Source organism: Xyrauchen texanus, chromosome 4 (genome assembly GCF_025860055.1).
Source record: "Xyrauchen texanus isolate HMW12.3.18 chromosome 4, RBS_HiC_50CHRs, whole genome shotgun sequence".
In the NCBI taxonomy this organism is placed as follows: Eukaryota; Metazoa; Chordata; class Actinopteri; order Cypriniformes; family Catostomidae; genus Xyrauchen; species Xyrauchen texanus.
In genome coordinates this window covers 11,521,280-11,801,986 of record NC_068279.1, presented here as the reverse complement: position 1 = coordinate 11,801,986, position 280,707 = coordinate 11,521,280, and the positions used below count along the sequence as shown (strand labels likewise).

Here is a 280,707-nt window from a genome sequence, read left to right as displayed (position 1 = left end):
ATGGACAATTGATCCAAGTGTGGCGAACTGGATTCATCTGGCGATCGCATTTTCATAACAAAGGTATGAAGTCCCGTTTTGATATTGCATGTTTTCATTTGTACTTCTGGCACAAATAACTAAATAGCTGTTTCTGGAGCATTGCTATCGTGAAACAGAGATCGGATATCAATGATGAACCCTTAGACCTATGAAAAGATGTATAATTTGTTAACATTAATTACATTTATAGATGGTAAATTATATATAAAATGTAAGCTCACTCCCGAGTGCGAACAAATGCGCATCAACAGGTTAAATATTGATGATTACAAGCTTGGGGGGAAAATGATTTTTTTTGTATAAATTCCCAGCCTTAGAAGACAGATTAACTGCTGGAGTAGTATCGATGACATTTATGCTGACTCTCTGTGATATTTGGAGCTTCAAAAGTCTGTTCACCATTCACTTGCATTTTAAGGACCTACAGACCTTTTCTCCAAATGTGTTCTGCAGAAGAATTAAATTCATACACACCTGGGATATCATGAGGGTTACTTATGAGAGAAGTTTTGTTTTGGGGTGAACAATCCCTTTAAATAAAAAGTAGTTAATGTCCATGTTATTTACCAACTACTCAAATTCACTGTAATACAGTACAAGAGCAACACACAATGGCAGACAAACATCTGGCAGAATAGTGAGAGACAGCAGATTAAACGTCCTCTGATAAGTGACAGTGAATGTGATACACATTGTCTGTGATGACAGGATGAATGGTGACAGGATGAATGAGTGATTGACAGCACAATGACAGGATGAATGAAGCAACAGAACGACAGATTTAAATTAGGCCTGGCAGGCAGGATAGAGGCGAAGAACGATAGGGATTGACAGAGGAAAAGATAGACCCCTAAGGTCTCTTCCTCCCAAGAGAATGAGAGGTGGGTGTGTGGGTGGATGAGTTTTCCCCCTCAGTGTGCAAACTGTAAGATCCTGGGCAAATGACATTGGCGCATTTTGGAAACCTACCAAACGTCAGCTTTTTATTAATTTTGATCAGCGTTCTGTATGTATTATCCAGTCCCTACTCATACATTTCCATTAGCTCCCAGGGGACACTGGTCCTGCAATGCATTAAATTAATTGTGGTCCCATTCTTATAAGACTTCAGCCACACATTTTGTTCTGTCAGTTGCATCTGCTTGACCTGTGCTTCCCTCACACTGGGGAAACAACATTCTGTCATTTAGTCAGCAAATGTTCTGTTCTTGACCTCCAAAGCACCATACAAACTGACCAATCCCTAACAACATTTCAAATAGTTTATGTTTCCATTTTACAAGTAATAAGTCACTTGAGGCTATTCATTACAGTGATTTTACACCGCAGACACACATACAGTCACACCCAGCACAATCATTTAAAACAACTTATGAAATGCAACTTTGATTGGTGTTAAATATGTAAATGATGTTGATTTTCTAAATTAAAAGAGAGTATACCTTTTTCTGATTTGGAAGACACAAAGAGAGTCTCAAACAGTCTGTGAATCTCATCTGACTAAAGGAACATCTGGATGATTGCGTCTCCATCATTTCCTTTGTAGTGGGAACAGGGCACTGGGGTGACAGTTGACCCCCAGAGCAGGGGTGGGCCCTTAAGACCTGTAGAAGAGACAACACTGTGGCAGACATTGAAAAGAGGCTACTCAGCAGAGGTCAAGATGTCACAGCAGCCTGTGAAAAGGCTCAAGTGCTGTTGAACGCCCTCCACTGGTGTGAGAGACATACTTGGATACACACGACCACACAGCTGAATGCTAAAGAGCAGTTACAACTGAACCAAAGAATGTCAAGAAAAAGAGATGACTGTTGAAATGCAGACAAAAAAGAGAAAAGGCAATGTATTTGATATACATTGTGATGTTGTTGTGAATGTTGATTGAACTATACAAATATAGTTCTTACTTTGCAATCATCCTTTCAATGTGTTTCAAACATGCAATATAGAAAACAATCAAGCTTAATAAGTAAGTATTAAATATTAGTTATATATTTTTCAATCACTGATCATGTCAATTTACACAAAAACATATTACATTTTTGGGGATTTAAGACCAAGTTTGTTTGCTTTGAGGACATCTACTGACCTATTTCATGTGACATCACTGTATGACCGTGCCGCCATGTTTGTAATTTTATCTACATTCAATGTACTGTACTGTGAGATGCAACAAAAGTCTTTTTCAGGAGTTAAAAGAAGCTCTTCCATTCATACAGACCAAATCATCACACCTGAAAACTACACAAAACATTTGTAAAATCTGAATGAGAGATGTTTATGGTGCTGTATTGTTGGGCTTGTAATCGCCAGTCACATCAGACTCGTCGGCTTATGTAGATGAATCATGGATAAAATGTATTTAAATGTCTGCGAAAGTCAAATTTGGCCATATTTGTGCTGTCTTCAGACCTCTATGAACTTTTCCTGGGTCTTGCCATGGATCAAAAGCCACTTTTGATGTTTATCTAGATATCGCTTCATGGGTGTCTTTCCATTCACCGCCATTGTTTCCTTCCATTGACTGTCACAAATATGGTGGCTGCGATGAAAATGTGACGTCACTGAAACAGGTAAAAATGCCGGTGTACCAAAAATATATGACGCATTCAGCACTACATGTATTTTTGTCCAAAATGATCTCTAGAATGAAAATGTCCCTCCCCCTGCAACAAACCAGCAAGTAGCAAATCATTGTTCATGGCTGTGTCCTAACAAAAGTTTATAGAGCAGGACAGTTTGGTTCCAGAAGTAAAAATCCGGTTCATTTTCTCCATAGGCAAATTGATTTTTTATGATAACCTTTTAACCTTTAAAGACTAACCCGATGAGCTCTGAGGTTGTTTATCAATGGTATATACTTCTGTTGAAACCATCAGTCAGCTTTATTTCAACTGTATTTAAAAAATATCGTGTTTAACATAAGAATTACTTGTGAAGAACTACACTACCCATGATCTGAAGATCTGTAGGCTATATCTGAATTTTTTGCAATGAACTTAAAATAATTTCTTCCATATTTAAAATCGACTACTTTTAAATGTATATTTGTTCATTGTTTTTTATTTAATTACTGCATTTACAATGCTTCATGGGATTGTGGTTATTCCCTCAAAAAAGACATCAAGTAAACACCCTAACCTTTATCTTTTTGTACGATTTTTATTTTGCTTGGAATAAAAATGTGTGTTCTACTAATGGTGTGATTCACCTCAAGAACCGTTCCGCTATACTGACCTAATGGCCACCAGGGAGAAGTCCTTTAATATGTCCCGCCCAAACTTCTTTTTTCAAAAAGAATTACGTCAACACATGCCAATAGCTGCATTTGATGAACAATTTCACAGGCTTTCGCCTATTCTAAAACGCAAACAAAACAGAGCATTTATATTTTCTGTCTGCACCACTATATTAATGGTATGTATTATACAAAAGAACATTTCGATGACTCATCCCCAAACATGGCCCTAAAAATATCAGGGGTGGGCGGCTAAATGGCTTGGTGTTTTTCATAATCTAGTGTTTCCCTGAAGCATCATATCAGTGTGTGGTTAATAATCCCACAAATACTGCTGAGACTGAGGGAACACAGCTTTAATCCAGCACATTACTCTTTAATCATACACTGTCTGACACTGTCATCAGTTATACGGTGTCTGTGGCTTTCTAATTTCTCAACAATATAGAATTAGTGTGTTTGTTTGGGATAGAGGGGGTGGAGATACCAATTAGGCTCTCCCTTGAGGAAGATGCTCTCAGATTGTGGCACAATTTCTGAGCACACACATTTGCTCTGCAGTCCTGAGTGGGGATGGCCAAAATTAGGATTTAAAGTCATGCCTCTACCCATTTATTTTTTCGTTTAGGGCTTTTGCCTCCCTTGTAGGACAGGTATAGGGATGGGAGTCATCAGGAATTCAAAGATTCTGGTTTCTATTCCTCTTAACTATTCCAATTCTAACCGGTTCAATTAACAATTCTGTATTTTGAGGAAGAAATATTTGGAAATAAGAAATGCCATTTTAATTGCACTTACTACTCTCAGCAGTCTGTTGCCAACAGAGGTTTCAACAAAGCAGATACAACAAATCAGAAATAAAATGTGCAATTCTTTTCAAAGGCATATTTCATGACTTTTTAGAGGCATAAATGCAATCCAATAATTAGTACTGTAACAACAATGTTAAATAAAAATTCTTAACAAAAATATGTCTGATTCAACCTACTTACAGTATTTGATTCAACATTGATTCAACCTTTTTTATATAAAAAATTTCCACTGATTACAGCAAAACTCATAATGTGTAGATCTATCTTTTATCACACAATGCTATATGAACAACCAGCCTGTAACTACACTGCCTGATTTAAGTGTCAGGAGCCTTAAGTACAACATTACAGTAGCTGGGTTTCCATCAAAATGTTTTCCATTTTTAATGAGCATTTCTGAAAATGCGACTTAAGAAAGTACGGAACATTGCGCATTTCCATGAACTGTAAATGCACATTATCTTGAGGGAGCCCGCCTTTTTGTAATGGAGCAGCTGAATGACCTCTATGCTTCAAGGAGAGTTGTATTTGCTGTAATAAAGCAATTATACATTATGAAATTAAATGTTGCTAGGAGACGTCGCAGAATAAGTGCAATAGCTCACATAATGAGCGCTCAAATGGTTATTCCCATTCGTCGACAGCCTCCATATACCTGGGAGCGAACACTCTCAAAACAGTTCTGGTGAATTGTGAGCACCCACTTTAACGATGATCTGTGGGTGAAACACTTTCGACTAACCAGGGCTACGTTTGAAGAATTGTGTGCCATGGTCGGGCATTTTGTTGAGCCAGTTACATCAAGCTCTCTGAGGGACCCAGTTCATGCAGACTCTCACGTGATGTAAGCCCGTTTGGAAGTTCACAAAAGTACTGATGCGATACAACTAGAGTGCTGCTCAATTTGTTTACAAGAAAACGCTGTTCACATGCTTTATTGGCTTTGCTTTCATTTGAACATGCCAGGACGCTTGCGTCACACGAGAGGCAGCGTGAACTGGGTCCTCTTATGAACACTTTGGAGAATGACCAGAAGTGAACAATTATAGTGATTTTTTTATGGTTCTCCGGCAGCCGCTGAACCAAGGCTCTGACTATTCACCCTTTTTTGTGCTTTCTTTTCATTTTCTTCACATTGCTTTTTATTTATTTATCCTTACCATCCATCTTTCTTTTCTGTTTCTCATCTCTTTGAGTCATATTTAAATGACCCAGACTGGTTGACCCCAGGGCTGCCCTCGTCCATCCCTGCTGCTTGACCTTTAACACACACACACAGTCAAGCACAAAGGTCCGCTTTCCTAACCAAACCAACATCAACAGGCGATCTGTCTTATCTGACGTCTTACAGTCATCTTACCAGAAAAAATTTCTCTCCAACACTCTCATTCTGTCTCTCTCCTCTCTTTTTTCATGTCTAACAGTGTCAGTTTCTTGCTGTTAAGGGGGATTTCGAAGCACCAAGTATGAATGAATGCCCCAGTTTTTCTGTAATTCATTCCGAGGTGTTTAGAATTGGCAGCAGTTGTTGTTACTGTTGTGTATGTATGCTGGTGTATAATATGTACTGTATGTATGGTGAGGCGTTTCCTCAGCGCTGGTAAACAAACCGCAGGATGCGTTATGGCTGTTGCTTTACATTGGAACTGGGTCAGTATCCAGGCATGCTCAGATCCACAGAAGCTTTAGAATTTGAATTGATTTTCTGACTAAAGCAATGAATTCATTAATATCAGTATTAGTCGACCATCTGACAGAACTGGCAGGAGGGAAAAGGGGGGGCTGAGATAGTTTATAACATACAGCAGACAGAACTGCTCGACTTAACGGCATGTAATGTACATACATACATTTAGTATACTACTCGTATACACTCTTACACACATACTGCAACCTCTTTCTCAGCTGGATTTAAACCTAGTTTGAGTGAAACACGAAAGAAAAATCAACATATTACTTTTCAATGGGGTCAAATACAATATTATAACATAGATTATTTTCCTTTTTATCCAGGGACATAACAGTGGCCACAACAAATGCCAGAGTATAGGCACACAGAGGAATAGAATTGGAAGTCACTCTCTGTTCAACAAAATAACTTTCTGGTAAAAAAGCAATAGAAAAGGATAAGGGATGCAGGAAATTAAAGGTTAGAAGGATTGGAGATTTGTATTTAAACTCCATTTGTGTTTTAAACACATAAGCTAAGTGACCAGACTGGATAGGCTTAAATGAGCATGTGAAATACAGTCTGTAAATAGAATTTGTAATGCATATTGTGCATATGCAACAAGACAAAATGCCTTTTATACACTTAAAGGAAAGGTTTATACAAAAATGTAATGCTATCATTATTTTCTCTCTCAAATCGTATTTGCGTGTTTGTGCATATTCAAAGTTAGCATGTAAAGATGTGCCAGGTTTGATGTCAAAGATGCCATAAAACATAAAACAATTAATAACATATGTCAATACAAAAACAGTATTCCTTGCCAATTAATCCACACACACACACACACACACACACACACACACACACACACACACACACACACACACACACACACACACACACACACACATGTTTGGTTTCCATGTTTTATGGGGACTTTCCATAGACATAATGGTTTTTATACTGTACAAATTTATATTCTATCCCCTAAACCTAACCCTACCCCTAAACCTAACCCTAACAGAAAACTTTCTGCATTTTTACATTTTCAAAAAACATAATTTAGTATGATTTATAAGCTGTTTTCCTCATGGGGACCGACAAAATGTCCCCACAAGGTCAAAAATGTCGGGTTTTACAATCCTTATGGGGACATTTGGTCCCCACAAAGTGATAAATACACGCTCACACACACACACACACACACACACACAAAAACAGTGCATAAGTTTTACATACATTTACAAAACAGACAAAAAGAGAGAATAGACTGTAGGATATTCAATTACTGTTCAAAGTTGCACATTGTGTTCAGATTGAAAAAAAAATCATAAAGTAACCTCAATTATGATGACATTTAAAGAGGACTGCGCTCTACAGGTATTTGATGAACAGGGCCCAGAAGTAAATATGTTTCAGATTTACTTCTTTAGCTTGCTGTTTATTTTTTAATCATTAGTGTGTTTTGTTAGTAATTTGAGCCAGTGTGTTATAGATCATTTTGTTCTGGCTTTCCAATTAAGTAAAACTGTCTTCTTTGCAACTGTAATGAAAAGAACATAGGGGGAACTATCCTTTTACATGAACAATCAGTATTACCATATTCTGTCCTATTAATGACAAAGTAGGCCTATTTCTGTTCATAGTTTTTTCTCATTATGGCACATTTCATAGAGTCATTTTAGATTTTACTTGCACCTCTTGCCGTCTCTGTGTCCCTTAAGTCTTATAAAGCCTAGTGTGCACTACACTTTTCAAGCTCGTCTCGTTTGATGCTCGTCTCCGGCAACTGGTCTGCAACAAAAAGTCTTAGATCTCACGACGAATGGTGTATTGTGTGCACTCCTGTGACATGCCGAGAATAGTCGCGGATGCTATGACAGAGAATCAAAAAATAATTAGAAAATAAAATGAAACATCACCCACATTTCCCTACCTGCTGTCCTCATTATTTTCATCTGTTTTCTTTTTTTTTTCTTTGCCACTGGTGCAAATAAGTGCAAAAACAAGCACAAGCCACTCTTTCATGTTTGGCATCACAAATAAACTGCACGAGTGTGTGAATAAATTAACGTAAAAGATGCCTTTTGGGCAATCCGTTTGAAACAGGACATCACTAAAAGAAAAGCTGTAACAGGGTTTAAACTTTTTGGAGATTTGTCCACTTCAAAGACATTCGTTGGACTTGTAGTGCAACAGCAGCACAGCGCTGCCTAATAAAAAAAAGAGTTTAAAATTTGCCGGTTACGTGTGGATTTAAAAAGAAATAACTACACGATTGGAAAATATAATGCAAGAAAAGTCGAAGACTGAAACATCTAATGCAAGAAAGTCACGAAATTCTTCAGTGTCTGATATCAAAATGCAGGGATACAGATTTGAGAAGCACACACATTAGAAGCTCAATTATAGGTACTGCACAAAAATAACTCAGAATTCTGCTCTAAATTACGGAAGCCCATTTTGTCCATGGATCTTGTTTTCTTGTGATCACGACTTGAGTATAAATCACTGCAGAATCATTCAAGAGACCTCATTCAGTATTGCAAAATCAGAGGAACAGGAGTGTGTCAGATATCTCATTAATCAAGGCCTGACAGCAGCTGAAATAGCTTTGTTCTATTGAAGCACTCTATTGGAGCTTCAATCATTTTGGGAAAAAATGGGATCTGTGATGGCTTCATTCGTCTGAAACTCACTCTTATTAATTTACTCTCTGACATTGTTTTTATTTTTTAACACAGAAGCTTCTTAACTCATATAAGAAGCTTTTTGAGCCTTCACTTGGTTATTACATATTTAAAAGATTTATTGCTAGTTTATGACCACCAGATAGCAGTAAATTGACCCTTGTACAGAAGCTATGATTACGAACCTTAATTTCAATACGCTTGTTATGAAAGCCCAGTTGATTCAGAAAACATAATTTTTCCCCATCATTTCTTCACGGATACCGGATTATGACTGAGAGATGCAGGTCAGCAGACTTGCGAGTCACTAGATAAAACTGAGATAAAATCCATCTTTTTGACCTTGAGAAGCCTTCTGTTGCGATAAACAGAAGATGAAGATGCTGTCCCTGTGATGAGGAGCTGCTCCATGTGCCAAAAGGTGTTTTCTCATGGGAGCTTTAAGTGGAAATCATGAGATCAAAAGAGGAAATTAAGCCGAGATCACGAGAAAACACTTTTTTTATGTTGATATCATGTGAAAATTAAGTTGTGAAATTATAAAACCATGGACAAAACGGGCTTCCGTACTAAATATCATGTCTGTGCATAATAGAGAAACTGTGCGCCAGTTTTTAGCACTTTCTTCCTCTTTTAATTTTTTTGTGCTTTATTATACACAGACATAATTATTGGTGGATGTCCTCATGAAATCAGAGACTCACCTCTTGAATTCTGAATACAAGTGATCAAAAGAGACATAACGGTGATGTGTCTCACTTGTAAACTAGTGATTGAATCACCAAAAAAGCATCAAAATACCAGGTGTGCACAGGGCATCAGTTGGTGACGAATGTTCATGTACTGTAGTTAAAACACCCAGTCTGTGATCAGTCATGTAGTTTGCGCACAAACTAGACTGTGAGTTGCAGGGCACAGACTTAAAATTGTGTATTGTGAGATTAGCAAATCTCTCTTGAAAGTCCAAGACTTTTTATACGAAGAATAAATATTGCACACATACTGAATATTCCACATAAAATACCCCAAAATCCGCATATGCAAACAATTCTTTCCTAGACCAGCTGGGTTGTTTCAGATCCTCTGTTAGCGGAGGTTGAATTTAAAAACTAGCATTTGTCAGGATTTAAGAACTCTAATCCCTCTGTGGGTGTTGGAGAGGAAGAAACAGAGTGATTCAGCCTGGAACAAAACTTTGGGTGACCCCTGAATCGTGGCCATCTGAGGATGCATCTTGATAATGTTTGAAATACAAAAACTGCAACATAACCTAAGCTGTAGAATAATCAGACTGGTTACAGTCACATTCAGGGTTGTCATGCATCTACATTTGGGGGACACTATTTGTAGTCCTGGCTCACTTGATGCCCAAAGCAAGGCAATACAAAGTAGATCAATGTTTTATGTACAAGTTTTAGATTAGTGATTAAGGGAACCCTGGTTCAAAATAATCTAGGTTGAATTTAATGTTTTGCATTTAATTATGCATCCTAAATTAATATGTAGTCAGTGTTGGGGAGTTACTAAAAGTACCAAACTTACTAACTTAACAAAAATTTTCAGTAGCTAAGCAGTTTTCACTGTGGTGTAGCTTTTCCAGTAACAAGATACATATTTGAAAGAGTAGCATTGTAGCATCACAGAATGCTACATTTGCTACATTAGGGGCAATTAACTTTAATGATTTGTGCATGGTAAAAGCGCAGTTTTTTTCACACACTGTCTGCACTGGTTAAGTGATTGATTCACTGAAGAAATTATGCAGATTAGGCAATGGGCAAACAAAGTGCTTTCATACAGAACCTCACAGCGCAATCCAAAATACAATATTGAAGTTATTTTGTCAAATAAAGTGCTGCATACAGAGCATCACAGATGTGAGATCTTACTTAAATATTAGGGATGCCCCAATCCAGTACCTGGATCAGTATCGGTTCCGATAATGACGTTTTTAGATGGACTGTGAATCGGTCTGACCAACCCGACCCAAATCCGATATGTGTTTGTAAAAGGTTCTTAGCTCTCTTGGAAAGGAGGAAGCGGAAGCCGGGTAAACAATCCACATGTCACATTTATTGACAACAATTTTCAGTGTGACACACACAATAACATTCACAAACACTGCTTTTAAGCATCACCAACATCGCCGCACACACACAGCTTTGTGTATCTCTCTCGCTGCTGACTTTTCAGCCCAACACGGAATGTATACTTCAACCTAGCTTTGTGCATCTCTCTCTCTCTCTTTCTGTGCATCTCTCCAACTATGGCTCTGACCGTGGCCCACCTGCCAACAGCTGTGAGTGGTAATTCGCCCCAGGTGCCTGACCTCGTTCCGTACCATCATTGCTGGCCACATAGTTATTGAGGTAATGTCAAGATCCAAAAATGACACAAACGAGTCATTAAAATTGTCCTGATGACTTCTGTATTTTATTTAAAACCACTACTGTGAACCACATACAGACAGTTACAGGACTTCCTAGAGTGTTGCGAATGTCAAAATAAAAGCCAGAGGATTTTAAAGTTAAATGTGTATACTATTGTATTATATTCCAAATTCTAAAAGTCAATAATAATAATAACACTTAATTTTATACTCATCATTATTGTTTGTTTACAAATTACAACAATATTTAAGTTGACTGGGTGCCAAAAAAAAAACTAGACTGTGTGAATGAAAAGTGGACTGATATCTTACAAATTAAGTGAACAAAAAAGAGGTCTGAATCCTTTGTTCAAAGAAAACAAAGTAGACTAGTGAAAAATTGTTTTCTTAATAGGCTACACATTTATATTGAAATAATGTATAGTCAAAGGTTTGTGTTTCCTTACATATAAAAGAATACACCAAATTAGTATCACAGTGAAGTATAGATATTCTAAATTGATTCTTTAAAAAACAAACTTGGCCAAAACTGAGATTTCAGGTATCGGAATCGGAAGAGAAAAGTGGCATCAGTGCATCCCTATTAAATGTAATAGTTACTATTGATTTAATATTATTAGTAGTAGTAGTAGTAGTATAGTGAATATTCTATAACTATACAGTAGTGATATATTTCTGTCGTAATTTCTTCCATTCAAATTGAGCTTTTATTTTGGCAGAAGTGTTTATTTTGGAGTGAAGTGCTTTCCGTTTCTGTGTTTTTAATGGCAGCTTCTCTCTTTTGGAAAAGCAGTTGTTCCGTGACATAATATGAGTATTAAACCACAAAAGACTGTTATTTAATTATATAAATATCTATTCTACATGTGCCTTGTGCATCAAATTGAATTAACGCTCTGCTCACTGTCATCTGCTACAAATAGAGTGCACAATGCTCATGATGGTGTTTTCCGTGTATGAGCCATGGAGCTCTAAAAGGTAAGAGCAGCTGGTGTGTGCACAACAAGTGCTCACATTTGAAGCATGCAGCACATGGAAACTGTATATTATCTCATTAAATCGCAGCATTTGTGTTTTATTAATCACACTAAAACATAACGTGATTTGAATTTGTGCACTGATGTTTATGTAATGATATTTGAACGGTGGATATTATCCATTTTTTTTTTTTTTTTTTTTTTGGTATCAAAGCATTTTCACAAGCATGACTACAAGCACATGAGCGCTGTATCAGACATGATTCCAAAATCAGTATCAGTACATTCCTATTTTTCTTTTTATAATAACTACTTTTGTGTTCCACAGGAAAAAAGTCATGCAAGTTTTGGTTTGTTCATGATGTTAGACAAACACTTTTTTAACTACAATTATCGAGTAACTTATTTATCACAAATCTGTCGGCACATACCCCCTCAGTCTGAATTGCCATGATGCATCTTTTTACATTAGCCCCCTAAAATTCATGACCTCCTTCTGCAGAACTGGCCCACTCACTCTTTAGAAACAACCAGAAAACTAGTGCGACACAAATCCTAAAACATTACAGTGAAGCTGTAGGATTTCTGTAGGGAAGCATTATGCCAGATTAAACTTCCTGTCTTTATCCACTACTGCAATGTGAGAATGTATATATGAGTTTCTGGCTGCATGATAAAGACACTCTCGCCCACTTTCACACATTAGACTGATCCTCTGTGCTATGCAGAGCTTGGGGGTCATCTTCTCCTCATCTCTTTCTCTCTCTTAATGCTAAAAGGACAGTGCAGCCTAAGGCCCCAAAGCACCTCTGCCAGGCTTTCATGAATGAATGTACTTCTGTCCAGTTTGTTCTGTGAACAGGGGTCAGTGAGGAGCATTAATACTCCCAGACTAGATGATAGTCCTACCCTACCCTGCCCTGACCTCCCTCCTATCAGCCCCCAGCAAGAGGCCAGAGTCTAGCAGATAGTCAGGAAACACTAGAGCAGCCCACCTTCACCCCAGTCACATTGCGTTACATTCACATGAACACAAATATACAGAGAGAGCAGGCCTGTGCACATTTTGAGTGGCAGTGGCCCAGACAAAGAACAAGGCACTCTTCTGAGTCTTATAAAGTCTAGAATCATATTTATGCTGCCTAAAAATCTTATCCAACAAAAGGTATTGCATAGAATTTACTTGTTTCATACATATTGAGTACTTTTGATTTCACAAGGCATATACATTTACATTTATGCATTTGGCAGATGCTTTTATCCAAAGCGACTTACAGTGCACTTACTACAGGGACAATTCCCCCGGAGCAACCTGGATTTAAGTGCCTTGCTCAAGGACACATTGGTGGTGGCTGTAGGGATCGAACCAACAACCTTCTGCTCACCAGTTCAGTGCCTTAGCCCACTACGCCACCACCACACCACAAAGTTAAGGCGTGGTAGTACAAGGCTTTAATCATGAAAAATTACTTTGACCCCAAAACCAATATCAGCAACAGGATATGATGTTGAACTCTAAATACAACATCTTAAAATATATCTACTACTCCATGTTCTTGCAATACAGCAATGAAATGTATATTCTTTGTATTGGTATTGGTGGAGTGGTGGTGGTGTAGTGGTCTAAAGCACATAACTGGTAATTTATGTAGCGAATCAGCTCTATGAAATATTAATAATCAATCATAACTTGTTATAATCGATTATGAATACTTGGATCAGTTAATCGGGTTAACTTGATGTAGCTACATTAACATTACAACCAAATACTCGGTTCATCCCGTGAACACTCAATATTGGTTATTAATTAATTAATAGAAATGTTCATTTCCGGGGCAGTCCGAGTATTTGGTTGTAATGTTAATGTAGCTACATCAAGTTAACCCGATTAACTGATCCAAGTATTCATAATCGATTATAACAAGTTATGATTGATTATTAATATTTCATAGAGCTGATTCGCTACATGTAATAATCAGAAGGTCGCTGTTTCGATCCCCACGGCCCCACCATTGTGTCCTTGAGCAAGGCACTTAACTCCAGGTTGCTCCGGGGGGATTGTCCCTGTAATAAGTGCACTGTAAGTCGCTTTGGATAAAAGCGTCTGCCAAATGCATAAATGTAAATGTAAATGTATTGAGCCAAGAGGTCAATGTGTGATGTGTAGATCCTCTGTTGTTCAAATGTCCTTTCATTATGTGAATTCACAAGTCAGAGTTTGCCAACCTTGAACTTTTGTATGTAGCGTAAAATGAAAAGTAGTGGTCGACCAATATATCGGCAAGCTTGAAAACCGGCCGATATTCAGAATTATTTAACTATTGACATTAGACAATAGATTTTCCTGTTTGGCCGATTTGTTTCTCAAGTCTGCAAGGGTGCAAATAATGACCTGCTTCCATGTGAAGGAGCAGTCTGAGACATGTAAACGACCAATCACAGTTCGTTTTGTTGACGCGCCATCGTGTTACTGCAATAATAGTAACATGCAATAGAGTGCAACACACAGTGTTGCCAATTCAGACTTTGTTGCCTGATTTTTCAGCTAAAAGTTTTTACCCTCTTAGTGAGTAAATGAGCCATCCAGCAACTAGCGACAATTTTAGTGACTTTTGTTGTCTGCTTTAGCGACATTCTTCCACATCTGATGGCAAAAATGAACATCAGCTCTATCGTGAATGTCTCATTTTTCAAGGTGTTATAGCACCGCCCTCTGTTTCAAGAATTATGACCTGCAAGCCATCAACAGTTGGATTTATATGCAAATAGATGTTCTATAAATCGAATGACTGAGAAGCTTTTTGTGTGCATGTTCTTCATTTAGAGAAGATATGTCAACCTACAGTGATGAAAATTATCTAGCAGGGCGAGATAGAGAGAGAGAGAGAGCGAGAGAGAGAGAGAGAGAGAGAGAGAGAGAGAGTGAATGGATATGGATATGGACCCCTGATCTATAATAAAGAGTAGAGAAAAGTGATATGAACAAATGAGGTGTCACCGTCAAAAAGACATTGTGACACAGTAATACTGGCACAAGTAATACACACTGATGATTCAGCATCATACAACAGATATGTTCAAAATTAAGATATATTATATATCTCCAATCAGGTCCACGTTAGGCATTATTAGGCATATCCCTATTTAAAAATTAACAATAATTTACTCCTGGTTGCTATTGCTTGGATAATTTTGGACTTTGTCATTGTTCAATAATGCAGTTTAATTACAAAACAAAATAAATAATAAATAAATACAATTCCCTCAATGTCTGAATGTTTGACAAGTTCTATTAGTGATAGCTAAATGATTAGTAGTTAAATACTAATTGTTACATCATTAGTTCAATAAAAAAACATATGGTTCTACACCTTTTAAGAATTGCTGTAGCTCCTTACGCCAATTCATTTGCATATGTAAATTTGACGTCTTAATGTAATAAATGACATAATCACATGATTTATCTACATTTAGTGACATTTCAGTGAGTCTTTGGTGACTTCCCCTAAGAAATAGTAGGCCGCATTTCAGAGCAGCAAAAGACAAACCGGAGATCAACATGTTAAATTGCTCACGTGTTTCACACTTGCTCTCTCCTCAACATTTCCCTGTAACTTTTAATTTGTCTTTTCTAATGATTAAAAAGGCAAATACCAATAAAACTTCATCACCATATAATTTCTGCATATATATTGTTTAAAAAGATGTAATTCACGAACCTCGTGAAAATACAAAGTTTTTTCCTGTCGAGCGTTCATATAATGTAAAGTGTCTATCAGCCAAAATCAAAACACAGTTCCTCTAAATTAGAAATGTTACATGATAGTAAGTCAATGGCAATCCAAGCAGGCAATCCAGGCCATGTAAACGGTTAACTGCTTGCTGGATCCACACGAGCGTGTGAGAGCAACTTCAAAGTAAATGTCATATTCACTGTGATGGACTCCTTAACAGGCCATGTCTTTTTGTAACTGAAAAGATAATGTTTTCAGGCATTATTTGAACATTTTATGGTATAAATGCAAACAGAGAAATATTTGTCAACGATAATGCGCTGGACCCCCTGAACAAACACAGGTGTAGTAAAACAGTACAAAAGAAACAGCGACATCTTATTTAAACTAAAAAAACAACAATTACTTAACAATTATTTTTTTATTATTATTTGTAAGTGGCTTTGTATAAAAGGCTCTGCCAAATGAATACATGTAATTGTATTAAGATTCTAAGTGTATGAAAAAAAACGTTATTTCCAAAAGGGGCACCTCAGCCCATGAAGGCAAAGGGGCAATGGCTCAGGCCACTGCAGCCACCCGCCTGTGCACGTCCATGCAAGAGAGATGGATAGAGAGAAAGCGAGAGGCACAGAACCCACTGAGATAAGGGAAACAGAGAATAAGAAATGGAAAGCAAAGAGGGGGAGGAAGGGGATTAAAGGAAAAACAGAAAGCAAAACTAAATATGCCTTAGTCCAGGGCTGAAGGCTCCAGTGAAAATCAATTTGTATACACAATCCCTCATAAAAGCTACCCATCTTCATCCAACGGTCGAAAGGCTGAAATATGTGACTGTCTGCCCGTGTAAATTAGCTGCTCCGACCCATTATGTGGCAAAGCATGATGAGGCAGTACAATCCACTAACTCCAGCAAGAGAAGCGCTTTGTGCCACCGACCACACACACATATATATACACACACATGCACGCACACGAACACAGCAAACCATAAATCACAGGCGGTGGAAATGAATGGCTGGTTGTTGGTGCAGGACACACCAGCTGGGGGGTGGGGGTGGGGGGCAGGGATTCAGATACCATACAGAGCTACAGGGGTACAGGAGGTACAGGGGTATATACATGAGGTAACAAACAGGCCAAATTCCCTTAGTTATCCATCACAATGGGTAAGACCATACAATATAGTTATGGTGTGCAGCAAAAGGTTGTTTGGGAAGTGGCTATAAGAAAATATCTAAAAAAGCATTGAAAATGCCCATTTCCACCATTAGGGCAATAATTAAGAAGTTCCAATCAACTGGAGATCTTAAGAATTGGCCTGAAAAGGAGTTGTCTATATTGTCTCCACGCCTGGTGAGGATGATGGTTCAAGTGGACAAAAAATCTCCAAGGATCACAGCAGGAGAATTGCAGAAATTAGTTGGGGTCAGAGTCTCTCATCCAACAACAAATGCAAACATCTTCTGTTTGACACTATTGGAACTTCAAATGGGACAAGGTGTTTTGGTCAGATAAAACACAAAATTGAGATTTTTGGTAGCAAATACCAGAGATGGGTTTGGCGCACTCAGAAAGGTAGCGATATGGAAAAGTACCTCATGTCCATGGTTAAATATGGTAGCGTCTCTTTAATGTTGTGGGGCCATTTTTCTGCCAGAGGTCCTGGACATCTTGTTCGGATGCATGGCATCATAGACTCCATCAAATATTAACAGATAAAAAAATCAAAAACTTACTGCCTCTGCCAGAAAGCTTCAAATGGGCCATGGTTGGATCTTCCAGCAGGACAATGGACCAAAACAAATATCAAAGTCAACAAAAAAATTGTTCACTGATCACAAAATCATGGTTCTGCCATGGCGATCCACATCCCCTTACCCGAACCCCATAGAAAACCTGTGGGGTAAACTGAAGAGGAGAGTCCCCCAGTGTGTACCTCGGAATTTGAAGGATCTGGAGAGATTATGTATGAAGGAATGTTCTCAGATCCCTTGCCATGTGTTCGCCAACGTCATTAGGCATTATAAGAGAAGACTATCATTAGAAGAGCTGTTATCCTCGCAAAGGGAGGTTGCACAAAGTATTGAATAAAAGGGTGCTAATAATTGTGCCACACGTATATTTGACAAAAATCTTTGTTTTGTTTTTTATACAACTTGTGATTTATTTGCAATTGTTTGATATCCATAAGAGGATATATTTTTGTGAATATTTTGAATGAAAGTTAAAATGGATAAAAAAAAAACATTCCACAGCCTTCTTTGCTCATATTTACCAAGGGTGCCAATATTAGTGGAGGGCACTGTATGTAGAGCTTTACAAATTAGTTACTTCTGAGGTTCCATGATGTTTCAGGTGCTGCCTTAGAAGGTAGCTGCCTATTGTGGCGTACAGCAACACCGTTCACTAGGTTTTGGAACAGAGTTTGAGGTGCTGGTGAAGTTTGAGAGGCTTTACTCTAATGCATTCATCCGTGTAATGACACATTTTGAACTGTTATGAGATTCAATCTGAAAATCAGATGTAATTAAAAGACAATATGTTGATGAAAGCTCTTTCTGACGAGGAATTTGCTGAATTGTGTGTGGAGGGCTGCACTTTCCTGCTGAACAAGCACTTTAATGCAAACACAGGTGGGCGTTTGGACTAACAAGCCTCTCAGAGCAATCCTGTAGCAAACTAAATCAAAGTAAAAGTGAAAAAGTACAAAAATAATACTGGCCATCAACCTCTGAGAACAAGGGAATAATGACAGAGGCTCATCAAGTGCTGAAAAATGTAAATGAAATGTTCTTTACATGTAATTATTTTATAGAACTCTTTGCGAATACACTTTCAATATTATTTACACTGTAACTAAAGGAATGTTCCATGTTCAATACAAGTTTAGCGCTATCTAACATACAGTTTTCCATATCTGGGACATGCTATTGATTACCGCAGAAAGGCAATGGGGCAAGGCACTGCACCAAAACACACGTTAAAATACACACTGTTTTGTAAGTATAGTCACAAGATGTAAACATTATGTTTAACATAGGTCTAGTATGTTAAAATCACTTTCTATGTAAAGTTATCGAATCTCTTTCTGCTACTTCTGACATGACCATGATACACAGGAATTACAGGTGAAACTCGAAAAATTAGAATATCGTGCAAAAGTTCATTAATTTCAGTAACTCAACTTAAAAGGTGAAACTAATATATTATATAGACTCATTACAAGCAAAGTAAGATATTTCAAGCCTTTATTTGATATAATTTTGATGATTGTGGCTTACAGCTTATGAAAACCCCAAATTCAGAATCTCAGAAAATTTGAATATTACATGAAATCAATCAAAAAAAGGATTTTAAATACAGAAATGTCGGCCCTCTGAAAAGTATAATCATGCATATGTACTCAGTACTTGGTTTGGGCCGCTTTTGCATTAATTACTGCCTCAATGCGGCGTGGCATGGATGCTATCAGCCTGTGGCACTGCTGAGGTGTTATGGAAGACCAAGATGCTTCAATAGCGGCCTTCAGCTCTTCTGCATTGTTTGGTCTCATGTCTCTCATCTTTCTCTTGGCAATGCCCCATAGATTCTCTATGGGGTTCAGGTCAGGCGAGTTTGCTGGCCAATCAAGCACAGTAATACCATGGTCATTGAACCAGGTTTTGGTACTTTTGGCAGTGTGGGCAGGTGCCAAGTCCTGCTGGAAAATGAAGTCAGCATCTCCATAAAGCTTGTCTGCTGAAGGAAGCATGAAGTGCTCTAAAATGTCCGGTAGATGGCTGCGTTGACTCTGGACTTAATAAAGCACAGTGGACCAACACCAGCCGATGACATGGCTCCCCAAACCAACACAGACTGTGGAAACTTCACACTGGACTTCAAGCATCTTGGATTGTGTGCCTCTCCATTCTTCCTCCAGACTCTGGGACCTTGGTTTCCAAATGAGATGCAACATTTGCTCTCATCAGAAAAGAGGACTTTGGACCACTGAGCAACAGACCAGTTCTTTTTTCTTTAGCCCAGGTAAGGCGTTTGACATTTGAAGCCCATGTCCAGGACCCGTCTGTGTGTGGTGGCTCTTGATGCAGTAACTCCAGCCTCAGTCCACTCCTTGTGAAGCTCCCCACACATTTGAATGGCCTTTTCCTGACAATCCTCTCCAGGCTACAGTCATCCCTGCTGATTGTGTACCTTTTTCTTCCACACTTTTCCCTTCCACTTAACTTTCTATTAATGTGCTTTGATACAGCACTTTGAGAACATCCAACTTCTTTTGCAATTACCTTTTGAGGCTTTCCCTCCTTGTGGAGGGTGTCAATGATGGTTTTCTGCACAACTGTCAGGTCAGCAGTCTTCCCCATGATTGTGAATTCAACTGAACCAGACTGAGAGACCATTTAAAGGCTCAGGAACCCTTTGCAGGTGTTTAGCTGATTAGAGTGTGACACTTTGAGCCTACAATACTGAACCTTTTCACAATATTCTAATTTTCTGAGATTCTGAATTTGGGGTTTTCATAAGCTGTAAGCCATAATCATCAAAATTATATCAAATAAAGGCTTGAAATATCTTACTTTGCTTGTAATGAGTCTATATAATATATTAGTTTCACCTTTTAAGTTGAATGACTGAAATTAATGAACTTTTGCACGATATTCTAATTTTTCGAGTTTCACCTGTATGTTGATAATGCACAACTAGGTTTACCTCCCTTGAACAGTACACTACTTCTACCCTTAAAATAACCATTTACACAACTTTACAGCTCAAATAACACATTTTTATTCAGCATAAATATAACTGCTTAAAAAAATATATGTGCTTTGCATTTCCTCTTTTAAAAGCTTCTGAATGCATTGCCCCATAAACTTTCATTGTCCATTACTGTAAACACAATTTTTGTTTGGTTTATCAAACTTAGGCATGAGTCAAAATTTAGTTCTGTGGCATCTCACAGATGCTGTCATCTTGAATATAAGAGGACTTGAGATTTTTTGTAGTTGGCAACACGGGGTGTATTATTATTAGGGTTGTCGATTTAAGGCATTCGTTTAGTGTGATAAATTATATAAAGAACAACTCATTAAAAATTAATTATAATCACAAATTATATTTTATAAATATTTTAATTATAACACATTATTTATATAAAAAAGTGGCCTTTCTCAGCAAATAATGATATATGCGATTAATTGTGAATAATTCAATTAATTAATTACAAAATGTTATCGACTGACAGCCCTAATTTTTATCTTTAATAATGCCTGTGGAAGACTGTGATGCTTTGGTATGGAAAACTGTGGTGGAGGAAAGAGGAGAGAGGTGGGAAAGCTGGAGAGAGGGGGAAACAAATGTCATTGGCTGTGTGAGTGACTGCAGAGGGGCTGGTCCCAGTGACAGACGGGGCAATTATCTGCTCTCCCCCAACAGTTTTAAACTAATTTCCCAGCGACCAGAGATCCTCAACACACAGTCTATCAGCGTCTTGAAAAAATGATTATCTTCCGCTTTCTGCTCCCTCTTTGGAGAGTGACTCTTCTGTTGCCATTTATTTGTGATGGATGAAAGGAAGAGAGTGAAAGTATGAAAGAGAGACAGAGGCAGAAAAAGAGGAAGCGAGGGATACAGCATCTTTTAGACATCCATTACACACCTCATCTGTTTTTAATTTTTCTTTCACACTTCCCAATTCACCCATCTTTCTGCACTTGTCTATCCAGCTCTACCCTTCACGTGACCCCGGAGGTCTCCAGGTGCAGTTTCATCTGCAGCCGAGGAGGAGACGACATCACAGGCTTGGCATCAACTTTGACAGAGTGTCTGATTCAATCATCACATATGGCAGATTCTTCTCACTGAGACAGCCAGTCAACCTTCCTAAATCTCACTCCACCACCCATAACAGAGCACAGTGCCAGATTCAGACACATGATACATATACAGGCCAGCACTGAACAGAGCGGTGATTCCTACCCAGGGGTGTTTAAAGGGAAAGTTAACCCAAAAATGAAAATTCTGCCATCATTTACTCAGTCACATATTGTTCCAAAACTGTATCCCTTTCTTTCTTCCATTGAACACAAAAGGACATAAGCAGAATGACAGTCTCAGTCACAATTTACTTGCATTGTGTGGGGGACAAAAATGCAATGAAAGTGAATGGTGACTGAGTCTAACATTCTGCCTTACATCTCCTTTTGTGTTTAATGGAAGAAAGAATGTCATATGGGTTTGGAACAACTTGGGTAAGTAAATGATGAAAATATTTGGGTGAACTATCCCTTTAGGTAGGTTCAAGGGGCACTTGAAAATATTTCAATTTTGCTTTATTAAACTATCAAATATAAGAAAAAAATATTATTCAACTATTTGTGAGTAAATCACTTAAAGAAACAAAGCAAACGTGCATAATTTGTTCAAGTTTTATACATTTGTGTGGATGACACCAAATGCTGTTTAGCACAAGACGACCACTTATGTTAAAAATAATGTGAGAAACTGGAATGCCCAATATTGCTGATGTAGAAAGGAAAGTCAGGTAAAAGAGCCAATCACCTTTTAGATACAGCCATTTTCTGTCAGTTAACTTTAAAAAGCACATAATCTGGACCATCTGAAAAATAGCTGGCTTTAACATAATCTGAGCTGAAGAAGCACAATTAATACTGTAATATTGCTGATTTTAATTGTTATTTGCTCATCATTTTGACCAACCATTTTGGAGTTAGTTTTCAGTCTTTCCCCCATTCAAGACAAGAGCTGTACTTTTATCCTGTATGTATCTATAGAAAAAAGCTGTCTGGAAACATTCCCAAGATGGTTGGTGAGTGGACAGACTTGTCTTGAAAGTGACTTTGATTACAGTTTTAGCTTAATATACAGTATTGTGCGAGTTTTAGGCACTTGTAAAACATTTAGCATAGTTTGGATTTCATCCAAAATAATGCCATAAGTAGTTTTCATTTATCATTGAAAGTCATACAAAGTCCAGTAAACTTAAAAAAGATAAATCAATATTTGGTGTAATCACCTTTGCCTTCAAAACAGCACCGATTCTCCTAGTTACACCTGGATACAGTATTTCTTGGTTGTTGGTAGTAAGGATGTTCCAAGCTTCTTGGAGAATTTGCTACAGTTCTTCTATCTATCTAGGCTGTCTAAAGTGCTTCTGCCTCTTTATGTAATCTCAGACTAACTAAGTGTTCAGTGGGGGGGCTTTGTGGGGGCCTGTTGCAGGGCTCCCTGTTCTTCTATTCTATTCTTGTTGCAAAATGAATGTTTGGAAGTCTACAGTTTATATTTCCTTTTGACACACTAAAGCTGAAGATATAAATAACAATAAATAAATATTTTACGTGCTTAAAACTTTTGTACAGTACTGTACGGTATGTGTCTGTTTTTCATGCATAGTAACATTTCTTGATTTGTTTAAAAATGACTTTCTAATAATATTGTACTGGATATTAATTAGCATCATCACAAATATGAATTAGGCCTTATTGATGGGGCTGTGGATGTGCATAAGAAAAAAAAAATAGGTAAACAGGTATAGAGGTACAGCACAACTGGGAAAAAGTTCAGCAGAGCAGAAAGTAATTTGTGCAATGTGGAAAGAGCAAGCTTATTCTGTTAATGATTCTGCTTTCCATAAAAATCTGCTTTTCCCCATCACCTTGCCAGCCTGTAGCTTCCGATCGGTGTAATTAAGTGGACTTGTCTCTCCTCTGCAGCTGTTGCTGTTGCCCCTGCTTTTCAACTGCAATAATGCTGATGCAAATGTGCCACAGTGTAAGGCTTAGATTCCCAGACATAATCTACAACAGCATACACCAGGCCATGTTTTTCCATTAATGTGACATGTCCGGGCAAATAATACTCTACAAGAAAATGTTGCATGAGACTTGATTTTATCCATGGGAAAGTGAAAACAGATTGTGAAAAGTGGGTGTTCCATACCAGAATAGACCCAGGTGGTTGGAGGGCAGGGGCTGAAAAACAAGTTGACTTGGTGACATCAGCCGAAAAGGAAAGCTGTTGTTTCAGAGGTGAAGTTATCACATATAATGAAATATTACAAAGACTAAGATTTTTACTTTGAAATAACGGGCACTGATGAATCATGCACAATAAGACCAGGGATGTGTAATATGAAAGTACATTTTTATTTAACAGTGTCTCTAAGTTTAAATCAAGCAGCCCATTTGGCACGGATGATGGATTAGCAGACAGATAAAGCATAGGAAAGTTGCATGCTCTCTGCTATTGCCCCTTAAACAATCAAAATGTGATTGATTGCTGTGTTTATCCATAATCTGTTTCATATGGGAAAATAACATCTACAGCATTATGAAGGGGCATCGGTGCCTGTCCTTCATATATCTTTCTATCTCCATCTATATCTTCATTTCTCCATCTCAGACACTCATATCTCATCCTTCTGCATTCTTACAACTGTAGAGATGCAGGTGGGATGGTTGGAATCAGCCAATCCGGCATTAGTGTGGGTGTTGGCACGCCAGCGTTCAGCAGTGCTAAGGCCCTTCACACCCCTAATGTTTAATTAGGTGGTGTTTTGGAGTGTACAGCCTTTCTCAGTTGAAATTAGCGGCCTTTTATTAATCAGACAGACCAGCACAAAGGCATACTGAACCCCCACTCTAATCTACTACAAAATGTTTCTCTTAATTACAGAGGTGGTAATGAGCAAGGGGAGGGGTTTTATGGAGGTGTTCTTCACAATGCATGTCAGTGTCAATTTATAGTATGTGCTGCTATCTACATAAAATGTTCTGCACAGTCTTTGCAGATGACACAATGATAACAAATCATCTAATGTGTAATTAAACACAAGCACTGTAATACACAGTCGTGCTTTAACCCCGCACTGAAAAAAAAACAACCTATTGATTTTACCCCCAAAAAATTAGGCAGCAATTTGCACCAACTTTAAGTAAATTTTCTCAGTTTTAGCATGCAATATATAGGTTAAGAATATCAGGTATCATCTATATATATATAACTTAGTTAGTGCAATTTACCTATGTAAAAATAGGCAAAATCTACTTTTATATATTGGGTAAAATTAACCTGAATCAACATTTTTGTATACCTATTTTTTCCCATTATAATTACTGAAGATTTTTAAAGACTACACTTACAGTAACTATATTTCTATATAGTACCAATTTCAATTACTCACAAGAAACACAAAAGTAATTGTTAATAATATTTATTGACCAACATGTATACCAACAAAAATCTTTCACAGATAATCATCTTTAAATGTAGTAAAATATGAATGCGTAAAAATCACATCTGATCTGACATCCAGTTCTTTAGAAAATGTCCTATATATTAGTGCACAAGCCTTGTTGCTGTATTTAGTCAGTACTTCACTGTCCTCAAAATGATAGCAAAAGAAAGTCAGAAAGATTTCCATATCACACGGGTATATAACAGCTAATTCTGTGTTGAATACAAATGGGCTGTGCCACTCGCGCTGTTAGCACTGTACATGAGGGAGCTGCACTGCTAAGGTAAGAGATAACGTTGGTTGTCCCATTCTGCTCTAGTGATGGGAAGTCCGATTCTTTTCCGCAAACTAGTTCTTTTGGATGGTTCATTTCAATGAAACGGCTAAAAAAAATGATTAACCAGTTCTTTTACGTCATCACGTAATGACGTCACTCGTTGATTACACACTCGAACACATTCAATAAAGCAATATGTTTTATTTATTTAAGTTATAATAATATGGGTGTTTATTGTAATCAACGTTTCATTCAGTGATCTTACAATATATCCTACGTTAAAGTTTTGCACCTAAAGCAACCAATACTGACACTGATACAAATGCAGATGTTCTACGTGTCTTAAGCATGTAAAGAGATTAAACTAGTCTTAATCAATTCACTCTTTTTTACAGAAATCATTTTCCTGACCAGCTCATGTCCACAGTTCCCACATGCTCATCAGCAGCTCACTGATCAGCAGTTCTCGGCCTCTGAGAGGCGATTCTCAGTTCACTGTACTGGTGACTCGCGAACGGCTGTGATCGACTCAATGTAGCCAACTGTTGCTGCGAGAGCTGCTGTCCCTGGATCAGTGTACTTTTGACTCGAGAACTGCTGCGAACAACTCAATGTACTGTTGACTGAGAGCTGCTGTTCCGGGATCAGTGACTCGAGAACTGTTGACTGGATCATCTACATACATTTCTAAAACGGTAATACAAACAAGTCATAAACATATGCTCAATGTCAGCAGCTCATCAGTTCTCAGTATGTCGGACACCTCCGAAAGAGGCGAAAATCAGTTCAGTGTCTTGTTGACTCGAGAACTGTTGCGAGCGACTCGTACTGCTGACTCGAGAACTGTTACGACCGGTGCGTTCAGTCTGATTTGTGAACTAGTTGGAGCAGTTCATTACATTTATTCATTTGGCAGACGCTTTTATCCAAAGCGACTTACAAAAGAGGAAAAACATCAGTGAATCATCTTAAGGAGACAGTGGTACAAAAAGTGCCATATTACAAAGTTTCACTATCATCAGAATAGTATACAAAACAGATTTAAGTGCAACAAGAAATGTAAATAAATATATATATATATATATATATATATATATATATATATATATATATATATATATATTTATTTATTTATTTATTTATTTTAGTGACCGGTTAAGTGCTTTTGGAAAAGATGTGTTTTTAGCCGTTTTTTTGAAGATAGAGAGTGAATTAGCTTCCCGGATTGAGTTGGGAAGGTCATTCCACCACCGTGTTATGATGAAACTGAAAGTCCTGGAAAGTGTTTTGGTGCCTCTTTGTTTTGGTATGACAAGGCGACGTTCCTTAGCCGACCGCAGGCTTCTGGTGGGAACATAGCTCTGCATAAATGTTTTTAGGTATGCTGGAGCAGACCCAGTGACTGTTTTGTATGCCAGCATCAGGGCCTTGAATTTAATACGTGCATGAACCGGCAGCCAGTGGAGAGAGAGACAAAAAGTGGTGTAACATGTGCTCTCTTAGGTTCATTAAAGACCAGACGTACTGCTGCATTCTGGATCATTTGGAGAGGTCTAATAGCACATGCAGGAAGGCCTGCAATGAGTTCATTGCAAAGAAGAGTTAGGAAAAGCAGGTATCACCAGTTCTAGGATCATATTACTCCCGGTTATCGGCTCATTTTGAGTTGGAGTGTCATGCACATCCAAGAGACAGGCATTAGTGGAGCTAGGGTGTGGCCAGGGGTGGCTGTGGCCACCATGGTGGCCAATGGATAAACTCCATTGGCCACCCCACTTGCAATTTCCATATTTGAGCACAAGACTTAACATGCACTGACCGCTGGCCCCTGCCCGGCCACCACTGTCAAAAACTCCTAGCTCTGCCCCTGGAGAACAGTGTTGACTCGAGATGCAAAATGTTTGAAATGATTCAGTCCGATTTGGTGAACTGGTTCAACTCGTTCACTAAAAAGATCCGGTTCAAAAGAATGATTAGTTCACGCACTGGACATCACTTATCTGCTCTCGTGCTGTGGCGGGCGGATGCGCTGCACGGTTGATGTTCCCGATCGGTTTAATTAAGTCCATCCTTGTATCCCAGTCCAACAGTGGCAAAACAATGATTGCTTCATTGCTGATATTAACACATACCTGAGCCTCAGTGAGATGCTGGCAACTTTCCATGTTTTATTTTAACAGCAGGACCAACATGAGTAGAATGCATGGAAAACAGAATATTTTCAGATTCAGAACGATAAACGTGCATTAAAAACAGTCATGTCATCAAAACAGAAATGCACTACTGTTAATTATTAAGTAAATCTACCTAAAATTATTAGGTAAACTAAAGATCTTATTTCTTTGGGTACATTTTACATAATGTGAAAGAATAGTAATTAACACCCCCCAAAAAAAAAATACCAGTGTGGTCACACTACACTTCACACTCCATTCACTCTCATTCAAATGCATTTGAACGCAAGAGACCTGAAATGCAAGCTCGTGCGAAGAAATTTTGCCACCGCCTCCACAACACATCCACCCCCCCAAGAAAACTACCAACCCATTCCCTTAGGTATGACAATATTCCATTCAAATTCCAACATTTATCGCAGTGGTTTCCTATGACAATATTTCATTTTACATCAGAGAGTATCTTAACCAGGAAGTTTCATAAACAGCGTTGCCTCACCTTGAGTGTCACAGTCTGCATGGGGGTCTCTGATTGGTAGATTTAGCTCACATGGGAGAGCTTGTGCTGGAGAATGAGCATTCTGGGTCGGGTTTGGGGATTTTAGGGTAGTGTTGCACCAACTGTGTGCAAGGTCTTGTTTAAGTTGGAATGTTAATATCAACCTAAGGGCTTAGTAACTTGTTCATAGTTAGTTCATAACCAAGTAATTACTTAATTTGGTTACAGATGTTCTTAACACATGACTTAGCTAGTAGGTTGTAAGCTCTCTGTAAGTGTAAAGCAATGTGTAATTTTGTGAGGTTATATGATCCATTTATTGATCATAAAAAATGTAATTAATAAATAATGTTTTAGAAGGATTGCCGGTTTCTCTGTAGCTTCAATTACTTTTTTGCACTTTGCTGCACCTTATTTGGTTAATCTATAAGGTCACAGCTAACTGTTTGGCTCACATTCAAACGAGCTGTCCGATAATCAGCAGCAACAAGTAAAGAAATCTGCATGATGAGGGAGGAGTGGGGTTCCTCTAAGTGGGTGTTGAATGGATTACATAGGGGAATTGTGCAATGACATGATAACTATATTGGATAAAGAACATGACACCTACAAAATTATTTTATTTGCAATCTCTAATTCTTTGGTTTTACATCACGATTACATGTCATTTATATGACATGAACATCAGGGAGGCTTCAGTCTTTAATTAAGCCCAGGACAAATTAACTACGCTCACAGCCTCACCGTTGCTTGAGGCCCCCCTTTGATGGGGGTCCCAAACAATTGCTTGGTTAGCTTGTCCTCTAGTTTCGCCTTTGGAAACCATACTGTAGCAACTCTAGGCTACTTCAACACTTTCTGTTAGAATCGGTAGCATCAGATGGTGCACAGGCTAAACAGAAGGACTGTCATTATCACTTTATTTTAAAAGATTTACATTTAACGGGTGTCTCACAATTATTTATTTTTTTTAAATAACACTTACCAGGTACAATTGAATTAAATGGGGCCAATTTTTGGAGAGTTTAAAAGATAGAAAAGCTTAGATTTTTTTTTAAAGCACAACTTATTTGTTCTGTTAAGTCTTGAGGAAAAAAGTGGTTAAATCGCTGTTTTACGCTTTAAGGGTATACAGCGTTACGTCGTCATAAACTTGGATTTAAAATGTACAAAGAAAAGGTTGGTAAGCTATTTTATCAAACTAAAATCATTATAACACAGACACACACACATTGTTTATATCTTGTAAAACTTTTAAAACTGTGAGTATTTCAACATTTTCGAGATTGGTGCCATTAACTTTCATAAGTGCCTTACCAGATCTTTTCTTTTTTATAGAAAAGGAGGGACGAGTGGAATTTTATTGAATTTTTTTCTGTAATCAACATCATGCCACAAATGTTGTCAATTGAGCTTAACTTATATTGAACCCAGAATAATCCTTTAAAGGCTTCCGTAACGGCCGTCCACGCATTCACGAGAGAGTCGAGTTCCGGCGTATGATGTAGGAGTAGTGTAAGCTCCGGTGAGAAGTGACGAACGCTGAAGTGCAGAGGATAGAGGAAGCCAGTGAACGTGTGGACATCCATTACCGGAAGCCAGTGATTATAGTTTCTGAAGTTATAAATATGGATATTTTTTCTTACAAAAACACATCGCTTCACTTCAGAAGTTCTCCCCCTGGAGCCGATGTGTATTACTTTTTTAATGGATGGATGCACTTTTATGGGTTTCAAAATCTAAGGTACCATTCATTCCGATTATACAGCTTGGAAGAGCCAGGATATTTTTATTATAACTCTGATTGTGTCTGGCTGAAAGAAGAAAGCCATATACAACCAGGATGGCTTGAGGGTAAATTATGGGATAATTTTCATTTTTGGGTGAACTAACCCTTTAAGGCCACATACACACTAATCTGTTTTTGTTTGAAAACTCAGTTTTCAGTTTCCTATTGTCATTGTGTTCCAAAGCATGTGGTAAATGGAGAGTGTTTTTCGAAAGACATGGAAGTGGAGGAAAACTCAGTTCTAGTGTAAATGAGAGGAATAAACATTGCAAAATTTGTTTTAAATTGAAAACATTTTAGTGTGGACATGGACTAAGCTTTAAATATCATCAAATTGATTATCGCAAGAAACTTGTCACTCATGCCTTTTTAGGACACAACGTCATGTAAGCTTTAATATTACTTTTAGGCAGGACCTCACAGCTAAAATTGTGATCAAAGCAGCCCATGTGCAAATAATAATGACTTCACAGACAGCTAATGTCATGCAAGAAATTATATTGGCAAATTTGGATGCAAAACAGGCAAGCAGAAGTAACAGCACCCAGAGGCCCATGCAATTAGGGACAGGAGGAAAAAACTTTTTTTCTTTTTATGTGGGGGGTTTTTGGCACTCGGCATACTCTCAGCCACTTTCCATTTATAATCTCTAACTCAAATGTTCATTTCTATCACAGATCATCCATCTCATGTTGAACAGTGAGATGAAATATAGAAATTATGACGGAGTACAGTAATGTGTCTTAGTGGCTTTAGACTGTTCAGCTGAATAGAGATAAAAGAGGCTCCTTTCAGTTCCCAGGTCTCTGAATGCCACTTGCGGTTAAGAGGATGTTTTTCTTAGTGAGACGAATATCAGGCAAGCTCTTTCATGTTTTGTGCTCAGTGAAGGACAGACTTTGTGAGTAGATCTCAGAACAGCGGAGCGCGGTAGCGTTTTATCTGCAAGGCGATACTGTCATGAAAAGCTTTTGACTGTATTTTCTAGAATCCATGCCCTGATTCTAAGGAGCAGTAGGCCTGTCTATCATAAAAACTCATTTTTTATACTTTTTTTTTACCTTCATTTATGTCTGATACAGGCATGGAGCAGTCTGTGCTCTTTTGCAAAGCCATTGTTGTCAGGTAAATTGCAACGGGTTCAACATTTTGGTGCAAATGAGTCACACGTGGTGAGCACGTTGTCACCTGGGTGCCCCCTGCTGACCTCTGGGTTGTTCCTCTACGTCAAATCAACAGGAATAACTTTTTTACATCTTTCAAAGCACAAGAGAGACTGTGTTTGGAATGGAACAGCAGAGTTTACTGCATACTGTGCAGTGTATACTATATACGGCGCATTATTTAAAAAAACATAGGATGTGAAACAGTGTGCAACATTAAATATTTCACACTGCTGTGCAACATTACATTGCATACTTAATTCTGCAAGTGACGTCCAATTTTGAAGTTCAGATGTATTTCTGATCCTTTCAACAAAGTCTCTTTTTCAAGGTAAGTCAGTCCACTCGGCGGCCCTCTTTGGAATGCTCTTTGGCATTTTGAGCAGCTATTTTTCTATGTAAACTAGCGTCATGAAAGTTCAGTTCCTATCTACTTGAATGGGGAAAGACCAAAATCTCCAAAACTGTTGGTCACGATTACGATAAAATAGCATATGTCAAATAAGGAGTCAAATCTGACAACACTGTGTGGCAGGGTGAGCAAGAGATGGACACAGTGGGTGTGGCATAAAGCCTCTAAGAGGCATTTATTTAAAATGTCTAAAACAAAGGGGAACCTGGGGCCTTTACGGTGGAAAGTGCTATAGGAAGAGTAGTGAAGACGAGAAGGTCCAGGTGATAGTGGGCGGGGTCCCGGCAGCCACAACGCGCTCTGTTTCTTGGTACGAGGCATGTGGATCGGCAGCTTCATTCGAGTGGGCCGGCTTCCCTGGGCCATGGCATTTGAGGGGAATAGCGGCATGGCATCTTGGCCCGTCGGCCGTGACACATGCTCCAATTCAAATCAATCAAATCACTTTATTGTCACACTACCATGTACACAAGTGCAACAGTAGGTGAAATTCTTGTGTGCAGTTCCGAGCAACATAGCAGTCATGACAGTGACGAGACATATACCAATTACAATAAACAACATAGCTACTTGCACAACACAATTTACAAATCAAATGTACACATACAATGATCTAAAACCCGATCCCCTCGTGTGTTGAACTTTATGTGTTGGTGGTATTTTGGAGGGATTGTTTTGAAGTTGGCTTTGTTAAAGTCCCCGGTAACAATGAACGCAGCCTCAGGGTGCGCGGTTTCCTGCTCACTTATACTCCCATACAGTTCCCTGAGTGCCCTGTCTGTGTCGGCTTGTGGGGGGATGTACACAGCTGTGATGATGACCGCTGTGAATTCCCTCGGCAGCCAGAATGGTCGACACAGAAGCATGAGCTATTCCAGATCAGGAGAGCAGAAAGACTTGATGAAATGTACGTTCCTCTGATCACACCATGATTTGTTGATCATAAAACATACACCACCACCTCTGCTTTTACCAGAGAGGTCTTTCGCTCTGTCCGCTTGGTGCACGGAAAAGTCTGTGATTTCGATGCCGAGTCTGGAATCTCCGCAGCCAGCCAGATAACACAGCAATCTCTCGTCTCTCGTTGGAAAGAGATCCGCGCTCTCAGCTCGCAGAGCTTGTTGTCCAGAGACTGAACATTTGCCAGTAGTATACTGGATAGCGGGGGTCGATTTGCACGACGTCTTACTCTGATGAGAACGCCGGCTCGTTTTCCTCTTTTCCTTCTGCGTTTCCGCGGCCGGGCAGCCCAGACAAAGGGCTCCGCCGGCGTGTTTGTAAACAGCGGGTCGGCATTAAGGAATTTGAAGTCCGGTTTTCGATGTGAAATTGTAGAACCAATGTCCAAAAGCGTTTGGCTGTCATAAACAATAAGGCAGACAACATCCAAGACAAAAAAACAAAGAACTGTAAACAAACAAACAATAAACCGCAGTGTTGTAACGGAGCTCGCAACACAGCAGCCATACTCGGCGCCATCTTGAGTACCCATCTTGAGTCTAACTCGCCGTATCTAATTCCCTGCCGTCGTATCTAACTCGCGCCTGGGTTCCGGGGTGTGGGTTCGTCGATGCATCTAACTCGCACTGGACCCTCCCCGCTCATTCCTGGATGCTAAATAAATACTCCACCTCTGTCACCTGACCCACGTACATGCAATCAAACACTTTTTTTTTTAACCTCGCGCAGTGCTCACAACATTATCACATGTCGTTGATGCAGCCATTTTTATCCCCACTGCATTGATGCAAAGGCTTCACTAGCATGACATTTAGCCAGACTTTAATTTCTAATGTTATGCTGAACATGAGCAGGCCAAAGTCAAAATGTACCATTTATGATTTTTTCACAAGAAAATGAGGGCCAGAGACTTAAACCTAGTTGACAATACTGTGTCACGTCGAATTGGGGAGATTGCCCAAAATTTGGAAGAACACCTTATAGCGAGACTGAAGTCAGCAGAGGATTTTGCTATTCAGAGAGATGAGAGCACTGACATTGCATCAAGCACTACGTTATTGGTTTATGTTCGGTATATTTGGCAAGGTGAATTTGTTGAAGACCTTCTGTGCTGCGTTAAATGCTTTCATGACAAAATGTGGTCTGGATTGGGCTAATTGCAAAGGCATCACCAGTGACGGGGCAACAAACATCACTGTCAAAACCAGCTGAGTTGTCAGAAGGATTAAGGATGACGCAGGATAGAACATTGTTTGGAATCATTGTTTTATTCATCGTGAAGCTTTGGCATCAAAAGGAATCCCACTTGAGCTTGAAGAGGTGAGGAGAGACATTGTAAGGTAGTGCTCTTAATAGCTGACTTTTCGAGGCCCTGTGTACTGAAATGGGAGCCGAGCACACACATTTACTCTTTCATACAGATGTGAGATGGCTGTCAAAGGGCATGGTGGTCAGCCGAGTGTACAAATTGAGGGATGAAATACATGCTTTCCTAACTGAGAAACTGTCTCCACTCGCAGGCTCATTCAGTGATGAGAAATGGCTTTTAACCCTGTTTTATCTTGCTGAAATATTTCCTGTTCTAAACAAAATGAATCTAAAATTACAGGGAAGGGAGGACAATATTTCAAATTCAGGCTTTCCAGAAGTCACTTGAACTTTGGAAGCTGCGACTCAAAACCCCAAGCTGCTATATGCTCCCAACAATGATGAAACGCATTGAAAAAATTTGGAAATCGGTCACATCTGGATGCACTGATGGGGAGTTTCTCTCACTACTTTCCCCAGAAGAAGTTCAATGAATTAAAAGACAAACGGTGGGTGAAAAATTCCTTTGACATTGAAACCCCAGATTCAATCACTGAACTCATGAAGAATCAGAAATGCTGCAACTAACATGTGATGGCAAATTGAAAACTCGACATCAAACAGAAAAATTGTCTTTGTTCTGGATTGGCCTCTCCACCGAGTATCCCATGCTGACACTCTTACAAAAGTTTGAAAACCACTGTACTATAGAACAGGGTGCCATATGAAGGGTTGTTCCAAAAGAAAATGGGAAAATAAATCCTTTCTCAAAGGGGCCTTCTACAAGACTACTGGAAAAGGGTAAATTCATACAATATTGCCATGTTCTTTTCAGAGTACCTACTTCAAGGGTGCTGCCCTATGGAGTGAATAGGGTATAGGGATGTTCACTTTCGATTGGAATAGGGTGGTCACGATTAGGGGTGCGTAAAAATATAGTTTTTCTGATTAATCACGATCATTTGAACGATCTCAATATCGATTCTTAAATCCCAAGATCGACCTTTCACTCAATGTGCAACCCTCTGCTACAATTAGAGGAAATCACTTGCATTTGCAACCAAATTTCATGCTATGTGACTAACGTGAATATATTTGGCAACTGGCTGGTAAGTGTTTACATTTCACTCACCAGTAATTGTGTAGTTTAGTCATGAATTTTTCAGCAGCGAGATCCTTTCACAGCGCATTGAGAGTAAAAGTTGTTCTGTGTAATGTGCGTTCAAGGACGAGATCCACACAACCCATTTGTCATTGAATAATGTGCTTTTAAATCCTTTCTGTTCTTTACAGTCAGTTGTTGATCAAAAACAACTACACATTTTTTATTTTAATTCGGATTATGCTTCGCACAGATGAGATAAAGTTAACATGTGCTCATTTAAAGGCGCTGTTTACAGAAATGCTGTTTTTTGTTAAAGTGGCAGTACCGGTTTTAGCACGTTTTAACAAATCATAGTAAATATTTGTAAATAGTACAAATTATGCAATTTAACAAAACATGTGCAACAAAAAATATATATGAAATCAAAATTTTTATTTATTGTTTGAATTAAATTTGTTCACTTTTAAAAAGCCAAAATGTGACCAAAATTATGAAAAAGCAATAAAATATAATCAGTAAAATTTATATTTTCAATTAACTGCATTAGCTGGGAGATAACTTCCATATGTAACCAAAAGTGACATTGTAATTGAAATAAGCCTATATGAATCGATATTGAATCTAATAAATATTGAATAAAAATCGTAATCTAATCTAATCTAATCGAGAATCACAATCAAACCTTATATCTTGTTATGGTACTGCCCAAGATAAAGAAAAATGGATTAGAACAGGGGTCGGCAACCTGTGGCACGTGTGCGAGCATTGGCACGCTGTGCCACAGGTTGCCGACTCCTGTTCTAATCCATTTTTAGGGGTAATCGGTGGCACGCCAGCAATGGGGAGAGAGGAGTAGACTATTTTATTTATATAAATTCCGAATCTGTATTCCAATCTAGATCTTAATGTAATCCTTTCTCATGATCACGCAGTGTGTTTTCCCTCGTGCAGGCTGTCCGATGATTGACAGGAGGTGAGAAATTTACTCATCAAGGAGATGGAGAGAACGGGGCTAGTTGTCACAAGGTATGTCACAAGACCATCAAAAATAAACCTATATTGGGAAATGACTGGGGTAAAAAGTGACAATTAGCCCCAGGCTCCCCAAAATTCTTTCCCAATATGGGGCACCATTTGGCATATAAAAGTCAATTCAAATAACTTTGAAACTGTAATTTCCAATCGGTTACATTTTTTTTGCACATGTACAGAATTCTTGGTATTGAGTACTGTCCTCAAAAGATCCCCTAGCAATTTATTTCACTACTTTACTATCAACCCAGGGTGTTTGTGTGTGTGTGTGTGTGTGTGTATACCATGTTTATACTACATTGTGAGGACCAAATGTCCCCACAAGGATAGTAAAACCTGAGAAAACCTACCTTGTGGGAACAGCCAGCGGTCCCCACGAGGGAAATGGCTTATTAAACATACTAAACTATGTTTGTTTTTGTTTTTTTTAAATAAAAAGGTTTCTGAAAGTGTTATGTTTAGGGGACAGAAATTATCGTTAGATCTGTATAAAATGCATTAAAGTCTGTGGAGAGTCCCCACTAGAGCCCGAAGCCATTTGTTTTGAGAATAATGGCTGGCTGATGAAGTTATTGGCTGGCTAGCCGGCTCAGCCAAAACCTAAATGGCTGCTGCAGCCGCCAAACTTTTCATAGCTGCAAATGGCTGAAGCTGCCACTTCATGTCTACAGATGTCTATATGTTATACTGATTTACTAGATCTCAATATTTCCAAGCAATGCATGGCTTACACTATATTTCTACAAAATGCAATACAATGTAATAAAGAAAACACCAGATTTTACTTTCACAACGTATGTACATATTTATTTTTTAGTCTGTATGCTACTAAACATTTTCAAATAGCCTACAATGTGTTGTGTTTAGGCTAAATGTATGTAGGCTAAGTTGTATACAATACCTTGGCATTATCATGGATGAAGCTTATCATATTACACCTTGAAGGAGCAAGTGATGATCGTTTGCCATTGAGCAGTAGGCCAGTGGAACTAAACATGCATTCCACCAGCACACTACCTGCGTGACGGCAGAGATCGCGGAGAAGTATGTTGATTAAGAACGCAAACTTTTGTTGAATTTATGAGAAATCTACAGACGCAAACAGACGAAGTATAGTAAAATAAAGACCTAAATGTGTATTTCGGACTTTTTTTCACCACAAGTCTGAAAGAAGACATGTTATTGAAGACAAATATCCAAAAATCTAAAAATTGACCAGTAAAAAAAAAACTATGTTTTTGCCTGCCATGTCTCGCCTTAATATAAACACACATACTGTTATCAGTAGCCTATTATTTTGGACAAAGTTTTGCACATTTCACTTCAATGTACACTGAAGCATGCGTCGTGAATTAGCAATGTGGAAACGGTGGTTTGTTACTGCAGTAATATCACGTTCAGTGCTATAAATCTCTCCGTTCCAGAATATTTGGTTCATAACATCAATCTATGATTCAGGTGTTTGTGCAACCGTGCCCTGAAAGTCTGGGTAGGCCTCAGTTTAAAAAAAAGGAAGTAGGAATTAGGAAAGTATGTGAGAAGTGAGATCAAAATTACCTTGCTTGCTTCTTTCCGCCATTTCACCTCAGTGCGAGAAAAAAATGCATCGTTTCTTCTGTACGGAAAACGAGCAATTTTAATTGGTCGTCAATTCACTGTGAGTCTGTGTATCGTAGCAACGAGCACAAGACTGTGCTGTTATGAATCCAGTGGGAAAATAGATCTCGTGTATTGTTTATATATTTCTTGTGTGTATGTCTCTATGTGATCTAATTATTATTTGATGCAAATAATTCTAGCCGGCTCAGCCAAACTTTATCAGATGGCGGCTCAATTTGGCTTACGAAATTATTGGCTGGCGGCGGCTGAAATTCTAAATGGCGCAAATGGCGGTGCCTGGCGGCGGCTTCGGGGTCTAGTCCCCACAATGATATAAAAACATGGTGTGTGTGTGTGTGTGTGTGTGTGTGTGTGTGTGTGTGTGTGTTTACTCTGACTGAAGGCCTCTTGGGAAGAAAGCTGAGTGAAAGCTAAAGGAGCAGTGGAGCTGGGGTTTGACATAAATACTCGGTGACATGTTACAAGGATAGCAGTCTAAGTCACTGCCTGAGTGAAAATGAGGACCCCGCTGACACTGACAGCAGGAACTGTGGCTGACCGATTAAACATATGCACTCTATAACAGTTTTGTTTTATTTTCACACCTTTAGAACTACCTGAGGTCAATGGATTCAGCCTCTGGAGACAAACCTGGAAGAATCATTGATTGGTCTGTAACAAGAGGAGTGTGAGAGTGTATGTGGCTGAGTTCGGCATATGTTTTTATATGTAAAAAATAATAGTAGTATGGTAGCATTCGGTTTAAAAATCAGCCTGTGTATTGGGGGGTCAGGTCTCTGCAATGAAAGAAAAACCTGAAATCACACACATCATGGGGACCAGCTAACTGTCCATATGAGGAAAATAGCCTAAATACACATACTAAACATCTAAATATTATTGAATTTGTGAAGGGTGACAATGAGGAGAGAGAGTTCTGAGTTAGAACTTGTGTCATGTGTGGCATCCAAATCTGCCAGTCAGAGAGAGAAGATAGACAGAAGGAGAGATAAAGAGTGGAAGGGAGGGTAGGAAAAAACCTCAGGACCTTGAAGTAGATGTCAGCTGAGGGCTTGAATCGGTCTTGCGCCTGGCTGAGTAGCGGTCAGCCCCTCTGCACGCTTCCCTTCCCTGAAAGCATGACATTGCCAAAGGGGGAAAAACACAATTTTATAATTCTGTGCCATTCACACCCTCTCTTTCCCTGTCAAACATGCCATATGTCCCCATCTCAGGGCATCCTGCCGGCTTATCGAGTGTGACAGGGCCATTCTCACACTGCTTCCAATCACACTCTGTCTCCAGCGGGTAAAATCCTGCTCTGGCGGCACCAAGCAGTGATGGACTGTCAGGCAGAGGGCAGTAACTTTTGCAGGGTCACACCCCAGACAGCCAAAGGGTCCAGAGAGGACAGAGGATGCAATAGATGAGAGGAGGTGGTGTCCAGGAGTAAAGGTGAGGCAGTAATGATGATCATCTGGCACAGAATAACTCCAAAGGCATTCAGTGAGACAGACCCTGCATCCCAATTCACATACTATTCATCCTAAATACAGTATAGGGCCATAATAGACATCGAAAGGGACATGTTCATTTCTGATCAATCAACATTAGGTTTTCCATGACAAATTCTTATACTTATGTTTGATTCCTCCCAATTTTGCAAGACAAAAATGTGTGAATCCCAAATCATGGAACAGTGAAATCAGTATGCCAAAGGTGCACAGATGATATAGTTTTTCTGGGAATGTTTTAATCTCTGCATACTTTCTCAGCTAATTATGCCAGTAACCCATTGTGCAATGGAAAAGGAATTTGTGTTGGTTAAAGGAATAGTTCATCCAAAAATCAAAATTTTCATGCTATATCAGACGTGTATAACTTTCTTTTTTATGCAAAATACAAGATTTTTAGAAGAATATCTCATCTCTGTAGGTCCTCACAATGCAAGTGAATGGTGACCAGATCTAAGAAGATCCAAAAAGCACATACAGGCAGTATAAAAGCAATCCAGATGATTTTAATCCATGTAATTTTTTTACTACAAATCTCCACCTTTGACAAGCTCTGACCAGTAGTTCTTCTGTCGCTATCGCTTCAGAATATAAGAACATTTTACTTATATAATCTAGCATACTTTTAGGCTTATTGGATGTACAAGACAACCTCATGAGCTGGCTAGTAATATCAGACAACGTCAAAGCCTGTCATTTAATTCTTGAGAAAAAAAACACGAGGCGTTCTTAAGACAATATGTAGGAACTTCTTAAGAATGTTTCAAGAATTGCACTTAGGAACATTCTTAAAAATGTATTTTAATTTATTCTGAGAACTTTTTTTTAAGACGATTTTGTGAATTCAGCCCCTGATCACCATTCACTTGCATTGTGACCTACAGAGCTGAAATCTTTTTCTAAAAATCTTTATCTGTGTTCTGCAGAAGATAGAAAGTCAAACACAAAAACGTGATTAAATGATGAGAGAATTTTCATTCTTGGGGGAACTATCCTTTTAACTTTTGACGTTATTATTCGTTCTTTTATTTTGTTCTAACCGGTTACCATTTGGAAAGGATGCCACGGAAAGCCAAAGAGCGGGAACTAAAAAATTCTGCTTCTACTCACAAAATGAAGATTTTGACAAAGTACCAAGAAATGCAAAGGCAAAGCTGCCACCCCTTTTTTGTGTGTGTATAAGCCTAAAAGGTATAATAATTAATTTACCTAGATGCTAAATTTACCAGTACCATTATAGAAATAACCTGTTTGCAGGCATCAGCCATAATTCATTCATTCCTAAACTATGATAAAGTGGTATTCAACTTGTCGTGGGAACTCAACATGGCAACCCAGTAAGGGGGAACACCCTTACATTTACAATTATTCATTTGTTAGATGCTTTAATCGAAAGCATTTTACAGTGTATTTAGGGTATAGATTTACTATATCTGTATGTGTGATCGCTGGTAACTGAACCCATGTCCTTGGTGTTTCTAGTGCTACAACCATCGAGCTGCACGTACACCTTATATCAAATAAAGTAGCTTTTGTTCTAGGCTAGTGATATGACTGATCTCTTCATCTCAAGTGAGTGTACATCATTTGAAACATAGTTGTCAAAAGCACTAATCATTTCTTATGGTAAAACCTCTAACAGTGGAACAAAAATACTTTCCTTTAAGTGTTTGTATTGTGCTGTGTAGCTCACTGTGTGTCACTCATATTGTGACACTGTGTTACGAAACGTTTCCAAATCCACTTGAAAGCACCGTGGAACATTTTTTCTCATTACTGAAAATTACTGTCATGTCACAGCAGTTTTCTTCTTGACAGCAATAAGAAGTCCAAGGTGACTCAGTGCATTTAACACCAGAAGCATTAATATAGATGAAAGCACCCAACAGCGAGCAGGTCAAACGGTTGCTGGAGATACGGAGGCGGTACAGCTCACCTGGGACGCTCCGCAAAGGCCAGGTTACAGCTTTGTTAGACCATACCGACACCTTCTGTTACTATTTCATGCCAATCTGTGCAGGGCACGGGGCAGGGAGAAGTCACTCCGCATAAGTATTTAATGGTGAAACGAGCCACACATATACGTATATGCAGATGACAGTGTCTCTGATGACTAATGTGTGCTGATTGCTCAACAGCACTTGAGAACTCTAATAAATGGCACAAGACACAACGGGCTGTGCAGATGCCTGGATGCTCAACACGTGAGTGATCAAGAGAAGAGAGGACAAGTAATTAGAGACATTTCTTCACTGATGATGCATGGAGGCAGATGAAATCAGGAGCCAGAAGAGAGAGACAGAGAGAGAGAGCTAAATAACCTGTAACTAGCATCTTGAATGCATGCTGATGCAAAACCTAAAGTCTTCATGTCCTTATAAACGTCAGGAAAAATCTCAAGAGTATATTCCCATCTTAAACTATATCTGTAAAATGATTGCAAATCTATGCAAAGAAGAAATCAGCCGTTCATGCATAATGCATGAGCAAAAGAGGCCAATTTTAAAGCGCTTTCAGATTATTAGAAATTCAGCAGAAGAAATCTGAACACTCCTACATGCGCAGTTCTAATTACAATAGCCAAGTGGGCAGACAGCAAGGCGAAGCGCCGGCACAGTCAGGGCCCACCACAGGTCATTTGCAAAAATAATTTACAGCCAAGGTGACCGCAGGACAAATCCCTGCTCAAGGTCCGAGTCAGAATAGATTGAGACCACAGAATTAGCATGTATCTCTAGTGAAACCGACTGCCGGAGATTAAATAGTCATGGAAATATCATGGTTCATTTCTCATACATTGAGACAGAATTCAATGGGGACAAAAAGTCTGAGGCCACACTGAAAAGCTGGGAATTACGTTTTAATTTAAAACTGAAAATAAACAGAACGTTTAAGAGATTTGAAACAAAATTGAAGAAACCTAAAAATAAAAAAAATTCTTCTACTATTTCTTTGTCTCTTATCAAGTGTAAGCAAATGTATTACATTGACCATGTCAAGGTCAGATTTCTCTGCTTCCATTGAAGCACACAAGACGCTTTTTGGAACATTCTCCAATAATATTGGGATAACAGGATCAGATTTTGAGCAAACTTTTGGAGACCATTCCAGCTTGAATACATTTTGTCGAAAAGTGGAACATACGAAATACTACTTAAACTTTGCTCTTTAATTGTTATGCTGATAATATAATAAAAAAAATGCATTACATTAGAAAAATACAAAATATAAGAATTTTTTCCTAGTGTTCTCAGGCTATTGGACCCCACCGTATACTCAATATTCAAATGCAGATCAAATCGGTTGATCGGTTGCATGCAATTTGTTTGAACCAGATGGAACATGGTTGCCAACTGCTTTTTTCAATTTATATTTAAATGTAGCTGAAATCAAAGTGGGATGTAACATCATCCATTAAGTGCTCAGGCAATTGCATTTACATTGGATTAAATTACACTTATCTATGTGGACAGAGGATGCAAAGGAACATCTGCATTTTAAAAAGAGAGAAAGAATCAAGGGGAATGTCAGATGACCGAATTAACTGAATGCTAATTGATTTTTGACATGCAGCCGTGACCAGTCAGTCCACACAGGCACTCAGACACCTGAAAATCAACCGTACAAACAGCTGTCATACACAGTGAAGTTATGAAAGCTCAGTAAATTTGGTTTGACAATGCAATGAGTAGGCTAAAAATGATTTCCTGTCTATTAGGGCAATGTCATCAAAAGCAGGATTCTCAAGCTCTGTTCCTAAACCTAGTGAGCTGCCTATGGATTCAGCATTTTAAGGCATCACTGACACACTCCTGATAAAAAGACTGTTCCACAAGGAAATTATGTAGGCAGTACACAGCCAGACAGCTCAAAGGTTTTAGAACAGAGGTTAAAACAGCAACACAGATCCCCTCATGGTATGAGGATGTTCTTTAGTATGTCTTTAGAGCAGGTAAAGGTGCCCTTCTTCAACTCCTTCCTCTGTGCTGGACTGCTTTGATTTGCTCAGAAAGATTTTCTGAGGAGACTCTGACAGGCTTCATGCTCTGAACATTTGCCAAGCAGAGATGCTTCAAAAATCAATGAAGCTTTTCAAAAGCTACAGAACAACTGAAACATTATTATGCAATTAGATCAGTTGACTTTGAACATCCAAACACTACATTTGGCACAGTTCAGTTATTTGTTATATTATAAAATCAATGATATAAATACCATAGAACAGACATTATAAAGAATACAACATTCACTGAAATAAATCCTTACAAAAAAGTACTGTGGTGATATACCATGCACTGCAAAAAATTACCCATATTTTAACAGTAAAATACAAAAAAAAGGGTTTTCATACTGTATTTAGTTTTAGCTCTCTTTACATCGCTGTATAGTACACATTACAGTATGTTCCAACAATTTTCAATTTCTTTTGTGTGTGTGTGTGTGTGTGTGTGTGTGTGTGTGTGTACACACACACATATTGTATGTATACCATAGCACTGAATGATTACCACATGGTACTTACCAGGTACTCCAAAATATTTAACAATAATATACATGTTAGAAAATATGGTAACACAAATCAATTACAAGTATCATTAAATAGGTGAATAGGCCAAAGCATTTATCTCTGAACTGATATGCTCTGACAGAGACTGTGAATAACAATGATACTGGTCCAAATGTGATCATTAATCAAAACAGGACCTTAAGTCAATTCATCAACCTGAAGAACCTATAAGATGCTGCAGTCTTGTCTTGTCTTGTCCCTGATTCATCCAAGCTATTAAAGCACTCACACAAAGTCTTCTTTTTTCTCTCTATCCACCGCACACACATACTTCAACCTCTTGACATATGCAGGTCTGTGCCAGATTCTTCTGCACCCAACAGCCTTAATGGGGTCAGCTGACCTCTGTTCGCACTTCTCACAAAGGCCAGGCAGAAGGGGAATGCCTTTCTCTACACTGAAAGACACACAACCTCCCACACACGCTCTCATTTTACACCACCTTGACCCTGACCCTCGCAACATCTTCTCAAGAGAAGCAGAGAAAAGAGTCCTCTTCAGCTGCAGGGGCACAAGCTCTAGAATGAAGGTGACAGGTCACGGGTGGGCAAGACGAATGCTTTTGTCTCAACTTGGAATTGCACCAGGTTTTTACCGATGAAATGTCACCACAGTTTCAAATGCATGGATCAACATGTTTAATGAAAACATTTTTAATGAAAACTCTTCAGGGGAGAAGAGAAGAGGAGTAATGTGAAGTTGGAAGGAATGAAAGAAGGTAGGAGAGAAGAGAAATAAGAGATGGGCAAGGATGAGGCAGGACCCGGCTGAACAGCCAAAGTAGTATTGTAATGAAAACTAAAACAAAAAACACAAAAATAAACACACATGGCAGCTGCGTGTGGCTCTCTCTCTCCCGAACTGCTGCATTCGGCTCATTATCCCTCTCCACGGATGATTAGCCCGATTGGGGGGCCGGCCATGCGCACTCACGGCCCCGCTCTGCCCTCCTCATCATCCTCCTCCCTCCTTTGCCTCAGGCCAGGGAACCCCTGGCCTTTCCGAGGGAAAAGAAGAGACAGAAAGGGCAAGGTGGAGCAGAGCGACAGAGAGAGAGAGAGAGAGAGAGAGAGAGAGAGAGAGAGAGAGAGAGAGAGAGAGAGAGAGAGAGAGAGAGAGAGAGAGAGAAAATAAATTGCTCGCCAGTTCCAGACACGCCGTCGCCTGGTCCTCGACCACTCCTCCACCCTCTGGCGGATGACAGCCGCTCCTCCCCTGGAGGACAGCAGTGAGGAAAATGAAGGGAAATAAAAACGAAAGGAAAATAAAGTGATGATGGAAGGAAGCAAGCAGGAAATTAAATGAAAGAAAACAAGGAAAGAAAAAAGAAATAGGCAAGGCAAGGACAGGAAAGGAAATGAACAGGACAATTAAGGAAAGAGTGGTGATGAAATTCACTTGCCATACGCTCTATAAATATTCTATAAATGGAAAAACCTGCTGAGGAGATTTAGCTTTACAGGCACTCACAGTGCTGGTCAGACACTGATGTTTATCACAAAAAAGACATGCTGCCAGTATGCTCTTCTTTATGATCTGTTTACAAGAGTCACACAGACAACTGTAGAGTTCATATCTATCATGCACAATGTCACATCCCTGTAGAGAATGAGTCATGACAACACCACACGGTGTTGCATGCACAGAGAAATTATATATATATTTTTTAAAAGTCTTTGAAAGTCTTTACTTGCTCATTACTTGAACTATCACTCTTGAACTTTGGTTAAAAAAATTACATGGAAGGGGAAATCTTGGAGGCCTGAATATGTTTTTTTTATTATATTTCAATTGTCCATCCATCTGTGACCCCTTTTCTTGGCTGCCTCTGTTATCTGAAATAATGTCAGGGCATCCTTAGAATCTATTCATCAGAGCAGAAAGAAACTGCTGCTGACATTGATAAAAAATACCATCTGTGCCTCCCAGGGAAGGAGACAGAGAGGTATAGCTCATCCCTATCTTCATCATCATTCCTCTTCATCAATGCAATTTAAATTGAAGAGCTCAGTGGTAATTAAATTCAAGCTGGGGTTACAGGGGGAGAGAAAGGGGTGGTTTTGCCAACGACATGGATTTGACACAACAGAGAATGCGCAGAGGACGCCACACAAAAGGGTCAAGGTTCACCAGAGGCAGCTCGCCCAGCCAGCCAGTTCCCATTCATTTATACAAACCTGTCTGCCTAAACCCCACAAAGGCCTTCTGACATTTAAAGAAATGAATAAAAACAGCAGAGAAAGGCAAAGAAAAAATCAATTATTCGAGATTTCATCCCCCAAAATGACCTTTTCTCAACAACATCCACTGCCAGTTGTTTGCTGCCAATAGTGTTTAACTCATAGCTCGCACTATCAAAAGCTTTCATGTTTTAAAGAGAGGGAGAGAGACAAGGAAGGGAGGAAAACAGAAGGGAAAGTCAATAATGATTTGGAGATCTGTTTTTAAGAAATTGTTTGTCAGCACAAACACAGGGCGCATGACTAGCAGCAGGTCAGCGGGATTTGGTGGGTGCTGGACAGGGGAAGTGGCCCTGGGCCCCTCCTCTGGTTAAAACCAGCTTTACTCATTCATCTGTTCCCTTGTAAAGGCCTGATGCCACCCTCTCCTCTCTCTGTCTACTAATCCAGTTACTGCATTCACAGGCAGTACCCTCTCTTTTTTCATTACAGCAGATCAGAGATTGAAAAGCGATTCCTCAATCTGTCTGAGGATGAGATCCAAATTGGATCGGGCTTCAGTGGACGAAGCAGTATTGGAGATGAGCTAAAATCGGAAAGGGAGATGATGCGACTAATTTTTACACTTTACAGCTGATGGCATCAGGAAAAGCAATATTCAGAGTGTACATTTATAGGTAGTTAGCAAGCACAGGGGTAAATGCCACATGCAATGATGGACAGCTGGACTTGAACTCAAATCTGGACTTTGAGTGCAGTTCCCCGCCATTTATTTATTTTTCAATAATAAAAAAATAAAAACAAACTTGTGGAGTACATTAAACCTTAAAGGGATAGTTCACCCAAAAATGAAAATTCTGTCATCATTTACTCACCCTCATGTTGTTCCAAATCGATGACTTTCCACTGTGGAACAAAAAAGGAGATGTAAGGGAGAATGTTAGCCTCAGTCACCATTCACTTAACACTGTAAAGCCTGCAGGGAAAAAAAAAGATGCAATGAAAATAAATGGTGACTGAGGCAAACATACTGTCAAACATTTCCTTTTGTGTTCCATTATAGGAATATTCCGGGTTTAATACAAGTTAAGCTTAATCAACAGTGTTTGTGGCATAATATTGATTACCATATAAATGAATTTTGACTCGTCCCTCCTTTTCTTTAAAAAAAGCACAAATCTGGATTCCATTGAGGCACTTATAATGGAAGTGAATGGGGGCCTGTTTTTGAACATTAATATACTCACTGTTTCAAAAATATAGCCACAAGACTGTGGCAGGGTGTGGTTGAGCATCCGTCCATCCGGTAAGGGCGCTTACACCTGAGCTAGATCATGTCCAACACCTGTCTCTAATTCCTGTGAGCATGGGGAAAGCGGCATATAAATGGCCACGCCACCAGCAGAGGAACAGAGAGTCTGGCACAAGGAAGCCTACGATGCTTGTGAAGCTAATGAGTGTATGTTGTGAAGCTAAATGAGTTTGACTGTCTACGTGCCTCTGAGTCTGTCAAAGTTGTAAAGCATTGAAGTGGCAATTAAAAACCTACTTTCCTGTGTCCTCCTTCCCTAGTGTTGTAGAGTCTTTCACATAGACATAAAATATAGTCTTGTAAACATGATTTTAGTGTGACCTTTTCTATGTAAATTTATAGCCAATTTAACTTGACGATGATAATGTAATGTCAACAAACCCCAAAACCCTGAAATGACTGTAAAAATGATGATTTACACAACTTTTACAGCTCATATAATACATGACTTTTAACAGAAGAATGTATGTAAGTGCTTTGATAAAATTATAAGCTTCACATTTCTTTGTTTAAACTCTGGCCACATTCACTTCCATTGTGCCTCACTGTAACATTGCTTTTTGCTTTTTTTAAAGAAAAGGAGGGATGAGTTGAAATTAATTTTTTTGCGGTAATCAACATTATACCACAAATGCTGTCGATTGAGCTTAACTTGTATTGAACCCAGAACATTCCTTTAAAGAAAAAAAAAAGTTGTATGGGTTTGGAACAATACGAGGGAGAGTAAATGACCTATGAACTATCCCTTTAATGTACTCCAAAGATGCACATCTGTTGTATACAAGTGAAAACAAAGTATTTCAAACTTCCAGCAAAACTGTAAGAAAACAAAATCTCCAAAAGGAAAAAAATCTAAACTAAATATACTAGCAGTTTTGTAGTATTTAGTTCACCTTGTTATTGTGTGTACATTTAGAAAAAAAGCAGCAATCCCTAAAGACTTTTCTCAAAGATGTCTGTGACCTCCCAAGAAGGTCTTCTCAAAATGTACTTGTTACAGCAAAAGAGGGTCTCCTTCAGTTTAGAGGAACAATTTAATTTCAATGTCATTCCCATTTCCAATTCACAAGCTCCACGTCTTGTCTGCAGAAGACAGCCCTCTTTTATCTGTTCCTCTCAAAACACCACTAAAATTACACCCCTCTCCCGGGACTGCGGAGAAATGTGCTAAATGTGTGTGTGAAAAGTGCAGAGCATTTATTTCATCACTGCGTTACACAGATCAACTTAGACTGCGTCTGGTCGACAGCCAAATGTGCCCTTGCATCCACTGCTTGGCTTCAAAACTATTCCGGTGCAGAATATTCAGACAAAGAGCAAAGAACTGAAATGTAATTACTTAGCAGGCTTTAGTGACAATGCAACGGCTCAACTCTGGCCAATATGCTTGAAGCTGTATTAGTTCTGGTCAGAAATATGATTTGTGTTTTGGCAAATGAGATGATTATTCTACAATAGTTATGAGTTCACTAAATAACTTGTTAGTACGACAGCTTTCCATGAAAAATAAGGGAAAGGTTTATTTTAAAAATATTTGTTAAATTACTAATTATTTTGTTAATACTTAATTAAATAAACTTTTATTTGCATAGCATACATTCTGTCCAAGCTTGAAAGCATTCATTCTTTCCTATACACTCTGCAGCCATCTAGTGGCATTTTAAAACTTCACCGAGTATGATCTGCATAAGACATAACATCCACAACGCATTAGCACTCATGATGCAATAACTCAAACATATTGTAAAAATGAACTTCAATGTTTATGTTCGTATAATTACATTTGTTTAAAAATTTAACAATTACACTACAATTCTGAATTCTGACTTGAACTTGGAAAATGACCCTCCCAAATCCAACGTAACGGAAGCAACAAGCATCTGTGCTAATCGTAATGATGGCGTAAAAGTACAGTTCATTTGATTTGTGACTTAGTAGCTGTTTAGGATCTTCAGTATACCCTGTTTGACTGCAGTAGGAGAGTGCATTTGTACGCCTGGAGCTCCGATGCTGGTCTCCCAGCATTCAAAGCCATAGCCCTTCAGCTCCTCAATAGTGCTCTGGATCACTGAAGCGTCCATCTCTGCAAAATATAAAAGGACAAAAGCATCCCCATCAACATCATGAATGAGAAACCCTACTCTGATGTTGTTCCGTAGATTTTATTCAGCAGCCTATAAGTTAAGTTTCTCAGTTTTACAGTACAAAAAAACACATTATAACTATTGTCTTCTGTGATTTCCCCCCTTTTTTATTAGATATACAGAGTAGAAAGTGCCAGGAAATTACTGGGCAGAGAGATAGTGAACGAGACCACAGTACATCGTAGGCCAGACTTGAACCTGCAGTTTTTCATTGTTATCTGGTGCAGTTCGAATCTTGTTGCATGAACAAATCAACAAAAAACACATATCAGATCAGATCAGATTTTTGTGCATTCGGGCCACCTTCATATATGTGATCCTGAATCTGATATGTTTATCAGGTCACCTGACCAACTTTAAACACTCATTTCTGATTCTTCTGACTCTTCTTACACAATTTTTTATTAATGTCCACTGTAAGGGAACATTTGTATATTTTGCATGTCAAAACAAATTAATATCAAGCAGTGAAATTGAATGTCACACATGCATTTTGCAGCGAGACATTATTTCTGGCAACACCTTATAATTAGACCGTTTCTTTTAGTAAACTACAGTAGTAATGAAATAATAATGAGCAATTTTACAACTCCGTTACCATGATGATGTAATGTCAACAAACCTGTAAACCCTAAAATGACTATTTAAACAACTTTACAACTCAAATAATACATGAGTTTTAACAGAAGAATGAATGCAAGTGCTTTTATAAAATTATAAGCTTCACATTTCTGTTTAAACTCTCCACAAATTGGCCACATTCACTTTTATTGTAAGTGCCTCACTTTAACCTAGATTTTTTATTTCTCCCCAATTTAGAATGCCCAATTCTCCACAGCTTCCATTGACAATACACCACGTGCCCCACCAAGAGCAAGAACAACATTATAGTGACCACGAGGAGGGACTCTACCCTCCCTAGCAACCGGGCAAATTTGGTTGCTTAGGAGACCTGGCTGGAGTCACTCAGCATGCCCTGCATTCAAACTCGCGACTCCAGGGGTGGTAGTCAGCATCAATACTCGCTGAGCTACCCAGGCCCCTACGATTTTTGCTTTTTTAAAAGAAACATAGGGACGAGTCGAAATAAATGTTTGTGGTAATCAACATTGTGCCACAAATGCTGTCGGCATGGTAATCAATTTCCTTAAGATTCCTTGAAATGTTTCTAAAAATCAAGGACATATGTAATGTTCTGTAGCATTTATGTAAAAACATCTGAGGACTACTACTAAAAATCAGATATGTGTAAAAAGTTTTTTGCAGTTAAAAGCCGCTTTTGCCTGTCTGTATCTTACTAATAGTTTATTTTTTTACCTCATGTTTTTGCATTATGTTTTTTTTACAACATTGTTCCAGCTAAAACACAACTAGTTCCATTAGTTTCAGGAACAAAGAATGCGTGCAGGTGGCCTGACCTGACAGTCTGCCAAACCCTCAAACATGAAACCAAAGAATCAGTGTGTGTGTGAATCACCAGGTGGCTGTTAATGCCCCTCTCGAGTTTTTACAGAAGGAGAATGGGTGTTATTTTATGTGTGAGTCACAAAAACAGGCCCCCTGCCGTGTCAAGAGGAGGATGAATTTAATGTCTCTATGACAGCTTTGGTGCTTAAATAACGTTGAGCAAGTAAACAATCTGATTTCCACTAACAAACGAGTACGACAGGACACGAGACAGCTGCGCAAGCCCAATCTTGTCTTTGAGTTTAATGAGAAGTGGGCTTCACCTCCGAAGTTCCTATTCAACCGTAAAGGGACAGTTCACCCGAAATGAAAATTCTGTCATTATTCACACCCCATTTAGTTTTAAACCCATCTGCTGTTGTTTTTCTTTGGAAAACAAAGGTAGTATTATGCAAACATTTTCCATACAATGGCCAGGGACGAAAGGACATCAGGACAACACCTTAAAATATGACTTTATCATACTTTATCATACAAAAATATGACTTTATTCCAAGTCTTCTGAAGTCAGATTTAGGTTGTGATTCACTGACATCCACCAAAGTGTCTAGCCCATGTCAGCGCCCAGATTCACAAACAGCACACTGGCGTTATCGATGCAAAAACGACATTGGTTCTCATGCATGTTCTGTAGTAATTCTGGGCATGAATTAGAGCGTTTCGGGGAAGGGCAAGATTATTAGTGAATAATGACTTAATTATCTGAATCGTGTGACTTCAGATGATTTTACGGTAGTTTTTGGTTGGTTTGTTTTGCATTTTTTTGGATCTTGACAGCTGTGATCACTATGAACCTCATTGTATAGAAAAAAACAGCATGGAAATTCTGCAAATTTCTCTTCCAAAATGTCTCCACAGGACAAATAACAGCATATGGGTTTAGAACAACATGAGGTTGAGCTTATAAGAACAGAACTATTACTGAACTACACAAGGTGTGTCTTAAAATTACAATGTAACATAGTCAAGCTGCATGGACTAGTCAGCACTAAAAGCGACACATTATAAACATCACCTGCTTCTCTAGCTTGGTGTCTCAGTTTTAAGATTCTGTTTAAAATTCAATGGGTTATTTGCTTCAGGCATAAACAAAGACCCATTCTGACAGCTGCTTTGTCAAGTTGTTAGCTTTGTCAGACGAGAGTGACAAGCGAGATTCACCTCATGAAAACTTGTCACATCAGACAGTCGGCAATGTGCCAACCTCATAGACACTTTTCAAACAATACGTAAGAAACTGACTGATTAACAGCAGGTAGCATACCCAAATTCAAGCAATAATGTCAATGTTGACATTTCATGAAATAATGAAAACAATTAAATCGATGTCCACACATATGGTTACATTTTTGAAAGATGCGATTGTGCAATTGGTGGTCAAGTCTTGCACACAGGACACCCCCACATCCCTTGTATGTACTGTATACCCAGGGTATTCGGTGTTCTGGGTTATATACTACATTTATAGAGATAAGTCAACTGGAAGTTTGTGTGATATGATTGTGTGATATGTAATTATTTTATCTTATCTAAACTGCTACACACAAACTTTTAACATCCAAAGCCATCTTTACACTGCAAAGGAGGTACAGAAGCTGCATAATGTGACATTTAGGTGTGTTTACACTGTTTGGTACTGATCAGAGCAGGCTTAAATGCATTTACACAGCAATAACAAATGCATAATGTAATGAGATTTTAAATATAAAAGTAGGAATATTGAAATATGAAACTAATGCAAATATTAAGTTATTCACTTAAATATGAAACTTAATGATGAAATATATAAAATATTATGACAGAACCAAAGCAGCATCAGAACTGCCTTTCATACTAGCGGCTGAGATGGGTCAGAGCAGGAATTATTTATTCTGGCTAAGTCTGACACAATCTTGAGCAGGCACAGAGTGAATATAAATATAGCTAGTTAGCTATTTGACAGCAAATTTCATGAACTTAGCACTACCTTTTTAAAGGAATATTTTGGGATCAATACAAGTTTGTACTGTAGTACAAATTACTGTAATGCAAAATACAGCATTTGTGGCATAATATTGATTACACCAAACAAATATTTAGACTCCTTAAAAAAAGCCAAAATCTGGGTTACAGTAAGGCACTTACTGTGAATGGGAATGGGGCCAAACTATAAACCTGAAAATACATTTTGGAAACCGTACTAATCAATCTTTTGTTTACATACTGTATGGTGCTGGGTGGACACCAAGCACCACCATGTTGAGATCATATGACCTGCCAAATATTACTTGTGTTATCTCAATAATCCCTTAAAATTGAACTCATAGAATAAATTAATCATGGCTGACTGCAAATAGAGCATTTTTAACATTGGTAACTGAGAACTGTTTTTGAGCGTTTCAGCATCCATGCCGCTAGCATGAACATTACACAAATATTATATTTATATATATTTATGCATTTGGCAGACGCTTTTATCCAAAGCGACTTACAGTGCACTTATTACAGGGACAATCCCCCCGGAGCAACCTGGAGTTAAGTGCCTTGCTCAAGGGCACAATGGTGGCCGTGGGGTTTGAACCAGCGACCATCTGATTAACAGCCTTGGGCTTTAGCCACTACGCCACCACCACTCTCCAAATATTACTATAGGAAGTGTGCTCAAGCTTGAAATCATGGAGACTGCTGTCAAGATTTATACTGAAAAAGGAATTACATTTTGGTCTGTTCTCACCCAAAACCGATTGGATCACATCAGAAGACATCGATACAATGGAGTCGTATGGATTACTTTTATGGTGCATTTATTTGACATTTGGACCTTCTGAGTTCTGTTTACCATTCACTTGCATTGTATGGACCTACAGAGCTGAAATATTCTTCTAAAAATCTTCATTTATGTTCAGCAGAAGAAAGAAAGTCATACACATCTTGGGATGGCATGAGGGCGAGTAAATTATTTTTGGGTGAACGTTCCCTTTAACCCCAGGATGCTTCAGGATGATTTTCCCTAAACTAAGTGTACTGTCGCTTGGATAAAAGCTTTCTAAATGTCTAAAAAAATGTATCAATCTTAATACTGTTACTCTAGTCTGAATGTGAGTAAAGGTGAAAATACCTGGTCGCAGGAGAGTGATTCCACAGCCGCCTCCTCCTGCTCCGGTCAGTTTGCTATGGAGACCCCTGGCCAGAGTTACTCTGCACAGTGTATCCAGAGATGAGTGACCCACCCCCATCACATTCAGATGGTGCTGGTTTATGTCAATCAGCTCCTGATGATGAACATTACAAAATAGTTTCTTTAATTACAAAATTACAAAAATTAAAAAAGCTGATTACTAAGCCAGCTGACAGCATTTTTAGTTCTTGTGTAATGTAATATTTATACAGAGCATTTTGATCAATGAACTGACCCTTAAACAATTTAAAGCATCTCCCACTATACACTTTTCAATCAGTGCGCATTACTAATGCCTTTGTTTACATAGGATCAGTCATGTGATTGAGAACACAGTGACTTCTGGCAAAGTCCCTTTAAGCTACGCAGGGTTTCCAGTGAATAAGAGATTAATTCATGTGAACTTGTTCACTTATATGAACCGTCCCAATGAAAGAACTCACAAAAATGAATTGGAGTTACCAATGCTAAATATAAGTGAATTGCTTATTATATCCAGTTTATTTACGCACAGTGCCCAAAAGAACAGATTCACTTACAGTATATGACTTGGATGAATTCCCAGCGTACATAGATGAGAGAGGACAATTTAGATGACTGTGTTTGATTACTCACTCAGCTCCATTGCTGTGTTTGTAATAAAATGTGACAAATGTTCCGTTTTATGATGCTACGCCTAGTGTCGGAAATGAAAAACTTCTACAGACAGGGGCCCGGGTAGCTCTGTGGTAAAGAAGCTGGTTACCACCCCTGGAGTTCACTAGTTCGAATCCCAGGGTGTGCTGAGTGACTCCAGCCAGGTATTCAACTTGGCCTGTTGCTAGGGAGGGTAGAGTCACATGGGTCGCTATAATATGGTTAGTTCTCTGTGGGGCACGTGGTGAGTTGGGCGTGGATGCCGCTGTAGATGGCTTGAAGCCTCCTCATGCGCTATGTCTCTCTGGCAACGCACTCAACAAGCCATGTGATAAGATGCATGGGTTGACAGTCTCAGACGTGGAGGCAGCTGGGATTCGTCCTCTGCCACTCGGATTGAGGCGAATAACTACGCGACCATGAGGACTTAAAAATGCACATTGGGAATGGGTATGCCAAATTGGGAGGAAAAAAAAAACTTCAAAGGACTTGCCGGTGACCCCACAGGGGGGCACTATATTGCGGAAAAAAAGTCCCCGTATTCATAGGTCAGGCATATGAGGTATCATTTGAAAGCGTATAATCTGATCTTTTCAGAGAACACAATCTTTTGCATTAATATTACACAAAATAAGGCCTAAAAACATTTGCATTGTAAATTAGCACCCCCTAATGGGGTAGAAATATTAATTAACACAAATGTAATTCGCATGGCACTTAAATGGACAAGTCATATCTCAAATGAAAGCACTCATTCTTAGAAATGTGGCTGTATAGTTTATTTTGTTGCACTAACACCACAGTTTGAAAGATTTTCAAAAGAATCACAAAATGAAATATGATTTCTGTAAGTCATCAAATACATGTCTCATTTATGCCCAGATCATTGCTGCTGTAAGCCCCAAATATCCAAAAACGTTATATCTGCTTTTTACTTGTCCGTGTGTTTACTTTTATTTTTTACTTGTCTGTGAGCTTGCTTGGCTGAATAATCCAGTGTTATATCTTATATGTCCAGAACAAAATATGCCAACCAGCAGGAAAAGCATGCTAAACAAATCACCATAAAAATATTTTGTTGATTATTAATGATAAAATTGTATACATTTTTTCAAAGATGAGTCTCACAGCTTTTTAATGAAACCTAGACAGAGCTTCTAGTCCACTCATTGGCCAAGAGATTCAATGAAACACTGAGCATGGTGCATAAACTGAAAATTAGATTGAATGTCTGTGAGGGCTAAAATGTGTTAGAGCCACCAACATTTCAGATCTGTATATTGTGATGGAATGTAATATAAAAAAAAAATGCTGCCATCTAGAGGAATGAAAAAAGACTTTTTAAAGGGAGAGTGTAAACAGAACCAGAATTACAAATAATAAAACATTTATAAAAAAAAAAGATTCCGTTTATCATAAGATTATAAACACATGCAATATTATTTCTGAATAATTTGAGACTTTTTTTTATTTACATTTCATTTAAATTTTAAATACATTTTGAATTTTCTAATATACAGTATAAAAAAATAAGTAGTATTAGTAAGAGTAATTATGTCCTATGTTTCATGCACATAATATGTATACCTACCTAGGCCTAGAATCGATTATTAAAAAAATATTTCAAATGTTATAAATAAACACACCAAATTTCTGACCCTGGCTACACCGCTACTTGCTGGAAAAAGTAGCTTGTTACTGAAAAGCTATTGTAAAAATATCAGAGCAACTATCACGCTGCTGTTAAATGTAGTTAAGTTAGCAGCGTTGCTGCTTTTACTTTGTTTCTTCTCAACACTAACCTCCAGAACGGTGTAGTGCTCAGCTGAAGGTCCGTGTGTTGCCATCTCTGTGAGAGTGTGTTCACAGGTGCAGGACACAGCATTGACTGACTCCAGCACTGGATTCATTACAGAGGGAAACTGTGAAAAGAGTGATATTAAAGATAGTACTGAGGAAAGGAGGACAGATTGGTGCTGTGCTAACACAGGGGAGTGAACATAATTACTCATCCAGAAAAACATTATCAGCTTAAAAGCCTGTCACACAGGCCACATAAAATAATTATAATTGTAACTTTTTTAATTGCCAAGCTCCAAATGCAGAAAAGCCCTGCTTCAGACTTTAAAGGCGCCACATCATGGAAAACAGGATGTTGGTTTCACATTTGCAATAAAAGTGTTTGATCTACTATAGAGACACACTCTAAAATGTATAATGCACCCTTCCCGATGCATTTCCCTTCCCATTATGAAAACAAGCACACTTCTGCTGCATGCATTATGCAAATGCATACCACCAAGGAACCATTACTTCTATTCCAAAAATAAACAGTAACAACCTTATTGATGAATTTGCAAACCCTTGGATTTCTCCCAAATCAAAGGAACACTAATCTCACCCAGGGATACTAAGAAATAAATGCATGTCATAACATAAAATGACAGAATTAACATTAAAAAACTTGAAATATAACTATAAACCCCTAATTACTTTTAAATGTAAATGAATAACACCCCCAAACTGTCCCCAAAACCTGCACAGATGTATCTCATTAATTATGCAAAGACAACAGACAACAGCAAGTCCCCAAGCATTAACAAGAACAGACGTTACAGGATATTCCTGGTAAGGACTATAATTCAATCAAGTTTTAGCACCTGACATTAATTTCAATGGATGAACATGCCATTTTACACTTTGCACTAAGAAAAGTGAAAAAATGCAGACACTGACCTAGCAAAGCCCTGAATCATTAATAAATAAAAAACCTGGATCATGAATAATAATTTAAAAAAAGCCCTGGCCGGTGGCCAGAAAATATATGCTACCTATCAAGATTTGCTACCAACGCTAGATTTGTATAGTTTTGGGGTTAGGCCTTAGTACAGCCTCACACCATATTACATATTATCTGATAGTTATGCTGGTAGCACATCCTGATAGGTATTATCTGCCTGACAAGATGTGCAACCTAGGTTTTTAACACATGTCATGCTGCTGTAGTACATTACGACTTTTACAAATCACTGTTTTTACTGCTGGTAGCACATCCTGAGCAGGTAGCACAGGTTGTCAGAGCACCAGACGATGAAAGAAAGTGGATGAGAGCGTGCTGGCTAGTTGTCACTGTCATTCTATGTTGTTTGTAGATGCATGTAAAACCATAAGGAGATGTTCACTTATACACAAGTCCAAATGTTTATGTAAGTAGTTATAATTTACATGATATGATTAACATGATAGTCATAGAATGAGCATTTACTGTTTGCACAATTTTATCAAGAATACCAAGTAAAATAACGGGGTTTAATATTCTGTGTGGGTTCCGTGTTATTCTTCTTTCAAGACGGAAATTTGTCTTGATTCACAGTAAGACATGACTGATATCGAAGATCAGTCATGAAGTAAAATATTGCTTTGTATCCTATTTTTGGGGATGAGGAAATCATTTTAACTCTTATCTCTTCAAGTCACACAATGCTGAATGAAATATGCTGCTTTAAAATCAGTATAAAAGGCATATTGTGCTTGTGTACCATTGTTGAATGCAGACACAAACAATGAAAAACTATCAAACTGTATAATGGACACATAAGGAGGAACCCATACACGAGAGCACGCAGTTGAACCCATACAGTGTTCAGGTAGTATCCGAAACCGAAGAAAGCTGCCTCATCAAAGGTATTTGTGATCTTTCATTATAATGACAAGCACATAGCGAGTCTCTCTTTGTGCAGGTGGCATGGAATCAGATTTGAATCTCTTTAGCTACGTCAACAATCGAACTATGTAAGGAGACTAATATGTAGATAAGTAACTAGTCAGTCACCGTGATTTGACAATCTTGGAAGCTGGTCTGGTATAAATTGGCCATGTCTGACTGCGGAATGCTGTTGTGATGACGTCACAACCAACCCAGTTCAAAGCCCCCCCAACTTCAAAACTGGTTCTGGTGTAGGAGATATAATAAAAAGTATAATGTTATAAATGTACACTAAATAATTGCAAACATAAAAAAGTTTTTTTTAAAGATTTACGCTGCTAAATAAGGCAGAAACACATCATCACAGTCTGTGGGAAAAGGGTCCATTGCGGCGCATGTGGTCACACTAAACTTTGTACTCTATTCATATGCATCCGAATGCATGAGACTGTATATTTTGCCCAAAAAAAAAAATTCTTATTTGTGAACTCTGACCTGCAAAAAGCTGCATGTTGTTCTTGTTGCATGAAAGTGAGCAGATTGTATATTTTTAACGTTTTGAATATAATATTATTTGTTAATTGTTAATTTATTATTGATTAAAACCAGAAGGCCTCAAGCATGACATCATATACTGTCCGTTGCAGTGTCTAAAGTAATTAATGTCTTAGCTCTGTCTCACTAGGACGAATCTCTTTTGTTGCACTACTCCTCATTTGTAAGTCATTTTGGATAAAAGGTGTCCACTCAATTAATACATGTAAATTACACCAGTTTTCTGTGTAAGAAACCTGGACTAACATTATAAGTGGACTTTGTGGGAAAAAGCCCTCTTTAAAGTCTGTCCTGACTTTTTGCTCTTTACCACCCCAACATCACAAAATTTCACTTCACCAATCAGGCTGTGCCAGCAACAGGGCTTCCTGCTTCCGTTGTCAGGGTAACGGAGCACAGGAGCATTGGCAGAGTATTTCATTTGGAGCTCTTTTAAAGGCACTCAGCACCGGGCCCCTCGAGTGGTTCTCCCTCACACACATGGCCATTATGCTAATTAAAGGACACAGGAATAAAAAACATGAATTGGGGGGTTTGAAAGCCATTAACTACCTTATTAATTTTGTCCTTCACTCCTGAAACAAGCACCTTGGTGCTGCGTGGTACTTTGGTGTTAGTGAGAAGGATTCTCAGAACAGGGACCCTGGGGGAGGAAATTAACCCAACAATCAGAGTACAAAAACACTTTGAAAAATTCTGTTGATTTTGTAATTTAATTGAAATAACCATTTTACTTTTCTTTTTAGAATACTTGTATAATAGGGGTCTGGGTAGTTCAGCGAGTACTGACGCTGACTACCACCCCTGGAATCACGAGTTCGAATCCAGGGTGTGCTGGGTGACTCCAGCCAGGTCTCCTAAGCAACCAAATTGGCCCGGTTGCTAGGGAGGTTAGAGTCACATGGGGTAACATCCTTGTGGTCACGATTAGTGATTCTCGCTCTCAATGGGGCACGTGGTAAATTGTGCATGGATCACAGAAAGTAGCATGAGCCTCCACATGCTGTGAGTCTCCACGGTGTCATGCACAATGAGCCACGTGATAAGATGCACGGATTGACGGTCTCAGAAGCGGAGGCAACTGAAACTTGTCCTCCGCCACCCCGATTGAGGTGAGAAGCCACGCCACCATGAGGACCTACTAATTAGTTGGAATTGGGCATTCCAAATTGGGAGAAAAGGGGGATAAAAATATCTAATAAAAAAAGAATACTTGTATAATAAACAGTAACAGTAAATGTGTTATAATGACGGAAATATAAACATAAATGTAATTATATAGAATAATTTGGAGGTATAAAACCATGCATTATTTTACCTGCTCAGTGGAGTTATATTTCCTGCGTGGTACCTTAAAATGCCACCTGTTACAGAAAAACCAAGCAAAATGGGACTTAGCACAACAACAAAAAAAAAAAAACACTTAATCAAATGAAACAGCATCATGAATGCATCATTTCACAGCCGTCCGAGGTAAGAGTCTTACCCCATGTGCCCACAGCATTATCTACTCCTGAAGGGTTACCGTGGATGATCTTCTCACCCATAAGCGCCCACCTGTTAATCAGCTCCATCTCTTCTTTACTCCACCTGAAACACAAATGGCAGAATGATTTTCAATTACCAAGAAAAAGTTAACAGTAAGACAAAAAACGTTGCTGCTAATGGATGCAAAATAATGCTAATTTTTTTCTTACTTTTTGGCCATTTGCCACTTATATTGATGAGATAAGAAAAGGCAGGAAATTATAGAGAGGCAGGGAGGAACAGGATCAGGAAATTCAAACTCATGTCACCCACATGCACACCACAGCTCAATGTGTCAGAGCCATGTAAGCTAACTGAGTGATCATTTTTTTTATGTCTTGGATGGGTTACCTTTATTTTGGAATTCTAGGTTAACAGCTTTAGGCTCAAACCATAATATGTTCTGATTAATAGTCTGAAACACTAGTAATCTAGAAACTGCTGCAATACCAACATTGAAATGCCAAAATGCTACCCATGGTTGCATATAGGGTCGTAGCTAGAGGGGTGAAAGTTGGTAATGATTCTAGGGACCCACAGGTCCAGGGGGGGCCCACAACAAATTCTAAACTGTATTTTTTAATAGGAAAGGGGCCCAATGCAATATACAGCCAGGGGCACAAGAATACCCAGCTACAGCCCTGGTTGCATAGCTTTGCATCTCAAACAGGAATAATTGTCTTGATTGCCCAGTTGATTGTCCACTTCAACTCCGTTACAAGATTACAAGCCTCATTTATAAATATTTCTAATGAAGTGAGAACTCTCCAGTGTGTTACCTGGCTGACTCCTGCTGAGGTGTGAGAGGAGAGGATATGTTCTCTCTGGCAGAAAGTAGAGCAGCAGACAAGCAAACATTATAGGCGGCACTGGAGCCTAAACCAGCTCCTGTGGGCAGTTCTGACCACACAGACACTGTGATACTGGCTAGAGACCTGAAGACACCGCAGCACAAGTCACAATCACAGGCGTGTGAATATGCATGTATTATATAATAAATTATGTTCAATGGTGTTCTTACTCTGCCTCTGCAAAAACAGACAGGTATATGTAGAGGAAAGCTAAAACAGCCATGCTTCTAGTGTCGGTGGAACCATCTGAAATGCCAGTGAATTCACGAAGTCTTTTCAAAAGATCTGCATCAAGCTCCTTGAGGTCTCCCAGCTCTGATGATGCAAAGAACAATCAAAGAAACATGGGCTTAGGATGAATGCTTTCTGACACTGCATTTTACAACTGCAAGGAATAGTTCAACTTAAAATGAAAAAGCTCATCATTTAAATTGCACTCATGTTGTTCCAAAGCAGCATAACTTTCTTTCCTTCTAGGAACACAAAATAAGAAGTTAGTCATAATGTTTAAAGGTAGTTCAAACTAGTTCAACCCAAAAATGAAAATTCTCTTACCATTAACTCACTATCATGCCATCCCAGATGCGTATGTATTTCTTTCTTCAGCAGAACACAAATGAAGATTTTTAGAAAGATATCTCACCTGCATTGTATGTACCTAGCTCTGTAGTTTGGCATGAGGGTGAGTAAATGATGAGAGAATTTTCATTTTTGGGTGAAATATCTCTTTAAGGCTGCTCTGGTTCCAGAAGTAATAATCCCATTAATTTTTTCCATAGACTAATTGACTTTCAACCATAACTTATAAACCTTTAAAGGTGCAGTATGTAAGTTTCAGAAACCCTTGTTATTAATGACACCTGTGGCCAATAAGTGAACTGCAGCCAGCTACCTGTTGCTCGTGATCGCGCTTAAATACACACTCCATAGGGATACGAGTGAGCGAGCATCGGCCAAAACAATGACGTAACGTATAAAGAGACTTAATGTGATTCATGGATATCATGCTGACAGATGAGGTAGCATAATTAAAATTACACAGTTATGATTGTTTTACTACAAACTTTGAGACTAAACTAAAACTACTTATCAGCTAACATAGCATACTGATACACACATACAGCTACATACTACCGAACTATACCAGACATTTTACTGTTGCGCTGCACTATGTTGCACTATTGTATGTTTTGTACATCATATGTTGTACAACGATCATGAAATCAGCGTAAATTTGCTTAAATTTATCCTGTACACCTGACTTTTAGTATTAAAAGAAGATCATTTAAATGATTTGAAAGTTACGAAGCAGGGTAACTTGCAATTCATCAACGTTAGCAGGTAAGCTCAAGTTAGCTAAAATTACACAGATCAATCCTTATGGCACTATATTTCACATGCTTTGCAGTTATGTAAGCTTACCTGTCAAATAAGAAGAATGACAATTCAGGGTCTGTTACGATCCCAAAACCGAATGAAGGGCCCTCCAGGAATTGCTAGTTTTTGCTCGACCAAGATCAGTTTGTGTAGGAGTCTGTGTTGTGCTGGGAGCCGGATGTTTGATAAAGATAATTTTACCTAGTATTGCACACTGTCTTTTGTCACTGCTGAATTAGTGATGGGTCGTTCATCGAACAAGAAGATTCCAGAGGTGAACTAATCTTTCTGTTTCTCATAATTTGTCCTTGGCTGCATTATAATTTTTTCCTAATTGGGACAATTCAAGGCTCTGATGCTGGCATACAGAACAGTCACTGGGTCTGCACCAGCATACCTAAAATCATTTCCCACTAGAAGCCTGTATTCGGCTAAGGAACGTCGCCTTGTTGTATCAACACAAAGAAGCACCAAATGACATTCCCAACTCCATACGTGAAGCTGACTCACTTTCTGTCTTCAAAAAATGGCTAAAAACACATCTTTTCCATGAGCACTTAACCAGTCACTAAAAAAAATATATAATTCCTTGTTGCATTTTAATTTGAATACTATTCTGATGCTAATAAAACTTTGTAATATGGCACTTTTCGTAGCACTGTCTCCTTAAGATAATTCACTTATGTTTTCCTCTTTTTTAAGTCACTTTGGACAAAAGTGTCTGCCAAATTAATAAATGTATAATCAAAGTTTGTGTAAGTAGACGTGTTGGGGGAATTTGGCTATTGAAAATGTAACATTGTCAATTAATTCTGCTCAAATGAATGAAATGACTTGAATAAAGATTCGTTCATTTTGGTGAAGATCCAAGTCAAATTCAGTCAAATGATCCGATCTTCCCATCACTATGTTGAACAGCGGAAGAAAAGCTATTACTGAGGCAAGGCTGTTGGGAGCTCGCATAAACGTCACATCCTTTGGATTTTCCCGGCATAACCGACCCGCTCCCTTCGCATGAAAATCAGTCTACAGGTTTTAATAGGCAACCTAGGAAGTCCGGGAAGGGCTCATATTTTAAGTTGCGTTACAAGCCATTCACACATTGGCAAAAGAAAGGCGAATATTACATGAAAATTGTTACATATTGCACCTTTAAAGACAGACCTATCATGATCTCTGAGGTTGTTCATCGATGGCATCTGCTTCCTTTGAAGCCATCAGACTGTGTTGTTGCAACTTAATTGTTTAAAAATCATGTACAATAGCAGAATCCTTGGTACACTACCCTACCCGTGGGCCAGCAGAAAAAACTTCACCAATCAGAGGACTGCGGCCAACAAAGACTGAGAAATCGGTGTTGGTGCTGCCACTGAGCCAGAGAGATCAGTTATCATGGATAGGGTCAGGGTATCCACTCACCTTTACAACCCACCAAAAGACGCTGTAGTGCAGTTATTTCCCAGGACAGAAATGTGTCAATATTGGGGAGATTGATGCAGACCTTACAAGATGATGTTGACTGCAGACGCAGGTATGTGCGCAGGTTCAAACTCACAGCCAAAGCAACCTGTTTATAGAAGACAAGCACAAGGAGGTGTTCACTTCAGATTAACAGTAAACATAACATTTTGATATTCTACCTTTTTCTCAGTGTAGATAAAGACCTACCTTTCCATGCACCACAGCATGTTCACCGTGCAGAATTGCTTTCCCTGGTGCTGAAACGAAGCATTCCCTTGTGTGCATCTTTAATGCCAGTGTTTGAATCAAGCAGTCAACACTTTATAAATAGTATGGTACGCTGAGTTTTGTTTTTCTTGTTAAAAGCTCACATTTGTGTTCATCGAGTTATTGCAGAAGTTAATTGCAAATAATATGTAACTTAAAAAACCACATAAACGGAGGAAGCCTGTCTCTCTTTGCGGAGCTCAGAAAATAACATTTGCCAAAAGTACCTTTTTACGAGCAGGGAGTTGCATCTATTCTGTTATTCACACACGTGAACCGATGACGCTCTTGTGTGGACCAATCAGGATTACGCTCTAACATCACGGACTCTGAACCCGCCAATCAGGATCAAGCTCTCATGTGCACGGCTTCTCAAAACGCCAATCGGAAAGCGCACCACCCTCGCGTCATCGGTCGCTCGATTGAAAAAGCCCGTACCACTTGTATACGGGTAGCAAATTTGGTCAAGAAGATCAACAGTAAACAGAAAAGCGCGTTTCGAAATTTGTTAGCATTTGCTATGGCATTTCTTGTGTCCAGGTCCACGCGTCTTCGTCGTGTCCTTCGTTTAGGGTCATGCGTGAGAATACAGCAGATGCAGGCTGATTGTGCAAATGAAAGAAGGTAGAATATTTTGGAGCATTGAGAAATAAACACATATCCCATGTGTGTGACGCGCAGGCTGATTTAGCCACTAAATTACAGTGTGTCAGTGACATTCGATATTTGCTATTTGTTACTAACATTCTCTCACCTTTGAAAGGAATGCCAGCACATCTGAAGTAGACAGACGAATACCCAAGATATACACAAAAACTGGAGATAAAGGTTGTTTACTTGCCCCAACTTAATGTTTCACACATGGCTAATTGTGTTGGCAGCCAATGCAATGATGATTTTACTGGGAGTGTCAGGTTTGTGTTAAACATATATATTTTTCAATGTCTTACATTTATTAGGTTTTTCCAGTACTTTCACAGGTGAAAGGAGACCAAAGGAGGATCATATATTTGATGCTTTGGGAACAACAGATGAATTATCATCTGCAATCGGGTAATGAAGAGAGATTAAATGCTTTATAACATGTGGGGGGAAAACCTTTAAAGGGATAGTTCACCCAAAAATGAAAATTCTCTCATCAATTACTCACCCTCATGCCATCTCAGATGTGTATGACTTTCTTTCTTCTGCAGAACACAAAGATTTTTAGAGGAATATCTCAGCTCTGTAGGACCATACAATGCAAGTCAATGGTGGCCAGAACTTTGAAGCACCAAAAAGGAGATCAAGTCAGCATAAAGGTAATCCATAAAACTCCAGTGGTTTAATCAATGTCTTCTGAAGCGATCCAGTTGGTTTTGGGTGTGAACAGACCAAAATATAATTCCCCTTTTAACTGTACATCTTGCCACTGCAGTCTCTAGGCACGGTCATGATTTCATCATGATCATGACTTCTTAGTGCTTGAAGCATGCGCAGAGCACCAGATGGCACTTGAAATCATCATCACCAAGGAGACTGCTGTCAAGATGTCCAGATAGTGAAAAAGGAGTTACATTTTGGTCTGTTCTTACCCAAAAACAACTGGATCACTTCAGAAGACATTGATTTAACCACTGGAGTTTGATGGATTATGTTTATGCTGACTTGATCTGCTTTTTGGAGCTTCAGAGGTCTTCAAAGGCCACCATTCACTTGAATTGTATGGAAATACAGAGCTGAGATATTCTTCTAAAAATCTTTGTGTTCAGCAGAAGAAAGAGTCATAATCTGGGATGGCATGAGGGTGAGTAAATGATAATGGAATTTGCAATTTTTGGTGAACTAACCCTTTAAAATGTAATAATTAAATGCTTAAAACAAACCTTTGATTCTCTCATTCAGGTTAGCAAGAGAATTTTGCATCGACAAAGGTCATACGTTCACAGATCAGCTGGAGAAGGTTGTTTACTGTCTTATTCACTTGCATTGTATTGGAGTGGTGGTGGTGGTGGTGGGCTAAAGCACTGAACTGTTAAGCAGAAGGTCGCTGGTTTGATCCCCACAGCCACCACCATTGTGTCCTTGAGCAAGGCACTTAACTCCAGGTTGCTCCGGGGGATTGTCCCTGTAATAAGGGCACTGTAAGTCGCTTTGGATAAAAGCGTCTGCCAAATGCGTAAATGTAAATGTTATTAGCAGCCTGAGTTTAATTAGGAATGTGCATGCTATTAACTACTACTCTTCTGCACAGATCCAGTGTGTACTACAAGATGTGGGATCAAATATTGCCACTCCCATGTCGTCTGCAAGAGACAGTCAGATAAGTAAGCAGCTGCACAGGACATGTTTGATATCCCAATGCATTCAAATATTTATTTGCATCTAACTCTGTTTAAAACAGAGAAGACAAAGTTCAGCTCCCAACCTGTGATTGAACTGGAGAGGTGGATTGATTCCTTCACAGAGCAGCTGCCTCCACTTACAAACTTCATACTACCTGTATGTACATTTAAGTAATATGTTCTTCGGTAACACATAGAGATGACAATGTCCAGACTGCTGCACCTCTGATACGCATACTCTGATTAAATTATCAAAAGTTTATTAGAATTATTATAAGATTAAAGTTGCCATTGTGTTACATTGGTTATCATTGTGGTAAAGCATATCATTCCTATTGATTAATCTTATGCTCAATTTGCAGTCAGGAGGAAAAAGTAGTGCAGCTTTACATGTGGCCAGAGCAGTGTGTCGTCGGGCAGAACGCTGGTTAGTATTGCATACATTAACTTAATTCATTCACTGTACAGTATATTCAGGAATATTTCTGGGTTTCACCAATCTAACATTCGAACTGTCTCACAAATAAGGTCATGCTGTTTGTTTTGTGTTATCTATTTCAGTGTTGCCCCTATTGTCCGATCAGGTGAAGCAGACCCTGAAGTTGCCAAATATCTGAACAGGTATCCAACTACTTTCAAATATTATCAGTGTTTATTGCATTTAATTTGGATTTAACAAATGTTTTTGGTTTCACAGATTGAGTGACTACCTGTTCACATTGGCCAGATATGCCGTAATGAAAGAGGGCATTGCAGAAACGGTCTACAAAAGACCTGAATAGTCCAGAGTGAAATATTTCAATATCTCATCTAATATTTGAGCCATTGTCTTCTCTTTGTTTTAGTTTTTTTTACACAAAAATCTGCATTACCATGTATGAATGCAGATATATTTCACCAGGCAATTTGTCCCACTGTACACTGTGTAAAGACATTTGTGAGAAGCCTATATGAGAAACAATGAACATTTAGGGAACATGTTTCTTTTTGAGTTTTATATATATATATATATATTAGTGTATTAAGTCAGACACTGATGGAGTTGCTATAAGTTAACTGAAACTGTGGTTACAGTGTTGATAACATTACAAAATTAAAACATAATTATCTAAAGTTTAAAATAGGGGCCTTGTCTTCACAGTAGAAAATAATTTTGTTCTGAATATGTATTCAATTTGATAACATTTGTGGTGTAATGATTGTTTTATTACTAACATCTGTAATGGAATTTTATTTTATAATATATAAATACAGTATGTTAAGTTTAAAAAGTGTGAAGTGTAATTTTCTATTTGAGACTATCCAAGAGTGAGGTAATTTTAAACAGTGAAATGCTATGAGACGTGTTCATTTCACTTGAGCTGTGGATCTGGACCACTTTTACACAATAGTGCACCAGCCCTGGCTTTTCAGATTCAGAGAGCTGGCCAAGGTGACCTTCCTCATAAGGTCAGTCCTCATGAGGTGGGTAGCGCAATTATGTCATGCACTCCTTCGGGGTGGTAAGCAGTAGGCAGGACTTCTTGTGAGAGAATGCATCAAAACTGTAGTTATCATGATAGAAGCCCACTCCACTGGCACCTGTTAATGAAAACTCCAATGTTAACTAGATTAAATTTGAGGCAAAATAAGGTCATTGACATTTTATAGCACATATTGTTCCCTGTTTAATGTATTTGATACTGTAGTAACAAGTTCTAATAAGATGCCAAAAAATGCCTTACCAACTCCAAATGGCATACCCACCTTAAGACTAAACTTTGGAGCACAAAAAAAGTGTGTGATATTGTCAACTGAGAAATATTGGACATACTCCAGCTAATTCATGTAATATGAGCAGAACAAATTTGTGTGTAACTCATTCAGGAGTCCATTCTTATGTAAATTGTCACATTAAATGCAATTTTTACTAAAGACATACGAATTTGTTCTCCTTATGTTTAATGAGTAAAGCCAATTTATTTTCTTTTTTTGATTTTCTCCACAATTTGGAATTCCCAATGTGCTCTAAATCCTCATGGTGGTGTAGTCACTACACTGTAGTGACTCGCCTCAATCAGGGTGACGGAGAAGAATCTCAGTTGCCTCCGCATCTGAGATGTCAATCCGCACATCTCATCACGTGGCTTGTTGAGCGCATAACCGTGGGGACGTAGCGCACGTGGAGGTTCCACGCTATTCTCGGAGGTATCCAAGAACAACTCCTCACATGCCCCACCGAGAGCGAGAACCACATTATAGCGACAACAAGGAGATTACCCCATGTGACTCTACCCACCCTAGCAACCAGCCCATTTGGGTGCTTAGGAGATCTGGCTGGAGACACTCAGCACGCTGCAGATTTGTTAAAATCTGCCAACCGTTTCAAAGTTTTGTGTGACTGATGTTATATGAGTGGTGGTGGCGGCGTAGTGGGCAAAAGAACATAACATGGTTAAATTTAAGGTCCACTATTTCTGGAATTTCATGTGTTACTCCTACAATGGAGTGGAAGCACTCCTGAAAAACTGCACACATCCCCTGCTCTTGGCTTGCAGGAGTACCATATTAATCCATCATCATAACCAGATCCATGAGCCCCCATCCAGTACTGCCTCCACCCTTATAAGTGCTATAGAATCCGTTTGGAGTTCAACTTTGGAGGACCAATTTATCCTTGCTGCAGCCAAGGTGCAGGTAGACTGTGCAAATTAATTTACCTCCTGAATGTTAAACGGCCATTGATCTGACACACATGACAGGCTTTTGTTTTCCTCATCCGACTCATAGTTCCTGAGCCGCACAGCTCTGTTAAATGCTAAACACCTTATAAGACCAGATGTATATAAGCTTGGGCCACAAGTTAGATCTGCAAACAAGCACTGCCCCCACAGAAAACCAATCAGGGCATATTAAACAATTTATCCATCCATCCATCCATCCATCCATCTTCAACCGCTGATCCGAAGTCGGGTCGCGGGGGCAGCTGCTCCAGCAGGGGGCCCCAAACTTCCCTATCCCGAGCCACATTAACCAGCTCTGACTGGGCGACCCCGAGGCGTTCCCAGGCCAGTGTGGAGATGTAATCTCTCCACCTAGTCCTGGGTCTTCCCGAGGCCTCCTCCCAGCTGGACGTGCCTGAAACACCTCCCTAGGGAGGCGGCCAGGGGCATCCTTACCAGATGCCCAAACCACCTCAACTGGCTCCTTTCAGCGCAAAGGAGCAGCGGCTCTACTCCGAGCTCCTCACGGATGACTGAGCTCCTCACCCTATCTCTAAGGGAGAAGCCCGCCACCCTTCTGAGGAAGCCCATTTCGGCCGCTTGTACTTGCGACCTAGTTCTTTCGGTCATGACCCAACCTTCATGACCATAGGTGAGGGTAGGAACAAAAATTGACCGGTAGATCGAGAGCTTTGCCTTTCGGCTCAGCTCTCTTTTACGTGACTAACGGTCGCGATAGAGCGAGTGCAATACCGCCCCTGCTGCCCCGACTCTCCGGCCAACCTCCCGCTCCATTGTCCCCTCACTCGTGAACAAGACCCCGAGGTACTTTAACTCCTTCACTTGGGGCAAAACCTCATTCCCTACCTGGAGTACGCACAAAATAGTAGGTTTGTGAATCTTGTCCCTTTTGCTGACATTTCAACATTCTCACTATTTAACATACTGTAGAAGATTTTTGTTTAATGACAAATTTTCTTTTTTTCCCTACCTGGAGTACGCAGCAGGAAACCGATGGAGTGCGTACTCCAGGAGTATGAGTGAGAATGTTGAAATGTCAGCAAAAGGGACAAGATTCACAAACCTACTATTTTCTAACCTAAAAAAAGGGATGAATTCCCACACAGACTTCTTAAGAGTTTATGAATTAGTCTTCTTACAAACATATTTATCCTAAGAATCTGGCCCCAATAAAGACAGTACTACTCATATAAATACAGTAATACTGGTTTTAAGTCATCTCAAAATTCTACCAACCTTCGAATGGTGGAAGCTCATGGTTTTAAAGACAGTTCAAATATTAGCACATCACATCAAGCAGAGAACCTTGAGTGAAACTTAAGCCTCTGCTCTAGCAGTGATCACAAGTAGACTGAGGAAAAGCGGTCTAAACAGCAGCTCCATATGGAACTTTGCAAAAGAGGTTAAGAGAACAGGGAGTATTAGATAAACAGATTTACCTGGAACACTCACTCACTGAAAACATGTGATTGTGACATTCCTGCATTCCAATCAAGGAGAAGCACTTAAAGCTTATGGAGTGGTGGTGGTGGTGGTGTAGTGGTCAAAGCACATAACTGGTATTCTGGTAATCAGAAGGACACTGGTTCACTATTGTGTCCTTGAGCAGGGCACTGCTCCAGGGAGATTGTCCCTGTAATAAGGGCTCTGTAAGTGGCTTTGGATAAATTGTCTGCCAAATGCATAAATGTAAATGTTATAGTCAATGAGAATCTAGAAACATTTCCTTCCAGTGGATGGAGTGGCAACCTTGAGCAAAACATTGAACACTGCCAACACGATCACTCACCATTTCTGGCAAGATTCTTAACAGAGTCTGATAATAAATGACACTGTACACATTCTTTGTTGTTTAGTACATTTTTAAATTAGGATAATCAAATGTTTACATGGTTGATCAAAAATTACATTTTTCGATTTTACAGAGGAAATATTACTGTACACATGAATAGCTTTACAATGACATTGCTTTTGTAATATACTGTGTATTTCAACCTGCAGTTCAAATAGTGCAACCAAATTCAAAGACACCAAAGAAATAAGAAACTGTATGCTTTAAAGGTCATTGCATCCCTCTCCAAGGATCATCACATGATCAGGGGAAAGAGCAAGATTTTGTGACATCATAGTAATCAGATTCAGGATCAAATGTGAAGATTTTTGCATTTACATCCTTATAACAAAAACATCCCTGGTCCACTACAACAATCTTAAGCAACTTTCAAATGGAAATAGCATGCTAATGTCAGTACATTTAAATTCAAAACTCTGCTATATGATACAGTCTAAGCCCTTGTGCAATAGGGACACAGCACATTAATAACTTAACATTATGAGCAATACATTTCAAAATGTTACATGATACCAAAGCCAGTTTTTCCATACATATCTACAAACGTCTATGCATTAGATAGTATTCTAATGCTTTGATTTATCAAAACAAATGTAGAGACAGCAGGGGAGATACAGACAGATCAGGTTTGTGGGAGGATTGTATAACATTGAATTTACTGCATACAAAAGGGTGAGGGTTTGCTTTGAAGAAACATTCTGAAATAACTTATGCTGTTTACTGTCCCTTTAAGAGACCTGGAAACATGCCAAATGGTTCTTTCTCACTGAAGAAATGTCCAGGTCATATTTCACCAAAAAAAAAAAAAGTAATGCTACAATTACCATTACTTTAACATGAAAGGTTTTTATTCTCATAAGTGTACTGTGAGGGGTAAAAAAAAAAAAAAAAAACATTCTCAGTACTGAAAATCATCCTGTCTAAACCACTTACCTTTTAAAATAATAGAGATACTACCTTGATCATTTAGAGTTTTTCTTCACAATTAGAATAATGTATGATTTTTTTTTTGACAACATTAATGAGATTTAAAAAAAAAAAAAATTCACATTACAGTAATTGAGTATTTGTGAGGCAATGTGCTTAATTGTCATGAAAAAAAAAAAAATTGCCATGCAAAAAATCTTAACTATAATAAGCTTAATTTTCTTTATACAGAATGGGGTGAAATATGACCCGGATATTTTTTTTGACAGGTTTTGTTAGAATCAACCTGATTTAAAAAAAAAAAAAAAAAAGAAAGACTAATCTTTGCTGAGAGACACATGGAGAAAGGAAATGACAAAGATGAGCAAAAGTTGCATTCTGATTCTTTAACTCCAATTCAATAACAGGACCACAGGTTCGAATCATCCAGTGACATCATGCAAAGGGAGATATCCTATTTTTTATTTGACTTTTTTTGTCCACTTGGAATAACACTTAAACAGAACTTCCAAAGTAGTCATTCCATCAGTCACTCATAAGAAAAAGTTCCCATAAGAGCTGGTTTGAGAGCTAGTCATCTTCATGGCTGAATTCCATTAGTGCACAGCTAAATGATGGGCAGAGAGTTACTGGGAGACTGGTAGTTGATGAGGAGCTCAACTTTGTGATTGCTTAAAAGTTGGAGTTAAACTGTTTCAGTGATTTATTCTGTGTCCCACTACTATTTTACCCTTCAATTCTTCAATAATAATAATAAAAAAAGACCAAGATATGGCAAAGAATTTAAGAAATAAATACATGCTTCAAGCACCTATATTAGTATTTCATGAAGTCAGCATTAAGGGATTACATTAAAATTGCTTTACTTTTGTTCTTGAACTGAATACTGAAATTAAAATGACTTAATGAGCAGAAAATATCACCATGTCATTGGGCAGCCCTGCTTTCATAACAACATAACAGTCTGATAATGTGGTCTGTTGCGAGAGGATGTAGTGTTTAAGATGAGGAAAGGAGAAAGTTCATAGAAGCTGAAGACGATGAACAGTGCTTGGAACCTTCTATCCTCAAGTCTCAAGTCTAGCAGAAGTTTAGCAATATACACTATGGGTTTGAAAGCATTTGCCGTTCAAACAGGCATAGACTCCTTTTGTGTCTTGAGTTGCATGGCTTGCGTTGCATTAGTATTGCTTTCCTGTTCCCTTCGCGGGGGAGTGAGACAAGCAGACCTGAGAGACAATGCAATGTTTCTGCAGATCTTACAACGTACATCCACTGCTGGGTCCACTGTAGAGGAGGTTTATGAGTCTTCTTTAATGAGTGGACACCAAAAAACAGAAGTACGTTTGGAGCCTTTTCGGATTCAAACATGGTGTTGGGTTACTCAGTCTCCATGTGAGAGGTTTCTTTGATAAAGGGGTTAGGAGCAGCATGACATGATGGCATTACATTTAGCTGGTTTAAAACGGATTGTATAAGGCGTTTGGAGCTCTTTTGGCTTCAAATGCTAAGAAGAACATGTTTTACTATGACACTTAATACAGGGATTTTCAAGTGGTTCAAAAAGTTCAACAAGACTAAGACTTCAGAGACTAAGATGTGACTATGTCTAAATGTTCTTTGCAAGTAAATGTCAGTATACTCTAATATACTTCTTCTGTTGGTATCCTCAGTGTGACTGGATATGCTCAGCTCATTTCCACTATTAGCAAGTGAGTTACTTGATTTGCTTGCCATTTAGTGGACAAGACAGAGTATACTTTTTGACGGCACAGTCTTCCTTGAGCAACTTGGGGTTAAGTGCCTTTACTGAAAGTCCCAATTCCTATGGAGCAAGAATCTAAATCTCTGAACTTCAGTTGTTGTTCCTTCTACTGTACGACTGAGTCTTCGATCTTTGTGTATATCGATACCTCAACTGCTACCACCACTCATGCATGAATGTAACAGTTTGTGTGGAATAAACCAACACACAAGGGTAAATTATGGGTTATGAAAGCTCAAAGCCCGTATTCATGCTGATTGCGTAGCGGAGTTTGTCTCTTAAGATGCTCTTCTTGCTGTAGTTGGGCAGCTTGAGTAAGTTGAAGCAAGTAGAGGACGTTGGGAGACGACCGCCTGGCTCCTTCTTACGAATGGTGAAAAAGCCACGCAGCACACTACCTAAAGTGTCACCTGTGTCCTACAGAAAGAGTCAAGTACAAACAAGTAAGATGAAGCAAAGAGATCTTTGAAGAACACAGTTTGGAGCTTCCAATAATGAAAGCTGATGTCTAACCTGATCATCTGACACTTCCACGCAACGAATGGAGAAAGGGGGTTTGAGGTAGGCAAAACCGAGCAGAGGAGGTCTTGAGCAGCTGGTGACAAACTGTGTTAAGCACAGATCACAATGTTTATTATCGATTTATAAACATCAACAAATGTTGCAGATGTTCAGATTTGATGAGTATTACCTTCAGGAACATGGCTCTCTCCTCAGGGGAGAAATCACTGGAGAGGATGTCCCATAGCCAAAGAATGACTCTGTGGCTGCTATGGAAGCCTCCATAGTACACAGTGTGCTTCCTGGAAGACACAGGAAATCAAATGCATCAGTATCAATAACCTTTCCATGATAGTTCTTATGACAGTTTCATAACAGCCATATTATGATTTACAGATCTACAGGCAGCATCATATAATAGAATAATACATTCATACCATTTCATTGAATGCAATATCTGTGTTATTAACATGGCTCATTTAAATCCACTAAATTAAATTCATATACAGACATCACAAATTCCCATTGGGAAACAATTAAGGGTCTTTGTAAATTCTGAACCTAAAATTTCAATCTAACAAACTGAAACTATTCAGGCCAGAGTCAAGCGCAGGCTCACTTGAGATCATCAAGGTCTATCTCAGCGTTGTCTCCAGAGACAAGTCTCTGAACCTCAGGAGTGGAAAACACGTGTAGCCACTCTGGGTTGATGATGCTGCGGAAGCCCCTGATGAAGGCGGCGGTCTGCTCCTTGATCTGGGTGTGCATGCGGAAGTGGGCCATCAAGTGGATATAGCTGATCCTGGAGGGGGTGGAGAAGACAGAATTAACTGGAATAACAGCCAACAAAAAACCAGGACATTTTTTGATCCTGAGGATTAATAATAAAAAAAAAGTTATTGAATTACAGTCTTCTGTTCTATCCAATTCTTTAGGCTTGCTTACGTCTGTGAATATAATTGTGAGTAAACAATCGATTTTAAAGGTTAAAGGAAGCAGTCCTCATAGATTTGCCAGTGTGTTCTAATTCCTCTTTAGTTTTTAACACTCTGCTTCCTCTACCAATGTGTTCTTTCATCATTACATTTCTTTGTCCTTTATGAAATGGAAACAGGACTTGACATTGGCATGAAAATTTGGTTTACACACGATTAGAGGAAAATGGACTCACTTGTTTTCATTAGTGACAGACATGGTCTTTCCACCAGGAATTAGCTCATGACAGACTAACTGTGAAGAGAGAGAGAAGCATGCATATGAGAAAGTTAGGAAAACCTGTGTCATAAGACAAACAAAATTGGGTAAAGGTGATGCAATGACAATTACCTGCCCCATCACATCCTCATCGTATGATAATGTCAGACCAAGGTCACTGACGTCCCCATCGTAACGCTGAAACATCACCAACACACAGTTATGGATAATACCAAATTTTCACCAAGAAATATAATATATTAAACCACTTCTAAATATGGCATAGTATTTGAGGAATCATTAGAGATTTTTTAAACTGAGATAACCTCCACGATTTTACTGTTGGAGAGAGCGTAACAGTCAACTAGCATGTTACGACAGTTAGTCATGGTTTGCGGAAACCATGCAAATGAATGGGGAGAGGCCGAATCAATTTTATCGTAGTAAACTCCACACATAGTTAATTACAAAAGGATTGTTTAGTGTAAAACATATTAAGGATTATCAGACAGATGGTCAGTCCATTAAGTAATGAGCAGTTACCTCACAAAAGCATTTTATTCAGCACACTGATGAATCTCCTTCATAGACATCCAATAAAAGAAAACAACCTCTGGTCTCCACACCAGTGTACCACCCATAGAATATCGGACAACCACGTTATGATTTTGTTGCTAACCTTTTAGCCTCCATTAGTAGAAGGGCTCTGGTATCATTCATGTCTGTAGTACAAATGGTGCGGGACAAGTTATGTGCCTAATATTTTTTCTTTATTTGTTTTTACACCAAATCTCTAACATTTGAGCGATAGTAATACTGATGCTTGCCTTCCGCTAATTATTAATTATTCAAGTTTATTGGAACATAATTTTAGAACATTTACTAATGTGAAAACTAACTTTTACTGTGTAGTTTTCCACATAACTTCATTGAGTATAAATCATTGCTTATCACAGGCAGGGAGGCACCAGCCAATGCCAGTAAGAGGAGAAAAAAACATCACAACTACTGAGTGTATTAACTAAAGACTATAACAAACAAGTTTAGACAGGAACACTGGCTGTAACAGGGCCCTATCAGCCAAATTATTGAAAGCCAATTATTGAAAGACATTAGCTTTTGAAAATTCAGCAGGTATTGTAGATCTTTTTATGCTCAGGTCTACAAATGCACGCTTTAACAAGCATAAAACATGAAGATATAATATAATTTAAAATACCCATGTATCATTGGAGAACTCAAGATAAAATCAAAAATGTATGCATGGTCTGGGCTAAACAACCATCAGATTAGGGCTATTATCCATAATAGCCCTAAACAAATATCGCGATATACGATTATATCGTCAACCCACTGTTGAGGGTCTGTGAATATTTTTGCTTTATTGATTTTGCTTTAAAAATGTAATTAAGTTATTGAAACGCGAAAAACATAAAGACATTTCTAAATTCAAATTACTCTTCAAACTAAATGAAAAAAGCACTAAAATAATGAAGTGATAAAAAAAATCTTATTTAACCTCTTGATACTCAATTCCCTGCACGCGGTGGTGACGTCACTCTGCTTACTTTTAATATACAATTTACAGTCTATAAATGTATTGAATGTTAACAAATTATACATCTTTTCAAAGGTCTAAGTGTTCAACATTGATATCTGATCTCGGTTTCACGATAGCAATGCTCCAGAAACAGCAATTTAGTTATTTGTGTCAGGAGTAAAAATGAAAACATGCAATATCAAAACGGTACTTATTACCTTTGTTATGAAAACGCGATCGCCAGATGAATCCAGTTCACCACACTTGGGTCAATAGTCCATGACAAGCGTTCATTGAAAAACATCCAAAAGCACTTTTTGTCCATAAAAGTGATAAATCTGAGAAATATTGATATAGTCTCCATTGTTTACATGAGCTCTCACCTGAAAGAATTACCCTTCGTCATCGTTCTTCAACAAACTTTGTAATCTAAGCAGCATTCATGTTGTAAAATTGTAAATTATCTTATATATTAGAGTCTCATATACAAAACAAGCCTGTCTCCAAAGTCTATTTTTAAAATGTGGCATAGTTTTATTTATAATAGCCAAGCAGTGCAGTCAGATTTTGTGTCATCTTGAAAGGCGGAGCCTTAATGTTACTCCGTACACCGGCAGCGATTTTCAGAGAAAAAAGCTTGCAGGAACCTATTTTTTGTTAGATCATCTTCAAATTTGAAATGTAACTTCTTTAGACTTGTGGCTTTGAGAACATTGTATTTCTGGGTTGTCTTGGCACATTTATATTGTTTTTTATAGATTATAAAAACATGTTCAGCACAAAATATTTCCATTACTATAAACTTCAGCTTCTCTAACTTAAAATAACAACATATATTAATTCTGCCCAAATAAAGCCCAAAGCTGCTTCTTTCAAAAGATACTACAACTGTGTCCATAATCCAAAGGGTTCAGTCAATACAACCATAAAAGTTCAGGTACGTCATTTTCATGGTTTGTGCTCAAAAAGGGGGTGCATATCAACAGGCTAACCACCTCACCAAAGATAAGAAAATAGAACTCAAATTTAGGTTCAAGGTGAACATGTGTTGTATTATTTCATGATTGAATCACTTTCGTCTTCGTTTCTTTAATACAAAGAAATATATTACTGAACCTGCGGAGTTGCATTAACCGCAACCTGGACCATGGAAATAAAGCGAACTAAACTCACAGCACCTCCTGAGATGATTTGCAGCATTCTCAAAGACAATATCCTTGCAAACACGTTTCAGAATAATGAAGAAGAGAGAGAGAGAGAAAAAAAACTCATGGATTGTTCCATGAGACAGGCTTGCATGCCTGCCTGCATGCGTGTGTTCCACAAAACAGGCTCATGCTGCACGCCTCTGAACAAACAGCGAATCAGACACAAGTTTTGATAGCTTTTCTATTGAAGTGTTTCTTCAAGCACATGTCTTTGTGACTAACAGAATTTCTTGTCATGCATCACTCCCAGTCGAGACGTCTTACAGGTCGTTCACCTGTTGCGGATAAATGAGCAAAATTACGCATCATTGCATGAAATACACTTGGATGAGGAGCTTGTGAACTGGATTCAGCCTTGTCACATTTGGTGGGTGGCAGATGGTAGTTTCACTCCCTGGGCTACTGTTTGATATATTTGCTGACTTCCTTAGATCAATGGTTTAACCATTTCCCAATTTTGTCGATCATAGTCTGTCAATTGAGTGTCGCAATCGGCAACTTTATCATCGATATCCAATAACATCGTCATATCCCCAGCCCTAGTTCAGATCTATTATTAAGTTAATAATTGTGGTATTAAATTTACATTGGCACTGACCTTGATGGAGGTGAGGTTCTTGTAGAACTCCGCGTCGAGAGAAGGCAGCTCGTCTATTGAGCTGTAAAAAGTGCTATGATGATGACCCAGGACCTGACTGAGAAAAAAGGAGGCGAACGGCACATCCACCACAATGCCCTCATACATGGCCTTTCCAAGAATCTTTCCAACAAACTCAAAGAGCTGAAGGTGATTCTCATGGATGCTTGAGGTTTGGGAAGGGTATAATCTCTCATTCCCACTAGTGGTCTGAAACAGAAAGAAGAAATAGACGAATTTGAATTCCCAGCATTAAATGCTTTATAACTACTGTGTGACCCTTTTGAGTATGAGAAAACAGTGTATACCTTAAAGAGGTTGAGGGCTGGGTTAAAAACCTTCTTGATGATCTCCTCTAAGAACTCTTTAAATACACCATCCTGGTCAATTCCAGCCTCATCCACTCCCAAATCATTCACAAACTTCACTCGAATCACCCCCTTAATGGAGTTGACAGGCAGACGTCGCAGTTGATCATAACCATCCTAAAGGAAGTAAGGAACAGAGACATTCATCAAGGTACATATGTCATTGCAATTACCATCACAGGTGGCTTTATCCATTGTGCGCAGTCATTACTATCATGCTGAGTATTTACTGGGACAGTTTTGGAAATTATGAAGCAGCTATTACCTCCAACATCCGTGAACGACGAATAGTTATGTGAGTTACATGGGGAGAAGCAGAGCTTGTCTCCACCAATCCTAAAGTCTCTTTCTCTTTTGTCACAATGTTCCGGAACAGCAGCACCCTCTGTGTCAAGAGAAAGGAATCACACTCCATTTAAATCAATAAAGACAGATCGATTCATGACTCTGATACAGTAAAAGAAAATGGCGACTAAATCTTTTGAGCACGTTAGTTAAGCTACACTACTGTAGAGCCTGGGTTACAGGGATAGTTTACCCAAAAATAACAATTCTCTCATCATTTACTCACCCTCATGCCATCCCAGATGCGTATGACTTTCTTCTGCTGAACATAAACATTTTTAGAGAAATATCTCTGTTCTGTAGGTCCATAAAATGTAAGTGAATGGTGACAAGACTTTTAAAGCTCCAAAAATCACATAAAGGCAGCATAAAAGTAATCCATATGACTCCAGTCATTTAATTTATATCTTCAGAAGCAGTATGATAGGTGTGTTTGAGAAACAGATCAATATTTAAGTCTTTTTTCCAATATATTTTCACTTTCATATTCTTAAAGTGAAAGTTAAACTGGAGATTTATAGTAAAAAAAAGGATTTAAATATGAATCTGTTTCTCACCCAAGGTGATCATTTATCTTCAGAAGACATATATTGTATTAAACCACTAGAGTCTTATGATTACTTTTATGCTGCCTTTGTGATTTTGGAGCTTCATACATTGGTCAATATTCACTTGCATTGTATGGATCTACAGAGCTGATATATTCTTCTAAAAATCTGCGTTTGTGTTCAGCAGAAGAAAGAAAGTGATGAGTAAATTATGAGAGAATTTAAATTTTGGTGAACTATCCCTTTATTTAATTAATGTCTGGATTTGAGTTTAACTCACATTTTTGTGTGGGATGACATGAGGAATGTACTGTAGTAGCAGCTGTGCTCTCCTCTTGCCTTTCTCCAGCTCTTGAAACAACAGACTGGGCTTCAGATCTCTGTATGAGACACAGACAAAACATTTTTTTTTAATAAATTTCACATTTGCTTTTTTATGAAGACTTTAACCGAGACACTAAAGCAAAAACAGTGATTCATTTTGAATGTTTTTCTCAGTAATATCTGAGGGTGACACACTTGCGGAGCCAGTGATCTTCAGGAGTGAATCTCCTACGACAGTCACGCTCATACAGAACCATCAGCCAGCCATGAACACTGTGGAACAGATCCAATTTCTCCCCTTTGGCATTCTCTGCAAGTTAATGATCACATAAAAAAAAAAAAAAAAAAAGAGCACTGCTACAGAAGACTGCTGATAAATAACTGTTATAAATGACTGATCCAGAGTCTCTCTTTTAAATGTTTAAGCTTTCATTGGGTAGGGACTATCAAAAGTTTGCTCACCTAAAATACCATCCCAGATCATCTTGTATACAAATGTGTTGAGGAACGAGGAAATGGTGACAAGCTCTTCGATTTTAAAAGAAATCTGTTCCTCATAGACCTCTATGTCATCCAGAATCCTGTTAGCAATAAAAAAATTTAAAAAAACACACACATATTTATATACAGGTGCAAGTGTACATGTACAGTATTAGCTCAAAATTACTTGTTGGCATTAGTAAGGAGGTTGGCGTTAAACCATGACTTGAACACTTACGTGATGAGATGTCTTGAGCAGTCACAGAAGAGCATGAGCATGGCCAAAAGCTGTTTGGATTCCTCAGTGTCATTATTGAGACACTCCAGGAAGAGTCTGAGCCCACCCTGAGGGCCAAGCTCACAGATAAATGCCCAGAGTTTAGGGAGCAGCTCATCAAGATACGTCAGACCTGGAAACAGAGTTTTATTATGAAATCTTAAATTATTTTAGGTTATTCAATACTTAAAAGGGATAGTTCACCCAAAAATGAAAACTCTCTTATCATTTACTCGCCCTCATGCCATCCTAGATGTGTATGACTTTCTTCTGCAGGACACAAATTAAGATAAATAATATATTTTAAAAGAATATTTCAGTGTAGGTTCATACAATGCAAGTGAATGGTGATCAGAACTTCAATTTTCATTTTTGGGTGAACTAACCCTTTAACACTGGTTTTGTCCTTTTCGCCACATGTGTTGATAAGCACAATAGATGGAGGACTGGAATGATTGAGAGAACAGGGAGAAACTGGAACATAAACTGAATTTTCAAAGTGTCAGATTATATCTGCAAACCGCTAGGCCACATATCAACTAAAATACAATATATTTAGAGAAAAAAGGTCTTCACCTGCTTAAATGAGCATTCATAGTACATCTACAGTAGTAATTCAATTAGTAGTAATTAGCATTAAATGCCAATTAGTTGCCATTTATTTATTTGTACAAATACAGCAATTCAGTTGGCATAATAAAAAGCAGTATTTACCAGCATACTGTATATTTCTACTAAAATATTTTTGTGAATTAACAATATGTGCAAAATTTACAGTACAATTTCACTCAATTTTTGGAACCCATTTGAAAATCATTTTATTATATTATTAAAATTATTATCATTGTGGGTTCCTTTCAAGTTTATTACTATAATAAAAAATGTAATTATTATAATTTTGATGATTAGATTTGTTTTATATAATAATAATAATAATAATATATTTCTGTAGTATTTACTTCACCTTCACTCTGAGCTTTTATTTTGGCAGACTTGGAGCCTTTATTTTGGTGGAAACGGCAGTGAATATTTAATGATTTACATTGTTCCTCATTTGAAATCTGGTTAAACATGGTCATCTCCTTTTCTGTGATACGGTGTTATGTTTTAAGATTTGTATAATCACTTGGTATTGACTCTGGTCATCTCTTGCTCCCTGCGGTCTAAGAATGAGGGAATCTGCTTCCACCAGATATAGTCTCCAGATAAATCACAAACATAGCTGTCTTTTGTTCCAAATTGCATACAGACTGCATTTAATATGTACTGTTTTACCATTATCTATAAAGCAGATATTAATACTCATTATTTCTATTTTTGTATAAACCGCTTTTGAATAAAGTTAATTTCACCATATCGTGTGATATCCTAAAATATTGTACTAACTTTTTACACTAATGTTTGCATTAACTTCAAAATTTGTTAATTCAATGTGGGACTTCTATTTTTACAAATGATGTCATCGGCATCTAGTCTCATTATTTCCACACACACCAATGCAGAGTGAAAGCACAGGACAGCGCCGGTTACAGCTACAGATGCACAAATTGTGTCATGCTCCATCATTTAAGTCAGTTGGAATTTCTTTGGAGGAACACTATTTTAGTTTAAGCTTTTAAATTATGTGACTTCTCAATAATCAAACAATACATTTTGTATTTATACTCTTTAATGGTGCATGTGACAGATTACAGTAGCTGGCCGACACAAACGGTGTGCTCTCTCTCCAATTATAGAAGGGGCGGTGCCAGGATTTTTCACACGGGGGGCAGGGCAGGGTACGAGTGTTATATTGTCTGAGGGGGTTTCCGTAATCTGACGGGGGGAGATGCTGCCCCCCCTCTACAACCACCACTGACTAATGCATGAAAAAAACATAAATGAACCTCTGACAGTATGTAGAAAGATACAATACAACTTAGTGAAATGTGTCTTCTCATGCAATCGCCCAATCTGTTAATGTTGAAATGACAATGGAGAAAAAGAATGGGGAATATCTCGAGTTCTGGAGCAGAACTCATGGGATCAGCGCATATGTACACTGAACCTATATGTAAAAACCACACGCCCACTCTATTCTCTGTTATCTGCAAGGCGAGAAAGGTTTTCATTCAACCTTACAGCCCAAGGCCCCACAACCTTACAGCCCATTTTAATGACCCGTGGATACCATGATAGATGTGTGAAAATCAATCAATATTGATTTCATATAAAAAGTATGTACCTGTGAGGATCTGGAGGCGGATCTGTGTGAGTGTTGTCAGGGCCGTCTGATACAGCACACAAATACTGCACACCTTCTGCACCTCAGCCGAGTCAACCCGCTTTCCACCGATCGGTTTCAGGATGTTCCGTACAGAAGCAGACTTCTGGAATGCCCGCTTGAAGAGATCTAATCATACAGAGTTAATCCGAAAATCTAAATTCTGTATTCATTTACTCCCCCTCATGTCGCTTTAATAATGACATGAGGGTGAGTGGATGACTCCAGAATTTAATTTTTTTTTTAGTCCAGGAGGTTAACCACAAAGGCCGCCCTGCTAAGTATGGTCCAAGTGTAAGCATATACCAAACTGTTTTATGGCCCAATAATAGGAATCATTTTGCACTTAAAGGATTGTAAGAGTGAAAAATGTGAAATTCTCACTTTTTACAGGCAGGTTATTCTGTAGCGTGGATGGCTGAGGTGACAGCATTGGGGTGGGATCTTGAGTCTCCAGCTTTTTGCTGAGAACGTCACAGAAGAGAGTGCAGATCACAGGCACTCCCCACAGACACTGTAACTGCTTCGTTACCAACGGCATAGACTCATTAAGCCTGAAGAGAAAGCGGGAGAGAGAGAGAGAGAAAATAAATACCACAAGATGCAAATCTAGGAGTTCCCAGCTGCTGTATTTTGTCAACATTAGATAAACATACCCATAATCAACAGTCTGCGAGAACCAGCCCAACACTGGGTGCCAGTGTGTGAGGTTGGATTTCTTCTGATAAACATATCTCTGACAGTATGACAACATATCTGTCAAATCCTTGACAAAGTGACTGGCTTCCTGCTCTAGGACTTTTACATTAAAGTAACCCAGCTGAATAAGATTTCCTGGAAACAAAACAAAAGATAGATTATGAAATACATGATCTAGTACAGGGGTTTTCCAGCATTTCAATGCCAAGGACACCCATAATATGATGATACCATTGCGAGGGACCCCGCTTACAAAATATATAGGCAACTATATAGTTCCATGCATAAAGACCCAATTTTACGTTGTAAGAATAATAGTAATTATAATACTATAGATAACATTTTAATAAATGAAATAATTCTATTTTCATAATACTTAAGCCAAAAGACAAGATTCAAATATTTATTTTGTATTAAGATTACAGTCTAATTTATATAAATTAATCTTTTGTATAAACCTGGAGAGAAATGGATAAATGAACCCTCCTACTGCATTCAGAATCTGCATACAACTTTTGGATTAGTGGGTAAATTTTGTCTTGATGGTTTATCTAAAACCATTTTGTAATTCATGAATAACTTCTTAACACTTTGAGCATGCATAAATACATACACGTACATATATACATATATACACACAGTGCTGTTAAAAAGTATTTGGCCCCATCATGATTTCTTCTGTTTTTGTGTACATCTCATACTGTACTGTGATCAATCTCATTATTTCCAAACAGTCTATAGAAAGCAGAATTAAACCATTATAAAATTTAAAATTCCGTAACGTTTTTCTACATATTTAATTTTATTTATTTTTTTGTAAAGTTTGAAAGCCCCTCATCTAGAAATCACAACCAAACAAAGTATGAATACAGTCCAACAGTTCAAATATATGCCAAGATATTATTCTTAAGACCTCCACCATTGTTTTCCAATTTTAATATAGCCTTGGTTTTACTTTTACTTTGAAGTTTTTGTGCAAAAAGCTCACGTGCTCACCCAGTAAGCAGAGAGTGTGGCTTCCCTCCAGACAGACACAGATATCCAAACACTGCTCCTCCCGGCTCAGAAATAAGATGAACTTGCGAAAGAGGTCATGAGACTGGATAGTGGCCATACACTGCACAAGCACAAACTCAGATAGGTGAAATCCCTTTCTCAGAAATTAGATGACAGCAGTAAGAGTATTGTTGATTATAAATTGGGATGTTTGTGCTGGTGGACTTTCGCTGCATGTCCAGTAAACTAATTAAGTAAAAAAGCTTTCAAAACCCAATTTTCTTCCATAAGGTTTTTTTATATACTCGAATGAAACAAAATATTGCAAGAAAAAAAAAAGTTATGAATATTTTTGAAAAAGAGGCTGTATTACATTTTATCTGCATCATGCAATATAAGACCAGCTGTTTACATATTGCACGTTTTATTTATTAAAAAAAAGGCTTCGATCTAATGATGTCACAGTGTTTTACACTGTAAAAATATATTTCTGACCATGTATATTCTTCTTCCAGGAAATAACATCTAAATATTCCAGAAGTGAAAAACAAATATTTAAGGACTTATAAAACATCCTAAAAACATTTAACACAATCTGAATAATACAATAAAAGAACTGCTTAATACATAAGTAAATAATAATCAAAAAATTATTTCCCAATGGTGTGAGAATAACTTAATATAAGATACATTTGGTTGCACTTAATTTTACATTATGTGTACTTAAACCAAGAATGTACTGAGTAATGTTAGGTAACTACATGTCCTTAATATGGGTTAAGGTTAGGTTTAGGGTTAGTACCTAGCAATTACTGTAGTTGTTGTAATTATATATTAGGTAAATGTAAAACAAAACTGTAAAAATAAAGTGTTACCATTTATTCTCTGTAAACAAGTATTAATATTAGGGATGCACCGATACCACTTTTTCTCTTCCGATCTGATTCCGATATCGGAAATCTCAGTATCGGCTGATAGCAATCCCGATCCGATACCGGTTTAGTTTTTTTGCATAATCAGTTTAGAATAGCTTTACGTTTTTGTGTGGAACTAATTGAGAATACTCTTTAATATGTAAAGAATCACAAACCTCTAACTACACATTATTTCAATATAAATGTATAGTTTATTAAGAAAAACATTATTATTAACTAGTATACTGGATAATGTAGCAGCAAAATTAAAAGTAATTCCAGTCTTCATGTCTTCAGTAGAAAAGAAACCAGTGTTTTATTTTTGCCTTTTTTCTTTTTTTTTTTTTAAATGCATCTGGACTTTAAAGGATTAAGATCTCTTTTTTGTACAATTTAGTTGTAAAGTATCAGCTAACTTTTCATTCAAGCAGTTATTTTTTGGAACCAATTCAACTTAAATATTATTATCATTTGTAAACAAATGATAATAATAATAATATATTATAAGAGTAATACATCTCAATCATGCACCTTTAACTTTTAAACCCTCACGCTTTTATTTTGACATTTTGAACTCTCCAGGAAGTCCTGTATGTGTCTTTTTGTAGGCAAGTTCACAGTAGTTTAATTTGTTTCTTATTCATATTCTGGTAAAATGCACCTCCAGTGCCATTCTAAATTCCAATTATAAGTGAATCGAACGATTGAGTATCTACATCTGAGATGCTGTTCACGAGTAGCGCTCAAATACTGTGCACAGCGTGAAGGCTAAAAATAGTGCATCACCAACCTGTGCGTGAGTTTGTGTCAACAGAGCAACACCGTTCACTGACGCACTGGAGCTACGCGTGTATTTTATTTATTTATTAAACAGCCTTTTGTGATTCACAGAGCTAATCACACATCTTTAAGTGGCTTTGAATAAAATGCACGAGTCATATGAACTAATTCAATTGTGCTTGACAGTAACGAACATGACTAACACATAGTATTGGATTTGAATAGGGCTCGTCGGACCGATACCCGATCCATCTAAAAGCTTCTGTATTGGAGCCAATACCAATACAGGTATCGGAGCATCCCTAATTAATATAATGTATAATTGTGCTTCTTGGGTACATTTATATTATTTAAATGGATGTTTAGGTATTTTTACAATAAAACAAAAAGATTAAGAACTGATATTTTTAGCAGCAGCATCCATTCACATGCAACATGTAGGCTTCAGTGTGTATATATTATCTTAACCTAATCTGCATATAAAGTTATGCATAGTAAAAACAGGCATTGTAAGCCACATTTATGGTTATTTTGTGGAGGAGACAGGTGGGAATAAAGCATTTGCATGTATGCACAATTTTTGCTAACTGGGATTTATAAATTAAATTTGGTGCAGGTTCTGGCACATGTTTGGTTTTATTAATCTGAACATATGTGCTCACACAAACACTTTTAGGATGAAATCTATGGCACGTTTTATACATGAGGGCACAGGAACATGTATTAAAAAAGTAAATAGGGTAAAGTTTGATTTCATGTTGACTTTAAGATGTGTGTGCACTGTGCGGTTTTGCTATACTTTTAAAAATGTGGGAGGGTTTTCTTACATCTGGAGTAAGTGTGTTGAGGTGAGAGATGAATGCTGGAACAGACATGATGTGGAGAAGAAAAGACCTCAGCAGGTTGTCTGAGAAATGTGCAGCAATAACAGGCCTGCAACACACCAGGACCAAAATTTAATCAGTTAATTCACAGAAGTGAGCTACTGATGTAATCACACAAGATGTCTTAGAGGGTAAACATGGTTCCCACAGCAACTGACCTAAGTGACAGTGTAAAAATAGCGGTGAGGGTTCCTTTGGAAAGGGAGGGTCTGGATCTTGCCAATCCGTTGGTAAGAAGAATCTGCAAACAGCAAAGACAGGGTTATAGAAAATGTTTGATGTTCAAGCTCTAAGATCGGGTTAGATTAGTTCAAACATATTAAAAGTCATTCAAATTAACTGCTGACAGTTAGTGACAAGATTCTGATTTAATGAGCAGTACCTGAAGTACAGAGTAGAAGCCCTTCTGATTGAGATGTCCCATGATGTTCTCACAAATCCTGCTTAAAGCAGGCTTGAGAGCCTCACCTTAAAAAATATAAAACACAGGAAATTCAACTAGGGTTTTACAGTATCTATTTTAGGCTGTATATTATCTCACTGGCACTAATTACATGTGACAAACCTTTGCCTCTGACAATTTTCCATGTCGATGTGTCTGTGAAATTTATCAGCATTGTCAAGTACAGAGTCACCAATTTATTATCTTGCAGTATGTCGGGCTGCAGACATGGAAAACAGGAAGTAAGCATTCATCAAGGAGCACGGCCTAACCAATGTGCACAGATACCTGACAGACTCAATTGAAGAGATATGCCAGTACAGAACTTTAATGATTTAAAAAACTAAACAAATGGATGTTTTAACAGATCATAAGCACTAATATTATTACAAGGAAACACCTTAAGTTTTTTCAGGAATTCACAGGAGACCCAGAGCACGTCTTTGATCTGTTTGAGCCAGGGGATGGTGAGGTCTTTTGAAAGAGCCAGAGAAACATACCAAACCTAGAAAAGCAAAAGTCACAACAACATCATAGAATTAATATAACAAATGAAACTATAAGATGTCAAACACTGCTTGGTTAAAGACTTACTTTAGGCTCATTCTCAACTTCCATGCTACTTAGTATGATTCTACACAGCTTCTCAAACCTCTGTGTACAAAAAAAACAGCTTCATTAAAATAAACAAATTTCACAATGAGTGCAAATACTGTTGTTGTTCTTAATATAACATGTGATGCTCACCAACTTATCTTCCTTGCAAAATATGAATAACAACTTCCTTGCAATTTTGAAGATGGATAATGCATTTCCTTTTGTTGAACCTGCATCACTTACTGCAAAAAAGTCATCAACCTCTTTCCTAAAACAGAGAGTTAATAATGTTAATATATGCCCATTTGCACGATTGAATAAACTCTCAATCAATAATTACGAATGCCACAAAATGGATGATGACAAATAGCCTATTAAAACCCAAGGCAAAAAAATTACATTAATGAAAAAGAAATACCAAGCAAACTTTTTTCAATTACTATAACATTTTAAATTAAAGGTGTGATTTCTGTGCCACTAATGGCACCAAATAATTGCAAAAATAATTGTATGATTGTTTACAAACAAGTTTGAGTCATGTCAGTGAAGCCAGAATGTCGGGTTGCTTAAAAAAACAGAACAATGTTTTGAAAGCATCACAGAGGCAGTAATGTTTACACCTTGTGGGATGTCAACCTACAAATTACTTACTTTTGATGGGACATTAAAGGGATAATTCACCAAAAATTAAGATTCTCTCATCATGTACTCACCCTCCTGGCATCCCAGATGTGTGAATTTCTTCCTTCTGCAGAACAATTTTTTTTAAGAATATTTCAGCTCTGCAGGTCCATACAATGCAAGCGAATGGGTGCCAACATTTTTAAACTCCAAAATTCACATAAAGGGAGCATGAAAGTAATCCACATGATTCCAGTGGTTAAATCCGTGTGCTCAGGCATGATATGATAGGTGTGGCAGGGTTCCAGACTGCGACTAAAATGGTTGCAGTCTTTTAAATAATATTAATAAGTACCTTGAAATGGGAACTGTACCCAATTATTTAAAACATGCTTCTGTTCAACCCCTTCTTAAAAGGCCAAATCTAGACCCTACTGTTTTATCTAATTTTAGATCGGTTTCCAAGCTCTCTTTTATTTCTAAAATTCTAGAGAAAACTGTTTATCACCAACAACATAGTTTCCTAGAAGAAAATAAGATCTTCAAAGTCTTTCAGTCAGGTTTTAGAAAATACCATTCTACCGAGACAGCACTTGTAAAAGTTTTAAATTAAGTATTGCTAACTATTGGTATTTCTGCTGTGCATATGCTGTCAGATCTAAGTGCTGCATTCGACAAAGCTGACCATGGTGTTCTTCTCTCTCGTTTAGAGAAATGTGTAGGTATCCAAGGAAAGGCTCTGAATTGGTTTCAATCTTATTTTAAGAACAGAAGCTTTGCAGTCAATATTTGTGAATTTTCCTCTGATTCTGCCCCATATACCTGTGGTGTTCCCAAAGGCTCTGTTCTTTCTCCTATTATATTCTCCCTTTATGTGCTTCTCTTAGGTAACATTTTTAATTCTCCTTTCATTGTTATGCAGATGACACCCAAATCTATCTGCCCTTGAAACACAACAATAATTGTTTAGACTCTCTCCTGGCCTGTCTCTCTGATTTAAAGGCTTGGATGTCTTTAAAAATTTTTGAAAGCAAGACTCATTGTGTTTGGGCCATACGAAGCCCTTAGAACATCTAATATAAATTTTGGCTCTCTGTCTCCCCATGTTAAATCATGCATGAAAATGTGGGTGTGCGCATTGACAGTGCTGTTAAGTTTGACAAACAAGCCAATTCGGTGGTCAAATCTAGCTTTTTTCATTTACAAGCTTTGGCCAAGGTGAAGACTTTTCTTTCTTTTAAGAATTTTGAAAAGTCGATTCATGCATGTATTAATTCAAGACTTGACTATTGCAATTCACTTTATACACTCGCCTAAAGGATTATTAGGAACACCTGTTCAATATCTCATTAATGCAATTATCTAATCAACCAATCACATGGCAGTTGCTTCAATGCATTTAGGGGTGTGGTCCTGGTCAAGACAATCTCCTGAACTCCACACTGAATGTCAGAATGGGAAAGAAAGGTGATTTAAGCAATTTTGAGCGTGGCATGGTTGTTGGTGCCAGACGGGCCGGTCTGAATATTTCACAATCTGCTCAGTTACTGGGATTTTCACGCTACAACCATTTCTAGGGTTTACAAAGAATGGTGTGAAAAGGGAAAAACATCCAGTATCGCGGCAGTCCTGTGGGCTGAAAATGCCTTGTTGATGCTAGAGGTCAGAGGAGAATGGGCCGACTGATTCAAGCTGATAGAAGAGCAACTTTGCCTGAAATAACCACTCGTTACAACCGAGGTATGCAGCAAAGCATTTGTGAATCCACAACACGCACAACCTTGAGGCGGATGGGCTACAACAGCAGAAGACCCCACCGGTACCACTCATCTCCACTACAAATAGGAAAAAGAGGCTACAATTTGCAAGAGCTCACCAAAATTGGACAGTTGAAGACTGGAAAAATGTTGCCTGGTCTGATGAGTCTCAATTTCTGTTGAGACATTCAGATGGTAGAGTCAGAATTTGACATAAACAGAATGAGAACATGGATCCATCATGCCTTGTTACCACTGTGCAGGCTGGTGGTGGTGGTGTAATGGTGTGGGGGATGTTTTCTTGGCACACTTTAGGCCCCTAAGTGCCAATTGGGCATCGTTTAAATGCCACGGCCTACCTGAGCATTGTTTCTGACCATGTCCATCCCTCTATGGCCACCATGTATCCATCCTCTGATGGCTACTTCCAGCAGGATAATGCACCATGTCACAAAGCTCGAATCATTTCAAATTGGTTTCTTGAACATGACAATGAGTTCACTGTACTAAAATGGCCCCCACAGTCACCAGATCTCAACCCAATAGAGCATCTTTGGGATGTGGTGGAACGGGAGCTTCGTGCCCTGGATGTGCATCCCACAAATCTCCATCAACTGCAAGATGCTATCCTATCAATATGGGCCAACATTTCTAAAGAATGCTTTCAGCACCTTGTTGAATCAATGCCATGTAGAATTAAGGCAGTTCTGAAGGCGAAAGGGGGTCAAACACAGTATTAGTATGGTGTTCCTAATAATCCTTTAGGTGAGTGTATGTGAATCAGTCAATCATCTCTGTTGCAAACAGTACAGAATGCAGCTGCTAGGCTTCTGACTGGGTTCAGAAAATGTGAACATATCACCCTATTTTAGTCCAGCTACACTGGCTGCCAGTTCATTACAGAATTGATTTTAAAGTTCTTCTCCTCATATATAAATCCTTAAATGGTCTAGCACCATCCTCTCTCTCTCTCTGATCTCTTGTCCGAGTATCACTCTGGGAAATTTTTGAAATCCTTAAACCAGAGGATATTAACATTTCCAAGGACTAGACTGAAACTTAAGAGGTGACCGTGCATTTGCTGTAGCTGCACATAAACTCTGGATTAGCTTGCCTGTTTTTATTAGAACAGCCACAACTGTAAACAAGTTTAAATCAAAGTTTAAAACGTATCTTTTTTTAGCTATAGCTTTTAACGAATGATGGCCTCTGTTGTTTTGTTGTTTTTTTTGTTTTTTTAATATATTCTGTATTATTTTACTGTGTTTTATTATATTTAGCGATATTATGTACAGCACATTGGTCAACAGATGTTGATTTAACTGTGCTCTATAAAGAAAAGTGACACTGACAAAAGTCCCATGTGCATTTCTGGCTTCTTTATAATTAGAAGTCCCATATTATGTACCACTTTTTTTTCTTATGGTAATTATTTATTGGGATTGAAGTAGCACAATTAGGGTTGCAAAATTCTGGGAATTTTCAAAGTTTGAAACTTTCCATGGGAATTAATGGGAATAAACGGGAAATTTGCACATTTGCAGGTTAGCCTATAACAGGGAACTTAAATGTAGTTGAAAAACAAACATCTTGCAGCATAATCTTGGTTAAAATAACTAGAATTAATGCAAATTCAGTTGAATTTCTACCCTGTGCATTCCTCAATCATATGCACACAGAAAACTAGTTACTGCAGGCTATTTATTACAACAGGACTATTGAAGCCACACTACTGCATTTGAGCCCAAGGATTACATCCAGTCAAGTAAGATTTTATGATATTACTAGGGTAAATATATTTGATCTATGGTATTTAAGTTTAACAAGCAAATACTAAATCAATGTGTTTATACAGTAGCTAGCTAGCTAGGAAATCAGATATGCTAAATGTAAGCTAGCTAACACTGTTTTATTAACAATTTAAGAGGCTAGCTATCATGGTGCTAGCTAGCTCCACTGTGATTCTGTATTTTCTGCTAGCAAGTTTTCTGTTATCATACAAGAACGTAGGTTATTTGATTTAGCATGCTGATTGAGGAGTGTTTATCTATTCATCTAGCCTATTTCTATTCATTTGTCCAGCATCAATTGTACAATATTTTACCATTCCAGAATATTCCAATTGTTTAGCTATCTATTTATATATCTGTGTATGGCATTGCATTAGTGTGTTTTTTACAAGCTTTTTTTCTTATCTTATTCTACAGAACAAGCCTGCATGCACCATTTGATGTGTGGATACATTTCACCTCAGCCAATATAGAAGAAAAGGCTGTGTACATTTGCCCATACTGTGCAAAGACCTATTTTAAGAATGCCACAAAGATGCAGCATCATATAGCCAAGTGCCCGAAGTGGTTTCCAATATTTCCAAAAATCCCCAGTTTAACTTCCCATGGAAAGTTTCTGCCCTTTGCAACCCCAAGCACAATAAACTGCCTTTGGGATTTAATTAAATTTGCACTCTTACAGTCTCTGTCTGAGCCATCCGGAAACAGTAAAGAAAGACTAAGGCAATATTTTAAAAAAATTTATGTATCAAGCTTCTTACACTTAGGACAATTGAGGAACTTGCACACAACTATTACAAAAGGTGCAAACATTAATTGATGCTCAAGACGACAACACGCTATATGCATACTATACTTTATGTAATTATCTGTAATGTAGATTCTGAAGAGCAGTACTAAAAAAAAAAAATATTTTATCTCTTATATTTGTATAAATTAGGAAAGGGGTGTGAACATTTATGAGACAAAAGGGGAATGCTAACGTATCCTCCCATTTAAATATACACACTGTATATTAAACCTCATCATATAATTTCAGAAGATATAGATTTAACCACCACAGTTGTCTGGAGTACTTTTATGTTGCCCTTTATGTTGGATTTTGGAGCTTCAAAATTTTGGCACCCATTCACTTGCATTGTATGGATCTACAGAGCTGAGAAATACTAAAAATCTTAATTTGTGTTCAGAAGATGAAAGTCATAAACATCTGGGATGGCATGAGAGTTAGTAAATTATGAGAGAATTTTCATTTTTGGGGAACTAACTCATTAAGTTGAAGTATTTTCACAAAATTAAATAGAAAAAAAAACTACACACAAAACATAACATTTTTCTAGTTGTTGTTTCAGCCCCCATTTTATTTCTTCAGCCAACACAGTCAGCAAAGACCTGTGGTCTTTTAGGCACATTTCTCATGCTGACACAACTGTCTATACCATAGCAAAGAATGGTTTAGCCCTAACCTGATTTCTCTTTGCAGCTTGCAACGACAGAGGAATTTTCTGATCAGAGCCTGGATTTGGGTGGCTGCTCTCTCTTTATCCTTATAGCCTTTCCTTTCCTCCCGTGCCAGCCTGGCCTTATCCAGGAACTGGGATTTGGAGGTTTGGGTAGCGGTGAACATGTTTCCACTCCAGACTGTGGGGGAAACATTACAGTGTTATGGCCAGGAACAAATTACTTCTAAACAAGGCAACACACATAAAACTAAAGCAAACCAACTGCAAAGTCAGGTATGCAAAACAGAAATAAATTAATACACATTATCACTGCAAATCTGGCACACACACACAAAAGTACAATCAAGTAATTCAAATCTTAAGTTATAACAAAAAGACTATTACCTAAAACCCTAATGTGGCGACTGGAGATGCCTCTGTTTCCACAGGTCACATAAATGCTATCGTATATTCACATACGTTGACCATTTGTCCTGGAGGTCCATTGGACGCTGCAGAACAGAACCTCTTTGAGAAGAGGAATTCCCTCAGGTCTAATGAACTATATCTCTCTATGAAAAATAGAAATTAAATTTTCTAAGTATTAAAGAAAACTGTAGGTACCACTAAGACACTTGTTTGTTTTTATAGAATATTGATATTACAACTTTAAAACAACATAAATTAAGCAGTGTCTTTTTATCTACATAAGCAAATACTCTAAAATTACATATTCTGCTTAATTAAAGTGAATCAAGACATTTGAATCTATAAGAGATGTTATGGTTTCATCTGTAAAGAAAGATCTCTTCGTAACTGACAGCGGAATCAGACCAAAACACAGGGTTCAATCCTAATCAATAACTCTCCATTCGGGAGACATTGTGATTGTACCAATAGATAAGACACACTACACAGACAACATTATCAGTAAAAGTCAGGTTTATATTAGGAGAAGTTTAAAACAAAACTTCTACGCAGTACTAATTAAATAAATGACACCACAGAGACAACAACAATCACACAAGCTAACCTGCTAGCAACAAATAACATATCTGCAACATTCAGCGAACTGGCAACGCTCGGGAAATCTGTCACGGGATAAACGGGTTACATATGAAGAATAGAGAGAATATTTAGCGTTTTGACAGGTTTGACTTACTTGAGCGTTTGAGAAAAACTTAAAAACTAACGTAAACAATGGATCGCCTCAGACACCGCAGCTCTAATCCATAACCGGTGTAACCTCATAATCCCTCCGACGGAACATTTCTGCTGCGACAATCTGCTTTTACACAAGAAAGGTAAGTGACGTATTATTTTATTAATAAAGCATTTGATTAAATATTATCTTATTGTCTATTTGTTTTATTAACTTTGGTGAGGAAAGTAGGGAGCTGGTATTTTTGACAAAGCGGAATTATTTGTGAGACAATTCAGTCCACCTGCATCTGTGTGTCTTGTATCAGTAAAGCACATACTTAACAGTGTTGGGTAAATTACTCTAAAAAAAGTAACTAATTACTAACTACTAATTACTCTGTCTGAAAAGTAATTGCATTACTTATTACTAATTACATTCTTAAACCCGTATCAACCTCGACCCGATGAAAAATACAAGGATAGACATGAAATAGTTCTTTTAATTCTTTCAAATAAATCATATAAAATCAAATAAAGTATTCAACAAACTGGCCAAATAATTTAAGGGGGCTGCATTAAATGAGAAAACTCATATTTTAACATTAAATTTCGATTTTAAATTCACTATTGTTTTATATAGAATTGTTCTATAGTCTATACAGTATTTAACACAATTACATCAGAAGTAACTGTAATGAGATTACTGAAAAATTAAACGTAATCCCTTACTTTACTTGATTCTCAATTAAAAATTCATTTAATTACAGTAATTAATTACTTAGTAATGCATTACACCCAACACTGATACTTAAACAATGAAAAAATGTTTACATTGCCATGGGATAAAATAAACAATTTTCAATTTCTAAATGAGTAATAAAAAACAATTTCCTTTATTGTTTTTTTTAGTGACTGTACAGTAAAAAACGTAATAGATTGTTTCAAATAATTTAAGGATTATTGACAAATAGGTTGTCCAAGGAGAAACAAATATTTTTTTAAATCTAGCGTTGAGTTCTTTGAAATGTAATCTTTGCGTATGATTCAGATTAATATTTTTTTTCACAAACATGCATACCTTTTTATACTATAAATAAATAAATAAATAAATAACTGAATAAATACATTTACAAATTTAATGACTTTAAAAATGTAATGTGGTGTAACCATAAAGTAAAAGCTATTAAATTACTTTTCTTGTTTTATTATCATTATTATTATTATTATTATTATTATAGTCATGCAGGACTAAATGGCTCCCCTCTGTTTTTAATTATTTATTTTACAACAGTGGAAACCTACATGTTGGTTACACTTTGATTTGGAGGACAAAAGTTAATCAAATATCAATATTATTTTGAAACAAAATTGTTTCACTGCTTATTTTTTTTAAAAACAACCATAAAAGATTATTCTGCACTACCAAGACTGTGAAATGCATTACTTCCATTTGTTGCATTACTATTATATTAATAAAATAATATTGTAATACAATGTTTTAGAGATTCTATGTATCTTTAACTTGAACCAATTTTTAAAATGAGCATGAACCTACACAAAACATTTACTTCAAAATAAATGTATAATTACAATTACACTTGTCGTGGTGTACAAAGAGGGTACAAGTAAAATGACAGAAGAGGGGATAGGTAGGATTTCCCATGTTATGTTGAAAATAAGTGAACGAGCTTCTGAAGCGCGCGACCTGCGTCTTCGTGCATGACACAGGGCTGAGACCGGAAGTGATCTAATTTCAGACCCGTTCCAGGAGGCCCGAATTAATCGGGGGATTTCTATGGTAAATAATGGTGTTTTTGCTTAATTTAATCTATTTTCTCCTCATTAGTCTGTTTATTAGTTACTTCGTTGTGCATATGTTTGCTTCTCGGCAGTAACTCCTTTATTGTTTTCTAAGAAATTGAGAGAACAAGCTACTGTGCTAATTTAGCTCCTCTAGTCATCTGATTCTGATGAGTAACTCACACTATTTAATTTATTCTTATTCAGTTCTTTATTATATATTATATATGCACCCATCCACATACATACATATATATAAAAATAATATAACTTTGAAATCTGCTGGGTTTAAGTGAAAACAGACCAGCAGTATTTGATGTGGCGTCATGAAATCAGTCTGAGTGAGCTTCACTTTGAATGAAAATTATTTATTTGTTCTGATATAATCTTTAAGAGTAATGTGTGGTGATCAGTCACCGCAAATATGGTCATGTGTTATGTTGGATTTGTTTTGTTTCGAAAATAAACATCCCTTGTTTCAAAAACTTGTATAAATATGTTACTCTTTAATATTTATTTCTATTTGGTAATCTTTATGAACATACTTTAAGTATGAAGGCATGTATGGAGTCTTTGTGTGGGCCATGTGTCTGTGTAATAGTAGAAAATATTTTGTGCATGTCCTGTGTTTTTCAAACCTGAGGTCATCATATGTCACAATTTCCTTCTGACTTCCAGGAAGAGATGTCAGGAGAAAGTGTGGTGAGCTCGGCTGTGCCGGCAGCTACAACACGGACCACTTCCTTTAAGGGGTCCAGTTCCAGCTCCAAATATGTGAAGCTGAATGTTGGGGGAGCGCTGTACTACACCACCATGCAGACCCTGACCAAGCAGGACACCATGCTGAAGGCCATGTTCAGTGGCCGTATGGAGGTCCTCACAGATAGTGAAGGTAAATGCAATTGCCTCTGTTGATATTTTTAAAAAGTATGGTGTGATTAACAATATGGATACAAGTTCATCTGAAGTGAACCGTTTTGTAGGGTCCAAGCCTCGCTCTGAACCTCTGTTATTTTTCCAGGCTGGATTTTGATTGACAGATGTGGGAAGCACTTTGGGACCATCCTGAACTATCTGAGGGATGGTGTTGTCCCGCTGCCCGAGAGCAGGAGGGAGACGGAGGAGTTGCTGGCAGAGGCAAAGTATTACCTGGTGCAGGGGCTGGTGGATGAGTGTCAAGCAGCATTACAGGTAGAGTACCAGCTACAACACATACACGAGTAAACACTACATGCTCAACAAATAAATTGTTCATTGAATGCTTTTTCTTTTGAATTATTCTCTAAATAAGCATTTGGTATACAAGTTTAGGTTTGGTCTTACAGTCTACAAATGTTTGCAGAACAAAGATGCTTATGAACCATTCTGTAAAGTTCCATTGGTTACATCATCTAAGGAGGAGCAGAGACTCATTGCCACTGCCAATAAGGTACAAAATGTTTCTAGCTTTTTGCGTAATGAAATCCTATTTATTTGCAAACAGCATAAAATCTTGACTTTACACATATGTCTATCTATTCTCAGCCTACAGTCAAACTGCTTTACAACAGAAGCAACAATAAATATTCATATACAAGGTAAAAATTGGCTAAATTGCTTAAAGTGTCTTGCAGATGTGAGGCTAGTGTCCCATTTTTGCTTGATCTATTGGCTCTCTTTCTTTGTAGCAACTCTGATGACAACATGTTGAAGAACATTGAGCTGTTTGACAAGCTGTCTCTGAGGTTTAACGGCCGAGTGCTCTTTATCAAGGATGTGATCGGTGATGAAATTTGTTGCTGGTCCTTTTATGGCCAGGGCAGGAAGATCGCAGAGGTGTGTTGCACGTCAATCGTCTACGCTACTGAGAAGAAGCAGACCAAGGTAAATGGCCATCTGTCGCTTATACGGTTACTTTTATTAGTTATGGATTATATCAATGATGAATTATACGGTAAGCTGCCGTATCTCTTTTCGCTTACTGTCATCTGAACCAGTGTTAAAAGCAAAATCATGCCCAAGAGAGACCCAACGTGTGCACGATAAGAGACTTTAAACTTAAGCTAATTAAACGTTATCATTCAGTTTGTTCAATATCTGTATGTATAGTGTCTAGTAATGTAATGGCAATGTACACAAGTTTCTCTTGCCTATAAAGCTTGATAGGAATTGAATCTGCTCATTTGATCCATTAAAAGTCCACTGGTAAACTGCAGAAGATTTTTTCCAGATTTTAATTGCAGCATATCCAGTGATATTATGGCATGTACAGTATACATACTGTATACTTGTATAAAAGATTTAAACATGTAAAAATGTGTCTAAACTCTGTGTTACCCACAGGATTTTGTGAGACTGGTGGGTGGACTCTCGTAATCATTTATTTAACATTTTAAAGTTAAATGCATCAATCTGGAGCACTTTGAGAGCAAAATTAAGAGGCTAGATTTATGAAGAACATTGTGCTCTTGTAAACAATTTTTTGCTCTAGTAGTAATTTAATCATGAACACATTGATTGTATAGATATGAATGGTGATGACATGGCAAAAAGTAATACCCACAAAGCATTAACAAGACAGAGTTAACGCAGTATACAAATGGTCAAAACACAAAATCGACTAGAGCGTTCAATTGAGCCAGGGCTCGACATTTAACCATTGTCATGTGCTTGTCCTCCGGACAAGTAAATTGGTCATTCACTTGTCAGAGTAAAAGAGTTTCTTGTCCGGAGAGAAAAAAATGAAATTTATGTTACATGCTCAAGTAACGTCAACGTTTATGTTGTATTTTCTGAAATTAGGACCGATGCCCAACCTAATACTTGTAGTATACCTATACAATCAAATCAATTCTCAGTACAGAAATGTAAACTGCACTGGGTAGGGGAGTTGGCTATTGTCATCTAATTATTATATGTCACGTATGGTAGTCAAATAAAGAAAAGCCTCCATCGCCATCATTTAAAGCAGCTGTGCTCACACTTCTATGGAATGAGTTCTACTTTTTCATCATGTTATTGCAGCAAGATCTGCCATGTACAATAAAAGCTATACATTATCACAATACCACAATTTTAGTAGTCGGTAGTGAAATTTGACGATTTTCAATACCAGCTTCTAAACCACAACAAATAATAAAACTAACTAATATGTTAATTATAGAAGAATGTTTTGAAATTCTTAATTATTCAAGACTAGTAAACAGTCAGTAATAAAATACAAATAAAAAACAATAAAGAAAAGAAAAAGATTAAAAATATTAGAACAAAAAAACTGTTTTTAACAGCAGTAGGCAATCAAGTATTTAAGTAAACATTCACAATGAAATGCAACATAAAATTTCTTCTGGTCTTCACTGTATGATTATAATACATTATTACTTTTTAAAACTACTAAAGTTACCCAGTCAAGAGCAGTGAGTGTTTTCTTGTTATGAATGTTTGATTATTATAATGACTCAATACACTAGACAGCAGCAGGTCTATTTATTAACTTATAAGTCTGACATTTTAATACAAATCCACTTTTTACGTTCACTTTAGACATCACTCTCTGTGTTTACATGAATACCTCACCAAGATGGGCATTTTAGCGGAGTTTTAAAATGTATTTGTCCGTTTAGGCGCATTAGCGCAAGCATTTTCATATACGCCGTCTATCAATCAAACAAGGCGCAGCTGTTACTAGATCGATGGCAAATTATAAAATTAAACACTCTGGCTTATTTTCAACAGCAAAATATAAATAGGAACTTTCTGAATATGAAAGTGACAGGCCTAGGCCAAATCTCAAATATAGCTGATTGTTTTTTGTTATTGACATTTTAATCAGAAGTCTTGTCCAGTTAGGCAAGTAAAATTCTCTTTCTCTTGCCCCTTTTTATGATTATATTTTTTAATGTTTGTTGTAGTGTACCATGTACCATGATTAATCACAATTAATTACAGAAAACTCTGCGACTATTTAGTTAATTTTATCGATTCGCAGCCCTACTAAAAATACTTTTTACAAAATGAACAAGATAAAACTATTGTAAGGCTTCGGTCAGTTTTATGAAACTCGCTTGTTTGACTCTCCCTTACAGGTTGAGTTCCCAGAGGCTCGCATCTATGAAGAGACCCTCAACATTTTGCTCTACGAGTCTCAAGATGGCCGTGGGCCTGACAATGCACTGCTGGAGGCCACAGGGGGCGCTGCAGGCCGTTCCCATCACATTGATGAGGACGAAGAGAGAGAACGTATTGAAAGGGTGCGAAGGATCCACATCAAGCGGCCTGATGACCGCACACACCACCACCAGTGACCCTCCAGTTTCTCCAATTTTCAGTGCCTTAACAACCGCCAGCACTTAAGTTACGCCCCTCTGTTTTCACACGGACGTGTCAGTTAAAAGTTAGCCAGTTTATATAGCATTGATTCTGCTACCTTAGAGAAAGGGATATTCCCAAAATAGCTAGTATTTAGGACCTCAGTAGGTCACACTGAAGTCTGGATATAGCATATAGGGCAGCATGCTCAAGCTGTGTTAGTGTGGCAAAAGTCAGGCATTGATCTTTAAAGTCTGTTGTTCACTTTTGAGGACCTTACTTAAAAGATGTGAACAAAAGTATACAACAGGAATAGTTTTACTGCATAAATTACATTCTCAGAACATTTGGCCCTATTTGCTGTTTTTAATAAATACATCAAGTTAATCGATTAAATTCAAGAATTGCAGCAAATATTATAATTGAAGTGTCAGCATTTCCCCTTTATTTAGTGTTTTTGTTATGTCCGGTTTAATGGTTCATCATTATTTACCATATTATTTCTTTGTCATATTGTTGGAGTGAAGACTGTAGGGTGGCTTGGTGCCTTAGAGGTTAATACTGTACTTTTGAGTGTTTTCATGTGTAATGTGTTTTAACCGTTTGATTTGTGTGGCTTTTGAATTTAGTTTACGCCTAGTTTATTTGCTTTTGATGATTTGTGTTAAAGTGTTGGAACCATCAGATCACAGTGCTGATAGTGACTTACTGAGATGTGTTCTGATTTGAGTTTTACAAGGTTTCATCGATCCTGTTGGTGAAGAAGTGAGAGGACTTTATTTTTGCCTTATTCTCATAACTTAATGCAGAGCCTGATTAAGAACTCCCGTGTCACAATATTTTTACACATTACAGGAGAGTGTCATACAAATATGCTTTATATGTCCATCCTTAATTTTACTATGCTTTCAAGAAAACATTTCACAAGATTCAATTAATTAATCTCAAAGGATTATCAACCTACATGCTGGATAATTGAGGTCTTGATAAATTACATATGAAATTTAGCCAGAAGGGGGCACTATAGTGTAATGGTGTCTTTGCTCATAAATGGGCACTTCAATGTGATCAAAACCCTCATTATAATGTTTCTATCCCCTATCAGTTTTAGTAAAAGTGAATAGGATTTTGATTGAAAACGATTCCACAGCACTGTTTTAAATTCTATGAAGTTAAATATGCTTCTAGGTTTTGTAAGTTATCACACGGAAAGAATGTATGTGTGTGTAATTCAGTAATTGACACCAAGTATGAGAGTGTAAGGAGAGACCTGACTGCATTTAAGAAGCTCTGGGAAGTCCTCTGCTGCAGTGTGTTGCATCACAGATTACTTGTGCTCACTAGTTTTATTAAAGGTATACTAAAAAAAAAATATGAAATCTGTATACTGTAGAGAAGTTTGTACAGACGTGCACATAAAATGTTTTACATGCAAATTATTTATACACATGTTATCACAAATAAAGATTTCTACAAATTTAGACCAAACTGCATTTGATTTGTTTTAATTGCTGTTTGTCTTTGTATAAAACAATATTATAAATATGGCTCAGCAACATGGAATGAAAAAACCAGTTAACTGTGGTTTGCATCAAGAACAGATGTCATTGCTAGAATGGTGATCTAACAACAAAACATTGCTCTGCTTTGCAGTAATTCTTTAACAAATTCAGTATTTACATAAGTCCTTTGGATATCCATATACTGAGCTCTTAGAGGTCTACAGGTTGTAGAGTTGGGGGTGGAGTAAGATATCCTCTTCCATAAGGGTTTCCCTCATGAAATATACACGAGATAGTGACCTCTTTCAAATCAGCGAGACTTGATCCGTGGAGCCACCTTTGATAATGAAAGTGTCTTCAGTGCCATTGTTTTGAAATTTTGCAGTAAAGAATTTACATATTTTTTGCTGTAAAGAAACTAATGTTATAATATAACAAATGTAATCACTTACCACCATCAGATGTCCATTTTTGCCTTTAGAAACCATATGTTCTTGTCCAGTGCTGAAGTCCACACAGCTCTCTTTGCCTGCCTGGATCTCAAACTTTATGCTGTGTAAGAATAAGATGTTAACACAGTGTGTCCAGGTGACCATCATTAAAGGTTAGACAAGAGATGAAGTCAGCTTCTTTACCTTCCCTGAACAACCTTGATGTTATTCTGCTTGTTTGCGAGCATAGCCAGTTTGGTCAATGTTTCAAACAAGTGGTCACACTGAATTACCAGGTCCCCCTTAGGTAGAGGGGAGAACAACAGTACTACATGTAAATACATACTGTGAATTTGTGTAATGTTCTACCTTTAAACAATTTGGGATGGCGTATGTAAAGACTATTGTCCTACAACCTAAAAAGAAGTGTTAAATTGATGCTTTGGTTTTTCACCTTCTGTTTTGGATTATCACAAGCAACATGAAGTATCATGATGGAGTCTCCCAGATTGCTGACAGAAACACCTAATCAAACAAACAATACAATGTGCACTCAAACTTCACTTTGCAAATAAATGAGTTGCAAATAACCCAGCATTTCAACTGATTTATTTCTTCCAAAATGACAAAAATGGAATGCTACAAAATATTAATTCATCAAAAGGAGACAACAAAAGTGCTGTAATGTGATTTTGTTGCACTGAGTGACTAGTATGCATGTCTTGTTCCCTGAGAGACCCATGTGATCACCTTTTAGAGAAACAAAGTCCACTCTCTGTTTGATCTTAGCCTCTTCTGCCAGGTACAATGTAGCCTGAGTGAGAATAAGTTGCCTTTGTCTGGGTTTAAATCCATTCCTGTCATACTTCACCACAGGAACACTGTACTGCAGAGAGAGAAGGTGTTTAGGTCATGTTATGTATGGAGAGCTCATTCTTTTCTGGTTGATTGTTAGCAGGGCATCGTGTGGTTTACCTTGATACGTTCATGTCGTATAGTCTGAAGAACCCTCATATTGATGTCTTGTTCATCTGATCAGCATGTTTGGATCGGAAAAAGTGTTTTAGAGATAAAAAAATAAAATAACTGCAAAACACTGTAATTGTAGCTTCTGTAGAATATGTTGTACTGACTGATCCTGGTGTCCACAAAAGGTGCAGGGATGCTCTGAGGATAGCTGTCCTTCTTTCCCTTAAAGATGGCACTAGTTACTACTTTTTGTTGCAGCTATGAAGAGATAACATCAACAGCAAGATAATTTGCCAATCAGTTAACATATGTAATATAAGCTAAAATAAAGGACCTTGATGACAATGATAGTGACCTGTGCTTTTTTCTGTGGTGTAATTCCACGCACGTACTTCCTCACCATCATACGAGTGTGCAGCTGACGCAGAATTGCTGAGGTCTACAAACACAACAATGTCAAGCTCTCAAAAGAATTTCCCAAACTGTAATAATCATACTTTTCTCCATGTATGCATGTATGTTCAGTGCTTTAGATTTTAGCAACAGCGAACTTGAATACCTCTGTCATGACAGGGGGAGGTGTCAGCCATGTTGTCTTGTCCAATACAGTCTTTGGTAAGTTATCTTTCAGCCTATTCAGGTAACTCTGTCGGACAAAGACCAGGTATTCTGAGTTGTCTGTCGTTTTTGCCTCACGACGGGTCATATAGCCCTTAATAAACCTGCATAGTAAAAAAAACAGGTCATAAAGGGGTATGGCACTTATCCTTTTAGGTTTACACCTGGTAAACGACACTTATTAACACAAAATTTGTAAATGTTTCTATGAAAATCTGAGTGGTGCTTGGAGCTGGCCAGCTCTGAGTGGTTTGTATGGCATTGATAGGGTGTTCTAGGTGGTTGTTAGGGCATTGCTGGCAGTTTATAACTGCCAAAAGTCAAAAGATCCCATTCTTTAGTCTCCATAATATGTGTAGGACCCCGTTTCAATCTAACCCTTAAAAAGCAATAGCACACCTCTCCTCAATAAGCCACACTATTTCAGGTATATTTTATTTATCCACAAAGAACAAACGTGAGAAATAAACGTTTGGGGCAGAGTATTCCAAAAAGTATGTATTATATATAATATATTATATGATATTATATAAAGTATAAGCAGCAATCCTAAGCAAGCATAACTAAATAGCAACTAATATTACTAACTTTTTAATGACTTTGACAGCCCAGGCTCTGCGCTCTCTCTCCTTCCGTGCCTGCACCCCCCGCCAGCAGGTCTCAATTTTTGTGGCTTAGACAAATGTTGCAATAAAAGAATTTGAAAGAAACTGAATCACAAAAAAATTGCAAATACTGCATGTATGCTCTAATTAATACACTTTTTGTGCAATATTCTAGACTGTCATTATATTCCATTATATACTTCACTTAAATGACATCATAAAAATGTTTCTTAAATAAAACCAACAAATACTGTTACTCACCAGCCTCTTTCTGTTTTCTAAACTCTCCTTTGGCTCTGTAGCCTTTGTATTTGGCCTGTATTCTTGTAGCTGTAACAGCAACAAAGGACACATGGTTGTAATGCCATGTTAAAAAGGTGTCTCTCTCTTCTGAGGTCTCTGTTGCTTACCCAGTTCATGTTTGCAGACTTCAAAAGCATCTTCTGTGGCAAAAAGTGTCCTCGCATATCGTATGAATATCTTTGTCCTTTAGAGGGTGACACGACATGTAAAATAAAGAGGGGTTCAGTTCTGAGTGATCAAACACTGATTTCTTAGTATTTTTTTATTTAATTTATTTTTTCCCCTTTTTCTCCCAATTTGGCATGCCCAATTTCCAATTTGCTTTTAAGTCCTCATGGTAGCGGAGTGATTAGCCTCAATTCCAGCTGCCTCCGCGTCTGAGACCATCAACCCGTGCATCTTATCACGTCGCTTGTTGAGCACGTAGCCACGGAGACATCCTTCACGCCATTCAGCATCCATGCCTAACTCACCACATGCCCCAACAAGAACCAACCACATTATAGTGACCAAGAGGAAGATACCCCATGTGACTCTACCCTCTCTAGCAATCGGGCCAATTTGGTTGCCTAGGAGACTCAGTGACTCAGTACGCCCAGGGATTCAAACTAGTGAATTCCAGGGGTGATAGCCAGCATCTTTACCACTGAGCTACTCAGGCCTACTGATTTCTTAGTATTTATTAACATACTGCAAGTTCACATTAAAGAGCTCTTACCTGCCCATTTTATACTCATCAGGCTGGTAGCCCAAATGCAGCACCAGTGTTTCCACCCCTTCTGAAGGTACACCTCTCCAGTGGGGCCAAGTGGCAGGGCATAGAGGTTTATACCTTAAGGAACATGGCATTACCTTAGTATTTTGATTTCATTATTTTTTTTTTCAGGAATGTTTTTCAGAAGACAACATGTCAGCCATGTGTATGTGAAGGTATTTTGAGTCAGTCTACCTCTGCAGAAAGACTTCATATCTACGTCGATATGCAAATCCAGCTCGCCTGACCCTTAAGTGCTCCATTAAGCCCAGATATTTCACCTGGTGTCTCACCAGAACTTCATCAAACTTGCCTGTGTCAGTACATACAGAAGCCACACTTAAAAATGTATACATTTAATTAATCACATAATAAAATATGTATTAGAAGAAAAAAATATTTTCTTAGCATACATATTCTTATCACAGTTTTATGCCAAAGATTCTCACCTGGCTGCTTATTATCATTAGACTTGAGGCAGCGAACATACCATGCCTGCTTAGCCGTCAGAATCTCTGTCAGCCGAAGTAAACTGTTCTTGAACTGAGTGGCCACCTGCAAATTAATTTCAGCATTCCAATTAACTAAAATAGTGTCCATTTATCTAGACCTTTGTTGAGCTGAATCACCGGAGTACATTTTGTATATTTTAGTTCCTATATTTCAAAATAGCATATAATTATACTACTCACACTACACAATTCTGCAATCTATAGTGATTTTGTATATACTGTACATACTGTGTGTTTCAATATGCTAGAGATGTGATGCACAGATCACATAAAACATGTTATACTATACAATCAGATCTTACTAGCAGAGGTACATAAAAAGTTTTCTCTAGCTTAAAGGGGTCATGACATAATGAATAAAATTGTATTTGATCTTTTAACATATAAGAGGTCATTGTACTATAAAACACACATTGCAAGTTTCAGAACTCAAAACCTCCTCACTGCAAATTGAGCATTTGTTGATACCAAAATGCCAAACCGACTCGTTCTCTACTTCCTCCACATGTAATGTCACACTGTGGTAGACATTTGCATCTGACTGCCTCCACAACAACATATCAATGCCTACTTTAACTTATCACATCCATAGCCCAGCGCAGTAGTGGTTTGCAGGGAAGCGGCAAGGAGAGAGTAGGTCAGTCAAGCGCAGAGAGCCAGTCATAACAGTGGACGTTTACTGTCAAGTCTTAAAGGAGATACAGCACCAAAACAGAGCTTTTCTGACAGAGGGTCAGAATGAGGGTGGGAAATTAACATGTTTTACAAATACAGGTATATGATTATTTTTTGTGCAAAAAAAACCTTTACTAATATTATAAGTGAATCTCTAGGGACATTTAAAATAATAAAAAGGATGGATTTAAAGGCTTTAAAGCATGTCATGACCCCTTTAAGTAAATAATTTAGTATGCTATAATTTGAATCAGTCAAGGCATATGCATATTGAATTGTGTATATTTCAGTAAAGTGTAGCATGTAGCATGCAGTACATATTGTGATATTTCTAGCGAGTCAACTCACAGTCTCAGGCCTTCTCCTGCTGTCTGCTTCAGTGGCTGGAAAGCACTGCTGTATTATCTGGTTCTTTGACTGGCGCATCACCTTTTACACACATACACATACACAAGTCCATGATATCCCTGTTTTTAGCCATTTGTAGTGGCAAAAATAAGAAAAAGCAAATTATTAAGCGATTAAAAAGTTTTTTCCTTTCATCCATTCTGTGTGCACTTACGTCTTTGATGTTTTTGTACAAAAGATCATTGTTTTTGTCGATAAAGCCTGTTAAAAAATTAGGGGAAAAATAGATCATAGACAACACCGAAATAGCTCAATATTGAGTGAATGTGAGAGCAAGTCTGACCTTTTCAAAACTGTAGTGACCTGTAGACAGGGTGTGCAGATAGGGGTTATGTTCCAAATAGCATACTGCCATGCTACTCTTACTATTGCTGCAGTATATAGTATGTATACACTACACATACTTTGCAAAATTTCTGTATGCACAGAATACCCAGATGACTATCTACCAAAAGACTCAAATTATTAACTCTTTATTTGATCAGACTGCTGAAAGTTACAAATGTATTAAACAAAACTGAATTAAAAACTACAAAATAGTTTACTTTTTACTTCCAAGATGATAACTAGACTCCACTAGCTAAATCAGACATGCAATGTAATGATGTCATTGTAGACAACAATCCTTCAGTTTTTATTGTTCATTGTGGAATACCGCCTACTGTGTTATGTACTATGTATTTCTTAATTAGTAGGCAGTATACAGTACAGTATATGCCATGCATTATTCACTCAGTATTAAGCAAGTATTCCATTTCGAACATAGCCAGGATTTTATTGTGGCATGTCTTACCCACAACACAGTAGGTCACTTCTCCTGCATAATGGAGAAGACGAAAGTCCCCTCTCTCCAGAGATTTACGTGTCTTCTTATCAGCCAACTTATGCCTTCAGTTCAGAAAAAAGTTCAAGAAATTGCTCTCAAAATAACAGAATCAAATCCTAATTAAAGGATGCCTGATTTTTGCTATAGTCCATATGTGGTCTGGTAGTGTTAAAAAGAATTTTAAAGGATCGTTCAAAAATTCTGTCATCATTTACTCACTGTCACACTGTACCAAACCCATATGACTTTCTTTCTTTCTTTCACAGATACAAAAGGAGATTGACAGAATGTAAGCCTCAGTCACCATTCACTTTCATTTTTTAGACAAAAAGATGCAATGAAAGAGAATGGTGACTGAGGCTAACATTCTGCCTAACTTCTCTTTTTGTGTTCCACTGAATAAAGAAATTCATACGCGGTTGGAACAACATGAGAGTGGATGAATGATGACATGATTTTTGTATATGGTGTACAGTCCCTTTAATTCTGAAAATCCTTACATCTTTGTTTGATTAATATTCTAGAGAGGATCTTGGCACAAATGCAGTATTTCTGTGCCTTTTTGCATGAAGCACTTTAAGTGAAACTTTCCCTTAAGATCGCCCTAAAATGTCCTTTAAATTTAATGGTGTTGCAGAACACAACCCTTAAGTTTTACTTAAAACATCATAATCCCCTACATATTTATTTTTTACATATGTATTCCCTTGAGTGTTGCATAAAGCACATTAACTGCCATTTTCCTATGTAAACCTTAAGGGTAGTAAAACTTCACCTTAAGTGTTGGGTAAGAGTTACAAGATTTCTAAAACAGGAGAAAGGGTGAAGTTTATATAACGAGTTCAGCATACCAATGCAAATGTTTCGCAATCGGAAGAGCATTTTAGACCATCTTAGCGATAATAAACAAGTGCAGGATTACTATGGGGAATCGCTATCATGATGAAAGGCAATCTAATATCACATTTAACACCTCAAATTCACCTCACTCAGCCACATCTCTACATTAGGGGCAATTGGGGCTAAGCCCCACCAGAGGTGATGCTGTTATGCAAATTGCATGGCATCATAAATGTATTTTAAGAAATAATATATTTTCTTCAACTTAAACGTGTTTTATGTCTATTATACAAGAAAAAGTATATATTATTTTGAGAAATTCTATTATTATTAAGGTATGTTGCGTAAAAGCCATTTAATTGTTCTCATTTGCTATGCTTGGTGTTAGACCTTCATTGAATTGTATGCCATTGTGTTGAGGTGTTGTGTTGTTGGTGCACTGGTTTGTATTAGATTACAATGACTGATAAATATTAGGAGCCTGCCGTTTTGATTAGTTTTGTTATGCTGTTCATTTGAGTTAGTGAGATAATATCCACAACCTTTGATGATTTGCCAATTTGTGGTTTACTTTCACGTTTACTTGAGCTTTTTGAAGTGGATGTGCAATTCTTAGTAGAGTTTTGTGCTGAGATAAATTAATTAGGGATGTTTGTGTAGCATCATGATCAGAGGTTGCACTAGAAAAAAGTCTTTATTCGTCACTCTCTGTAAAATTTCTGTCATGATCTATTTTTATCAGTCATACTTGTTTTCATTTTATAAGTACTAGGGCATTGAGGGATGTAGCATCCAGTATAATGGCACATAAATGACAGTAGATAGGCTTTTATGATTTGTTTATGGATTATAGTCCAGCCATTTCTTCCTTAAAGTATCTATGTCACATGTAACGCTTTTGAATAATGCCACCTAAGGGCTACTTTGGCCCACCCTCAAACAAAAATAGTGTTGTCGCCGTGTCGAGAAGATGCTATTTTCTTTACTGTAAAAGCAAAACCTCTTTGTTTGGACTTCCAAAGGCAGACGAATTGAAGTATCAGTGGTTAAAATGTATTTTTACCACAATTCCTCAGCAGTACAACCACAACCAATGCCGGATTTTCAAGACAGTTACCCCTACAGCAAACCTGCTTGCTAATGTTATTGTGTTTAAATAGTTTTCTAGGCCAGCTGACCAGTCAGAGCAAACTGGGCTTTTCGGAAAGGGGGGCTTTAAAGAGACAGGAGGAAAATCAGAGCGTTTTCGGCCAGAGTTTCAAAAGAGTGGGGAAAATAAATGTACAGTATGAGATAAATAATGTGTTAAAGTATGGCCCACCCAAATAATGTGTTAAACATTAAAGTATGTAAACCTATTCCAGTAGACCCCCAAAATAAAATTAAGAACCTGTAAATTAGCATAATATGGGCTCTTTAAGTGTTACACTTAAGGGAAAAACTTAAGGTGCTTTATGCAACTAGGCACAGGAACTTAATTTTAATTTGATCTAGATAAAACGTAACACAACATCACAATCTCTCTGACTCCAGTATGCTTTCAACAGGGATGTCAGTCAATAAACTGCTTAAGAGAGACAATGTAGCCAAACCAGGGGGTGAATGCTTCAGTTTCACATACAACACAGCTTAGCTGATTCTTTGAAATTAGAGGTGTGCCATGGCAAATCAGACTGCTGATAGTTTCTAGCAGTACTGAATTAATTAATGTCTACCCAAGCAATTTTAAGTTATAAACTCAATATTAACTATTAAACACTAACTCACGTTACAAAATGGGGATGATTGCCCATTTTCTCCTCAAGCTTCCTGAGAAATGTGAGATCAGTGGCGTCACCTGGTCGCAGACACTCCTCATCCTGAAATTCCAACAGCCACAATGAAGAGTAATACAGACAGAATATCTCTCATGCAAATGCTTCAATTGACATCAACCAGCAATTATCAATTTCAAAAAGTGGCAGAGAATTGAAAAGTTTAGGCTATCTGGCAATCTTTCTTTCCGATGTTTAGGTTGATGCTTGTTTGAAATTGTACTACTCATCATTCCATACCAGCACAGAAATAATTCCTCTGTGTTTCTCCTCCACCAGGTCACAGATGATTTTGTTGTTGAAGAACTGCACTGGCTCCCACTAAAACACACAGAGAAAAAATTCCCTAAGAGTAGATTTTCTAGCCTGCAATTTTAGGATATAGTGATATCTTGACAGTTGGTAATATTTTAAATGTAAATATTACCAGAAGGGTTGGAATGTCAGGAGTTGTAGTGGTGTAGTTTAACCTACCCCAATTCCTTCTGCTTCATATTCCTCTTGTTCAGCCTTAAGTGTCAACTGAATGAAGAGTTGCTGAAGCTTCTCATTACAGTAGTTTATGCAAAACTGCTCAAAGCTTAACACATACACATACATAAAGACATTATGAACATACAATTGTTTCCATCCATCCACCCACCCATCCACCCTTCCATCCATCCATTCATCATTTCATTCATTCCTTCATTCATTCGTTCATTCATTCATCTATACGATTTCTCACCAGCCCATATCTATCTATCTATATGGCACATCCAAACACATACCTGTTGACACTGAATACCTCAAAGCCATAGATGTCTAGCAATCCAATGACTGTTGTCCTGCTTGAATCCTGAACACCAAAACATGAAATATTTCCAAGGTATAGTTTCTTCATGGTAGAATTAAGTCAAAAGCAACAACTGTACTTCCATCATTGTTTAAAACAAAAGAAACCAAATGTAAATATTTATAATTGCTTTTTCCGCATTCTTGCCGTATTCTCCAGAGACTCATTGATCCTGTTGACCAGCCATGTGAAGGTACGACCATAGATGGCTTTGGCCAGGGCATCTCTCGCATAGACAGCATGATCTATAGTGAAGGGGCTCAGGACCTGGGGACCAGCGAGATAGTTATCATTGTCCTCCCTCAGGAAAGATATTTGATAAACAGAAATCTTTCAGTAATACATGAATTTGATGCATGTTCATTTAAATGCATGTTTCTGGAGATGGAAGTGTCAGTCAACAGACTTTAGTGAATTTTCCTCATTTGTCCTCAATTAGTTGCTCTTATTTTACCTCCTCTGATTTGGCTTCAATCTTCCTGTATGTGAGGACTTCATGAAGCACCTTAACATGGACCCCTAGCAGCTGAAGATCACATTAACACAAAGAGGAATGTAACAAATAAGTGTAATGGCTGTTAATGACGTAATCACTTAATAAGGTAATAAGGTAATTATGGGCAATAGAGAATAACGGCTGACCTTGGAGACCCAGCGCAGTGCTGCATTGGAGTTTAGAATAGCATAGCCCTTGTTGTCTCCATCAAAGTGCACGTTCCCCAGATGGAGAACACTAGCTATGATTCCGAAGAGGTGCTATATCATTAAAGAAAAACAATACATTTTGGGGCGAAGGCTGCAACATCTATCACAATTACACCAACACATAATTCATACATATAATATATTGTTGCACCTATCCTTACCTCAATATCATTGCCATCAATGTCAATGACCGATAATGCATTTTTAACTGTTTTCCAATCATTCTTGTCATTAATAGAGTTTACATTGGAACATTCTCCCTGTTAAGACAACAGCAGACGTGCAGTTATAGAAGCACTGGTTCTGTTTGGATTTCTCTTTGGATACTGTAATTCTCTTGATGACCAAGTCATTTTACCATCAAATACACAATTAGAAAACATACCTGCACTAGATAGCTATAATGCTTTGTGTCCTTCTCCAAACCCAGGTGTCTCAGTAGGTCCTCTTCACCTCCCTCTACCAGCTGATAGAATATATGAAAGTTTCTCTCACCATGGTTTTGGTGGACCACTCTGGACTTTTCCAAGAGATAACTGAGGATGTGGCCTCCAACAGCATCCCCCTAAGAATGAATATCAAGCGTGAATCTTCTTTAAAATGCAGCATTCTTAAAGATAGACAACAGCAAAAAGCAGAATAGATTGGATGAATTGGGTCACTTTGTTTTCAGCAGAGTCCATACCTGGCTGTCAAACTGGATGTCCATATACTTCCCAAAACGACTGGAGTTGTCATTTTTCATAGTCTTTGCATTACCAAAGGCCTAAAAGCACATTTGATGAATTCATGCATTGTGAATGCTAATATTTATTCAGATTTAGAGAAGATTATTGTTGGACTGACCTCTAGTACAGGGTTGGACATGAGCATACAGTCTCTCACAGTGTCTAGTAAGGTGGTGCTTGGGCAGCTAACTGCATAGTACTGCAAGATCTTTTTGGAGGCCTCTGTTTTGCCTGCTCCACTCTCCCCAGATATCAGAATAAAGTGGTTGTTGGCTTCCGTTAGCATGGTATGGTAGGCATTATCTGCTAATGCATAGCTGGGAAAGATGAAGGAACTTTTTAAAATATTGTCTTTTTTACAATGTTTAATTTACTGATAAGGAACTTAAAGCAACACACTTACATATGAGGAGGAAGCTCAAAGAAGTTCACCCCCATGTAGAGATCCATCTGCTTCTTGGTGTAGATGTCCAACTCCTTGTATGGGTTTACAGATATCAGCAAAGTACCTATGTAAGTCTAAAAATATCGAGATGTCTTTTGACTTGAACTTGTATGGGACATGTATGGGATTCAAACATAATGAAAGATGCTAATAAAATATTTGATAGCCTGTGCATTGAACAGTCATTTTCTTAATTCAGTATTTTTGTCTTGTTTTCGCTTATAATATCTAAATATCCAAGATTAAAACAAGATACATTTACTTTGAGAAGCAAAATTGGGTAAAATATTAAGACTTGTTTTCAGAGAATATCTCCTTGAATTTGGTTTATTTTTCTTACTCTGTTGATAAAACAAATAAAACATTTTGCATAAACTAAAGCAGAAACAATTTACCAGTGAGACTTTTCAGAGACGTTTTACTCACGTATATCAAATCCTCTGAGAAACGTTTTTTCAGATTGTCCAGGAAGGCTGTCTCACTGTTGTGGGCATCAAGAAGCACAAAATCCTGGATGCCAACTCGGTCTCTGGCAATCAGTGCTCCCTCCAAATCCAACCGACCCAGCTTAGCCTTTCCTTTCTGCCAGTCAGACAAGGACAGCACTGACAATGATTTAATGCAATTGGTTTACACTGAGGAAGTCTACAAGATAGTGTTATACAGTAAGGAAATCTGCATATGTTAGGTACAGAAATCTAGTTTTTAAATCAGCAAAACAGGCCTGAATATCAATTTCAGTCAAATCAGATTCAATTCACTGACCACTCACACATGGTAATGGACTACAAAATGGCATGTTTAAATTGGAATCTGCATTTATACTGCATTTTGGGCCATCTAGCGACTCTTTACCCTTTCATTAACAGACTTGCTATCACGTTCAGACTGAGACTGAGACTGAGAATCAGGGTCTAAGGTCCCAGATTGAGTCATGATCATCCAACCGCATAATACCCTGCTGATGTTTAACTAAGTACTTTATATTGCTGTTCTCTATTGTAGAGCCTTTTGCAATGAGATATCATCTGCAATGAGAAGAGCATGTTCCTGTCCCTCTATGAATGACAGCTTTGCTTTTGCTAAGAATCCTTTTCAAATGGTATGTTGTGACTGGATATATGCCACATACCGTTTTAGATAGCATTCAGTACACCTTAAACACAGACAGCCATATCTTCCAACTTGGCTCTGTTAGGCACCAATGAAGGCCAAGCATGTTCATATGTTTTTACTCCACTGGAGTATTCACTGATATTTGGGTTTAGTCAATGCCAAGATCAGTAATCAAGTGGGTTCAATCCATGCCAAAATATAGTCTCTTTTAGAAGAAAGCCCACAAGGGAGAAATGTGCAAATGAACAGAATTACTAAATTGCTTAAAGGTTTCAGTCTTTGCACTTCTATACATAGAAATCTTTGGTTTCTTCATGCCCTCAAGGACCCCAGGAGGATGTTTATCTCAATGTTGAGCAATTTCTTTGCAAATGCCACAATCCTCAACAAACTTAAATGAAATGTCAACCCCATATTTTTCTCTAGTTACTTCCTCAGTTCAACAATGTGTCATTGCATTCCAATAAACAAAATAGAGAAGTGTATTTCTCAATATAAGGTGTGTATATTTCTCAATCTAAGGAAGAGACTTTCGAGGCACGCACTACTCCATCCCTTAAAATGCACATTTTGGTTTAACAGAGGTCCTAACTTTTCTTTGAAAGATTGCTTGAGTTTTGCTAGCTTGTAAAATAGAGAATATTTGACTTTCAGATAGCGAATTAAAAAAAGAAACAGAAAAAGGGGTGAAAGAAAATCAAAATCTAATCTATGACCAAAAGCCCCCAAAATCTCCTCTGTTCCCCCCTTCACCCCCATAAACCTCATTAGCTCTGCAAGAGGCCAGTTTTTTGTCCTGTAAATTCCAAAGACGGTGGACAATGAAGAAGCTTTTAAAATGCAGTCTACATTCCATTACACATATTCTTTCTGCATTTCCTTTCAAAATTTATTCATTAGAAAACATTTAATGTCACAGTGAATTTCACACTGGGAAGTCCCAGGACAATAGATGAGATTTGGCCTATTTGGGCTGCTGTGGGCTGGTTGGATGTAGAGGAAAGAGGGCAAAGGAGCAGGAGACTGAGAGAGAGGGAGATATGGAGGGAAGGAGGGACAGAGGAAGGGAGGGAGGGGGGTTGCTTATATTTGTCTGATCTGTGAGCTTCTGAAATGGGGCCTTCTTGAGACAACGGGACAGACTAAATTGTGCTGTAACGGTCTATGTCCCGCTGCTCTCTGAGACACTCATTTAGCATGCCCTCGGGGCACACAATAGAGGCTTGTTCTAGACACAACAGTTATATGAACAACGTAACGAAGGGTGTGTGTGTGTGTATTTGGGGAGGGGGAAGTATTTCTCGGATGGGAGATTTTCTCCCACCTGTCCGCCAATAAAATTTTCATCCCGCTACATGCATGCACACCCCAAATTCATGAAACACCATCCACCACCACACATCACTTCAAGCTCCCCACCATTTCATGTCCTCACTAGCAACCCCAAAACATGCCCCTCCCCCTCTCCCCCTGCTTTAAGCCAAAGGGGCAGGTGAACAATATCATTGAAGATCCCCCATTTGAGATGTCAGAACCAATCACAATCTCTGCGTTATTGTGGAGACTCCCCCTCTCTAGTTTCTGTCCCCACATGGGAACAAGCTGAACTCAATGTCACATGAGTAACAATGAGTGGATGAGTAACAACAGAGTGGATGCTTATGTTTATAGTGTGACACGTTCAGTGTGATAAGAGGCATGGACATCAGCACAGGGAAAGCCTGTTCCTTTTCCCAGGAACATGCAATAAGAGACACAACTGAAAGCAGCAACATGCTACTCTCATGAGTTTGAGGGACCTATAAGATTCTCATGTGGGTGTCAAAAGTTTGGACACACCCACTTATTCTTTATTTTTTAAATGTTACCATAATTGTAAGTTATATGAAACAAAGTCACTTAAGTGTCCAAACTTTTGACAACTAATGTTCTGACCAACCTCATATAATGTCAAAGATAAAACCACAAATAATGATGGACATGTTTCTTCCACAGATATTTTCCAATAGCAATGAAATGCCATATGCATCAAACAGTCATGGAATATAATCTTGAGACACATTCACATTGTACGATTTTGGCCACGATATTTTAGGGGTCATTAAAAACTGTTCTTGTTGTTGGGCAATATTGGCAGTCATTGAACACTGTTATTTGTTCAAGTCAAGTCAAGTCATATTTATTTGTATAGTAATTATAGCAGCTTTCCAGAAAAATATTCTGTAACAGACAATTAAGCTGTAGTCTGTAATGTTTTAAAGACTTCATTGTGTGGTTTAAAAAAAAAAATTTGATAGCAGATTATGCCTTAATAAAAAAAATCACCATCATATTAATTGCCTTTGCTATGAATCATAGCTTCCGACAAAGTTCAGGAAGTTTCAGACGTACAGTGTGACTGCTTCTACGATGGCCAGATGATATCAGTCTAAGCCAGTGTTTCCCAACCACTGTACCATGTGCCGTGGAAATGATCAAATTCCACAAAATAAATAAATGCATGAAAATAATAATTTCAGAAATACGAAAATAGAAATACGCCGGTTTGAAACCATATTCGGTCACTTTTGTGATTGTGAAGAGCAATGATTAATGTGCAAAAGTGAGTGATATTTATACGCATTAAGGGTCTTTCACATGACTCACATCAACGCTGCAGAATACACTGAAGTCTATGAAGTGACTTTACACCAAAGTGATTTCACACACGTGTTTGCTTCACCAATAATGTCTTTGAGAGTACTAAGCAACAAGAAATATTTAAAAACTGTCCACATTTTTGAAGAGACATTGAATGTCTCGTAATTTCTTTTAATTAAATATTACCTTATTGTTTATGAATATCAGAGACCCCAGTTGTTGAACTCACCAAGTTCACTCACTAAATTCACCAAGAAAACGCTTGAAACTAAACATAAACAAGACATTTTATTACTTTCTGCTATCAAAGCAACTGCAAGCTTTTTTGATTACGCACAGGTTTGAGTTGACGATTGATTTTTGTTCAGTTAATTTTTTACGTGTTTTGTTCATATTTTAATCATATTTGATTTTTGTAATATTGCGTTGCTCATATTTTAGTGGCCTCCACTGTCACTGCGGGGGGAAAAAACATTAATCTGCTTCGTGCGGTGTCTGTTCATCTGTTCTCTTCATAAATAAATGTATTAATAATCTGCTATATGCTCGTCCTGTAAGTTCATGATTAAAAATAAAAATGTGAGCGAAAATAAAAGCTATTAAATGTCTTATTATCATTAAAATATGAAAATTAAAATGACGGGTAATAATAGATTATGATGGAAATTTTACGACCCTGTCCGTCATAATGATGGACGATGAGAAAGTCTAATGCACTGTATGTGACTTGTTGTTGTTTTTTGCATAGCCTAATTTCAAACATTACAAGTAAACACGCTACTCAGATGGATAGAAAACATGGACAAGTTCTTGAAAAGGAAACAGTTTGACGATGGCTAGCCTATGTGGGATAGTGGCGTGCCGTAGAATGTTTTTGTCATAAAAAGTGTGCCGTGGCAGAAAAAAGGTTGGGAAACACTGTTCTAAGCTATCAATCAGCAAAAATGGGACCAAAGTCTTGGTTATGATGTGTACTGTACAATCATTATGTATAAACAATTTGCCATTGCTTTTACCCAAGATCTCACTAGAATCCTATAGTACAGTTTGACAAGCAACAATCGTACAGTGTGCACTTGGTTTTAGTCAAAACTAGTAAAGACTGACCTATTTTAATGATTGTAATCTGTAAAGACTATAAAACAGGGTTTTTCCTGGCTCAAAATGAGGTGGAGGTGGTACCATACTGATCAAAAAAGTTTTGTTTAGTTGACAAAGTCTGGGCTTTTTTTAATGTAGTTTCAGTCAATGAAAACTGTTGACATTTTATTAATATTTTAGTAACATTTAGTCATATTGACATTTTAGTCACTGAACACTGTAAACATTTTAGCCATAAGAGTATTATTGATAAGCAATTGTCAATCTTGTAATCCAAAACGTTTTATTGTTGTTGACATTTTAGTGTTATTTTTCACATAAGATTGATCGTGTTAGAGTGCGCATCAGCCGGCGGAACTTTAAATCTCTCCCAGTCTCGACTCCCACTCAGTTTGGTTCTCTTCCGCGACTGGTTGAAGCATCTCTGACCGCACAGACAATGACAGTTTTGGAGTTTGTGCTTATTTTACATTTCACACTCCCGTATTATTTGAACTTTAATTAAGGATGAAATAAAGATATATCGCCAAGCTGTGATCTGTGTTTCTATCAGACACTCGAGCTGCAGCGCTCCTCTCATCTCGCGTGTCATCATTATAGTTTTATATGATCTTAAGTTATGTTAAATTACATCAAGCGACTATTCGACAACGGAATTATTTTATTATTATTGCCGAGATTTGTAGTTACAAATGACAATCCACCGAGTGCAACGTTTGTTAGTGTTTTCCACAAAGACACCCACCAGAGTTTTGTAGACAGCTGGAGGCAGCACGAAATTTGACGGAGACGGTCACCTAGTAATTCTCTATGCAGGAACAACCCTGTAAAAATGACTATACACACCATTTTCTAATGCTTGAAGCCAGCAGGTTGAGCTTCTTCCCACTTTTCCAAGTTTGGGCATTGGAATGTTTAATCTTTCCCTTTTTATACAAGTAAAAAATAGAGACACAACGTCACAAGCCTAGTCATCACATCTGGTGCATTAGCTTGCCTCAGTATAAAAGCTATTGTCTTTTAATTAAGAGATGGTTCTTTGGCCCAGTCTAATGTGTCAGTCACGGCTGAGTTGAGATGACCTCAACCAAATAAGAAAGGGAAGGAAGGAGAGAGGGAAGAATGGAGGTAGAAAGAGAAGTAACGATATGTTAAAGACATCCTACTCCTCTGCAGGCCTGGCCAAGAATAGGAAAGACTAGACATAATGAGCAATAGCAGCACTCTCTTAAAGTGAGCTGTGAGGCTCACTTTACATCTTAAATATCTTTCTCAGAGAGAAGACCTGAAGTTTTGACATTTTTATAGCTTATGTTCAATCAACTTGTGGTCTTGGTGATCTAGGCAAGCTGATATTGTGCTAGATAGAAGCTTTTACTTTTGTGTCCATCAGCAGTGGACATAAAAAAGCTAACAAGAAGTATAGGCACTGAAAATGTATGAGAGCACCTTAATGGCCACTTTGAATGACGCTTACACATGATCTTTTTTTTTTTTATCTTTGTATTTCATCATTTCTTTCCATTGCTATTATTTCTATGGTATTGATTTCTTTAGTGCAATATATTGTGGCTGGCAAGATGATAGCAGTCAGAGCTACAATATGCTGAGTTCAAAACATATAGCTGTGCATTCTTAATTTTATCCTTTGCCATTTTACCATGTGCTTTTGGTTCTTCCGATTTTCTATTGTTTCAGCTGTATTTGTTTTTCGCACGCACCTGTTTCTCGTTTTTCTTTTCTTTTTTCCGCTTGACTCAATCTCACGTCGCAACTGCATGCATTAATTTTCTTCACTGTGTTTTACACAGATTAATGCATCAATCTCAAATATCTGCTGATTAGGAACCACATCGATCTCAAACCCTTGCCGCCCAAGAACAATCATAACAACAACAACAAACAATTGCAGTAAGTCTGCAATCTGCTCATGTTATTTCTTCCTGCATTGCATGCCACATGTTTACTATAACTTCTTCCATCAGCAGTGAAGGATTGTGAGGGACATGTGATAAATGTAAGGAATTAGTCAGGCTGAAGGAAAAGGTTAATGAGTTAGAGACACGCATCCGAACGCTAGGGGAGGTCAGTAAGAAAGAGAAGCCGGTAGATACTGTTTCTGATTTAATTTAATTTAATTTAATTTGACCAATTGTCACACATTATACATACATTTCTGCATATACATGGTGAAATTATTTATTTTTCACATATCCCAGCTAAGCTGGGGTCAGAGTGCAGGGTCAGCCATGATACGGCGCCCCTGGAGCAGATAGGTTCAAGGGCCTTGCTCAAGGGCCCAACAGTGGTGTCTTGGTGGTGTTGGGGCTTGAACCCACGACCTTCTGATCAGTAACCCAGAGCCTTAACCGCTGAGCCACCACTGCCCCAAGAAGTCCCCTGCTGCAGACCTTCCTCACAAACCAACTGCACATGGTATACAGTGGACTCGTCCGGGTAGTACAGCGATGTATGTGTAAATGACGAATTGTCAGATCAAACAAAAGTTAAGTATGGAATACCACAGGGATCAGTTTTAGGGTTTCTGCTTTTCTACTTATACATGCTTCCCCTGGGAGATATTATCAGGAATCATGGAATAAGTTTCCACTGTTAAGCCGATGATACCCAACTTTATGTTTCTTCTAAACCCAACGAAAATTCACAATTCTCCAAATTAGCAGCGTATCAATGAAATCAAAGATATTATGGCCAGAAACTCCCTTCTACATAATTCAGACAATACAGAGGTACTAACTGTTGGACAAAAAACCTCTAAAAATAAGACGCTAAAATATAATTCGAGTCTCGATGTCACATACTGTTACGTTGCCTTCAACAGCAAAAAGAGTAAGTGTTATATTTGATACCAATCTGTCCTTTGAAAATCCAATTTCAAATGTTTGTAGAACAGCATTCTTCCACCTCAGAAATATTGCTAAGTTATGACACATGCCCTCTGTTGTTAATGCCGAAAAACATGCTCTCTGTTGTTGATGCCGAAAAACAAATTAATGCGTTCATGACCTCAAGACTAGACTATTGTAGTGCATTACTGGGAGGATGCCCATCAAGTTCAATAAATAAACTTCAATTGGTTCAAAATGCAGCTGCCAGAGTGCTGACTAGATCCAAGAAATATGATCATATTAGTCAAATTTTATCGTCATTACATTGGCTACCTCTTAAATTTTGTATGAATTAAAAAATTCTGTTAACCACATACAAAGCTTTGAATGGTCTAGCTCCGCAGTACTTAAGTGACCTTCTGACATGCTATATTTCATCACGTTCATTACGATCACAAAATTCTGGCTTGTTAATAATTCCAAGAATATCAAAATCTATAAAAGGAGGTAGATCCTTTTCATTTTTTGCTCCTAAACTATGGAATAGTCTTCCTAACACTGTTTGGGATGCAGACACACTGGCTCAGTCTAAGTCTAGGCTAAGTCAATGTGAGCCAAATGTTGTTGAGCTTTGAGGGGTGTTCGCTGTCCTTTTCTGCATATCGCAGTGCCGTTTTGTGGTCCATTCTACATAACGCGGCGGCTCATTGTTGCTTATCACGGGCCATTCACCACCAGCACGCTCGGTTCTCCCGATGGACATTCCGCCCCTGATCGGCCCACTGGGAAAATGCCCGGTATGCAAGATTACCAGTTCAGCCCTGGTCTAGACTAAAGACTCATCTATTTAGTCAGGCCTACACCTAATTTATCAATCAACTCACAATTAAGCTGCTTTAGTTAGGTCTGCCGGAACAGAAACATCAGTAACAACTTATAAATCTGTATAAAATTGAATGGCATCTACGCTGATATTATTCTATTTGTTTCCATGTCTCAACCTCGTGATTCATATCCTGAGGTTACCAGAGCCAGCCAGAGCTGATGTCGCTGAGTGATGACGACAAACTACAGCTGGTGCTAACCAGAAATTACTTCAGTCTTTTGACATCAGAGGATGAACTGATGCCAACTCCAACTGTAAGACATCGGATACTTCATATGCCACTGCCTGAACCTTGGACTTAGGATGGACCCCACCAAACCGACCTGCAGCTTGAACTGCGATGCACCTTATTAATCTCTGCCTGCATCACCTTTGTCTATTGATGAACTACACTCTTGAAATAGAATACATAGACATAATTTAACTGCCAATGAAAGCCTTCATCAGCCAACTAACAAAGGACAATGCATGTATGTGAACTTCTGCAGTAAATCCAGTATGGACTTCAAAGATGATAGTTATTAATCTTTTTTTTTTTTTTTTTATTAAACACAGGACCTTACTTAATTTACAAATTTTAAGCCATGACGTGAACTGCACATAAATAACTAATATAGGCATTCTAATCATGTTGTTTATTCAGAGGAAAAGTGGCCCCCACAGTAAGCCTGGTTTCTCTCAAGGTTATTTTTCCTCCATTAAACAACATCTTATGGAGTTTTGTGTTCCTTGCCACAGTCGCTTTCAGCTTGCTCACAGGGATTCTAAATACACAGATTTCATTATTAAATTTGTATACACAATTTACAATCATATTTAATCATACTACACAATGATCACTCCAGGACTTTATAGATATTACAGTTTCAGGTTTTTTATGCATGATTTAAAGCTGCTTTGAAATTCTGTGTGAAAAGCACAATACAAATACAAATTACTTGACATTCTGCCATGAATTCAAATTAACACACATTCTCTCTCTCTCACACACACACACACACACACACACACACACACACACACACACACACACACACACACACACACACACACACACACACACACATGTTGGTCTACCTATCATTATGAGGACTTTCCATAGACATAATGACTTTTATACTGTACAAACTATAGATTCTATCCTCTAAACCTAACACAACCCCTAAACCTAACCCTCACAGAAAACCTTCTGCATTTTTACATTTTCAATAAAACATTGTTTAGTATGATTTTTAAGCGATTTGAATTATGGGGACACTAGAAATGTCCTCATAAATCACATTTATAGCATAATACCCTTGTAATTACTAATTTGTAACTTACAAAATTGTCCTCGTAAATCACAAAAACACGCGCACACACACAAACACACACAAACACACACATACACACACACACACACACACACACACACACACACACACACACACACACACACACACACACACACATATTGTACCTGCATCTCGGTAGCTGATTGGGGCAGCTTCTGATCAAAATATGGGAACTACTTGCATCCAGACTAACTAGTACCTAAATTCACCTCAAAGTGTTTCATGTGCGTTTAGGCTCCTAAGCAAATCGTCCTATTCCAACCTGTGCCATAGAGCATCCACAAAATTCCACTCTGGATCTTGGACCTTCAGTACAATTGTCCAGACTTTGAAAACTCCTCAGAAATCCATTTCAGTGTTTCTAACAAGGCTTCACTCAGTGCAAGCAGTTCCAGCATAGGTGGTGGCTCAATAGCAGAGAGGATGCCTATCTATTATTTCTGTGCTCTTCACAGTAATGACCTATGTTCTGGTTGCAAGGCCTGGGTACTTAATGATTCATGGTCCAGTCAGGAGGGGGTTCAGAGAACCAGAGATCTTATTCAGTGCTTACCTAAGTGTCTACCACTGCGCTGGATGTAACACAAAGATGCAGAAACACAATCCAACTATACATGGATATCAAACCTTCCCCCAGTCCTACGCGACTGCCCCAGTAAAAGCAAACACTACAACAGAGCAGCTCTTGTTTCTAAACTTTGATTAGGGAAATACATCAATGGCTAATAAACCACTGTACATCTAATCACTGACTTTTAGCGAGACAGTCAACAAAGCTGTCATCAGGGCAGACGGCGTTCCTCCATGCTCTTGGCCACTTGAAGTCAGCTGGCTCGGAACTCAACCAGCATCTGTTAGCCATTCAATCAAAGTTTGTTCTGTAATTAAGCAGGGCATAAAGATGACACTTGATTCTTGGATCGAGTGGACTTGGAGGGGTGATGTTTTAGACAGTAAGTCCTGTCCACAGATCCAATCAAGCACAAACTTATTTTCCCTTAGCCTAGTTATCTGAGTCATGCAAAGACGATTGACTGGTGTCTCATCGCTTCACTAATGACCCAAATTATCCAGTAGAAAAGATTGAGTTTCCCACAGCACCTGCCCTGATTCTCAAGTGTGAGAGATATACTGTGTCAGGCTTGACAACCAAGGGATGTTAAATGCCACTCTAGCTAATTTTTCAACAAGGTAACGAGTGACGGAAATTTCCATTGAAACACTGCACTTGAACTTCATTTATAACAACTTAACCTTAATTAATTTATGTGTCCAAAATAGTTGTCCAAAATTGTCTATGCCAAAAATCAGCTGCAAGGTAGAACATGGACTAGGTGCACCCATCTATCTACAGTCATATTCAAAGTTGTCCCATTCACAACCTCTGTTGTCAAGGCAACCTTCACACCCTTCCACACCGCAAGTCAGTTCTGCTCCACACCCCCCTTTCTAGTAATGCTTGTCCAGCCTTAACAGGCTTTGTGCTGCCTACTGGACCCTGTACAGCACGAGACCCCGCAAATCCTGTTATAAAGGAGTCACAGCACTTGATTTTCCCATTAGAGATTCCAAGCGGCGAATAAGGTTGTATTATAACACCAGCTTTGCTGCTTTCCCACCGAAAGTCCCACCTAACTCTTTCTCTTTTTCATTCGATCTCTTTTCAGCATTAGCTGTGTGTTTCTTAATGAGAAGAAAGGGGAAAAAATTACACTAAATAAACATCAGCGTTCTCTATAACTGAAGTCATACTCCTCAAAATTATTCTTTCTTTCTTATTTGTGTAGTAAATGGGCAGCATTTAAATACATGGAAAAATACAAAAACAAAAAAATGTGTGTCATGTTGTAAATCTAAATAAACCATATTTTACATCACTTAATCAACATGAATACATCAGGATATACCAAAACAACAATACAAAAAAATGTGTAATGTTTAGATCAAGTGAAAATAGCTAATTGTAGTAACAATGGAGGGTTACCTTTTTACAGTGTAGTGTCTGTAGTGGCTTTTTTATTTAGAGACTTTCCACGTGCCATTGGGAGTGCACCCAGGCCCGCCAGGGTCAGGGTGGGTCAAAGGGTACAGATGACCCGGGGCCCATGCAAAGGTCTATAGTTGACCCATAATTGGATCAAGTACAATTTACTTACTGACTTATATCACTGAAAATAGAATGCATATGTATTTACATGATAAATACATACATTTTTATAATTAAAACACATTTCAACTTGTCATCTGATTCTGATACTCCATCCCCCTGCTGTTATTGTGTAAATGGTTTGGTCGAAACACCTGGCCAATCAGATGTGCGGAACACACACGATGTGCATAGTGCAAATCGGGGACTGACTAGAGTCAAAATGCATCACCAAAGGCTAAAATCAGGGGAATAAAAAAGAAAAGAGAGCAAAAGTTTCTTGCCAAGCATAAAGCACTAGGTATGACAGATGAAGCTAAACGTGGCAAAAGCGAGGAGCTAGTGTAGACTAGCAAATAAAACTGCAGCTAGCTAGCTTAACCTTTAAATAATGTTATCACGTTCACTTAACTAGATAAGATATTAATAAAATAGATAGATATAAATGCCCTTATAAGTAGGGATGGGTACCAAAAACCGATATTAAAAGGGCCCCGGTGCTAAATTATTAAAGACTGTAGTATTGATAAGCTCCGACATAACTGTTCTGTTTAACGTTTTGGTGTAACTTATAATCACGCTGCTGCAGCCTCTCTACTCTAGCTGTGCTCCAAACACACACACTAGGGGCGACCAGATACCAACAAACCAAATATAAGAGTAACTATGTTAATATGGGACACGTTACCAATGCTGAAAAGTCTAAATCTTTTATATGACGTCTATTTAATTAAAAAAATAAACATTGCAATTTTCCCCGGCGCTATGTAGGCATCAAAGACGGTGACAGGTCCACCTGCACTTGACCCACATATGCGCAGTTTGATTGACATCAAACACAGCCCCTTGATGACAGCCTTCCCTGCTTTCTTCACAGCCATTGGATACAATTATTTTATTGAGATTTTAGATTTGTTTCCAGTGAGATATTGAGTTTGTATATTGACTTTGCTGTTGTAAACATTACTGTTGCTACTCTAGAAACAACAGTCTTTAAAAAAATTATATATTTGTATCAATTATTTAATAATTGATAAAAAATAAAAAAAACTGATAAGGAGTATCAATCAGAGTAATAGTATTGATAAAATCCTAACAATACCCATCCCTACTTTTTATATTGCAACCTGCTGGAATTACTAAAGCTTGCAATTAGCTCATTTTTAAGTCAGCAAGAAAATAATCAGACTCTTTCTATGATATCACCCTCTATCAGAGGGAGAGACGAGAATCCCCACCACACAGAGCAAGTCCACTGAGGGAGAGACTTGCATCCCTAAACAGTGAGTGAGTGAGTAACACAAGGATTGGTGGGTGGTGGTGGACGTGCTGGAGTGGGTGTGGATGAGGGCAGTGCTGCGGTAAGTAGGGGTTGCTGTTTTTTTTTTTGTTATTGTTTTTTTTTATAAATAAGAGTAAGAAAACGCTCTTTATTAGAATATTAGTTCTTCATATTCAGGTTGGCAATGAGCATGTACAAGCGGCGTACAAGCACTCCTGATGGCGGCCCTATGTGCACCTAAAATATTCTGTCACACAGTTTGCATGACGAAACTGCAAACATTTTTACATAAGCCAAGAGGGATGACACAAGTCGTTTTTGGAGGTGTTGGATGAATAGTAGAGAGAAGAAAGCTTTTATTCACTCTCCCCTTCAGAGTTTAGATCAGCCATGACCTGTTAATATGACTAAATGTCAAGACAAATGTCAAGAGGTGACCTGATTTGTGACCCCTGAGACGTGGTGTTTGAACAGGAACTTTGATGGTCAGATCAGAAACAGAGGAATAGGAGGTGACCACTAATACAGGGTGCTCAATCAATTAATTTGATTGTTACAATTCATTTGAGTGTTACAAATGTGCATATGTAGGGTAAGGCACACTGCTGGATAGCTTTCAAAGTCAGTGATGTTGAAATTAAGATAAAGCTGCATAAAAGGTTTTTATTTACGGTGTAATGTGTGGTTGAACATTCCACACAAGCAAACATATTGAAGCTCTAGAAGAATCAAGAAGAAAACTAGAACTCTTAAAACATCAACCATCACACTAGACAGTGTTGATGGCAGGATAATTCTTTCTCTAAAGGACCTCTAATTATTTGGTTTGTGCAAAACCTGTTGATGACATCTTTGTGATGGTTTACCCATACACAGCTACACTTGCCTCAGCACAACCAATAGTGCTGTTCCTAATTGTTTATCAATACACACTACTGTCAGCCAGGCAGTGAATATAGATTCTCTGACCCTAATGAACGCTTTGTTTGACCCATCAAAAACAGATCTACAGGAGACAATGCTTCAGGCTTCTCCACTACTCTTTCCCAGTGTCTTCCTGGGTTCAGTCAACCCAAAAGATCACTCAGGGTCTCTCGTTAGTCTGGGCAGCAAAAATAACCAATAGGGACAAAGGCAGAGAAAGAACAACCTCCCTTTACAAGTGATTTGGTTAAAACAATACAAAAATCAAAACAACTCGAACTAAGTACTGAAGAAGTATTGTGACGACTGTTTGTCAATTATATATATTGTCAAAAGACAATCCTGCTTGTAAGCTACAGTTAAATGCAATTTGACCCGGGTTCACACTCTTTTCAAGGCATAATTTTCCAGGACATTTCCAGGATGTTTTATGTGCCACACGGTTGTAAAATTGTAAGTAAAAACACACGAGTACATTCAAATTGTGGCTATTTTGTATTCGACCATTTAATTAAATGTAATCACTGAAATGGTGTCTAACCAAATTATATTGTTAAAACTTTAAATGAAAATAGAATTATTTTAATTAATTACATTTTTCAACATAACATTGCATTATTTTTATAAAATAAAGTGTTTTTCTATTCACAGCACAATCCGAAACAACACTGGAGATATTTTTGTCAAATGAGGTGCTACACAACAGAACTTCACAGATATTGCTTTAGTATTATTAAGACTAAGATTCAACTTTATTGTCATTGACAGAGTACAGGTGAAATGCCAATGAAATACAGTTGTTTTCACATATCCCAACTAAGCTGGGGTCAGAGCACAGGGTCAGCCATGAAACAGCACCCCTGGAGCAGATAGAGTCAAGGGCCTTGCTCAAGGGCCCAACAGTGGTATCTTGGCAGTGCTTTGGTCAGTAACCCAGAGCCTTAACCGCTGAGCCATCACTGGCCCCTTTAATTGCATTAAACATGATCTTTTTCCCCATTTCATGTGTCCATTTAAACCAAGCTTATATTTTGGCATTTTTAAGTGTTTTTGATGGTTGTTTCTCACCTCTGGATAAGCAGTTTGCTACATGGCCCGGTGTGATTATTAAACCCCAAAAAGCTATAACTTCTTGAAAAAATATCTATAGTCTGTATTTGCTGCACGCTTTAGAGCGCTCTGCTCACTGTCATCTACTATACACATACACACACCCAGAGCATGTGTAATGTTCATGATAGGTGTTTTCAGCATACAAGCACCTGGCTTCACACATTCATTTTGAAGCACACAGCACAAGCAGATTGTGATGTGTGCTGTGAGTAGTGACAAGGAGTGGTGGTGGTGTAGTGGGCTAAAGCACATATCTGTTAATCAGAAGGTTGCTGGTTCGAGCCCCACGGCCACCACCATTATGTCCTTGAGCAAGTCACTTAACTCCAGGTTGCTCCGGGGCGATTGTCCCTGTTCTAAATGCACTGTAAGTCGCTTAGGATAAAAGCGTCTGCCAAATGTAAATGTATATATTTACTTTATTAAATTGTAAATATATGTATGTAAATATTGGTTTTAATTGTATTAATTGTGCATTGCATCCGCATCTTATAGCTCACGCAATTTTTATGGTTTCAGGGATTCCATCCATGTTTGCCGCATCGTGGAAATCATAGGGCCCTACATGTGGTAACAGACTCAGGTGCTTAACAGGTGCTTAACAGGTGTAAGCAGACTCTGATCGTTGAATATCGAAAATTAATTTACAAATCAAGGTGTAAAGGCTGCAACACCCCACTACCACCAATATGCAGCAAAAGCAGTAGACTGCATAATTTATTTTTTAATAAGTGAGCCAGCTCTGCTTGATTTTTTTCCGCATTAATTAATTTACTGTAGGTGTAGTGGTAGTGGAAGCTTCGGTCATCAGGTTTTTCAGGGAATGTGAAATGTGATCTGCTTACCAGATCAGTCCTTTTTGAGTCTGACAGGTTAGATGACCACTAAGCTAGGTCAACAGGAGGAGCTGCTCCTGGTGTAGGCTGGAAGTTGCTAAGTGAGTAGATGTGAAATCGATTGAAATGACCACAAAAGTAGAAGGACCAATAAGGAAATTACATTAATAATTAGAAATATTAATTTCAGGATATTCTACAGTAAACTGAGCAAATACAAAGGCTACTGTGCTATTAACTTGCCACATCCGCTGAGGCTGAAACAGACATGGAAGGAACAGTAGGATCAGTGGCTGAAGGTGCTGGGAAGTGCCCCTCGCCTGCAGAGGATGGACCTGATGAAAGATGAAAATAATAATAATAATAAAAGCTAGCCATGTTAGATGTCATATTAGAAGGTAATGGCATGGTTTATCCATATAAATATATTGATCTGGGATTGTTGTAAACTCACATGCTGTATCATCATCAGCTGTTGCACTGGCACTTGGGGCAGGTGGTGTTGGGTGTGCCCCACATCCAAAATATTTAAACAGTGCTCCTAGAGAAGTTTCATAAGAGTACATATTTGATGGAACAGAATGTTATTTTCTCAACACAAATGAGAAACAACTCTTAATCTATAACTAGCTAATTAAGGCATAATGACAATGGAAAATAATAGCAAAGACCCCAAAATAGTAGACTCATGTAAATAATGTTAAGTTGTTATCATTACCAAGTTTATGGAACAGAAGCTTAATTTTATTAAAAAAATATATACTCAGGAAAATTATTTTTACACAGAAGACAAAGACTTTAATCTAAAACTAGCTAAGTAATATGTTGTATTATAATATATTAAGATGGCAAGGCTATTTACGGCTGTTTAATCAAACATGTACTTTCCTAAAACAAGAAGATATGCTACCTAGGCTACGTTAACTAACTAGCCAGCTAATGTTAGCTTGCAACATAGCCTAGCTACTTAACATACCTTTATCTTACTGGTTTTTCTCTTCCTCTGTTTTCTTCTTTTTCCTTTGCTCTGGACCAGAGGGATATGTCCTTTTTTGTGACATTACTATTTTGCTGCAATCCTGCTGCCTCTTCAATCAACTAACTGTCTGACTGTGCTTGCATCCTGCAGACCGTTAACATAATATTGCTTTTAATATTGCGTTTTTGTATAATTACCATTGTCCATTGACATAATATATCAAAATTTAATGTGATCTTGGGAGCTCCCTGGTGGCCACGGTGGCCCTAAGCAGCCGCTTAGTTCGCTTATGCCTTGGGCCGGCTCTGGTATAGAGTATATACCAGGGGTTGGCAACCTTTTTGACATGGAGTGCCATTTTTTTTTTTCTGGTCAATGGCTGTGCCAACGCTATATCGCTTAAATTCTCTCTATCTCTCTCTCAAACTGGCACCTCCGGCTCATCTTTATCCCCCTCCCAACTGATTAGGTGACTCAGCGCCGGTCGTACACCCTCACGGACTGGCCACACCATCCACCTCGTCATATATATATATATACGTATATATACACACACGGGGTTGGGAGGGTTACATTTGAAATGTATTCCACTACAGATTACAGAATACATGCTGTAAAATGTCATTTGTAATGTATTCCAGATTACTCAAGGTCAGTAACTTATTCTAAATACTTCGGATTACTTCTCCAGCAATGGTAGATTTCTTCACTTGTTTTGACTATAAAATACACAAGTTAAAAATACATTCTCTGAATAACCTAAATATCTTACGCAGTGTTGTTTCTAAAACAAGAAAAATGAAATTAAGCTTGTTTTAAAGATTTTTAGATATTTGTACAGGAATACAATACAAAAATGATTATCAAAAATATTATTTTTGCCCTAATATCAAAGGTCTTCCAAGAAAAAAAAAAAAAATATGATGCAACGTGAATTTTCTTGATAAAAAAATATGATCTTGCCTGGTAACGTGCATGTAAAATGGCTAGAAATAGTACTTTAGCTTAGCGTAAAGCAGACAATTTACAAAAGGCTTATTTCTATTTCTTCTGCTCCAAACTTACTTTAAATGTACTTCTCTGTCTGCTCTTATGAATGTAACACATCATAGAAATAGTTTCACCGCTGTTCAAATGTACTTTGGATTGCATCATTTATATGTATAAATGTTTTCCATCTGAAAGCACAAAATATTAAATGAAACAAATGACAATAAAATGCAATGTAATCTCTTCAGTAATCAAAACACTTTTTGAATGTACCAGCCCATCTGGCACCAACAAACATCCATGCAATTATCTAATCAGCCAATCGTGTGGCAGCAGTGCAGTGCACAAGATAATTCAGATACGGGTCAGGAGTTTCAGTTAATGTTCACATCAACCATAAGAATTGGGAAATCTCAGTGATCTCAGTTATTTGGAGCGTGGCATGATTGTTGGTACCAGACGGGCTGATTTGAGTATTTCTGTAACTGCTGATCTCCTGGGATTTTCACACACAACAGTCTCTAGAATTCACTCAAAATAAAAAACATCCAATGAGAGGCAGTTTTGTGGACGGAAATACCTTGATGATGAGAGAGGTCAACAGAGATTGGCCAGACTGGTTTAGACTGACAAATTCTATGGTAACTCTCTGTACAATTGTGGTACGAGGTGGACCTACACAATATTAGGCAGGTGGTTTTAATGTTGTGGCTGATCGGTGTAGATAGATAGATAGATAGATAGATAGATAGATAGATAGATAGATAGATAGATAGATAGATAGATAGATAGATAGATAGATAGATAGATAGATAGATAGTTAGTCACCACATTGAAAGATTTACATTTAAATATGGTTAATACAATAAAATAAATGTAAACATGTATTTATTTAACGATTAAATCAATTTAAACTTGTAAGTTTTAGGATTTTGAAAATGTAACAAAAAGAAATGTTATGAATAATTAAAATTAATAAATAAAGATTCTAAACTATTTTACATCACCTATCAAATTTGCAATATTAAAATGATATTGAATATGTTGTTTGGGACATTATCAAATCATGCAGGGATAACATGAATAATCAGATTTTGCACAAACTTGTGGAGTCTGTGTCAACTTGTGTGAATTTTATCATTAAGACAAAAGGGGGCATACTGAATAAGATATTCAATTCAACTTATCACTCAAATTGTTATGCTAATAATATAATTTCTAATTAAAATTTGTTTTTCTTCTTCTTCTTCTAATATTTATTCCCTTTTCTCCCAATTTGGAATGCCCAATTCCCACTACTTAGTAGGTCCTCGTGGTGGCGCAGTTACTCACCTTAATCCAGGTGGCGGAGGACAAGTCTCAGTTGCCTCCGCTTCTGAGACCATCAATCCGTGCATCTTATCACGTGGCTCGCTGTGCATGACACCGCAGAGACTCCCAACATGTGGAGGCTCATGCTACTGTCCGCGTTCCACTAACAACTTACTACACACCCCATTGAGAGCGAGAATCACTAATCATGACCACGAGGAGATTACCCCATGTGACTCTACCCTCCCTATCAAACGGGCAATTTGGTTTCTTAGGAGACCTGACTGAATTTACTCAGCATGCCTTTTATTCAAACTCACAACTCCAGGGGTGGTAGTCAGCGTTAATACTCGCTGAGCTACCCAGGCCCGTAATATATAGAAAAATGCTAAATGCATTTTCACTAATGGTCTCCAAGAGAAAGTACAAATATTTCATGTTGTCTCTCAACTAATACAAGGTCATAAACCTACATGTATAATTGCATGTACAATTAGAGAGAGAGAGAAAAAAACATTGTTTAAAATAGTTTCCAGGACACTGCTATTTCGTCTACCAAACCAAAATGTAGGCCTAATACTAAATGTCAAAACCTGTGGTCTGCTCTGCTGCACAGTTCAGTGACTTAAGGAAGGAAAACATAGGCTTTAGGACCCAGTGCTCTTCTCCCAGCAGCGTCTTTTTGTCCGTTGCAAGTGCGCATTCATTGTGACTTCGCGATTTACCATCTGTAGTGTCCCATGTGGTTCAAGTCAATTAACGTCATCAGCCAGCTCACTTCCCGCAACATTTGAAACCTACATATATTTAAAAACAGTTTCCTGAAATTGTTTTAAGACAAAATAAAATTACACCGTAGAATTGACTTTGTTTTGATCAAAAATGTTGATGAGTTCTTTCTATATCCTCCGTATACACATAAATGTCACTATTATCAATTACATAAATAGCTTTAATTACAAGCAGCTCCATAAAATGATATTAGGCTATATACTTTAAAATAGGCTGCAGGTTTTACACATTTACATTATGCTAAGTATTTACAGTAACATGACTATGTAAAGTGTGTCCACGTAAATGACTGTAAGCGGGTTTTAAATACACTTTGTGTGCGTAAATATCTTTATTAAATATTAAACATTAATATCATAGATTAATATCTCACCCCATGCATTTTTATTTGCCCTGTGAGCCTGTTGAAAGTCTGTCACCTCTAGCGCGCGCCACTCAGCGCGTTTTTCCCGCCGCACATAAGCCAAACTACGCGGCTTCAAAGGCGGTTAAGTCATGACCAGTACACTGAACAACTTCTCATTTGGACAGAATATCACACAGAACCGCTCGGAGAGGATGTCTTTAGATAGAGCAGACAAAAGAAACGGCGCTAAGTTTGGATAAGTGAAAAACAATATCAGGTACTGTTACGTTATTATATGTTGCCAATGGCTATACGGGGACATAGAAAACACTACACTATTTGTTACACGCTTGAGTATTTTCACAGAGTCTACTTGGAATATTTAAGTTTATAGGGCGGAAATAACGAAAATGATGCGACAGAAATTGAGGAATTTTACTAAACTCTAAAGTTTTTTGTTTTGATTGGAGAAGCCTAAAGCACATTCACTTTGGTTAAAAGGGCATATTAAAAGGCGTACCTGTGGACTATCTCACCTTACACCAGCTACTACTGAGGGGAAACACAAAAGGTTTCTGGGAAGGAAACGTATTGATTAAACGAAAGCAGTGGAAACTTCCAGGATATCGAGAGATGCCCTGACAGATATTGTAGTTGCAGCAGCTGTCAGAGCGCGAGGCCCCCTCCTTCTGCACGACTCGCGCTGCGTGTGCGCAAGTGCGCATGACAGTCAAGAGCAAACAGCACCGGAGAGGGAAATTTAAAAATACGTTTTTTTCCTTTGGGAGAACAAGTCGCCCAACCAACAGTAGAAATTTCCTTCGTCTCATTACACAAGATTATCCGCACCCCTGAACATCTTCGGCACAAAAGGTAAGATGCTATTTATTTAATGTTGCCAATGAGTTGTTGTTTTTAATATATATATATATATATATATATATATATATATATATATATATATATATATATATATATATATATATATATATATATATTAATATTCAAAATATATATATATATTCAAAGCGCACCTGTTCTGGACTGTCGTTATAACGTCTGTACATAGATGTCTGGAACAACTTGATGTCTGGCTTTAATAATTGACGGGTTATGAGCAAGAGCAGAAGTTCCTCGTCTATATTTAGTTCTAAAGCCGTTTATGTTTTCTGTTAAATATTGTCAGTATTGTCATAATATAAAAAATTGTGACGCGTGCACAGATTGGCAGGTAACGGTGACCGATGACGTATTACCTAAACTCTGAAAAGTTTTAAAGAAATTGTATTGTTACTGATGTTATTTTCTTTCAGTTCTTGTGAGATTATTGTGTATCCTATATTGTGTCATTACTAATAATCTACTATTCATTTGATAACCTTTGCAATTATCTATTCTTTTGTCTTCATGTGATAAATATTTATATTTAAATTATATCTTATATATATATATATATATATATATATATATATATATATATATATACATATACACACACACACACACACAAATATATAATTAATATATATTCATCACATGAACACAAAATAATACATAATTGATTTTTAAACATTATAAAATTTATTTTATTTGAGAGATGTATTATGCAGAGTAAGGCTGGTGACACATTTCTAAAATGCTTTTAATGTTCTCTGCTTGGCATGGTTCATTTAAATTCATTTTATTTGCCAGAAGATGATTGAAAGTGGAATTACAACCAGGATGTCAGGAATTCATGAAAACCCTGGACAAAATCACCACGCCTCCACACAAGACTACAGGTAGGGGGTGTTTCCTTTGATGGCTGATTCCCATTGCTTTTGAACTCTGTTATTAGCAGATGTGTAGCAGATTAGAGAATACAAAGATAATTCAGGAAGAAAAGGGGAGCTGCTAATCTTAACAAAAAAAACCACCTTCCCTTTTCTGTAAAATAAAGGTGTGTTTTGAGAGGCAGGGAATTGGGGTTTGTGGAAAAAAAAGGAGCGAGAGAATACATCATCTTTGCTCTGAATGGATCTGTCAGAAAGCATCAGCTCTGTTTAAACGCCCGCTGTTGGCACATGGAGGGATTGAGGACCTTGGCGGGGGCCCCACGGGTCACCAAGGAGAAATGGCTCCCAATTAGAATGTAAACGAGGGCGACTTGAGCTCTGATAAACCGTGACTGTGTGCACCCGCCTCCCCCTTTCTGTGGGACACGTAATGGTTTGCATCAATGAGCAAATAAAATCATTTTTTCTTTCACTTGTATAGCTGCACCCTAATGACCGTAAAAAGTCGTACAATACACAGCTGGGTTTACAATTAGACTTCAGAAATGCTAATAAGTACAAGAATGTAGCCCCCTTTCTTGATGATCCAGAATTTGAGTTTGTGGCTTGTTATGTATTTTTTACAAATAAAAAATTTGTAAAAAATACCCTCTCCTCCTAATTAATGAAGCACATTTTTTTGAAGGAATACAATTATTAGAGTTTTCCTTTTTTGTATTTTTATTAAGTAAATCTCAGACCTGCAGTGTAAGATGAAGTTTCCTTAAACAAAAATTATTGTAGAATTAAATGTCAGTTTCAGAGGTTACAGTACAGCCATTGTCTGAAAACATGAGTGTATGCCCTTATCTTAACTAAATTGTTACACGGTTTTAGGACCTCTGTTGGATGATTCAGGTTTTGTGTGAAGTATTTTATTCCCATAACAGTTTGTTTCTTTCTGCCTTAGAAAAACTCCTGAATATAACATTTTATATTTAAGATTATACAATGTGAGAGAGGGTTTGTTGTGGCAAATATTAGTCTTGGAATGTTATTATTATAGAAAGCTACTACAGTACAGAGGACAGATGTAAGTCTAGGATAATATTTGGCAGTTAAATTTTGCTGTGATATTGCTGATGTAGTTAAACGTGACACACTGCAAGAGTAAAAAATATATGGTCTGTTTGGTATATTTTTGTCACTGCAGGTTTGAAACAATACAAAAAGTTCTTATTTAATAACTTTGAAATTTAAGACTGCATAATATTGTTTATTTCACTTTAGTAATAACTGCTATCAATGTGCATTTGTTATATGCCAGATGCAAAATGGAAGGGCTAGGAGTATAGAGAAATCCATTATAATTCCTTTTAATGATACACAAAATAGAAAAGGAATAATTAACACTCGTGAATGAGAGGGAGGTCACATAAAGCCAGATGTTACACTGTCCTGTTCTCTGTGGGGATTTTCAAGGTATCATTTTCATGTCTTTGTATTGTGGAGGGGCGTTAGGAAGATATTAGCACATGACAGTGGTGGTATAGTGCTGTCTGCATTGTCACGTGCAGTGTCTAAGGTTTCGTATAAGAGGTGTGTGTGTGTGTGTATAGTATAATTATTCAGAAGCTCTGAACCAGAGCAACCAGAGTACTCAAGGCCATGTCAGTAAGTTCTTCCTTCAATGCTGTAATTTATTCAGGAGGCAGACTGTGTGTGCACTGTGGCTTGACCTCCAACTCCTTCAACTACCCCCTTCCAACTACCCCCTTAGGTACTGTCTGATGCCTCCAGGCGGGGGTGGGGTGGCAATAGGGGACAGGGGTTGGGTGGAAAGGGATAGGGAAACAGATGGCATCCTATTTCTCTGTTGTGTGAGGCCTGTCATTCCAGTAGATTAATGCAAGGGGTTGGTTAAAAAAAAAAAACGGTAAAGACAATCAAGGAAGGGTCTGGGGGAAACAATAGAGCCACGTGCCGCTGTGCAGATTTGTCTTTCAGAACACAATAGGTGATCATTTTTCAATAGGGCCGGACCAACTGTTGCAGGCAACGTGTGCCACATACCCATGTTTCAAATGATCTCATGCGTTGTTTACATATGATTCAGCCAATGACAGTGAAGAAGGCAGCTGTTAGAGGTTGGTAGAAGGGGAAGGGGGGGTACTGAAGTGTCCAGACTCACAAAATAACTGAAAAGTGATGGTTGTCATAGCGACCCCAATTATTGGACTGAATAGTGAGTGTGTAGAGAAGTCTGAAGAGAATTCAAGAGGGGTTCGCTCCTCTGTTGTAGCTTAGTCCAAATGAAGAAATGGGTGAGTAAATAACTCACCCTACACTAGATTAGATCATAGGGTGAATTGTTTTTATTCCCAATACTAAATAAAAATTAAGGACTTCTCATGTTCCATGTATTTAAGAATATTAACTTATTTACTTTATTTAGGTTAAAAAAAGATTGTAAAAATAATCAGTGGCCATTTGAAACAATTACAAAAATAAAATGCAATTAAATTGATAAAATGCAATTTTTTTTTGCACACAGACTTTTTATTCAGATTTGTTGTGTACTGTTTTTGCAGACTCCTGTCTACAGACACATCACAGCTGAAGAACGAGTTGCCTGGTGATCTTCAGTCCCTGTCCTGGCTCACATCTGTAGATGTACCACGGCTTCAGCAGATCAGGAGTGGGCAATCCGACTTCAGCAGCTCTGCTCAGAACAGCCTGCAAGAGCGACAGACAGGTTAGGAACTTTACACACAGTGTTGTGAGAGGATACAAGTAGGGTGGATTCAGGTAAATTGGGCCACTTTTTTATAATTTGTATTTATTAAGCATATTTAAAAGTTTGCTCTCATTCTGAAGACTTTCTTTGACCTAACCCTTAATGAAGATTTTTATAAAGCTCTGCCTTATCAATAGTAGACTGAATCACAATTTTATAAACAAAATCCAGCTTGAAGAAATCGCTAAATCTCACACCTTTTAAAAACCTTTAGCTCAACTGAACAGCATGACAGTGGCAGGATCTTCCATTCATCTACAAAGTGAATTGCAGCATAGCCCTTTAGCCATCAACAGTGTAAGTAATGATTCAGATTCACTACATTTTCAAAGACACAAATACAGATTATGTATATGCTGTAGTATAGATTCAGGTCTGTATTGCCATTTGTAACTGAGCATAAAGTATCTTATTTAAATTAAAAAAAATTGTAGATGCCACAGTTTTCCCCTGGGTTTCCATGTGCTACATCAGTGTACCAGACTGTGCCTCAACAAGTGCTCACTTTCACTCAGGCAAACCAACAGGTTGGTTCAATGATTAGTATGATTTATTAAAAAGTACCATTATGTGCTTATAACCAGCTTGTTTTAAAATTAAAAAAATTTAAAGGCTGTGTCATATTTCTCAGTGTTCTCCCAATGGACTTTATGGCAACTACAACAGCCAGGGTCTGTTCCCCCAACCTCACATTGCTGCTCACAACCAAGACCTGCAGCCCAAGACTTTTCCTAAACCCATCTACTCATACAGGTGACCTAAGATTCACAGAGAAAAGACATTCATGTTTGAAGAATCTCTTAAACAGTATGATTCTCTGCAAAGGGAGCAAGATTTAATTTCTGCACATTACAGCTGTCTGATTGCCATGGCTTTGAAGAACAGCAAGACAGGCAGCCTTCCTGTTAGTGAGATTTACAGCTTTATGAAAGAGCACTTTCCTTATTTCAAGGTAAGGATTTGTTTAAAAGAAAACCAGAAATCGTATGGATTGAGTTAACATTACATTATATACTGTGCTAGTAAATGTTACTTACATTACATTGTCTGTTACTGCGCTCCTCAGACAGCACCTGATGGATGGAAGAACTCTGTACGTCACAACCTGTCCCTGAATAAGTGCTTTGAGAAGGTGGAGAACAAGATGAGTGGTTCCTCCAGAAAGGGTTGCCTTTGGGCACTCAACCCTGCAAAGATTGACAGAATGGAGGAGGAGATGCAAAAATGGAAACGCAAAGATCTTCCCGCCATCCGCCGCAGCATGGCTAATCCAGGTCTCAAATCCCTGACTGTAATCAGCAGTAGGCAATAAAATGAATGACAAATCTTGATTTTATTGCTAATAATTCATTAGTGGTCAATGGATTTCTATTGTTGACACAACTTGAAGTTGTTCTTGAATTAAATAAACTTTATCAGTACACTGTTGTGAACATTTCTTTAATGTAATCCTGTTTTGATACTTCTTTCTTCAGATGAATTAGACAAACTCATTACAGACAGACCAGAGAGCTGCAGACAGAAATTTGTTGATACTGGCATGACTCGTTTGCCCAGCTGCACCCCAGGCCAAACTATCACAGTGCCAGCTCAGCTGCAACCCCACCCAGTGGTCACTTTGTCTCTGCAGTGCCTCCCCATGCACCAGCACCTTCAACTGCAGCTTCAGAATCGGTCTCGCTTGGCTCCTGCCTCCCCAGTCCCTGCCCAGACACCACCTCTCCACACAGTCCCTGACTTGACAAACAGCTCCCTGCCCCAGCATCCTGCCAAGCAGCCCAGTGATTTCTACACTGTTCACAATGATGTGAATTCAGAGGTGGATGCACTAGACCCAAGTATAATGGACTTTTCCTGGCAAGGTTGGTGTCAGCTAGACACTAAATATTGAATGGCACTGAATGTTTCTTTCTCTTTAGTGATTATTTTTGCTACTTTGTATTAACTCATTCAGTAAAAGTTAAGGAGGGTGCAAACCTTCTTTCAAAAAACTGTTTTTAAGCAACGTCTGTTACAGAATGCTAATTTCTAAAAATCCCTTTGTTGATTACAGGAAATCTTTGGGAGGAGATGAAAGATGACAGCTTTAACCTGGAGGCATTAGGTACACTTAGTAACTCGCCACTTCGGCTGTCTGACTGTGACTTGGACACTGGTAATGCCATGCCTGTCTCCATTGGAGGAGGTCTCCCCTACCCAGACCTGCAGGTGACAGGCCTCTATTCCTCATATTCGGCTATGGATGCCCTTTCTAACCAGTACCACATGAACACACAAGGAGGAACAAAGCCTATTGTTTTGCTTTAATTCCATCCACAAGAAATTAAGCAAGCCAAGCTTTACTCCAGAGGATCATCAATAAAGATTTGTTTGAAGCTTTTCAGTCCTAGCTTTCATGGTGTGACTCCAAAAGATTTCCTGCAAGGCAAATTTCTCCCAAGGCAGCCAAAAACACACAAACCAGGAAAGTTTTGTATAATTATTGCAGAGAAACAACATCAAAGTTGCAACATCCTAATCAGAAATGAATAGTGTTTATTGTAATGTAACTTTAACAATGAGTGACAGTGTTCTATCGCAGATTTTACAGCTGGCTAACAGCATTGTCTATATACATGAGTGACTCGTGTGGAATTTAAGGGACCAAATCAGCCATTAAGTTTTTATTCAATTTGCCACGTAAGAGAATATGACTCAGAAGGGGTTGAATAATTTTTAATAACAGTACAGTGCAGATTGCTGTACTGGCATTGTTGCCAAACATCATTAATAGGAACTGCAGTGTTGCTCTTCTAATAAACATAATCCAACTGATGAGTTATACACAACACTAAAGGAACAGGAGAAATAATGGAAATTATGACTATGGGTAGGTCGCCAAGCTGTACCATAAAAGAGACTTGTTTTCTTATTTTGTCAATGTAACTGTTAGCTTTGTAATTGTAGTTGTGTGTCCTTTTTGTACTGTGATAGGCACTATACATGCTCTTAATTTTTGTGTTTCATTATTTATATTTATGAAAAGAGCAGAAATGGTGACATGAATCATTATTATTGTACATATCTACAGATTTCAAATGACTGCAAGCAATACAATTTTACAATATTAAAAAAAGAATGATTGTGTATTTATTCATACCACTCAAATAAAATGTTAATATGTCTTTATCAGACACTTCAGTCAACATGTCTCAGTCACAGTGTCGAGTGTACAGAATACAGCACGCATAGACAAAAAACTAGCACACTAGAAAAGTATATATTTACTACTGATCTTTTTTCAGTCATGAGTATAAATATGACCCAACCCATATTCCTTTAACAAAAAATAATTATTAGGAATTGGAAAGATGACTACAACTTAAATGTAAATTATTTAATATTGCATAATTAAGAGTTTTTCTTATTAAAAACAACCTGATACAGTCAATAAAGGCACTCAGAGCCGTTTCTATGGTCTTAATTTCACTTATGGTTTAAAGACACAAAATTCAGAAGCTAATATTGTGTACAGCACAGCACCAGTGGGTACACATATTTATCAATTCATAGATCCAGCACACATGGCATTCATAAAAACAAGTATTTCCTGCAGTCAAAAAAATAAAAATAATCATAGGATGGAGTAGTCTTTACGAGACATCATTTCGATGACACAACCAAAATCCAACCAGAAAAAACAGACAGTAGAACAGCCAGTGATAACACATAATAACTTTCATTAATAAGTAATTAAAAAACATTATATAACACTCTACAGATCAGTAATTCATGACTACAGTAAAATATATTAATCAAAATATTTGAATTTGCATTCATCTTTAATCTAATGTTGCATTAGCCTAATCATGGTAACCATTTGTTAAACACTGGTAATTAAAGTTGATATTAAGACTTACCCTGATACTGTATTTACACACATGCAAAACAAGCTTTTTTCTAAAGGCAAAGTGATTATTTTAGTTATAATACTGTTAATTTGCTCTAATAAAAGAGTTTTAATAATGAGTTTTAGTTTAATTATTGAACATTTTCCTGAGAAAGTGTCACGTAGCATGTATTGGTGAGCCTAAAACATCATAAATTCTATTATTCAGTGTTTTCAGTTTATTGCACATTCATCTGTCGGCTATTTCCACATAAATGACACAAAAGGCACAAATGTGAAGCAAAGATATACTATGTATATACTGGTTTCGCTCTTGGCAGTAATGTTATAGGGCTCAAGTGAGACATTTTGTCCTAACATTGTCCACTGTGAATCACACAGAAACTGTGCACTAAGATGAGTGAACTACATGATCACTTGACATTTGAAACTGTGCGTGTTTAAAGTTACGGACCAATGCCCTTATCCTGAGAAACAGAACAAAACATTTATTAAATCGCTTTTGGTTACCTTTTAAGGCTCTTTACTTACTAAAAATATTCAAAAAGTTGTTAAATCATATTAGATGTACCGCTATGTCTTAATGACATACTGTATGTTTACTATCAGTGTAGCACAAGAATGTGTTGCGTTATTAAGAGTTACTTAATGGATGAGATTAGCTGGTAGTTGAGTTGTCCATGGTGGCCAGCAGGTGGCAGATTTTGGCTCTCTGTGAGGGAGTGATGTTCTGTGCCATGTGGATAATGCAGTCCATAGTAACTTCTGGGTTGGCCTGGACTAAGCTGAACATATAATGTAGTAAAATAACATTAGAAAGTTGTTTTACAGATACTAAAGTCTCCTGTTTTAAAATAGACATGCTTTGAAAACAATTTACTGACCATCAGTCACCAATATGTTGGTCATGGTGTTTGTGGTCAATTGACTTAGAGCTCAATTGACATTACACATGCTAATATGGCTCTGGGAAACCAAGAAAAACAAAAAACAAATGTAATGCCTATTCAAGTTGAAAAATGTACCTGCGAATGTGTTTGAGCGCGTAATCCCTTTTCAAGCACTTGATGTTCTCTCTAATGACAGAACGTGTTCCATCCTGCTGTGAGAGATGGTTTTCCAGCCACTCTACTACCACTTTGTTATTGTCCCACAGGTATGCCTGAAACGTTCCGCAATCAAACAATTACCAACACATCACCCAGGATTAAATATAAACCTTTTTATGGTCAAGTTTACAGTTTTTCAGTTTGAGGAACATGGCTAGCTATGGTTAGCTTAGAGAAAATGAGTAATCATTTTTTTGATGACAAAATAATACTCCGATCCCGGGTTACTGCGCAGAGACAACTATAAGGGAGCCATTTATAGATTGACTTCCTACAGAATGAGTGTAAACACTGTGGCTTTGTGATGCTTCTAACATTACTCTGTTTGTTAAAGCAGTTTGACATGTCAACTTATGGTTTAACCAGGAATGTTCCGGAAACCAGTTTGGAGAAAAATTATTTTGGCAATTCTGTTCCACAAGTGGCAAAAAAAATCATAAACTTCACTTTTCCGGAGTTCAATCGATGCAATCTTATGCAAACCTAGACTATATGGTTCACTGTTCACAAAGATAATCTGATCTCAAACTGACAAGGGTCTGAATCTATTACATTTTTGATATCCATTTTTTATTTTAATCAGGTGTGAATTATCTGTTCTTACTTTTACTGTCCCTTCTGTCTCCATAAACCAGCGGCGCAGCATGGACTGAATGTGTCCGTTGCTCAGGTCCTTGTTGGCCAGCACAATTTCATTCTTTACCACCTCCTCCAACAGCAGTCGCCGCAGACGCCAATAAAAGAAAGACCTAGCATTCTTCCAGTCCAGAATGTCCTGAAAACACATGGTCAAATGATAGCAAAAAACCTTCAATACATTTCTGTGATAGAATCCAGAGCTCTATTACTGTTCAACATTTTCTTTATAGAAAGGACACATTATCCAGACTGTAACATATGGAGTCTTTGAGCACAATATTTAGGTTGTTTGTGTTTATACCATGATGACACCCTTTTCCTGCATTCTCCCTGGTGTATCATGGAGGTCCACAAATTGCACAGCCACCTGGTGATAGATGGGAAGAAGGAACTCCTCTCTGAACTTCAGTTTGGCCTCCAAATCTTTACGCTCCTGGACGGACAAATCCGGCTTGCCTACACTCAGTTCAACAGTAGACAGTGTGTCAAATTATTCAGAAAGTAGAGTCCCCAGGGCATTGAGGAAAGATTTTTTTAGTGAGAATACTGGACATACCAAGCTGCTCAGCCAGGCGGGATGACACCGAATCAATCCTTTGCATGGTCTTCAGCAGATCTTTCTTTCTGAACTTTATCTCCACTGTGCCCTCTGACTCCAGAACACCCCCTCTGCAGAAAAAAGAGGAATTGAAAGTAATGAGTCAAATAAGAAGCGCTGGGAGAGAAGAACTGAGAAAAATAGGATAGCAGTGCTGTCATGCACACCTGCTTTCTCGATCTGCATAGAGCTCCATGTGTTGAAGGTTGATAGTGGGGTCAATGACGACCCATGATCCCCCTCTCAGCTCAGCATGGGGAGGGATGTAGACAAGTACAGGCTGACTGAACTCTCGCAGAGCATCAACGATATATGCACCGAACTTCAGGACCTGGTCATACATATCTGAAATATGCAGGCTGGGGGTTTAGAGAAACCAGCTCCAAACATCTTTGTCAAGTTAAGTCAAGCTCTTTATTGTGACTGTGCAAGTACAAAAACATATTTTCTTTTTTTGTACTCAAGCAAGTAATTATTTTTATTTTTTTACAACTAAGCAAGATGAAAAATTTGCTTTGTACCTTTCATTCCTCCAGAGAAGCCTCTCCAGTTAGCAAACACCATAAGTGGAAGTTTTTCCCTGTTAAAATCCTCTACTGCCTGTGCAGTTTTATAGGCAGAGTCTGGGAACCATACCTGACCAGCCTGCTGAAGGAGCTAAAAAAAGAGAGAAAAAGAGACACTTTTGAGACCATTTATTTCCATACGGATAGCAATACATGACAAACAAGCCTTACTAACATCAAAAACTGAAATCTTTTAGCACGTATCCCATTGCTGAACACAAGGAAGCCATTTAGGATCCACATTAAGGGCCTATACATTTTCCGGTAAAGTGTGTCATGACTCTTACCCTGGCTTCCGAGTCCAAGTTGGCTGGGTCTGCAGGAATAGCAACCTCAACAGTGCGGGTCTCCACAGCAATAACCCCAAGAGGAATCCCACCAAGCCTGTATGAAATTCATAGTCTCACCCAACTCACAATACTTTTAAGTGCAAATGAGTTCTGCACAGCCTTAATTGATTTTGAAATGGTCAAAATGATGCAATTAACCATATACTGTAAATGTTCAACTAACCTGGCTCGACCCACTACCACTGTCTGAGCCCAGGCTGCCATCACCTCCATAAAAGTACCATGGTCAAAGAATCCACTCTGCCACACTCCCTTCGAAACTGTCAACACAAGTTCAAATGCAAACACATAAGGTCTTGGTGTGGAAGGCTGGGCATGAAATATCAACCTTTGATTCTAGAGTATTTGTTGAAATATATAATTGTGTTCATAATTTGATTCTTACTGGGATGGGGTCGTCCACAGAGCAGCCAACGAGGATCATAAGGGGTTTTAGTGGGAATGAAATCTATCGGCCTATCTACTGGATCGGTGGAAGGCATTATCGGGACTGGACTTTGATTGTTCTAAATGATAATAGCAAATACCAGAACAAACTGAGGTTAATTAATATAAAAAGCATGCTATGACAGTCAATACAAAATATATTTTCTATAAATACATTCCTTTTGTAATTCAGTATAAATTAAGTTTTAGATTGTGGGCTAAAGTACTTCAAAATTAGCTTAAGAGCACATTTGCAAAGTGCTAAAAGTATCTTGGCAAAAACAACAAAAACATTCTACCTTTGGCATGTAAGAAAGCCACTGTAGGATGGTAAACACCCCTTCAAAGTCATCAGGCACGATGGTGTGCGTCACTCCATTGTTGTGCATGATCTGAACCCCTCCGAGCTGGTTATTGGAGGTGTAGACTTCTCGACCCAGCACCTTCAAGAAATCACATCAAAGAAATATGTTCAGGGTTTAAAAAATTCTAAACTGGAATTGTTGAATTATAGTGGATTCATCTGTCGTCATAAATAAAGGAAATGTAACCCACAAAAATGATGCAGTTTAAGGTGTAAATGTAGGTGTGAAATGTAAAAAGGTTGAAATGACACACCTTGTTTAGTGCTCCTGCCCCAGTCAGGATGATGTGGGAGTTTTCCACTTGAATAACTCTCTGCCCAAGACGCACAAGATATGCCCCAATTCCTATGGCACGACATGTGACCTAGAAGAACACCAAATATTCTAAACTGAACTGCAACGTAATTGTCCAAACCAGATATATTACTGTATATTCGTATATACACTTACCGACCACTTAGTTAGGTACACCTTTACACTTAAATATTCATAGGATTATCTAAATCAGAAAATTGTGTGGCAGCAGTGTAATGCATAAAATCATGCAGATACATGTCTGGAGCTTCAGTTGATGTTCACATCAACCATCAGATTAGGGAAAAAAAATGTATCTCAGTGACATACGATTGTTGGTGCCAGATGGGCTGGACTGAACATTTCTGTAACTGCTGATCTTCTGGGATTTTCATGCACAACAGTCTCTAGAGTTTACTCAGAATGGTGCCAAAAACTAAAAACCACTCAGTCTAGTGAGCAGAATACCATCTCAGAAAGCACAGCACGTCAAACCTTGAGGCAAATGGGCTACAACAGCAGAAGGCCACGCTGGGTTCCACTTCTGTCAGCCAAGAACAGACAACTGAGGCTGGAGTGGACCTACATGTCGCAGCAGAAATTAAGATTCGTCAGACCAGGCGATATTTTTCCAATTGTATACCATCCATTTTTGGTGAGCCTGTGCCCACTGCAGCCTCAGTTTCCTGTTCTTAGCTAAGTAGTAGTGGTACCCAGAGGGGTCTTCAGTTGCTGTAGTCCATCTGCCTGTCACAAATTAACTATTATTTTTATGATCAGTTTACAAAGAAGAAAAAAAACGAATTTACATCAGAACCATTAAGTAAATAATTAAATACACAAACATCAACATAAAAGCTGAACACAAACAAAGATTTAAAGAAGATCATCATAGATCTGTAGGTCCTTACAATGCATGTGAATGGGTACCAACAATGTTAAGCTCCAAAAGCACAAAAAGGCAGCATAAATGTAATCTAAACCTACTAAACCTACTAGGCAGAAAGGAGAATTTATAATAAAACAGGACATAAATATTGATCTGTTTCCCACCCACATCTATCATATCATTACAGAAGATATAGAATTTACCACTGGAGTCATATGGATTACTTTTATGCTGCCTTAATGTGCATTGTATGGTCCTACAGAGCTGAGATATTCTTCTTAAAATCTTTGTTTGTGTTCAGCAGAAGAAAGTCATACACATCTAAATGATGAGAGAGTTTTCATTTTTGGGTGAACTATCCCTTAAAGCCTTAAATTAAGTGTCATTTCCTCCATTCAGTATATTTTTTGACAACTTCTATCCATTGTCCATGTAAGGACAATGGATAGAAGGGGGGTTCTGACTTGTACAAATGTCTGGTAATGGACTTTTAAAGCAATTAGTAATGTCTTGATAAGGTACACATCTTCTTTCAGCCCATTATTTGAAATATCCCCAAGGTACAGTAGTGAAGATGCCCTTGGGATCTTATGTCCCAAAATCCTATTAATATCTAATAAAACACTATCCCAGAAAATGGCAATTGGCAATGGCAAAACTCCAAATAAAATTGAAAAATAGTCAAAATCTACATGCCCCCACATCCACAAATTAATTTTTTTGAAGTACAAATATTCCATGTAGTCTCAATTAATAAAGTCACAAAACTGCATGTATAATAATTTTACAAGTAGAAAAATGTTGTCTTAAATGGTTTTAGGTAGAGCAGATCATGTCACACTAAAAGACATTGCTGTTCCCAAATGCAAAAATTTTGGTTTTAATAGCAAGACTTGAATAAACTTTCTGAAGTCTTTTTAATCTCTAAACAGCTTTTAAATCTCACCATGCTTATGGTGATGACCTCCTTATAAAACCAAAAAATTTGGTTTTAATAGCAAGACTTGAATAAACTTTCTGAAGTCTTTTTAATCTCTAAACAGCTTTTAAATCTCACCATGCTTATGGTGATGACCTCCTTATAGGCCTGAGAAGTTTCTCCAGCAATAGTGCCTGAACCCCTCAGGTTCTCCACTCCAAGCCCCTCTTCCTTCCCAATGATGTCTGTGATGATGTACCTGAGGCATTCACACAAAAAGAACATTCATTTGAACACATTTGACCTTAAAGGAGAGAGGTTTGAGTCTAGGTCCTTCTGTAAATTCTAATTTAGTAGACCATTTCAAATGTAGTTATAAATAAATCTGCCATCGTTGGGTCACCTGGACTCTCCTCCTTCTTCTACATGGTGACAGTGCACAGAGTTAGTGGAACTAATGCGTGTGTAGTCCTGAGGGGTCAGATAGAGGTACTTAAAACCCTGCAGGGGTAAAACAGAAAAATCGAGTGAGACCCAAACTTAAAAATGCGAAGTGCACTTGTTTAATTTTACACTTTAACCCCTAGAAGCATTGGCTCACCTTATAGGGATCATCAGGGTCAATCCATGCCACCTGAAACATGTGGCGGATCTCCTCTGCCAGGCCGATTCGAGCTCCACTATTGGCTGAGATGTAGATGCGTGGAATGCCCTCTTCTCTGGCCAGCTCCGATGCCCGTAAAAACAGCTGATCCTCGTGAGGTCCAAATGAGCCAATCATATAAGTAATATCATTACAGATAACAATAATATCCCGGCCCTCTGGGTACTCTGGAGTTTTCATCTTCATCCGGAATGCCACCATTCCAACCTGAAATGGTAGGACAATTATGACTTACATATGGCTAAGTTTCTATTGGCATTCTATGTACATGATATTCACTAATCCTTTCTTCAGGGGGCAACAAGTTACAAGGATGAATGGATAGCATTTCCTAAATGCTCAAAAGATAATTAGTACCATGTAAGATTGAGGTCTACACTGAGAATCTAATAGCAAACTGCTGAAGGAATATTTGAAATTTAGTTGACAGTTTTCCACACTTCATTGTCTCCAGGTAGCCTGTTCATCTGTACAAGTCTGTCCTGAGAATCCAGGACCAGTTCATTACACATCAACACATCTTTAGGGTAGCTGTCTCCTGGGCCCCAAATCTTAAACAAAGCCTGATGGCAGAAAAAAGGAATAATGGGTAAATGTCATAATGGACATAAGTCATGTTCTCATAAGACTGTATACGAACATGACTGAGAACCACTGCGTTTACTGGGAGAGCAGGTATTAACTTCAATTAATCTCACCTGTCTGAACATCTCTGGGAAATCATAGACATACGTGGTGCCAAGGGTCTGAGCCTGGAAGCGTTTGGCCTGCAGCAGGTCTTTTGTGACATATGGAGTGTTGATTAGCATGCTGTGCAGAGGACCTTGTTTGTCGCCATATGACTGTAACATTATCTGCAGAAAAGGAGTACATGTAAACGAACACAATAACAACATATCAGCATAGTGACATGTAATAATTGTGTTGTAATAGGATAGCAATGTACAAAGAAGAGAATCCCTTGCTTCAAAGGGTTTGCCTGAAGCAAAATCTGAGAACAGCACACTCCTCATAAACAATACGCTTTCTCATAAACAATTATAGGATTAGAAAAAAAGCAATTAAAGCATTATCCATTGTTTATATAAGCTGCCTTATAACTAGACTTTTGATTCTTGACTGGCACTCGAAAAAGAAATTATCTGGATGCTGGTGGGAAAAAAACAGTCAGCTGATTAAACAATACAGACCACAAAGCAATTTTACAAACATATGTCTATGAAGGAACACCTGTTGTGTTTGAGCTGATTTATGACCGAACTATTGACCATGTGCTGCGGCACGCCTTCTTTTTATTCTTCAACTTTTGCAGTCACAATCTTGATAGGGAAAATGATCCAAATCGATTTAAAGGAATAGATCTTCTTAATTATTTACTCACCCTCAAGCCATCCCAGATGTGCATGACTTTCTTTTTTCTGCAGAACAGAAATGAAGAATATCTCAGCTCTACAGGTCCATACAATAGAAGTGAATGGTGACCAGAATTCAGGTCTGAATACATAAAGGCAGCAAAAAAGTAATCCATACGAGGTTAAATCCGTATCTTCAGAAGCGATATGATGAGAAACGGATCAATATTTACAGGTATAAGCTTTTTTACTATCAATCTCCACCTTTGACCAGACCCAACCAGTAGGTGGCTGAATGAGAAAAAGGGCTTAAATATTGATCTCTTCCTCACCCACACATATCATATAGCTTCCAAAGATATGGATTTAACCACTGGAGTCTTAATGATTACTATTCTACAGCCTTTATGTCCCTTTTGAACCTTCCAAGTTCTGGTCACCATTCACTTGTATTGTGAGGACCAACTGGGCTGAAATATTCTTTTAAAACTCTTTTTTTTGCAGAAGAAAGAAAGTCATATACATCTGGGATGGCATGAGGGTGAGTAAATAATTTTTTGGGCAAACTATCGCTTAAAGAGTACACATTCAATCTTCCTTGTCATTTGGCGTGATCTTTAAGTCCAACAATGACATTCCACTTACTAACTAAAAAGGATCTTGGCTGTACCTGTCCAGTAGTGGAGTCAGTGACCTCCTTGTAGAGGCTGATGTCCAGGTAGTAACCAGACTCATTGGTGAGGAAGAGGCGAATGGGAATGGCATCTCCGGTGGTGGTGAGACGGATATTGATCTTCAGCTCAGCCTGAAGCACACGCAGCTTCCACAAACGACTGCCATACCGCATCACCATAGAGCGGACAGACTCCTCTATCTGTAGGAAGAGAGAAGAACAACATGGGCAAATGAAAAGCATGTAGCTGAAACATACACCCAATAACTTGTGGAAATATGGTTAATAATTTTCACAAGAATTTCATAAGAAATGGAGCAGAGGAATCCAGCAACACTTGCATTGATAAACTTTATTGGACTTTAAAATAAATAACACAAACCAACATGGTTTGTATTTTGTATTTTACGTTCAAAAATACAAGATATACACATTTAAAATGTTTTAAATGAGTGTCTTTTATTTTGATCTCAAACCTGATGAAGGCCTACGTGCCGAACCATGCTGGTTTGTGTTATTTATTTTAAAGTCCAATTATCAATGCAAGTGTTGCTGGATTCCTCTGCTCCAGTCCCGTTTTTTCTATCCATACACCTTATGAGTGGGTAAAGTAGCGCCAGACCTACTTCTACAATAGAGTTTAGGAGTTTCATAAGGAAAATTAGATAACTCTGGAATATAATGGCATGTTTTTAATTAACACAATGGTGTTAATGAACCTTAGAGGGGTCCATGATAACAGTTGGCACAAAGTTGAGGAAGATGTGGCTGCAGTCAGTGCGAGTGGGCGTGTTACTGAAGGCCACTTCCAGCTCATCCATTGCCTCTAGCAACAGCCTCTCTCCTTCGTTCTGCAGGTACTCAAATGAGGCCTCCTACAGAGGGAGATAAAGTGGGCGCATCCAGTAATGGGAAGCAGGCATTGATCATTTATCATTAAGCAAGGACATTAATTCACTGGTTGCAGGGGCTTCTGATTCTTAAATGGATTAATATAGCTTAAAACTGGAAACAAGATTCTAAACTGAATGTTGGTTACCTTGGTGATGAGGTCAGAGTGACGGATAATTGCTCTGATGAAGAAACGATAGTCGGTGACCTCTGCCCCCACGTCCACACGGGCAGCACCCAGATACAAGTGCATCTTGTGGTTGGCACAGGGCACAGCCGTCAGATCAAAGTTACGCATGCGATTTAACTCAAGCTGGAATGCCAGAGCAGGCTCCAGATTACGGTAGATTCTGTCCTCGTGGAACTATAGAAACATAAAGTGAGAAAAATAGTTTTTCAAAGAAGGCTATAGCTGATAACAAAGCTGTTAAGTTAATTATGTTTGATATTTTAATGTATTTTATGTCTTTATGGTAATGTATTTTGATTTATGGACTGTTCTATATCTAACCAGGGTAGGTTTGTGTTTTTGAGTCTGATGCACTGTAGGTGAGCGGATAAAAAGTAGTGGTACAAATTTTGTGCATCAAGTCCTCATGGATGTTTTGGTTTTACTATAATGTAAATTTTGTAATGATCAATCGATAAAAGCATCACTTACTTCATCTCTGGCCCTGAAGGTGAAAAACTTAGGGAACTCTCGCTATGAGGGGGAATGGCAAATTTGAATTTCAATCAGTCTCAAATTTAATCAGACTTAAATTTGAAAACAATTGTACAAATTTGTGTAAGCTTTACCTTTTGTGCAATTAAAAATGTGACCCTTCTGATTCCATACTCAAAGAGCAGAGCTTTCTGAAATTAGAACAATAAAAAGAAGAGTCAGGGGACCAGCACACACACAACCAAAGCACAACAGTGTAACTTTGAAGACATCTTACTTTGGACTGAGCAAAGGCTGTGAAAGCCGTGACTAAAGCATCATCATCTTCAGTGTCAGCTTGTTTGAGTGACACATTTATGATATGAATGGGGTTTTCCTTCTTGTTCTGAAATAGAAAGGAAAACGAATCAACTTTAAGTACTGTGAAAATAATGTTGCCCACATGGACTACTCAGATGAAAACGTTATTCCTCATCTTTTGATACTTAATCAAGTTCTTTGTAATGTTTATTTAAGTATCAACTTTTTTGTCTCAGATATTTCTCTTAAAATCTCTTAAAATAACTGAGAGAACTATTTACATATATAGCAAGAATATAGAGTTATAAAACCAATGTAGATAGCATAGCTCAGATAATTTTGTCTTGGAAGAATTTGATTAGAAATAATTGAGTTCACATTAAAAGAATATTCTGGGTTCAATACAAATTAAGCTCAGTCGACAGCATTTTTGGCATAATATTTATTACCATGAAAATGCATTTCGACTCATCCCTCCTTTTCTTTAAAAAAAAAGCTGGGTTACAGTGATACACTCACTATGGAAGTGAATAGGGGACAATTTTTAAACCTTAAAATACTCACTTTTTCAAAAGTATAGCCACAATACTTGGAAACATGATTTTTAGTGTGATAAAATCACTTACTAACCTTATTTGTGTGAAGTTATAGCCAGTTTTACAACTTTGTTGCCATGACGATGTAATGTCAACAAACACTTAAATCCTAAAATGACTGTTAAAACGACTATATAAACATCTTTCACTGCTCAAATAATACAGGAGTTTTTAACAGAAGAATTTATGTAAGTTATAAGCTTAACATTTCTGCAACAAAACCCTCCAAAAATGTGCCACATTCACTTCCATTGTAAGCGCCTCACTGTAACTTCAATATTTGCTTTTTTAAAGAAAAGGACAGATGAGTCTAAATAATTGTTTTGTGTTAATCAACATTATACCACAAATGCTGTCGATTGAGCTTAACTTGTTTTGAACCCGGAATATTCCTTTAAAATCTATGACATTTAATTGCAGACTTTGGTCTCTTGGCAAATCAGAGCACAATTTGAGACATTGTCGAAATCTCTTCTGTAACTCTTCTGAAAAATGAATCGTGTGAGATCACCAAGTTCTTTTGCAGAACAATCTGAGAAATCTGAGAAGCAGGACACTTACTGTAAGCAAAAATCTCAATTTGCCCACCATTTAATCTTATTGCTTTCTTAATAGCTTTTTTTTTCATTATTATTCTTAAGAATCAAATAAACCTCATTTGAAATGTTTTTTTTTTAATCATGGTCACTATTCATTTCATCTCTTCACTCTCACCTTACAGTTCTCCTCATCACAAAAGCCAGAATAGGCCTCAGAGAACAGAGAGCTTTCACACAGTGGATCAGCAAAACGGAAGATCACTTCATCAAAACACCTGTAATACAATTACAAATCTGAAAAATACAAATACAGTTTTTTGGAACATTTCAATATATATTAGAGAATATATATATATATATATATATACACACACACACACACATATACATACAGGTGCAATCAAAATTATTCAACCAAAATTATTTTTAAATACAGCCATGTCATAATTATTCAACCCCTATTACATGTGGCTGTTTCTTAAATATGTAAGGCTACACAAGTAGTTTTAAAATTAAGCCATCACTCTACAATGACACTTATTTAAGTTTTAAAATGTAAGTTTAGTGTCATAAGCAAACATGTATTTCAATGTAAAAAATGTGATTAAAAAAAAATAAGCTGTCACAAAAGCTAATAGAGGAGATCATTTCATTACACAAGAAAAGACCATAGCTAAAAGTATATTTCCAAGGCACTTCAATTTCCAATAGACAAAGTTGGCAGCACCATTCATACATTTTAAAAATATGGTACAACAGCAACCGTCTTGGGTGTGGAAGAAAGCAACACTTCACTAAGGGAAATGTTGACTTGAATATTTAAGAAGGAATTTGGAAAGAACTGTGGAGTCCTAGAAGAAGGTTTTATGGACTTATGACACTAAACTTAAAATGAGTTGTAGACCAACATCTGGAGTAATAAAGGCAAGGTGATGACAAGAATGACACCATCACCACAGTCAAGCATTGAGGTGGGTCAGTCCTGTTATGGAGGTGTTTTGCGGCTGCAGGAAATTACTATCCTGACTTTGTTACTGACACCATGGATTCTTTCAGGTATAAGGCCATTTTGGCAAAAATGTGTTGCCTTCAGTGTGTAAATTGAAGCTTGGTGATCACTGGATTTTCCAGCAAGACAATAACACCAAGCATACATCCAAGTTGTCCAAAATCTGGTTTTGGGATGGTTCGTGGAATGTCCTTGAATGGCCCTTTCAGTCATCATTAAAACCCCATTGCAAATCTTTGTTGGGATTTCAAGGAAGCAGTGGCGGCACAGAAACCAAACAATGTCAATGAGCTGGAAGCTTTTGCTCATGAGAAATGTGTAAACATTCCTACAGAAAGGTGTCCGAAGCCTGAGAACCCTTACCTGGGGGTTGAATATTTTTGACATGACATTTATGGAGAGAGTTCAGTTTATCCAAATTTTGTAATAAAAAATAATTCTTTGTTCTCAAAATCAATCAAATGTGTATTAAAAATGTACTTTGACTGTTTACTGAAGTTTTAGTTGATGTGTTTTCATTCACTTCACCAGAACGTATTGCTGGTCAGCGGGATTGAATAATTTTTATTGCAAGTGAGTAATATATATATATATATATACACACACACACACACACACACACACACACACACACACACTGATCAGCCACAACATTAAAACCACCTGCCTAACATCGTGTAGGCTCCCTGGTGCCACCAAAACAGACTCCACAAGACCACTGAAAGTATCCTGTTGTATTTGGTACCAAGATAGTAGCAGCAAATCCTTTAAGTCCTGTAAGTTGTGAGGTGGGACCTCCATAGAATGGACTTGTTAGTCCAGCACTTCCCATAGATGCTCAATCAGATTGAAGTCTGGGGAATTTGGAGGCCAAGTCAACACCTTAAACTCTTTGTCATGTTCTTCAAACCAATCCGGAGCAAATTTGCGGTGTGGCAGGGCACATTATCCTGTTGCCATGAAGGGGTCTACGTGGTCTGCAACAATCTTTAGGTAGGTGGTACGTGACAAAGTAACATCCACATGAATACCAGGTTCCAATGTTTTCCAGCAGAACATTGCCCAGTTCATCATACTGTCTCCGCCGGCCGGTCTGCCTTCTTCCCATGGTGCATCCTTCTTCAATCTCTTCCCCAGGTAAACGAAGCACACGCACCTGGCCATCCACATAATCTAAAAGAAAACATGATTCATCAGACCAGCCCACCTTCTTCCATTGTTCCATGGTTCAGTTGTGACGCTCGCATGCTCATTATAGCCGCTTTCGGCGGTGGACAGGGGTAAACATGGGAACTCTGACCGGTCTACGGCTATGCAATCCCATGCGTAGCAAGCTGCGATGCACTGTGTGTTCTGACAACTTTCTATCATGGCCAGCATTACGTTTTTCAGCAATTTGTGCTAAAGTAGCTCTTCTGTGGGATTGGACCAGACAGGCTAGCCTTCGCTCCCCAGTCGCATCAATGAGCCTTGGGCGCCCATGACCCTGTTGCCGGTTTACTGGTTGTCCTTCCTTGGACCACTTTGTGTAGGTACTAACCACTGAATACTAGGAACACCCCACAAGAACTGCCGTTTTGTCAAAGTCACTCAAATTCTTTTTTTTCCTGCTTCCAACAAATGAAATTCAAGTACTGACTGTTCACTTCCTAATATATCCAACCCCTTGACAGGTGCCACTGTAACGAGATAATAAATGTTATTCACTTCACCTGTCAGGGGTTTTAATGTTGTGGCTGATCAGTGTAAAGTATATACATTGGCGGACGTGGCGGCCAAAAGTTTGGAAATCATGTATAGATTTTGCGGTTTCGGAAGGAAATTGGTAATTTAATCCATCAAAGTGGCATCATAAACTATCATAAACTATAGCCATGATATTACTTGTGAAAAAACAGCACCATCACTATTTGAAAAAAGTCATTTTTGATCAAATCTAGACCGGCCTCATTTCCAACAGCCATCACTCTGACACCTTATCCTTGAGTAATCATGCTAAATTGCTAATTTGGTACTAGAAAATCACTTGCCATTACATCAAACACAGCTGAAAGCTATTTGGTTCATAAATTAAGCTTAACATTGGGGTTTTTTTTTATTTTGTGAATGTTTTGAGTTGCCACAGTATGCAATAGGTATGAGAAACAGCTTCCTCTAGAAATAATCATCAGTCAATCATTGTTTTGAGGAATGAAGGCTAGATATTGCCAAAAAACTGAAGATTTCAAACAAAGGTGTACACTACAGTCTTCAAAGTCAAAGGACTTCTGGGACAGCTCAACACCAGTTTCATGTACAACAGTAAAGAGAAGACTCAGGAGTGCAGGCCTTATGGGAAGAACTGCAAAGACAAACCACTTTTGAAACAGAAACCTAAAATAAAAGGTTAGAGTGCGCAAAGAAACACATAAATTGGACAACAGATAACTGGAAAAGAGTGTTATGGATCTTAACCCCACTGAGCTTTTGTGGGATCAGCTAGACTGTAAGGTGCGTGAGAAGTGCTCAACAGTGCCCTGAGTATCAGGGCAAACTGACAGCTAGAATGCAAAGGATCTGCAAAGCTGTCATTGCTGCACTTGGAGGATTGTTTTGATGAGAACTCTTTGAAGTAGTTTAAGAAATTCTGAACATTTTATACAAATTGTAACAGTAATATTTCACGTTAATAATGTCCTGACTATACATTGTGATCAATTAAATGCCACTTTGGTGAATAAAAGTACCAATTTCTTTCCACAAGAGATTTTTTTTTACATTATTCCAAACTTTTGGCCACCAGTGTATATACACAGATTTTGTCTTTTTATAATCACAAAAATGTGAACAGACTTCACCTCTTGAAGTGATCAAAGCTATGGAAGGCGACCATGGCTCCCATCCTCTGACAGGGGGGTGACAGCTCCCCCTCCAGGAAGAGTTCACTGTCCTGTCGACGCATTGACTCAAACTCCCCCGATCCATTAATTGGAACAGACAATCTGAAGGGAGGAGAGGATGATGTGTATGTGTGTGGATTTGTTTGTGCGTGCGTGCGTGCGTGTGTGTGTGTGTGTGTGTGGGTGTGTGTTTGTGTGTGTGTGTGTGTGTGCAAGCAGGCAAAAGAGGGGAATTATGAGTGTCAATTATAGAAAGAAAGGACAAACTAATGTCATTGCGCTAAAAGGAAAAAGCACAAGAACTGCCTGTTTGGCAGTAACATACTCACTAATCTGTGTTCATTGGAATCACAAGCCCAATATAAGCTTTTAGAATTATCCAAAAGCTTCCAATTATGCAAGCTATTAAATCCAAATAAAAACAATTTAAAAAAATAATTAAACTGGTGCACCCAGCATTGCTGCAGACATGCTATGCAATACTGTACACACAGAGCTGACTGGTGGGCAGGGAGGAGCTGTACTCTACCTGTTCAAAGTAGGACTGCTCCCTCTGAAATGAGAGCAGGTGAGGGTTAGCATGGGATCGTTATCCTCTAACTTTGGATCTCTTTTCATTATCATTACGTTAAAATCAATCTTAAGTGCAAATATTTCTACTCTAGATCACAAACAAACAAATTTAACATGGATCTATTAATCATTTTGCATTTTTCATTAGGTGGATTAAAGTGATGAAAACCAAATTATGAGAAGCAATTAATAAGGGAATCATTCTTGGAATCTTATGTTATACCATTTAAAGCCATGAACCTTAAGAAACCATTCTTAAATGAATAATAAAAAAACCCAGTGAACATGATTCAATGTGATTGACCAATCTGCTTTGACTTGTAGCCAATCATATCTTAGCAGGAAGGGAGAACACAGATACATTTTAGATTAACTACAATAAACTACATTTAAGGTCAACATGAAACTGTGATTGTGACCCAATTTACTTCCATAATGTGACATATTTCAAAGTGGAACAGGATATATTAATAAAAAAAAAGGATAACACTTGATTTTATCAATTAAGAATAAAATGGACGGTGAAAAATTGTCTATACATGACAGGAGGGGAGGGGTTGAAAAATAAGAGGGCTTGGTGACATCACCTGAAAAGAAAATGTTTTTCAGGGGCGGAGCACATTTTTACATTTTGATGAAAGACAAACTTAAAGAAAAAAAAATGTTGTACTAATGAGACAATATGACCAGAAACATATGCTAAGAAAGACAACAGGGTCCATTTTTATTTCATGTTGACTTAAAAAATATACATTTGTAATATAGTATCTTAAAATATTAGTATCTTGAAATAAAGCAAAATTATTTACAAATTTTCATTTTTCCATTCAAACTTAAAGCAAGTTGTTCAGTCATTTAAAACCACCAATTGTGATGGTGTGAAATTTGTTTGCCCCTGCACTGCACTTCATACTGCCAATATATTTTAGTGATAGGAACCCAAACCAGGCTTTTTAAAAAAAAAAAAAAAAAAAAAAGGAAGTTAACATTTTAAGACAGGTTCTGCTTTTTTGCACTCTGTTATATGATCCTTCATTAGAGAGATGCTAAGAAACAGAAAATATATTTTGTGGGTTTGGGCATGGACTGGCTCACTGTGACGTATTTAAATCTCAGTTTGTGAGTTTATGATAACTGACGGTGGTACAAATGTTCTTCAAGCAAGAGAGTCCCAAATGTTAAAGGGAAACACATGGAGAAGGAAGAGCAAGATTTGAAACTGAGCTGAACTCTTTCATCAAGGCCAAACAAAAAGTAACAAACTTAAATATGCAGTCAGAAGTTGATAAAATAATGCCACAAACCCCCAGTACCTTTAAAAGGCGAAGTCAACATATTACAAGGGAGCTTTCAAAATTTGTATCCTGTTTGTTGTTGTAAATAAATCCATTGTCTTTGATAGTCTGCTAATTGCAACAAGTCTCGACAATACTTGTAAGCCCTGTTTAGGATATAAAGATCTACATTTTGATGCTGCTGTACCTGTTGGGGTGGGATGTAGGTAACATGAACTGGAAGTCCACAGCACATGTCCCATCCTGCAGCTGATGATGCTGAAGGCTGTTAAGCTCATAAGCTATGTAGCCCCTTCGTACATACACCTACATAATATGGTAGAAAATAGCAATAAGGGGTGTTCATTTAGGAGTGACCTGACCACATACAACTGATAAATGTTATGAAAAGATTAAGTGAAAGTGTTACGGCGAAAGAAAAAAATATTAAATGTACTGACCTCTAAGGCTGCCATGCAAACCACACGGTTGTTGTGGTAGAAGAAACTAGGCAAGACGTCAAATATAGAGGTCTCAGAGAGGATGAGTTTCTGCAGGTGCAGGATTTCTGATTGTTAGTCTCTCAGACAAGTCCAAAGTGTTTAAAATATAATGGAAATATACAGCTGGAACTTTACCTTGAGGTTCTCAGGACAGAACTGATGCCCATACATATCAATAGCTGATAGAAAGATGGATTCCACCTGGTTATGTCTTAGTTCATATGAAGGTAAATGAGAGGCAATCAACACCTGAGGAGAGATTTGGAGTAGATATGATCTGTTTTTTTTTGGAATAGAATATTGCTCTACTGCTCACTACTTCTATATTGTATGTTGCTTCCTATTTTTTTTACAAATTGTATGAAAACAGGATGCCGAATGCAACAAGTAACATGTTGTATACTTCATTATCACATTTAATTCATTGGGTGGCATCGTTATCATCTCAGAAATTAAAACATTGATTTAGCATTTTTTTGCTAGTTTTGCAAAAAAATATCTCACCATTTGCCGTCAGATGGCAAAAACTGTGGATGCTATATTAGCAAATAATTTACCACACTGGAAATGAAATGTTAAATCAAGGCAGTGTATCATGCTGTGCTGCTTACACAAAATGTTTTTTAGGTTGTCCATCTTTCATTTTTACATTAGAGCAGGAGATTAGCAGAGGTCAAAGACCATGACCTCTGAGGTTCGGTCCATACCTGTCTGGCCCGAAGGGCCACTTTAGAGTTTTCCATTTTACTGAGTTGTGTAAGCTCATTTAAAATCACCATGAGCTCGTCAGCAAGAGTAGGGTCCCGCCCACACAATTGGTCCTGAAAAAATGGGCTTTGTTAATTAAACGAGAACAGGATGTGCCTTTCAAACATAACTACAGGTCAGCTAATTTCAGATCCTAATTTTATGAAGATCAAAGGAAATCAACTGTCCAAACCACAGCACAGTTAGGATCTTACTATGAGCATGGTGACTAAGACGTTCTTCTTGGAGACCTGAGCATGGGAGAAGATGCACTCCAGTACTGGAGTCATGTCAGGCTTATACTGCTCTCTGAGGTTGATAACACATTTATCATAGTGAGCTGTTGGGAGAGTGAGAGGAAACTATAAAATGTAATAGTGCCTGCTATTTTTTTCCTCCTTTATTCTCAAAGAGAAACATAAAACTTCTTAAATACTCTCCTTTTTGCTCCAACAATCTTATTAATGATATAGTGAGAAATCTGTCATTTACCTTGTTGAAACTGCATCTCCACCTGAAGGTAACGTCTTAGCAGATCCAGCACCACTGATTTCATATAGCCTCTAATGCTACTTCGGTATCTGACCAAAAAAAATAAACAGGTGCATATTGACATAATCTGGTCAGCAGAGCAGTCTTGTGATAACAGGAAAGGTAAGATCGTTTAGTTTATTCAACCTGAGGTCTTACAAGGGAATCATCTGTATTTCTCACCTTTGAACCAGCTGCACAATACTCTGAGTGTTCATGAAGAAAGCCTCTCGATCTGCTTTTCTCTGGAGCGTGGCAGCGTGGCTGTCAAGAACATTGGCTATCTTTGGAAAAAAAATTATAAGACACTGGTAAAATAATGCAGTTTTTATGCTTGCATGACTAGATAAAAGGAAAATGCTTTCCCCCCACACATTTAAATATGATTAACTTCTGAAGAAAATAAAGTCTTATGCAATGCAAATTGGTACATTTTGCCAGTAACTAAATTGCATCGTAATGCAATTTACTACTTACTACTTTTAATGCAACACAGTACATGTGTTGATATTTACACAGGAATCAAAAGTTCGAATGTTGATTTTTTATTTATGTGCACTGCGGACAAGACATGCACTAACTGTCAAGAGGAAGCGTCAGTGTAAAGTCACTGTAGGACAAGCCTTTTCAAGTCCAACTGCTTTCCTGTAATGTGAAGGAAAGATTTTGGAATAGAGCTGCATTCCAGCATCATGGATTTACAGATTGGTTAGTCGCTAAATTGTTAATCTGTAAAACCGCTGTAGACCACAAGATTTACACATTCTAAATTACCTTAAATATTGATTAGATATATATATATATATATATATATATGTACAGTGGGTACGGAAGGTATTCAGACCCCCTTAAATTTGTCACTCTTTGTTATATTGCAGCCATTTGCTAAAATCATTTAAGTTCATTTTTTTTCCTCATTATTGTACACACAGCACCCCATATTGACAGAAAAACACAGAATTGTTGACATTTTTGCACATTTATTAAAAAGAAAAACTGAAATATCACATGGTCCTAAGTATTCAGACCCTTTGTTCAGTATTTAGTAGAAGCACCCTTTTGATCTAATACAGCCATGAGTCTTTTTGGGAAAGATGCAACAAGTTTTTCACATCTGGATTTGGGTATCCTCTGCCATTCCTCCTTGCAGATCCTCTCCAGTTCTGTCAGGTTGGATGGTAAACGTTGGTGGACAGTCATTTTCAGGTCTCTCCAGAGATGCTCAATTGGGTTTAAGTCAGGGCTCTGGCTGGGCCATTCAAGAACAGTCACAGAGTTGTTGTGAAGCCACTCCTTCGTTATTTTAGCGGTGTGCTTAGGGTCATTGTCTTGTTGGAAGGTAAACCTTCCGCCCAGTCCGAGGTCCAGAGCACTCTGGAGAAGGTTTTCGTCCAGGATATCCCTGTACTTGGCCGCATTCATCTTTCCCTCGATTGCAACCAGTCGTCCTGTCCCTGCAGCTGAAAAACACCCCCACAGCATGATGCTGCCACCACCATGCTTCACTGTTGAGACTGTATTGGACAGGTGATGAGCAGTGCCTGGTTTTCTCCAAACATACCGCTTAGAATTAAGGCCAAAAAGTTCTATCTTGGTCTCATCAGACCAGAGAATCTTATTTATCACCATCTTGGAGTCCTTCAGGTGTTTTTTAGCAAACTCCATGCAGGCTTTCATGTGTCTTGCACTGAGGAGAGGCTTCCGTCGGGCCACTCTGCCATAAAGCCCCGACTGGTGGATGGCTGCAGTGATGGTTGACTTACTACAACTTTCTCCCATCTCCCGAATGCATCTCTGGAGCTCAGCCACAGTGATCTTTGGGTTCTTCTTTACCTCTCTCACCAAGACTCTTCTCCCCCGATAGCTCAGTTTGGCCGGATGGCCAGCACTAGGAAGGGTTCTGGTCGTCCCAAACGTCTTCCATTTAAGGATTATGGAGGCCACTGTGCTCTTATGAATCTTAAGGACAGCAGAAATGTTTTTGTAACCTTGGCCAGATCTGTGCCTTGCCACAATTCTGTCTCTGAGCTCTTCAGGCAGTTCCTTTGACCTCATGATTCTCATTTGCTCTATAGACAGGTGTGTGGCTTTCCTAATCAAGTCCAATCAAGACACACACATATATATATACACACACTGAATATTTCAGTACTAATAAAGAAATATAATAAGCAATGGCTAAATTGCCCAAAATAAAAATAACTACATATTCTAAATAAACAACACCATGCTATTTCTCCCCTCATACAATCAGTCAAGCATGACGTCACCACTTGTGGCTGGGGCCCTGTCTCATGGTTTGTCGGGGGCCCCAAAGATTTGCGGTACACCACTTCTAAGCATTGATAATGATTTAAGACGCTTACTTGAATACATGTAATACTGTCTCAACAGATATGCACAGAGTACTGTATTTTCCAGATAAGTATACAAATTTCATCACTCACCCTTTGACTGGGGAACTGACAGAGCACAGAAGTAATGTTACTGGCGTACTGTGCCATGACCTTTCGAATTGCCTTCTCTACAGTAATCGGTATACGACCCGCAATGCTGGTCATGATCTCCTGCAGTTCAAGAAGAGGCAGAGATGGATCCCGCACTGTCTTCATCAGTGTGCCCACCCACTTCTTCAGCTTTAAAACAGGTAGGGATGGGTAAGAAACTAGGCCGCAATACCACCAGATTCAAACAGGGAAAATAAGGCAAAGAAAACATGTTCTGCCATGATCAGCTTTTTACTTTTTCGCTGAAGTATGGCTCTGGAAGACAGTATCCATCCATAATCTTATCCAGGTTCTCCAGAACATTGTGGAACACCTGGTGAAGCTTTTCCCCTACAATAGGTAAAGGCTCCTGAGGAGGTAACACCTTTGTGTTCGGCTTCACCTGAGAGAAGAGAATACAAATGAATACTTCACATCACTGATGGGACAGTAAAAATTACAGCAGTAAATGCTCCATAAATGATGGGATCTATGTTACAGCAATGAGAAGAACACAGTCCAAAATGTAACCCTTATCTTGTGTTCTGGTCATCATTCTGGCCACAGCTTTCTGTTCTTGGCTGACAAAAGTGGAACCTGACGTGGTCTTCTACTATTGTAGCCCATTCGCCTCAAGTTTTGACGTTTTGTGCATTCTGAGATGTTACTCTGCACACTACAACTGAACAGAGGGATTATCTGAGTTATCATAGCCGTTCTGTCAGCTCGAACCAGTCTGGCCATTTTCTGTTGTCCTCTCTAATCAACAAGGGATTTTCATCCACAGAACTACTGCTCACTGGATGTTTTGAGTTTTTGGCACCATTCTGAGTAAATTCTAGAGACTGTTCTGCGTGAAAATCTAAGGAGATCAGCAGTTACAGAAATACTCGCACCAGCTGGTCTGGCACCAAAAATCATACCACAGTCGAAATCACGGAGATCACATATTTCCCCATTCTGATGGTTCATCTGAAAATTAACTGAAGCTCCTGATCCATATATGCATGATTTTATGCATTGCACTGCTGCCAAACGATTGGCTGATTCGAAAATCGCATGAATAAGTAAGTGTACAAGTGTACCTAATAAAGTGGTCATTGAGTTTATATGCACTATGAGATATTTATAAACAATTTTAGTGGGCCGGTCGTTTTTGACCAGGAACACAAAATGTGTTAGCACAAAGCAACACAAGGTTTAAGTGGCTGTTATCATGTGCTTGGTCTGAGGAACAATCATAGCTGAATTACTTGCCGGATGAATACAGCTGGGGTCATCCAAGTCCATTCGAGCCACTACACAGCCAGGCTCTAAAACTGATCCTGGTCTTTTTATAAAGTGAATGCATCCAGACTGCTGGACATGCAGGGTCATCACCATTTTCATAACCTGTAAAAACATGAAAAGCAAACAGTATCAATTTGCTCACTGTGTGAAAAATACAATGAAAACAGCCTGCAAAGTAGAAATGCAGCCAATCTATGTAAAAATCCAGGAAATCTTGCTTTGCACCGTTTTACCTCAATCTCAGCACAAGCTTGCCCAGCCAAAACATGAGACGCATCATCCACAACATACTGCAACAGCTTGCCAGCAGAGGGCGACCTGAGCACCGTGGGGTCTCGCTCCTTCTCAAACACACACGTTTTGTTGCCCACTGTAACGCGGTAGCTTTTCAACAAGAGATCAAATAACCATCAGCTAACACAACACCAAGTACATAAGTTAGTACATTGTGGTATACATATATTTTTCTCTCTTCTCTCAAATTAATTAATTTGGTTAATTGTTCCACTACTAATAATGTCGGCTCCTGTATGATCCTCATTTGTAAGCTGCTTTGGATAAAGGTGTCTGATAGATGATTGTGGCAGCGGGGGGCGTGGTCAAGCGCCCGTCCGGGAGAGAAAAGCGGTAAGGGCGCTCACACCTGAGCTAAAATGATGACTAACACCTGTGTCTAATTTCAGTAACATGAGGAGAGCGGCATAAAAGAGCAGCAGTGACGGAGCATGGGGCCCCCGACAACCCGTCCAAGAAAAAACCACAACAGCGATATTGTGTATATTGAAAAAATAAAAATAAAAAGCTTACCCCTTAAGCTGACACCTGTTTCCGTCCCTTCCTTTGGGCGGTTGTCACATTGGTGCCGAAACCCGAGACATTTTTTTTTTTGTTATGGAACAAGGTCGCCCCATAGAGTCCTCCCAGCTGGCGGAAATCCTCCAGTCCCTCGCTACTCTCCATCAAGGCCACCAACAATCCCTGCTTGAGCTCCGGCAGGATCAAGATCGGCGGTTCTTCGAGATCATGCGGGCTCAGGCAGAGGACCGACTTGCTATCCGGAGCCTCCTCAGCCAGGAGGCTGCGTCGGCCCCAGCCGCGACCCCGGACATTCGCGCTACGCTACCCCCGCCCACGTTACAGAAGATGGGGGTAGCAGATGATCCTGAGGCCTTCCTCGACTTATTTGAGAAGACGGCTGACATCTGGGGCTGGCCGCCCGAACAGTGGGCAGCCCGTCTAATTCCTCTCCTGTCCGGGGAAGCACAACTCGCGGCACAACAACTGCCGGCGACTAACCTCCTGGCTTACTCTGACCTAAAGAGGGCCATTCTGCAACGGGTTGGTCGGAGCCCGGAGGAGAATCGCCAGCTCTTCCGGAGCATGAAGCTTGAGAAGTCCGACCGCCCGTTTGCGTTTGCTCAACGGCTCGGGACGCCTGTCGGCGGTGGCTGCTCGCGGGGACCGCTGACGTCGAGGGAGTCATCGATCAGGTGGTACTGGAGCAATTCGCGCAACGACTGCCCAGGAGAACGGCGGAATGGGTCCAGTGCCACCGCCCGGCGTCGCTGGAGGCAGCTGTTCAGCTCGCGGAGGACCACTTGGCGGCGATACCGAGGGCGGAGGAGCCCTCCCCCTCTCTCCTCTTCCCCTGTGTCTTCCCCTGCTTCCCCCCCCCCTGCTCCCTCTCGCTCTGCTCTCTCCCCAGGGCCCGTTCCTGCCCCCCGCAGGCGTGGAGGATACACCAGGCCAACTTCCCGGCCGTGGGAGAACCCGCCTAACCCTTCTCCATCCTTCAGCCGCTCTCCTCCTCAGGTGGTGGCGCCCGCCAGCACGGGTGCGGCCGTGGCGCCTGGGCCGGTCTGCTGGAGGTGCGGAGACCCGGACCACTTCCGGGATCAGTGTCCACTGATGGAGGTGGGGACGGTGGTGCGGGTCTCCAATGTCCCGCAGGCTGCCCCCGGTCGGGCTGGAGCGTACCGGGTCCCGGTAAGGATCCAGGGGGGTACATACCAAGCATTGATGGATACCGGCTGTAATCAGACCACCATCCACCAACGCTTGGTTCAACCCGGGGCTTTGGGCACAGCTAAACGGGTGAGGGTGAGGTGTGTGCATGGGGATATTCACAAGTACCCCTTGGTGACTTTAGCGATCAAATTCCGGGGAGCAAAACATAGTGTGGAGGCAGCGGTTAGTTCCCGCCTCACCCATCCGCTAATCTTGGGTACTGATTGGCCGAATTTTAGAAGTGTAATAGAGGGAGTTTGTGCGGATGGGTCCTGCATGAAAGTGAAGAGGTGTGTGATGTGCGATGCTTTGGCGGGGGAGGCGGAGCCGGGGCCATCCTCGGCTGCTCCGAGTGACGAGGGAAGGGGCGAGGGGGTCACCCCTCCTCTCAGGGAGTTCCCTGAGGGGGACTTTCCCTTGGAGCAGTCGCGGGATGAAACCCTTAAGCACGCTTTTGACCAAGTGAGAGTAATCGATGGTCAACAACTCCGGCCGGGTATCGCCATCTCATATCTGTATTTTTCAGTTATTAAAGATCGGTTGTACAGAGTGACGCAGGATGCTCAAACAAAGGAGGAGCTGACACAATTGTTGATTCCACGGAGCCGCCGGAAATGGTTTTCCAGGCGGCTCACTATAATCCTATGGCCGGTCACCTAGGGGAACGGAAAACACTTTTCGTCTAATAGCCCGTTTCTATTGGCCGGGCATTGGCGGCGACATCCGCAGGTGGTGTGCGGCGTGCCGTGAATGTCAGCTGGTAAACCCACCGGTCACCCCAAAAGCGCCTTTGCGCCCCTTCCATTGATCGAGGTTCCCTTCGAGAGAATTGGAATGGACCTCGTCGGGCCATTAGAACGTACGTCACGCGGACATCGCTTTGTGTTAGTCCTGGTGGATTACGCAACGCGGTATCCGGAAGCAGTGCCTCTGAGCAACATCTCAGCACGTAGTGTTGCCGGGCACTCTTCAAGATAATCTCCGGGTGGGGGTTCCGAAAGAAATCCTCACCGACCAAGGCACTACTTTTATGTCACGAACACTTCGCGAACTTTACGAACTATTGGGCATTAAGTCGATTCGCACTAGCGTGTACCATCCTCAGACGGATGGACTGGTGGAACGATTTAATAAAACACTCAAAAATATGATTAGTAAATTCATGCACGAAGACGCTAGGAATTGGGATAAGTGGCTGGACCCCCTGTTATTCGCAGTACGAGAGGTTCCGCAAGCCTCCACGGGATTTTCCCCATTTGAGCTGCTGTACGGGCGACGCCCAAGCGGGGTCCTCGACGTCATCCGTGAAGCTTGGGAGGAGGGACCTTCTAATGCTAAAAATGAAATTCAATACGTTCTTGATCTTCGAGCAAAACTCCACACACTGGGGCAATTAACACAGGAGAATTTGCTCCAGGCTCAAGAACGCCAACGGCGGCTGTATGACAGGGATGCTCAGCTACGGGAATTTGCACCGGGAGATAAAGTACTTGTACTACTCCCAACATCGAGCTCGAAATTACTCGCCAAGTGGCAAGGACCCTTTGTGGTCACACGACGAGTTGGGGATCTCGATTATGAGGTTAAACGTACCGATAGAGGGGGCGCGCGTCAAATATATCACCTCAACCTCCTGAAATTGTGGAGGGAAGAGGCAGCCTCTGTGACGTTGGCAACGGTAGTTCCGGAGAGGGCGGAGCTCGGACCGGAGGTAAACAAAGCCCGCAATCCTAACACCCCGGTTCCTTGTGGAGACCACCTCTCCCCACGCCAACTCACAGAGGTTTCCGAACTACAAAAGGAGTTTGCAGACGTGTTCTCTCCCCTACCGGGCCGCACAGACATCATACAACACCACATCGAGACCGAGCCGGGCGTAGTGGTACGTTGCCGCCCCTATCGCTTGCCCGAACACAAAAAGAAAATAGTTCGGGAAGAATTGGACGCTGATGCTTGACATGGGAGTAATAGAAGAATCTCACAGCGATTGGTCCAGCCCGGTCGTCCTTGTTCCCAAGAACGACGGGTCTGTACGTTTCTGTGTGGATTATAGAAAAGTCAACGCGGTGTCTAAATTTGACGCATACCCAATGCCCCGTGTTGATGAACTGCTCGATCGGTTAGGTACTGCTCGGTTTTATTCGACCTTGGATCTAACGAAGGGATATTGGCAGATCCCCTTGACACCAATATCCCGTGAAAAAACGGCCTTCACCACGCCGTTCGGATTACACCAATTCGTGACGCTTCCTTTCGGTTTGTTCGGGGCACCAGCCACGTTTCAGCGCCTCATGGATAGGATCCTCAGACCGCATACTGCTTACGCCGCTGCCTATCTAGATGATATCATCATTTATAGCAATGATTGGCAGCGGCACTTACAACATTTGAGGGCCGTCCTGAGATCGCTGCGGCGGGCGGGGCTCACGGCAAACCCGAGTTCCACTTGGGTCATGGCCAGGTGCGTCCCCAAATTGACAAGACCGCGGCGACTGCGACTTCCCCTAGACCCAAGACCAAAAAGGGGGTGAGGCAGTTCCTGGGGCTGGCTGGCTATTACAGACGGTTTGTACCTAATTATTCGGATGTCACCAGCCCGCTGACTGACCTTACTAAAAAGGGGGCTCCAGATCCGGTCCAATGGTCGGAGCAGTGCCAACAGGCGTTTACACAGATTAAAGCTGCACTTTGTGGGGGCCGCTTTTGCATGCACCTGACTTCTCTCTCCCTTTTGTTTTGCAGACGGACGCTTCAGACAGAGGGTTGGGGGCCGTACTCTCGCAGGTGGTGGAGGGAGAGGAGCGCCCGGTGCTGTACATTAGCCGGAAGCTCTCCTTGAGGGAGACTAAGTACAGCACCGTAGAGAAGGAATGTCTGGCCATCAAGTGGGCGGTCCTCACCCTCCGATACTACCTGCTGGGGCGGGCCTTCACCCTCTGCTCGGATCATGCCCCACTGCAGTGGCTCCACCGCATGAAAGATACTAACGCCCGGATCACCCGTTGGTATCTGGCCCTCCAGCCTTTTAAGTTCAAGGTGGTCCACAGACCGGGGGTGCAGATGGCTGCCGCTGACTTCCTCTCCAGAAATGGGGGGGAGTGGTAGGCAGGCCGGATGACGCCACGGCCTGAGTCGGGCGGTGGGGGTATGTGGCAGCGGGGGCGTGGTCAAGCGCCCGTCCGGGAGAGAAAAGCGGTAAGGGCGCTCACACCTGAGCTAAAATGATGACTAACACCTGTGTCTAATTTCAGTAACATGAGGAGAGCGGCATAAAAGGGCAGCAGTGACGGAGCATGGGGCCCCCGACAACCCGTCCAAGAAAAAACCACAACAGCGATATTGTGTATATTGAAAAAATAAAAATAAAAAGCTTACCCCTTAAGCTGACACCTGTTTCCGTCCCTTCCTTTGGGCGGTTGTCACAATGATTCAATGTAAATATACAAAGCAAATCACTTTCTATCCAAATTTGTTATGAACTTTTCTGACCTGTCTACTTCCTCCTTCATGTAGGTTGTGTAGCTGCTGCCACCATAGGAAAGGAGTAGACCACCATCACTGAGTCTATGGACATCAACCTCGATATCTGAACCGTTCATAATGATAACATATGTGTTGGGTGACTGGCGGGCCACCTATACCACACAATTCAAATTCACATCTGTTAGTGATGAAAAAGGTGATCAGAAGAATACTATAAAGCAGAGAGAGAGTATTTTATGTTACCTTGAGGCAGTATTTGACTCCTTCATAGATCAGGTCAGCATTCACAGTGTTAACCAGACTAGCAGCAGGTAACACCTGACCCCTGAAATATTCAGAAGTCCATTAAACACAGAATGCTATTTCAGTAGAGAGGTTTTCTAGGATTCTTGATGCAATAGATGTTTTTAAAAAAATTAGGGATTAGTGAAAATACCTCTCCAGTGAATGCAGGTAGTCAGACATACTCTCTCTGAAACTGGCGTCAGCAACATGTAGAGCTCCGCATACCACACCTAACATTGTGTCTGGCCTCTCTGCCTAAAAGATATGTGTATTAAAACAAAATTACATAAAATGACCCCAAAAAATAACAGTAACAACTATAATAAAAAAAAATAAAAAATACAGAAACTAAAAGCATGTCAATCAATTTACTTTTAATTACTTCAAAGTTCATAACGCCTGGACGGAAACAAGTTACTAGAGACAATTTGCATCTCCTCATAACTCTCTACCCAAATGGGTCCATCACTATTATAGCCAAAAGAATACAAAAATAAAATAAAAAAATAAACACGCACATGCAAAAATAGAGAAAATAGGGTGCAGTATCCAAAAAATAACAATTCAAAAATAAGAGTACAAAAAGGAAAAGCACACGTAGAAAGCTCAGGATTTTAATTAAGTAGTCATGTTTCGAGCGTCACGCTCTTCCCTGAACTTAAAATGTATTAATCCACCATCTAGATGAGTGTTACCTTTTTCTTCTCTATTTTTGAGACATCCCTATTATAGACAAACAGATTTTCATATCGGATCGTTCCGAGTAAAAACTGTATTTTTTGTTCCAGTTCAGAAGTTCGGCATTCTCCTATCCAAATGGTAACCGGTTAGAACAAACTAAATGACAGTAATCTGCTCTAAGGGGTGGGTGAAATACCAATTGCAGTGTTGCCAGGTGTCGCAAGAGAAACAAGCAACTTGGCTTGATAATCCGCTTGCCTCAACAAAATAAGCAAAAATAAGCAATAAATTTTTTGTGTGTGTAGTCGATTTAGCAGCATAGAAATAATAACACGTATGCAGTTAATTAACAGTTAAGTATACATTTTATTACAGTTCTGCTTCTCAGTCAAAACCCAGCAGTATCAGAGTGCCTGGGGAGCTGAATGAATGCATCCTATCTAACAATAATTCAGTGAAGACATGGAAACAATTGAGAAATTAATTTTTTACCTCTAATAATGTTTTCCTTGTATTTGAATTAGCCGTGCATGTACAGTATATGTAGTAATTATACAGTTATTAAAAAGTTTCATTCACAGAAAGCTTCATCCACAAAGGGCAATTGGGCAAAGAAATGTCATGCAGCAGTTTCCTTCAGGATCAAAGCACATTTATTATTTTGTACATCAAGTACATTATTTTGGGCAATATGAAGCGTGGTTCCAAAAATGTACGTTGATAAATTCTTTGGACATTGGTGTCATGAAAAAATTTGCAGAATGAAATTAACCGGTTATAACCGGTAACCAGCATTCAGAAATAACTTTATCGCTCAGGAACAATTGAAAATCACTTTGTTCCCATTTTCGATTACGTTCTGCAAAATGTTTTGTTCCTTGAACTGTTTTTAATCCCTGATAGTTATCAATCAATGTGACTTTTTCTACAAAAGATTCCTTGGTCCCTTTAAATCTTGAATATTTCGTTTTATCCTTGGTCTTACCTGTACTTTCTCTGCAATAAGGTGGTCCAGCCAGCCTGTATCGATGTCATTGTTCCTAAAACATTCTGTTTCCAGTAGTTTAATAAGGTATTCCACTGTGGTCCTGAAATCTCCCCTGATTGACAGCTCCTTCATTGCCATCACCATGTTCCTACAGATCATTGGAACAAAGGCTTAAATTATCCATCATACAAATGGAGCTTGGTTAAATATAATTTTTCTAAAGAGAGGAGAGGATGACAAAGCTGTTGTCATGAAACTTTAGAATGCATCATATGTCGTCTCAATAGACTCACGAGATGGCCTCTTCTCGATTCTCGCCCCAGGAGAAACAGTGTCCAAACTGAGAGTCAGCAAACTCATGTAGACCTCCGGTTGCTCCTACACTAAAGTAGCCCCACACGTTCTTATTGCTACGGAAATTCAGCTCCTGAACTGTGCCTGAGCTTGGCTTGAAGCCCTAGAGAAGAAAACAAAGAGTCAAATAACTAAATAAATGAAGTAATTGACTGCTTAAGTAGCCTCAAATCAATACTGAAATGAACTCCCGAGTCTAACTCTAAGTTAATGTCTGAGAATTAACAAAAAAAATGGGGCGACTACAAGCCCAAAAAATCCATGATGTGTACTGATTTGAAAGAACAAAAATGTAAAATAACAAAGACAAAATTGGTGTAAAGATTTTTTGTTGAGTCAAGTATCTAGAATACGTTTTTATTAATTTGAATTACCTCATCTGGGTTCTCACTGGTGATGCGTGCAGCTATGACATGTCCCCTTGGACAGGGGACGTAGTCTGGAGACTCAAAGTTAATGGGTGTATCTCCCCATGGCGCTTCACCATACAGTACACGGATATCCTTAATTCTATAAAGAGGGATTCCCATCGCTATCTACACAGAGAAAACATCAAAGAACTTCAGTATGCTCTTCAAAACATTTGAGAATCCGAGATAATCGAACAAACATTTGCATCAACAAAATAAGGCAATATTGGTTGCTACTGCGATTGAAAGTAGCATGAAATACCTGTAGCTGTGCAGCAGGAAGGTTGACGTCAGCTATAATCTCAGTGCAGGGGTGCTCCACCTGCAGCCGGGGGTTCAACTCCAGGAAATGGAAACTTCCATCCTCTGAGAACAGATACTCCACCGTACCAGCACTCACATAACCCACCATTTTAGCCAGACGCACTGCATACTGACACACAAATCATACATATCTGTCAGGTGACAATATCACCTTCTCAAAACCACCATATAAAAATTTAAATGCATATGCATGAATCTAAAATGAAAGCATTGGTCTACTAAAGATATATCATCAACCATCATTTATACTGGAGCATATTAGCATAAAAGCTAGAACTTTTGTATAAACTAATGAATACTGACTCGTGACAACTGATTATTTTTCTTCTCCTCCAAAAATGTCCTGCAATTGATTCAAACTGCTTAATGTACATACTTCATTTGACAGGTTTCCCACCCTTTTGACTTGTCCATGACCTTTCCAGTGGTTTGTTATTATTGCATAAGAATTTGTCTAAATATGTTTTATTCAGATCGATTATTTATTTAGACCCATTTGTAAAAAAGTTTGACATATTTATTGAAAAGAACTGACTCAAAAGATTGAGCTCTGATCAGAAAACATTAGAGCTTACAAATCTGTCTCTTCACAATAGTAATATCTTGCCGATATCTTTTAGACCAGAGCAAACTACAAACATGTCCATTCACTGAAAAGATTTCAATGATTTTTTCATGACTTTTCCAGGCCTGGAAAAACTTATTTTAAAAATCCCTGATATTTCCAGGTTTTTTCAACAAATGTGGGGGCATTATTTTGTAGATAATTGCTTAATTTTATTATTTTTTTTAATCTATTTTTGCTTTATATAATCTTTGTACTTGAAAAAATATTAAGAATAAAGAAATCTAAACCTTAAAAAGTTTCAATATTAAGAAGATTAAAGCTTAAAAACTCCCATAATCACAGTCTTCTTTACCTTTATTTAGGACAAAATATTATTCATCTCTAAATTTGAAACGTGTTCATTAATTTTCATTGCTCATTGGCTCACCCGCTCCATTTGCTCAAAGGTGCTGGTGGAGGCGATGGTGGCAGGAGCTTCCTCTATGATCTTCTGGTGGCGCCGTTGGATGGAGCAGTCTCTTCCAAACAGAGAGATCGCGTTACCATACTGGTCTGCCAGGATCTGAACCTCCAAGTGGCGTGCATGCTCAGCTAGCTGCATGATGAAAATCGGTGAACCTGGCACCTCAGCCTGCACCTACAATGCATAAACATTAGGGACATCATGCACTGTTCGTATCTGACCATATAACTGCAATGCATAATAAAGAAATCATATCAAAGTAAAACCCTCATATTTCCAAGTAAAATTAAAGGGGTAGTTTACCCAAAAATGAAAATTCTCAGCACATTTAGTTACCCTCATGCTCTCCAATATGTGCATGACTTAATTTCTACAATCAAAGATTGGTAGAAGAATATCTCAGCTCTTTAGGTCCATACAATGCAAGTGAATGGTGGTGGCCAGACCTTTGAAGCGCCAAAAAGCAGATAAAGTCAGCATTAAAGTAATCCATAAAACTACAGTGGATTAATCAATGTCATCTGAAACGATCCAATCGCTATTTGGGTGAAAAGAGAACAGACCAAAATATAACTCCTTTTTCGCTATAAATCTTGACAGTAGCCTCCTTGCCGATCATGATTTCAAGCTCGAGTACACTTCCTATTGCATCATCTAGTGCTCTGTGCATGCATCAAGCACTAGGAAGCAAATCGAGCTTGAAATCATGATTGTGCCTAGAGATTGCAATGGTAAACGGTAAATGGTCTGGAGTGGAATGGATTTCTTAAATGTTGCCGGACATCTTTTACTTGTATTATAACGACCTACAGAGCTGAGATATCCTTAAAACAAAAATGGTTTGTGTTCTACAGAAGAAAGAAAGTCAGAAAAAGAGGGTTAGTAAATTATAAGAAAATCTTTATTTTGGGGTATACTAAAGACAACTTCATGTATTGGTGTATACCTGTCTGAAGAAGCTGGGAAAGTCTTCAGCACTATCCACTTTTCTGATGCCTTTTCCACCCCCTCCCTCTGAAGCTTTGATGACTACAGGGTAGCCAATCTCCTCAGCACTCTAATCTCCCCAAAAAAAGACACAAAATGTAATTTTCACAGTTTGCAAGAATACACCAGTCTCTCATCAGGCAAACATAAAGGATACAGGATTATACTTCTGTCTGCAAGAAGAAAAAGTCTTTAATGTTGGTATTACTGTTGTGACTTTGTTGGCTGCTTTTATACCAAAGTATAATTTTGTCCATATGATCCATATTTTGTGAGTGTCTGTGGTAGAAACGTACCGCTAGTCCTTCATCCACATCTTTAACACAGCCCTGCTCATAAAGTTCAGGAGGAACGCTGATCACGTGACCATGTCTTTGATTTTCTTCTACCCATTCAATCCTCAGGCCTGAGAATAAGGAAACAGAGAAAGAGACAAAGATGTCATATTATGAACTCTAGCAACAGGTCATTTGCATTTGATTGAATGGGATACTTCACCTGTTCCGCTCCAGGGTAGGATGGGAATGTCTGCGCTCTGAGCTACTATGGAAGATGCAACCTTATCTCCTAATGCCCACATGGCTGTACTGGATGGCCCTGAAAAAGAACAAAACAGAAATGTTTCATTAATTAAGCCATTTGTCAAATTTTGCCATTTTTCAATATTTATTAGACATCAATAATTTCCTTAGTTTCAGTTTGTGTGCATTTTATCTCTGGTTAACAGAGCAATCTAAATGGCTTCAACTAGGACCTATGGAGTGTGGAGAAAGTCATGCCTAAGAAAGATATCCCTGCTTTATGGAGGAGCTCAGGTAGTTTGGGGTTCTCAGAAGCATGGCCCCATCCAGCCCATACAGCCTATGAAATGTAGAAGAACTTCATCAGTAACGACAGGATATTTTCCACTCTCACCGATTTGAAAGAGGCACTACCTGCACTGGAATCCTTTTGGCAATATCAATTATCATCTCAACATTGGCATAGTTGTTGTTATTTGGGCCCCCGGGGACTGGCACATAGTGATCTGCCATTTTAATATATTCTGGATAAAAACATAATAAAAATTGAACATGAAAATGTAAATCACTAAACCAAAATCCCTAATAAAACATACAAATGGGGTGAATTCATTAAAATAGGGTCACTTTGTCACTTTGAGACGACTGTAAAAAAACTAGCCCAGTTTACCTGAATTCACCCTACATCAAATTTGCAAACAAAAATAGAATTATTGCAATTGAAGGCAAATAATGTTAACCTGCATTAGCTTTCAAGTCTTCAGGTGTGACCATCACCACAAAGCGAATGGTTCTCTCATTACGGAACATCTCATAGGACCAGCGGCGAATAGAACGCATGCATTTAACTGCAGCAATGCCATTATTGGCAATCAGCACCTGACATGAGAGATTAAGAAGTTACGAAAGAGAGAATTTCTAGTTTTACGTGAGCACACACTTTTCAAGTTACATGTGAAGCATTAAAGCAGTAACATAACATGGGGGTAGAATAGACTATGAATCACATTCACAAAGAATTCTGACCTTGTCTATAACGCGGTTTCCACCAAAACGAGTGACAAACTCAGCCGGAGAGGCTACAGTGAAGTCTCTCGGCACATCCATCTTTCTGTGTTCTTTGCCCTTTTTCAGCAGGTGGGGGGCTGACATGCTAGGCCTACAATCAAACGAAAACAGTTTTAGGGCAATTTGAGCAGACACAGCAGTGGATTTTATACTTCACCCTCTGTCCTATCTAAAGTTATCTTGATTGTAATCCAAAGTTAGTTACCTTACTATTTACGGTTTGTCCTGGGCCTCCTGGCTATTTATAGTGTGTCATTTACAATATATCTCGAAAAAAAACGTAGTTTATGCATGACTATACACGTATCCACATGTGTCCGTGTAAAATGTTTCTCCTCTGCTGGTCTGGCCTCTGTACTCTCCACCTCTGTCAAAGTGTGCTACAATATAAATGCTCACACTATCAAAGCAGCCAATCACTGCTTAATATGTTATCATACAGGCTACAGACAATACTGACAAACCCTTAACTCTGAACTTTAAAACTACTGCTAACTTTGCACTTGAAGTAACTTTAATCTTAAAACAAAGTTTAAAGCAAATGTAACGCAATGTATGTAAAAGGTAGAGTGCAGAAGATAAACAAGTTAAAAAGACATGTGCAGGCTATTTTTACCATATGTTGCTTGAAAACAGGTGGCAGCATAAACAAAGTCCAAAATTGCTTATCACCAAAAGGATCATATTTAATTTATTTTCTGTAGTATCAGCGGAAACAAAACATGAGATGCTGACTATCGTCTTTTAGATTTTTGTCACCTTCAGGCTCCAACTACCATTTAAAATGGCACTACTCATGAGATACTTCTGAGAAACTCTACATGAGAAATGTTTACTTATAACATTCTTTTAGATTTTTAAAAGTTTAAGACTTTACATGCAAACTGCTTTGTACTTGAAGTGTAGAAAACATTTTTCATGTTTACCTTACTTAGTGTAGAGCATTTACATTTAAATCAGGACAAATTTAATGAAGATTTCCAGCAGTCCAGTAGGATTTTTGTTTAATACTTCACATCTGTTTTTAATTATCCAATGTAACGATCAGGAGCTGGCTTTGTTTCAGTATATCTGTAGAATTGAACAAACATTGCCATTATCTCCCTGATTCTCAGATTGTTCTCTGCTCTCATAGATGTTATGTGCACATGTTTTCTGGACAGAGAACTCACAGAAGCACATGCTAAAATCATCGGGTTACATTGTGTAACACTTCGTGCACAGTTCAAACAGTCTACATTGTGCCATGCATTTCAATGAAATCCTGCAATCTACAAGTTCTGCATTGTAAAAACCTATTCAAAGATTACAGTACAGTTAAGATAGACTCTTTGCTTCTGCGTTATGCTGCATAACAAGACATAACAAAAGAAACCACACCCCCTTTCATACACTGTCAAGAACATACTGTCTATTTAGAAACTTAAAGATTCTAGAGGACAGAGTGAACATAGTGCATGTTTGGTCCAGTACCAACCTCTTTAGGCACTGAAACCAGTTGAGTGTTTGCCCTCCTTCTCCGTCCATTGCAAAGAATCAGAAGATAAAGTTGGCGATGAAAAACAACAACAAACACACTTATGTTCCCTCCCTTTTCCTCTTTTGCTCTCTCACACTCATGTCCCCTCCCCCATGTCTATGTCTACACTGGTGACCAAACGTTTGGCATAATGTGCAGATTTTGCTCTTATGAAAAGGAACTGGTACTTTTATTCACCAAAGTGCCATTCAACTGATCACAATGTATAGTCAGGACATTAATAGCATGATAAATTATTATTACAATTTGAACAAAAATCCAGAACTTCTTAAACTACTTCAAAGAGTTCTCATCAAAAACTCCTCCACTTGCAACAATGACAGCTTTGCAGATCCTTGGCATTCTAGCTGTCATTTTACCCAGATACTCAGGTGACAGTTCACCCCATTGCTTCCTGTAACACTTGCCATAGATGTGGCTGTCTTGTCGGGCACTTCTCACACACCTTACAGTCTAGCTGATCCCACAAAAGCTCAATGGAGTTAAGATCCAAAACACTCTTTTCCAATTATCTGGTGTCCAATTTATGTGTTTCTTTGCCCACTCTAACTGGTTTCTTTGTCCTTTTTTTTCTGCTTCAAAAGTGGCTTTTTCTTTGCTAAGTCAAATGCAATAAAGTAAAAATTTAACAGCTTGTTTTCAGTCTGTTAACCTACAATAGGTTCCAGTAGGTTCTTAACCAATAATGTGTTTGTGCAATAACTCATAGAAACTAATTTATTTTCTTGGGCATGTTCAATGCATGCTATAGTTAACAGCGTTTACAGTTATTGATAGTTTAGCAAATTGCTGAAAATAGTAAGAAGTGGTCAACCGAAGTTTCCTACAGTATTGCATACATTTTAAAACTGTATATTTACATTTACATTTATTCATTTGGCAGACGCTGTTATCCAAAGCGACTTACAAAAGAGGAAAACATCAGTGAATCATCTTAAGGAGACAGTGGTACGAAAAGTGCCATACTACAAAGTTTCACTATCATCAGAATAGTATACAAAACAGATTTAAGTGCAACAAGAATTGTAAATATAGATATATATATATATACAGTATATATATATTTTTTTTAATTTTAGTGACTGGTTAAGTGCTTTTGGAAAAGATGTGTTTTCAGCTGTTTTTGAAGATTAGTTAGTTTCACAGATTGAAAGAGTTAGCTTCACAGATTGAGTTGGGAAGGTCATTCCACAAACGTGGTATGATGAAACTGAAGGTCCGGGAAAGTGTTTTGGTGCCTCTTTGTTTTGGTACGACAAGGCGACGTTCCTTAGCCGACTGTAGGCTTTTGGTGGGACCGTAGCTCTGCATAAATGTTTTTAGGTATGCCAGCATCAGGGGCTTGAATTTAGTACGTGCATCAACCAGCAGCCAGTGGAGAGAGACAAAGAGTGGTGTAACATGCGCTCTCTTTGTCTCATTAAAGACCAGATGTGCTGCTGCATTCTGGATCATTTGGAGAGGTCTAATAGCACATGCAGGAAGGCCTGCAATGAGACCATTACAGTAGTCCAGTCTAGTTATGACAAGTGACTGAACAAGCAGTTGTGTGGAATGTACAGAGAGGAAAGGTCTTATATATTGTATACTCTCATATTCTTACCTGTTAGTAATAATACTGATATCAATTTGATGAAGACAGCTATTGCTTAATTTCTTAAAAGTAATGATAACTTTGTTCATTATAAGTGAGTCAAATGTTGATTCAGTAACCACTCTGATTGGTTCAGTCCATCACTCAGTGAAGATTTAATTCAACTTGTGAATTTTTTAAGCTATTCATTAAAAGAACCAGTTCAAAAGAGTAATTTTGTTGTGAATCGTACAACAATGGTTACACTGGTTTTTTTTTTTTCGTATAGACCTTGAGGATAGCTCACTAAAAGACACACGTTTTGTTTTTTGTTATCTTATTGCATTCGATTTAGATTGCAAGATCATGACTTGGGTAAAATTGCTTTACAAAATAATTTATTTAGCTGTGGATTCAGAAGTGCCACTGTAGATTCAGTAGCAGCTGAGCACAGCTGCTGGAAAGCATTGCAGAAAACAGGTTTGTGATATAATGTATATAATAAACAAATGAGACTAGATACAATTGTAAAAATTACATGAACACTTATTTCATACTATAATTCCCAAACAATTCTTTAAATAATTATTTACTGATTATCAGTCAGTAGATGGAAAGCGACAACTCTTAATGGGCCAAGCTGACCGTTATCTGCCGATGCCGATAATCTCAAAATGAACAAATATTGGCCGATATCTCTTAATAGTAAGGTGGAATTGTTCACAGCGTTATAACCACTGCCGAAGAAAGAGCTATCTAGACAAATGTCATCAAAAAAGTACATTGTACTATTAAATGACAAATATCACAAGACCCAACAACACTTTAAAAAATTGGAAACTTCAGTTAAATGTAAAGAATTGAAAAGTTTCACTGGAGCAAAACAAACTGCCTGTGTTCGGCCCTGAACAGTCAAATGTATCCTTTGTGTCTGCGTGAGCCCAGCCAGTTGAGCCTATGTCAAGTAGGTGACTCGTGGAAGCCAACAACAATGTCCCAACAGGTTACACGAGAATAGCCAGACTCCACATTAAAACATCCCTAACCACGCAGTGAGAATGACTTTGAAAGTTTCTTCTATTAATAGTACAGAAATGTGCGGCATGGCATAATAACAGGTGACAAGCATGAGCGAGTCAGGTAATCACAGACAGTGCTGAGAATGACCATATGGCTGTATTTCATATCCATAAATCTGTCCTGTTTGTCATTGGGCACTTTAATGTGGTGTAAAGTGTCCCCTACTGAGTTTAAGAGCACATCTTAGGAAATAAAGTATCATGGCCGTTAAGACCACATTTACAAGACCAGTCAGAAAAACGAATAATCACTGGGATTATGGGTATTTTATTGAGGTCCAAAAAGAAAAATAATATGAAATAGTTATATAATGCATTTAAACTGATGCAACTCATACTGTATGATTTCATTATGTTATAACAACATTAATTTTACTCATTATAATCATTTCTGACATTTCTACTGTATTATTATTAACACTTTCAGACTTTCAATTGGATTTTCTTCATCAGTAAGAATACATAAACAATACTTAAAAATTAATTCACACAAAACAGCTACTTGAATAAACAGCTACTTGAACATGTTTTCAATTATTGAGATCAAAGTCATTTCTTCTTTTTTTTTTATTCTGGGATAATTGTATGTGGTATAACTGTCCAGAGAGAGTAAACAAAATCAAAGCTGAAATTATTGAGAAAAAAAAATTAAAATTACAATTTTTTGGTAAGTGTTATAATTTGTTATAATTTCTTTAAAAAAATAAGCATTAAAACAGTTTTGGTAAATACAAAATTTAACAGTAAAATATTACTAATACAAGTCAGAGAGTTTAACCAACATGACTGTGGAAGGGAGGAGGGCGGGCCGGGTTGTGATTATACACACCCGGTCCCTTATAAGGCTAATTAAGCCTCCGAGAGGGATAAAGGCCGATGACAGATGGTGGTGCGACGAGAGAGAGATAGTTTACGGACATGTTCGTCATATGTGTGTTTGTCTTTTGTTTGAGTTTGAAATTAAACTATTATTTATATTGAAAAAACGGTTCTCGCCTCCTCCTTTCCATTGACTACTTTACACTGGTGCCGAAGCCCGGGAAGGAGGAGGGATGCCCGTCGCGGCGTCCTCGACACTGCCGTCCACCCAGGGGAGCGCCGCTGCCATCCAGGCGGGGGGGGAGTAGACCGACCGCTCGGACGCGGTGAATGGTCGCCGTCCGCGGAGGGGCGTTCTGACCGCGGGGGGTCGTGAGTCTGACTCCGGTCCTACCGGGGAGAAGCGGCTGTCGTCCGCCTGAGAGGGTGGAGGAGTGATCGAGGACCATGCGACGGTGTATCGGAGAACCGGCGAGTAGCTTTTTTATTTTTTTCCATCTCTCTCTCCTCTCTCTCTCTCACTGCTGCTCTGCGTTGGCCTTTTCCCTCTCGTTTAAATGTTAGTGTTTTTTTGGGGGGTGTTACAGTTACAGGAAGTACCCCCCCCCCCTTCTTAATTATTTCTGTTTCCCTCCCTCGTCCAGGTAGATGGGGATGACCTGCCGGCAGACTAGGCTTAAAGCATGCCCTCCCCCAGGGAAAGGGGGGGGGGGGGGTGTACGTCAGGCCGGGGGCTCCCCAGCCTGAGAGAATGAGGGAGGAATGTAGCAGGGCGGAGGGCAGGCCGGGTTGTGATTATACACACCTGGTCCCTTTATAAGGCTAATTAAGCCTCCGAGAGGGATGACAGACGGTGGTGCGACGAGAGAGAGATAGTTTACGGACATGTCCGTCATGTGTGTGTTTGTCTTTTGTTTGAGTTTGAAATTAAACTATTATTTATATTGAAAAGCCGGTTCTCACCTCCTCCTTTCCATTGACTACTTTACATTGACATTTGAGCCATTTTGTGCAAAAAAAAAAAAAAAAAAAACTTAAATAACTATATTATTTCAAATATTCTGGAAAAAAAACAAGAGTGTAGTGGCATAGAGGGACTCACGTACTAACAAAATTATCAATTTCATCATATTCTGATGTTTCATTATTTCAATATGATCCTCAGATCATAGTGATAAACAGGTGGATTATGTGTGGAATTTTGGAACAACACCAGCCCACTCATAAGCCCACAGCTTTCAACAAGAAACCTTTAGCATCAAATTACTGCAGTGAAGGAAATCTATATTTTATGATCCTAACGTTAGTTTTTCAAAAATGTATTTGTCTTAAATGTGTTACATTTCTAAAGAAATATTTTTTGGAAAATGTTTCCGAACTTTGGAATAATTTTTTATTTGTTTGACTTTGTTCCCTTCTCACTCAAAGTGCTTGTTAAAGAGTGGCGTGCTGTCATAGCAACCATGTTACATTCTGTTTCCGTTTGTCCTACGAAGGCCATCTCGTTTAAACGATACTTGTTTAAAGGAGGACACTTAGTATACTGCAGCCTTCAAAGAACGTGTACTACCTAGCACACAGCCTTTGAAACGAGACACAGCCATGGTCAAGCTAGCCCCCAGGTTGTTTTGCAGCATGTATTTACTATGCGTGTAAGAACTGATTTCAAAATAAAAGTGACCTTCACACACCGAATTTCTCAGCGACAGTGTCATTTTGTTTCTTAAAAGTCAGATGGTCTTTGGAAATGTTTTCTTTATTATTAAGTTATTATTAAGTTTGCAGTCGTTATTTTTTAATTAAAATCGTTAGTTTTTTTTTGTTTGTTTAATATTTATCCATTTTGTTTTATATAGTTATTTGTGTATTTTTATTTATTCATTAATTTTTTAATTCATTAATTTATTTTTTATTGCTGAGAACATTCAACAAAAATTTTTTTTTTTAAATAAACGTACAGCACATAATATCAACAACAACAATATCAATTTTAAAAAACAACAAGAAAAAATAAAACAAGACAAAAACATTTTTTAAATATATATTTTTTTAAATAATAATAATAATTTAAAAAAAATAAGAGGGCCATTATATCACATAAAAAAAGATCACATGAAGAGCCCAAAAGCAGTGCAAATACTGACAGTCCTTATAGCTTTCTTATTAACAGATACTGAGATTTAAATAATTTTCCATTTCTTTTAAGAAGACAGATAAAACAGGTTTAGAGTTTGAAAATTTGCATTTGTGAATTGTAAAATTTGCTTAGGAAAAAAATTACATTCATTCATTCATTATTGACAGACATACTGAATGTGAATGACGTTCACCGGAGGTCGCTTTTATTTTGAAATCAGTTCTTACACGCTCTTACCGTAATGCATAGAGGCTGGCCTTACCGCAGTAACTATTCGTGGGTGTGGTTTGGTGGTGAAGCTTTATTTACAATCCGCGTGCCATCTGAGGAGTTGTTACCTAGGTTACTGTTGTTAAAATGGACAACTAAAGCTGTCTCTCAGAGATTGTGTGGAAGTATATATATATATATATTTTTTTTTACATGATTTGCAACACAAAATCTACAAAGACAGCACGGGCACGACAAATGACTGGAGAGGTATTTGAAGTTTTTAAAAGTAAAATGGGCTGTGACAAGTTTAATAATAAAGCAAAGGAGCAGCACAGCGCTAAAAGTGGTGGTGCACGGAGAGAAAAACATGCATTATTGGCTTTACTTGTGGCTGGAACAGTACGTTAAACACCGTGCCTAGGGTGCATTAGTTCGTCCTGGAGAAAAACATTTCGGCTTCTTCCGAGTATAAACCAGGCTTAACAGAGTTTAGGCAACACACACCTAAGAGGGTAGGGGGCGCTACAAAATGATCTCCAATTTTTACCTTCAAATTGGCTGGATAAAGAGCAACACAAGTTGGTACTTTTTTCTTTAAGCTTTACAGAGACAATCAAATGCTGAACTGGGTTAAGAAATTGCACATTAAAAATATAATTAGAACAGAAATACACGCACATGTAAAAAACAACCAAATTTATCTAGCGATGCTCACCTCAATCTGCAAGGAGGAGCCAGGACAGGGGGTGCTTCGGATATGATGGTGGGTGGTGCCTTGGGCTGAGATCTGGCACCCTGCCCCACAAACAAAGGTTCGTCATCGGAGGAGTTATCCTCAGAAGCTCCCAAAATAAACTTAAGCCTCTCTTTAGCCTGAACACCTGCACCAAACCTGGGCCTAACAGACTTATTAGTAGGCACTGGAACAGAGTTGGAGGCTGCTTCTTCAATGACTTGTGATTGGTCTGTGGGATTACTATTGGTTGATTGAGGAATCTCCTCACTTCCTGTTGAGGTGCTTGCTGTTTCCGGGTCCATTGGAGGAGATGGTTGATCCTCTGAACAGTGGCTGTTAGGTGTTTGTAATAGCATCTGTTAGCATATTTGTAATAGTGCTGTAAATGTACAGGCCATTGCAGAGGTAATTTAGCCTACAAATATTTGTGGACTGGGAGACTTTACATATGCCTGCAAACTTTTGCTACCTCCTGTAAAATTAGATGATGGTCCCTTTGATTTTTGTAAGTATTTAACTGTAAACAAAGAAAAAAACAAGCCACGGTTAGGATATCAGAGAGCAGAACACTAGGTGGCATCACTGTGCTCAATATGATGTGTGCAACCAAAACATTACAAATGTGATTTAGCTTTTCATACAGGTGAAACTCGAAAAATTAGAATATCGTGCAAAAGTTCATTAATTTCAGTAATTCAACTTAAAAGGTGAAACTAATATATTATATAGACTCATTACAAGCAAAGTAAGATATTTCAAGCCTTTATTTGATATAATTTTGATGATTATGGCTTACAGCTTATGAAAACCCCAAATTCAGAATCTTAGAAAATTAGAATATTGTGAAAAGGTTCAGTATTGTAGGCTCAAAGTGTCACACTCTAATCAGCTAATTAATCCAAAACACCTGCAAAGGGTTCCTGAGCCTTTAAATGGTCTCTCAGTCTGGTTCAGTTGAATTCACAATCATGGGGAAGACTGCTGACCTGACAGTTGTGCAGAAAACCATCATTGACACCCTCCACAAGGAGGGAAAGCCTCAAAAGGTAATTCCAAAAGAAGTTGGATGTTCTCAAAGTGCTGTATCAAAGCACATTAATAGAAAGTTAAGTGGAAGGGAAAAGTGTGGAAGAAAAAGGTACACAAGCAGCAGGGATGACCGTAGCCTGGAGAGGATTGTCAGGAAAAGGCCATTCAAATGTGTGGGGAGCTTCACAAGGAGTGGACTGAGGCTGGAGTTACTGCATCAAGAGCCACCACACACAGGCGGGTCCTGGACATGGGCTTCAAATGTCAAACGTCTTACCTGGGCTAAAGAAAAAAAGAACTGGTCTGTTGCTCAGTGGTCCAAAGTCCTCTTTTCTGATGAGAGCAAATGTATGCATCTCATTTGGAAACCAAGGTCCCAGAGTCTGGAGGAAGAATGGAGAGGCACACAATCCAAGATGCTTGAAGTCCAGTGTGAAGTTTCCACAGTCTGTGTTGGTTTGGGGAGCCATGTCATCGGCTGGTGTGGGTCCACTGTGCTTTATTAAGTCCAGAGTCAACGCAGCCGTCTACCGGGACATTTTAGAGCACTTCATGCTTCCTTCAGCAGACAAGCTTTATGGAGATGCTGACTTCATTTTCCAGCAGGACTTGGCACCTGCCCACACTGCCAAAAGTACCAAAACCTGGTTCAATGACCATGGTATTACTGTGCTTGATTGGCCAGCAAACTCGCCTGACCTGAACCCCATAGAGAATCTATGGGGCATTACTAAGAGAAAGATGAGAGACATGAGACCAAACAATGCAGAAGAGCTGAAGGCCGCTATTGAAGCATCTTGGTCTTCCATAACACCTCAGCAGTGCCACAGGCTGATAGCATCCATGCCACGCCGCATTGAGGCAGTAATTAATGCAAAAGGGGCCCAAACCAAGTACTGAGTACATATGCATGATTATACTTTTCAGAGGGCCGACATTTCTGTATTTAAAATCCTTTTTTTTATTGATTTCATGTAATATTCTAATTTTCTGAGATTCTGAATTTGGGGTTTTCATAAGCCACAATCATCAAAATTATATCAAATAAAGGCTTGAAATATCTTACTTTGCTTGTAATGAGTCTATATAATATATTAGTTTCACCTTTTAAGTTGAATTACTGAAATTAATGAACTTTTGCACGATATTCTAATTTTTCGAGTTTCACCTGTACATAGGGATAGTTCATCCAAAAATTAAAATTCTGTCATTGTTACTCACCCTCATGTTGCTCCAAACTTGTATGTCTTTGTTTCTTCTTCAGAACACAAAAGAAGATATTCTAAATAATGTTTCAACTGTTTTTGTCCATTCAATGAAAGTCACTGGGGTCCAAAACAACATTAGATCCCGTTGACTTACATTGAATGGTCAAAAAACACTTTTTCAACAAAAAAAAAAATTATATATATATATATCTTCTTTTTTTGTTCCACAGCAGAAAGAAATGCATACCGGTTTGAGTGATGTGAGAGTGAGTAAATGAAGGCATTTTGGGGTGAACTATCCCTTTAATTTTCATATACAAGTAATGTATTCATAGGTTATGTGGCATAGGAATAAAATACACAAAAATAGCTCAATTAAAATGACCACTAGTTTCAAAGAGTCAGATGAACACAAGTTTGTCATGGCCATGTAGCTAACATAATTTGTACTCAGACTGGTTAAGTCAGCATATTTTAACAGCTCTATTAGGCTTAAGGAAAAAATATTCAGCAATTTATTCAATTACTCAAACAATGTCCATTAGGCTACATGTCTAGACTCAATCAGGAATGTAAACAGAACCACGCATATGTAGAAAAGGTAACCACATGCAAAGCCTCAAGTCTATTATTAAACAGAAGCAGTAGGACATTCTCAAACAAGTAAACAATGAGATACAATTATTAGTTAGAAAAGTTTAGAACATACCTTGAAACAGACAGCCAGTCTCCAGACCTGCGTACGCATAGTACTCAATGCTCTCCACTTTACAACTGCCTGACATACAACCAGCTCTCTGCCAGTTAAGAGATGACCCTGTGTGTGAGAGTGTGTATGTGTGGGATATAGGGGAAAGTTCAGGCATGGTGAGTAAGAAACGAGGGGGGAGGAAGTTCTTGCAAACAACTTATCAATATAGCAACAACAACAACAAAGGTCAAAAAATGGGGTGGTGTGTAACTGAATACAAACTTCACATCAGTTTTTAGAATGGCACAAAAAGTAAACAAAGTTAAACGTTGTCCGTAAAGCTGAATACACAGACACACGTGATTTCTACATTGCTTTAGCCAATAAAAAAATATATAACATTTAAAAAATTCTGAAAGAACGATTTCAATCAATGGACATCTAAAAAAAATGTGTAACAAAATAATAGTTGATGGCCGCTTTCAAAACAATGCTTAATAACGCTTCGAAACCTTTACGAATCATTGGTTTCTACCAAACGCTTCTGAGCGCGTTTCAAATCAAGTATACCTGGCTGCAGCCAGAAGAGCGGGGCCGTCAACATCTGGGGTGGGGCTGCACGTGTAGCTCCGCCCATAACTTACTCTCATTGGCTCGGTCATCTTCCATTGGTATACATAATAGGAAATACGTTTTAAAATAGTTCAGCCAGAAATTTTGTATTAAAGTGCTGTAAGTGAATACCTCACGTGTCATTTCAAAGAAATGTAGTAGCCTAGGACTGAGCATTTCTCTTGCTGTTTCAGAGCACAGTAATCATGTTGAAAACATAATTGGAGGAGAAAATTACTAATCCTGCTATAGCGAAGAATCATCTCTAATATTAATGCGTTTGTAATTGGTGTGTTCAACTAGTTTAGCCAGATCATTTTGATTTTAGTGCTATGACCCGTAAGTGGTAATACTTTGTGTAGCACCCAGGGCTGGACTGGTAATCATACCGGGCATTTTCCCGGTGGGCAGGCCGACGCACTTTGGGGCCGATCAGGGTCGGACTGGCCATCGGGAGAACCGAGCGGGCTGGTGGGTCGGCCACAAAATGGGCTGAATGGGCAACAGTAAGCTAAAATGTGCCACGTGCTATGCAGAACAGACTAAAAAAACGTGCCGCTATATGCAGAAAAGCATACCACCAACCCCCCAACCCACACACTCAAATTTTGGGCTAGTTGCTATTTAAAATCCTGGGTCGATTTCTCTTCCCAGTCCAGCCCTGGTTGTACCTCATGTATTCAATCAAATGTAGAGTCGCATAGACCGATGAACAAATTGTGTTGATGAGTCTGCTGTCATTCAAATCTGTAAATCAAAAAGTTGTGCAATTTAGCAAAGCCTTCATTATAACGCATGGTTAAGGAAATGTATTTATGAATTAACTAAATGATAAAATATGATAATTCTTTAATATCGCCGTGGAGGGAAAATTACAAAAGTGCATCAGTATTGTTTTAATATAGGCAAAACCTTTTATTATATCCAAGAAGACACAATTGTTATTACATTGTTAATGGTTCTGATGCAAATGCACCCGACATTACTGAATGGGTTATGAAAACCAACAGCACCATTTACTGTAAATGAACTGTAAATTGCACTCCAATTCTTACAAAAGTTGAAAAGACGTAATGATTCTAAATATAAATGTATTTCTAAAAATACGCAATTAATATATAGTCTGTTACAGTGAAAAATAAGGCATTTACATATTATAGTTTAATCTACTGTTAATACTGTATGGCCACTGAACATATGTAGCATGAGCACAAAAAAACACGTATGCATGCTTATCAATTGGCATTTTTGTAAGAACATTTTCACATCAGTTTCAACCTTTAAAAATCCTGATTTGTTTCTCACATTTAATGTTGGATAAAATTCATGGGATTTAGGATTTAAGATCACATGCAAGTAGGCACAAATTGCCTGGCTCAACTATTCAAACACCAACGAAGACCACATTTCCTATCATGTATGTCTAAGAAAGATAAATGAGACTGATAGTACGTTATGGGCGGAGCGGCACAAGTAGCTCCACCCCATATGTAGCCCCACCTCGTTCCGCGAGCTGCAGCCAGGTCCTTCTGACCAAGTCACGTGATTTCAGCAAACGAGGCTTCGTTACGTCATACTGTTTCGAAACAGTTTGTAAATGTTTGGTGGTTATGCTAGAGGGCTTTGATCCTACAGTGAAACCTTTAAGTTTCACTCGGTCAGTATGAGACTCGAACTCACACATCCAGTGCCTAAAAATTCATGACAAGTAGGAGGTTAATTTCTATAGGCTACTCTAACAATGTTCTTACCGTTTGCAAAGAGGGTCTACTAAATAAAATAAAAAATTGAAGGCGTGTTATTATGTACAATAGTTGAAATTCCAGATTCACTTTTTCTAAAACAAACAAATCTCTTTAAATGTCTCAAAATTGCTGTTTCTCTTTCTCATTTGTATTCTTTCCTTTGGGAACACAGCACAAGGTGATCGACAGGGAAATTAAAATGACTGAATTCAAATCAGCAACTCTTCTTTAAATCTGTCTGATTTTATAGACCAAAGTTATTGCTGAACTGACACAAGATCAGCTAAAACCTACTTTTAACACTGATTAATACACAAAGCATAAATATTTTGAAAATATAAATAATGTGTTTATTCAAAAAAAGTGTTGTTTTAGAATACACACATATATATGTGTGTGTGTGTGTATTGTGGGTTAAGCGACAATACAATTACTAGATCTGGAAAAAAAGTTATTATTAGGTAAATTCAGTAAACACTATAATCAGTAAAAGGTTTCTCATTTAGATAACACCTATTTGAAACAGAGATGAGAAAAGAGACAAGAGGCATTAGATCAGTGTCCACATGAGCACTTTGTTATTGATTTCCACACATGGCTGTAATGTTATAGGAGCACAACATGATCATACAGAGGGGGCAGGAGAGACAGGTGGGCTACAGGTATCATATATATACAGGCAAGACAAATCAGAATGACCTCTCAATGAAGCATGTAGAGAGAGGGAGAGCGAGATAATTGCTCAAACATACATTAACCACCCGATCAAGACTTGCACTTTCAACGTGTTCATCCTCTAACAATCTGCATAGAAAGATGATTGTGAATTATGGCCAAAATTATTGCCAGTTTCTTTTAACTCCTGTCTTTGTTCAGACCAATTTTAATACGTAACAGAAAAGGACTTGAATGGCACAAAGCACGTTTGAGGAGACACAGTTATTCCCTCTATAGCAGACACACTGATTAAAAAGGCACTGGACAGCTACCTCCCCTTCCCTCTCCCTCTCTGACATTAGCAGGGTGGGTTCTAGTGAAAAGCAAAGCATACTGTATTTGGAAGACCAACAGACAAATCTTTGAGTGACAAAGAATGACCTAAAGGAGCAGCACTATAATCTAGATTGCACAGCTTTTTGTGTGAGAGCGTTTTCTTCTACTTATAACATCCCATAACAACATAATGTACATAGTATTTGAATAGCTATTGTTATTAACTGTTAACAATATCAATGTGTTATAAGCTGTGAATAACAAATAATGAACTCGTTTTCCTTTCAAGAACATGAGAATGCAACATACGTACAATTACAAATACACAAAATAATGACTAATGTATAATATAAATAGAAAAAATAAATAAAAATAAAACTGTTTTAACAAAAACATACCTTAACATTGTCATCTAGAGATGTCTTCATAATGTAATTTGATAAACTCAAATCAAAGTGTGATTTTTATATATTACTATATTAAATAAAAGCATATCAAGTGCCATAATGAGGGCCCAAGATCATTTAAAATAAAATTAACCATTTAATAACCATTTAATGCTCAAATAAAACACATAATACACATTCCTGTCCTAAGGCCTCACCTTGAAATTTAGCACATCAAATGGCCATTGGCCATAACTTCATAAATGCACAATAGTTTACCACTGCAATCATATGTAGTAGTTCACTGTTATGGCGTCCCTGTCTAAATGTCTCACTTTGTCCTCAAAATGCAAAAGCAGAGGAATGTCTTTCAACTTCTAGATAATTTTCAAACATTAAAGTGATCTAAACAGGTAGCTAGAGCAGACTTTGAATGGAATAAATAATCTCATTCAGACGTGTTTGTTTGCAGTATAAGTAACATCAAACCCATTTAAACTCATATATATTTGCCTGCTTACACAAAAATCTATACATACCATTCTACAGTATCTTTACATCCATCCATTTATGTACAGGTGGATCTATCTAAACCAATATAGGCCACAAAGGATTCCATGTCTGCTTAAACCAAAACAAAAGTCTAAAGTAGTCAAAGAGTACACACATCTTCCCTTTCATCATCTCTAGCAGACTGTGCAAAAGTTTTCGAGTTATAGTACAATATAGTCCACATGCAGACAATCTTGCTGTAAATTGTCCCTTAATGGTGAGCAAAGTATGAAACAAAAGGGTGGAGACCGTGGAGATGATACTAGTTTGTCCATTATCTGTCAAAGCACCCTTAGATCAGAAAAGACTGTTGTCATGGAGACAATCCCTCTGGACAGGCTAACTGCCCTGGTCCTAAGGCTAGGAAAATATTTAATATTGTTCAACCCGTTAAAGCGATTTAATTCCCATAAGTATATTTAGCTAAATTTGAAACACTTTTTTGCACAAACCGTCCAAGATGTTTTTGAATGACCTCAGGGTTATGTACAACCACAAATGGCATTTGCACACACACTTAAGGTTACAACGCAGAAATCGGTTAACATCTAGATGACATAAAATCATACAGTATTTATAAAGTCACAGACCTGTGTGCCAGCATTGTCATCTAATAACTTCATTTGGTTTGTAGGTCTTCTTAAAAGGCTATTGACATGTTTGTTTAAAAGCTAGGTTGCAAAACCTAACGGCTCATCGCAAACGATATCACTACTCAGTAACTAGATCTACACTTTCTAATAGCTGGTTGGCTCATTGCTGTTTACAGAAACAAATAGGTGATTTGATAACAGCATATATTTGTGATATTTGTGTTAACATACACATGTCAGCACAAAATTAATCTGCCAGACTCATCTCTTGTGCATCAGGTTTCATAGTGACCCCCTATCTGTCCCCAACCCCATCTCGCACTCCTCTTCATCAGAGCCCATGCTTCAGAACTTCAACGCTGGGGCTCCTTACTGTCCTCAATTAGGGTGACATATATAATGGGGACAAGGCCCTGGCTGTCCCCCAGAGCACAAAATAGCCAATCAGAGTCTGCCCTGCTGAGCACCTGTAGCACGTCCCCTTTTTGGAAACTGAGCTGGCCCGGCTCTGTGGCAATATGATAGCACAATGCCCTCACATCACTGAAAGAAAAGGAGAACAGGGGGAAGAAGAGAAATAAAGAAAAAGAAAGATAGATAGATAGATCAGTTAATTACAGTAGATATAGTGGTTTTATCTTGCCAGTACGATTTCCTGTTTCTTTTACGAGGCCATGTCTCTTGTATCAATCCCTGGTTTTTTTTTACTCACATATGCAATATACACTCACAAGCACTTTATTAGGAACACCTGTACACCTACTTATTTATGTGAATGTCTAATCAGCCAGTCATGTGGCAGCAATGCAATGCATAAAATCATTCAGATACGGGTCAGGAGCTTCAGTTAATGTTCACGCCAACCATCAGAATGGGGAAAAATATGATCTCAGTGATTTCAACCATGGCTTGATCGTTGGTGCCAGACGGGCTGGTTTGAGTATTTCTGTAACTATTGATCAGATGGGATTTTCACACAGAACAGCCTCTAGAGTTTACTCAGAATGGTGCCAAAAAACAAACAAGCAAACATCCAGTTGTCAGCAGTTCTGTGGACGGAAATGCCTTGTTGATAAGAGGTCAACAGAGAATGGCCAGACTGGTTTGAGCTGACAGAAAGGCTACAATAACTCAGATAACCCCTCTGTACAATTGTGGTGAGCAGAATAGCATCTCAGAATGCACAGCATGTTGAACTTAGAGGTGGATGGGCTACAACAGCAGAAGACCACATAGGGCACTTTGTTAGGACTATAGTGTTGAATAAAGTGCTCGTGAGTGTATTTCATCCAAATACTGATCAATCAATACTCACAAAAATCACTGAAAAAATGTACAGCTAGCCGGTAATTATATTGATATCATGATTGGATGACGTCACATTACTGGTTATAACTGAATCATATGTATTGTGTAACTGCCTTACCGTAGGGCTTGTCTCTGTGAGGGGGGATTCTGTGTTTGTGCTTGTTGAGTTGTACTAAGTTGACATTCTTGGCTTTGAGATTGTTGCTCTACTTTTTTCCCCACACCAACAGATTGAGCCACCAGAATCAACTCAGAAAGGTCGAGACTCAACCAACCGGATGGCAACCTGGGAGAAACACAAAGATAAAAGAACTGCTGTGACATACTGTCGTAAGATCCACGCGATCTGTAAAACTATTCTAAAAATAAAGGCAATTGAATGCAAGAAAATTGTTGGTTAAGTGCATAGAATACAAAAAACAATTATGGACCTTAAAAAAAGGATTTTATTAAATCCTTTGTTTTCTACTGAATTTTATTACCTGCATCTAAAACTTTGACCAACCAACTGGTCTGCAATTTACGAAGCCCCTTAGAGGATGCTGAGGAATTTATTTTTGGTTTCTTCGCAATAGTTTTGCATTCACTCACGAAACCTTTTGTGATTATTTTGGGTTCCCTCGTGGTACCTTTAAACTATGGTATTTGTATTAAAATCATAGTAACCACAACATTTACCATAGTTTTACTTCAGTTACTATATTTTAACCATGATATGCATAGTAAAACCATAGTATTAATACTGGCAAACCAAAAATATGGTATCTACAGTTTTTCTAGAGGGACAAAGACCAACATTTTTTACCAAAGAAATCAGGCAACTCACCTTTGTTTCCTAACCGATTTCTGCTCACTTTTCTCCATCTTGCTTGCATTACCAGCTCCAAACAGCCGACCCCAGCGCAAAACTTGTGCTGACCCATCCTCCCCTGCTTCCGTCTGGGCCTGAACCCCTTCAAAGGCATCCTGGCAGTCTGTCTGCTTCTCCTTACTCTTTTTTAGCTCCGTGAGCACTGATTCTGGTGGACTTCCCATCCAAGATGGCTTTCCATTTGTAGCTTTGGTGGGCTCTGTCAAGGCTGATTGGTTGAGGACCCCATTGCCAGTGGTATTCCTATTGCTATTGCTGGTCCAACCTTGGTCCACCTTTTCATCCATCTGCTGAATGGCCTCGGCCCCCTCAACTACACCTTCTCTAAGAGGTGGATGGATTTGCCTGTGACTTTCAATGCCTCCCTTCCTCCTCTTCTCCCACTTCACAAATTTTGACCCTTCAGCTGAGTTGTCGATGTAAACCTGTGAGCTCTGCATGAGCTGGTACCACCACCCATCTTGTCTGTTTCTCTGTTTGGTCATGTCTCCATCTCTTTCTCTCCTTTTCTCCTTCTCACTGACTTCTCCTCCAACTCCCTCTATCTGTCTTGCATCACTCTTTCGTAACTCTTTACCAACTCCAGCCACCTTACCCAGTGATTCACAGTTGACACCATCACTCTTTCGCCCATCTCTTTTCACTTTTAATGCTCCCTCCATTCGAAGACGAGCATCCTCTTCTCTCAATATAAAACTTTCTCTCGAAGGCACCATCCCTACTTTCTGTGAAGGCTCCAATGTTCCAAAGCCTCTCATGAGTTGGAAAGTAGAGCGATCTGATTGGTCGAGGCTTTGGCGGGTGGAACACAGCTGTTCCTTGCGTCTCAGGTGCTCTTCTCCTTTTTGTTGCTGGTGTGGCTCAAATAGCAGGTCAAGGTCAAAGGGTAACAGTGACAACGGCTGTAGGAGGAGAAGAAGCTCTTCAAACAGTGGCTTGCATGCCCCTTGAGATAGGGATAGGAAACCCCATGGCTGATAATGTGCTGCAATGATGTCTGAGGAACCATGCCAATGATAAAGATACAGGAGGACACAAGAAATGGCAAATATTAGAATTATGCCGGCACAAAGCAATTGAGTGTGTAAGGCCTGGAAAATCTTGGCTCTACACAAGGGAACCAAAGTTTCACCATCCCTCTGACTCCAGCCACCTACTCTTAAAAAAGGCACTGAACATAACTGGAGCAGTGTGTGTGTGTGTGTGTGTGTGTGTGTGTGTGTGTGTGTGTGTGTGTGTGTGTGTGTGTGCATGTGTGTGCGTGTGTGTAGGAAACATTGTCATACCTTCATGTGTATAAATGTGATTGAACCAGAATTCCAAAGATCGCAAACTGAAAAACAGTGAATGTGAAGAGAGTTCAATACATTTTTGTGTAAACAAATACAAATCCAGAACATTGCTACTTAACAACCAAAAATACTTTCACTTATACAAGAGAAATACATTTTAAACAGAAATATGAAAGAAAGTGCAACAACAAAGAGCCTGGAATGTGACTACTGTACTAAGTATTGATCTCAAGAAGCATAGAGACAACAGCAAAGAGAGAGAGGGAGAGAAATAGAGAGAGATCAACATGCTGCAGAATTCTTTAGTTAAACTAATGATCAAATTGATGTGTCTGAATATATGTTTAGTGGGGGTGGAGAGGAGAAAGTCTGCAGATGAGCTGAATATGTCAAGGCCCATCAAAGGGAAACTGGAGCCTTTGAAGATTTCAAAATACTTCTAGAAATGCACTGCAGTGCTTTGGATGACAATATTTGAGAGAACAGAGAGAGAGAGAACACAACTGAGATGAAGCATTTGAGCAACGAAAGCTTGAGCAAAGCATTGTGTTCACTCTATTCACACTTTAGTGTAATTTCAATTACATCTGCATAGCCTAAATTTGAAAATGTATTTGCACAAAGTACACAGGATGCAGTTTGTAAACTGAAGAGTTTTCTTCTATCTTCATATGGAACAAATAAAACTGAAATCATGTCATCCATGACAAGTAGGCACGGACCCAACCCAACTACTAGAAATACTTGTCTACTAGACAGTACAACCCCTAATACAAATATTACTTGTGACTGACCATGTGAGAAGCAATTTTTAGGGTTCGTAGGATGACAGAACTCGCTGCTCCACCGTGAATTAATTGTCATCCGGATGCTTTTGTTTTATAACAAAAAGAGCCGTGTAAATGTACTTTTACAGACATCACCCTGATATTCAGACTCGTTGCAAAGTGAACAGGAAGAGGATATAGAGGCTGCTAACAGGTTTAAAAACAAATTAAACAACAAATAAACATAAAATACATGATACGTGACGGGTTGTGACAATCAAACGTTGCGTTGAGCGATAGAGACTGTTTGAGCAATCATGAGCGCTTTTAGCTTTACTCACTTTAACATCAAAAACAAAAATGTCAATCAAAGACGTGCACTCTTCAGATGCTCTCAATATCTCATCATCAGTCACTCATCCCAATTTAAATCAGATTAATGTTGGTCACAATACCACTAATAATAAATAAAATTGTTTAACCTTCAATAACGACACCGCGTCTTCATGCATTTGCTTAATAATTAGTGATTTATGTTACAGCAAAACTCAAAGACAGTAAACAGACCCATAGATATTAATGATTTCTCACTGGAGCAGTTTTAGAGCTTGTTATGAATATATTTTTCTTATTTTTGAATGCATCTCTGTGGTGTGTGATGCTTTCATGGTATTTACTGGTTGTCAGTATGTCACAAAGGCATTTTGATATGGACAACAGAACTATCAATATCGGTTTCATTATTGTTGAATTTGGGCCTGTTCAAGTGTAAATGTTTGTGCCACTTTTAAGTGGAATTGTGAAATTTTGAATTTTGAAAGTTTTTATGACTATTCAAGTCAAGCTGTTTACACCATTTGTAAGTTTATGTAAGATTTCTATTCATCCATACAGAACTGGATTTCTGATTTATTTTTGTACCTGAATATTAAAGTTAAAATAAGCTATTACACCATTCTAAGTAGAAGTTGATTTTATATGTGAGTTTTATAAAAATGCTAGCTGCACTAAGTTAAATGCATTAAGTTAAGACATCTTTTAGTTACGTTGTATACTTAGTTATTTTTGTAAACAAACAAAAAAACAGTCTGCAGCTCTATTATCTAGGCAAATACAAGTATCGGATTGGAACTCGATATTGGATCAGGGGACAAAAAAGCTGATCGGGACATACCTATTTCAGGCACTTTCAAAGTTTCTTAAAAAAATTATGACATAATACTTTTCATTTATCAATTAACATCATACAAAGTCCAGTAAACAGAAAAAGAGCTAAATCAACTTTTGCCTTCAAAACAGCACCAATTCTCCTAGTTACACCTGGATACAGTTTGTCTTGGTTGTAGGCAGATAAGATGTTCCAAGCTTCTTGGGAGAATTCACTACATTTCTTTTATTTATTTAGGCTGTCTCAATTACGTCTGTCTCTTTGTGTAATCCCAGACTGACCTGATGTTCTGTGGGGGCAATGCCATCTGTTGCAGGTCTCCCTGTTCTTCTATTCTATTCTATTCTATTCGCAAAAGTAATATTGTGAGTATAAAATGTAAATTTTCTATTGACACACTAAAGTAGCAGATATAAATAACAATCTTAAGACAAATGTTTTTGCGAAACATCTTATGTGCCTAAGGCTTTTGCACAGTAATATATATATATATATATATATATATATATGACATCATGATCTAGTGGTTAAAACAGCTCCTTTTACTGATCTTGTGTGAATTCTACTTATAAAATGAGGCTATGGCAGGGCGGAGGCGGGGCCGGGTCGTGATTCTACACACCCGGTCCCTTATTGGGCTAATCAAGCCTCCGAGAGGGATAAAGGCCGACTGCGGAGGATTGTGTGGGAGAGAGAGATTGTTTACGGACATGTCCGTCATGTGTGTGTGTTTGTCTTTTGTTTAAGTTATTCATTAAATTATTATTTATATTATCAAGCCGGTTCTCGCCTCCTCCTTCCCATTAAACTATGTTACAGAGGCATAAAGTCATTGATAACACATTTTAATGTCACATTAGTTAAGGTTTTACATGTATTCTTGTGTGTCCTTATATTTAAATGCTACTCTAAAGGCCTCTCCCTACAGCCAGGCCAGTGTCTGAATGTTTGTGAAAAGTATACCATTGCTCAGCTGTTTCAAACTTCTTTTTGGCTCTTCGTGAAGAATAAAGAAGAACTTCACCAGGAGTGTCAATCAACTCCAACCATCATCTTTCTATCTGTACATCTCACGTCATGTTGTCTATCTCTCATAGGGTAATGAAAAGAAACATAAAAGTCTAAAAGCTCTGAAATGGTGCTTTTTAAAACCTTACACAGAGTTCCAAAAACAAAAATGTAATCAAACAGCACACATAAAACTGCAGACAAACATTTTACCCAACAGGTCAAGGGAAAAGAAGCACTGTGAAGATGAACGTAATTAGAAAGCGTGATCAGGATGGCAGGAAGATGAAAAGAGAAACAGTGTGAGGGAGAAAGGAATGATAGAGGCTTACTTTAGCAGGCCGAAGATGAAAGCATTGAGTCGCATACTGTGATTGGTCAGCTCGGAATACTGACTGACTTTAGAGAAGAGACAGTGCAAAACCCGTGTTGAGGGACCTAGGACAGATTGCATAAGCATTTTTCCATCGTGCTCTTCATCCTCATCTAAATCATCATTAACATCAGCATCTCATGTTCATTTTCCTCTCTTACCGAGTTGTGTGGACGCCTCCACCACGCTCCAGGGCTGATTTTTGCGTTGCCCAATGATCAGGTCCAGTACATAGGCTTTCAGTCCATCGTGCAGTACCTCACGAATGGCAGGACACAGATACTTTACAATCAGGTGACCCACATTAGGACTAACAGAGCTATTCCCCAATTTGGCCTGAAAGAGAAGAAAGAGAGAAAAGATGGGAGTGCTGGGGAGTCACGTTGGGAATATAATGGTATTTTCCAATTTGCAAAGGTGGGAAAATGTTCCTATTTAACCCAGCATAGACGACGAGTGTTTGAGCACATGGACAAGGTTATGCTAGCACTGCTTGAGTGCAAAGAAACTGTGGCCTCCACAGTTGTAGAAGGGGTGTTGGTACTGTTTTAGTACCAAAACAGGTCTAGTTTTTAGTCTTTTTATTTATTATTTTTTTATTGTTGCTTTTAAACAACTTATTTGCATGTTTTGCACCTCCAACAAAATAAACATATTTTTAGAATGCCATTCCTGCTTCCTGCTGTGTTCTCTACTTGTGATTGCCTGAGTAATTGAGTAATATAGGGAGACATTTAAACACAATTAGTTAAAGTAACAACGTTAATTGAATGTATTACCTTAACTCCAGCATCCCGGCTAGTTCCAAAATGAGCAACTATTAGATCGACTGCTGTATTGATGGCCTTCACCAAACCTAGAAGCAAAGGACATAAAGATAAGAGGAAAAGCACAAAGTGAAAAGATTCTATGATACTGTATATTTCTATTTATATTATAAAGTTAATCAATGACTAAGTGTATGCACACACAGACACACACTTCATCATTCTTGCATCTCTTGTTGAATGGATCTGTCAGTCTGGGAGATTAGTAGTAAAATGGGCCATGTTGGATTGACAGTTGTCCCTCGTGAGAATAACATCAAGAGACACCAAACTCTCTCAAAGCCTTACTCACAAGGGCACACTTAATATTATCAGCAGGTCCATATGTGGGAGTGAAGTGTGTCTGCATTACAATATTCCTATAATTTATTTAAAAAGCTACAGAGCTCACTGCAGTCTGATGAGGTGAGCAATAACCACATCCAGCTTTAAAGATGAGTTATACTGCTCTATATATGACTATATAGAAATAAATGTCACTCTGGAAATATTTTCAGATGCAAAAGTATCAGAATATTTGGAATATCTGATTTTGAATATTTCTTCACTCATGTTTTCCTTATCTAGACTGTTTTTAAACTTGAAATGGAAATTTAACCATCAACGAAATTCAATTCAGTAATATCCAATGAATAGTGGTGTGTAATTTCACGTCACCAAACAGAATTGAAAAATAATTATGTTTTCCAAACATTCTTTTTCAACAGTTTTAATGCCCCATTGTCCCCATCCCAGTATTCCATTCTTTGGAAAAACAAGCAGTCCCAACCTGAACTAAGACCACTGGTTAAGCCAGTGGTCTTAAGGCCCTTATTTAGGGTTATTTTTCTCCCATTAACCAACATTTTATGGAGTTTTATGTTCCTTGCCACAGTCGCCTTCGGCTTGCTCACTGGGGTTATAAATACAATACTGTTATTAATTACTTATTTTTAAACACAATTCACAATCATATTTTATCAAACTACACAATGATGATTCTAAGACATTATAGATATTACAGTTTTATCTTCTGTTAATGCCTGAATTTCTGTAAAACTGCTTTGAAACTATGTGTGTTGTGAAAGGCGCTATACAAATAAAAATGACTTGACGACTTTCCCACTGCAGGGACTAAAGCCTATTTTGAGTACTTTTACCCGGGACTAGTACTTTTCATAATTTTCACACCTGAGGAACCATAGTTCCTTAAAGCTATTTTAAGGGACATTTTTAGCTCCTACTCCAGGGTAGGTACTTTTTGGGGGTGTAGAGGGACGGTGGGAGGTGCTGCAGCCTGTGATTAGTCAAAAACCTACAACACAAAGCAATGAGAAACAAGAGAAGTCCACAGCCGCCATTTGTAAACAGTGCTAGCCTGCTACTCAGAGGATTGCTCTAATTTTACAATTCCCTTAACATAAAAAACATAAAACCAACACGGTATCTAAAGAGAATCACCCATTTCACATTTTGTTTTTATGTGATTGAGGTGTGAGAGTTGCTGCATGACTTCATAAAGAGACGCTTTGAGTTTTCATTGCATCTGTACTGTTTGTACAGTGTAACTATACAGAAAATTAAGTGATTTCTGTATTACTACATATACATTTTCCTGGAATGACGAATATAAATAATAAGGCCCTATGCCACTGCAGGGGCTAAAGCCCATCCCTTGAAGCTGTTTTAAGGGACATTTGTTGCTCCTACTCTGGGGTAGGCACTTTTGGGGGTGTAGAGGGATTGTGGGAGGTGCTGCAGCCTATGATTAGTCAAAAACGAATGACGCACAAAGCAATGAGAAACAAGAGCGTAACATATAGAGTAACTATACAGGACATAAAGTGATTTCTGTTCTACTACAAATTTTTCTTGGAATGATGGATATAAATAATAACATTTATCAAGAGTGGGAAACTGAACTCTATTATACACTAAACCGTCATGAAATCTAGTTTACATTAGGTAAGAATTGCGTGCCTGTTACGGTGTGGTTTAACTTGCATCAAGACGTCTTTTTTAAGTAAATGATTATTTCGGTAGTAATTTATTTATTTGAGTCATAAAAGCCTTTATTGTAAAAGATTGTGTTGATAAATAGGTTTATAGTGCATTTTTTAACATGTTATTTGCTGAGTTCAGCCTGTGCTGCGTGGTTAAAGAGCGCTTTCACTGCCTCGTCACACCTTTCACTCCGGCTGCAGCACAGAGCGCAGCACGCATGACACATGCGCCTAACTGTAACCTGAAAACCAAAACTGGAAAATGTAGCCTTTGGAGGCTGTGGGATGGAGGTAGGATGAGGTGCTTTTTAAACTGTTCAGACAAATTTCCTTAAGAGAATTCATTCAAAAACAATGTCATTTAAACCATTAACTGCCTAGGCAGCTGCCTACGTTTTACAATGCAGACAAAGTTTGTGTAAAACAGCCCTAACAGTCAGTGTTGTTGATTTTGTTGTTGCTATTGAATCCGCATGCAAACAACATCAAAAGAAAAATGGTCGACATTAGATTACGTCACTACGGGGGTTATTTTTGTGAGTGCAAATGCAACAGGAGAAAGGTCTCCTCGGGTGTCCTGTTCCTCTTAAAAGTTCTAATTTAGAAAGTTACTAAGGGAAAAGTACCAAGACTTAGGTAGGAAAGGGACTAAAGTGCCACAGAGCAACATTCTTAAATGCTTCTGGAAAATTCAACAACAAATGGCTTATTTATAGTTGTCTAAGCACATTGGGCAAAGAGAAAGTATTTTAACATATTTTTTAAATTGTAAATAAAATACACAGTAGCTTTAACTTTTAGTCAACCTTTAACTAAAATTAAGACTTTTTAAAAAGGGTATAAAATGTATACATAAACAAACCTCTCTTCTGCAGTAGGTCTATAGAGATGGATTCATCAGTATTAGCATCTGGAGATAAGCAGAATTCCTCTGGGGGGCGCTCAGTCTGAGAAAAATAATCAGGCAGGAAATCACTGTAGCACTCTGGCAATTGCCTCAACGACTGACCTATAAACAAGAACAAAATCAAACAGATGGATGTAAACAAATACATAGACACACAGCTAGACAAAATAGGACCATCAAGATGAACATAAAAGAAAAAATAAATATGCTGGTGGTGTCATTTCCACTTATTATGCCACTGTAATGCTGAAATACTATAGTAAACAAACTAGTTTCCCGCCCTTTTTGTTTCAGAATTTATCGACCCCCCAACTCCTATTGAGTGATGGAAATTGGTTCAGCACCATTCAATCTGCTGAAGCTGAGCAGTTGATTGGTTGGAGGGAAATCAAACACATTGCGTCGCATGACACGAGTTCCAGGTCTCTTTGTTTCCAGAGCACAAGAGAGAGAATGAGGGGGACCGTCTTTACCACGCTCCACTCCAAGAGGATTCTTTCGCCTGTACTCTCTCCATTTCAGTGCCTGAGGGGACAGGTGGTGCACTACGGGACGAAAGATGTATGGTTGCAAAGAAATAATTAAATATGAAGAGGAGAGAGAGATAGAGGAAGAAGTATTGGTGAACAGACAGTAAGATGGGTGTGTGTGTATATGGTAAAATTTTAACAAAAAAAAAACAAGGGTAAAAAGAAATAGTGGAAATGTCAAAATTATGTTATGCAAAACAAAAGAAAAAACGTGAGCAGAGGGAGAAACATGAGGGTAGAAAAGACAAGAAAAAAGTTGTTAGCGGCAGTTAAGGAAAAGAAAATCTAAGATTTAAGTATGAATGCTATGTACAGTATGTTTACTAAGACTTTGTTCAGACAGTTAAAATGCATTTTTGGCTGAAAAATCAAATCCTTTTAATTGTTTGTAGTCTAAACTCTTTATGAAACTGATCAAAATCGTGTTGTGGTTTATATATAATATGGGGTTTAAATCTGATAAAAATCTGAATGCTATCTGAATGGTCAAATCAGAAAGTTTTTTTGTAATTGGGGATGTGTAATATCATTACAACGTGTATATAATGTCATACACAATGTATTGACTCATTTTCGCTTGCTCTCCATCCATGTACTGAACTATTCTGTATTTGATATGTATGTAGGGTTCCCACTCTTTTATGAACACCAGATTTAAGGACTTTCAAGGACCTTTTCAAGAACCTTTCATTTCATATCAGGCACCTATCAAAATCAACTTCCAGCATGCATGACATAATGAAGGCCTTTTAGATAATAAATCAAACTTAATGTTTAATGAGTGAACTTATCTTTTTAAATAATTTCTATAGAAATATTTTTAGTTACAATTTGTCAATATATTTAGGTCAACAGTCATGTGAATGTTTCAAAGTATCCATCTATGATCAAAGGGAAGGCACAATTCATTGGACTCGATTTAGACAGGAGCCTAGTGCTTCGTACAAACCCTGTGTTGTTTGAACACATGACTGACACAACTATTAAGACAAACATCTGTTATTACTGTCCCTGCCCATGAGACAACAGCAGGAGTTGATGACACACTTTCCAGAGTTTATGGAATTACTGATCTTTGTGAATTTGTACCCATGCAGGATTGTCCACTAGGACTGCAACTAAAGGTTGTTTTGATAATAGACTTATCTAATGATTATTACAATGATTAATTGACTATTCGGGCAACTATAAATAATCATAACCAACAATTCAGTTTTTGCCTTGAGTTAAAAGGTTGTAATAAATATGTGTAGTTTGATAATCTCACTAGGTAATACCGTGATTTTGATTTTATTTCGTTTAATCGTTCAGCCTAGTTTCATCCCTAATTCAAGCACTTTCTTGTCCTTAAATCTACGTGTCTGAAATTCAAGTACTCTAAAGGAGTGTACGAACCCTGTATGTAGTAAACAGAAAATGAGTGAACGAGTGAGTCTTTTGGCATCATGATCATGTTTAAGTCTTACTATTGCGACTGATATAGATATATTGGATACTGACAGGTGACCAAATCTATATGAACAAATAGATTACATTTTATCACTTGCAAAATGACAAAGCAGACAGCCTGTCCTAATGATTGGATTTGAAAACAAATCTGAACTGTGTACAGTGTGAGCAAAGCGTAGTCACTCTTGAGATCAAGAACTTATCCAGATCTTGAGATCATAATAGGTGCAGCCTGAAAACATCCCACCAGCGTATGAGGGCTGAATAAGAAGATGAATTGACAGCCACTGATTACTGATACCCTCAACCAAACCTACCATTGGGCTGTCGCTGTGACACACACGCCGGTAAAACTTTAACTGGCTCTTCCTCTGGAGCTGGCTCCAAATTTCCTAGAGGACTAAGACCAGAGCTGGGAAGCGTTGGCAAATCTGTCAAATTCCCACGGTGTAAAAAGTTCATTCTTGTAGGCAAAGCAGGTATCAGTGGGCCTTGCTTCATCAGTGGTGGTGGAGGTGGCGTAGGAGGTAAGGGAGCATGTTTAGGAGTCTCCGTTTGTATGACCTCTCCAGGTGGGGTGTGCTGGGGAAGAAGACCAGGAGAGATGGGGCAACAGAGGGAACGTGGTGGTTTTGGACCACTCGGTGTTGGAGTGCATGTCGAGCAGGTTCCAGAAGAGATGGGTGCAGCTTGGAGACGAACTGGCGAGTAGCTGCCCAGTGGAGATGGCCGCAAAGTTGTTGGGGCATTAGAAGCAGCGTGACCTTCTTCCGAGTTGTCTTCACCACCCTCAGGTGCTGCAACTCCTCGAGCCTGCATATGGCTGATGTATCCGTCCAGAAGTGGAAGGAGCGGCTTTGCCTGGGGTTTTCCAAACTGGTGCTGGAAAGTGAAGGGCTGTATGGATAATGAGGTTGGACGCTGATCTTTGCTATAGCGAACTACAACTTGCGAGGAGTCTGTGGAGCTAGACAGGCCACCTAAGGGGAAAGAAAAGAGAGAGAGAGACAGACAGACAGAGAGAGAGAAATGGATCAGGAGGGGGAGAAGAAAATAAGAGGGATCCAGACCAAGATTATAAAGATAAAAGGGCAGGCAGAGTAGCATTTAGACTGTGCAGGCATTAATCACATCTAAATTAATCTTTCATTAATCATTATGACTATAATGAATTGTCCTAGTACACATTTATTTAATGTAGCAAATTATTTAATCTGAATTTAAATTGTATCAGAAAAGCCATGGCAATGACACATCATTTAAAAGCAGTTGGAATAAAAGCCTGTAGTGCAGGATAGCAATAGCACTGGAGACAACAGGATCCTATTAAGCAAGAGAAACAAACCTATTCACACACGCACGCACAAAAATAATCTCAGACACACAGACCAGCAGACACTGCGTCAAAAACTTACTATCCAACATGGGTACAAGATAACTAGAATTCCATGACCAAAATGTGAGGAAAAGACAGGCTCTATAGCTTTTCTCAGTACACCTCAGGGTGTGTGTGTTTATATGTGCTTTGACCAGTGCACAGTGTGTGTGAAACGTCACTTTGCAATTGCGCAAGCTGTTTGCTCCACATGCTCCTGTTATCACATGTCTGCAGCACACAGTCTTATCCAGCAGGGGTAGCATTGTACAGAACACAGAGAGAATAAACTCCCACACAAAAGCTAACCTGTTAATAATCAAACTCCTCTTTTCTATTCACGCTCTCTTTTCTTTATTTGTCAGTGTACTGGTAGGGATGATAAACATAATTAAAGAGAGGTTTCTTGTCTATTTCTCTGTGTGTAAATCCTTATATTATACAAATCCCTTACAATAATCAATTCAAAATTGATGTAGCAATTTTTTACCGCACTGATGCATAGTTGTCTGTACGACCCTCCAGAGGATTCAGAACATATTAAGTGGTGCTTGCTAGGGCATTAATTAAAGTCACTACTGATCATTTTGTTTCAGATTTGAACAAACCCTGAAACCTATGTATTAAACTGTATCAACCTGCACCATCTGTGTTATAGACATGAACGATACCTCATTTAATAAAAAAAACACATAGCAATGTGCTAAATAACACCTGAGCAACCACAATCTGGTAATTCATCAACATCAGTAGCTACAACAGCTATCCTCACATCTGCTCATTTGGTTAAACCTGTAACCAGCAAGCAACTGGCACTAACAGACAAAAAAAAACACAATTTTGTTGGAATTACTGTTATTACGAGATGGCATTTAGATGATTCTCTTTTGAGGTTGTTCACATCCTGTTTATATGGCAACACTCAAAATAACAAAATGGATCCATGTGTGCTTTGTTATTGATAACAGAAAAATACTTAATCACTAAGTCAATTAATCTCACTACGCTCTATCAAAATATTTAAGAAAGCACACTAGGTTACACTGGTTATAATAAAATACAGTATCAAACTTAAAATGTATGTAGCGGTGCTACCAACTACCATGGATCCAAAATTGATTACTGTGCACTTTGTGGCGATTACAGCAAAATGCAGAACTTAATCATCACATTAATTCATATCTATATTTTCGAGAAAAGTATTTAAGAACAAAGAAAGCACACCGGTTAAAGGTGGAGTAACTTTTTTGATGTCAAAAGACGTTATAATATCCCAGTTTATTGTACATTGACAATTATAAGGAAGCAATTGTGGGTTTAACTCCCCCAAAACTATAAACACTGAGCCTCCCAGGCACTATCAAAACATTGATGTTTATATTTTGAGTGGCTCAGCTCCACCCATCTCTTTCTATCTAAACCTATAGTGAGTTTGGGGAGTGGCTAAGTACAGTAAACCGTTCAACCCGCAGAATATGAACTTCCATGGCAGACTTGTACAGTGGAAAAAAAACGTAACTTCGACAAAATCTGAAGACTTGCTAAAAGACAAAGAGACAGAGAATGGAGTAAAACCGTGTGACCAAGTGAACATTTAAAAGGTGGAGGATTTTGAGGGAATTTTTGGGGTTTGATTCTTGCTGTGTTGCTTCTCTACAGATAAGCTACACTCTAGTATTGCCACAAAATTTAGCTCATTACAGCTTCAGATACATTCGTAAGATACTCGGAATATGTATCAAAACATTTACAACCGCTGTCACTTGTTGCTTTCACATGACGTCACAAAGGCCAAGTCAAGAGAATTCTGAGATTTCATAAAATTTTGAGTTTACAAGTAGTAATTAAAATACATTAACAGTTTTTACTCATAGGAAACTCATAATAACAGTAATTCCAACATGATCTGAATGCAGCAGCACTAAACAAAACTCATCCTTACCGTCTGCTTTGGTTCGAGTCTGCTTGCTTGCTCCCCCTGGTGACTCTCGCAGTAGTGTACTCCATGGTTTTTGTGGAGAGGACATATCACAGCTTCCCTGGCTTTGGCATCGATTGAGTGGCAGTATACTGTGGCTCTGACCAAGCGGAATGTCTTCCAGGATAGGTGAGAACTCTCCAGAAGAATGGGAGTGTGTAGACGTGGCCTCTATGCCACCCTTCTGCAGTGGTGATCCTCCTGTTCTTCTTTTACTCCTTGCCATTTCTGCAAAAGAAGTGACCCGTGGTGGAGGGGGCAGGCTTGGAGCTGCACTCTCACAAAGGCGAACTGGGCAGCTAAGCATGCGCTCCAGCGATCTGAGACGAGGAGATGGTGACTTATCCAAGTTTCGGTCATAACTGCGGGATCGAGGGCAACGACTTACCGAAGCACCAACTGAATTGCAGGCTGTAATAGGTGGGGAGATGTTGATATACACCTGTCCCTCAATGACGTTATCATGGGTAGATTCAGTCAAATTTGGATCATCCCCTATTTTTTCTTTATTCTGCTAAAAGGAAAGGAAAGAAAGGGAAAGAAGAAATATAAGAATGTAGATTTAGTGAGATCTTATTGTTGAGAATGAATGAAATTGTACTTTTGAAATTAAACATTTAATAAAACTGCACAAATCATGGCACACATGCTACATACAATTTATCACCAAAATTATAAAATTATATACCAGCTCTGTGTCTTCTTCATCCTCTTTCATTTGTTGGAATAGAAAGTACTCTGTTGGCTGAGTGGGACTACCTTTGCTGTGCTCATCTGAGCAGCTTGTGACTGATGACCCTGCCGGACTGGGAGAGGACTGGGAAGAAATGTCACATGTCACAAGCTTGTAGAAATTCTGAGTTGCTACTACCAAGCGGGCCTGGCTTTGAAGACATGAGGTGAGGTCGTTAGCATAGGTTTCAGCAGAGGACAGGTCCTCGCTTCCAAGGTGGTTGTGGTATGAGTTACAGTTGGCATCTAGTTCAATTCTGGCATCTTGTGGCTGAGATGGACATACAGAGGAAGAGGAAGAGTTTGCATGTTCTATAGTAGCTGAAGTATGCCGTGGAGGTTCCGTCGGGGAGGTGTGTAGGTCCAGGTAGAAAGCTCCATGTCCACTGCTACATTCTGTCCCGAGCATCCCAACAAGCTCAGAAACAGACGAGGCACAGGATTGGTCGGAGGAACTGTTGATATTAAGTGATAGCTTGGCTGGGATAACGTTGTTCATCTTGTTGTAAATTGCGCTGAAGTTAACCAGCACTCCATCTGAGCTGTTACAGGAAGAATCACTGGCATAGCCCTGGTGACACTCTGAAAATAAGTCTGGGAAAGGTTCAGGGTATGGCTGGGATAGGCCGCAACATGAGCAATGAGGTGCTGCCAGACTGGAACACTCTGAGCTGCCTCTGCCGCCCAGCATGGACTGGTCTTCTTCATCATCATCCTCACCCCATTCTTGCTCACCACAGTCCATTGAGAGGGTGGAACCACTGCTTCCAAAACGTTGCTGGCTGTCCAATCTCAGCACGTTCAGGCCTTCCAAGTGAGTAGACAAATCAAAAGTCCCACCTATTGTATTGTCTCTGCTCTCTACTGCCCCACTTTCTGAAGAGTCATGCAATAGGAAAGGCTGAGCATTGAAGCCAAGGTCATGTAGGTGGAAAGGCAGCAAGTCTTCATTTGCATGCACTGCATTTGAGATTTCATGTGAATTTCCATGCAAGTGAACAGAAGAGTCTTCAAAATATCCACTCAGATTGTCTTCATCCTCTTCATCTTCATCTTCTGTGTTGAGCAGGAAGGGGTTCCGCCGCGAGTTTGACCGTTCATGTGTTTTCATTGGCAAGGCTTGAGTCTGATCTTCAGAAGTACTTGACGTAAAAGAGGAAGTGTTGCTTGCCATGCTTCCTTCTATTCTACCTCTTCCTTGTTTCACTCCACCTCTCATCCCTCCATCCCCATAAGTGTCACTTGAGCTAAGGCTGCTGCTGGACGTCTGAATTAGGCTACTGTACACCAGCGCCTCCCTCTGTAGAATGTCTCGCTCAGGCAGAGAGGTAGTCCGGCTCAGTCCCAGGTTCTCCGGACAGCTGAAGGGATTCCCGCTCCTTTTCAATGGACTACCACAGCACTGTCGCGAACCCAATACATGGCAGTGAACCAGCGGAATGTGGTGGACAATAAGGGTCTCCCCTGCTAGCTTAGGTGGGCTTTCCATCTTTTTCTAGCATGGGTGAGGGCGATGAGTGGTTGTGTAGTTGCCAAAGGTGGTTTTAAATTTTAGTTCACACATCCAATGCCAATCCGTGATTTTGGAGAGTAAGGGACATTTAAGAAAATGTTAAACAGGATTTCTTGACGGAAGGAAAACATCTGGAAAAAAAGAAGATATAATTAAAATGAATTATCTGTTGGTGGTGATTTCAGTTAGGTGTCTTGTGTAATGTTGGCATTCATAGCTTTTTCAACAAAGACCGTTAGGTACGTAAGGATGCAGTGTGCAGAAAGACGATCTGCCAGGGCCAATTGTGAGAGCAAAAACCAGACAAAATGAAACTCAGAGGCAAGCAAAAAACATTATTAATTTAGTACACTCTATTCACAAGCTCCTTTATCTGCTCAGAACTCAGAGATGAAATGGACATTGAATGTGGTGTGACTCTAAATATTTACATGTTTTATTACATAATTAAAATATAAAAGGAAATGCATTTAAATTAAATCAACACAGATGATCGAAATCAGCAGTCACCAAATAGCAGACCACAGTCCATGTCCGGACCTTGTCTTGGTTCCATTCGGGCTGCGAGACATCTTGGCATTTTCTGCCTTATCTTACTGTTTCTATACTTCAAGTGATCAGCGCGTCAAAACTGCAGATCTGTGTATGTTTCTCTTTTACAGAACACTCTTCTTTTATACCCTTTCGCTCGCTGTGTGCAGAGTTGCAGACAGAGTTATTTTAACAAAAATAGACCATAGCGGAGAAATAAAGTGAGTAGCAATATAGATGGATACTGGCATATTTCTTAAAACACACTGCAGAAAATGAGAATGAAGCGAAGTGAATTAAACTTCATGTGTCTTAAATTAACCTGTTCAGCTCAACCAGGTTTGTGACAGGACAATGTGCTTCCAGAGCACCTTTAAATGATACAAAACAGGTTTTTCCTGTCTAAAATTATCTTTATTAATCAGCATGTTTTGAGCCTTTCACAAACAGATAACATCTCTTGCATAAATGGCAAGAAAAAACAACAAAAACTTTGAGTTTACTAGTAGCATATTGGAGTTCTCATGAGAATGTTTCCTTTATTTGATACTCTGAAAATGTTTAGGCCTACTTAAAGTATTTTTAAGCTTCACTATTGTGCTGTACATTGTTTGTGGTTGGTAGAATCTCATTTTAAAGGTGCAATATGTATCAATTTTCATGTAATATTTGCCTTTCTTTTGCCAATGTGTGAACGGTTTGTAATGCAACTTAAAAACATCAGCCCTTCCCGGACTTCCTAGGTTGCCTATTACAGCCTGATTTTTTACAGACTGATTTTCATGCGAAGGGAGCGGGTCGCTTTTGCCGGAAAAATCCAAAGGATGTGGCATTTATGCTCGCTCCTGAGAGCCTTGTCTTTTACAGTAATAGCTTTTCTTCTGCAATTCAACAGTGACAACAAACTGCAACACTAGGTAACGTTATCTTAGAGATGGACTCCTACACAAACTCAGAGTAAGCCAAAAAATAACATTTATCTTCTTAATCCCATCTGGCTAAGCGGGAACATGATCATGGTCGAGCGAAAACTAGAATGAATATCGGCAACGCATTTTATAACTGGAGGGACCTTCGTTCGGTTTTGGGGATCAAAACCAACCTTGAATTGGCGTTCTTCTTATTGGACAGGTAAGCTTACATAACTGCAAAGCATGTGAAATATAGTGCCATAAGGATTGATCTGTGTAATTTTAGCTAACTTGATCTTGACTGCTAACGTTGATGAATTGCAAGCTACCCTGCTTCGTAACTTTCAAATCATTTAAATGTTCTTCTCTTTATATTAAATGTCAAGTATACTGATTCACAGTAACTGACATAAACAATGTTAATCTGTAATTATTCAGCAAGGTAAACTACAATAACACATGACATGAATGCTAGAGAATATTCAAGATAATGCAACGTAACTTGGTTATACAGAAAATATTTACATTCTATAATTATAAAAAATAGCGCATCGATATATCAAAATGACAGTTGTGATGGAATCACATCAATACCAAATTGTGTCAACATATTTATAATGTACAGTCTATTTTATAAACAGCTACTGTCACCATCCACCAAATTTAGCTTACCGTTAATGTGTGGGTGAGAAATTTCCATTTTTGGGGAACTATCCTTTTGAGGTTGTTTCTCTCCAGCACATAATTTACATTTCATTGCTATTTTCTATGTTTTATAATGTATACATGTTTAGAATTCAAAATCAGGCGTGTATTTCATAAAACTAATTGTTTTTCCAACATTTGAGTCTCCGTTATACCTCACTGAGCAAACGAACATGCGCATCCACATCAATCAAAGTGATCGCAAAGGAGAATGGGAGTGCAATCATTTGGATTAAACTAAGCAACATCATACCACGATTTCCATTTCAGTGTAATCAATTATGCAGCTTTCATCATGGATATCACACTGATGTCACAGAGGTCAAGGTGTTAAGTGTATAGGCTGTTTTCTCCTCCCCATGTAAGCAAATGTAATACAATGAGATTCTTCAGCACGAGAGTGAATCTGCAATGCGTTTGCAGACGATTGTACATTATTAAACTGTATATAATGCCGAATATAATGTATATGTGATATTGTTGGAAGTTCGTTATCAAGAATGTTTGAGTCGGGAAGCAACAAAGCAGTTCAGGCAAGTGTTTATTATCTGCCCTCTCACACAGTTCACGCAATCGTCCTTGGTGACTTCTTAACTCAAGGACCTCAAACAGGTTTCTTAACAGTACCAAAACATAACAATTTTAAACAACTTCTCAATAAAATAAACTCTGTAAACACGCCAACACCACACTCTCGTGTCGCTCACTTCTCCTCTCTGGCATGTTTGGGCTGCTTTTGTGGTCTCAGTGAGGCTATCACTGTAACAAGAAATAGCTGTTAGAAATTAAGCCAGCCAGTTTGACCAACCACACCACTCCCTCTCTCCCAGACAAAACAGACACACGACCATGCCCCCATCCCCACATACCCCCACCACCCAACTCAGGCTGAGGCAACATCGGTCCGCCCCCCCCTGCCTATTTCAGGAGAGAATGTCAACCACAGCCATCTGCGCCCGGTCTGTGGATCGCCTCAAATTTGAATGGCTGATGTGCCAGGTACCAACGGGTGATCCACGCATTGGTATCCTTCATGCAGGGGAGTCACTGGAGTGGGGTGTGATCTGAAGGGTGAAGGCCCATCATGTTTTTTAGGGTTTGATTACATCTCTCGACCAACCCATCGGTTTGAGGGTGATAAATTCTGGTACAAATCGATTTAATCCCCAATAATTTATACAGTTTGCGTAGTGTACGTGACATAAACGTTGTGCCTTGATCAGTAAGGATTTCTTTCGGAATACCCACATGGGAGATCATTTTGAAGAGTGCCTCCGCAACACTATGTGCTGAGATATTGCGCAGGGGTACTGCTTCTGGATAGTGCATTGCATAATCCACCAGGACTAATACAAAGCGATATCCACGTGCTGACTGCTCTAATGGCCCGACGAGGTCCATGCCAATTCTTTCAAAGGGTACCTCGATTAGTGGTAGAGGGCACAATGATGCTTTTGGGGTGGCCAGTGGATTCACCAACTGACATTCACGGCACACCACCTGCGAATTTATCCATGAATGCCTGGCCAGAAAACGGGCCATTATTCTGTGTTTTTTCCTGTCCTAAATAGATTATGGTGAGCCACTTGGAAGAGAGTTTCCAGACGGCTCTTTGGCACTAATATCTGGGTTGTAGGGGGCCTGGGTAGCTCAGCGAGTAAAGACGCTGACTACCACCCCTGGAGTTCACGATTTTGAATCCCAGGGCGTGCTGAGAGACTCCAGCCAGGTCTCCAAAGCAACCAAATTGGCCCGGTTACTAGGGAGGGTAGAGTCACATGGGGTAACCTCCTCGTGGTCGCTATAATGTGGTTCTTGCTCTCTGTGGGGTGCGAGGTGAGTTGTGTGTGGATGCCGCGGTAGATGGCGTGAAGCCTCCATGGTAACATGCTCAACAAGCCACCTGATAAGATGCTTGGATTGACGGTCTCAGACTGAGATTCGTCCTCTGCCACCCGGATTGAAGTGAGTCACTACGCCACCACAAGTATTTAGAGAGCATTGGGAATTGGGCATTCCAAATTGTGAAAAAAAACTGGGTTGTATTCTGTTTTGTTTGAGTGTCCTGCATCACTTGATACAACCAATCTTTAATAACTGAAAAATAAGGGTATGCAAACGTGACATTAGGCTGGAGCTGTTGACCATCAATTACTCTCACTTGGTCAAAAGCGTGTTTGGGGGACTCGTCACATGACTGCTCTAGAGGGAAATCCCCTTCAGGGAACTCGCTCAGGGTGGGAACTCCCTCACTTGCCATTTAGAGCAGACATATACGGCCATGGCATCACCTCACCCGCCATAGCATCGCACGTCACACACCAAGACATTCTTTCTCGGGACTAATCCACACAAATTTCCCTTAATAAATTCTTAAAATCAGACAGTTCGTCCCCAAAATCTGTGGATGGGTGAGGCGGGAATTAACCGCAGCCTCTACTCTGTGCTTTCTCCCCCTGAATAATACTCAATGGTAACCACCTGATTTGTGTGTATATTCCCCTGCACACATCACACTTTCACCCGTCTATTTGTGCCATGCGTTCCAAACCTCAAGGAGTGTAAGTGTTGACAGCTCTGTTCGGGGCTTCGGCCAAACCGTTGCAAGATGGCTCTCTTCAGGTCATTATAGACGAGGAGGTTGACAGCGGGGAGTTGTTGGGCCGCGAGTTGCGCTTCCCTGGAGACTAGTGGCAGCAACCGGGCCACCTACTGGTCAGGCAGCCCCTTCCACACCTTGGCAGTCTTCTCGAAGAGGTCAAGGTACACCAAGGTACATCAAAGTGATCGGTGGGATGGCTGAGGCGGGCTCCAGGGTCGAAGTAGCAACCCCATCGAGAGCGATCAGGCTCCGAAATGCCTATATTATAGATGTGCAGAATGCACCACAGGATGCTCTCTGATCTGTGAGTAAGTAAACAGAGCAGAGTGCTTTATAGTCAGAAAGACAGAGAGAGAGAGAGAGAGAGAGAGAGAGAGGAAGGGAGGGGTGAGTGGTGAAGATTGACCTTTCAGAGAGGAGGAAATCTTGAAGAAGGAAATGGTTGTGGGTCAGTGAAATGTTTTTGGAGCGCTAGGATGGCAGACAGAGACAGAAAACAATAGAAAGCAAAGAGCTTTGACAATGACCTAAAATCCCCTCTGTGCACTAGTGGAGCACATTACATCATCCAAATGCATGGGTGTGTTGATGGTGATTGTTTTTCCATTATACAGTCACAAGACAAAAACAACTGCATATACTGGAAGAGTGACAAAAATATGAATTTTACAAAGGCATTTGTTTTTTGTAATTGCCCAAACTCTGATGTGTAATTCGATTTGGATAAAAGCATCTGCTAAAAACTAAAGGTAGGGGGCATATTTGAAAAGGCACATTTTCTCTCCAAAACCACTAAATAGCAATACAATTTACCACAGCACTTTCTTAAAGACCTGTTGGTCACTATACACAAAATTATCCTGACGCTTGAGATAATTGTGTGTAATCAGGGCTGGACTGGTAATCTGGCATACCGGGCATATTCCCGGCGGGCCGACGCACTTTGGGGATGATCAGGGTCGGACTGGCCATCGGGGGAACCGAGCAGGCCAGTGGGTCGGCCACGAAATGTGCCGAATGGGCCGTTATAAGCTAAAATGAGCCGCCGTGTTATGCTGAACTAACCACAAAACGGTGCCACAATATGCAGAAAAGGACAGCAAACAGTTGCTCCATCAATATTCAATCAAAATAAATATTTCTTTCCCGATCTTGATCCATTTTACAAGTATATTTTTCCCCTTACAGTAAGGTATACCTTTAGCAATGTTGTACCCTAAATGTCATGTAAAATGAAAGCATTATATTAAGATTTGTCAAAATAGTGAAATCTATCTCTACTTTTTGTTGTTCACTTACACTTTCTCCATCCTTCTCTTACACACTGATGGGTGAAAGAATGGATTGCAGTATTTTATTTATTGGTTCCTACCAAACAAAGGACAGAGATTTTGCATTAAATCCACTTTAATTTAGTTTTAAATATTTGTATTGTGCTGATGTCTAAAATGTCTGTTAATCTTACTAACAATTAAAATGCACAACAAAACTTGATTTTACCAGTACAGAGCCTGAAAGATTAATCTCTCATACAACATCGTCTGTCAATGAACGCCCCTCACTGTACTATCTGCTCAAATCGGGGCAGATTAAGCTCAATTATTAATACTCATGTTTTCCTGTCAACAAAATCTTAATTTTTTCCAAGACAAACATCTTAAATATTTCTGAATCCCATTCTTTTTAGATGTCTGCGAATATATATTCATACTACTCACCTGCATTACTAAAGAACATAATTTATCAAACACAAAAAGTATGTTCTTCATCAAATAAATTACTTTGACAGTCTGGGAATTCGAACACAGCTACTGTGTTTTAAATGAAAGTAAAATGAACGCTTGGTTCTCAAGTTCTAAAACGAGTATGTTGAAGTAAAATAGTTCCACACATACTGAGGGAGCTATTTCCAGCAATTCATGGCAAAAATGAGTCAGTTCAGCCTGACTTTTTTAAATTAGTCAAACACTACTGAGACATGGGGAGCAATAACAATAGAAATACTCCAGCTTTATTACAACATTATCAACTATTTCTTTAAAATAAAAACGAAAATGGACAGAGAATCTGGTCAAGGGAAGGGAGGAAATTATTTCTCTATTTTTTCTTTTCGAGTCTCTGTGTTACATAAATAAAGGCTGTGACAGGCACAACATTCCAGAGCCCTAAGTGTGTTTAGCTACAAGATCAGCTGCAGCCAGACCACAACAAGACGGCATGCCTCTGACACACTGTTAAACGTATAACACATACGCAAACTCGATGCAGTGACGATTATGAAGGTACTCAGATATTAAAACACTGGCCAAGACGTGTGTGATTTTTAAGCAACAATAGCTCTTCCCGAATGGTCAATGTGGAAAAAAAGTGTACACTTTTGTATCTTTGGTTTACTACTAATAATAATTATTATTATTATGATTAAAGATATTTATGCCAAGTTAACAGCTAATAATTGCCAAATCAAGCCTTCAAAATATAAATACAAGATTATTGGCCTCCATAATGAGTACAACTTTCTACTGCTACTTTCTGTAAGGGGTTGTTACAGAAAAAAAACCTTAACAAAACCTTTACCACCACCATAAACACCAAAATATAAAACCAAGTATACAATAGCCTACCAAAAACGTATTAAAATTAAGCATTGACCCTGTAATCTTTTTCTCCCCAGTTTGGAATGCCCAATTCCCAATTTGCTCTAAGTACTCATGGTGGCGTAGTGACTCGCCTCTATCTGGGTGGCAGAGGACAAATCTCAGTTGCCTCCGCATCTGAGACCGTAGATCTGCGCATCTTATCACGTGGCATGTTGAGCACATTACCACGGAGACATAGCACATGTGGAGGCTTTACTCTATTCTCCGCAGCATTCATGCACAACTCACCACGTGCCCCACCGAGAGCGAGAACCACATTATAGCGACCACAAGGAGGTTACCCTATGTTACTCTAACCTCCCAAGCAACCAGGACAATTTGGATTCACACTCATGACTCCAGGGGTGGTGGTCAGCTTCTTTACTCGCTGAGCTACCCAGGCAGGCCCCTCCTGTAATCCTTTTTAAAAACCAAGGTAAAATAATGACTTGATGGGCTAGATTGTAATTCTGTGTCTCACACATTCACAGACAAGTCCAAGTCAAAGTCAAGCAGAATGAAGGCAAACATAAAGCTCCTATCAAAAAATAAAGACGAACTGACCGCAGACAACATACAACTTCACAGACATTATGACTATGTGTCATAGCTCTTGCATAGAGGTTTTTATAATAAGAGTATAGGTCTACATAGTAACCACAAGTAAACCCATGGATGGCTCCTCATTACCATGCTTTAGATCAATTTAAATACAGTTTCAAAAGGCCTAAAGCTAACTAGGCCTGTTGTTTGTAACACATTTTGAACATATCTATACAGCTTACCTTGTTGTAATAAAAGTTAAAGGGTAACTAAACCCCTGCTCAGAGTCTGACTCCACCCACTAGCAATATTTGAAAAATGCTCGAAAAGTGGGCAGACCCCAGCGGGGATAGAGGGGACGAATCGAGGGCGGGGCTGAGCGGGGGTGCACCTGAGACCCGTAGTGACAGATTAATTGACAGCTGTTGTCAGACTCTAAAATGGAGAGTGACTGGAGTGACGCAAGTAGCTTTGCCACGGAGTGGTCTTTTGAAGTCGAGGACCTTTCTCCCCCACCTTCACCTGAAGTGGAGGAGGGTGAATTGTCTGTGGACACAGGGTCGGAACCATATCAATTCAAGCCGCTGGCTCAAACTGCGGTTTTAACTCCCTGTTGAGCATCCGAGTGCGCATTCACCTTCACTCGCGTGCAGGCAAAACAAACGAAACGCTGTTCAGTGATGTTTATCCTTTTAGCAGGATTTTTATTTAGCAAGCTTCACTTGAACATAACATCAGTTAGCTGTTCTCTCAACTTAGAAGAATGTGACGTAAAGCGTAACGTCATCATGTACAAAACCGTATACCTCCAAATAAAAATATACAGGTAGTCAATACCGTAATACAATGTATAAGGGTGCAATACGTTTAACACTCCCGCATCGCGAACGCGCGTTTGTCGACCCCAGAGGATTAACTTTAGCCTAACCATAAATTGTGATTCAAATATATATGATCACTCACCTCAAGACGCCGCTGAGGTGGTGGAGTCCATGCAGGATGAGCAGTGTTTGGCACTGCGTCGCTTTTCAGCGCAAGCTGTTTGGAGAAGCCCATTTCCACCTCCATTGCGTTGGAGAAGCAATCCCACGTAAAATGCAGTTTGCACACTCCTCCAGCTCTAGGCGGGAACTCGCGGTCTTCCAGAACAAGGACGTGCAACCCCTGGTGCCTAATTTCCAAGTCTATATGGAAAGCAATACAGTCCAGCAGTGCTGTTGCAAGCAGCAACATTACACCTACGTACCATCCTGACCACTGTACTTAATACAGATAATCTACGCTAACTTGAAGCTATCCTAACTGACGCAATACTATGCTACTAACTAACTATGCTTCTAACAATACTACACTAACAAATATGCTAATTAACTACCTAGGCTACACAAAATAATCTAAATAACTATATAAATGCTATGCTAAATAGATGCTAAAATACTCTATCCTGATCGTTTTCAATACTCGCAATTCCAACTCCTGACTCGCTACAGTGGTTTTGACGAAACAAGGTGGTTTTTATACTGCCATGGGCGTGGTAGCTCGTACCAAGGGCGTGGTGAGCTGGAACCTGCTTATGTCAGCTGTCACCGGTTACGTCACGAAGTACCGCAAACAGCCAATAGGAAAATTCAACTGCAGTAGCCACCGTTCAACCTGAAGAGGGCAGCACTCAGACGTTTTTACACCATATATTGTAGAATTAAAACACTTTATACACAAATGTCAAAAAAATTACTTGAATCAATGAGCAGTACTAATAAAGCCCCATTCTTACAGATCATTAACTAAAAAAAGTTGGTTTAGGGTTTAGTTACCCTTTAAGCAGATTCCCTCAGCCGATTATTTAGTATAAATATTCAACATTCCCGCCAAAATACTTACTAGTTAGTTTTACCCTAGTATATATGGTCTTTTTTATTTATTTATTTTTTTATCTCTGACCAACTAAAAACAATATTATAATATCATGTTTTAAATGTAAATAACATTTAACAGCAACTCATAAACTCAGTAATGTCGTGGTGCTGTCTTGAACACAAGCTGCTTTTGTTAAATTGTGTCGGACGAGAAAGTTCTTTCAACGGACAGGAAGACGGAATTCGGGCTATGCCGCGTATGTAACGGACAAATAAACGACATTCAATTATGGTACTCCGTATATGAATAAAGTGCCTCTTTTACCTTTCAAATCACCCTCCAGAAGTAAGCATTTGCACTAGGCTACTGTAGCCCCTCAAGCTGCCAAAATCCTCCGAGATGTTTCTCTGAGCTCACTACATATACAGATCAGGTTATTTGACGCCGCGCTCAAAGAATAATAATAATAATAAAGGTGGTCACGCGGAATGTTTGTAGCTACTAGCTAATATTGCCTACTGTGATATATAGCTCTAGATGTCAAACAAATGACGAATAACAAATATAGCCAACCTGTAAGGTTTATTTACATTATAAATTAACAGACCTGTATTGGTGTTTTATTTTCATGTTAATTCGCTCCATCGAGTTATTTTTCTCCTTCTGAATGTATTACTTCTAATCTAATTTATGACGCTCACTGTATGCTTTCGGATGCTGGTGTGACTGGTGCGCTCTGCTCGAAATGCGCAAACACAAGGCCTAAATAACGCGCCCAAAGCGAATCACAATGGCATATTTGACATAACGGTAGCACGCCCTGTAGGCTATTTATGGGGCTATTTGGCTGCTTTTACACGCAAGTAGCCTATTACATGCAATGCATCATCATAACGAAGTCCAAGACCAAACATAAATAGCCTAAATTATATCAAATCTGCACCAAAACACGGAGCCTTCACAGTCAGCCCATGATTGCTTGTTTCCACATTGTATTATTTTTTTTAGCCATGATGCCCTTAATAGGCTACATTAATGTAGATCAATCCAAAGAGTTTTAAGACCGTAAAAACAATCGTACCGGTCATGAATGTTTTCGATTGTAAGATTAGTTTTTTGTAAAGAGCGGAGATTAATATAGCCTACATGTTTTTATTAAAGGGTCGTGATTTAAAGCATGTGTATCTTATATCGGATTACATCTTATAAAAGATACACTCCTTAATGTTGCGATAGTGTCATCTTATTAATGAACACCAGCACTGTTAAATCTGAATCAATTTGCCAGCGGGCAGCGTTTCTCTACTGACACCCCGTTCCCCACCAACGATCCTTCGTGTTTACAAATTTTTTAATATATAATTATGAAATAAAGAGCATATTTAAACTCACGTTTAAGACAAATGGCACCTCCTCGGTTCCCATTGATATCACGATGTCAGATCAGTGTGAACAGTCGCCACGTTTGTGTTGATTTCGCTGGGCTGTAAATTGAGCGCAACAGCGGCGCTGGATCGAAGCGAGCGGCGCTACGTCAGGATGAAGCGCGCCCCCGCGCATCTCCGGGCGATGCAAGCTCGCGTCAGAGTTGCAGAGTCTCTTGTTTTGTTCAGGGTAACTTTCAGTGCTGACGTTTACATGTAAGTGTGTTGGAACGCAAATCACATCCCTTGCTGGGTCAGGATGACTGCTTTTGGAGGAGGTGGGGGGTGTTGGGATGTGTAATGGTCCTCATGCAGTTCTTTGTTCATGTGCCGGCGAGTCAAACAGTGGCCTACTCTGTTATCATTGCTAATGAGATACATTTGTCATTGTTCAGTGCACCGAATGCTTGCCTTTACTATCAGGAACCGTGATTTAAATAGTTACCATGTATCAATGAATGGTTTAAGAAAAGGTCCATCTGTTTGTTGGGCCCACTTGGATTTGCATAACAAGCCAGATAGTCAAGGAATTAATACAGTGGCTCCAAAAAGTATAAGCATGAATTAATCCAATTAGATTAGGATGGCATTAGATACCAAAATATCAAACCAGTTGGCATCATCAAACAAATTATGTTTGACCAATGATGTTTGTTTGTTTTCTTGACCCAGAACGAAGTCCTTTCTCAGAACTTTCCCCTTATTTGCAATTACTTTAACCAACTGGTACCAAGGTTATTTTAATGGATGTTAGTTCCCCTAAAGTTCACACTGGGGTGAAAGCTATGGACATTTTACACTGATTGACAACCAGAAAGTGTACAAATACAGTACTGTGCAAAAGTTTTAGGCACTTAAACTGTTTCACAAAAACATTTGTCTTATGATGGTTATTTATATCTGCTACTTTAGTGTCAATAGGAAAAATATATGTTAGACTCCTATACATTACTTTTGCAAATAGAAAAGATTACAACAGAAGAGCAGAAAGCTCTGCAAGAGATGGCATTGCCCCCACAGAGCCCCCCACTGAACATTGAGTCAGTCTGGGATTTCACGAAGAGACAAAAGTAATTGAGAGAGCCTAAATCAGGGGTGGGCAAACTATTTTAGTTAAGGGGCCACATCAGGCTTTAAGTAGTGCATAGAGGGCCACATTGTATTCCTTTTGAGGTACAATGTTATGCATTGATTTGGTTTGTTGTAACTTTTAAGCCCAGAAATAGTTGTGTACTCAATTTTCTGAAGTGTATCTGTGACTAATGGGACTATTCTGCAATTGCCTAATGTATTGTATTGCTCTGCAAAGATAGATACTTTTCTATCAGGCATTAAAAAACTAAATAAAGGCTGAGCTTATACATTTATTTTACCATCTCTACTTCCCTTTTAATTTATTATTAAATTTAACAATCTCTGCATCATTTTTTTTTAATTTATGGAACTTTTAATGTTTGGGCAAAGCGGGCGAGTTTACTTATTGTTTTCTAAAACATTACCTGTTTCCACGCTAAAAGGGTCATGCTGCGGGTCTCCTCGATGGTTTGACTTTCAGCACACAACTGAATAACACAACGGCATGAATATGATAAATGATTACTGCAAGAGTTAGATTAACATACAGGTGTGAAGGGACATCAACATTTCTAAATTGCACAAATAAAAAATACATATATATATTCTTCTCTGGCATGCTTTTGCTCGCATGTCAGTGATGCTGAGATCTACTTTTATATTTAATTTAACCACTGAGAAGGTTTACCTGCAAAGTAGCACCAAACATCACAAGCAGCCTCAAGAATGGACACCAAATAGCCATATAACACTTTTCCTTGAGCAGAATATTTTATACGTTTGTTCAAAGAAGAAAGCGAGATAGAAAAGGGCACTCGTGTGCATGGTTGCCATATTGCACAAAATAAGTATAATTTTAGGCAGAATATTTCCGAAAGAATAAATCTCAAACAGGGGATGTTGCGTCTCTTATCTGGCAACCCTGAGCATGTTAAAAGAGACGCTTTAGATCCCAATGCAAGTTAACGGAAATATCCAATGAAAAATAAAAAGTGGCCGCCGGCCACATTAAACCATGTGGAGGGCCTGATCTGGCCCGCGGGCGGTATCTTGCCCATGTCTGGCCTAGATAAACAAAACAACTGTGGTGAATTTTCCAAGAAGCTTGGTACATCCTATCTGCCAACAACCAAGAAAAACTGTGTTCAGGAGAATTAGGGCTGTTTTAAAGGTAAAGGTGGCCACACCAAATATTGATTTAGCTTATTTATGTTTACTGAACTTTGTATGATGTCAATTGATAAATGAAAACTATTTATGACATTGAAGACATCCTCAATATGAAATTTGTTTTTGCAAGTGCCTAAAACTTTTGCACAGCGCAGTACTGTTATTTTTGTCTTAATTTTGATAAATATATATATTTATTTTTGAGAAATGTTTTGCTTGAAATGTGTGCTTATACATTTTTCTTTAAAATAAATGTCACTTACTTTGATATTCTGACTGTCTGTCTATCTATCTGTAGCTAATCATTATCCACTGCAAAATTATCAGTTTCTCTGGATTTACTATTTATAGGTATGTATTTAAGTAAAATTTACATTTTTGTTTTATTCTATAAACTATTGACAACATTTATCTCAAACGGTAAATGTAAGCACAGCGTAGTTCTAGCGGGAAGACTTGCTGTACATCATCACACCATTAGCGGGGTAATTCCCAGCCAATCACATGTAAGCCATTGCTTTATAAGTCTGCTCACAATCTATCACATTGCTGTTTCAGTGTGCTAACACAGCAACCTCCACCACCCCAACACCACCAATTGAGTCCCATCCTGCACAGGGGTAGGCTCCTCGCCCCTGCCTCCTATCTCCAGCATAATATGATGGTTCTGAGTACAACTTCTTCGGACCACCAGACTACGGCAAAAAGAGACATTACGTTTCTGTTTTATATTCATCAAATAAATGTCATCTTCAGTTTCACTCAAGTCTGTGAGTCTTCCTGATAGAAATAAAAAATATTGTTATTTAAAGCATTTATTTGCAATAAATGACAACTGGTCAAAATAACAAAAAGATGCCATGTTTTCAGACCTCGTGTAATGCAATGAACAAGTTCATATTCATATTTAAACAACACAATACTAATGTTTTAATTTAGGAAGAGTTAAGAAATCTCCACCAGTCTTTCACATTTTGACTTAATGCCACTCCTGGCACAAAAATTCATGCAGCTCGGCTTTGTTTGATGGCTTGTGACCATATATCTTCCTCTTGAATCACATTCCAGAGGTTTTCAATGGGGTTCAGGTCTGGAGATTGGGCTGGCCATGACAGGGTCTTGATCCGGTGGTCCTCCATCCACATCTTGATTGACCTGACTGTGTGGCATGGAGCATTGTCCTGCTGGAAAAACCAATCCTCAGAGTTGGGGAACATTGTTGGAGTAGAAGGAAGCAAGTTTTCTTCCACGATAACCTTGAAATTATTTTTTTTTATATTCTAATTACTTTTAAAGTACTACTAGCACTGTTTTTGTCATTTAGTTGGTCCTATTTCAAGAGGATAGTGATGACCACAGCAGTGGTTTTTATACTTTTCCTCGTTAAATAAGATTTGGTTCAGTTGATCACATAATCAGTACCTCATTAAGTTGAATGAGGTGTGTTTGTGTTGGAATTCAACAGACACGGTAATGGAATGGCTGCCATACATGTTGGCATGCTGATTTAAGAAAAATTTGGAGTGGTCTCTTTCATTTTTTCAGAGCTCGCTCGCTTGGTCTCTCTCTCTCTCTCTCTCTCTCTCTCTGTCATATATATATATATATATATATATATACACACACAAAGCAAACATTACAATCAAAATAATTAACAGCTGTGTGCTTAAGACTTGGTCATGCTTAAACTTTTAAACAGAAAATAAGTGTTTTATTTATACAAAATAGATTTAAGACAAAATGTATACAAAATTTGCTTTTACAGAATGATTTGCAGAGTAAAATTACAGTATGGATATGATGTATATTAGTATGCTGAAAAGCTGTATTCAAAAAGTTTTTGTATTCTCAAAATGGATAGGAAAAGTTTGATACCTTACAAACTGTAATTAAAAAAGACGATTTCTTAGTGCTAACATTTTCTCTGTCATATCCAAGGCACTTAATAGGTATTAAAGTCTCTATATTCAAGTAGCTTTTTAAATATGTTTCCAGCTTGCCCTTAAAGGGGACACACCATGAAAAAATAAACAAATAAAATAGGTTGATGTAATATGTAAACATACTCTAACTTTCAGAACTCTAAACCAAAAAAGACATCTTACTTCAGAGCATCCGAACCTTGTGCTCAAATCGCAAATCTCATGTCTTTGTTCACCCATACCAAGGAACATTTCTGGCAATGTTACAATTTCTTATGCAGGAAAACTGCAGGAGCGGATTTGCCAGTTTGGCAACAGACAGAAGTGTCCCTAACAATACTTTGTACATGTAGGAATCGAATCCATTGTTCTTAGTGTGCATTTAAATACATATCAAAATTACATAACACCCCTGATGAAAGGACCAGCATAGCTGATAACCAAGAGTATGTTTTTGGTCTCAACTACCTTAACCAGCAAGACTTCCAACCAGCTAAGTTTTACTGTTAAACAGAACGGCTGTGTTCCACTAGATTAACTAGCACCAAACCAGCACAAAACAAGCCTGGAAGTTCATGCAGGTCTCAGCTTGTCATTTCTGCAGGGGCAGCTGCAGTAAAATTGTCCCCAAGCGTTCAAACTCTGTATACAACTTTTAAAGTTCTGTTTCTAGCTCTGCTTCAAAAGCTCCCCGAATTCCACCCTCAAAAGGAAGGGTCTTTAACAGCACGGAACATCTGCAATGATGTGGGTTCTACGTTCTGTTTGGGGTTCTGTTCTCGCCCGACCGGACTGTACCCTGCAGACCGACCCATTGGCTTGAACCCAGGAGATCGCCCAGTTGGAGTGAAGCCCGTGGAGCGGGCAGGTGCAGGTCGCCAAAGGAACCTGCGAGATGTCACAAGGTCACCATAGCCTTGGGCGTGAGAGAAGGCATAACCAGAGCGACGCGTGCTCCTGCGGCTGAGCTTAGTGCGCCGTGGACGTGGAGCAGGCTCCTTCATTTGACAAACTTTATACCTCACCTGTATTCAACAAACAAGAGGGCAAGATACATACAAGATACATTTGTTAATTTTTCCATCCATTGGTCTGTCCATCCATCCATTTCTCCACCCATTATTCCATCCATCCATTCATCCATCCATCCATTTGCATTGGGTTCGAGTCCACCTTAGTAGAGTTTGAGTCAAATCCGAGTCTTTAAACAATCGAGTCCGAGTCTAGTACGAGTCTAAAAGGGGCGAAGTCGGACTCAAGACTGAGTCCATAACAGGCCAAGTCCGAGTCGAGTCCGAATGAATCTGGATTAAAGCAACCATAAACATCAATATTTTAAGCTTATTTTAACCTTCACAACTAAAAATAAACTATTTCTCAATATAAATGCAAAAAATTATTATTAGTATCCTGCTGAACAAATTTCAAATTGGTTTCAGAATGAAAGCATATGCTTTATGTGTATGAAGACAAAACTGTCCTTCAACACACTTCTTATTGCGTTCTGATGACAATTAAATAAGTTTTTGCTTTTCCCCTCCACTCAGACATACACCAAAGAAAGTGAAATCTGTGTTAGTCATTAAAACCAGAGTTATTATTATTTCAAATTTTAATTGAGTTTTTATTTCTACTTCATTTTCAATTTGTCCATTCAATTTAGTTTAATTTTATCTAAAATGATGGGTGAAATACACTTAATCTAATTAATTAAATATATTTAATTTGTTTAATACATTTAATAAATGGTAATATTAAAACATTTAATAATGTCATTTAAAAAAATATATTTAATAATCTGAAAAGATCAGATACCATAATATATATATATTTTTATTACACTACAGTACTACACTTCACACTAGCCTACTTCCCAAGTCAAGATCAAACTCACCTTGGGCTGACGTTTCGTTCTTTTCACATTATATTTAGTATGGATAATAGGTGAATAGAGACTTCTCCCCACCTCACTTGTGTTCTTCATTATATTTTTTGACATTTTTGCCATTGAAATGCAAGTGCCAGCTTTACAGGTAACAAACACATTGAGTTTGCGCTACAAAAATGTGACGGACCGAGTTGTACAATTTCCATCATGGTGAATTTCATCCATCATATTAGTTTAAATGTCCATGATACGTAGTAAATTAGATTTTGTCTTGATATAGTCAACATTTTCAGTTAGAAATTACTTTGCATAGTAAGCATGAGTCAGATAAAACATGCGTTCTATTTAACAATTTGCAGAGTTGGGGAACATGCTTTTTAAAGTGTACTTACATTATTGATATTTCTGGATGAGAGCGGCAGAGCATGTCTGGCGAATGGCGATCTCATTCCAGCACACACATACAGCACGGGCACGTGGCCAAGAGAGTTAAAGAAGTACTCTGAAAGAGTGCGCGCTGCTTCTCTCAGCCAGATTAATCAAACATAAGGACATATACGTGTGAAAAATGTTGCACAGTATCAAATACACAGAGTATATGATAGTACTAACTGTAGAGAGCACATCAATATGATGACAAAGCCAAATCCCGGACATTTAGAGGTAATTTTGACAGGTCTGAAAGAGGACATGTCTGGGGAAAAGCGGACGTATGGTCACCCTATGTTACGTTATTTTTTTTGTTTGTTTTTCATTGCATCACAAATTACATGGACTCATGGCCAGACCCTGAAAAAAATGTCCGAAAAAATTGGACTCGTGTCTCGGACTGATGTCAGAATCTGAACTCAAGTACCCCAACTCTACATCCATCCATCCATCCATCTCTCCATCCCTTTATTTCTCCATCCATTCATTCCTCCATCATGCCTAATTAAATCTACTCATTAATTCTACCACTCCGGGTAGGGAAAGAGGTATTGCCCCAAGTGAAGGAGTTCAAGTACCTCGGGGTCATGTTCACGAGTGAGGGGACAATGGAGCGGGAGGTTGGCCAGAGAATCGGGGCAGCGGGGGCGGTATTGCTCTCGCTCTATCGCACTGTTGTCACAAAAAGAGAGCTGAGCCGGAAGGCAAAGCTCTCGCTCTACCGGTCAATTAACGTTCCTACCCTCAACTATGGTCATGAAGGCTGGGTCATGACCAAAAGAACTAGGTCGTGAGTACAAGCGGCCAAAATGGGTTTCCTCAGAAGGGTGGCAGGCTTCTCCCTTAGAGATAGGGTGAGGAGCTCAGTCATCCAGGAGGATCTCGGAGTAGAGCTGCTGTTCCTTCGTGTCGAAAGGAGCCAGTTGAGGTGGTTTGGGCATCTGGTAAGGATGCTGCGTGGGCGCCTCCCTAGGGAGGGTTTTCAGGCAGATCCAGCTAGGAGGAGGCCTCAGGGAAGACCCAGGACTAGGTGGAGAGATTACATCTCCACACTGGCCTGGGAACGCCTCTAGGTCCCCCAGTCAGAGCTGGTTAATGTGGCTCGGTATAGGGAAGGTTGGGGCCCCCTGCTGGAGCAGCTGCCCCGTGACCCGACCTCGTATAAGTGGTTGAAGATGGATGGATGGATGGATTAATTCTACATAAAAAAAATTGTACTTCCCTGAAAGAATTTCCAGAACATGCAGATGTTTGTATATGCTTATTCTGTGTTGCAAATGCTAAATCTTAAAACTGGATTATTACTGTATAACATTTTTAACAAATAATTCCTTGAGTAAAATATAAATGGTAAGGGCTTATAATTTAGTAAGTAAATGCAATAGCTATATTGAAGAAATATTATGTGAATGTTAAGAAACTCTATACCTTGTCGTTGATGGTAGGAGAGATCTGACTGTGGATGAACCGGTGAGCAACCACAGGCAGCACACACAGTACAGCTGTCAAGGCAACAGTCAGCCACACATTAGACTGGTTGAGGCAATTCCGGGCAGTTCCTGGAAAAATAAATAAATAAGTAAATGGGCTACGGTTGGAGTGGAATACTAGTATACTGCTATACAATGCTGCTTACTACTTCTAGAAAAATAGTATCTACCGTAAAACAACATGCAATATGCAATGACAAACATTTCAAACTGTAGTATATAACATTGTTGTAGCAGGACCTCATTACATGGGATGTTGTCATTGAGGGAGTGTTGCCCTGTTATCTAAAGTGTCAAACTTAGGCAGTTTGATTAAATAATTATTAAATTCACATATTAAATTAATTTAAATTGAATTTAATTTAAAATAATGGGTGAAGTAAATACACTTCACATGTGCTGGAGCTGATAATGTTGTTGATATCAGTTCATTTATTGGAAATGAATGGGAAAGTTCATCCAAAAATGACCTACTCTTATGCCATCCCAGGTGTGTATGAATTTCCTTTTTCTGCAAAACACAAACGAAGATTCTTATATGAATATTACAGCTCTGTTGGTCCTCACAATGCCACTGAATGGTGACCAGAAATTTGAAGGCCCAAAATGGAAATAAAGGCAGTATAGAAGTAATCCATAGGACTCCAGTTGTTAAATCCATGTCTTCAGAAGGAATATGATAGTTGTGGGTCAGAAACAGACCACTAGAGTTATATGGACTACTTTTATGCTGCCCTTTTGTGATATTTGGACCTTCAGAGTTCTGGTCACCATTCACTTGCATTGTGAAGACATACAGTGCTGAGATATTCTTCTAAAAACCTTAATTTGTGTTCTGCAGAACAAGGAAAGTCATACAAATCTTGGATGACATGAGGGTGAGTATTATCACATATACAGTATATGATTCCATTAAAGGTCAAGTTGAGTGTATTGCATTTTGGGATACAGTATTCCATGCAGCATACTCTTTTGAGTACTGCACGTTTTGGCAAATGTAGTGAGGTCACCTGTGTATTCCATTCATACAAAAACTTAAGTATTGTGCACAATATAAATACTGCATACCATGATTGTTAAAGTAGTATGCTATTCCACTATTAAATATGCTATTTTGTTACACCATAGCAGATGATGTAATTCCTCTTTACCTATGAATGCAAAAGAAGGTGGATGTAACCGGAACAATCCATTGGTATACATGGTGAAGGTCAAAATGAAAAACATTCCCAAACTTCCCCAAACAAAGAGATGGTTAACAACAGTCCAATACGAGAGGTCCAGTCCCAGCTGAGAGAGAAGATGGACCAGAAATAAGGTGAAATTAGGCTCTCCAATCAAAATAATCCAATATACACACCTGAAATTCTCTGGTAACAGGGTAAACTCACCTGTACACACACAGTGACAGTGAGGCAGGTTTGAGTTATCAGTGCAAATGACTGATAATCTGCACCATCTCTCCCATTGTCTCTCGATGAATCGTATGTGGCAGCGTAAGGTATGAAGAAGAGCACTAGAGAGCTGTAACAGCTGTGAAGTACACACATCATGAAAGCACCTTTACTGAAGTACATCCTCAACTGCCCCGGCACATACAGCTGAGGGAACTCAAGACTCCAGCCGGCATTCACATCCTGAGGGGAAAACACATACTTAAGTAACCTCTTCTTTTCTCACTCCCCTTACAAGAAGTACTTTGTTAGTACCATTATACTCCCAGACACTTCAAAGAATAACATGGTCACGTCCAAAAACATGGTAATACTATTGTACTCTCATATATTATATTATAGAACAATCATATCATTTTGCACACATATTCTACCTGGTCAAACAGGCTCATTCCCAAAACCGGCAGTGCTGTGTATACCAAGTTATACAGAGTGATGAAGCCCTCATCATATACTGTCTAGAAGCAGATTAGAAATGAAAATCAGAGTATGTAAGAATTTCGAACCATCTTTAGAAAAACTGATTAGCAGAGATACTTCAAAACAACAGGACACACACAAGCTATGCTAGTTGTCCCCAAAAAGCCAGTCAATTAAAAATTACATTTACATGTACTCAGGGGCAAAAATTTCATCAAAATGTTGGGGAGGACAATACAATTATTTTAAGAATATATCATTATATTATTTAAAATACACATATTTTAATGATATTCTAGGGGGGACAACCCTCAGATGGGGGGGGTCCTGACCCCCCCAACCCCCCCACGATTTCCACCTATGCAAGTACTGTGTATTATTAATTTGGCACACGCTTTAATCCAATGTGACTTACAAATGAATTAAAAGGTGAGAAGTTTTGTTAAAAGACGATGGCTCACCTGAGCGGAAAAACCGCAGAAAAAAGCGTACCAGAAGTGCACAAAGGTAAAGGTGAAGTTCTTATAGAAGAAGTAACGCAGGAACTTGCACATGCGCAGGTACGACCAGCGTCCGTGCACCAGAAGGAGGTGTTGCAGGAAACGGAACTGTGCAAATGAGAAATCACTAGACAGCACTGCCTGCATCCCCTCCTGACCACTGATGCCGACACCTATATGAGCTGCTGAAGGGAAAAAGAGAGAAGGCAATGAGCATTTGAGTAAAGTATACAGTTAATCATATATTCTCATTGGCTAAACGTTTTATACTTCAACAATTTACCACAAGACAAATAGCTGGTGGTGTACAGAGTAAAATTAAGGCTCCGCCTTTCAAGACGTCAAAAAATCTGACTACACTGCTTGGCTATTATGAATAAAACTATGCCGCATTTTTAAAAAAAGACTTTGGAGACAGGCTTGTTTTGTATATGAGACTCTGATATCTAAGATCATATACAGTTTTACAACATGAATGCTGCTCAGATTGCATAGTTATTTGAAGAACGATGACGAAGGGTGATTCTTTCATGCGAGATCTCATGTAAACAATAGAGAATATATAAATATTTCTCAGATTTATCACTTTTATGGACAAAAAGTGCTTTTGGGTGTTTTTTACTGAATGCGTGTCGTGGAAAATATAAGTTAAAATAAAGTGTGTCGAACTGGATTTATCTGGCAATCGCGTTTTCATAATAAAGGTATGAAGTGTCATTTTGAGAAAAATAACTAAATGACAGTTTCTGGAGCATTGCTATCGTGAAACAGAGATCGGATATTGACACTAAACTCTTAGACATTTGAAAAGATGTATAATTTGTTAACATTTAATTACAATTATAGACAGTAAATTATATAGTAAATGTAAGCAGAGTGACATCAAGCCCGAGTGCAGGTATCTGTCTCTGTGTGAAATGATTATTTTGACCTAGTTTTATTCAATTGGCATGAGGGAGTTGATAACAGTTTTGTTTAATAATCTCCTCATTCCAAATCTCATTGCATTATATGCCAATATCACCCATAAATGGAAAAGTTATTTTCTGACCCTGGTTTAGAACGACATGTGGGTTAGTAAATGATGACATAATTTTCATTTTGGGGTGAACCATTCCTTTAATGTTTGTAGGCACAATTTATAGCATTTCAAACTGTATATAAAATGTAATTTTGTATAATAAAATACAAATGTTTACTTTCTTATACATCAGCATTGCTTTATAAAACAACGCTGCAATGCTAAATTTACCTTTAATCATGCTCACATCATTAGCTCCATCTCCGATGGCTAGAGTGACCGCTTTCTTATATTTCTTGACCAGCTCCACAACCTGAGCTTTCTGCAGAGGAGTCACTCGACAGCATATAACTGCTTTACACATGCATGCTGTCCTCACAAACTCCAGCTCCATGCTGCTCTCAAGACCAAACGCCTACAATCAACACACAAAGCCACATCCCAGACATTTACTCTGTGTATAAACATACTGTATACACACAACAAGACAGGAAATGAGATGGTTTCTCTGGTCTACTACACCTGTCTCAGCACCCAATGCAATTTACAGAAGAATGTCAGGCAGACGAAAGCATTGAGGGAGAGAGATTATTTTTCTCACCAGGCTTTGCCCATTTATCACCAGTCCGTATTCTCCGCTCACGTTTTCATCCTGCACCACTTTAGGAGTATTACCCAGTATTGTCTCAGGAATAAGGAATTTATCTTGTTCGGTAGCAGGGCACATCTTTATTCGGGCATCCCTTTGCAGCAGTGACATGATATTAGAATACACTCAAAAAGTAAATTCTATAAAAAATATATGACAAGGACTATTTACAATAGCCGGCCACAACTTCATATACTAACTTATTCTTTAACAGGTGCGTAACTACGGGTGGGCTCCACTTACACCTACTTAATCACAATTCACAATTTTGTAAAATGTGAAATATCTTTGAGAGCATTTAAATGATCCCAAACGATTACTTAGATGATACATATTTATAATGCCTTTGGAATCACAGGTGTATTACCTCAGCTGCTGTTTGACTTCCTCGGGTGAGTTCGCTGCAATTCTAAACACTTCATTCATTTCCTCCCTTAGTAGGTTACAGGAGTATCCAATGTTCTCAGCTGTCTCTGTTTGAGAAAGAAAGGAAGGACAAGAGATTTTTCTATAAAAGGTTTTCAAAGAGAGATTTGATCATTCCAAGATTTCAGCAAACTCCGAACACAAGGTAAACCAAAAAGATAGTTAAATTATAGGATAGGATAAAAAAAATAATCATGAACCTTGCTTGTCCCCAGTGAGCACCCAGATCATGATTTCTGCTTTGGCCAGCTGCTCAATGGTATGAGAAACTCCATCCTGAAGTTTATCCTCTATGGCCGATGCGCCAATCAACTAGACAAAAAGTACAAAAGTCTACAGAGATCCATAGGTATAGTAAACGCCTCTATTTACTAGTTTTTTGAATAAAAATACTGTAAGCTAGATTTGAGCTCAAATTTTAAATAAACATTTTGTTTACATTTTTAAAAGAAAATGTCAGCTCTCTTGATCCTCACAATGCAAGTGAATTGTGACCAGAACTTTAAATTCCCAAAAGACAGTATAAAAGTAATCCATGAGACTCCAGTGGTTACTGAAGCGATATAATAGATGTGGGTGAGAAACAGATCAATATTTAATTCTTTTTTATCTGTACATTTACACATTTTCACACTTTCACTTTCTTATTTAGCAATCTACAGGTTGAGGCTGGGCAAAGGTGGCGATTGATAGTAAAAAGTACTTAAATATTTATCTGTTATCACCTATCATATTGCTTCAGAAGATATGGATTTAACAACTGGAGTTGTATGGATTACTTTTATGCCTCCTTTATGGCATGTTTGGACCTTCTGAGTTCTGGCCACTATTCACTTGCATTGTATAGACCTACAGAGCTGAAATATTCTTTTAAAATCTTAATTTGTGTTCAGCAGAAGAAAGAAAGTCACAGATCTGGGATGGCATGAGGGTGAGTAAATGAGAGAATTTCCATTTTGGGGTTAACTATCCCTTTAAAAGACATAGTTTCAAACATGAAGACTATAACCTCTAACAGTGCAGGAAACAAATCTTATTTGTTCTCATAATCCAAAACAAAAATCTATAGCGAATATGATGTGAGATGGCTCATTATGTAAAGTCTCTGCAAGAGAGTAAATAAGTCCCATAATATTCATACTATATGTCTATCCAGCCACAGACCCACACAATGTTTTGCAATAAATATGTGACAAACATGTGAAAAGCAGCACTTCACATAATTAACATGTTAACAACAGAAATAATATAATATAATTAGTGAGAATCTGTAAGTGTGTATACCAGCATATCTTTCTCTATCTCTTCATAAAGTTTGTCTAGATTCTCCTCACGGTCATCCAGTGCAACACTGGCCTCATGGTGGCGCTGTTTCCAATCTGCAAAATATTCCTCATCCAGATCCTTAAAGGCTAGAACAAGAGTCCTCAACCCTTCCCCAGCAAATTCCTAGAATAACAGAAAGAAAATTATAAGAGAACAAAGTCTTGCTCAGAAACAGACAGAAAGAGCTAGAGAGATAGACATAGACACCACTGCATGTGAAAATCATTTATCGTATACAGAAAATGTTCATATGTGTGTAAACACACTGCCCAACGCATATTAGGAAGCGTGTTAAAATAGTTCACAAAATGTTTTTCAGTCTCACTTGCGCCCTCTGGTGTTGACTCACATTGAGGTGATCTGTGGTGACTTCCTTCAGTTTGCTACAGGAGGGATGCAGCCTCTCATATACGATGGTGTCTGCTCCTTTACAGTACAGGGAGAGCTTGCCCTCTGGATTACGAACTGAAAGACAACCACAAATTTAACACACACAAAGAGTTAATGGCTGTTAAAAGACTCCTTAATCGTTAGTAGCCAGTTTCAGACATCCTTTTGCGTATGTTGTTAAAGTCCAGGATGGCCAGCAGCTCATAGCTCCTCTGGATCCCCATCTCTTCTATTGTCACTGTCTCAGGGCTCCGAGAGCGAAATACAAAGCCAAAATTACGTGCAGCTGTGACCAGTGCGCCCTCATCAGGAGACTGGGCCTGGTACACCAGGTCACCTGGAGAGAGAAAGAGATACAAAATAATCTTAGTAATGCAACATCTATCTATCCATCTATCAAAATATATTTTGTAATGTATTATGTAAACTGAAAAAAAAAAAAGATGCATGCACAATCACTAACCCTCCTTTTTCTCCTCAGCCATGACAGTGTGGCAGAGAGCGAGTAACCTAAAGAAAGCATGAACCTCTGGAAGCTCCAACTTTACAGCCTCTACCAGACTGTGATCATAGAAGAGGAACTTTGGGTCCGCAAGTCGGTTAAAGGAGAAATCCACTGGTGTCATATCCTGTTAGAAAACTCCAATTCAATAACCCAGCAGACTCATTAAAGAAAAAACGCTGTGTTTTGAGTCTTTTTTTCCCCTCACCTCTGTGATCTCCAGTCTCTGTCCACTGCAGCAGTCAATAACATCTCCTGTAGGGCAGAGTAAATCCATATTTAAGTTAAAAAAGCCAGACTGTTTGATCACTCCAGGGGAGTGTTATGTCTCAGTATGCCTGTATTGGCTTTCTTAAGAACAACAATAAATAGGGTGACCAGATTTCTGCTTGTGGAAAATGAAATTGATGTATCCTTACCTAGGCGCAGATCAATGCGAAGTAGAGGGTGCATCCACATCTGTAACTGTTGTCACATTATACTTTTCACAAGCAGCAATTTTTCTCAGTGCACTTGTCTTTCTTTCATTTTATCATAAAATGCAAAGCAGTCCAGTCCAAAATTAAGACATATGAAGTGCATTGCCTTCATGGCTGTTATACTGAGTTGAGATTAATCCAGTGTCCTTGCTGCATTCATTAATGAGAACACACGCTCAACAGATGCAGATGCACTCTTCCTTGACAATTTCATCTGTGTGCTCTTTCAAACTGACTCTTCAATCAGTTCACTAACTGGACGTCTATTGATAGGGGATTGTTATTGGATAGTTTAATCCAATCGTGTACTTCAAATAACACAGTGTGATTTTATTGGTTTTACAAGCTGTATCCTTGGCTACCTTTGATTAGAATACTCACCTGACTGAGAAAGCTGCATAGATGATAGAGCAATTTTAGGACAGTGGAAATACAGGACAAAACACAATTTTTTAAGAATAAGTCAGAACACTAGAAAATATGGGACTGTCCTGGGAAAAATGGGACATCTAGCCACCCTAACAATAAACAACTGAAACATGTAGGAATGTAGGATTGGTTCTGACCGTAAGATTTCCCATTGATGGAGCACTTGTTGAAGGTCATGATGTTCTGTGTTAGGGTGCCAGTCTTATCTGAGAAGATGTATTTGATCTGTCCAAGCTCTTCGTTAAGTGTTGTGGTACGAGCTTCAGCGGGTGTGTTAGTTCTCGCATGATACATATTCCTATCCCAGTTGATATAGTAACTGTTGCCTAAACGAATCACCTCCATACTGCAATAAAAACACACACAGAAAATGACATGCATGTTCCATAACTAGAAAGGAACAACTGTAAAAGCTTTGCACACTTAAAGGAATAGTTCACCCAAAACTGCAAATTCTCTCATCATTTACTCTCTCGCATGCCATCCCAGATGTGCATGACTTCCTTTCTTCTGCAGAACACAAAGATTTTTAGAAGAATATCTCAGATCTGTAGGTCCATACAATGCAAATGAATGGTTACCAAACATTTTTATGCTCCAAAAAGCACAGAAAGGCAGCATACAATTAATCCATACAACTCCAGTGTTTTAATCCATGTCTTCTGAAGTGATCAAATCAGTTTTGGGTGAGAACAAAACAAAACATTAATCCTATTTTACTACAAATCTTGATATCATCAGTCTCCTTGGTGATCATGATTTCAAGCTGGATTACACTTCCTAGTGCCATCTTGCACCATGCGCATGCGTGATGGGCTAGGAAGTGTTATCAAGCTTAAAATCAAGATTGTGCGCTTAAAATCAATTGAGACTGCAATGGCAAGATGTAAAGTGTTACGTTTTGGTCTGTTTGGATAAAGAGACTGGTTGAACACCACAGCGCTACTGAATCCACTGCTGTGGAGGGTCACCAAGAAGATATTGTGGGATGGCATTAGAGCTAGGTTATCGGTTTTGAGGAGGGCAGAGAGATTTTGAAGGTGGAATAGAAGGAAGGAGCATGAGAGTATGAAATTAGTCAAGGATCCTTTTAAATTTGTCAGAAATCTTCACAAAGAGAAGAGGAGTGGAATGCTGGTGATGTCGAAGCAAGATGGAAGATCACATGAAAGATCAACAAGCCCAATAGGCTTACCTGGATATATCCCACAGCCAGTGGAGCCAGTTGTGGGATTTGATGTAGCTCCACCCAAGTTGAGTGAGGTCAGGCAAGTTGTAGAAAAAGCCAGGGCAACTTCAGCTCCAGGCCTGAACAGGATCCCTTATAAGTTGTATAAGCAGTGCCAAACAGTTGTTAAACTGTTATGGAGACTACTGAAAGTTGCCTGGAAGAAACCCTGCGACTGGCAAGTGCTAACTGAAAATCATCCATCCTCATCCTTCTTGACTTGTCTGCTGCCTTCGACACAGTGAACCTCAAGACCCTCCTGTCCACCCGCTCTGCCCTGGGCATCACAGGAATTGCATTTGGTCTGAGTCATATTCACTGGCAAATCATTCAAGGTCTCCTGGAGAGGAGAGGTGTCCAAGACACCAGCTGACCACTGGGGCTCCTCAAGGATCAGTGCTTAGCCCCCTCCTCTTCTCAAAGTTCACAACATCACTCAGACCGGTCATTGAGGTACATGGCTTTTCCTACCAGATGATACACAGCTCTACCTGTCATTGTAGCCTGATGAACCTGCTGTCTCGTATCTCTGCCTGCCTCACGGATATTTCGGCCTGGATGATGGAACGACACCTTCAGCTCAACCTTGCCTAGACAGAACTCCTCGTGATCCCATCCAACCCATCTGTTGACCACTACCTCTCTTTTCATCTTGGTTCAACTACATTTACCTGGGAGTGGTGGTAGATGACCAGCTTAATTTCACTGCAAATATCTCATCAACCGCCTGTTCTTGCAGATTTGCACTTTACAACATCGGGAAAATCAGACTTTTCCTGTCTGAATGTGTTACACAGCTCCTGATCCAAGCTCTGGTCATTTCAAGTCTCGACTACTGCAATGCTCTGTTGCCTGGCCTACCAGCTAACACAATTAAGCCACTGCAGATGGTCCAGAATGCAGCAGCATGTCTGGTCTTCAGTCAGCCAAAAAGGGCTCATGTCTCCCCACTCTTGATTTCACCCCACTGGCTACTTGTAGCTGCCCGCATAAAATTCAAGGCTTTGACTCTGGCTTTCAGGACAGCCAACCCTCTTACTTCAATTCACTTTCTCAGGTCTATGCTCCAACTCGCTCTCTGCGGTCTAAGAATGAGCAGCACCTGGTGGTCCCATCACAAAAAGGCTCAAAGTCTATATCATGATCATTAACTTTCTCTGCTCCTCTGTGGTGGAATGAACTTCCAACCTCCACACAATCTGCTGTTACCTTCTCAACATTCAAGAACCAGCTGAAAACACAACTTTTCCATGAGCACTTAACCATCCTATACTTATTGCACTTACTAATGCACTTAACCTGTACTTAATGTAAAAAGTCCTATACTGCAGATATTGTTCAACTTTGTATGACAAATTGCTTGCTATGTGTCTCATTTGTAAGTCGCTTTGGATAAAAGTGTCTGCTAAAAGACTAAATGTAAATGTAAGAAGCAGTGCATACCCCTGGAATGGCAAAGGGCAGTTTCCATCTTTATATCCTCTGGGTTTATGATTCGAGCAGTTAGCCAGCAGCAGCAAGTTCGCTGGAAAGTATGGGAAGGTGCATCAGAGTTTTTGGACGGGTTGACCTGTGGAAGATCCACCTATGACACTCTTCCAAGCCCTGGAAATTTGTCTCTGTGGTATGATAAAGTGGAGAGTTTCCCCTCTGCAAGGCCCAAAGAGCAAACCTGCAGCACATGTTGCCTGGGTGAAAGACCACCTTGATGACACTGTAGCTTGACAACTGAAGGCACCGGCAGAGGTGCGGCATGCAGTAATGCCCAGCAGGTTTAGGCATTTACCTGTGCATCTGATTATATAACTTATATGCTGCCTTAATCTGCTTTTGAAGCTTCAAAGTATTGGTCACATACTAGCATACTCACACAAAAGTAACACATCTGGGATGGCATGAGGTTGAGTAAATGAGAGAATTTTCATTTTTAGGTTAACAATTTAAAAAATAGGTTCTTTGCAGCACCATAGGATGAGCAAAAGCTTTCTTTTCTTTTATCAAGAACCAATTTTTGCTGTGTAGGGTTTTTGAGTTGGTTATATGATGCTTTGGAGATTAAAAACGTTTCTTACAAGTTCTTCAGATCAGCGTTTAAGTTTCTGGGTTATTGAAAGCACCAGTACATACCTGTACATGAGTTCTAAAAGTTTATCTTATACAGCATTGCACTATAAATGCCTTATTAATTCTAATTATAACCTTTATTTTTAAATAAGTATATGAAAATAACTTGAATTCATGTTACTTTATGTACAACCCAAACAAGAACGCATGCACATACTGTACATCATACCTGACATAAAGTGAGATTGGCACCACAGTGTTGAGGATTATAATGTAGGACCAGAATGTGAGGAATGATGAAAATGCTGTGCTCTTTTCCCTTGGAAGAAAGGCAGTGAACTCTGATCCCTCTTGGTATTCCCAGATCCCATGCCCCACAGACAGAATAATGCACATCAGAGCAAGGAGACCAAAAATCTACAGAAAAGACAACACAATGTTTTAAACCTTCAAGCCAAAGAGTAATCAAACTTGTCTTACACACCAACCTGCTACCACTCACAATGCAAATATTGTTCTGTTAATCTTTTCACATTCATGTGATACAACGAATGGCAATTTATTTCCTTTTATTACACATCTTTTTTTAAATGAAAGAAATCCCAGACACTGAATAAATTAAATTAAGAACATATGAAAATGATAACTTCAACAAAAGTATTTCACAACTTTTAGCTTCATCCTGATACTGTATAATCTTTGAGTGAGGCAAAGGTAAACAGAATTAGACTGTGTCTGTGATGGAGGGTTTGAGCACAAGACTTGACTTCTACATCCCATTTAATTACAATAAAAATAAATAGAAATAAAGGTGCAGTTTGGGTGGTGGAGGGATGCTGGAGGAGGTATCACAGGAGTGAAGTAAGCAGCCATTTATAGACCCCTACATTGTTATTGACAGGATTAGATGCACATAGTACTCCTGAACTTTCATTTATAATTTTTTTTTTAATATCAGAAGTGGATTGGTTGCAATACTATTGATATGAAAATGTATCATACAGAATCTTGATGTGAAAAGAGTTTACTTACAAAGAGCACCAATACATTCATGAGCCGATCAATGCTGGTCCTCTTAAAAATGCTTTTTCCACAATTTTGCATCAACTTGGTCTCAGGGCCTGAAGGAATTACATATACACTACCGGTCAAAAGTTTTGAAACACTTGACTGAAATGTTTCTCATGATCTTAAAAATAATTAGATCTGAAGGTGTATGCTTAAAAGTTTGAAATTAGTTTTGTAGACAAAAATATAATTGTGTCAACATATTAATTTATTTAATTATACACCTAAAATTTAGAAAAGGTTTTTGAAATTGATGACTTGGACCAAATAATAAAGAAAAGCAGCCAGGGTGATACCTCAAGAAGCTGGTTGAGAAAATGTCAAGAGTACATGTCTGCAAATTCTAGGCAAAGGTTGAGTACTTTGAAGATGCTCAAATATAACATAGTTTTGATTTGTTTAGTCACAACATAATTCCCATAGTTCCATTTATGTTATTCTATAGTTTTGATGACTTTACTATTATTCTAAAATGTGTAAAAAATAAATAAATAAAGAAATCGAATAAAGAATTAGTAAGTGTTTTAAAACTTTTGACCGGTAGTGTACATTAACCACAACAGTCTTCATTAGGGAAAGCAAAGCAACATAATGAGCAGAATATATCCAATCCAAATCCAGCATGTTATTTAAGGGTCTAGTACATTTAGTCTATGGATTGGTACATTCATTGTATTAATATAAAAGACAAATTGAACAGCTCCAGAACCCATAGCGGTAAGTTAAGCACCCTTGCATCGATCTGACTTTACTACCTGCAAACAGCACCATGCCAAAGCACCAGTCTGTGTTTCTGAGTGTGCAGCCCCTCAGTAGAATTCGTTCGTTGTCCAATGAGTGTTTCTGCATGCCGGAAGTCAGCGTGCCCGTAAATCGATCCAGACGATTATTAGGAGGCTCGCAACACACCTCCCCTAAAGAAAGACACCGAGCAGTCCAGAGGAAATTACTCAGAGGAGTCTTAATGTAGTTCTCAGATACTTTTTACTTAAGTATCAAAAAAGTAAAAAAATAAATAAATAAATAGAAACAAATGAGACAGTAGTTAAAATAGAGTAAGAGTATAGAACTATAAAATTAATGTGGATAGCTCAGCTAATGGTCATGGAAGAATGAAACTGAAACTCCAGAGGAGACTCGTGTTACATTACTAGGGTCTTTTTCTACTTTGAAAAGTATGTGAAGCAAGAAACTTGCAGGAATAGTTCACCCAAAAATTAAGATTATCATAATGTACACACTCCATGCCTTTGCTGATGAGTATGACTTTCTTTCTTCTGGAGAACACAAATGGAGATTTTTAGAAGAATATCTCAGCTCTGTAAGTCCGTACAATGTAAGTGAATGGTGGCAAAAACTTTGAAGCTCCAAAAAGCACATAAAGGCAGCAAAAACATGATCCATACGACTCCAGTGGTTAAATCCATGTCTTCTGAAGCAATCAAATCAGTTTGGGTCAGAACACAAATGTACTGTAACAAATTTTTCCATTATAAATCTTGACATCAGCAGCATCTAGGCACAATTATGATTTTGAGCTCGATTACCCTCCCTAGCACCATCTAGTGCTCTGTTCATGCATTAACCACTAGGAAGTGTAATCAAGCTTGAAATCATTATCATGCCTAGAGACTGCAAAAAAAAATTAAAAATTTAACTGTGAAAAAAGGGTTCTCTTTTGGTTGACTTGCTCGAGATCTCACTATGGGACACACTTCTTGTTTGGTCATCCATGAAGCCCTATGCAATCAAATCTAATAGGCTGCTGGCCAGTGAACCATGGAAGCCCCGCCCCTTCCCTACATAATCAGTAGCACTGGCACAAAACGGAATCCTACATCTCTCCACTCGCGGCATCCACTGCAAGCCCTTTTTCAGTGCACTTGCGGTTTATAGATTTGGCTGGATTCAGCTGTCTAAGGACTGAGTAACCATTCAGTTAAGGATGTCAAGCCAAAGTGAACCAAGTTATACTGAGACTATTGTATGCTTGCTCGTGGTGCCTACACCAGCGCAGGGACCTCCTCTCTCTGGCAGATGGGATGATATTCCATCCACATCTGCAGAAAGTCTGTTTGACTTACCAGTTGAACATGGTTTCCTCTAGGCCTGGCAAGACAAAGCTGCCATCTCACCATTGCCCAGGAGTGTGAGGATTTTCGATTTCATCTAAAGATCTGCACGGTATGTGTCCAGCTTGCCTGGGCGTTGAGCATGCAAGGGCAGCATTATTGACGCTGATCTCTTGTAAGAGATTGCAGTACACTCTCTCCAGAAATCCTGTGCAGGAGAGGATGGTTTGTTCAGGAGGTCTGTCGAGATCCTTTAAAGGGAGATGCCATGCTTACATCTGTGGGAACCAGCTTACTCCTTTGGATGAGCTCGGGACCCTGTTGGCTTCAATATGGAGATCAAACAGTTCATAGGAGTCCCACCGGACAAGGATTCGGTTTCCTTCATTGCTTCGGGAGGGCTTTCGAACAATGATGTCAACATATAGGAGACATTTGTGTCCCAAGTGGTGCCATCTCGAAAGCCTACCAGGTCAGATTAATAGCCATCAGCAGCAGGGAATGCAACCATACATGAGGCTTGCCAATGGCCGGCGGCTAGACTATTTGTCGAGTGGCCAGTGGCTCTCCCTGCTACTAAACGCTCAAGACTTGATGGTAAATTCCTCCTCCCCACAACCCTGGTAGCTCATCAAACCCTCTCACTTTTCCAGGATTGTATGGAGGACCTGATGAAGTATTGGGAGAAACCACTTTCATCAAGTGTCCTGGTGTATGGTTTTTCCTCAAATTCCCAGGACAGCAATGCTAAAATAAATAAATGTGTCTCAATTCCTGCACAAACCCTGGGATTTGGTCAATGATAAGTATAAAGCATGATCACACACTCACATCCCCTGTGTTAATCAGTCAAACGCATAGGGTGCTGTCACACACACTTATCCCCTGTGTTAATCAGTCAATGCAAAGAGCACTGTCACACACACTTATCCCCTGTGTTGATCAGTCAAATGCATAGAGTGCTGTCACACACATACTTATCCCCTGTGTGGATCAGTCAATGCATTGAGCACTGTCATACACATACTTATCACCTGTGTGGATCAGTCTACGGACAGAATGCGGTCACACACACTTATGCCCTGTGTTGATAAGTCAAATGCATAGAGTGTAGTCAAACACACACTTATTGCCTTTGTGGATCAGTCAAGCGCATAGAGCACAGTCACACACATACTTATCACCTGTGTGGATCAGTCAAATGCATAGAGCGCTGTCACACACATACTTATCACCTATGTGGATCAGTCAAATGCATAGAGTACTGTCACACACATACTTATCACCTGTGTGGATCAGTCAAGCAATGAGAAAATTCAATTCCCCACAACACGGTTATACAAGCACCCTGTAAAAACCGTGACAAACATCAATCTATTAATAACCCCAAAACACAGAAGATCCCCGTGTTTTTCCTATTATCGCCACTAGAGGCCACTGTAGGACCAGCTATGAAAGTGAATTTTAAGGCCAATCTACAAATCTGGCAAGATGCACAGACTTTCAGTGGGCTCTGAACACAATAGAAAAGGGGTACAGGTTGCAATTCTCAAGAACCCCCCACATTTCTTGGGAATAAAGCAATCAAAACTGCAGAGGAAAAAATGCCAAAATTCTGAGAGAAGAAATAATTGCTCTTCTCCTCAAAGAAGCAATACAAATAGTACTGACAGAAGAATCACAGAATGATTTCTTCAGCTGGTATTTTCTTATTTTCAGACCTCAGATTTCTTTACATCTATCTGAGAAAATACAAGTTCAGAATGTTGACATACAAATCCCTGCCTCATTCTGTACAGAGGGGAGATTGGTTCAATTCATGGGTTTTATAATTAACCTGAATAATATATTTTTGCAACCCAACACTATCGATTATGTTTCTAACTATCGAATGCTAGCCCGTGGTGAGTACACCAGTGCAGGGACCTCCTCGCTCTGGCAGATGGGATGATATTGCATCCACATCTGCAGAAACGGAACTTCTAGCTATCAGCCTGTTAGGCGTGATTGCATAGGGCTACATGGATGACCGCACAAGAGGCGTGTCCCATTGTGAGATGTCTCACTTATATCCCTCAGAGAACTGAGGTTACAAACGTAACCCAAAGTAAAAATTTGGTCTGTTCTCACCCAATACCAATTAGATAGCTTCAGAAGACATGGATTGCTGTCAGAATGGATTTCTTTCATGCTGCCTTTATGTGCTTTTTGTATTGCTCATTGTATGGACAAACAAAGCTGAGAAATTCTTCTAAAAATCTTAATTTGTGTTCTCCAGAAGAAAGAAAGTCATACACATCTGGGATGGCATGAGGGTGAGTAAATAATGAGATTTGGGATATTAAAGAGAGATAATATGAGATGTGTCTGTTCTACAGGAGGTCAAACCAAAGAGAAAATATAAAAACCAAAGCAGCATTTATAAGTTTGTCTGTTCATTCATAATCTAGAGTGACTGAAATTTCTTTTCTTATTAAGCAACTATAAACTATAACAAATTTATCATTATATTAAAGGTGGATTTGGGGTGGAGGAGAGATGCAGGAACAATTATTACAGTGAGGCGATCTCAATGATTGTTTACTGTATAGACCCTCATACAATCGCTGTGATTGGTGGGACTTTGGACATGCATTCCCACTTCGGCTCTCCATTAATGCAAAAAACTGAGACATACGACAATATGTGCTCTTCACCCTTTCTATTGTTCAGTTTTACACATTTATAGGGACATTGTTTCATGCGTGAAAATAACAGCATGAACGTTTTTCTTTTCTTCAGACAGAAAAGTCTTTGACCATCAGAAAACGTTTGTATGCTATACTGGATACAAGTATCTGAGTAGTGTACCTATGACAAACATACAGTAAATACAATGCAAAATTAATCTGTAAACATGAAAATGTGCACTTCTATACAAGTACAAAGTCACAGCTAAATAAAGTGCCAGGTAATATTAGTAAAGTAGTAATTATTAGTTTGTAAGAAGGGGAAGATTGTATGCAGACCTTTCTCTGTGTACATGTATTGTCACAGTAAATGCCAGGCATGCTTTTATGTAAATTGGGACATCCAGAGCAAAGAATTCTCACCATTGAATGCAGCCAAAGCCTCTAAATTTTCTCCCATGTCTCCTGTTACAGTTAGAGACTGTTTCACCTTCAGGTTGCTTTCTCTGTGTGGAAAAGCAACAGAGAGAACAAATATACATGATATCACAGAGATGAAAGAGCAGCAGCGAGCATTCCACGTGGCTCTGTACAGAACAAAGGCAGGATAGGTCTACTTCATGATACACAGATGTATCAAATATACCATCTCTCTCTCTATCTCTCTCACCCATCCAACTCTGCAGTCTCAATATAGACCAAGTTGAGAGGTTCACTGCTGGACAACAGCAGCAGATCTGCCTTTGAGAGAAGGAAACAGACAATGTGACTCAGCAAATTCAGTTTTTTTATTTCAATGTTCAGTTATATCTTAAAGTGGCTTACTGTTACAAACTCGTTGTTCTCTAACTTGATGATATCACCCACTTGCACATTCATCCATTTCTCACTTATCAGTCTGTTGTGGGAGAGAGAGAGAAGAGAGAAATAAGTCATCATGTCACGCACATAAAACATCTTACTGATATCAACATGCTGCAATGCTTTTAGGGTGTGTGCATAATGTGTTTCTATAACTAATTACATTTATGAATATATATTCCCATTGGATTTGATATTTACATGCATACAAATGTGATAGGAGCACAAAAGGACAATTTTAATCATTCCAGTAGCCATACATATTGTGCATGTGAGTATGTGTGTGTGTTAGTTGTGGTTACTAGAAACAGTATATAATAACACATGAGTAGTCAGAACAACAGGAAGAACCTTTCTATGTGTCTGCAGCTGCTTCCTGTTAGAATTTATTTGTTTGTTTACATTGAAAAATGTGAATATTCTAGACTAATCCAGAGACAGCATAAGGTGGAAAAGACCTTTAATCAGAGGCGTAGCCAAGGGTGGGCTGTGGTGGGTCTGGGCCCATCCAAATTAGACCCAGGCAAAATAAAGTACATACATATTATATACAGAATATAAATTCAGATTTCTGTGAAAGATCTGTTTGAATGTGGCTTTTCTCTGTTGTTAAGAACAATGAAGCAAAAAAACATAAAATAGAATTGAGCAAAAACTTGGCCCATCCATTTTTTTGAGGCCCACCCAAAAGTAATTTCCTGGCTACACCCTTGCCTTTAATGACTAGTTATAGAAAAATGAATGGAAGAAATCAAAAGGAATCATATTGGAGGCTTAAGTGATGGAAGTCACACTTTTCCGTTAAGAAAGAGACACTTTATCACTTAACTTATAAAGGCATCAACTGTATTTGTAATGCACAGGACAAACATGAAAACTGATAAATAAATGTTTTTTTTAGGCTCATTTGAGCTAAAGATGCAACAATTATGACACCACTGTTGTCAAATTTTATTTGTGTTTTCTGACATATTCTATTAAAATGTAAGCTTAGTTTTGAAGATTTCACTCATTCCTCATCCAAATTGATGCCATCCTATTGTTGGTATACCACTGAACTCATAATATTAATAACTGCAGGGACGAGGCAAAAAACACAGTAAATATTGCAGCCACTCACTTTCCATTGCTGAGCATGTCCACCTTACGGTTATTCACTTGCCTGTCACTTCTGTGGCGATTCTACAAATAAATGAAAGTACAATAAATATTGCAAGAATATAATGAAGGAAAAGAGACAGGGAGGAATGAAGGAGTGAGGGTGTGTGATGTTCTCAGATTCCATGATTCTTCTTCCCTCCCGTCAGCAGGAACATAAAGGATTATTGTGCTCTGTTAAGGTGGCTAATGTTCACTCGATCATACTTTCCAGTCCACTGTGGACATATTCAGACCCATAACCTTTCACTTTACGAGTTTCTGCTGTTCGGAGGAAGTTTGGTTGGTGTATTAAATGATGCCCATGTGCCAAAGTAAAGGCCATTTAAATTACACATATGCTTAGGCTTCGTGGACATGCTGTCACTCTCATAATGTAAATGCCATTTACTCCCTTAAGATTCACAGCCAGACAGAGTAAAAAACAGACTCGGCACAGTTTGGGTTCTGGCTGAGGGTTCTGCAGCTTCTCTGGATAACAGTGGGACAGCAAAGAAGAGTGGGAGTCTCACTGTAGCCTGATGTCAACAATTACAGTTAAATACATTGACGAACCAGAGTATTACATAGCTATGAGCCACAGCAAAGTAAAACAATTCATATAAGCACAAAAGGCAAAACAATAACAGACAAAACAGTCAAGGGACATTCAGGTCTTGCTGTTTTCATTTAGGATGGGATTAAAAAAAAAGTAATATGAGAAAAAAAGATTTAAGATCTTTGTTGCATACAGTCCCATGTGTATACTTACAATATCATCAATGGCATCTTTGGCTGCAGTCACTGACAGTACCAGCACCAGAGGGACAACAGTGGTGAACCACGACAGAGATGAAATAGCAGGAATAACCTACAACACACACACATACTGTATATATGAACAGCACATACAGCATACGAGCCAAACACTCATGATGTGCCATCAAGGAGCATTAGGAGTGCTGTCTGATGTGGTGGCATGAAATATATTATTGCCTTGCATACATATTCAAATATTGTTAGTTTTTTTATTCCTAAACATACTTGGGGGACACATTAGAATTTCTCTTTGTCATTGCCTCCTATTCAAACGTCATTCAACTCAGCTCTGTGATGTTTTATTTTCAGGATTTTCAGAACTTAAAAGTTTTAAGTTAAAACCGGTATAGTGACATTCTAAGCAGAAAACTTAAAAGTGACAAAATTGTTTTTACAATTGTGCTTCGGCAATGTTGGATTGCAATATCAGAGTAATAAATTCACATTTCAGTAACATCCCGGAAGCCACATTTCAGCATGAGCTCACCGGGTTATGAAGTTACAGGGGTCATGGGACACTTAATATGTAAGCATTTAGTAATTAAGGATGTGTGAGTTGTGATTTGGTGCATGATACAGGCGGTCAGGGTCATGTTTTGGTCACATTCTCAGCAAAATGCATGACTAAACAAAAATATAAAATTATGAAGAAACACCGTCTTCTAAATCAGAATGAAAATGACTGAATACATTTTTTTTTCTGAGTAATAAATCAATTTGACAGACAGACAGACAGACAGACAGATAGATAGATAGATAGATAGATAGATAGATAGATAGATAGATAGATAGATAGATAGATAGATAGATAGATAGATAGATAGATAGACAGGCAGAGAGACAGATAGACAGACAGACAGACAGACAAAAAAATGGGATTTTACGCACCTGTAGAATGAGCAGGAAGAGAAAGTAGGCATTGGCAATCCTCTGGAATTGCTCAAACAAGTTGAGGGGCAGAAAGTTGAAGAGGTTGTATTTGGAGGTCTTGATGGCATTGGTCTATAGAAAGAAAAGAATGAGATGTTAGATATTAACCATATAGTTATTGAAAATGTTTGTGTAGACACCTCTTGACAATTAAAAATGTCATTTGTGGAATATGTTTTTTTTTTATGTTCACACATGCTTTATTTCATTTTCTGATGACATGGCATGTACTGTATGTTTGCATTTATGAATAAAGATGTTGCTCATCTGAATCTCAGAAAGAAAAAATAAGAAGAAGCAATAAAATATACATAATAACGAGAGTTCAAGTTCTTTAAACGGAACATGAAACCAGAAGAGTAAAAATGAAACACTGTGGTTGTGATCGGCTAAGAGGAAATTGGTTGGGTAAATAAAATGCCATTTTGACACATTCAGCCAACTATAAGATCAGACAAAACAAAAATGCATACTTTTTGCTGGTTTGGATTTTCTTGACTGGATTGAACTGATTTGATACTCACAGCATATTTGAAAGATAAGTTATATTCTCTGTCGTTTGCTCTGATTTTCCTCTCCACCTCTAGAAAAATATATAGAAAAAAGTGTGTTAAAAGAGCACCTTCTGATTTGAAACAATTAATCAATAATCTCAAAAGCACATTTTTTGGTGTGAAGCTTAAAGAAACAGTTTGTCATTCATTTAGCCTCATGTCAACACATGGACAATTTTTTTAAAGAATCATTACATAATTCTTGCACACAAAAGCCCTATAATAATGTGAAGGGATTGCCCATATTTTTATTCAAGAGTGCAATATAATACTACAGGCTCGCTAATGTCACCACTTCAGTTGTATATTGCCAGATATTCCAATAAATTTCTTCTAATAATCACAGATAAAATATATGATCATGTTTAATACTTACTACATAATTAATCAGCACAACTATCCATTTTCTGATTGCTCAGTTACAGTGTGTGTGTGTGTGTGTGTGATGGCAGTGTTTAAATGTAGTAGACATTTACACACTCTCTCCAATTCATACAAACATCGTTATTCCTGTGCGAATCAATGGTGAACATTACAGACGTCTGCAGTTATAATTACTTTAGACACATGTCGGGAAAACTAATTCTAAAAACTAAAGACTGACCATAGCAGTCAAGCTCTAAAGAGGACAAAACAACAATAAAAAAACACCATAAAAGTGGTTCATATTACTTGTACACAATATACCAAGTCCTCTAAAGTCATGCAATAGCTTTATGTGAGGAGCACACTGAGATTTAAGCATTTATTCACTGATAATCTTCACCACAGCCAAAGCTTGCATGTAGCCAATATTTGTGTCCAGAATTCATAAATAGTGCACAGTGTTCCATAACTACACAAGAAAGGACCAATGCAATTTTTCTGTCAATTTTTTAGATTTGAATGCCAACCAGGGTCAGAAATAAACTGGGGCTCTGTAAAATATGTAAAATTTTACATATTTCTTAAATTTGTATTTTAGGCCTTGGTATAAATATTATTGCATAAAACACAAGACAAGTAGAATTTGTGTCTGTAATTTGATTAAAGGAATATTCCGGGTTCAAAACAAGTTATGTTCAATCGACAGCATTTGTGGCATAATATTGAGTACCACAAAAATGTATTTTGACTCGCCCCTCTGTTTCTTAGAAACTTCAAATTTCTGTCTTAAAACCCTCCAAAAATTGTCCCCATTCATTTCCATTGGAAGTGACTCACTGTAACCGTGATCTTTGCTTTTTCTTTTTTTTTAAGGAAGGACGTGATGAAAAAAAGTTTTGTGGTTATCAATATTATGCCATAAATGCTGTTGATTGAGCTCACTTGTGCTGAACCCGTAATATTCCTTTAAATGGGAGTGTTTCACACTTTTTTTTTAAACCATTAGAAAACCTATGATAAAGGTTAAAAACACCCCCAAAAATCCAATCCAGGGTTCCCCTTAATGGAACATAAATTTCTGACACTGATACCGACATGGGCTAGATACAAGCTTTGGTGTAGGTGAAGGTTATTACCAAATAAGGACTTTACTAAGGAAATATTATCTGTTCCTCACACCAGTTATCATATGACTTCAAAAGATTTGGAATATAGGGCATTAAGTTATATGGGCTACTTATATGGTGTTTTTGTTTACCTTTTTCTTTCTTTCTTTTTTTTGACAGTCCTGTCATAACGAACTGTCATAAAAAAATTCTCTCTACTTTTTAAAAGCACTTGTGTTTGGAATAACATGAGGGTGAGTAAATAAGACATTTGTGTGAAGTCTGACTTTGAGGTTTGATGTGAAGCTGTGTGCAATGCTTGTACCTTTCTCTCTCCTCCGCGTACAGTTTAAGCCAAAGAACGACATGGCTTCCTTTTTTCTCAAAGATTAATCATGATTTCTCTAAAAAGAAAATACAGTACTGTGTGAGAACCTCTTTGAGGAGGAGTGTGTATGCTGCTTTACACATCAATGTAAAATTACACATTTATGTCAGAAATGAACCATTGCTGAGGGGCAAAAATTCCGCAGAATGTGACAAAAAAGGCCATATATATTTAAAACAAGGGGGCTAATAATGTCCTTGTTGTGAATTCCACTTGGTTTTTGGTTTTTATATATTTCACAATATTATATTTTAAGCCTAGAATTGAGCTTGTGCAATATTTATAGCTAGTTACAAGGGGCAAATATTGTCCCATAATAATAACACAAACAAGTCAATTTCTCAGTGTTTTAATTGAATTATGTGTTTCAATAAATGTTGTACATCTATCTCACACATGTAAAAAAAAAAAAACACACACACGAACAAAGACACATACACCCACATTCAGAGATTCCAAGTTGAGGAAAGAGTATTTGTGAAACCTGCCCATTGGACAGGATTCCAGAGTGACTTTAGCAGAGTTACCTATAGAAACCACATGGGTGTTTAAGAATGTGTGTTTTGAAAAGGCACGCTGCATCAGAAACATGCGTGAAAAACACATGCTAGTGGCACCTCTGTAAGAGCTGTTTTCCGCTGCGACCGCAGCTTGGTTAGCTTGTTCACATCACTGAAAAATAACAAGTTGAATGAAAACCAAAAATACATATTTAAGGGATTACATGTCCTACTTGGGTTCAATTTGAAAACTTAAAGGGAAAGTTCACCCATAAATAAATCCTTTCTCATGTCACTCAAAACCTATAGGACTTACTTTCTTCAATGGAACACAAAAGTAGATATTTTGGATAATGACGAAGCTCCATTAAAATTGTGCATACATATTTATATTGTAGATGGCTGAATGTGCTAACATTTTATCTACCCAAGTCCATGATGATTTGTGTGCTGTTTTAGAGGGGAAGATTTTCTGTGAAAAACATACATTTTGGCCTGTTCCTCACGTAAGGTCATTGTATGGACTTGGAAACAATGCACAAGTTACTATATTATGGTGCTTGTTTATGCTTGACAGCCTCTGGTCACTCTATGATCTCATTGTGTGGAAAAGAGCAGCTTTGACATTATGCAAAATATCTCCTTTTGTGTTACGTGGAAGAAGGAAAATAATATGTGTTTGAAACTACATGAAGGTGAGTAAATGATGACAGGATTTACATTTTTGGATGAACTATTCCTTTAACATCTTTGTTGTTTTTTTTAACATTGTAATACTGGATATTATGTCAGATTCTAAATATCATTGTAAACAGTATGATAAACAAATACATTATTTATTCAATAACTGCAAAATAAAGTTTTTTATGGAATTTGGCATAAGAACTTTCTCACTCATCTAAATTGGTTGTCATATGTTTGTGTTAAATGAGGTCTTGAGATGCATGGAGAGCTTGATATGACACACACACACACACACACACACACACACATGTTGTGTTTCCATGTTTTATGGGGACTTTCCATAGACATAATGGTTTTTATACTGTACAAACTTTATATTCTATCCCCTAAACCTAACCCTACCCCTAAACCTAACCCTCACAGAAAACTTTCTGCATTTTTACATTTTCAAAAAACATAATTTAGTATGATTTATAAGGTGTTTTCCTCATGGGGACCGACAAAATGTCCCCACAAGGTTAAAAATTTCAGGTTTTACTATCCTTATGGGGACATTTGGTCCCCACAAAGTGATAAATACACGCTCACACACACACACACACACACACACACACACACACACACACACACACACACACACACACACACACACACACACACACACACACACACAAACACAAACACACACACACACACGTTGGTGCTGCTATCATTATGAGGACTCTCCAAAGTCATAATGATTTTTATACTGTATGAATTACAGATTCTATCCCCTAACCCTAACCCTCACAAAAAACGCCCTACATTTTTACATTTTCAAAAAAAACATAGTTTAGTATGTTTTCTAAGAAATTTGGATAATGGGGAAACTAGAACTGTCCTCATAAACCACATTTATGGCATAATACCCTTGTAATTACCAGTTTATAACTTAAAAAAAGAAACCCACCCACACACACACACATACAAAGAAACACAGATGCAAATGTCGAACTGTATACGTTTTCAGAGAGGCTGTTGTGTGTCTTTCTGTTTTCCACCTTTCCTTTTGACACAAAGCCAAACAACTGTTTGAACCTTTGTTTTGTCTGTCCCATGATCTTGAGTAACGTGATGATAACTCCAATCTGTCAAATCCCAAAGGGATATACAGTATATGCAGTAGTGGTGGTGGCGTAGTGGGCTAAGCACATAACTTGTAAACAGAAGGTCACTGGTTCGATCCCCACAGCCACCACCATTGTGTCCTTGAGCAAGGCACTTAACTCCAGGTTGCTCCGGGGGGATTGTCCCTGTAATAAGGGCTCTGTAAATTGCTTTGGATAAAAGCGTCTGCCAAATGCATAAATGTAAATGTAAATATGTGTGAGACGGTTATCTGAGTGAATACAGTGTGAGAAATATGAGGGGAAATGGAGTAAAATCCTTCATCTTTGATCATGTTTAGGGAGGTTTAGGCATTTAGGCAATGCTGCTGAGCTCAGTGTGGCATCTCAGAATACTTAACATGCTTGTGTGTGATGCATACTCTGGTCACTATTGTTCTATCTACAGACCACTTCAGATAATCTACAGGGCCCTGAGGAGTATTTTAAACTTTCTAAGACCGTAAATGTTGCAACTCAATCTCCAGTCTGGTAAACTGTGAGAGAATGGGGAAAGCATTGTGATTGGCAACATTGATTAAATGGTAAATGCACAAAATGCACACAAAAAAACAAAAAACCATAGGAGAATAATGGGAACAATGAATTTTCACATACACAATTTTCAAAAACACCCATGTTTTTTTTTTTTTAAACATAAGTCTGTATTATAAGTCTCTAATGGATCAGTATGAAACATGCATTGAGTTCAAGATTCTTCAGCAATGCATTCATTGTCTACTGTGCCACTCCAAACTGAAGATGCATACCTAAATAAAAGCTATTCTAATTTTTCCAAATTTGGTAAACCACATGTTCCTTTTTAGTGATGAAAACATCATGTCATGAACAAGATTACAAGACAGGAACTAAAAGGCAAGGAAGTATACTCTCTTTGAAGCTCTAGGTTTGTGTTTAGGGAAGTGTCCCTCATACATGCAAAACTCCTCCACAGAGCTGCAGGAGGGCTGATAGAGCTATTGGCTCTATAATTATGAATCAAGACAGCACAGAGAGCAGCTCATGCTGAGACGCAACTTTTCCTGTAGTTTTCAGATTCAATGTTTAGTTAAGGAATGTTGTTTTAAACCGGTGCTTTCCAAGCAGAACACACAAATAAACACAATCACTCATGCAACACTAATGCAATGGGAGAGTCCTGGAGAACCTCTAGAGATTAAAGACTAAAAGTGTCATCTCTACTAATGGTAGACTGATATGGGTTTTCAATGGCCAATGCAGATATCTTGAGCATGGTGGTAAATAGCCAATGTAATTTGCAATACATAATGCAATTTAAAGACTGATAAATATAAAATTGTGGAAATGAATTACTTATTTTACAGAAAACATTTATTCTCCATTGACAAGGCTGTCTGTATATTAGCACATACAAGGGAGCAACTTAGATTTAACATGCAAGAGGAAACAATTTTCAGCTGAAAATGCACTCATGTCAGCCAATTAATCAGCGAGACAAAATAATTGCTTACTACTAATCATTTCGAAACCCGTCCTGAAGCAGAACCTCTTTGTTAGCTGAAGATAAGTTTATGAAATGTATGTGAGCATTACAAAGTTTTTGCAAAATTTTAATTACGTGCTTCATTACACATTTGGCTGTAATTTTTAAGTGAATTGTCCAGCAGGGGGAGCCAAAACTGAGCGAATTGAGGTTTTAGTAAGTAAAAACGTACCTCCCAAACGTAAAAGTTCACCCTAAACCTAACCAATAGTGTCCGAAAAGATATATTAGAGTTTAACAAAACAGATATCCTTACCTTAACCAACACCGAACCCTAATCTATTGCGTTTTAAGATGCAAATTCGGAAAAAATAAGACGACGCATCAACTGAAGCAAAAATGACATTTTGTGTCACTTCTATGTCACTTTCACTTCTGAGCATCTTTAGACTCGAACTGCGCCCGTCAAGCTTAAAATCCAATGCTATACCTGGTGAGCTACCAATCAAGCTAATGACATTGTAATAAGTGTGTATATGCTGGGGCGGAGCTAAGGGGGTGGCCAGGGGTGGACGTGGCCACCACAGATGAAGGCTGGCCATCCAATTGGCCACTCCACTCGCAATTGCCATTTTGGTCACTTTTTGTCTTGGGGACAATTTAGTTAGTCATTCTACACCAACAAACACCCTCGTGTTCCCCTCGTCCGAAGCATATATCGCTACCACGATGCAAGGTTGTTTTAAGTGGTTGCCAGGGAATTGTTTTGCTCTTTCGAAAATGTTCCAATTATTTTTTTTTTAAGCATTACTATGACTTAGCAAACATCACAAATAATAAGACACCATCATACTAGCTCTGTGCTTTTATTGTTAGCTTGTGATTATTGATATTGTTTGGTTTTTACAATTATTAGCAATTTCACTTGATTCATAATACAATGGATTTTAAGGAACTGGGTTACTTCTTTTTGCTTTGATTGCAAATTTCCTCATGGGATTAATAATGTGAACAATTAAACCTCCTTGTACATTATTACTTGATGTATATCGATATAAACTGATTTCCTAGAAAACTCTCAGATAATGGGAACACTTGATATTTCAACTACCTTAAATTGCCTGTGGCCAGCTATCGATTAAACAAATTACATATTTAAAAACAAAAATAAAAACAAACAAGCAAACAGATAGTAGGCTATAGGAAGATATCAAATCTATTAATCCAGACTAAATGGAAAATCCATAATACCAGAGCACACAATGATTAAATAATTCATACAAATCTTTACAACGGTGCTTAGGTAACAGCAAAAGAAGGAGAGAATATTGGCCTCTCAATTTACCAGATAAAGGCATGTAATTTCGAATGACCATTTAATTATTTATCCATTAACAATAACAACCTGTCAAGGAGATAATCATATTTGATCAAACAGAGTCTGCTGTGTGTTGTCATTACATTATTTATCAGCTTTATTTGACATGAAGAGTTATATGGAACACCAGTGGAACTCAGGGTCAAGCTACAGACACAGATATAAACAAAAGCGATAACACACATTACACAGCACTAAGAGTCATGGACAAACTCAACACCTGAAGAGAACCAGACCTCAAACTGTACTAAACAAGTCTCAATCTCAACAAGTCTTATCAAACCTGTTCTTAAGAACTCTATGCAGCGAAAAATGGTTCTTGATAGGTGCTGCAAATAATTATTATAAGACATTTAGCTGGTTGCAAGAAACTCCTTTAGTTAAGTAAACCCTTAGTGGCAATAGTTGTACATTTACAACCCTGCAATTGGGCCCTTGTTTTAAGAATTTTAAGGAGTTTTGAGGATTTTGACATATTCTGCAAAAATTTTGAGTGGTACTTGCTGTGCAAAACTCTCTTATCTTCATCAGTTCATAAGGCAATTAAAACTTTTACAGAAGCTTCAGCAGAATTAACACATTGTAAGGATTCTGTAGTTTGTCAGTAGAAAAATGCTATTATCTGATGGTTTTAAATGGATAGTTCACCCAAAAATAAAATTTCTGTACTCATTAACTCAACCCCATGTTATTTCAAACCCCTTTGATTTTCTTTCTTCCATGGAACACAAAAGATATTTAGCAGAATGTAATATTTTTTTATTGTATGGTGATGCAATGAGTGTGAATGGTGACTGAGACTAACATGCTGCTTAAAATGTATGTTTGTGTTTCACTGAAGAAAGAAAGTCCAAGAAATTTGGAACAACATGAGAGTGAGTAAATGACTAAACTATCATTTTATCACTTCATATCTGACTGACATACACATAGATGCGAAACAGTTTAAGAGTTGTCAGAGATAATGTATAAACACCCTGGCTCAGACATGCTCCAAAAAATCTTCACATTAAAGAGTGATTAATAAAGCCCCCAGATTAAGAGGGGTTTAAGACTCTATGCTAGTCTCTAGTTACTGATCATCGCTGGTGGTGACATGATTAAGAAGACAGACATGAAAAGGTCAGTTTTAGGTGTGTTGTACCATAATAATAATCTACTAAAATTAAGACACCTACAGTGAATGCAGGAAGTGATTCAAAGATTTCATTTCTAATGTTTTCACATTTGCTGCCTTCAAAATAAAGTCAATTCAAGTGGTTTTTATTGTCGTTCAACCATATATAGTTAGTACAGTACACAGCAAAACGAGACAACATTCCTCCAGGACTATGGTGCTACATAAAACATCATAGGACAAACACAGAACCACATGAGACTACACAGACTAAATAACATTTCTACATAAAGTGCATGTGCAAACGTGTGCAAAAAGTACGGGACAGTACAATAAAGTACTAAAAGGAACAGGACAATAGACACAATAAGAGACAGTGCAGCGCCGACCAGTACACATCTGTAATCGAGTAGTGCAAAAGATGACACTTTCTAAAATGCTAAATGTAAACATAACATACTATGAAATAATGTTCTATGGACATAGCAGTTATTGAGGTAGCAGCCAGGTGCAGCCAGGTATAGAGTGACAATGAATTAAAGTGCAACTATGGACATGAGCAAAAGTTGGATGGACGTGTGTGTGTGTGTGTGTGTGTGTGTGTGTGTGTGTGTGTGTGTGTGTGTGTGTGTGTGTGTGTGTGTGTGTGTGTGTGTGTGTGTGTGTGTGTGATTGTCAGTCCAGTCTCTGAGTATTGAGGAGTCTGATGGCTCAGGTCAAGTCAAGAAATAACAAAACGTAACATAATATTCATCTTGAGGGCATAGTTCACCCCAAAAAATGACAATTCTGTCATCTTTTATCTATATGTAATCTAGCCTCATAGAATGAACGTCACTCTAAAAACATGTACATTTTTGCAAAATGTGCCACTTTCTAAGTTTTTCTGCAGTCTCCTTATAAAATGAACACATGAAGCGCTACAACAACGTTGTGGTTTAATCATTGTCACACAAATGATGAGTACAATTGATGAGTTTGTCTTTATAAAAACCCTTTTTCACTCTATTGCTCTTACCTCTGAACCACGTCATTTCAGTTTTGCAAAAATGTTGCAATGCTCACGTAAATTTAATGAGACCAGGCTGTCAATTTGACTTGCTTTCTTCTGTGGAACACAAAAGGAGATATTAGGCAGAACTACAGCCCCAGTCACTGTTCACATTCATTGCATCTTTTTTTCCATACAAAGAATGTGAATAGTGACTGAGCCTAACATGCTGAATAATACCTCCTTTTGTGTTCCACGGAAGAAAGTCATACAGCTTTGGAACAACATAAGGGTGAGTAAATGATAGCCTACATTGTAATTTGTGAGTGAACTATGCATTTAAGGATATTATTTCATTATTACACAAGACAGCAGTGATTCAGAAAGTTCTTAACCTGCTGTACTGTAACACTCAGCACAAATAATCTCTCTAATACAGCTGAACTTTGGCAATAGAAAGCAACTTTCCAAACCACCTAAACTAAAACGCAATTCTATTGAGACACCTACTGTAGAGAACGTATCTGTAGCAGAAACTCACCCAAGGTCTGTGTACCAACATAAACTGCTCACTCTTTCCACCTCCCTTTCAAAACTCCACTGAGATACGGGGGAGAATGAACAAGTCTCTCACTCTCACACCCGCTATCTAACTTCCTGAGTTTTTCAGGACTGTTTGCCGATTCCCCCCTCCTAACCTTGACCTTGGCGATACCCCTAACCTTTAGCCTTGAGATTCTTACCATAAGGGTCCTTCGGTGACACTGCAGTGTATGTAGGTCCAGCCAAATCCTTACTACAATCAGAGATCACCAGAAGTCATCTACAGTCTCCTCCTCTTTGTCTCATTTTCTTATTCTCCTCCCTTCTCCCACTTCACAGTCTTCCATCTGCTCTCACTTTGTGTTGATGGGAAACAGGGAGTGCAGGCATCCAGCATAGACTCATTTACACAAACACACACACATAGACCACCACACACACCCAAGATAAACAAGGAAAAGGGGCGGTCAACTTTCTGTCTGTACTAGTGTCACATTATCTGTTTAAAGTAATATTTACTTGACGTGTTCCTCTGTAGCAAACTCTGACTCTGTCAAACTTTTGTCTGGAACAACACACATCTCCCCTCTCTCAAACTTAATTGCAAAGTATTGATTTCCTGCATGCCAAAAAAGGAAGCAACCTTTTTTCTTCTCATTCCACAGAGAACAGCAATACTGAGTATGCTCTCTACAACCACAAGACCACACACAAACACACAGAGAGCCATACAGAAAGCAAACATATAATGGAAACACACTTAATAAAATAAACTTTTTGCATTACAGTATATTACAAAATTGTCAAACCAAATGGCATTTATTTTTAAGAAACTTCGCACAAACACATTTCACGGAAAATGTAAATTATAAAAAAGATTTGAAAATGATAAAGCAATATGTATTATTGTTCCAAATTCAGTCAAAAAGTATTTTGACACTTTCCGGTTCAGTCTGACAAACATAGATAAGCATATCCATAAGTAATGTGACTACACCTGTGGTTACTCTGCTAGGTCGCCTGTGTGAACTTGACATCATTTATCTATGAAAAATCACATTGAGACCAGTTGCATGAAAGAAATTGAAAAAATGGCTAAGAAAAGTGTAGTTATGAGAAAAGGTCTAACATCATTTGTTTGCAGATACCACTTGGTTTGATATTTTGTACCTCATGCAATAACATTCATGCATTTCAAATTGTGACTTCAGTGTATAAATACTTTTAAGGGCAACCACATTTAATAAAAGGAAAAGGTTATATTGGTAACCTTATATTGAACAAATAAAAAAAAGAAAAGAAAACCTGAGAAAAGAAAGGTTTGAGACCATACCTTTATCCGAACTCCTAAAAAAACCCACTTGTGACATACTGCCACGCACATGCACACACACACACACACACACACACACACACACATATTAAACAGTGTCCAATTCCCTGCATATTTATAGTAAACATTTATAAGAGCATTCATGCTTATCCATGTTGAATATACTTGGCATAAACAATTCTCCATCTGTCAGAAAACCAAAATGAAGCTTTTTTATTATATGATTGTATGAATAATGAATATGGAATTATTATATGAAATAAATATAAAATCTAAATACCTTGTTATTTATAGATTGGTGACCTTAAAATTTCTCAAAAATGTGGAAGTGAGAAATAAGTTGAGTGGGACTCAAAATAGCTATACTTATAATTACAAATGTCACAAAATTACGTTTGCTCTTCAATTAGTAAAAAGGACCAGCATTCAACAGAAAGCAGTTTTAATACAACAAAGAAGGCCTTACCTCTAGTGCAATAACTTTTAAAAATGGTCAGATCACTCAAGGCAGTGGTCAGGGAAAGGAAATGTTCAGGTGCTTCCAAACAACAAGCCCATTAAGGGTGATACTGCCATACCTGGATCAGATTTCTCTGGAGAAACCTCTAAAGAGAAGAGGAACACTTTCAACTATACTGCAATTGACATGATTCCTCCACCAGAATAAAGGAAGTGATTTGAAAGGAAAAGCCAGAATCATGTTAAGAGGTAGAATGACAGAGTTGAAATAAAAAACAAGACAGGGAAATATCTTCTCCTGTACTTCAGTGCACTGCATAATCCCCATACTTCCATTTGTCTTATTTCATATTTCTAATGACTTCACTGTCATTCAAAAAGTGGAAAAAAAAAATCTTAAAACAAATGAGTAGGTGTGCCCAAACGTTTCACTGGAGATCTCTCTCTCTCTCTCTCTCTCTCTCTCTCTCTATATATATGTATACACACAAATACAGCACACATTTTTTGTTACACTCAAGTTTTTAATTTTTCTGCTTATTAGCAGCAGTGATAACATTCAAAATCAAAGATTTTATGGAACAAAAGATTAGCTATTTATTCAAACAGAATCACAAAGAGATTCAGTTTATAAACAATTCCAAATATCGATACAAGTTATATTCGATCACTAAGATTTTGTCCATCATTTAAAATAAACAAATAGCTTCCCACATTTTGACAAAACATAAAAAAAACCTTGACTAAAAACCTGTTATTTTAACTTTTTACAATTAATACATGCACACGTAGTAGTCTAGTTTACAGATTATGTGCACATCTGTTTGGTTGTGCATACTGTATATCCCCAAAAAATCGAAATGACATAGCTCAATTAGACCACAACAAAAGTGAACATACAAACTACTTGGCACAAGGTAAACAGTTTCATGACTCTCTTCTCATTGGCTGGCACTACTGGTTGGTGAGTTGTACATTTTTTGGCCACAAATAAAAAAAAAATCTGTTCCAAGCTAACATAAATTGATAATTGTATTTGGAGTAGTTTTACTACAAGTTGAACAGAAATATCTTTCAAAAAATATCTTTCCATCTAAAGATGGCTAGTGTTTTCAAGATATCACATTCATATTAATATGAAGTTAGTAGTGCATTAGTAATAAGACCAATGAAAAATTGTGTGTTTCTAAATGTGCATATGTGTCAGTCAGAGGTTGAGCAGCCAATGATGAGATTAATGTAAATGATGTAATTTAGACCACTCCCCCTTCTATAAGACTTCTCCCACATAGAAGGCCACAACGAACAGTGTGAAATGAGCCCATAGACTCATGATTTGGCAAAACATCTCTTGAACCGTCTTATATTTGAAATGTGTCTAGCACATTTCATAAGATTATATTATCTGAAATCACAGGCATGATTCAGTCACAAAGCCTTTCGATATGCTTTAAATAACCTTAAATGATGTAATTCTTTCAAATGAATACTCTCTCTTCTGCTAATCTCTTCTCATTGCAAACACTTCATCTAGCATAGTTGACATTCATAAGCATAGATGCAAAGCCAGTCAAACAGTACATAACTCTTAAGGCTTTGAATAAAGATTCACAATTTTAAACACAGTGTCCAGTATTAACAAAGTCTTATGTCTCTCTCTTCCTTTCCCTTTTTTGGTCTATTTCAACTGGTCAGTTTGTATCATTACTAATGTTTGGAGAGGTCAACTTTCTCTTTGTCTTATCTTCACCTGCCCTCCTCAACTGGTCTAGTCTCAGATTTTAGTTTGACGAACTCTTTGGCAACCTCATCAGCTGAGCGCTGAGAGAGAATTCGCAGCGTGGTGGTCCCGGTTTCGTCCATGTTGATGCGTGGGCCCAAGGGGCACCAGCACACGCAGCTCTTCCGGTCTGCTGCATCACGCAACTGCAGTACTGCGATTCCAACCACCCGGTCAGCGCGGCCAAAACAGTAGTCCTTTACCGTTATCTGAATCTCATAACAGTCCAGACTCACACCTTTACCCAACACACTGAAAAGGAGAGAGAGAAATTTGAGGTTGTGATAAGAGGGATGGAATACACTAGTGTGTCATTCATAGTATTGTAACTTCAAAAAGACGAGTCATTAGCAGACATTAATGTATACCATTGTTATTGTCTTTTCTACTAACCATGTAAGTAACTATAAAATTAATACACTTACTACAGTTTAAATGAAGTGTGTTCTTTCTCAACCATTGTTGTCAACAAACAGAATTTTAAAAACATTTTCAAACAAGTTTTAAATTTAGATTTGTAAACCGGCCTACCAATGGTCAGTCAAAACAGATGGTCCTGCTCCAACCTCACACCAGTAGTTAAAGGTATAGTTTGCCCAAAAATGAAAATTCTCTCATCATTTGCGCACCCTCATGTCATCCCAGATGTGTATGACTTACTTTCTTCTGTAGAACACCAAATACGGTTTTTAGAAGAATATCTCAGCTCTGTAGGTCCATACAATGCAAGTGAATGATGATCAGACATTTGTAGCTCCAAAAATCACATAAATGAAAAATAGAAGTAATCCAGAAGTAATCCACAAAAATCCATCCTCAGAAGCAATATAATAGGTGTGGGTGAGAAACAGACAAAAAATGTAAGTCCTTTTTTTTACTCTAAATCTCCACTTTCACTTTTACATCTGAAAGTCACATGTGGTACCTGTTAAGTTTCAGTTTCACATATAAAAATAAAAGTTAAAGTGGAGATTTAGAGAATAAAAATACTTAAATATTGTTTTGTTTCTCACCCACACCTAGAATATTGCTTCTGAAGAAAAAGATTTAAGCACTGGAGTTATATGGACTACATTTATGTTTCCTTTATGTGATTTTTGGAGCTACCAAAAGGTCTAATCACGATTCACTTGCATTGTATGGACCTACAGAGCTGAGATATTCTTCTAAAAATCTTTGTTTCTGTTCTGCTGAAGAAAGAAAGTCATAAACATATGGGATGGCATGAGGGTGAGTACATGACAAGATCATTTTCATTATTGGGTGAACTATCCCTTTAAGTTAAATCAAATGGTGCAATGTTCTGATATTTCCACAGAGCAACAAAAATGTATAGTTTACATTTATAATTATGCATTTTACAGACAAATTACTTAGAAAGTCTTTTAACACAGAATACACACTTCACCTGCTGAAAAAACCCCACAACTTTACCATGAATAACATTAAGAGTTTATAATTTTCACTCACAACTGGAAAGCTTCATTATACTTTGCTGTCCAGCTGTTGTTTTTCGATTTGGTTGTGAACTTTCGTTTCTTCTCTGTAAGCTGTGGGCCGACCAGGTTGACCTCAACAAACGGGCGGAACATCCCTGAGGTCTGCCATTTCATGTCATTTACTGCAATCACTGGGAGAGAAAAAGAAACTTCCAGCACTAGAACTCCTAGAACCATCCTAAATTTAGCTCTTTCATTGTTCTGTAGTGCTCTTACCTTTGACATTGAGTTTCTGTTCAGTTTTGCCAGCTGGGGGCGACAAATCCAGCTGGATCACTGCCTCCCCTATCTGCCGCTCAACCCCAGAGCCTGTCAATCAAACCACTTCACTTTAAAAATACTGTCCATTCAACAAGGAGGCTCACAAAGGACCAGTGTACTTTTTCTGTGCCGTTGTGGTGGAAAATCTACAAAATGAATCTAAATATGCCAAAATGTGCTGTAAATGTTTTTTTTTATATTAATACATTGTATCAGATATTATAAAAATCAAGCAGATAGTAGTACTACACTTGATTGATAGTTAAAGCATTATCAAATTAGCCAAGATATTTATTAAACAAACATGCAAAGGAAAAGGGGATGTGTCCCTTATGGAGCTTTCTGCATGCACAGATTTTGTGCAAGACTTTTCTCCGTGTGCTTGTATTACAACAAAACGCTGATAACTATCATAAAACAGCCCATAATAAAAACCTGACTGTTTTAGATGATATTTTGAAGTTATCTGTTTTTGTTCCAGCCTTAATGTCAAATTGCAAATGAACATGTGCACAAGAACAAAGTCATAAAGCAGAAATAAAGGTGTTTAGATGCATAGAAAAAAATCTAGGTGTGGTGCAATGATTTCCCTGACAGAAGACCATTGTTTGCATTTGTATGACCTTACACACAGTCAGCTTATTAAACAAAATCAGTTTAAGATGTGTATATGTACACGCTCATATAAAAAAAATCGGATCAAGTTACAGTGCAGATGCAAATGTATTGTGTGTGAGAGACAGAGAGGGATCTTCATGCTTCAAAACGTAAAAGATGAATTAATATTCAGCCCACCTCTATCAGGTCGAACATTCTCTTTGGGGGTGATCCTCATGCCCATACCATTTTGAACTGGGTGAGAGAAGAAATATGTTTAATTTTAAAATACATCAGCTTGGCAATTGTTAAAAAATGTTTGTGGGTGCAAGGTTTGACAAAAGAGAGCAACAGGATATTTGTGTGTGTGTGTGTGTGTGTGTGTTGTGTGTGCGCGCATCTCACCCTGACCATGTTGTGTTGTCACAAATGTCTTGATAAGAGCATCTGTGGTCTGTGTGTAGAGGGAGAGAGCGTAACGCAGTGATGACAGCTCAGGGGTCTTCTCCAGATATACTTTCTTTAAACCATTCCCACCAGCATGGAAGAACAACTGCCCAGATATGAGAGACAGAGAGCGATCATAATGAGCGCATCACAAGCAGTGCGTATTATGTTTGTGTCAACAACACAGCAGTGTTCATTCACTGAAGTATGTTTACTTATTAAACGCATCCTTTTGCGATTCACAAAACTATTGTATGGCTTCAAAAGACCTTGAATATAATGCATGAGTCATATGGACTACTTCAGTGGTGCTTTTATGCTTCTTTAATGCCAGTGTGGCAGGGCGGAGGGCGGGGCCGGGTCGTGATCCTACGCACCCGGTCCCGTATTAGGCTAATCAAGCCTCTGAGGTTTAAAGGCCGACTGCAGAGTATTGTGCGGGAGAGAGAGAGATAGTTTACGGACATGTCCGTCATGTGTGTGTTTATGTCTTCTTTTAAGTTTATCATTAAAACTATTATTTATATCGTCAAGCCGGTTCTCGCCTCCTCCTTTCCATTGATTACGTTACACACACATGATGGACATGTTCGTAAACGATCTCTCTCTCCCGCACGATACTCTGCAGTCGGCCTTTAAACCTCAGAGGCTTGATTAGCCTAATACGGGACCGGGTGCGTAGGATCACGACCCGGCCCCGCCCTCCGCCCTGCCACAGTCATATTGGAGCTTGACAGTATCGACCATGACACATAATAACACAATTCCTGAGCACTGGAAAACGCTCTTTATTAATGTGCTAATTATGAAGAGAGATATCACTTCACCTCTGGGGATGTGGACATTAATGCGCAACATAAACAATGCTTTTACACCAAGTGAGTGTTTCCGTTACTGGATTCCGTTAACGGTTTCAGTTCAAATTTTCAGCAAAGATTATCAGCCTTTTTTTCCTCTTTCGGGACAAAAAAATTAATAAAAAATAGAAATTTTAATTAAATTAAATTTGTTGGCCAAAATTTCACTGCACCTTTAGTAGCAGTTGAATTCTCATTTTGATGAGATGGTGACGCACCATACCAATGAAACCAAACACTATGTGTGCAGTATGTTGACTTGGCATGACAGTTCTGTTATAAAGCAGAGAGTCACCAATAAACCATTCTGTAACTCAGCTGGCATGGCAACTCCATCAACACACCTTGATTGTGTCCAGTGCTGCCTCCATGATCACACATTGTCTGGGTGACAAACTCTTCGGCTCCACCCCTCCCTTTGACAAACATAATGACAGACAAGGATTAGCCACACCCACTTGCTTCAACTATAGATTATAACTCTTAATAGAGCAGCCTGTACATATTGTTGTTTATGGTTTTACAAGTGTATTTATGGTTGACTGGTTAATTTTTACTAACGTCTCTCATTTTCTTCTTTGGTCTAGCTTGTACCTCTCTAAGCAATTTTTTGTAACTTTGTTTTGCCTGCTTTATATTCTAGCACATTCTCATATTATTGCCTCCTTAGGAAGAATCATTTGAAATGTTGAAAATGTTGTATATCTCATTGGATGAAAGTGTCTGCTAAATGAATAAATGTAAATGTAATACCTTTAGTTTAGAGAGTTCCTTTGCAGCGGTAAGAAGCTGAGCTCCCTGTGGTGAAAAAAGCAAACATTTCTGACACCAAAGATTGTTACTGAATGAAATCAGCATGATATTAAGGTCTAAAGGACTGCGTTAGTATATTGACACAATTGAAATAATAATAGATTTTTACAACTTTAAACTAGCAAACATTTTTTATTGTGCTGTGGCAGCAAAAGAAACCTTTCCTAAGTGTGTTTAGGGCAAATGAACCCAAATTGAGTTCTGCTTTGTATTTGTCAGTAACTGTAGTCATTGGAGAGTTGTGTGTTTAAAGAAACTCACGATACTGTCGCTGCTTTGAGGCAACACAATGGTTTTCTCCATGCAAATCAAAACGTTTTTCCAGAGGTCTTTCAGCACACGCTTCAACACAGTCTTCTCACATATATCCGCAAAGATGCTGAGGCTGTACATGCACACATGCAACAATCATGCAGTTATCCATCAATAGCAACATTATGATGTTTTTACATGTGAAATGTAGAAGTCTGGCGCATTCTTTAGAATAGTGTTGCACTTAAACATTCATCTAATGATAAGTTATTTTATTTAGCTTCTGTCATGAAACGTGCCAAGAAATAGAAATAGGCATACATGACAACACATTTGAAACTGAACTGTACTAAATCCAATTGAAGGGAGTTGAACTGAACTGACCTGGCATCGAGGAACTCCATAAGTGGTCTCAAAGCGTTATCCGCATCAGCCTCTGCTGTGTTACGAGTGTTCTGATTCAGAGGACCTTTTATCTGGTACAGGGTTTCCGCCATCTGCCGCATGCACACATTTATACGGGCCTGGAAACTATATACATACAGACAGAGGGACAGGGTTATGGGAAAATAAAAGCAGGCTAACAAACCATGTGGCAGTAACAATGATTAAAGTTTTACAAAAAAAAATGAAAAAATGGGAAAAATAGTTTTCAGTAACACTTTTTATAAAGCCTGTATACTGTAATGAATGCATTATACAGGTTTTATTCATGGATTACAAAAGGTATTCATAATGCCTTTTAATACACATTATAATACTGTACATTATTAGACAGCTCCCTGGGATACTTGATTCTGATTGGTCAATCGCTACATTGTGTGGTCATATATTGTCATATAATGACTGCTAAACTGTATATTTGATTGTTGTCCCTGAAAACCAATTTCCTACACTATTGTGCTAGTTTCATGTCTCTTGTTTCACACTTCGATCTCATTCTTATCATAAAGTAAATTCAATTCAACTCACTAGTTAATGTCCATTAATTTAAGTAGGAAGTTTAAAGGGGATAATGAATAGTCATTTGGGTCCTTGTATTGATTATAATGATCTGACAGTAAATAATTAATTACTTGTATTTTTTCCATAGTTATAATGCATTCATTTATAACACGGCATATCACACGAAATGTTATGTTGAGCATAAAAAGCATTACCATAGAATGTAAGTATTATAATGTATTATAACTGTAGTTACACATTTTCAAGAGAAAATAAGATGTATTATAATGCATTATGTATACATTATAATGCATTAAGAATATTTTCATAATGCACTTTACAGTATTTAATGGATTCTAAATACTTTGGATTCGATTTTTTTAACTTGTTTTGACTATAAAAACTCTGCCAGTACAGTAAGACAAAATACACATGTTAAAAATACATTCTCTGAATAACCTAAATATCTTACGCAGTGTTGTTTTTAGAAACAGTAACAGTATTCTAATTTCCAATTATTTAAATTGTAACTGTAGTGGAATACAGTTACTTATATTTTGTACTTTAAATACGTAATCTGCTACATGTATTCCGTTACTCCCCAGCCTTGCTGTTACCTAGTTTCTCAAAAAACTACAATGACAAATTAACATTTGGAAGCAGTGCTTGAATGAATATTGCAATAATGCTATTCAGATTCAGAAAATTTGTTTACCTCTTGGCAAACATGGCACTCAGGTTTTCTAAAACAGAATTAAGCTTCACTTGCAGGTCATTGAGGATGTCTGCTGCCTCTGTGTCAAGCTGTTGAGAGAGAATAACACATGCACACAGGAATTAGTGTCAGTTTGATAAAAAAAAAAATAATGGTACTTAACTGGAGAGGTGAGGAGAATATGTATATAGAAAATCACTTTGTGTCTTTTTGTCATGGTTCCGCAAAAACTTTAGCCTCTCGAGGTGAACAAAATGGGAAACATTTTCTATTAAAGCTATTTTTCAACAGTTTGGAAGAATATATCTGTCACATTCAACAACAGTTTAATTACAGCAGGAATAAAGAATGCCCAAATGAAGACAGCAGTAGTAATGGTTTTATTTTTATAATTAACAGTAGTTAGATTTGGTTATTCAGTTCTATGCAGTTAAGACCGTAGGCCTAGCAATGAAATGGGTCAATCTCACTAAGACATGTCCAGGTCATGTTACACCTTAAAATCAAAAGCAAAAAATAAGACAATGAAGGCTGTGTTGAAGAATATAACAATTTATACAACATGATATTATTTTCATGAATTAAAAAAACAACATTCTATATAGATACAATAATTTTTTTGAATTAAAATAAGCAAAAGAAATACTTCCATTATATGTAAAAATAAAAATTCATGATGATTTCTTGATAAATCAATTTCAAATTAACTTTTTTCTCGCATTACAGTAATGGATTATTTTGTATGCTTAATTAGCATGAAAATAATATCACAATGCATAATTCACAATAGACCTAACAGGCTTTATTGCAACCATATGCAACCATGATATAAAAAAATCAGGTCCTAAAATAGGGTCCTACAAAAAGGCAAAATTATTTTCTTTTCTGACTTGGGCATGACTTGGGCATGTTTTTGACAGTTTTACTGAAATTCAATAAGTAAGTAGTAAGTAAGTAATATAGACTTGTCCAGACAAACTGAGTAAAAGGTAGAAAGGAGAAGCCTTTCAAGTAGATCTTGATTGATTCGTGTATTCTAGTTGAGAGATTTTAGAAGATATAAAGCAGTAAGGCATGGATAAATCTTTTAAAAGATGCATTTGCATTCTGTCTACATGTCCACACAAAAGGAGTAGACCAAAGCATAGATGTGTCTCTAAAAGTGTATATGTTAACACAGTGATAGGGAAAGTCTCAGGAGGAGGGAAGACACAGTCGGACTTCAAACAAAACAGTATGACACTTTCTCACTCACACATACACACACTGATACATACGCACACCCACACATATGCTTGATGATTATCACACCTTTTTTGTGTTGAATGTTGCCTCATTCTATCGAGAGACCGAGTGAAAATAGAATAGGAAAACAAAAGAAAAGGCATAGAGAGACAATTGATAAAGCAGAGGAAATCATCAATATGCTCAATAAATAATCCTTCAGAATGCTAGTTTTGAGATAAATGCAGAGATGGTTGACGCACCTCTTTTCCCTCATCTTGGAGCTGATGAATAAGATAAAAGAAGGTATATAAAAGGGGGAAAACCCATTTGTGTATTTTGAATAGCTGATCAACTAGTCAACTATTTTAATAAACAAAGCTACCTGCTGATAGCTTTGTTTATTTGCACATGCTATTTGAATTGTTTGATCACCCAATTCACTAAAGGTATTATGAAAATCAAGTAATGCCATAAACGCCCTAAAATCTGTGCTGAATTCAATTTTCACAGCACAATTCCACATCTTGCAGGCCAGTTTTGTGCGTTAGGTTGTGTAGGATGCAGCAGACTACCATGATTTGGCATAATACAACCCAGGCAATCGGCCCTTCAGGGAGTTTTTCCCCCATGGGCTATCAACTATTTCAGTTAAACACCCACACCCAACCTGAAGTAAAAACAGAATGAACTGTGGTTGGTTGCTATATAGCACTAAGCAGGCAGATCTTGGCTAAAATAAGATGCAAAATGAATCAGACCAATAGTCAAAAATCAAGACTATGCAAGACTACCTTAACTCTAACCCATTCTAAAATCAGAACTAAATGGCAGGATGACAACAAATTGTTTAAGCTCCTAACATCAACCTCTAAAATCAGACTGGATGATAGGGATGTTGTTCCAGGACTGACAAGGATGTGGAACAGGATTCTGGAAAATGTCCTACTTGCGTAAATCTCGATAAGCTTTTTAAACTACATGGATTGCCCTAAAGTGATCTTGACATCTGCACTAGTAAAATGTGGAACATCAGTCTTGCATTAATTTCTGTGCTCTAAGGCGACAGCAGAAAAAAAGAGTTAAGTACTTTTTAATAAGCATCTGTTACTGTGTTTACCAAAACAAGGATAATTTATTCATTGACAACAGTTACATCATATTACTGTATATGCCTAAAGCAAATAATTATTTAAGCTCAGAATAGTGGGTGATGTTTTCTTTTGTCATATTAGATCACAGTTGGGCAGAATCAAAGCTCAACACACACATAGCACGCACACACACACAAATCCTTGAGCTCTATCAGACTGTATATAAACTCTCACTCCTCAGACTAATGATAACTTGTTTTATCATATTTCAGAAGAAAAGTACATCACACAAGCACAAACAGAACTCGTATATCAGCTTATTACCTCGGCTCCATCACTCACCTCTGTGGTCCTGTTCTCATCCTTGAGACAGAGAAACAAAATTACATTCAGTATCACACTGAGCTCTGCTGATCCAGAGACTATGGGGTGAAATAACACTGTGTATGTGCAGTGTGCACAAACCTCTTTCTCTTTGTCTTTCTTTTCTCCCTGGTGCCATAACATGTAAACAAACGTATAAGTCATATTGAACACACATAAACAAAAGATGTATATGCACACATAGGTTGACTTTAAATGAGCACACTAAGGTTTCATAATGGCTTATAATATACATTGTAATACATCTTAACTAATAAATCCAAATAACTAACCACAGTTGTAATACATTATAATACCTAATATTGATATCTTTAAAGATCATAATGCAATAATAACAATACATTGCTTTGGGTGCTGGTCATGAGTATTAATGCACTATACACTGAAATTATGAATATGGATAGGTATTTTTACATAGTCTAACTGTGGCTATAATCATTCATGAGAACATACACCTAATTACAATGTGTATTATAAAGTATTACGAAATACGGATGTGCATTTTGGTCATTTTGTCATCTTAAGATGCATCTTAAGAGCCTGCGTCCTGTTCAATTCTGCAGAGCATACTGAACATCACTGTGTGCAATATCGGTCAATGCTCTAACCAATTGGACCATATGGTACTGCCCAAAATGCCACAGTAGCCAAACACAAAATTAAAAATTACAAGCTTAGAAATAAAATAAAATAGCAGAGTACTCGGGTTTTCATTGCCATTCCTACTGAGGAAATAGTTTAGCCAAAAATGAACATTCTGTCAAGATCTACTCTTATTTACCCTCATGTAATTCCAAACCCTAATGGCTTTATTTGGAATACAAAAGGAGATGTTTTTATGAATATTAAATTATCTGTCTTTTCAATACAATGGCAGTGAAAAGGACCAAAAAGTATGCTAAAAGTAGTAATTTTCATTTTTGGAACTATTGTATTAAGAATACCTTTACAATGCATTATTACCCAAACTGTACTTTTAAAGAACACACCTTTTCCTTCTTTGAAACAGACTGTAAAAGAAAAAGAAAACAGGTCAGTAACAAAGAAACAAAAAGAAAGACGAACAGAAAGTTGCTTATGAAGCTACCACGATATCTTGACATTCAGGCCATTTCCAAACAGTTCCGCATACAAAATTGAAGGGATGGTGGCATCTGACTAGCCAAATAAATCTACTGGATAATAAAAAACTACTTCAGTAAGACTGTCACACATCAAACTAATCTGCAAGCTCACACAAACCCACCTTCTGCTTGTCGAGCTGTACATAGAGGAAAGTAGAGATGAGAAAACTACAGTGAATAATGAACGGATGGATGAATGGAAAGGGGTGAGGGAAGCAGAGAAGGAAGCTGGGATTTTAAATAGAAGCAGCAAAACAGAAACAGCTCATGAACTGTGCTAAGAGAATTCAATGTGATGTGTTTAGCTCTCTCTCCATCCATATTTATTTCTCTATTACAAGGCTCTCTGGAATACTCCATTCTGATTGGTCAATGGTGTCATCCAATAGTCCGGGGATTTAGATTTATCAGTCCGCTCGTTCAGGTTCGGCGAGCAGTCTCTCCTGCTTTTCGGATCAATGCACAATCTCTACAAGTAAGCTAATAAACTAATTGCAACACAAATCAATATTTTATGTCCATATAGTTATCTACTTGATTAATGGACATGTAATAAGTGGGAAATTGTACAGTTAGCCGGTTGTTATCGCACAATAAACCCCTTCAGGGTGTTACTAGACCCCTTCTGCTTCGGGGTCCTGATCACCCAGTTAAAAGGTTCACAATATATATATATATATATATATATATATATATATATATAAACATACAGTTGAAGTCAGAAGTTTACATACACTTAGTCATTAAAACTCATTTTTTAACCACTTCACAGGTTTAATATTTGCAAACTATGGTTTTGGCAAGTTGTTTAGGGCATCTACTTTGTGCAGGACACAAGTAATTTTTCCAAAAATTGTTTACAGATTGATTCACTTTTAATTGACTATATCACAATTCCAGTGGGTTAGAAGTTTACATACACTAAGTTAACTGTACCTTTAAGCACCTTGGAATATTCAAGAAAATGATATCAAGCCTATAGGCAATTAGCTTCTGATAGGCTATTGGAGTCAATTGGAGGTGTACCTGTGAATGTATTTTAAGGCCTACCATCAAACCAAGTGCCTCTTTGCTTGACATAATGGGAAAATCAATAGAAATCAGCCAAGACCACAAAAACAAAATTGTGGAACTCCACAAGTCATGTTAATCCTTAGGAGCAATTTCCAAACAACTGCAGGTACCACGTTCAACTGTACAAACAATAGTATGCAAGAATAAACACCATGGGACCACGCAGCCTTCATACCGCTCAGGAAAGAGACACATTCTGTCTCTTAGAGATGAACATGGTTTGGCGTGAAAAGAGTAAATCAATCCCAGAACAACAGCAAAGGACCTTGTGAAGATGCTGGAGAAAACCAGTAGTCAAGTATCTATATCCACAGCAAAACAAGCCCTACATCGACATAACCTGAAAGGCTGCTAAGCAAGGAAGAATCCAATGCTCCAAAACCACAATAAAAAAGCCAGACTACAGTTTGGAAGTGTGGGCAAAGATCATACTTTTTGGTGAAATGTCCTCTGGTCTGATGAAACAAAAATTTTAATGTCTTTTCACCCCAATTTGGAATGCCCAATTCCCAATGCGCTCTAAGTCCTCATGCTGGCATAGTGAATCACCTCAATCCGGGTGGCGGAGGATGAATCTCAGTTGCCCCCATGTCCGAGACGTCAATCTGTGCACCTTATCACATGGCTTGTTGTGCGTGTTACTGCGGAGACCTAGCATGTGGGGAGGCTTCACGCTATTCTCCGCGGCATCCACGCACAACTAACCACGTGCCCCACCGAGAGTGAGAACCACATTATAGCGACCACGAGGAGGTTAACCCAACGTGACTCTACCCACCCTAGCAACCGGGCCAATTGGTTGCTTAGGAAGCCTGACTGGATTCACTCAGCACACCCTGGATTGGAACTTTCGACTCCAGATATAGTAGTCAGTGTCTTTACTTGCTGAGCTACCCAGGCCCCTGCGACATTTCACATTCTTAAAATAAAGTAGTGATCCTAACTGATGTAAGACATGGAATGTTTTCTACAATTAAATGTCAGGAATGTGAAAAACTGAGTTTAAATGTATTTGGCTAAGGTTCAGAAACTTCTGACTTCAACTATATATATATATATATATACACACACACACACACACACACACACACACACACACACACACACACACACACACACACACATTACGTTACAACGGAGACTGACAGACTGGCAACACACTCACAAAAACATGGACAGCAGGAGATTTGTCATCAGTTGACATGGCAACACACAAAAACATGTATATAGTATTCACATATGTGCATGGGTTTGTTGTGTTAAAATCTACAAACGCACACACACTTTAGCCAAATGCTTCTGTATTTTTTTCTTCTAAAACCATGTGCCAGCCGTTTTGAGCAGGATTCAAAGTTGTCATCCGTGTTGGCCCAAAACGAATCTGGAAAGAAGTCAAGACCTATATGCCAGAAAATACTGGGTCCTGAAAAGTCATTCAGTTGCACCTTAAAAATAGTATTGCCACTAAACTCTTTAAAAAAGTGATAGAATGTAAACCATAGAAAACAAACACAATTGAACTCTAACAGGAGCATGATAAAAACAGCAACTGACCAGTGAAAGGTCCACAGGATACAAACACTGAATAAATAGGGGTTGGAACAAAACATGTTTTGTAAGGTTAAAAGGGGACTTTGTTGGTCAAAACAAACCTTATTCTCCTTCTCTTTGTTGTCAATCTACAGGAAAAAAATATACATATCATAGATTTTAAAATTAGAATCCAATCCACTAACCAACTAACACAATAATATGTTAAAAGCAGATGAAGGCTACAAAGCTTTTCTTGGTTTTAATATGTCAACTCCAAATCACACTTTTAAAATAACTTAGTAAGACATTACTAGCCTAAATCAGTCACCATATACTGCTCTATTTAAAGGGGTCATTTCATATACAGTTCTTTTTTTAATTAAATTATACTAGGGCTGAAATAATTAGTCGATGTTATTGGCAACATAGACAATAAAAAAATTGTTCAATAGTCCTTTGATGTCATTTAACATCTTGTACGAAACTCTAATGATGGTACATGAGAGCAGCACTGAAGCTCGCTCTTCACTGAGCAGAGGAAAAAAACACAGCTCACAGTCCAGACACACTCTCAACTTTCACAGCATCAGGTGATGTACATCGCAAAGTATGAGGGAATCATACAAAAATACCAAATAAGCAAATACAGAAGCACTCTCGTTGTGGAATAAGCAAATCCGGAGCTGCCGCTCCGCTAAAGCAAAACTTGCGTGTCGAGCGTCTTAGAAGGAAACACCCCAGCATTACATCTTTAAAGCAGTTATATTTATTGTGTTAAAGATTTATTAAAGTTCAAATTAATAAGGAAGCAGGTCATGTAAATAACTACAAACTCTGAAATTGGCATTTCTCAGTGCGTTCAGCACCTCTTCTATGAGTTGTGCGAAGTGTCCCGATCTAAGGGGGAGAGATTGAAACTGCACCCGGCTGATGCATACTCTGCTTGCTGCAGCTAGATTATTACATGATGGATCGTGACTTATTGTATCATAATACAGTATATGTGTCACTGGGCATTTCTTATAGTGAAGAAAATTGGCAATACACAGCTTTATTAATAAGAGAGTGTTTGTGAGTTGAAGATGGATTGAAGAGAACAAACATTTGAGAAAGGGTCATTATACACCATTATATGCTGCCAAAAATAAGTTTTGATTTGTTTTAGTTTTAAAAGAACATACATTCTCTTTAGTAGCTATACTACAGAAGAAATAATTGTTATCTGAAAATGTTGAATATACGATATTTCAACTTGCTTTTAGAGAATAGACCTTAATATAAGTATATTTTGTGTTTACTGCACTCTTATATACAAACACACTTATATACAAAATACACTTACCTTTGTCTTTTAAAGCAAGTCTAAATATCTTATATGTTGCTTCAAGTAAATGTATTTTTAGACTATTTTAAATGGAAAACAAGACAAAACACTTGATAACAATAGTATTTTTTGCTGTGATTTTTTTACTGAATTAAACGTAATAAAATTCCTTTAGTTCAGTGAATGTAATTTAGAGGTATTTTTAAAAGATGATTTTGTCCGCTTTATTGTTATCAAGCACATTTAATACAATCGTTTAAGTCAGGGCACAAGCTGAATAGTTGGTTAAGAGCTAATGATTAAACATTGTATTAATCGCCCAAATAGTCTAATAATCGTTCTAATAATCGTTAGATTAGTCGATTATCAAAATAATCTTAAATTGTAGCCCTAAATTATACTTTCTGTATTTTTGTTATGTTAGTGAAGCTTTTTGTCCCAAAATAGTCAATTTAGTCAGGACCATTTTTCACCCACTCTAACCCTTCGAATTAAACAGGGCATTCATTGTTGCTATGCCTTCAAGACTTAAGGCAAACATAC

At 38.4% G+C, this 280,707-nt stretch overlaps 8 protein-coding genes and 1 pseudogene across 15 annotated transcripts; 3 read left to right on the top strand and 6 right to left on the bottom strand.

Moving 5' to 3' along the window:
- Positions 1-47,721: 47,721 nt before the first annotated feature.
- Positions 47,722-64,106, bottom strand: mvk (mevalonate kinase). 2 transcript variants are annotated; one of them, XM_052125586.1, is made up of 10 exons: positions 63,790-64,106; positions 63,541-63,688; positions 60,915-61,059; positions 60,673-60,828; positions 59,853-59,956; positions 59,685-59,730; positions 58,919-59,009; positions 55,908-56,027; positions 53,410-53,563; positions 47,722-48,784 (listed from the first exon to the last, which is right to left on the bottom strand). In XM_052125586.1, the coding sequence occupies exons 1-10, from the start codon at positions 63,865-63,867 to the stop codon at positions 48,633-48,635; spliced, it is 1,194 nt and encodes a 397-aa protein (XP_051981546.1). In that variant the 5' UTR covers positions 63,868-64,106; the 3' UTR covers positions 47,722-48,632. The 2 variants fall into 2 exon arrangements, with proteins under 2 accessions (XP_051981546.1, XP_051981548.1); XM_052125588.1 differs by having other exon boundaries at positions 60,673-60,717.
- A 215-nt stretch (positions 64,107-64,321) lies between these two features.
- mmab (metabolism of cobalamin associated B) lies at positions 64,322-68,001 on the top strand. The gene is made up of 9 exons (XM_052125344.1): positions 64,322-64,473; positions 64,613-64,677; positions 64,809-64,902; positions 65,734-65,791; positions 66,083-66,155; positions 66,233-66,330; positions 66,536-66,600; positions 66,735-66,794; positions 66,871-68,001. Exons 1-9 carry the CDS (start codon positions 64,370-64,372, stop codon positions 66,953-66,955), a joined length of 702 nt encoding a protein of 233 aa, XP_051981304.1. The 5' UTR covers positions 64,322-64,369; the 3' UTR covers positions 66,956-68,001.
- Positions 68,002-71,629: 3,628 nt separating this feature from the next.
- Positions 71,630-95,278, bottom strand: LOC127634095 (ubiquitin-protein ligase E3B-like). 2 transcript variants are annotated; one of them, XM_052113507.1, is made up of 27 exons: positions 95,210-95,278; positions 94,453-94,619; positions 94,072-94,246; positions 88,588-88,705; positions 88,435-88,494; positions 88,241-88,345; positions 87,964-88,060; positions 87,781-87,866; positions 87,557-87,639; positions 87,342-87,447; positions 84,821-84,941; positions 83,782-83,959; positions 83,510-83,679; positions 83,087-83,254; positions 80,824-80,995; positions 80,568-80,686; positions 80,301-80,415; positions 80,062-80,161; positions 79,154-79,273; positions 78,829-79,005; positions 78,482-78,730; positions 75,268-75,333; positions 75,113-75,171; positions 74,561-74,743; positions 74,132-74,243; positions 73,954-74,046; positions 71,630-73,857 (listed from the first exon to the last, which is right to left on the bottom strand). In XM_052113507.1, the coding sequence occupies exons 3-27, from the start codon at positions 94,230-94,232 to the stop codon at positions 73,666-73,668; spliced, it is 3,210 nt and encodes a 1,069-aa protein (XP_051969467.1). In that variant the 5' UTR covers positions 94,233-94,246; positions 94,453-94,619; positions 95,210-95,278; the 3' UTR covers positions 71,630-73,665. The 2 variants fall into 2 exon arrangements, with proteins under 2 accessions (XP_051969467.1, XP_051969471.1); XM_052113511.1 differs by lacking the exon at positions 94,453-94,619.
- Positions 95,279-96,905: 1,627 nt separating this feature from the next.
- On the top strand, positions 96,906-102,758 carry kctd10 (potassium channel tetramerization domain containing 10). The gene is made up of 7 exons (XM_052121097.1): positions 96,906-96,988; positions 97,669-97,882; positions 98,012-98,181; positions 98,333-98,419; positions 98,515-98,567; positions 98,658-98,853; positions 101,055-102,758. The coding sequence occupies exons 1-7, from the start codon at positions 96,986-96,988 to the stop codon at positions 101,271-101,273; spliced, it is 942 nt and encodes a 313-aa protein (XP_051977057.1). The 5' UTR covers positions 96,906-96,985; the 3' UTR covers positions 101,274-102,758.
- Positions 102,759-103,089: 331 nt separating this feature from the next.
- myo1ha (myosin IHa) lies at positions 103,090-123,460 on the bottom strand. The gene is made up of 32 exons (XM_052122610.1): positions 123,449-123,460; positions 114,674-114,820; positions 114,206-114,321; positions 113,921-114,119; positions 113,760-113,840; positions 113,460-113,639; positions 113,236-113,334; positions 113,012-113,125; positions 112,824-112,895; positions 112,517-112,636; positions 112,305-112,372; positions 112,009-112,114; positions 111,775-111,855; positions 111,488-111,579; positions 108,848-108,942; positions 108,209-108,255; positions 107,995-108,075; positions 106,909-107,014; positions 106,655-106,772; positions 106,424-106,537; positions 105,813-105,889; positions 105,664-105,732; positions 105,386-105,470; positions 104,739-104,901; positions 104,535-104,618; positions 104,344-104,437; positions 104,186-104,241; positions 103,961-104,096; positions 103,665-103,735; positions 103,415-103,512; positions 103,232-103,331; positions 103,090-103,116 (listed from the first exon to the last, which is right to left on the bottom strand). Exons 1-32 carry the CDS (start codon positions 123,458-123,460, stop codon positions 103,090-103,092), a joined length of 3,108 nt encoding a protein of 1,035 aa, XP_051978570.1.
- Positions 123,461-135,615: 12,155 nt separating this feature from the next.
- On the top strand, positions 135,616-141,797 carry LOC127636114 (forkhead box protein N4-like; annotated as a pseudogene).
- Positions 141,798-142,025: 228 nt separating this feature from the next.
- Positions 142,026-189,854, bottom strand: LOC127636090 (acetyl-CoA carboxylase 2-like). Of its 4 annotated transcripts, none has more exons than XM_052116480.1 (54): positions 189,641-189,854; positions 186,674-187,211; positions 178,556-178,688; positions 178,270-178,408; positions 177,944-178,053; positions 177,788-177,869; positions 177,507-177,605; positions 177,305-177,414; positions 176,968-177,078; positions 175,986-176,195; positions 174,929-175,099; positions 174,631-174,792; positions 174,196-174,359; positions 173,900-174,050; positions 172,385-172,488; positions 172,192-172,273; positions 171,955-172,100; positions 166,692-166,842; positions 166,426-166,560; positions 165,425-165,571; positions 165,130-165,318; positions 162,866-162,966; positions 162,644-162,732; positions 162,367-162,491; positions 162,112-162,225; positions 161,540-161,653; positions 161,363-161,452; positions 161,110-161,228; positions 159,584-159,607; positions 159,013-159,156; positions 155,342-155,441; positions 154,009-154,116; positions 153,866-153,922; positions 153,729-153,770; positions 153,216-153,431; positions 152,896-153,051; positions 152,174-152,377; positions 150,850-151,005; positions 150,592-150,714; positions 150,089-150,358; positions 149,891-149,988; positions 149,626-149,746; positions 147,639-147,749; positions 147,320-147,463; positions 146,980-147,100; positions 146,758-146,854; positions 146,532-146,628; positions 146,200-146,335; positions 145,846-146,023; positions 145,637-145,749; positions 145,382-145,536; positions 145,046-145,216; positions 144,358-144,494; positions 142,026-144,117 (listed from the first exon to the last, which is right to left on the bottom strand). In XM_052116480.1, the coding sequence occupies exons 2-54, from the start codon at positions 187,048-187,050 to the stop codon at positions 143,991-143,993; spliced, it is 7,131 nt and encodes a 2,376-aa protein (XP_051972440.1). In that variant the 5' UTR covers positions 187,051-187,211; positions 189,641-189,854; the 3' UTR covers positions 142,026-143,990. The 4 variants fall into 4 exon arrangements, with proteins under 4 accessions (XP_051972440.1, XP_051972448.1, XP_051972457.1 ...); XM_052116497.1 differs by lacking the exons at positions 186,674-187,211; positions 189,641-189,854 and adding exons at positions 179,524-179,668; positions 180,075-180,189 and having other exon boundaries at positions 142,029-144,117; XM_052116488.1 differs by lacking the exons at positions 186,674-187,211; positions 189,641-189,854 and adding an exon at positions 180,075-180,195 and having other exon boundaries at positions 142,028-144,117.
- Positions 189,855-192,467: 2,613 nt separating this feature from the next.
- LOC127640948 (AP-4 complex accessory subunit RUSC2-like) lies at positions 192,468-223,903 on the bottom strand. Of its 3 annotated transcripts, none has more exons than XM_052123688.1 (13): positions 223,764-223,903; positions 211,027-212,714; positions 210,303-210,852; positions 207,303-207,965; positions 205,351-205,551; positions 204,962-205,108; positions 202,070-202,146; positions 201,452-201,626; positions 201,250-201,355; positions 197,969-198,015; positions 196,638-197,679; positions 195,930-196,097; positions 192,468-195,046 (listed from the first exon to the last, which is right to left on the bottom strand). In XM_052123688.1, exons 2-13 carry the CDS (start codon positions 212,557-212,559, stop codon positions 194,857-194,859), a joined length of 4,899 nt encoding a protein of 1,632 aa, XP_051979648.1. In that variant the 5' UTR covers positions 212,560-212,714; positions 223,764-223,903; the 3' UTR covers positions 192,468-194,856. The 3 variants fall into 3 exon arrangements, with proteins under 3 accessions (XP_051979648.1, XP_051979657.1, XP_051979663.1); XM_052123697.1 differs by having other exon boundaries at positions 210,303-210,849; XM_052123703.1 differs by lacking the exon at positions 205,351-205,551 and having other exon boundaries at positions 192,469-195,046.
- A 2,978-nt stretch (positions 223,904-226,881) lies between these two features.
- On the bottom strand, positions 226,882-262,826 carry LOC127640864 (probable phospholipid-transporting ATPase IM). Its single transcript, XM_052123549.1, has 28 exons — positions 262,650-262,826; positions 254,564-254,642; positions 252,737-252,795; positions 252,171-252,284; positions 251,236-251,334; positions 250,447-250,508; positions 249,291-249,363; positions 249,136-249,206; positions 248,889-248,971; positions 244,480-244,638; positions 243,689-243,777; positions 242,886-243,073; positions 239,502-239,710; positions 238,665-238,711; positions 238,418-238,583; positions 238,103-238,291; positions 237,914-238,029; positions 237,523-237,687; positions 236,439-236,550; positions 236,180-236,285; positions 235,765-235,906; positions 235,395-235,578; positions 234,104-234,327; positions 233,597-233,680; positions 233,160-233,405; positions 232,920-233,058; positions 231,707-231,837; positions 226,882-228,986 (listed from the first exon to the last, which is right to left on the bottom strand). The coding sequence occupies exons 2-28, from the start codon at positions 254,604-254,606 to the stop codon at positions 228,666-228,668; spliced, it is 3,621 nt and encodes a 1,206-aa protein (XP_051979509.1). The 5' UTR covers positions 254,607-254,642; positions 262,650-262,826; the 3' UTR covers positions 226,882-228,665.
- Positions 262,827-280,707: the final 17,881 nt, after the last annotated feature.

Bases quoted from the DNA above. Each gene is read 5' to 3' on its own strand.
- mvk (XM_052125586.1), bottom strand. From the start codon at position 63,867: ATGCACACAAGGGAATGCTTCGTTTCAGCACCAGGGAAAGCAATTCTG. The intron at 56,028-58,918 runs GTAGTTAATGGC...CTCTTTTCACAG, and splicing joins TGAAGGACAAAATTAATAAG to TTTCCCTCTGTAATGAATCC. The intron at 48,785-53,409 runs GTATTTTCACCT...TATATTTTGCAG, and splicing joins AATCACTCTCCTGCGACCAG to AGATGGACGCTTCAGTGATC.
- mmab (XM_052125344.1), top strand. From the start codon at position 64,370: ATGGCATTTCTTGTGTCCAGGTCCACGCGTCTTCGTCGTGTCCTTCGT. The intron at 66,601-66,734 runs GTTAGTATTGCA...TATCTATTTCAG, and splicing joins TGTCGTCGGGCAGAACGCTG to TGTTGCCCCTATTGTCCGAT. The intron at 66,795-66,870 runs GTATCCAACTAC...TTGGTTTCACAG, and splicing joins GTTGCCAAATATCTGAACAG to ATTGAGTGACTACCTGTTCA.
- LOC127634095 (XM_052113507.1), bottom strand. From the start codon at position 94,232: ATGTTCACCGCTACCCAAACCTCCAAATCCCAGTTCCTGGATAAGGCC. The intron at 88,346-88,434 runs GTAAGTCTTTAA...TTGCTTTTCTAG, and splicing joins AAGTTGAGAATGAGCCTAAA to GTTTGGTATGTTTCTCTGGC. The intron at 88,061-88,240 runs GTGTTTCCTTGT...CCATGTCTGCAG, and splicing joins AATTCCTGAAAAAACTTAAG to CCCGACATACTGCAAGATAA.
- kctd10 (XM_052121097.1), top strand. The intron at 98,420-98,514 runs GTACAAAATGTT...ATCTATTCTCAG, and splicing joins TCATTGCCACTGCCAATAAG to CCTACAGTCAAACTGCTTTA. The intron at 98,568-98,657 runs GTAAAAATTGGC...CTTTCTTTGTAG, and splicing joins AATAAATATTCATATACAAG to CAACTCTGATGACAACATGT.
- myo1ha (XM_052122610.1), bottom strand. The intron at 106,538-106,654 runs GTAGACTGACTC...ATGTTCCTTAAG, and splicing joins TATGAAGTCTTTCTGCAGAG to GTATAAACCTCTATGCCCTG. The intron at 104,902-105,385 runs GTTAGTAATATT...TTTACTATGCAG, and splicing joins GCTGTCAAAGTCATTAAAAA to GTTTATTAAGGGCTATATGA.
- LOC127636090 (XM_052116480.1), bottom strand. From the start codon at position 187,050: ATGCTATTACAAACACCTAACAGCCACTGTTCAGAGGATCAACCATCT. The intron at 166,561-166,691 runs GTAAAACGGTGC...ATGTTTTTACAG, and splicing joins AAGCTTGTGCTGAGATTGAG to GTTATGAAAATGGTGATGAC. The intron at 144,118-144,357 runs GTACATTTTTCA...TTATATGTTCAG, and splicing joins GCGCTCAAACACATTCGCAG to CTTAGTCCAGGCCAACCCAG.
- LOC127640948 (XM_052123688.1), bottom strand. From the start codon at position 212,559: ATGGAAAGCCCACCTAAGCTAGCAGGGGAGACCCTTATTGTCCACCAC. The intron at 210,853-211,026 runs GTATATAATTTT...CTTTCCTTTTAG, and splicing joins ATGAAGAAGACACAGAGCTG to CAGAATAAAGAAAAAATAGG. The intron at 205,109-205,350 runs GTGCTGAACCAA...TCTTGTTTATAG, and splicing joins CAGCTTCAGCAGATTGAATG to GTCAGTCGTTGAGGCAATTG.
- LOC127640864 (XM_052123549.1), bottom strand. From the start codon at position 254,606: ATGTCGTTCTTTGGCTTAAACTGTACGCGGAGGAGAGAGAAAG. The intron at 250,509-251,235 runs GTAAGTATACAC...ATTTATTTGTAG, and splicing joins AAGATGCCATTGATGATATT to AATCGCCACAGAAGTGACAG. The intron at 236,286-236,438 runs GTTCATGATTAT...TTTCTCAAACAG, and splicing joins GCTCACTGGGGACAAGCAAG to AGACAGCTGAGAACATTGGA.